The following is a 279,707-nucleotide window of genomic DNA, read 5'->3' on the forward strand; positions in this document are numbered from 1 at the left end:
TGTCCTAAGCAGGAACACCTGTGAAGTCACAAATTTGATATGCTGCTTGTATTTTACTCCTAAAATAAATACACAACCATTAAGACACCAAATGTTCTTCCAGGTCCCAGCACCTATCTGATTTCATTTATTCTGGCCTTTCACTACTCTGGCCTTTGTTACTAAAATTATACCTACATTACAGATAAAAGAAATGAACCCCAGAGAGGTTAGGAGACAAGAGGCAAGGTCACAGCTACTTTGTAGCAGAGTCTGGGTTCCAAGCCGAGTGTCCTGACTTCCCAGGGCATGATTGCCCCAGGGGTTCCATGTTGTAGTTGCTCACTTCCATCTTCCCATATTTTCCCTCTACCTTCCTTTCCTGGCCTTCAGCTGTTCCCTTGATGTTCTGCTTGACCCGCTACCCTACCCTCTGTCTAGTTCTTCACCTTGTCACCTCGTAGCCCTGATTCCTCACTTCTTGCTTCTTCAGAATGTGGACATGCTCAAGCTAGGTTGGTGGCCCGCCAGGGGGATGCACCTCTTCGCAGCACCCAGCTTCCTGAGCCCACAGAATCGGCACCTTCAGACACAGCCACCACTTCCCAGACGTACCTGCCATCCACCTTGCAGCGTACCCAGCAACCCATCCCTCTGGAAGGAGCACTGTCCTTGGGCAGCAAGCTCATCCCCACCCATGAAACTACCAGTTACACTTCGGGCCACAGTCTGGGGGCAGAGCCTGAGGCTAGGGAGAACCAGAAGCAGCTGAAGGAAAATGTGGGTCTTGCGGCCTGGAACTCAGCCGTGGTGCCTGTGCTGTCCCTCTTGGCCGTCGTTTTCATCCTCACTGGAGTCCTCCTCTGCGTGGTGTGCAGGCGGAGGAGGAAGCAGTCCCTACAGCATCCCCCAGGTAAACTGGGCTTCTGAACCCCTCCTCCAGGGACCCAGAACCTCCCTGGCAGGGATTCTGCCAGCAGCAGCTCCCAGGCAGACCCAGAGACAGATACAGATGATGCCTGCACCACTGACCACAGGCGATAAGTGAAGTATCAGCCCGACTACAGAGTGGGGAGGGAGGGATGCCATCACAGGCTCGGGACCAGCCCTCGAAGCCAGGCAGTGCTTGGAGCAACATCAAGATGGCAGCTAGAGTAGACTAGCAAGAGATGAAGCTGTGGAGGAAGGTGGGAGCCATTCATTCAATTCACAAATCTTTACTGTTGAGCACCTGCTGTGTACCTGGTCTAAAGCTAATGTTTTGGACTCTGATTCCCCAGTTTAAACTGTCACCCTTTGCCCCTCGATACTCTTCCCAACTTCCCTTGATCTCAGAGCTCATCTGTTAATTTATCTTTTCCAGATCTTGCAGCTTCATTATATACCTGCAGCAGACGACCCAGTGCACAGAATGGAATCTTGTGAGGGCAGATTGTGATTTATTCAGCATCAATTAATATACTAGAGCAATTTCTGGCATATGGTAGAACACTCTTTACTTGTTGATCAGCGTTTAATTCACAACTGAGGAGCCACTGACCTCCCTTAGACCTTCCTATGTTCTTTTGGATTTCTTCTATACCATGATATAAAATTGCTGTTTATGTCTTGTATAAATTCCATATTTTTTAACTACTAAAACTTAGTTTTATAATTTTTGGCTCTTCTTTCTGCAGACATGGGTCTTATGCCCTTGCCCTCTAATCAGGCCTGATTCTTGGCTTCAGCTTCTCTGCTGATGGTCACCTGGCATCTTCCCCCTCAACATCTCCTCCCAACCCCCACCAGCCTCCATGTCCCATGACCTGTATGTCTTGCTCTTGTCATTTCACACCACACCAGTGTTCCTCCCTAGCTTCCACCCTCTCCTGCTTCGTGCCCCGATACCACAGAAAAGGCCTGGGCTTTTCCACCCTCCCTCCTCAGCAGCTGCCATGCAGCCTGGTTTTACTTCCTCAACCCCTTACATCACCATATATGCCCCAATGAGAGTCTGAGCTCCTTGTTTTAGTGTTTTTATTTTTATTAGCAAAACCCTTAGTTCTCATTTTGTCTTTTTCAGTGAACCAAAAATGTATCTTCCTTGGTCCAAGTCTGCAGGAAGCCTGGGGCAGGGACATGAGGAAGTGGGTTGGGTGTATAAGTCTCCATCTCCTGTCTGAGCTTGTCTGTACTCAGTGAAGTGCATAGCAGGAGCAACCTGCTGGAGGAGCCAGGGCACAGCTGTGCACGGGCTTGGTCTCTTAAGTGTCTTCCTTCCCACCTTTTGCACCCTTGTCCTTATGGCTTCTGACCAGTATGGCAGGTACAGGGCAGCCCACGCTCTCCATATTCTGTTCTGGGGTATATGTGGAGCTCTCCCTCCAAGCTGTGCACCTGCTTGGCCTAGTTCTCCAGCATCTGCTCGCAGGTTCGGGCCACTTCACTGAGCTTGAGGCGAGCATAATCCACTCGCTTCAGGGCCATTTGACAGTCCTTCCTCGAAGAGTAGCTGGAGCCCTCGTGGGGCTGCCCTGTGGCCACCTACAGGACATTCAGATTGATCAGTGAAGCACCCTTCCCTCACCCATCTCCCCAACAAGTCATCAGGTCTTTTGCCTCATTTCTTCCCTGAGTTTGAATTTGCTATGCCAGATGGTTAGCTGGATTACCTAGGGCACATCACTGAACTTCTATTAACCTCCTCTGTAAAGTGGGGATGACTATAACTACTTCCTAGAGTTGTTATGGGCTTCCCTGATGGCTCACATGGTAAAGAATCTGCCTGCAATGCAGGAGACCTGTGTTCAATCCCTGGGTCGGGAAGATCCCCTGAAGAATGGAACGGCTACCCACTCCAGTATTCTTGCCTGGGAAATTCCATGGACAGAGAAGCCTGGCGGGCTACAGTCCACAGGGTCACAAAGAGTAGGACACAACTGAGACACTAACAGTTTCACTTTTCAGAGTTGTTATAAGATTAGATAATGCAGAATGTCTAGCACACTGTACAATTTTAGTAAATCGTGCTTCCTGTTGTAATAACCTCTGAACCCTTTCAGTCCTGTTCCTTTTCTCGTGAGGGAGCCGTCTAGGGCGCTATACACTTGAGATCAGGTCAAATGTCTAAGGGCAAATCCTATAGCTTTCGTATTGTTTAGATGCCCTCTCCCAGAACTTTCCCATCCACTGGTTCATGTGATGCAACGCAGTGACACAGGAAACCTGTCCTAGAAGGGAGAGATGCTGCCAGGATCGACGGGCCTGCTGGGTAGGGCTGGTCTTGCTTGGCTCCGGGGACCAAAAATGTGCCCCGGACTCTTGAAGAATAAGGCTAAGGCAGAGAGCTGGGGTGGGAGCGTAGCACGTCCCACCACACACACCTGAGTGAGATAGCGGATCTGAGCCGACAGCTCGGCCTCCACGTGCTGCACCGACGCGGTGAAGGCCGCTGCCTGTCGGTCTAAGAGCCTCTCGTTGGTTTTTTCCTTGGACAGTTCCAAGATCACGTTACCTGCCAAGTGGAGAGCGGGAGGGGCTATCCGGAGACCGCCAGTATAGCCCTGCCCCAGGGCCAGCCCCACCCACCCCTACACCCAGTTAGGATCCCTTCCCACCCCACTTGGTCCGCGCATGTGCAAGCGGTCGCGCTTGCTTTCGCGCCCGTTACCCGTCTCGTCGTCGTATCCCGAACCTGCATTCTGAAGAATGGCTCCAATTTCTCTTTCGATGTCTTCCAGGGCGCGTAGTCGCTCGTTCGCCAGGCTGTAGGTAGCCATCATTATCCTTGGATTTTCTTTCGCGAAATACTACGGAAAAGCGCCCGGAAGTGACTGTCGGTTTGCGCCTGCGCAGAGGGCGCACCTTAGCCAACACTACAGTTCCCAGGATGCTCAGCGTGGTCTTTCCTTTCTCGTTTCACCTGGTGAACTACAACTCCCAGGGTCTCCTGCGGATGCCCGCTGCGCGACCCCACCGCGTGACCACCTGTGGAGTATCGAAAATCTCTCCAGCTTAAGGCCATTCAGACCTGTCTACCTTCACGACACTGTTGTGGTCTGTTTAATTTCTTCTACAAGAATTTCTTGAGCGTCTGCGGGGTGCTAGGTGATGATGGTAGGACCTCTGGGGTATGACAGACTGGACAGCCATGGACCCTCTGTCTGCCTATCCCACTCTGCCACCTATCGGGGCCCGGGGAAAAAGACTTGGTGAGTGTGATATTATTTGCCGTAGCGCTTCCCTCTGACCGGGAGCTCCGCTAAAACACGGACTGTCAGTATATTCTGAGGCGCTTGCTCCTGTCAGCCGTTTCCCTCTCTGATTGCTTATTGTGTGGTTGGCTCTGGGGATACAAAGGTGAGTGAGGTGGACTCTCACGTGAGAATGGATAGGTGCTTTATTAGGGATACGCCCAGGGTGTATCTCTAGGAACAGAGAAAGGATTCAAGGAGGAAATGTTGCTTGAACTGAATCTGGGGGTTAACCAGGTGGCTGAGACGTTGGAGTGGAAAAGGGAAAGGCTCAGCAAGCGCGTCGTGCTGTGAGGGGCCGACACATTGGAAGTCCAATAAGTTTGACTGGAGTGAACGCAGTATGGTTGGTGCCTGGTGTGACTGGGGAGACTGGAGTGGGGAGCCAGACCAGAGAATGGCTTGCAAGCTAAGGAATTTGAACTGTATTTTGAAGGCATTTGAAAGGTTTTCAAGAAGTGGATTCTGAGCAGCTGTATCTTTCAGGAAAGATCAATCTTGACAGTTTATGGAAGGTTGAGAGTGAAGCCAGTTTGCCCAGGGTTAGCAAGCGAGTGGAGGCTTTTAGTTAAATTTGAGGTATCTAGCATTTAACGTCACTCTTCTTCTAAATCCTAAGAAGATAACAATAAGAGTATTTAAGAAAGGGGTCAGGGAAAGAGAGGAGTTATTAATAATAGCAAAACTTTCAATAGAAACTAGAAAACAGAAGGTTATATGGTTAACTAAACCAGCAGTGAAGAAAGCTTAGAAGCAACTTGATTTACCCCTAAATCAGTGGCATTACAGTATAACTGGGCTGTCAGTCAGTTCAGTTGCTCAGTCCTGTCGAACTCTTCCACCCCATCGACTGCAGGGCGCCAGGCCTCTCTGACCATCACCAACTCCCAGAGTTTACTCAAACTCACGTCCATTTAGTTGGTGATGCCATCCAACCATCTCATCTCTGTCGTCCCCTTCTTCTTCTGCCTTCAGTCTTTCCCAGTGCCAAGGTCTTTTCCAATAAGTCAGTTCTTCACATCAGGTGACCAGAGTATTGGAGTTTCAGCTTCAGCATCAGTCCTTCCAATGAATATTCAGTACTGATTTCCTTTAGGATGGATGGTTGGATCTCCTTGCTGTCCAGGGGACTCTCAGAGTCTTCTCTGACACTACAGTTCAAAAGCATCAATTCTGCACTCAGCTTTCTTTATAGTCCAACTCACATCCATACATGACTACTGGAAAAGCCATAGCTTTGACTAGACAGACCTTTGTTGGCAAAGTAACGTGTCTGCTTTTTAATAAGCTGCCTAGGTTGGTCATACCTTTTCTTCCAAGGAGCAAGTGTCTTTTAATTTCATGGCTGCAGTCATCATCTGCAGTGATTTTGGAGCCCCCAGAAATAAAGTCTGTGACTATATCCACTGTTTCTCCATCTATTAGCCATGGAGTGATGGGACCCGGTGCCATTATCTTAGTTTTCTGAATGTTGAGTTTTAAGCCAACTTTTTCAGTCTCCTCTTTCACGTTCATCAAGAGGCTCTTTAGTTCTTCTTTGCTTTCTGCCATAAATGTGGTGTCATCTGCATATCTGAGGTTATTGATATTTCTCTCGGCAATCTTGATTCCAGCTTGTGCTTCATCCAGCCCAGCATTTCTCATGATGTACTCTGCATATAAGTTAAATAAGCAGGGTGGCAATATACAGCCTTGACTTATTCCTTTCCTGATTTGGAACCAGTCTATTGTTCCATGACAAGTTCTAACTCTTGTTTCTTGACCTGCATATAGATTTTTCAGGAGGCAGATAAGGTGGTCTGATATTCCCATCTCTTTAAGAATTTTCCACAGTTCGTTGTGATTCACAATAAACTTTTGACTTTGGCATAGTCAATAAAGCAGAAACAGATGTTTTTCTGGAACTCTCTTGCTTTTTTGATGATCCAGCAGATGTTGGCAATTTGATCTTTGGTTCCTCTGCCTTTTCTAAATCCAACTTGAACATCTGTAAGTTCACAGTTTGTGTATTGTTGAAGCCTGGCTTGGAGAATTTTGAATATTACTTTGCCAGTGTGTGAGATGAGTGCAATTGTGTGGTAGTTTGAGCATTCTTTGGCATTGCCTTTCTTTGGGATTGGAATGAAAATTGACCTTTTCCAGTCCTGTGGCCACTGCTGAGTTTTCCAAATTTGCTTGCATATTGAGTGCAGCATTTTCACAGCGTCATCTTTCAGGATTTGAGATAGCTCAACTGGAATTCCATCACCTCCACTAGTTTTGTTCATAGTGATGCTTCCTAAGGCCCACTTGACTTCACATTCTAGGATGTCTGGCTCTAGGTGAGTGATGACACCGTCGTGGTTATCTGGGTCATGAAGATCTTTTTTATACAGTTCTTCTGTGTATTCTTGCCACCTCTTAATATCTTCTGCTTCTGTTAGGTCCATACTGTTTCTGTCCTTTATTGTGCCCATCTTTGCATGAAATGTTCCCTTGGTATCTCCAATTTTCTTGACGAGATCTCTAGTTTTTCCCATTCTATTGTATTCCTCTATTTCTTTGCCTTGGTCACTGAGGAAGGCTTTCTTATCTCTCCTTGCTATTCTTTGGCACTCTGCATTCAGATGGGTATATCTTTCCTTTTCTCCTTTGCCTTTCTCCTCTCTTCTTGTCATAGCTATTTGTAAGGCCTCCTCAGACAACCATTTTCCCTTTTTGCACTTCTTTTTCTTGGGGATGGTCTTGATTCTTGCTTCTTGCACAATGTCACAAACCTCCATCCATAGTTCTTCAGGCACTCTGTCTATCAGATATAATCCCTTGAATCTATTCATCACTACCACTGTATAGTCGTAAGGGATTTGATTTAGGTCATACCTGAATGGTCTAGTGGTTTTCCCTACTTTCTTCAATTTAAGTCTGAATTTGTCAGTAAGGCGTTCATGATCTGAGCCACAGTCAGCTCCCAGTCTTGTTTTTGCTGACTGTATAGAGCTTCTCCATTATTGGCTGCAAAGAATATAATCAATCTGATTTTGGTGTTGACCATTTGGTGATGTCCATGTGTAGAATCTTGTGTTGTTGGAAGAGGGTGTTTGCTATGACCAGTGCGTTCCCTTGGCAAAAGTCTGTTAGCCTTTGCCCTGCTTCATTCCGTACTCCAAGGCCAAATTTGCCCTTTACTCCAGGTCTCTCTTGACTTCCTACTTTTGCATTCCAGTCCCCTATGATGAAAAAACATCTTTTTTGGGTGTTAGTTCTAGAAGGTCTCGTTGGTCTTCATAGAACTGTTCAACTTCATCTTCTTCAGCATTATTGGTTGGGCCTTAGACTTGGATTACTGTGATATTGAATGGTTTGTTTTGGAAATGAACAGAGGTCATTCTGTCATTTTTGAGATTGCATCCAAGTACTGCATTTCGGACTCTCTTGTTGACTATTATGGGTACTCTATTTCTTCTAAGGGATTCTTGCCTACAGTAGTAGATATAATGGTCATCTGAGTTAAATTCACCCATTCCAGTCCTAATCTATGGGGTCACACAGAGTCGGACACGACTGAAGTGACTTAGTAGCAGTAGCAGGTAGTACTAAAATTAGGAGGATTATTTGAAGTAATCAGACCCCCCCCATCTCCTCCTTTACTTCATGAGTCTCAGCAACTACTCACCCCCACCATTCATCAGATTGCTGGAGGTTTCTTTGTTAGTGATGGAAAACAGAGTCTTTCTCATGGAGGGCACCTGGGCATGATTGTATTGAAGACAGAGATTGAGTGAAAGTTATTTACTGAGTGGTGGTTTCTAGAACTCTGGCAACTAGGCTTATACTGTTTCTCTGACATCACACACCTCCTCCCGGACAGGCTAAGCCCTCCACCTGTGCTCAGATCACTCCCCTCCCAACTCCTCTGAGACCCTGATTCAGCAAAACGCCCCCAGCTCTTCAACCTCTGCCTCTCTCTCTCTCTACTGATTCTTCCTCCATGGTAAATTAACCTGCACAGGTCTCTTTCATTAAAGGAAGAAAGGGAGAGAAGAAGGGAGGAAGGAAAGAAGGGAGAGAGAAAGAAAGAAAACCAAAGAAAAAGCATTCTTCCACTCTTGGGGCTCTTTCACAGTAAAGCATTTCTCGAGTTTTTCCTCTCTCACTTTTCATGTTCATTTAATTTTTATTTTCAAAGCTGTATATCCACACAGTGGAAGGAATCAGATACAACTACAAGGCCTGTCACAATAAAAAGTAAGCCCCTTCCCTCTCTCCAATTTCCTTCTCCTCACAGGCAACCACTCTCACCTCATCTAGATGTTTCTTTTGGTATTTACTCCGTATCTCCAAACAACAAGTTTATTTTGCTACTTCTTCATGCTTCCTGCCATGTAAGGTGAAATCTGAGCCCCTTTCACCATCCCTGCTGCTCCAGCACGGGATACTCTCAAGAGCATTCTGTCAACATTCAGGATTTATTGCAAATGTTATCTGGAGCTGCACTATGTGGTATATTCTGATTACCCTTCTCTACTTGCACAACTGTTTTCCCTGAACAACTGTCATTTTTAAAAGTTGCTTACTCTCTGAATTTATCATTAATTCTGCACTATATTCTCCTCCAAAAAATCTATGTATCCTCTCAGTTCATTCAAAACAAAACAGATGTGATCTGTCTCCTTGAAAAAAAAAATCTCTCCAAGAGCCGTCTAACTTGAGTCTAACTCTGGTCACCTCCTGAGAAGTTTGGGAGACAAACTTGAGACCCTGTACATGTCAAAATGTCCTTATTCTGTCTTTGTTATTGATAGTTGAGCTGTTGTGACAGTCTAAATATCCCCCAAAATCTAATCTATTCTCCCATGGTGCTAGAAAAATATTGATAGTCAACCACCTAAGCAAGGACTGGATTTCTCCAGACCCTGGAGCTGATGTGAGATCACATGACTGAGTTTTCTTCAAAGGAATGTGAGTAAAAATTACATGGGCCACTCCCTAGCCAGACCTCTGAGACAGATGTGCCTCCTCCATACTTTCTCTTCTGCCTTCCTGCCAGCTGCGATCCATGGATGCCAGCAATCCAGTTATGACACTGCAGGCAGCAGTGCCCCAGAGCAGTGTTTCTCAGCGTTGACTGTGCACACAGAGCACCTGGGAATCTTCAGACACAGATACTGATGCAGTAGGTCTTGGCAGGGCCTGCAGGTCTGCTTTTGTAACAAGCATCTGCTGCTGCTGCTAAGTCACTTCAGTCGTGTCCAACTCTGTGTGACCCCATAGACGGCAGCCCACCAAGCTCCCCCGTCCCTGGGATTCTCCAGGCAAGAACACTGGAGTGGGTTGCCATTTCCTTCTCCAATGTGTGAAAGTGAAAAGTGAAGTCGCTCAGTCATGTCTGACTCGTAGCGACCCCATGGACTGCAGCCTACCAGGATCCTCCATGCATAGGATTTACTAGGCAAGAGTACTGGAATGGCTTGCCATTGCCTTCTCCGAACAAGCATCTAGGTAATGCCAATCCTATGGCCTGAAAAAACAGATTTTTAAATTAATATATTTATTTGACTATGTCATGTCTTAGTTGCAGCATGCGGGCTCTTTAGTTGTGGCATGTGAACTTTTAGTTGAGGCATGTGGGATCCAGTTCCCTGACCAGGAATCGAACCCTGGCCCCCTAAATTGGGAGTAAGGACTACTTAGCTACTGGACCACCAGGGAAGTTCCATGAAGACCATACTTTTGAGCATAAAGAGCCTAAAGGATGGCAGAGCTGTACTGCTAGCCTTGGTCTCTGATTTGTGGAAAATACTGAACTACCCACAATGAACTGTTTTCTGAGAAAAAATGAAGTTCTGTTTGGTTGAGCCACTGCGTTTTTAGCCTCCCCGAAGGACAGCTTCAGTAGAGAACTGCAGGCTGGAAACCACTTTCCCCAAAAATGTTGAAGGCACTGCTCCACTGGTGCAGTGTTACTATTCAGAGGCTCAGCGCCATTCTGATTGCTGATCTGTTTTTTCTCTGGAAGCTTTTGCAAGACCTCCTTTTCTGAGACTAGTGATCTGACATTTTATGATGTGCCTTGATGCTAGTCACTTAATGGACCCTTTTCATCTGGAAACACACATCTGTTCCTCCCTTTTACCTTGTTCTCTTACAGAATTTAAGCCCCTGCACTGATTCTCTAATTTTCCCACTTGCTCTTCAACCCTTTTGCTCAATGTATTCCTTCCCTCAAGGTTTTATTTTAAACTGTGTTTTCTTCCATTCAATCCTCTATTATAATGTGTGCATGCTAAGTTGCTTCAGTGGTGTCTGACTCTTTGTGACCCTATGGACTGTAGCCCGCCAGGCTCATCTGTCCATGGGATTCTCCAGGACAAGAATACTGGTTGCCATGACCTCCTCCAGGAGATGGAACCTGAGTTTCTTAAATCTCCCGAATTGGCAGGCAGATTCTTTACCACTAGCACCACGTGGGAAGCCCCAATCTCTTACCTAATAGCATCAATGTTTTTGTCTTTAAGTTTCGCTCTCTGTTATCTAAGGTGTTTTTTTTTTCCCAGTATATTTTGGTCTCTGCCTTTCAGATTAGAAAGTTTCAGCAAACATCTGGAAATCCTTTGTTTTAGATCTTTCATCTTTCTTTAAGAAAAATTGCATATTCTTGTTTTAATATTTATCTGGCTGCATTGGGCCTTACTGAGTTGGGCATACGGGATATTTCGTCATGGTGCATGGGCATTTCATTGCAGCACAGAGCTCTAGAGCTCCAGAACTCATGGGCTCAGGAGCTGCAGCACACAGGCTTAGTTGCCTCATGGCACGTGGGCTTAGTTCCCGATTGGGGATTGAACCCACGTCCTCAGCACCAGAAGGGTGATTCTTCACCGCTGGACCACCAGGGAAGTCCCTGTCTGCTCATCTTTCAAGGGGACGTGCTAAGAAAATGACTAGAAGATCTGAGGATACAGTTGGGACTTACCAACTGTGGGTTTCACTGTCGGGTGATCTGGCTAACTGCTGTGTTGGAGAACCCCTGATGTTAATACCCTTAGGTCTTTTCCCTGAATAGTCAAATTCCCCAGGTAAGAGTCTAATCTCTGTGAAGAGCGGGGAGAAATCACTCTGAATGTGAGAAAGGTTTGGAAAATTAGTGAGTAGGGTGGGAGAAGGAGAAAGGAGGTGACCAGGGACATGGAGGGGAGAGGGACTGGGAGTTATCAGGGATTGAGGGCCCAGCTGAGGTTAGAAGCTATAAGTTTGTAGTGGCCCAGATCCGTACCCATCGCTTAGCACGGTGTTGGCACCTAGGATGTGTTAAAAATATTTGTTGAGGGACTTGTGGTTAAGTCCCCGGTCCAGTGGTTAAGACTCTAGGCTTCCAGCGCAGGGGGCTCTGGTGAGAAGAACTTAAAATCCCACATGCCGCACAGCATGGCCAAAAAATGTGATGAATGAACAACTAACTGTGGTTGTGCGATTTTTCTCTGGCAGTGCCTCAGCAACCCTGTGTTGGAGCAGAGAAGGGTGAGGTGTTGCTTAGGTAGAGCCAAGGGTGGGGTTTGAGAGTAGTTTTTGTGAAAGGAGGAACATTTGAAGCTGCTGAGATGGTGGTTGATATGATGATCTTGAAGTTTCATCTGGAAAGAAAAGGAAGTGTTAAATTGTGAGAAAGCCGAAGGGGCAAGAGTTTTGTGACAAAAAACCAAGAAACTATTAAAGAAAAAAAGGGATTGTACCTGACTACATATTATAATTTAAAATTCATGAGTTTTTAAATTGTAATATGTAGTCAACAATTTTGTTGTTGTTTAGTTGGTAAAGTTGTGTCTGACTCCTTGCGACCCAGGGACTGTATCCCACTGGGCTCCTCTGTCCATGGGATTCTCCAGGCACGAATACTGGAGTTGGTTGCCATTTCCTTCTCCAGGGGAGCTTGTTGACCTAGGGATCGAAAAGATGCTCACCCTTTTTTCTCTCACTGAAAAAAAAAATTTATAGGAGTGTAGTTGATTTATAATGTGTTAGTTTCAGGTGTACAGAAAAGTGGTTCAATTATATATATATATATATATATATATATACTTTAAATATATATATATAATGGAAAAGAATCTGAAAAAGTATATATAGGCTTTGTAGGTGACGCAGTGGTAAAGAATCCACCTGCCAATATAGGAGACATAGGTTCAATCCCTGGGTTGGGAAGATCCCCTGGAGAAGGAAACAGCAATCTGCTCCAGCACTCTTGCCTGGAAAATCCCATGGACAGAAGAGCCTGGCGCATTATAGTTCATGGGGTTGCGAAACAGTCAGACATGACTTAGCAACTAAACAACAAGGATATAGGAACTTCTCTTGCAGTGCAGGACATAGCCCCAAAATACACTAGGGCCTTGTTGGTTATCTGTTTTACATATAGTGTCAATGCTCACCCTCTTTGACCCACCAATTCTACTTTTTCTTTTTGGTCGTGTTTTGCGGCTTGTGGGATCTTAGTTCCCCAACCAGGGATTGAAAGCGGACCCTTGGCAGTGAAAGCATGAGGAGCCTTAACCACTGGACACCCAGGGAATTCCCCCACCAATTCTACTTTTAAGAGTTTGTTCTACATATGCAGTTTGTATGTGAAAAAAGACATATCTTCAAGGATAATTATTGTAATAGTGTTTGAATTAGCAAGAGTGGACATCCTTCATGTTCATTGATAGACAACTGAAAAGTAAATGACGTCTAGGCAATGGAAGCCAGGCAACTCTTTAAAGCAAAGAGGGAGATCTAGGGACTTCCACAGTGGCCCAGTCGTTAAGAATCTGTCTTCCAGTGCAGGGGGAGCAAGTTTGATCCCTGGTCAGGGAACTAAGATCCCACATGCTACCGGGCAACTAAACCCCATGTATTGCAACCAAGAGCCCACGTGCCACAACTAAGGCTTGATGCAACCAAATGTATAAATAAATGAAAATAAAGAATGAGATAGATGTATATGGATTGCTAAAGGAATGTTCTTCTAGTCGCATGACTAAGGGAAAAAAAGCCAGGTGTAGAAGAGTGCATAGTATGCTGTTCAGTCCAGTTCAGTTGCTCAGTCGTGTCTGACTCTTTGCGACCCCATGAACCGCAGCACGCCAGGCCTCCCTGTCCATCACCAACTCCTGGAGTCCACCCAAACCCATGCCCTTTGAGTCGATGATGCCATCCAGCTATCTCATCCTCTGTTGTCCCCTTCTCCTCCTGCCCTCAATCTTTCCCAGCATCAGGGTCTTTTCAAATGAGTCAGCTCTTCACATCAGGTGACTAAAGTATTGGAGTCTCAGGTTCAACATCAGTCCTTCCAATGAACACCCAGGACTGATTTCCTTTAGGATGAACTGGTTGGATCTCCTTGCAGTCCAAGGGCCTCTCAAGAGTCTTATCCAACACCACAATTCAAAAGCATCAATTCTTCTGTGCTTAGCTTTCTTTATAGTCCAACTCTCACATGCCTACATGACTCCTGGAAAAACCATAGCCTTGACTAGATGGACCTTTGTTGGCAAAGTAATATCTCGGCTTTTTAATATTCTGTCTAGGTTGGTCATAACTTTCCTTCCAAGGAGTAAGCGTCTTTTAATTTCATGGCTGCATTCACCATCTACAGTGATTTTGGAGTCCAAAAAAATAAAGTCAGCCGCTGTTTCCACTGTTTTCCCATCTATTTGCCTTGAAGTGATGGGACCGAATGCCATGATCTTAGTTTTCTGAATGTTAAGCTTTAAGCCAACTTTTTCACTCTCCTCTTTCACTTTCATCAGAGGCTATTTAGTTCTTCTTCACTTTCTGCCATACGGGTAGTGTCATCTGCATATCTGAGGTTATTGATATTTCTCCCGGCAATCTTGATTCCATCTTGTGCTTCCTCCAGCCTAGTGTTTCTCATGATGTACTATGCATATAAGTTAAAAAAGCAGGGTGACAATATACAGCCTTGACGTATTCCTTTTCCTATTTGGAACCAGTCTGTTGTTCCATGTCAGGTTCTAACTGCTTGCTGAAATATAGGTTATATGGGTATAACTGTGTCTGAAGAATGTCTTTGGAAGAATAATCAAGAAACTGGTGATACTGGCTGCCTCTGGGAATGAGAAATGGGAGACTGGGGGTCAAGGGCAGGAGGTAGGCTTCTCTTCCCTGTGGATTTTTTTTTTAACTATGTGCATGTTTCACCTTTTTAAAAGCATTAAAAATGTTTTTAAGCTAAAATAAAAAAGGCCTTGTTTCTCAAACTGTTCTAATTCAAAATCCTGATTCATGGATTCTTCCTGGGACCAACTGAATCAGAATCGGGGAAGGTGGAAGCGTAGGACTCCGTGTCTTTATCGTGTACCCCAGAGGATTCGGATTCACCTGAAAAGCTGTGAGGTCCACAGGCCAAGAGCTCCGAGGTCAAGGAGCAGGTTCCTGGGAGTCAGAAGGATGATGGCGGTTCCTCCGTGTGAAGAAGACCAAGGTGTGCAAATAGACTACTACTGTGGAGAGGTAAGCAAGGCCACTGGCATTCTGGGGGCACTGAAAGTCTGTGGGTCAATCCTGATTTAATTAGGTTTCCTGAGCTGTGTGCGTGTGTGTATGCTTTGTGGTTGTCTGACTCTGTGACTGACTGTGACCCTATGAGCTGCAGCCTGCCAGGCTCCTCTGTCCACGGAATTTTCCAGGCAAGAGTACTGGAATGGGTTGCTATTTCCTTCTCCAGGGGGATCGTCCCAACCCAGGGATCGAACCCACATCTCCTGCATTGGCAGGCGGATTCTTTACCACTGAGCCACTAAAGGCCGGTAGGAGGGGCCCCATTGCCTCATCAGCCTCATCTGGAACTGCTTTGCACCCGGATGTCTCTGTCCCAGTCCCTCTGGCCTCTTTCAGCCTCTGAAATGTTCTCTGTTCCCGCTGCCCTCACACATGGTGTTACTGTTGCCTGGGATACTGGCCTCCTCCTCATCTTCCAGGACTCTGTTCCAAGGTCACCACCACCTCCAGGGAGATCAGTCTCCAGCCCTCGCCTCAGTCAGAGCTCCCTAGCTGCTGCGTTTCTCCTTCGGAGCAGATATTGTAATGATTTCAAGTTTGTTTTGATCACTGCCATCCCTGTACTATGCTTAGCACATGATGCGGATTTAAATCAAGATGGTTCATGGCACGAATGAATGAGCCTTAAGAGAAAAAGGAAGGTTGGACTGCAGGAATGGGAGTGGGTGGTGGGGGTGAGGGATGTCGGGAGTATCACTCCCTCCCTCCAGCCCATCCAGGGGCTTGGGCTGAGCCTCTGGGAGTCCCCGACAAGCATCAGAGGAGCAGCAGTGGGCCGTAGCCTCTTGGACTTGTCCACAGCAGCACGACTGCCTTTGGCTGTCTGAAGCCTCAGCTTCTGTGTGACAGTGTAAGTACCAGGCTCCACAGAGATGCCAGTCACGTGGCTTCTGCCTGCAGCTGTGGCCCCGCCGAGCCCCAGGAACAGACAGTGGGAGCAGGCACACGGAGCTGTGGAAACAGCTCAGTCACAACAGGTCACCCCATGGTCGTGTACGTCAGCCCCAATGGGGACGGGCCTGCCCTGCCCAGCTCCCACAAGCATCTAGTCTGCGGGAAAGTGAGTTGTTATTCCCTGTGTAAATGAGAGAGTTTGCTCTGTGGCTTTATCAAACTACCTTTGAGTCGGAACTGACCAAATCAAGTTTTTGTGTTTGCCTTGGGGCACAGGTACAGTTCAGCCATTCCGTAAATGTTTATTGACAGCCTCTGGGCCAGGTGCCACGTGGGTGCAGAGATGGGACTGAGTCCTCACCCACAGCTGACAGTCATGGATGAGCACACTGTGCGCTCCTTAAATGACGCTCAGAAAACACACGCACTCAGGCCTATTAAAAGGTTTATTTTCTTCTTTATGCTCAGAAACAAAGAAGTGGTCCTGCCCCCCAAAGGGCCTCATCCTGAAGGAATGGGAGGCAGAGATAGTGACAGGAGGGGGTGTCGGTGTGAGGTTGAACGTGGGAGTGCTTTCCCCGCCTTTTCCTACTATCACCCTCTTCAGCTCCCCTTCCAAAAAACTGAGGTGTGAACACAGCTTGCCACCCACTGGGGGATTGGGGAAGCACAGCCAAAGTCAAAAAATTAATGCCCATGTTCCACAAGAGCTGGGTCCAGTGTGTATCTGGTGGGGGTGGGGTTGGTCAAGGAAGCCGCTGGGCGGGGGGGAAGGGATGAGGGGCTGGGATCCCCCTCAGTGACAGTGGGGGTCTTGGTCCTGCCCCCCGCCATCCACTCCCTTCTTCCAGCCTCCCTTCCTAGCAGAACTGGTCATCGTAGTCCTCATCCTTCAGCCCCTTGAGCCGCAGCCGGGCAAAGTCCTCAAACACAATGTCGTCGTCTGTGGCATAGCTTGGTGGTAGAGAGGAGGGGGTGAGGTGGGGGCCCCAGGCCTCCTCCTCCACCTCCCAGTCCCCTCCCCTCCCAGAGACAGAGGCGCCGGAGCAGCCTTGCGACTGGAGATGTTTGCAGAAGGCACAGAGGAGGGGTGGTAGTTGGCAGCTCATGAGCCTAAGTCCTCTCAATTGGATGCTTCAACCATCCCTCCCAAAGGGAAAAAAACGGGGTAGATCTGAATGTTACAGGAATCTGTCAAGAGAGTCAAAGCTCGAAGGGGTGGGGCATGAGCCTCTTACTTGGTATCGAATTCAATGAGGTTGGTGTCCACAGGGGCATCTGTTTCAGGAGCAGCTGAGGGGAGGAGAGTCGGGGGGTGGGTGGGTGCTAAAAGGACCAGCTTTCCTCTCCACTGGCCTTGCTTCAGACCCTCCCTCTGGGGGCCTGGGTGGGTGGCAGGCTCACCTGACTGGGGCCTGGGAAGGGTGACGTGATCATGGGGCTTGGGGTGCATGAGAACAAAAGGCAGCTCCACCGAGACATCCCTGGGGTGGGGGAGAGGCGGCAAGAAGAGATGATAGTTTAGAGCCTGAGGAAACCCCTGCGCCCACCCCCACCCCCAGGTGCCCCCAGCCCAGCACTCACCCGCCTCGAGACACCACCAGCTTCACCTTGACCCTGTAGGACACCAGGATCCCCAGCACCTCCTTGTTGGCACCCTCCTTCACGCTGCAGTTGAGGGAAGGGGTTGGACCGGAGCCCACTGCTCTGCCCACTGCCCACCCCGGGGCCCCCATGAGGAGGCAGGACTACAGACACCAGCATGTTCCTGTCACATAAAGTACCCTGCTGTGGTCCTCCTCCCTCTCTCAGTGAAAGCCCAAGTCCTTGCAGCCCAGCCACCCTGCAGTGTCTTGCTCTCCACCAGCCCTCTGACCCCACTTCGGGCTCCCGGGCTGGCCTCCAGGCTTGCTGTGTGTGGTCGTGTACAGAGGAGTGGGGAGGACTGAAATCTAGCCCCTACTTTATGAGGCTGTTGCCCCTAGAGGGCCTGCCTCAGACACCCGGGTGGTCCACCTCAGGGTCTTCATGCCTGTGGTACCCTCTGCCTGGAGCACTCCCGCCCTGCACATGCACATCACCTACTCCCTTGGCATCTTCACCCAGAATCCACCTCTGGATCAGGCCTCCCCATCCCTCCCCCTTTATATCTCCCATGTCAGCCTTGCTTTTTCTCCTTAATACCTGTCACTAAACACGCTACACATCCTGTCCTGTATCTGATTTGTTTGGCCTCCCTCTGAGAACAGGAGGGGTGTTTGGGATCTGTTCAGTGATAGAGCCCTGGCCCTGGGGGACAGAACCTGGCCCACAGCTGCAGAGAATGGGAGTCTAGTCTCCTGCGCTGCGGCCACCCCCCTGACTCCCGCCTCACATGGTGCTGGAGGCCAGGTTGGTGTCCTCGTGCTTGAGCTTCCCGTCCAGGGCGAGGCCGCGCTTCTCCCGGTTGTTGCTGAGCAGGGGGGTTATGGTGTACACCTTACAGAATGTGGAGCTGGGCGACACCTGGTCACTGCGGGGTGGGGACAAGAGAAGGACACTCTGCAGGGGCGGGCGGGGCGAGGGGGCAGCTTCTCCCTCATCACCAGCCCCTCCTGTCTGTGGGCTCTGGTCACAGGGAGTAGGTTTTGGCTCAACCTGCTCAAGAAAACGGACAGCTGAGAGCTACCCTCAGACTGGAGGGAATGCCCTTGTAAGTAGAGACAGTTTGAGAAGAACCACCCACGCCCCCACGTTTCCAGGGCCCACCTTTCCCAGGGCTGTTCTGCTACTCACTCTTGTTCGACCTGAGCCACGGGACATTTGTACTGGGCGGTGCTGAAGAGGCAGATGTCGGCGTACTGTCTCACTGTGGGGGGAAGGGGCCGGGTGCCAAGCCACTGGGCGTGGGGTACAGACAACCCCCTACTTAGCTCCAGACCCAGGCAAGGGCCCCAGCCCCTCCGAGGACCCACACTGCCCCTCCATCTCATCCCGGGACAGACAGCCTGAGGTCTTTGAGCCCCGTGGGTCTCCCAAACTGGTCTCTGTCCTGGGGCTGAGCTGATGCTTGAGGCTACATTGGCAGAAACTGCCCACCCCACCCCCAGCGTAAGGCCCCCTTCCAGCCCCCACCTCCTACCAGAGACTTTGATCTTCTTGACAGTCTTGGTGGAGTTATTGGTGACGTGGACATTGACATTGAGGGGCTCCCCATGGTAGTACAGCTTTTGAGGAGAGGGGGTCAGGTTAATTGGGTGTTTTCACTGGCCCTGTTATTAGCATGCCCCCCCCCAACCCCCGCCACACACACACAGGGCTGGGCCTCCTCCCAGCCTGTACCCAAGCCCACCCTCAGCTAAGGTGGCCTCCTTTGAAAATATCCCGCCCTGTGGTTCCGGCCCTCCCCCCAGGGCCTGCACTGCAGCACTTGCGTCACCACCCCACCTCCTTGTCCAGCGAAGCCTCAAGGTGCAAGGACCGGTCAGACATGAGAAAGTGGCGTGTGGTTTCAGCTGAAGGCTGGGGGCCGGGTTTCTCTGGGGCAAACTGCACCTTTCGGATCACCAGACGCACAGAGTTCCTGGGGGCAGGGGGTGAGTGGTGAGAGGGTCAGTCTTCAGAGGGTCAGACACGTTCCCACCTTCCACAGGGGTCCGGCTCAGGCCCGAGGGGAGGTTGCTTCCCTCACCGTTTGTGGCTTTTCTCTTCTAGTGACTTGGCGCAGAAGGCTCGAATCTCAAAGTCCACCCCGCAGGCCTCAAGGAGGGTAGAAAAGGTCACATCTTACACAAGGTCCCTGCCACCACCGCCACTCCCTTCCTTCCTGCTTCCCTCACCTTGGGCAGGGACTCTTGGGCTGAGAGCCTAGGGCCTGGGTCTCCCTCTGCCTCCCCAGGCCTGGCTCCAGCTGGGGCTCAGTCTTGGCTGTGCAAGGTGAGCCCTTCTACCCTTATGAGCAGGTCAAGAGCAGGAGGCAGTATTACACGGGGACAGGGCCACCACCATGGGGCAGACTTCCCTGCCCTGAATCCCACCCTGATGTCTCCTCAGCACCCCAGCCCGCCTCAAGTGTGCCCCGGGTGCCTGCTGGACTCTTCCTCCTGTACCTTCCCCGTGTCCTCTGGGCCTGGCTGCAGGGTGACGGAGCAGGGCAGGTTCTGGGGTATCTGTGGCGGAGGAAAAGAGTTCAGTTCTTCCAGAAAGTCCCCAAATCTTCCTCCCAATCTCAACTTAAGAGGCTGGAGAAGGACTCCTGGGGATGAGAAAGGAAAACGGAGGGGGCCCCAGGGAAGAGGCAGAGAGGCTAGGAGTGCAGGGTGACCCTGAAGGGATCTGGGGGTCTAGGGTCCCACAGTATTACTCCCAGACCTTCTTGTAACAGATGCTTCACCCCTGCCCCCCAACACAGTCCCGGACCCCTTGCTCTGTAGAGGGTGGGGGCATCCTCACTGTGAAAAAAAAGGGGTGGGCATGCTGGCCCAGCTTCCTCAGCAGCCGCTCCTGCAGGCGGGTAGGGGGCCGGGGTGGGTTGGGTGTTGGGGGAAAGGCCTGGTAGTTGGCGATGAACAGGTCTTTGCGGAAGGACAAGCCCAGCACATCCAGGTCTTCGCGGCCATAGCGAAAGGCGCAGGTGAGGGTCACAAACACTAGCAAGGGAGGGCAAGGTGGGGTGGTCAGGAGCCCCCCTCCCAAAGTCCCCCCAGTTCGTAGCAGCAGCTGCTCCTTCCTCGGCAGCACAGCACTGGCCTGAATCTCACCCCGCTCCTGGTTTCACCTCGGCTCCCCACCTGTCTCCTTGGGGCCCATCTCAGTGCTAACCCCACCTCCCTGACTCCCTTCCCTCAGGCCCCTGGCTCGGGGCGGTAGGTACCTTTGCGGTCCTTCAGGTAGTCCGGGTCCACTAGCACCACACCATCTGGGGAAGGGGACACAGGAGCGCAGTTCCTGTCAGGGCCTCCCCTCCATTCCTGGGCCCAGGAACTGCCTCCCATCTCGGTCGACATGATGCTCCCTTCTGAGCACTCTTACCTACAGGATCCACTTTGTCCAGGTGGTCCACAAAGTCCCGCTTGCCCAGGTACACGGTGAGCTGAGGACGCAGAGGGGTCACAGGAAGACTGGGTAGGGGACTGGCAGGGCTGCAGAGCCCTCAAAAGCGGCTGCCCTGCCCCTGGGCCTCCCAGGCTGGGGGTCTCTGAAGGAGTTTCTCTGGGTTTTTGTAGGGTTGCAAGACGAGAGTGGTGGGCTTTCCCCCGACTAGCTGAACTTGAGGCTTTTTAACTACTCCCTAATACCGTTTTCAGGTGGGTGGGTGTGTCTGTGTGTCCAGGAGAACCTGGCCCTAGGCAGGCGGTTACAGAGCCTCACCAGATCTCCTCAGGGACCTCGGAAAAACAGACCATAGCCTCGGGGAGGCATCTTGGCTTGGCCCCTGTGAGGGCTCCAGGCCTGGGCTTCTGGCCCCTCCCCCTGAGTCTCACTTAGGACCCCAGCCTGTCCCCACCCAGCCCTGTGGCTGGCTTAGGCCTTTGCGGCCAGGGGCTTCAGAAGGGAAGGAAGTCAGCTCTTAGCTGTCACAGGAAGTGGGGAGCTTGGGGTTGGGGATCGTCTAGGGGCAGGCTGGGCCTTGCGAGGGCCCAGGGAGGAGAAGCGCTGTGGGAGACTCACCTTGCAGTTAGGACTCGACTTCTTGAAGACCCTAACAAAACAGAAAGGGAAACCCCACTGCCTGCCTCAGACTCAGCAGAGACCCTGGTGCCAGGACCTTGTCCCTCCCTGGCCCGAGAAGGCAGAGCTCACCCGAGATTCCCACCTAGAGGCTTTGGGGCTTTACCCAGCCCTACCCCAGCCCACTTCTCCCCAGAAGGACAGGTAACCACAAGTTCTTAATACTCCCAGCATGGCAGCCCCTCCAAGCTGGTTGCCATGGCAACCCCCTTGCTCCACCCTCACTAGTTCCCCTCCTCCCCTGGCAATGGCCTCGGGTTGCCAGAGGAACCGCTCAGGCTCTTCCCAGAGGATCTCCTCCAGGGGGACCTGAATGGGCAGGTTGCAGGTTGTCTGTATAAGACCTCTCCTTTCCATCTCTGGTCTCCACCTCCCACAACAGCTGGAGTACTGGAAAGAGCAATGGCTCTAAACTGGTTTTTATTATGGGTAGTTCCTAAGTGTGACCCTACTCTCCATTAACCTCCAACTGTCCCTGTCTGTGATCTCAGCAGCTTAAAAGGTTATTTGTCTTTCAAGGCCCAGCTCAGATGTCACCTCCTTTAGAAAGAAGATCCAGCCCCACTCTAGTCACTCCCTTTTTTGGGGTTTCTGTCACACCTTGTTTATGCTTTACCTGTAGTGTAATAGGGCTTCCCAGGTGGTGCTAGTGGTCAAGAACCCGCCTGCCAATGCAGGAGATATAAAAGACAAGGGTTCGATCCCTGGGTTGGGAAGATCCCCTGGAGGAGGGCATGGCAACCCACTCTAGTATTCCTGCCTGGAGAATCCCATGGACAGAGGAGCCAGGTGGGCTGCAGTCTGTGGGGTCACAAAGAACTGGACACGACTGAGTGACTTAGCACACATGTAGTGTGATAACGTGCTGTGTATCATCTATTTCACTAGACTGTCAGCAATAGAGGCCTTATTGATTTAGGCGTCCCCAGCACAGTTCCAGCCTTAAGCCAGACACTGCCTAACATTGGGTGAATGGTTCATGCCCTGTAGCATTGCAAGTGTTTCAGGTGTGTTATCGCATTTAATACTCTTAGCAACCCAGTGATGGAGGTCCTGATATTCCTATTTTACAGGTGAGGAAACTGAAGCCCAGGAGAGGTCAAGTATTTTGCCTGAGGTCACGGAGAGTGTAAATGGTGGAATTCGGGTACAGACAGAGGTACTCTGGCTCTTCATCACTAAATGATTGTACTATCCTGCCTCTGTTCTTGGCATTATGTTTGTTGGAGTGAAGGAGATTTCGCTTTCTGGTTGATGAAATGGTCTAAGCCTGGACTCCACCCACTGCTGGGAGGATAGGGAGATGTCTGGCAACCCCTGTGCCCTGGCCACTTGTGGGCCTGTTCTTTGCTGCCTCATCTTACTCCTACCAATCCACTCTGCCTCAGCAATGATACCCGGGAATGGTCCCCAGGTAGTAGAAACTGAAATCCTGCCACTGTAACAACGTCACACGCTCCTTCTTCCCAGAAGGCCAAGCGATCCAAAGTCCATAAGGCATAGGTTACAGAGGCCCCCACGTACCCCCATCCAGTAAAGGAGGGCAGACACTGGTATGGTGGGAACTAGGATAAGCACCCTATCTCTTGTCCCCACCTGGGGGCTGACTGCTGTGGCAGCCTTCAGCTCTCTCTCCCCTTTGCTTCTGGTTTTCCTCTTTGTCCCAGTGTTTCTTTCTATTAGGAGTCCTTGGCAGAGGGTTGGGACAGCCACAGTCCGTTGGACAACTGGAGTGTGGTTCTGGAGTAATTGCCCTGAAGCAGCTGCAGGGCACCTGCCCTTTGGATCCTAACCCAGCCAACCTCCTGCCGGGTAGGGAGGAACAAGCATGTGTATACTGAGGCTGGCCAAGAAGGCGGAGTGTCGGGGTGACCTGAGAGGTGCCCAGCGGGTGGGGGGGAGGGGGGCAGCAGAATCAGATGCCCCTTCACACTTCCTGCTATTCTCTCCATTTCCTGTGGCCCAGAATTTGATGGAGGTGGGAGGAATTGTGCCAAGTCAGCAGTCCCCGTGTGGTCCATCCGTCCCCCTCCCTGAACCACATAACGGAAATCTGGGGCCTCCCTCAAGTCGGCGACTTCCCCTTTTGCTGTGTTTAACCCCTAATCCAGGACGCCAGTCCTCCTCTGATCACCTCTCCAGTATCAGTCGGGTGCTCGGGAACCTGATTTCCTACTCTATGGGTGGGGAGCTGTGGGGCTGGTAAAATGTTTTGCAGAACAAGTGACAGCTCAGAACCAGGCCCCCATTCCTGAACCTCTCTGAAGAGAAGCAAATAGCCCCAATCTTTTTCCTCTTTTGCTCCTGCTCCCCAGAGACTCAGGCATTCACCCCCGGAGGTGTTGGGTCACAACAGGAAGTGGATTTTGCTAGAGACCAAAAAAGAGAACTCGGGGTGTCAGTGGAAGGAAGGAGCCTCGATTGCACAGAAAACATCCGGGGAGTGGATGGCGTGCCCTGGGCAGATACAGCCTCCCCTCACTCCCAGGAAGAGGGATAAGGCCCAGAATTGGGGAGGGTCGCCAAGCACTCTTTGCTCCCCCAAAATGAAGCTGTTGCTCTTAGCAACCCGGGGGAAAGCAGAAGTTTGGAAGCAGAGCCCCCCGGCCCTTGGGACCGTGGGGGCAGCCCGACTGGCTGTGGGGCATTGGATAGGAGGCTTTCAAGTGGCTGGGCACGAGTCTTGGGGGGATCCCGCCCCTGGCATCTAGTCTGCCCACACCAGTCCCCTCCGGGCCGGCCACCTGCTTCTTCCTCCGCCCCTGCAACGCAGGCTGCACCGGAGAACCCAGTCGTCCGGCCCCCCACATCTCTGCGAGAACCCCGATGCAGGTTTCTTGATCTTCAGCCCTCGCTTTCTGCAGGGGCTGTGGCATGCCTTCCCCTCATTATCCTCGAGGACCTAGGCGTGCGGCCCCGGATGGCTGTCCCCTAGGGACCCAGGCGTCCGGCCCCCGAATTCTCTCCCCGGTGTTCCTGTCTGGGGACCGTCCCGGCACCCTCCCGGGGCCGCCGCCCACGTCCCGCCGAATGGCCCCACCTCTCTTACCTGGTCCCGGGTTTCTCCCCCATGGTGCGCGCGCCCGCCGCCCGCCCGGTTCGCGGAGAGCTCACAGCCTCCTAGCCCGCTGCCAGGTCCCTGCTCCTCCCCGCGCCACTGCGCACGCGCGCCCCCGCGCTGTCTCCACTACCCCCGCCTCTCCTTCCCCCCTCCCAACTTGGATCCTGGGGAACGGAGTCCAGATGCGTCAGCCCGGATCGCGCGCGCCACGGCGCTGCCCGCCCTCTCCTCACAGACACGCGCGATGATTGGCTCCGCCCGCCCCCTCCGCCCTCCATCCCCACCCCTGCCGAGGGATCCCTCCCCGGCGCGCGCGGTCTCTACACCCTGCTTCTCCCGCCCATCTCTCCGCCCCTCCACACCCGCTTAGGAACTGATTGGGCCCCCTCAAAAGAAGACGCCCGCCTTCCAGGAGATTAAAGCATTCTTATTGGCTCCCTTCATCCAGGACCCTGCAGGGGTTCCCTCCCCTTTGTTTGCTTTCTCGGTGGCGTTGGAGGCTACGGGGGTGGTGGGGGCGGTGGGTGAGCTCCAACAGAGTCTAGGAAGGAGGATAAGGGGATGCTCAGGTGGGTGAGCGGTTCCAGTTGCGTGATGCTCGCCTATTGCATGCGGCTCACCCCAGAGCTTGTAGCCGTCTTTGGCCCTCCCACTTCTTTATTGTGGTGTGTCAGCTCCCTCTGGTGTCTCTCTTTGATCTTCGCAGGGTTACTTCTAAATTCTCTTACTACTCCTCTCCATCCATTCATCGAAGTTAACATCCATTCATGCATACATCCGTCCATACATCTATCCATGTCTATTTTGTGCTAATCACTATTCTAGGCAATGGGAACTCAGACGTGAATTAACATCGCCCCTGCCTTCCTCGTATGGTTGAGGAGACATATGAAGAGTTATTATGATTCCAGGAATGCTATAATAGAGGTATGACTCAGAAGACAAAGTGACTCCCAGAGCTTTCCTGGGGGAGGGATGGAGGCAGTGCAGGCTGTCCAGAGGAGGGGACATTTGAGGATAATCTTTCTGAAGGGTGGGCAGAAGTTGAGAAAGGGTATTCCAAAGAGAGAGAAAAGCAAGGCACATCCTATTATGAGGTGTTTGTGGGGGTAGAGGGCAGGAGAGAGAAGGCTGAAGATGATGACTGGAACAGGGTGTGAAGGATTTTGTATAGCAGGTAAAGGAATGAAGCTTCCTAGGTGATGGAGTGGTAAAGAATCTGCTTACCAATGCAGGAGATGTGGGTTGGATCCCTGGGTCGGGAAGATCCCCTGGAGTAGGAAATGACAACCCACTCCAGTATTCTTGCCTGGAAAATCCTATGGACAGAGGTGCCTGGCAGGCTACCGTCCATGAGGTCGCAAAAGAGTCGGACATGACTGAGCAGGAGCAGCTCAGCAGCTAAAGAAATGAGCCAGGAGCCTCCCCTGGAGGAGGACATGTGGATCCACTCTTTAAGGCAAGGAGTGGAGTGGCATGATGAGACTTCTCCTTTAGGAAGGTAATTTTGGGCAGTGTGGAGGGTGAAGGGAGTGGGGCACACTGTCATAGATTGAAACTAATCAAGGAGAGAAGATGAACAATAGAATGGAAGAGAGAAGGGGACCAGGCTGAAGAGTCATTTCTAGGGCAAAATTGAGCAGATTGGGGGAGGATGATGAATGATGGACATTTCTGGATTTAAGAAGCTAAGGTATTCTCCTTCTTCCATCTGTTTTCCCATATTCCCTCATCTTCCCCAAATGAACTGACTTCATTCTTCTCTACTTTTCTGTGCAACAAAAAGTAATGTGCACAAGTTTCCGAGATCATCTTTAAGGTCAAGTGCAGGCCTTACCAGCTGCCACCTCCCACCTCCAGTTCTCCTACCACCTTCTAAGCTCACCCTTCACTGCCTTCAAGCTTTAGCTGGTACATTTCTTTTGGACTCATGAATCATTTATATCAAAGGATCATGCCCAGAAGGTAATGAGATCTATATAGCTATATATCTAAAGTGATTTTGGAACTGAAAGGCTGCAATTTGCATGGCATGACTTCCCTGGTGGCTCAGACGGTAAAGCATCTGCCTACAATGTGGGAGACCCAGGTTCAATCCCTGGGTCAGGAGGATCTCCTGGAGAAGGAAGGCCTGGACAGGGAGGCCTGGCGTGATTCATGGGGTCGCGGAGAGTCGGACACGACTGAGCGACTGAACTGAACTGAATGTAAAGACAACTTTCAGTTCAGTTCAGTCGTTCAGTCGTGTCCGACTCTTTGAGACCCCATGAACCACAGCATGCCAGGCCTCCCTGTCCATCACCAACCCCTAGAGTTTACTCAAACTCATGTCCATTGAGTCAGTGATGCCATCCAACCATTTCATCCTCTGTTGTCCCCTTCTCCTCCTGCCTTCGATCTTTCCCAGCATCAGGGTCTTTTCAAATGAGTCAGCTCTTCGCGTCAGGTGGCCAAAGTACTGGAGTTTCAGCTTTAGCTTCAGTCCTTCCAATGAACACCCAGGACTGATTTCCTTTAGGATTGACTGGTTGGATCTCCTTGCAGTCCAAAGGATTCTTAAGAGTCTTCTCCACCACCACAGTTCAAAAGCATCAATTCTTTGGCACTCAGTTTTCTTTATAGTCCAACTCTCACATCTATACATGACTACTGGAAAAACTATAGCCTTGACGAGATGGACCTTCATTGGCAAAGTAACGTCTCTGCTTTTTAATATGCTGTCTAGGTTGGTCATAACTTTTCTCCCAAGGAGTAAGCATCTTTTAATTTCATGGCTTCAGTCACCATCATCAGTGATTTTGGAGCCCCAGAAATAAAGTCTGCCACTGTTTCCACTGTTTCTCCATCTATTTGCCATGAAATGATGGGACTGAATGCCATGATCTTTGTTTTCTGAATGTTGAGCTTTAAGCCAACTTTTTCACTCTCCTCTTTCACTTTAATCAAGAGGCTCTTTGGTTCTTCTTCACTTTCTGCCATAAGGGTGGTGTCATCTCCATATCTGAGGTTATTGATATTTCTCCCAGCAATCTTGATTCCAGCTTGTGCTTCATCCAGCCCAGCATTTCTCATGATGTACTCTATATATAAGTTAAATAAGTAGGGTGACAATATACAGCCTTGACATACTCCTTTTCCTATTTGGAACCAGTCTGTTGTTCCATGTCCAGTTCTAACTGTTGCTTCCTGACCTGCATACAGATTTCTCAAGAGGCAGGTCAGGTGGTCTGGTATTGCCATCTCTTTCAGAATTTTCCACAGTTATTGTGATCCACAATAAACTTTGGCTTTGGCATAGTCAATAAAGCAGAAATAGATGTTTTTCTGGAACTCTCTTGCTTTTTCAATGATCCAGTGGATGTTGGCAATTTGATCTCTGGTTCCTCTGCCTTTTCTAAATCCAGCTTGAACATCTGGAAGTTCATGGTTCACATACTGTTGAAACCTGGCTTGGAGAATTTTGAGTATTACTTTACTAGCCTGTGAGATAAGTGCAATTGTGCAGTAGTTTGAGCATTCTTTGGCATTGCCTTTCTTAGGGATTGGAATGAAAACTGACATTTTTAAGTCCTGTGGCCACTGCTGAGTTTTCCAAATTTGCTGGCATGTTGAGTGCAGCACATTCACAGCATCATCTTTCAGGATTTGAAATAGCTCAACTGGAATTCCATCACCTCCACTAGCTTTGTTTGTAGTGATGCTTCCTAAGACCCACTTGACTTCACATTCCAGGATGTCTGGTTCTAGGTGAGTGATCACACCTTCGTGATTATCTGGGTCATGAAGATCTTTTTTGTACAGTTCTGTGCATTCTTGCCACCTCTTCTTAATATCTTCTGCTTCTGTTAGGTCCATACCATTTCTGTCCTTTATTGAGCCTATCTTTGCATGAAATGTTCGCTTTAGGAAGATATTAAAGAAGGCCAGAAAGAATGAAAGCGATACACCATATAATGGTGGTGGGAAAAAAACCATCATTTTATAAAGACAACATTTCTCCTCATATTGTCTGTAAGTTTAATGCCATATCAAAATAACAATGAGACTTTTTTGGCAGGGAACCGAATTTTAAACATAATCAAAAGAATCAACTTTCAAGTGTAGTCAGGAAAATTCTGAAAAACTGGAGTAGAGTGGGCATTTGTCTTACCAGATAGTTTATTGCATTATGACAATTAAAATAGTGTTATGGGTACAATCATAATAAATGTAGCAGTGAAACAGAACAGTGTCCAGATACAGACCCATGTGGGGGGCTTCCTCCATGTCTCAGGGGTAAAGAATCCGCCTGCAGTGCAGGGACTCAGGTTGGATCCTTGAGTGGGGAAGATCCCCTGGAGGAGAGCATGGCAACCTACTCCAGTATTCTTGCTGGGAAAATCCCTTGGACAGAGGAGCCTGGCCGGCTGTGGTCCCTCGGGTCACAAAGAGTGGACACGACTGGAAGGACTGAAGCGACTGAGCACGCACGCACAGACTAATGTGGTGTTACTTGAAGCCCATGGAGAACTACTGGCAGATTCACTAGATAGAGTTGGGACAATTGGCTATCCATTTGGGGAAAGAAGTTATATACTTCGCGTATCTTAAATTTTAAGCAGCTTAAGACCTAAATGCACAGAATAAAACTATTTATTATAAAATAAACTCTGTATTTATGTGTTTGTGTGTAGGCTAATATTAGGAAAGTATGCCCATTACTGGGGTAAAGACTTAGGTGGCGGGTTCAGTTCAGTTCAGTCGCTCAGTCATGTCCGACTCTTTGCGACCCCATGAACCGCAGCACGCCAGGCCTCCCTGTCCATCACCAACTCCCGGAGTCCACCCAAACCCCGGTCCATCGAGTTGGTGATGCCATACAACCAGCTCATCCTCTGTCGTCCCCTTCTCCTCCTGCCCTCAATTTTTCCCAGCATCAGGGTCTTTTCAAATGAGTCAGCTTTTCGCATCCGGGTCTTTTCAAATGAGTCAGCTTTTCGCATCAGGTGGCCAAAGTGGTCCACTGGAGAAGGGAATGGCAAACCACTTCAGTATTCTTGCTTGAGAATCCCATGAACAGTATGAAAAGGTGGAGGGTTAGTTCCTTTTTTTTAACTTTGTGCCCTCTTTGTTGTTCGAATTTGTTTTGTAAGGCGAGTGTATTGTATCATTTCTCTCGTTGTAAATGTAGTTAACAATGTCTATGGTTTCAGAGGAGACTAGTTGCTTAGGTAGCAGTGATGTCTGGATGTAAAGTGTCCAGAAGCTCCGTTACATTAAAGGTTAGCTTTTGGATTCTGGCGCCATTAGTCCTGACCACGTGTTCTTCAAGCCCCACGGGCCCGCCACCAGCCGGTCCTCGACCCGGCCCACCCGCCCGGCCTTGAGTCCCGGCACACCCGCCCGGCCTTGAGTCCCGGCACTTCCACGCCGCGCATGCTCACTCTCAGCAGGCGCGCGGAGTCCAATGCGCAGGACCAGGGCCCCCTCCTCACGACCCCTCCCCTCGAGGCATCCGTCGCGGTGTGTTTGCGTCATCGCGCCACGCCACCACTAGAGCCCAGTTGAAGATGGCGGCAGCCGTTCTCAGCGGGCCCTCTGCGGGCTCCGCGGCTGCGGTTCCCGGCGGGACCGGGGGTCTCTCGGCGGTGGGCTCGGGTCCCCGTCTCCGCCTGATGCTGCTGGAGAGCGTGTCGGGATTGCTGCAGCCGCGAACGGGGTCCGCCGTTGCTCCCGTGCATCCCCCAGCCCGCTCGGCCCCACATTTGCCGGGGCTCATGTGCTTATTGCGGCTACATGGGACGGTGGGCGGGGCCCAGGTGAGTCTGTAGCCCGCAGGCTCGGGGCCCTGTTGGTAGGTTGGCTCAGCTTGTTTTGCGCCGGGGTTGTATTGCCCTGTAGCTGCATGTAGTGGCGGGTAGAGGGAAGGAGAGCTGGGGTCAGAAGGCGGATCCAGGTATCTGGACCAGATTCACGCACTTCTTTATCAGCCGTGAGTAGAAGAAACTCAAGGAAGAGGAAGGACCTCGTTTTCTCTGTTGCTAGGCTATCGGTAGACGCTCATGAATGTGTTCGATCCCGGGCCCTCTCACTTACTAGATGTATGATCTTTAGCTTCTTTTTCCTTCGGCAGTATCTCATGTGGGGATTGTTTCGACTGAGTAAATGGATGTATTCAGCAAATATTTGCTGAGCTCTTACTGAGGGCCACATACTGGGCGCTCCAGTTATAGATGCGATGGCGATGAACAAAATGTTATGAAACACTGTGAGAATTGTATAGTGGTATACAATAACTCCATACAATTTATAGCCCTCTGATCTAATCTGGAGCACTGAGAGATTTTTCTGAGGTACCGGAGTTTAAGCTGAGATCCGCAAGGATGAGTAGGGGGTTTGGTAGGGGAAGAAAATGGAAGAGGCAGTTCGGTCAGCGTAAAGCTTCCGTGGGAACGTCCTCTGGTAGGAACTGAAAAGAAGGGCGTGATGCCTGGGGTTTAGAGATGGAGAGGAAGAGAGTGGGTGCAATGAGGTGAGTAGGCTGTGGACATTACAAAGGTCATGCAGCCCTTTGTAGACTAGCTTAGAAGGGTCCTTTGGATTGTACAGAGTAGAATCTAACATCCATTCAGTCTTGTAAGCTTGAAACCCAGATGTCATTCTAGACACTTTTGTCTTGCTCACACGTCTCTTTATGCAGTCTGTTGAGTCCTTTTGATTTTATCCTTTATGTAGCTTTCCATATCCTTCCCATTGCCCCCATACTGACTTGAACCCCCATTATCTGACCGAGATACTAATAAGACATAACTGTCTAACCTCTGATGGGTTCACCTTTAATATTACCTGCTGTGCTTCATCTTTCTCCCCCTTGCTGCTAAGTCACTTCAGTTGTGTCCAACTCTGTGTGACCCCATAGACGGCAGCCCACCAGGCTCCCCCGTCCCTGGGATTCTCCAGGCAAGAACACTGGAGTGGATTGCCTTTTCCTTCTCCAATGTGTGAAAGTGAAAAGTGAAAGTGAAGTCGCTCAGTCGTGTCCGACCCTTAGCGACCCCATGGACTGCAGCCTACCAGGCTCCTCCATCCATTGGATTTTCTAGGCAAGAGTACTGGAGTGGCTTGCCATTGCCTTCTCCATTCTCCCCCTTACCCTTCCCCAAATTCTGCCCGTCCTTTAAGACCCAGGTACATGAGGTCTTCCTTGCCCCACCTTTGTTACTCGGACCTTCCCAGCTCTGTGCTTCCTTCCAGGAAGAGGGTTGTCACAACCTGCTGGGTGTTTCAATAATCTTTGAAATAATAGTAATAATTTAGCCCCAAATTTATCAGCGATGACCTCATTTACTTATATTAACATTAGTCCTCTTTGAGGGTGACAGGATTGTGCCTCTGGTAGCTCAGTCCAGTGATTCATGCGGTTCCTAAGTGTTTCTGAAATATTATCATCTCTTCTGCCGGCAAATGTGTGATTTCCTTCATCATCTCTTTCAAGTCTTCCCCTTCTCCCTCAGGGTGAGCTCCATGAACTTAATGTCTTGCTTATGTTCTTTTACGTGTCTGAAGTCTAGAAAAATTAATTTTTAATTGAAGTATAGGCGATTTACAATGTTGTATCAATTTATGCTGTACAGCAGAGTGACTCAGTTACGTATACATTCTTTTTTATATTCTTTTCCATTATGATTTATCCTAGAATGTTGAATATGGTTTCCCGTGCTACACAGGACCTTGTGGTTTGTCCAGCTTATATGTAATAGTTTGCATCTACTAGTCCCAATCTCCCAGCCCATCCCTTCCCTACCCTCCATTCCCTTAGAAGTATTTTGAGTGAAGAAGCTAAGGGTGTTGTGGGACACCCCTTTATTATTGCCTGTATTATATTTTGGGGTATATCTTGCCTTGAATTGTTTTCTACTTGTGTGTGTTATATTGCATTCTCAGTACGGGGAAACATGTGGTGGGTTTCCTTCACTTCCTGTAGATATTCATTCAGCGGACATTTACTGTTATGTAGCTACTTATCCTGGAGAAGGCATTGGCACCCCACTCCAGTAATCTTGCCTGGAAAATCCTATGGATGGAGGAGCCTGGTAGGCTGCAGTCCAGGGAGTCGCTAAGAGTCGGATGTGACTGAGCGACTTCACTTGCACACATTGGAGAAGGAAATGGCAACCCACTCCAGTGTTCTTGCCTGGAGAGTTCCAGGGACAGCGGAGCCTGGTGGGCTGCCGTCTATGGGGTCGCACAGAGTCGGACACGACTGAAGTGACTTTGCAGCAGCAGCAGCTACTTATCCAGGTAGATAAGTAAGATACTATTGATTTCCTTGGAGAATTTCTAGTTGAGATGAGAATTGAGGGTAAGTAAATAGGCCTGGCAATGGCAAGCCACTCCAGTACTATTGCCTAGAAAATCCCATGGATGGAGGAGCCTGGTAGGCTGCAGTCCGTGGGGTCGCTAAGGGTCGGAGACGACTGAGCGACTTCCCTTTCACTTTTCACTTTCACACATTGGAGAAGAAAATGGCAACCCACTCCAGTGTTCTTGCCTGGAGAATCCCAGGGACGGGGGAGCCTGGTGGGCTTCCGTCTATGGGGTCACACAGAGTCGGACACGACTGAAGTGACTTAGCAGCAGCAGTAGCAGCAGCATATAGGCCTGGAGTTTGAGAGACAAAGAGATCCATTGATTGACGCATCCATCTAAGCTTAAATCACCAACTTTGCTTTCCCACAGGTACTGTAAACTCAGTAGATCCAAAATGGAACTAAGCTCAGAACAGTTCACAATTTCTGGCTTGCGTCCTAGCAACTGTTCTCCTAACTTGTCTTGCTCTCAGTCTTGCTCTTTTAATCCATTTCCCACAGCTGATCCTGTTTCTTGCCTCTTAAAATCCTTAACCACCTGGACTTTCCTGACTCCGCCTTTACACTTACTGTCCTCTGCTTGGAAACCCTCCCTGAGCTGCTTCTCCATTCCCCACCGCACCCCCAATCCCCCACATCTTTTCAATTTAATGCCTGTCACTGCCTTTGGGAAACCTTTCCAAACTACCTATGATTGGCTACTCTTTATTACACCATATTGAAATTATATATTCATTTTTCAAATACACTTAGTACCCACACAACTGGGCTTTGATTTGTTTTTGTGGTGTTGCTTTAAAAAAAAAAACCAATTTATATCAACAGATGAATGGATAAAGAAGTTATACATATGCACAATGGAGTATTATACAGCCATAAAAAGGAACTCATTTGAGTCAATTCTCATGAGGTGGATGAACCTAAAACCTATTATACTGAGTGAAGTAAATCAGAAAGAGAAAAATATGGCATTATAATGCATATATGTGGAATCTAGAAAAATGGTATGGAAGAATTTATTTACAAGGCAGCAGTGGAGAAGCAAACGTAGAGAATAGACTTATGGACATGGGGAGAGGGGAGGAGAGGGAGAGATGTATGGAAACTTATATTACCGTATGTAAAATAGATAGCCAACGGTAATTTGCTGTATGGCTCAGGAAACTCAAATGGGGCCTCTGTGTCAACCTAGAGGGGTGGGATGGGGAGGGAGATGGGAGGGAGTTTCAGTCACTATTACCTCTTGACTGTTTCACTTCCTTGTCAGCTCTTATGAAGTTCAAAAGGGATGGGATATTCTGATTCATGTTGAGGTTTGACAGAAAACAAAATTCTGTAAAGCAGTTGTCCTTCAGTTAAAAAAACAATTTATGGAAAATTTTAGATGATACAAAAATAGAGAAAACAGTGTTTTAAAAACTTGATTATTTTTGGCTTCACTGGGTCTTCTCTGGGTCTTTGTTGCTGCGTTTGGGCTTTCTCTAGTTGTGCAAGCAGGGACTACCCTCTAATTGTGATGAGCAGGCTTCTCTTTGTGCTGGATTCTTTCATTGCAGAGCACGGGCTCTAGAGCTCACAGGCTTAGTTGCCCTGTGGCGCATCGGGGCATGTGAAATCTTGCCGGAGCAGGTATCAAACCCGTGTCCCCTGCATTGGCAGGCAGATTCTTAACCACTGGACCACTGTAGAAGTTCAAGAAAATTGTGTCTTGAACCACCCCTACCTTTGCTGTCTCTGTCACCCAGCTCTAACAATGAACATTTTGCTCATCTTGTTTCATTCCCACTTTCCCAGCTCTGCCTCCAACCTCCCCTGCCCTGGGAGCATTTTAAAGCACATCCCACATCTCATTTCCCTTATAATTGCATATACTTCAAAGGATAGAGTGTCTTGTACCACCTTGTATCCCTCGGGCTTTGTATTGTCCCATTCTCTAGCCAGTAGCCAGTGATTTTTTTAAAAATATCATCAAGATTACAGCATTCTCCTGCTTGAAACCATGTAGTTACTTACTGCACCAAGCCTTACGTAGTGTCACCTCTTGACTTCCTTTTACACGACTCCTGGCCTGTCTTCACTGGACTCCAGCCACCCAGGCCGACGTTATTTCTGCAGCAGCTGAGGCCACAGCTTCTCACATCCTTCACCCTGCTGGGAATCTCCTGGGGAAGTGAACTGCGTGTTTAGGTCCCAACTTCCCTGCCACCATTTCAGAGGAGTCATTCCTGAGCACTGAGCATACAGTGGTCCTTCCTATTTCCATCATTTTCTGTCACATTGTTCTGTTTTGATTATTTTGTAGTGTTTATCACTATTTTAAATAATTTATTATCTGCCCTGATCTCTCTTCTCACCCTGTTTAAATTCCGTTATACTTACTTCCTTGCCCTTCTCCCTTCATTGTACCTGCCTGACAACACCCCGACTGTGTTAAATCCAGCTCTGTTTATTTGGTGCCTGCATCTGCCCAGCTCAGTGTAGCTGAAAAAGAGAACATATCCTGATTGGCTGGTCTCATTTTAAATTCAAGGCCATCATCATCTCAAGTAAACTCTTGCTGTTGCCTAGCAGTCCTGTTACATTTCTTTCCTCTGCAGCCTCTGATGACTCCTCTCCATCCTCACTCTTAGCTGATGACATCACCTCCTGTTTCACTGAGAAAAGAACAGTGGGATGGGAATTTACATAGGTGCTGCCACCACCATGTCTGCCAGCTTACCGATACCTGTGCCCTGTGCTCTGCTGTCCCTACCATTATTAGGGATGAGCTGGTCCATGCCCATACTAAGGCCAGGCCTCTGCTTGTACATGACGTCCATCCCCTCTCCACTTAGGCAAGTTCATTTCTTCATCATCAGCTTTGCCCTTTGTTAGGTTGTTTTCCTCAGCATATAGCTCAAAACTGCTTTTAAAAAAGTCCCCCTCCAGCTTCTGCCCCATTTCTCTACTTCTCTTTATGGCAAAACTCCTCAGAAGAGTTGTTCGCCTAGTACTTTCTCCCATTCTTCTTCTTTAAAAAAAAAAAAAATTGCTTTGAAAATGACTTGCGATTTATAGAGATTTGAAGGAATATACACTTCACCCAGATTTCTTGAATGTCATCATTTTAAATGCATATTTGTTTTATCATTCTTTGAGCATATTTTTTCTAGGACCATAAAGGAGGAAGTTGGAGATTGGATGCCCTTCTATTTCCTTAAAAACAACATTCCCTTACCTGACCACATTCCATCATGAAACTCAGAAAATCAGCGTTGATACAATCTTATTCCAGTTTTTTCAGTTGTGCTAAAAGTGTCCTTTATAGTAAGAGAAACATTTCTTAACGATCTTAACATTTAGAATTTTAGTTATTTTATAGGCTGTCCCTCAGGTTGGTTCATCTGCTGTTTTCTGATGATTTTTAGCAGGAACACTGTAGAATGATATGTGACATTCCTGTTACATTTTATCAGGCAGCACATAATGTTCCTCTGTCCCATTACTGGCGGTGTTAACTTTGATCATGGGTTAAGGTGATAGTTGCCGTGTATCTTCATTATGAAGGTATGATTTAGTCCTGTGGGAAGATTGTATATTTTTGTGTCTTGTTACCCTTTCACCCACTTATCCATTAAAGGTAGTTGCTCCCTGTTTCCCCCACCAAACACTTCTCTGCCCTTCAGCCCTAGGCAACTGCAAATCTACTTTTTTTTTCTATAGGTTTGCCTACTCTGACCATTTCATAGAAGTGAATCATAGAACATGTGGCTTTTGGGGTCTGACTTCTTTCTTTTAGCGTAATGTTTTTAAGGTTCATTCCTGTCTCAGAACTTTATTCCTTTTTATGACCAAGTAATATTCCATTGTGTGGATATACTTCATTTGTTTATCCAGTCATGGTTGATGGACATTTGGGTTGTTTCCACTTTCTGGCTGTTACAAGTAATGCTGCTGTGAATGTTCATGTACAAGTTCTTTTTTTTTTTTTTTAATTATTTTTGGCTGTGCTAGGTCTTTGCTGTGTGGGCTTTCTTTTTAGTTGCTGAAAGCAGGGGCTACTCTTGAGTTAGGGTGCTCAGGCTTCTCATTTCAGGGGCTTCTTTTATTGTGGAGCACAAGCTCTAGGGTGGGTGGGCTTCAGTAGTTGCTGTTGCTGGGCTTTAGAACGCAGGCTCAATACTTGTGGCACATGGGCTTAGTTGCTCCGAGGCATGTGGGATCTTCCCAGATCAGGGATTGAACCTGTGTCCCCTGCACTGGCAGGCGGTTTCTTTACCATTGAGCCACCAGGGAAGCCCTGTGTATGAGTTCTGATGAGAACATGTTTTCATTTCTCTTGGGCATATACTTCAGAGTGGAATTGTTGGGTCATACATAAAAGATGTTTAACCTTTGAGGAGCTGCTTGATTGCTTCCTGAAGTGGCTACACCCTTTTCTGTCCCCTTCAGTGCTTGTGAGTATATCGGGGCATCTTCCCTCAACTTCGCTCTACTCGGGTGGCCTCCTTGCGGAAGGCCGAGGCCCACGCCACATAAAGTGCTGTCTGCCTGCCCTCCGCCAGGCTCTTCTTTCCTTCCTCAGTCTACTTTATTTTCCTCTTAACACCAAGCACCATCCAACATGCTTTTTCTTATTTGGTCACTTGTTGATTTTCTGCGTCCTCTAACTAGAATATAGGCTCGCTAGCACCTCAAACAGTGTCTCACATGAAATAGGTAAATAAGTGTTGTTAAGTGAGTCAACACTTCCCCTTCATGAGAGCCAGGGACCTTATTTCTTTTACTCAGCTCTGGATTCCTTCATCTGACTCAGTGCATAAGATATGTTTGCTGAGAGAATGAGTGAAGAGTATGGTCAGGAAGATAACAGGGCTGTCAAGAGGAGGCTGGCCCTTCAGAGGCTGGAGAGGTTACTTGTGGGGGCCCTGAAGAGGGGACCTCTTTCAGGGCTCTTAGAATGTGTGGGGAGGAGGTTCTGGGTGACTTGTCTGTGTGGGCATTAGCGGCTTGAAGGAAGCCAGACCAGGAGGAGGATTTGGGGTGAAGGAGTAAGGGGTCACAAGTTCCATGTCCAGTCAGTGCACATTTAGGGATGCCCCTTTGTGCTTAGAGCTGTCCTGGGAGACAGAGGGGCAGGAGCCTTTCTTTGAAGTCCGGCTGCCGAGCTGAGTCAGACTGACTAGCCCTCTGCGTAGCCCTGATTTGCTGGGTGGGAAGTTGGGGCGGGGCAGGTGAGATGTGACTTGAGGAAAGCCCATGTGACAGGCTGCTGTGTGTGCCCCCTACTGAGAAAAGGGCAGAGACTGAAGGCATCGAGGGGAATGGTCTCCGGGCCTCACTGGAGGTGTGACTTAGAACAGGCCCTTAGAAGGGCCGGGGCACGGACGGGCTTGGAAAAATCCTTAAGCATCCTGTTCCTGTCTGTTTTCTTTTCTTCAGAACCTTTCTGCTGTTGGGGCGTTGGTGGGTCTCAGTAATGCTCGTCTCGGTTCTATCAAAACTCGGTAAGTCTCTAACCCTGTTTTTTCTCCAGGGGGGATGTTTCTTTAGGAAGAGAGCCATCCATCTGTCCATCCATCGTCACCACCCCATGGAGCCAGGAGGTTTCTCCATTCCCAAGGCGGAGAGTTTGATCCTTTTCACGAGCTCACTTGCGTTGAACCCCACCTATGGCAGCTTCCGAGAGTCCCTCGCCCCGCCTTCTGTCCGCTTCTTCCCTTGCCGCCCATGCCTCACTCCAAGTCCTTGAGTATCTCGGGAATGAGAAGCTACTGTGGCTCTGGAGTCAGGTCTCACTCTGCCCACTGAGAGTAAGAGGGCATTGAATGGCTTTCTCTGCAGTCTAGCCACCTCTCCTGTGTCATCACTCACCTCTCTTACCAGGTTTGAAGGCCTGTGTCTGCTGTCGCTGCTGGTGGGGGAGAGCCCCACAGAGATGTTCCAGCAGCACTGCGTCTCCTGGCTTCGCAGCATCCAGCAGATCTTGCAGGTGAGTCTACTGCCTGCCACTCCCCGCCTCTACCCCAGCCACACCCTGCTCTCCATTCAGACGCAGCGCTACATTTTTGCGGGGGATGTTCCGAGGGCAAGTTTTTTCTAGCAGGGTAAGCCTCAAATAGAAACATGCTTTTAAAGATTTTGTTATTTTTATCCACTGGCTTATTTTAATTCATCTGACCTTTCACACACTGTGACCTCTGACTGTTTCACTTCCTTGTGAGCTCTTCTAATGAGTGACATCTCTGAAGCTCCTTTCTTCAGGTGTTGGATTTTTAGAATTTATTTATTTAAATTATTTTTTTGCTGTGCACCATGTGACTTGTGGGAATCTTAGGTCCCCAGCCAGGGACTGAACCCACACCCTTGGCGGTGAAAGCTCAGAGACCTAACCACTGAACTGCCAGAGAATTCCCCAATTTTTTTTTTCTTACTCCTCTTTTCCCCTTTTTTTGAAAATTAATTAATTTATTTTAATTGGAGGCTAATTATAGTATTGTGGTGGTTTTTGCCATGTCGACATGAATCAGCCATGGATCTTTTTCTCTTGTAACAGTTAAGTTTGTTTCTACTTTTACATCCTTTGATGACATCCCCACTTAGTTCTTCCACAAGCGTGTTCTGGGCACACGTGGTAGGCTGTGTGCTGAGTTCTGGAGAGATGGTGGGGAGATACAGTTGGACCCTGCTTTCATGGTGTTTAGAGTCTCTTGCAGGGGTTGGGAAACTTTGTAGGTGTTTCCAGATAATAAAATGTTGTAGGTTTTACGAATCATATATGGTTTCTGGTTGGTTGGCTTTTTTTGGCTGTGCTGCATAACCTGTGCGATCTTAGTTCCCCGACCCGGGGTCAAACCTGACCCCCCTACAGCAGAAGCGAGGAGTCCTTCCACTAGGACAGCCAGAAATTCCCATGGTTTCTGTTGCCGAGTGTTTCTTTGTTGGTTTGTTTTCCAACCCTTTAAAAAATGTAATAACCATTCTTAGCCTGTGGGCTGTGCAAAAACAGGCACCCACAGACCACAGAGTTTGCTGACCTGTCTTCTAGTGGAAGAGAATAATTATGCAATGAGTGTGAAGAACTAAACTGTGGTAGGTGCTCTGGAGGTAAAGAAAAAATATAATTCTCTGAAATCATGTTAACGAGAGACTCTGAGCCAGACCAGGGTGGTGTGTGTAGCGATCAGGGTCAGTGGTTCAGGGAGGGCTTTTCTGCTCTGATGAGGAGTACATTGGGCTGAGAAAGTTTTCAAAGTATTCTAAGTGTGCAGACGCCCTGAGAGAAAAAGCGTTTGACTCATTTGGAGAATTACAAGCAGGCAGGCGTGGCAGGGATTGATGAGGTGCAACTGGGGAAGTAGGTAGACGGGGACTAGACTTGTGTGTGGTGGGGTAGGTGTATGAAGAAGTTTGGTGCTTATTCTTGGACAGCGGGAATTCATGGAAGGTTTTGAGCAGGGGAAGGAGGTGGTCGTGGTGGTGTGGTGATGTGAGCAAATTTTCATTTGGAAATGCCACTCTGACCACTGTGTGGAGACAGGGTTAGAACGGAGCCAGAATGGCAGCAGAAAGCGGATCAGTGGACACTGAAGCCAGATTGCCCTGGGATGAGCAGTGAGTGGGAGAAGGCATGGGGTTGGAGAAGATAAGACAGTCCTGTCAAGACATCTGGCTTCGCTGGTAGGGGAGAGAAGCTCGGCAACAGCTGAGATCGAGCACATGGAGTATGGGCTCAGACGAGGATTTTCAGGGAGGGAGAGATGTTTAGGATGGGAGCAGGCACAAATGCCAGTGGGAGGAATCCTTCTGAGGGGGCTGGAGACGGGGGGCTAGTTAATGGTGTGAGGGGGTTCTGGGAGGAAGGGGTGGGGAGGGATTGTCCCCAGATGGAGGAACACCCCTCTAGTGGGATGAGGACCGAGTTTTCAGTTTGGTGGTGGGAACTGAAGGAGTTCCTGTCTTTGGGCTTCAGGCTTCTCTGAACATAGGTCAGGTTACACAGAAGTGACCGTGCCAGAGAATAGCTGATCAGCAGAGGGAGCTAACCAGTGAGATGCAGTAGGAGTGCCAGACGGTGTTGAGGCCCATTTGTGGCTGGTAGACCCACCGAGTCTGACTTCCTCACAAGGGTTCTTGTTTGTTTCATTGACACATGGCCACTGGTCTAGCAGGAGGTACTGTGCTGAACGCTTTTTCCTTAGGTATATGTTAATTTGTTAGGAAGTTCTCAGACTTCAAACCATTTTTCTTCCGTGAGTTCAGGGTAGGTTTGAGCCAGCCACACGCAAGCTTGGCGAGATGAGGTGGCTCTGTTGTGGCTGAGACTTTGGTCCAGGAAGTGCTCCTTTCCATCCTAGCAGGAGATTGCGGTGTGGGAGCAGCAGGAAACTCTTGAGATCGTTTAGTGAGATCTTTAAGGTGTGGCTTCGTTACTTTTTCTCCCCCACCCACCCAAACATCCCTAGGACGCCGACACCGCTGTGCTGAAGCACACCGTCCTTTCTCTGTGTGAACGTGTTCCCTGGTTGCTCCGTGTCTCTGATGCACTCTGTCCCCAGGGCATTTGACGGGAGTGGGGGCAGTTGCTGGAGTTTGTCGGAAGCTCCATGTTGTCGTGTGGCTCGTTCCTCCTCCTCTCGGTGACCTTGAAGGCCAGGTGGGAGCATGGGCTGTTGTCACTGTTTAGTCCCAGGACCCGCCCCCCACCATGGAGCTGGCTGTGACCGTGCTGAAGGACCTACTCCGCTATGCGGCCCAGCTTCCTGCAGTCTTCCGGGACATCTCCATGAACCACCTCCCCGGCCTCCTCACCTCCCTGCTGGGCCTCAGACCGGAAGTGAGCCGCCTCCCAGCTCCCCCAACCCTGGGCCCTTCCAGTGCTTGCCCTCATTCATAACCACTGGATTAGAGAACTTGATGGGAAGTGATTGGGGAATGGGACTGAAGAAGTGAGGAGAGGGAGAGGTTGGAAAAAAGTGTAAGGGGAAGGGACCCTGAGGGGTGGTGGGGCAAAGATGGAGGGTTCTGGGGGCGCTGGGCTCTTCCTGACTATCTGTTCTTCCCATAGTGCGAGCTCTCAGCGCTGGAAGGAATGAAGGCCTGTATGACCCATTTTCCTCGGGCGTGTGGGTCTCTCAAAGTAAGTGTTCATAGAAACTCCTCTTCCCACCAACACGATCACTGTCTTCTTTCAGGTTCCACCGTTGAGATTTATAAGCATCTGTCTCCACAGCTCTAATTAATTTTCTAGTGATTTCATTTATTTATTTTAGGCTGTGCTGGGTCTTCGTTGCTGTGCACAGGCTTCTCATTGCAGTGGCTTCTCTTGTGGAGCACAGGCTGTGGGGTGTTTGGTCTTCCGTTGTTGTGGCACGTGGGCTCAGTAGTTTCGGCTCAGGTTTTGAGAACAGACAGGCCTAGCCATTCTGTGGCATGTGGGATCTTCCCAGTGTACCAGTGTAGGGATGAAACCCGTGTCTCTTGCATTGGCGGGCAAATTCTTCACCACTGAGCCACCAGGGAGGCCCTCACCTCGTAGCTTTAAATGCATTCTCATTTAATTCTCACAGATGAAGAAACCGAAATTAAATAACTTGCCTAAGGTCTGAGGCCAAGCCCAGACTCTCCCCCTGGACTCTTCTCTCTCTGCCCTGCCTTCTCTGTACGTCTAGGATGCCCTGCCCATTTTTCTACCATCCTGTTTTACTCTGTTCCTAAAACTCTTATAATTGCCTCCAGGAAGCCTTCTTGACGTACTATTTCCCTACGTCAGCTTCCCCAGTGCTTTCCTCTCCTGTTCTGACTAATCTCCCTCTGTCCCTTCCCCACCCGGTTCCCTGGGCTATGATGGCCATGTGAGGGGTGCTGAGCAGCAGGGCCATACTCGGTCAAATAGGCAGGGTGGACGTGGGTCAGGGCGGGAGGAAGAAGGTCAGTGAAAGAATTAGAGTTTTATTTTTAAGGAGACAACAAAAAAAATATAAATGGTCATCAGATTTGGCCAAAGCAGTAATAGTTGAAGGGCCTCTGGAGTTGGTACATTTGTTGTCTGCAGAATAATTTTGATGCCAACTCGTACCTAAGAACAAATAGGTGTTTCTCTCCTGATTAAATGTTCTCTCTTGCTTTGGTATACTTGTCATTGCTTGACAAACCACTGGGTTTTCTCAGATGGAAGCACAGATCTGTGGAGAACTGGAATTAGTGGCAAATAATTTTTTTGTGTAACTTATATGATTAATCACAGTAATTTGTGTTACTATACTCGGTATTGCTAGTTAAGGGGGAGTTTGCCATTCAGGTTTTCTTGAAAGTCAAATCACATAGTTCTATGACGAAGTCAAAAAAGTAAAAAGAAACAGAAAGGGGACTGGCACCCACTACGTGCCAGGCTCTCTGCTGTGTGTCTGCCGTGTGTCATCTCATTTTACAGTAATTCTGTGGAGTTGGTGTTACCAAATGAAACAGGAGACGGGCGCAGAATGCTTTGACTAAAGCACGCCTGTGTATCTGTAGTTGTCAAACCAGGGTGTGAGCAGGGATTGCTTGCCCTTCAAGCCTGTGTTTTTTTTTACCAAACAGAACTCCACAGGTGGTTTTAAGAATGTGGACAGGATTGGCAGCTAGGCTTCTACACTGACGGCAGCTCTGCTCCATTGTTCGTGGCATGGGAATGATTATGAGTGTGTCACAGGCACCTGTGCTGTGGTCTGGGCGTGTCCTTACTGAGGCTTTACTAACTGGTTACTTGCAGTATTTGAAAAGCCCCAGAGCACATGGTATTCCTCAGTGAATGTGTGGTCATGTCCTTATTGATGTTTTGTTTTCATAGGAATGCCACTCCTGGCAGGTGATAGAATCTTTGGTTAGCAGGGCAGGACTTTGTCAAGAAGGCATTTGGAGTAATTCAGGGATTTTACTGAATTTTTTTGTTTTGTTTTTTACTAGAGTTCAAGTGTAGTAAAAACTACCTTTCTTCTAAAACTGTAAATTAACTTCTTGAATTACACAGGTTAGCTCTGTGTCTTTGACTCTTACCGGTTACAGTTTGTGAGATTTTACTGCATAAGCCTGTTTCTGTTGATCTTGGTTTGGGGTTATATGTGTCTCCCTGCAGGAGAAAGAACTGGTGACCCACTCCAGTATTCTTGCCTGGAGAATCCCAGGGACAGAGGAGCCTGGTGGCCTGCCATCTTTGGGGTCGCACAGAGTCGGACACGGCTGAAGCGACTTAGCAGCAGCAGCAGTGTCTCTCTGCATCCCGCCCAGAAAGTGGAGGGAGAGCTGGGTGTTACCCTTGGGGTCAGGATTTGAGTAGTCATACTAGACTGTCTGTGAGTCCTCTGCTTGTTTAGTAGCTCAGTTGTGTCTGACTCTTTTGCGACCTGTGGACTGTAGCCCACCGGGCTGCTCTGTCCATAGGTTTTCCAGGCAAGAATACTGGAGTGGGTTTCCATTTCATCCTCCAAGGGATCTTCCCAACCCAGGGATCAAACCCAAGTCTCCTGCCTTGGCAGATGGATTCTTTACCACTGAGCCACCGGGGAAGCTAGGGCCCTTAATTTTCGTTGTGAGTGGTCAGGAGAATTGATCTTTAACTCACAGCCTCTTGTCAGATGGCATTTTTGAAGGCATGGCCTTTTGAGTACCCTCTCCAAGCCAAGCTTTTACAGCATGCACATGCCTTTATTTCACTGAGGACACAACGTCGTCTGGAGAATGCCCCTCTGTTAGGAGTTTGGCTTTGTCTCTTGCCAGTGTGGCAGACACAAATGTGTCGTGCACAGAAGCCCCAGGGGCAGTTTGCACTGGAACATCTTGTAGACCAGTGCTCGGGAAGTGGATATCTAGAGTTGTATCTGCTCTCTGTTCCACCCCCTAGAAGCTCCCAGGGCAGCTGCCGTCTCCAAGTTCAGGACTCCTCCCAAACGAGGCATCTCAGCATTCTGGGTCCATGACGTCAGTCTGTCCAGGCTTCACCTCTCCTCCTTCTCAACACATTGATTATTTGTTCTGGAATGAGTGGGAAAACTCACCCCCCTCTTGAGGGACACCAGGACACACCATGTACGCACATGTGCTTTCATTCCTAGTGAAATGTCCCAAGTGAACCATTACTTTGGTTTGCATTGCAGGTCATTTCTGGTGGAACTGTGTGGTCAGGGCTGTGTCCCTGCACTCTGCTTGACGGCAGTCACATAGGCAGACCTCTGTTGGCCTCAGCGACCTGGCTTCCTGGGTCTCAGGGAGAGCGTGAGCAGGAAACCAAAGGGCTGAGCGCCGGTGTGGATGAGGCTTTGGCGACTCTAAGAAATAACATCCCTGGAGAAGCTGGTCAGGAGCCCAGGGGGTGGTTGCTGCTTTTGGTTTGAAGTGTTCAAAGCCCTGCCCCACCAGACGTGAAAGTGCTATCCAGGTTGTTGTAGGCCTTCTACCATGGGATCAGCTGCCACAGTGCTGTCTCTCTCCCACTAAAAGTCCTGCATTGGAGCCTGGGAAACCAGGGAGCCCTGGAGGGTGGCTGCTGAACTTCATTCTGCTGGGCTCTGCACCTGCTTCCCCCTGCTGTCTGCCTTGTTTTCTGGAAGTTGACTTTTGACCCCGGTGGGGTCCATACACACTCGCCTGGGATTTAAGGCCCAGCCTGCTTCTCCATGGGCCCCGTGGGAGACTGTTGCTCCCCTCACTGTGTTGACCCCTCCATCTCCTTACCTGGTTCCTCCAGTTTCTCCCAAGCCCAGCTCTATCCTGCCTCCCAGCTCAGCCCCTCCAGAGCTGCCCTCTTTGGTTCCAGGTCATGATTTTTCACACATTTGTTTTCCTGTTACACCCACTGAAGGTGGAAATCCTTTTCTGCTTCAGTGTTCTTTTTGTGCCATGGATCTCTTCTCCAGATGTTTTTCAATTAGTTAAACACATGGAATTGCAAGGAAAGTGGGACAGAATGCACATCTTTGTTAGCAGAATCCAGCAGCAGGTCTGATGAGTCCTGAAGTTTCATGTAGTGATGCCCGTGAATGAGATGCCTGTTGACAGCTGTAATGTGAAGTGAAAGTGAATCTGTTGGTGACAAAGGGACTGCTAATCCTACTGTGGCTTTTTTGTCTCCATTTATAATTGAAAGAAAAATTTACATTTTATTTATAGGCCAAGTGAAAATGATTTTTAAAAAAAGCTTCCTGTCCATGTTCAGAGGTCCCTTTGATTCTCCCCCCACATAAGTGGGGCCCCAGTTACATGTTGCCTTGTGGGCACTACAGACAGCAGGCGGGTCCTGTTGACTGACCGACCAGTCACTGCTCCCAGCTCATTGCCCCTGTCTTGCTGGTGTACCTTCCCTTCTCTGTCAACTTCGTGCTGCTCTCACCGCTCCTGGCCCCAGCCCAGTGCTCCTGGTCTGAGCTGGCAGGGAGTTGGGGTGTGGAGGCACCTGCTGTTCAGTGCTGTGTCCTTTTGGCCTGAGGGTGATGACCGTCACTCTGCAGACATTGGAGGAGGGGCCCGTGGTCTGTGGGACACAGGCCCCGAGCCCGGAGGCTGAGGACAGGGGCTGACCTTCATTTTCTGCCACAAGCGCGCATCTGCTCCTGGGCACAGCACCCCTGAGGGTGTGCTGCTTCCTCGTCTGCAGGAAAGAGAAAGGCCTGAGATCCTGGGCCTGGACCCTGCTGCTGGGATGGCCAGGGCTCTGTCTCTGGCCCTTGGAGCTGACCCCCCAGCCTCCCCCTCTCTCCCCCCATGATCCAGGGCAAGCTGGCCTCGTTTTTCCTCTCGCGGGTGGATGCCTTGAGCCCTCAACTCCAGCAGGTAAGGGGAAGGAGGGAGACAGCGGGGAGCCTGGGGTCTGAGCTGGTGCTTCCCCCACCTCTGTTTTCTATGGCCGCTTTTCTCCGCGTTCTTGTTCCCCTCCCTGTTAACGCGCAGTACACACCAGTAGGGGCTTCTGCCTCCTGGTCTCCATCTGTGTCTTTCTGCCCCTTCTTCCATTTCATCTCCCCTCCGAGTGCTCTGATCTCCATCTTCCTGGGCGCTGGTGGGGTTGGGATCCATGGCTGGACTGATTTCCACCTGATCCAGTCCCCCCTGTCTCCGGCAGTTGGCCTGCGAGTGTTACTCCCGGCTGCCGTCTCTGGGGGCCGGCTTCTCCCAGGGCCTGAAGCACACGGACAGCTGGGAGCAGGAGCTGCGCAGCCTGCTGGCCTCTTTGCACAGCCTGCTCGGGGGCCTGTACGAGGGCGCGGAGGCGGGTAGGGCCCGGCTGACGCTCCAGGGAGGGGGGTGGGGGGAAGCCGGCGGCAGGGGTGGGCGGGTGAGGGAACCAGGGGACTGGTCCAGAGAAGCAAGGCCGCTGATTTCTAGGCAAAAGGCAGTAGGTAGAATATGGGTGTGTCCTCCACCTGAATGGAGGCGGGGCTGGTGAGTCAAGGTGACTGTGTGTCTGTCCAGTGCCCATGCAGTATGAGAGCCCTGGGGCGGAAACGTTGCTGTCCCCCTCAGAAGATGCAGACGCCCACACCCTTCTCCGGCTTCGGCAGAGGTTTTCAGGGCTGGCCCGCTGCCTGGGACTCATGCTCAGGTGCGTGAGGGAGTGAGAAGGGAGGCGGAGAACCACACTGGGGGACCCCATGCTGAGAGTCTTCCTGCTCAATCCTCTCCAGTTCCGAGTTCGGGGCGCCCGTGTCTGTCCCTGTGCAGGACATCCTGGATCTCGTCTGCCGGACCCTCAGCGTCAGCGCCAAGAATGTCGTGAGTGGAGCCGGCTCCGCTGGCAGCCCCTCCCTGGGACCCTGGGCGGCCAGGCAGGCAGCGTGGGCTGGGGCTCCCACAGCGTGTGATCCTGACTCGTCCAGCTGCTCTTATGCCTGCGCTCCTGACCCACCCCTGCCAGGGCGGATGGGCTTCCGTGCTGCGGGAACACTTGGAGCAGGTGCTTCCCCAGGCGACAGTGAGCTGGGCATCCACTGAGTCACCGCCGAGGGGTTCCCTGGTCTGTTGAGGAGGACTGTGGGTTCATCCTGTCAGGGGGGTTGGGGCCGGGGATGGCTTCCTTACTTGCGTGTGTGCAGTCTGTCGCCTCCACCCTGTCTCCGTTTCCAAACTCCCAGTCTCCCTCTCTTCCCCCACTCCTTATTTGCTGGTTTTTTCCCACAGAGTCTGCTGGGAGATGGTCCCCTGCGGTTGCTGCTGCTGCCCTCTCTCCACCTCGAAGCCCTGGACCTGCTCTCAGCACTCATCCTTGCGTGAGTGGGGTTGGGAGGAAGCGGTGCAGGATTTAGGATGTGCTGGGAGCGGGGGTCACCGTTCTGTCTTCACCCCCAGGTGTGGAGCACGGCTCTTGCGCTTCGGGGCCCTGATCAGCCGCCTGCTTCCCCAGGTCCTCAATGCCTGGAGCATTGGGAGGGAGAACCTCGGGCCGGGCCAGGAGAGGCCCTACAGGTGACCGTCCAGGAAGGGAATAAAGAGGAGTGGGGGTGGTAGTGGTGGGGTGCGGCCGGGCTGGGAGTCGGGACGTGGCCGCCTTCTCACAGGCACCCTCTGCGCTCCCTGCAGCACCGTGCGGACCAAGGTGTACGCCGTCCTGGAGCTCTGGGTGCAGGTGTGCGGGGCCTCGGCGGGGGTGCTGCAGGGGGGCGCCTCGGGGGAGGCCCTGCTCTCCCACCTGCTCAGCGACATCTCCCCGCCGGCGGACGCCCTCAGGGTGAGAGAGGCCTCCCAGCACCCCTGGTCCTCACCCGATCCAGCCTCCCAACCGTCCTGCCTTCCTGCTGACTGGTGTGTGATCTGTGTTCCCTCCCCCGCCAGCTGCGCAGCCCCCGGGGGAGCCCTGACGGGGGTTTGCAGACCGGGAAGCCCAGTGCCCCTAAGAAGCTGAAGCTGGACGTGGGGGAGGCCATCGCCCCACCCGGCCACCGGAAAGGGGACAGCAATGCCAACAGCGACGTGTGTGCAGCTGCGCTGAGAGGTGGGTGAGGCCTGTGCCCTGCACCTCGGGGCTGGGAGGGTCTGGGGACACCTGGAGGGACCGGGTGTCCTGGTGGAGGGGGTAGAAAACACGCAGACCCGGCTAAGAGCCTGCTGAGGGGCCACGCTCCCCACAGGGCTGCAGATGGGTCCTGCTGTTGGACGGGGTGCTGGTGTTGACCCGTCCCTCCAGGTCTCAGGCGTCTTATTTGCACATCCTCTGTCCACGGCAAGTGCTTGTGTGTCCCAGAGGGTGGGGGAGGAAGAGGACGAGACCCCTGCCTGGCGGAGCTTGCACACCCCAGGCCCGCTGCTGGAAGCAGAAGTGACTTTCTGTTGGAGCCCATATGTGCACTGCCCTCCAGCCTCCTGTGAGGGGCAGTGCCAGCGCTCCCCACGTGTAAATGCACATTTATAATGTATCTCCATCTGAATTACATAACGTTCACAGCTTTGTATAGTAGTGGTCCACTCATGAGCCCCATTTTATAGTTGAGAAAACAGGAGTCACGTGACTTGCCCGAGGTGGGCCGGGCAGAGTAGGCGCTTCTCTGGGCTGCCCGCTGTGTCAGCCTCTCACACTCGTCTCCTTCCCCAGGCCTCAGCCGGACCATCCTCATGTGCGGGCCTCTCATCAAGGAGGAGACTCACAGGGTGAGGGGAGCCTGGTCCCCACTGGAAGGGGTACTGGTGGGGGTTCATTCGGACCTGGGCGCAGGCCCTGGAGGACGGGCGGGTCGTCCGGCGGCATCTCCAGGTGTGCGCTCTGTGCTTCCAGCGACTGCATGAGCTGGTGCTGCCCCTGGTCATGGGTGTCCAGCAGGGCGAGGCGCTCGGCAGCTCCCCGTACACCAGCTCCCACTGCCGCCGGGAGCTCTACCGCCTGCTGCTGGCCCTGCTGCTGGCGCCCTCTCCTCACTGCCCGCCGCCTCTCGCCTGCGCGCTGCGGGCCTTCTCCCTGGGCCAGCGAGAGGACAGCCTGGAGGTAACTGCTGCATGGGCTGCGCGCACCTTGGTGTCCCCCGCCCCGCCCGGCACTGTGGCTGCCCGTGTCCTGAGCCTCGCTTGCCCCTTCTTCTCCCAGGTCTCCTCTTTCTGCTCAGAAGCCCTGGTGACCTGTGCGGCTCTGACCCACCCCCGAGTTCCTCCCCTGCAGTCTGTGGGCCCCACCTGCCCTGCCCCAGCCCCGGTCCCGCCTCCCGAGGCTCCAGCTCCCTTCAGGGCTCCAGCCTTCCACACGCCCGGCCCCCTGCCCTCTGCGGGCCCCATGCCCTCGGCAGGCCCCATGCCCCCAGCGGGCCCCCTCCCTCCCGCACGCCCTGGACCTCCAGCCACAGCCAACCACCTGGGCCTGTCTGTGCCAGGCCTGGTGTCTGTACCCCCCCGGCTCCTTCCTGGCCCTGAGAATCACCGGGCAGGCTCCAGTGAGGACCCTGTCCTGGCCCCGAGTGGCAGCCCCCCACCTACTGTCCCCCCAGATGAGACTTTTGGGGGGCGAGTGCCCAGACCAGCCTTTGTCCACTATGATAAGGAGGAGGCGTCCGATGTGGAAATCTCCTTGGAGAGCGACTCTGATGACAGCGTGGTGATCGTGCCTGAGGGGCTGCCACCCCCGCCCCCACCCCCCTCAGGCACCACGCCCCCTCCAGTAGCCCCCTCTGGGCCACCTGCAGCCTCCCCTCCTGTGCCCGCCAAGGATGAGCCAGAAGAGCTGCCTGCAGCCCCAGGGCCGCTCCCGCCCCCTCCCCCACCTCCTGTTCCCGGCCCGGTGACGCTGCCGCCACCGCAGCTGGTGCCGGAAGGGACGCCTGGTGGGGGAGGCCCCCCAGCCCTGGAAGAAGACCTGACGGTCATTAACATCAACAGCAGTGATGAGGAGGAGGAGGAAGAGGAGGAGGAGGAGGAGGAAGACGAAGAGGAGGACGAGGAGGAGGAGTTTGAGGAGGACGAGGAGGAGGAAGAGGAGTACTTTGAGGAGGAGGATGAGGAGGAAGAAGAGTTTGAGGAGGAGTTTGAGGAGGAGGAAGGTGAGCTGGAGGAGGAGGAGGACGAGGAGGAAGACGAGGAGCTGGAAGAGCTGGAAGAGGTGGAGTTCGGCCCAGCAGGCGGGGAGGTGGAAGGAGGAGGGCCTGCGCCCCCGAGCCTGCCTCCGGCGCTGCCCCCTGCCGAGTCTCCCAAGGGGCCTCCGGAGCCAGGACTGGAACCTGGGCTGCTGTTGGAAGTGGAGGAGCCGGGGACCGAGGAGGCACCTGGGCCTGAGACTGCCCCCACGCTGGCCCCCGAGGTGCTCCCCTCCCAGGGAGAGGTGGAGAGGGAAGCGGGGAGCCCCCCTGCAGGGCCACCGCCTCAGGAGCTTGTGGAGGAGGAGCCCTCTGGGCCACCAACCCTGCTGGAAGAGGGGGCTGAGGGTGGGGGTGACAAGGTATCACCCCCCCCAGAGGTGTCTGCGGCGGAAGAGACGGAGGTGGAGGCGGCAGCTCTCCCCACGGAAAAGGTGAGGGGCCCGGTGGGGAGGAGGGGTGGGAGCCACACGCATCCTGACCCTCTGGCCTGTGCCTGCGACTGTTCTGAAGTTTTTGCTTGTCCCTGGAAGGAGCAGGGTGACGCTGCTGCCATGCTGGCTGACTTCATTGACTGCCCCCCAGACGACGAGAAGCCGCCGCCTGCCTCGGAGCCTGACTCCTAGCCCTGCCCCACCTCCCCCTCTTCTGTGCCAATAAATTTACATCCTTCATTAGCGACTGCTGCTTCTGCCTTTTGCCACCATGCTGTCCCCAGCCAGAACCCCAGGTGTCTGCTGGGCTTGGCCTGTACCCACAGTGTTTCCCAGGCATCCTGTGAGCCCCGCTGTCCATAGAGAAGCCATTGACCTACAGGGGTCGCTCTACAAGCCAGTGTCAGATGTTCAGCGTGTTGGCCTGCTGCTCTTGCTGTACTAAGTATGTCCTCGGTTGCCTGGAGCGCAAGCAGCCCTGCTTCTGCTAGTCCAAGGGTGGTGGGGCTGTGAGGAGCTATATGGGACTGTGTATCCTCATGAATGAATCTGTTGAAACACACATGCACACTGCCTTGGTCGAAAAGAGCAGACTGAGTGATAGAAATTTAGACAATTATGATAAGGCACAGAGTTTAGTCAGGGAGTCCTGTGAATTGGAACCTGGGGCATCCCAAACTACAGGGGCATTCATCGTAGGTATGGATGATGCGTTTTAGGGCTGATCCTTGCAGTGATGGTACCCCCGGCAGGAATTTGACAAGCTCACTGCCAGCCTTCCTACCTGATCTTGAGGTTTGGACGTTTCCCAGCCAGAATCTGATCCCTTTGAGTGTTGGGAGACTACAGATCCTAGGACTTGGGGTGCCTACATATGTGAGCATCAATGCAAGGGTGTGTATATGAGATGGTATTGAGGCTTATGGGCTTGAGGTAGTTGCCTCGTGGGTTTTCTCAGTCTGTGAACGTAACGTACCTTGGAAATGCAGTAAAGGGAGTGTCTTCCCAGCTGCACGTATCCTGAACCGCCTCTTTGAGAAGTGACATCTGAGCTAATTTGTGGAAGATAAGTAGATGTTTAAAAAATATTCCTGGGGCGCTTTCATGACATCAAATCTCATGTGTGCCGGGTGGATGACCCACAGACTGGAAGATAATTATACATCTCAGACCCACAGGAGAGTTGAGCCCCACGTCAGGCTCCCCAGCCTGGGGGTCTGGTATTGTGAGAAGGAGCCCCCAGAGCATTTGGCTTTGAAGGCCAGCGGGGCTTGAGTGCAGGAGCAGCGTAGGATGGAGGGAGCACACAAGTTCTCACGTGCACTGTGACCCCCGCATAGGAGCCTGGGTGAGACCTACCTGTGGGTCTTGGAGGGTCTCCTGGGGACATGGGGGTCAGCTGTGACTCACTGTGGGGACAAGGACACAGGTAGCAGAGGCCCCAGGGAATGTTCACTGACGGGAGCTCTCAGGATCAATGGAACAGGATAGAAAGCCTGGAAATAAACCCACACACCTATAGTCAGTTAATCTATGACAATGGAAGCAAGAATATACAATGGAGAAAAGATAGTTCTCTTCAAAAAGTGTGCTGGGAAGACTGGACAGCTTGATGTCAAAGAATGAAACTAGAACATCAATGTCACACACAAAAATAAACTCAAAATGGATTAAAGACCTAAATATAACATCAGATTCTGTAAAACGGGTCCCCAGCCTCCAGGATCTAATGCCTGATGATCTGAGGTGGAGCTGATGTAATAATAGTAGAAATAAAGTGCACAGTAAACTCAATACGCTGGAATCATTCTGAAACCACTCACCACCCCCAGTCCGTGGAAAAGCTGTCTTCCACAAAACTGGTCCCTGGTGCCAAAAAGGTTGGGGGCTGCTGCTGTGAAACTCTTAGAGAAAAGCAGAGGCAGAACAATCTTTGACATAAATCACAGCAAGATCTTTTTGGAGCTGCCTCCTAGAGTAATGGAAATAAAAACAGAAACCAATGGAACCCAATGAAACTTAAAAGCTTTTGCACAGCAAAGGAAATCATAAACAGAAAACCCTTGCAATGGGAGAAAATATTTGCAAACGAAACAACTGACAAAGGATTAATCTCCACAATATTCGAACAGCTCATGTAGCTCAATATCAAAAACAAACCCAAACCAACCCAATCAAAAAATGGGCAGAGGATCTAAACAGACATTTCTGCCAGGGAGACATACAGATAGCCAAGAGGTAGTGAAAGTAATGTTTTGCCACATTTGTTACATTCTGAATTCCTCTACGTGTGTATTTGGGTCTATTTCTTGACCTTGTGTTCTATTCCATTGACCGCCCTGTGCATGCTTATTTGTTGTGGCTTTATGAAACGTTCCAATAGCTGGTAGAAAGAGTAGGTTATTAAATTGGTGTTAAGCAGGGTAGCAGTGCCACAGAATGTCAAACTGCTGCACAGCTGTACCCACTCACATGTTAGCAGAGTCATGCTCAAAATTCTCCAAGCCAGGCTTCAACAGTACGTGAACCGTGAACTTCTACATGTTCAAGCTGGATTTAGAAAAGGCAGAGGAACCAGAGATCAAATTGCCAACATCCGCTGGATCATCGAAGAAGGAAAATAATTCCAGAAAATATCTACTTCTGCATTATTGACTACACCAAAGCCTTTGACTGTGTGGATCACCACAAACTGGAAAATTTTTAGATGGGAATACCAGATCACCTAACACCTGCCTCCTGAGAAATCTGTATGCAGGTCAAGAAGCAACAGTTAGAACTGGACACAGACTGGTTCCAAATAGGGAAAGGGGTACGTCAAGGCTGTATATTGTCACCCTTCAGTTCAGTTCAGTTCAGTCGCTCAGTCGTGTCCGACTCTCCGCGACCCCATGAATCACAGCACGCCAGGCCTCCCTGTCCCTCACCAACTCCCGGAGTACACTCAAACTCATGTCCACAGAGTCGGTGATGCCATCCAGCCATCTCATTCTCCGTCGTCCCCTTCTCCTCCCGCCCCCAACATTTCCCAGCATCAGAGCCTTTTCCAGTGAGTCAACTCGTCGCATGAGGTGGCCAAAGTATTGCAGTTTCAGCGTTACGCTTATTTAACTTATATGCAGAGTACATCATGCAAAATGCCAGGCTGGATGAAGCACAAGCTGGAATCAAGACTGCCGGGAGAAATATCCATAAACGCAGATATGCAGGTGACACCACCCTTGTGGCAGAAAGCCAAGAAGAACTAAAGAGCCTCTTGATGAAAGTGAAAGTGGAGAGTGAAAAAGCTGGATTAAAACTCAACATTCAAAAAATGAAGATCAAGGCATCCAGTCCCATCACTTCATGGGGAATAGATGGGGAAATAATGCAAACAGAGAGTTTATTTTCTTGGACTTCAAAATCACCACGATGGTGACTTCAGCCATGAAATTAAAAGACATTTGCTCCTTGGAAGAAAAGCTATGACCAACCTGTGAAGTTGCTCAGTCATGTCCGACTCTTTGCAATCCCATGGACTGTAGCCTACCAGGCTCCTCTGTCCATGGAATTTTCCAGGCAAGAGTACTGGAGTGGGTTGCCATTTCCTTCTCCAGGGGAATCCTCCTGACCCAGGGACTGAACCCAGGTCTCCCACATTGCAGGCAGACACTTTACTGTCTGAGCCACCAGGGAAGTAGACAGCATATTAAAAAGCAGAGACATTACTTTGCCGACAAAGGTTCATCTACTCAAAGCTATGGTTTTTCCAGTAGTCATGTATGGATGTGAAAGTTGGACTATAAAGAAGTCTGAGCACCGAAGAATTAACATTTTTGAACTGTGGTGTTAGAGAAGACTCTTGAGAGTCCCTTGGACAGCAAGGAGATCAAACCAGTCAATCCTGAAGGAAATCAGTCCTGAATATTCATTGGAAGGACTGACGCTGAAGCTCCAATACTTTGGCCACCTGATGTGAAGAGCTGACTTAACTAGAAAAGACCCTGATGCTGGGAAAGATTGAAGGCAGAAGAAGGGGACGACAGGATGAGATGGTTGGATGCCATCACCGACTCGATGGACATGAGTTTGAGCAAGCTCTAGGAGTTGATGGACAGGGAAGCCTGGTGTGTTGCAGTCCATGGGGTTGCAAAGAGTCGGACACGACTGAGTGACTGAACTGAACTAAGCAGGGTAGCAGGCATTGGGGGAAATTAATAGTACATTATTCAAGATCTTTCTCTAAAGGGATTCACAATCTGGAAATAATCAGAACACTCTGAGTAAGGGTTCCTCTAGGATAGCCAGCAGCTGGATATGTGGGGTTTGGAGCTGAGGAGGGGGATGGGGGCTGCTGAGAGATCTGGGGCTGGGGGCAAGTCACTCCGGGGATACGACTGGAGGAAAACAGTAGGCTGCATATGGAACTCAGAACACCAACATTTTAGGGGCAAGAGGAGCCTTGAAGGGAACTTGGAGAGGGTGATGTCCCAGAAAATGAGAAGAGCTTCAAACAGGAGGGGGAAAACATCAGAGTCCCTGGGACTTGTCAGTCATCAGCAGGTTTGGGCAAAGCAGTCTCAGAAGTGTGGTGGGGGTGGATCTCAGGGATAGCTGGGAGGTGAGAAAAGGGGACAGCGAGATTCTGCTGGGAAGGAGATGAGAGAAAATAGGGCAGTGCGGGCCCTGGGGTGGGCAGGCTCCGTGCCACCTCCCTCCATCCAGGGACTGTGCACTGTGCAGCCCACTGCCTGCCCCACCCCGCTCCTGTTCTGTCCTCTGCACCATTCCGTCTCTCGGGACGGCACTCCTCAGCCCAGCCCGTGGTTCCTGCCACAACCTCCAGGGAGAGGCACAGCTACTGAGGCAGGTCTCAGGCTCTGGCCACCCCTAACCGAGGTGGAGCACCGATGTGTTCTGAGGGGCTTTGGATATCCCTTCTAAAGTCATCGCTCCAGGGACTCCCTTGGCAGTCCAGTGATCAATGCTGCACTTCCACTGTAGGGAGTAAGGGTTCAATCCCTGGTCAGGGCACTAAGATCCCACATACCATGTGGTGCAACCAAAAAATTAAATAAAACCATCCCGCCTATCCCATCTCCCATCATCCAGCCCTCCCCCTGCTTCCCTACTCTCCACTCTAACACTTAACACCATGTGACATATACGATCTGTATGAGTTTATATGGCTTTATCTCCTCCCAATAGAACATAAGCACCATCAGAGCAGAGACTGTTTCGTTTCGGTCTGTCTATTGAAGTAACTCCATCCCAGATTCCTGGTCTGAGGTGAGGGCTTGGCAACCACTGAACGAGTGAAGACAAGTCAATGAGTCACCGAGGCAGAATCTCTGCGGGGCCCTGGGAGGTATCATGACACAGGTAACTGAGGTCCTCTTGGTCCTGTCGGAGCTGAAAGTGGGGTCCAAGCCAGCCTCACCCACAACTTGATATGCTCTGCAGGGGCCCATGAGGCTCCTTCCCCACTGACGGGTGTGTTTGTAGAGAGAGAGTTCAGCAGAGTTTATCCTGTCAAGCTGAGGTTGCCAAGCTGTTCCTCCCTCGCCCGTCTGAAGAGGTCACCCAGCATTCAGCTCACACAGCAATTGTCCCTCTTAAAAAGCTGAAGGCAGTGTTGAACGAAGCCTGGGCTGGGCTATAGTGCCCCCGGGACCACTCTGCCCCTGCCAGCCAAGGGTACCTTTCCAGGGGCAGCTCTCAGAGCACCGGTCCTGCAGAGCCCACAGTGGCAGCTCCCTGGCCTCTGTCTTCCCGGGGTCACACTGATCTCCTGCCCATGGGCCTCGTGCAGTCTCCCCGTTTCAGGCTCTAGCTGCCCAGGCTCATGTGGAGAGCTGCTTACTGATGCTGGATGCTGTACCTGCCCTGGTGTGTGTTTGAGTCAGCTGCTCCGTTGGTGTCCAACTCTTTGCCACCCCATGGACTGTAGACCGCCAGGCTCCTCTGCCCATGGGATTTCCCAGGCAAGAATACTGGAGTGAGTTGCCATGCCCTCCTCCAGGGGATGTTCCCCACCCAGGGATCGAACTGGGGTTTCCTGCATTGCAGGCAGATTCTTTACCATCTGAGCCACCAGGGCATGGTATCTTAATTCCCTGATCAGGGATTGAACCCATGCTCCCTGCAGTGGAAACTTGGAGTCTTAACCACTGGACCACCAGGGAAGTCCATTAAGCCACATTTTTGAGCCTCAAGACACCAAGAATCTACACCCATTTACATGTTGATCACTTAGTCGCTATCAACCTGCCTGGAGGTTACTTGCTTTCATGTGTCACATTCCACCCACCTTTCTCCATCCCACGAGTTGGTCACTCCCTCACTGCTTCCACAGCAGCAGTACACCTGTAATGTACCTCCTGGAGGCCACGCTGGCGGGAACACACAAGAGAACTACCCAGGCACTGTCTCCAAGGACAGCTCAGACTCCTGGGGAAGAGGAAGCTAAACACAGGAGTGCAGGAAGAGGATCTGTCATGTGATGACAGAGCACAGTGGGAGCCCTGGAAGAGAGGTGAAGGGGCAGGGAGGGTGGGGAGGAATATGAGTATCAGGGCTTTGGAGAGCAGTGCCCCTTGTCTGGGGACATTCGGGATAGAAGGTTGGGGAGCTCCACCAATCCTAAGTGACTAGAGCCAAGAGGAAGGACATTTCACAGTAAAATTTTTTAAAAAATTCATAACTATAGAAAAGCAAACAATAGCAGTACAACAGACGCCCATATACCTTTCACTTAGATTAGTCAAATATTAACATTTTGCCACATTTACTTTTTCTGTATCTTGAACCCTTTGAGAGTAAGTTGTAATATCATGATACTTTCAATACTCCCACACCTCTAAATACTGATACAGTATTTCATAAGATTAAGGACGTTCTCTGCCACAATCATGATATGATTATCAGTCAAGACATTTAACAATTCAGTTCAGTCAGTTCAGTCGCTCAGTCACGTCAAACTCTTTGCCACCCCATGGACTGCAGCACACCAGGCTTCTCTGTCCATCACCAACTCCCAGAGCTTGCTCAAACTCATGTCCTTCGAGTCAGTGATGCCATCCAACCATTAACATTTAACAACTGAGAGAGTACTGTTACCTAACGCATGAGTGAGTGAGTGTGTGCTAAGTCACTTCAGTCACGTCTGACTCTTTGTGACCCCATGGGCCCTACGTGGCCCGCCAGGCTCCTCTGTCCATGGGATTCTCCAGGCAAGAATACTGGAGTGGGTTGCCATGCCCTCCTCCATGGGATCGTCCCAACCCAGGGATCAAACCATTGTCTCTTATGTCTCCTGCGTTGGCACGCTGGTCCTTTACCTAATATGCTGCCCATATTCGAAATCCAATTGTCCCACTAGTTTCCATTATAGCTGTTTGTGAATTTCAGTTTTTATGTCACTGAGTCATGGCACCCTTGTCCCATCTGTGAACTGAACCCTCTCCCTCGTCCTGTTCCTGAGTCTCCTCCCTCCCCTGACCTATATCCATACACATATAGGTCACCTGTATCATTCACAGCCCTTAGTTGAATCTCTGTAGCATGGGCCACCTCTGCTAACCCCTGCTTTGTTGTTAACACATTAGGATTTACTTCTTCCTTTCTCTCTGATCAAAAGCCAAAATAATCCCAACTAACAAGAGATTCATAACTTTCTACTAAAAAGAAGCCTGTCAAACAAAAATGCCATACGTGTCAGACAAAGGTAAGGTCCAGGTTGTGGGCAGGACTGATAGACCATCAAGCTCCCGCCAACCCTCTCTCTCCTTTCATCTGCTCACACAGTCATGAAAGGTGAGGCTCCTGACTGCTGGAATGAGACACACACAAACATCTAACTTAGACTCAACTACTTGCATCACTTCTTCAGTTTTCCCAGAACATGGAGGTTGGTGCTCAAAAACCCTTCTGAACTTGGGTGTCAGGTTGATTACGTGATACAACTGCTCTTGTGATAACACAGGAGGCATTCATATTTTGGTGTGATGAATGAAACCTAAAACAGAAGAGATGGGGGAGCCAGGAATTGACTGGACAGCAAGTGGCGGGAAAAGAAAGTCTGGGATTGGTGTGAGCCATTCCATTATTTTATTTCCTTTCCAGTTTTGTTGAGATATAATTGACATACAGCACTGGATAAATTTAAGGTGGAGAGCAGAGTGATTTGACTTTCGTATATAATGAAATGATTATCACAGTAAGTTTAGTGATCACCTGTCATCTCATGCAGTTACAAAATTAAATAGAAACTATCTTTCCTTGTGATGAGAACACAGGATTTACTCTTGAAAGTGAAAGTCGTGTCAGACTCTTTGCGACCCAATGGACTATACAGTCCGTGGAATTCTCCAGGCCAGAATCCTGGAGTGGGTAGACTTTCCCTTCTCTAGGGGATTTTCCCAACCCAGGGATCGAACCCACGTCTCCTGCATTGCAGGCAGATTCTTTACCAGCTGAGCCACCAGGGGGATTTACTCTTAGCTTTCATATATAATATATTACTTATGTTGTATGTCACATCTCTAGTATTTAATCTTATAACTGGAAGTCTGTACTCTTTGACTGCCTTCATCCAGTTCCCACCTGCCTCAGTAACCACAAATTTGATCTTTGTTTCCTGTAAATTATTTTTGAAGTACAGTTGCTCTATAATACCATGATGGTTCCTGTTATACAACAGTTATGTGATATTTCTATACATTTCAAACAGACCACACGGTAAGACTAGTTCCAAGATGTCGCCATACAGAGGTATTACACAGATGTTGGCTGTGCATTTCATGCCTGCTACTCATGGTACTTTGCACCTGCCATTTGTGTCTCTAAGTCTCCCTCACCTATTCCTCCTTCCCTCCCCCCTCCCCTCTGGCGGCCACCTGCTTGTTCTGTCTTCACAACTGTCCCTGCTTTGTTACGGATGTTATACACGCAGTGTGGGCTTTATAGGCATGGTGCACAGGCTCAGCTGCGGGGTCTTCATATCTGGATCAGGGATCAAACCCGTGTCCCCTGCATTCGCAGCTGGATTCTTAACCACTGGACCACCAGGAAAGTTCCTGTTTCGCTTTTCTTAATCTTGTCTCTTAGAGTCTTATGGCTCAAGTTACCTACATTGAATCTGAGATGTTTCTAAAACTTCACAGTCATATATTCATGATGTCATAGATGGGTTTGGGTGGTTCAAGCTTCTTAATCCTTCACTTTTAAATCCACACCCTAAATTACTTCCAAAGTAAACCAACTGAACAACCACCAACATCTAATTTCTTTGAAAATTGTTTGCAAGATTTCACTGGAAAAAGTATCATTTTTCCAGTGACATCATCTCACTTGGAATTTCACTAGAAAAATTTCCAGCTGCCATCTCTTCTTCTGGGTTCTGGAGTTCCCAAAAAATGACATCTCCCTTTCCAAGTCCCTGACCTAAGTCTCTCAGAAACGTCCTTTGTTTCTTAACACACTGTAGCCAAATTTAAGCTTATTATATTATCACTTCCAAATGACCAAAACACCAATAACCTCGTTCTGAGAACATCCATAGTTTGAGCAAATTTTACAAATAATTGTTGCTTCCAGTGGTTTGGATTATACCCTGAATATAACTGATCACACACATGCAGATTTTATCCATTAGATAAAGCCAGATAGAAATCTCGGAGAAGGCAATGGCACTCCACTCCAGTACTCTTGTCTGGAAAACCCCATGGACGGAGCCTAGAGGGGTGCAGTCCATGGGATCGCTGAGAGTTGGACACAACTGAAGCAACTTAGCAGCAGCAGCAGCAGATAGAAATCTAATTTATTGAATTCTCTATCTTTAGCTATTCCATTTTAGGACAAAGTTAGGAAGACAAAACCAAAATAAAATCAATCTGCCTCACTTGCTGCTTTCCTTTGTGGTATTTAGTGTTCCATTCAATCTGTTTCTGTAAGGTGAAGTACTACTGCTTACTGATTTAGCCAATCCACCTATTGGTGCTTTTAATTTAAAATCGTTCAAGAGTTTTCTACAAGGCATTTTTCTTTCATAATCATCTCTTAGTCTTTACTCCCATATAAACACTTGGGATTTAAAAACCCCGAGTGGGCATTCTGAAATTTAAAATGTCGTTTTCCTCAGCCACACCATCAGCTGGGTCTGCATACACATGGAGGAGCAGTTAGACCCCACCATTCAATCAATGAGAGGAATATCTATTACAAAAAACACTTTGGATGTTTTATAATTGTGGGGCTTCCTAGGTGGCACTAGTAAAGAACCCGCCTGCCAACACAGGAGACATAAGAAACTCAAGCTGGATCTCTGGGTTGGGAAGATCCCCTGGAGGAGGCTATCTGCAAAACACAGTTGGTCACAGTCCACCTTCTGACCACAAGTCACATCCCTTCCATGTGTGGGTGAAACCATGTAACTCAGATTGGGGTTCCAACCCGTGGGCTGGGACTTGAACTCAGCCGAAACCCAGATTGGGACTTGAACCTACAGTCTTTTAACTAAGATCACACCTGATCTCAGGACTTAATGCAGCTGAGGTTCTTAATGTCTCATTGCAGAAAGAATTCAGTGAGAGACAAAGCGATGGGTAAGAAGTGGATTTATTTAAAGAAAAACACACTCCACAGACACAGTGTGGGTCATCTCACAAGGCGACAGCAGCAGCCCCTCGGTATGGGGCTGTCAGTTTTTATAGCAGTGAGTGGGTTGTTTCATAGGCTAATGAGTTGTAGTATTCTAGTTATTTTGGGGAAGGGGTGGGGATTTCCAGGAACCCTGGCGTGCTGCAGTCCATGGGGCTGCCGAGTTGGACATGACTGAGCAACAGAACAACAATGGCCTCAGCTTATAGCCCAAGGGCTCATCCAGGTGCAGATGAAGGTTCTTGGGTGTGGTTTCTCAGGTATAGCTACTTAATTAGGGCTCAGTTCTGTTTCCTGCAAGTCCACTGTGGCTCTTGGCATTACCCCTGGGATCTCTGTTTCCTAAGTCCTCCTTCCTTTTCTCTACAGTAGCCTCTGTTTGCAGGTGAGTAGTTTTCTTAGCCTAATCCTAGCCTATAGAATTTCTGGGTCCAAATTCTTTTTTCTGTTTGTATTGTTCCTTTCAGTTATAGCACATATAATTTTTTTAAAAAACAAAACTTGTGGGTATTGCATGCAATTATAATCTATTATGTCAGACAAAAATCCATACACAAATCTCTTCCTGATAATTCCTGCTCTAGTATTTCCCCTTACAATTCTTAGAAACCTATTGTCCTGTCAGAGAAATTTTGCCAGGCATACCCTTACTATCCTTAAAAGGCCTTTATTTGAAACACCACCTTAAATCTTTCTGAGGCTTTAACAAAAGTCTTCTATTACATTTTTGACTTAAACTTTAAAACATGTTTTCCTGAGAAACACCCTGGATTTGACCTCTGCCCATGAGCCATTTCTTAATTTTGGCATTGCTAATCATCTAGAGTAGCTAAGAAACAGCTTTATTTCTCAACTCAGCAAATCCTGAATCATTCACACACAATATTTGATCTTTTAACTTCACTCTCTTATTTTTAATCTCAGGTAGCGAGAAATCAAGTGGTACTTTCAACATTTTGCCTAGAAATTTCCTTAGCCAATTGAGCTGCTGCTGCTACTAAGTCACTTCAGTCGTGTCCAACTCTGTGTGACCCATAGACGGCAGCCCACCAGGCTCCTCCATCCCTGGGATTCTCCAGGCAAGAACACTGGCGTGGGTTGCCATTTCCTTCTCCAAAGCATGAAAGTGAAAAGTGAAAGTGAAGTCACTCAGTCGTGTCCGACTCTTAGAGACCCCATGGACTGCAGCCTACCAGGCTCCTCCATCCACGGGATTTTCCAGGCAAGAGTTCTGGGGTGGGTTTCCATTGCCTTCTCTGGAGAAGCCCTATAATTCAACACAATTCTCACTCTTATCTACCTGGAGATAGCACCAGATAGTTCAGTCTTGGGCTGTCTGGGTGGTGCAATGGGTAAGAATCTGCCTGCTAATGCAGGGTTCAATCCCTGGGCCAGGAAGATCCCACATGCCTCGGAGCAACTAAGCCCGTGCAGCACAGATTCCGAGCATGCATGCCACAACTACCGAAGCTGATGAACCCTAAGGTCCGCAAGCTGCAACTACTGAGCCTTTGCGCCTCAACAGGAGAAGCCTGAGCATCGCAACAAAGAACTAAAAGCAAATATTGAAAAAGAAAGGTTCAGTTGTTTTTCTTTATTGGCCACACTGCACAGCTTGTGGAATCTTAGTTTCCTGACCAGGGATTGAACCCAGATGCCCTATAGCAGCAAAAGCACAGAGTCCTAACCACTGGACCACCAGGGAAGTCCCCAGAGTTCAGTCTTACAAGACTGCCTCTCCCTTTCTCAGCCCCCACGCACACACACATGAGCGTATGTGCACACATGTCAGATGCCAACTGTGAGTCCAAGTCTTCAATTGTGCTTCTAACTGGCTGTAGATGAGAGGTTCCAGCAAACCGCTGCCCACCACCCCCCGCCCCCCGAATTGGGTTCAGTTAACTTGCTAAAGAGCCTCATAGAACTCAGAGCAACATTCTAGTAAAGACCACTGGTCTGTTGTAAAAGGACATAACTCGGGAATAGCTAGATAGAAGAGATGCATAGGGGAAGGTATGAGGAAGGGCAAAGAGCTCCCAGGCTCGCTCTGAGGGTAACACTCTCCCTAAATCTCCATGTGCTCACTAACCCAGACACTCAATCATTTTGGGTTTTTATGGAGGCTTCATACATTGTCAAGGGGCTTCCAAGGTAGCACTAGTAGTAAAGAGAACGCCTGACAATACAGGAGATATAAGAGACGCAGGTTCGATCCCTGGGTCGGGAAGATCCCCTGGAGGAGAAAATGGCAACCCACTTCAGTATTCTTGCCTGGAGAATCCCATGGACAGAGGAGCCTGGTGGGCTGTGGTCCACGGGGTCGCAAAGAGTCAGACATGACTGAGCGACTAACACACATACACATCGTTATGAAGCAGAGTTTCCCTAAAACCAAGTTCCTCACCCAATTTGATGATTAACCTTTCTGTCCAAAACTTTACTCATTTTCTTGTCTCATACACGATCCCCCTCAAGATTGAGAAGGATCAGAGAAAAGGGGAGATTGTGACTGAGCAGGACCCAGGACAGATCCCTACTCTCCTGCCCTCCACCTGCCTTGTTTGTAGAAAACCTTTAGCCTCTGAGGCCTTCCCAGAGCTCCAAAGAACAAATTTAATGGGAAGAGAGAAAATGCAGAAACAAAGGAAAACAGTTAAGCAAAACAAAATAATAATAACTTACCCACGAAACAAAGTCAAAGACCGCTAGTACCTACTCAAGGGCTGCAGAAAATATTCTGAGTCATATCCTTTGAGCTGTTGTGCAGATACTGAAATCCCCACCATGTGAAAGTAGTTAACTGGATGCTGACCACAAGCACGTAGACCCCAGATAGGTTGGAACCAGAAATTTGATGATGCTGACCCCCAATTACCTCACCACCAACCAGTCAGAAGAATGTCCACGAGCTGACCATGCACCCCACAACCCTCTCCACCGCATCTTCAAATAGTTCTACTAGCTCTACTAGCTACCTAGAGAACCTGCTTGGCCTTAGAGCAAACGCTGCACTTTCCTTCACTACAACCTTGTGTCAGTAGACTGACTTTATTGCACCCAGGTGAGCAGACCCAAGTTTGGTTTGGTAACAGTCACAATTGATTAAATCATTAGCTCTGGGTGATTGATCCAATCTCCAGCCCCTCTCTTCTCACCAAAGGTCAGGTCGATTGGATGGGAATTCAAACCATTTAATTACTCAGTCGGCTTCTCCAGCAACCAGCTCCCATCCTTAGGTACTTTCCAAAAAGTCACTTTATTGACATTAAAAACACCTTATGAGTGACTCAACTGAACTGAACTGATTGCTCTTATCATTTAGGAAATTCCAAGCATTCTAGGAGCTCTGTGCCAGAAATGGGGATGAAGACCAAATACATATTTATTAAAAATCACAACATTAATATATCTATTAAATAAATTGAATTTATAGTTAAAAACCTTCCAGCAATAAAAACTCCAGGTCCAGAGAGCTTTGCTACCAGACTTTGGGGGCAAAATAATACCAGTTCTACACAAAATCTTTGGGGAACCACAAGACAGAAGACTCCCCAGTTCATTTGATGAAGCCAGTCTTACCGAATCACTGAAGCCAGGTAAAGATGCTGAACCTGGTTTGTTTATCCGACGCACAGCCAGCCAAACACTGAGATGCCAAGGTTTGTGGTAGAGGAAGGATTTGTACAGAGCAGCCAAATAAAGAGAACAAATCTCAGTTCTACCTCCCTCAAGGCGAGAGGCTTGGGCTATTTATAAGATGCAGCTGGGAGTGGGGAGCATGGGGAGCATAAGGAGCTGGAGAAAGGGGATGGAGATAAGCAGATGTTCAGCAAGCACCATTCTGCACAACTAACCTCAGGCTTCTTCATGGGATGCATGTCCAAAAAGTGGCAGCAAGTCCAGAGAGTGGCAGCATAGCATATTCTGAGGCTGAAGCTCCTGGCCTTCTGACCTCAAAAGGTTCCTGGACATGTGCACGTGCCCAGTTGGTCCGTAGGTAGTTCCTACCCATTTTAACCAGCTCTAGCTTGAACTGCGGAGAAGGCAATAACAAGCCACTCCAGTACTCTTGCCTAAAAAATCCCATGGATGGAGGAGCCTGGTAGGCTGCAGTCCGTGGGGTCGCTAAGGGTCGGACACGACTGAGCGACTTCACTTTCACTTTTCACTTTCACACATTGGAGAAGGAAATGGCAACCCACTCCAGTGTTCTTGCCTGGAGAATCCCAGGGACGGGGGAGCCTGGTGGGCTTCCGTCTATGGGGTCACACAGAGTCGGACACGACTGAAGTGACTTAGCAGCAGCAGCAGCAGCTTGAACTGGAAACAGCTGGTTCCAAGTTTCTGAAAAAACAACTTGGGCAAACACCTTATTGTTTAGACTACATGATGCTTGGAGGACATGCAAGTTTTTGCAGAACCAAAGCAAGCCTACTGTATAGCACAGGGAACTCTAGTCAAAGCTCTTTGGTGACGTAAATGGAAAGGAAATCCATAAAAGAGGGGATATATGTATACTTATAGCTGATTCACCTTGCTGTACAGCAAAAACTTACACAACGGTGTAAAACAACTATACTCCAATAACAATGAATAATAAAAAGAAGAAGATGTGCTAGAACACCATTTCCATATGCAATCATATGCAAAAAAAAATCAACCTTGGCCCATTCCTCACACTTCATACAAAAATTAACTTGGAGGGGTCACAGACCTAAATGCAAAATGTGAAAAAAATGGGAATTCCCTGGTGGTCCAGTGGTTAGGACTCAGTCCTTTCACTGCCATGATCCTTGGTGAAGGAAATAAGATTCTGCAAGCTGTGCAGCCAAAAACAAAAAAAGGGAAAAAGTAAAACTTCGAGAAGAAAGTACAGTAGAGAATCTTTATGACCTTTTGTTAGACATAGGCAAACACAATTCATAAAAGAGAAGTGTATCTCATCATAACTGAAAACTTCTCTCTGCTGAAAACACCGATAAGAGATGAAAAGATATCCTCACTCCCTGAGACCTTGCTTGTTGAGAGAAAGTATTTGCAAATCACATATCTTTGAAAGGTCTTATAGAATATATAAAACACTTTCAAAATAACAAGAAGCAACACAATTTTCAAAAAAAGGGCAAAAGATACTTCCCCAGGAAAGATATACATGGCTCAAAGAAGGGCATGAACAGATGCTCATTATAGTCATTCAGTTCAGTTCAGTTCAGTCGCTCAGTCGTGTCCGACTCTTTGCGACCCCATGAATCACAGCACGCCAGGCCTCCCTATCCATCACCAACTCCCGGAGTTCACTCAAACTCATGTCCATAGAGTCGGTGATGCCATCCAGCCATCACATCTCTGTCATCCCCTTCTCCTCCTGCCCCCAATCCTTCCCAGCATCAGAGTCTTTTCCAGTGAGTCAACTCATCGCATGAGGTGGCCAAAGTATTGGAGTTTCAGCTTAAGCATCAGTCCTTCCAATGAACAGCCAGGACTGATCTCCTTTAGAATGGACTGGTTGGATCTCCTTGCAGTACTCTCAAGGGACTCTCAAGAGTCTTCTCCAGCACCACTGTTCAAAAGCATCAATTCTTCGGCGATCAGCTTTCTTCACAGTTCAACTCTCACATCCATACATGACCACTGGAAAAACAGCCTTGACTAGATGGACCTTGGTTGGCAAAGTAATGTCTCTGCTTTTTAATATACTATCTAGGTTGGTCATAACTTTCCTTCCCAGGAGTAAGCGTCTTTTAATTTCCTGGCTGCAATCAGCATCTGCAGTGATTTTGGAGCCCAAAAAAATAAAGTCTGACACTGTTTCCACTGTTTATCCATCTATTTCCCATGAAGTGATGGGACCAGATGCCACGATCTTTGTTTTCTGAATGTTGAGCTTCAAGCCAACCTTTTCACTCTCCTCTTTCCCTTTCATCAAGAGGCTTTTGAGTTCCTCTTCCCTTTCTGCCATAAGGATGGTGTCATCTGCATATCTGAGGTTATTGATATTTCTCCCAGCAATCTTGATTCCAGCTTGTGCTTCTTCCAGCCCAGTGTTCCTCATGATGTTCTCTGCACACAAGTTAAATAAGCAAGGTGACAATATACAGCCTTGACGTACTCCTTTTCCTATTTGGAACCAGTCTGTTGTTCCATGTCCAGTTCTGACTGTTCCTTCCTGACCTGCATACAGGTTTCTCAAGAGGCAGGTCAGGTGGTCTGGTATTCCCATCTCTTTCAGAATGTTCCACAGTTTATTGTGATTGACACAGTCAAAGGCTTTGGCATAGTCAATGAAGCAGAAATAGATGTTTTTCTGGAACTCTCTTGCTTTAGCAAAGTGTAAACTAAAACCATGATGGTATACTTCTATATACCTGTTAGGATGGCCAACACTCCCCACCACCAGTCACCCCATCTCTGCCAGCTGTACTGGCGAGGATGCATCACAACTGGAACCATCCTCAAAAAAAAAAAAATCAGAAACTGGAACTGCTAGTGAGAGACTGAATCTACATAAAGGCAATGACCAGAATCGTATAAAAAAAACAGAGCCATGACCTACAACCTCTCAAGCAACCAGCCAGAGAAGTCAAACCACAACCTCTGCAGCAATTGGACCCAAACGGTCAAGACTTGGTCAGTAACTGTCAGCTTCCCTATTTTTTGCCCCTGTTTCCAATTTCAGATGAACCAGAGAAAGACATACTTGCTCCCCTAACCAATCACATAGGATGCCCCGCTTCTTTTCAGCTCACCTACAATCTTTCCATGCTAACAACTTAAATCAGGAAATACCTGAAATCTTCCCTTTTTCCCTACTGTAAAGTTTTTGAACTACCCTGCTTGCCAAATGCTAATGATAACGGCTGGTCCCCTTGCTCTACAGTAAGCTCTGAGTAAACAGCCTGTTCTCATTTGGGCAATCTTTGTTTATTTCCTCATTGGTGGCAATGCAAAATGATAACCACTATTTGTAACTGTTGAGGGGTTTCTTATAAAGTTAAACACACACTTATTGTATGATCCAGCAATCTTACTCCTAGGTATTTATCCATGAGGAAACGAGTTCCCGTGTGCAAATCTTTATGAGTGAGTGAAGTTGCTCAGTCATGTCCGACTCTTTGTGACCCTGTGGACTATAGCCTACCAGGCTCCTCCATCTGTGGGATTCTCAAGGCAAGAGTACTGGAGTGGGTTGCCATTTCCTTCTCCAGGGATCTTCCCAACCCAGGGAGTAGTCTTATTTATAATCACCCCAAAATATAAACAACCCAATGTCCTTCAAGAGGATAATGGAACCCTGTTTCAGCAAAGAAACAGAGTAGAGGATGATAATTTCAAGCATGTCATAAGTTTCCTGAAAAAAAAAAAAACTGACTCTCCTAAGGAATGGGATGTCTACAGAGGCTGGTGAACACCAGATGTTGAGGTCTTCTGCCACTACTTATTTCACCAGATAATTTCTTAGGCCCCAGTGGCTCTAAGTTCACATAAAGCTTCCTGTTGAAACATCCAATTCGAGATTGTACATTCATTCTCTGAAAACTATTTGGGTGATTTTAAAGTAATTAACACTACTTCCCTTTATCTTTGAAGTGGATTCCCCAGGACCATAGAGGGTTCTGTGGCATTAGCATCAGTATCCTGGCATCAACCATCCAAGAGTTGGCAGTAGTAGGGAGGGTGTACTCTGCTCAGGATCAGCGTGTAGCTGGTTACACCACCTTAGTTCATTTTGTTGTATGTGTGTGTGTTTATACCACCTTAGTTCAAACTATCCTGGATAGGTCCTCAAAATGTAGCATGATGATCAATTAGGAACACCCCTGTTCCTTACATTCTAGAGGAAATCTCCTTACACTCCTAAAATTTTCAAGGCCTAGAGAAATCCAAAATGTTCCCTAAATTTCTGTGGACGTCATCCACAGAAGACTCAGTTTCGTCTCAGTATAACTCTGGCCTCTGACCCCAACTCCCAACATGGGGATGGCTCCTGAACAAACTTAGATGCAAAATTTGGTTCACATCAGATCACATCACATCAAGTATTTCAGAACATTTATGGAAGGTCTGGAAGGTTTACTGGAGGAACCACATCATGCAGCACAGAATACTCAGCAATCTCTTTAACCTTCTGTCCCCTCCTACCTTTCTCCCATGACTATTAGGAGCAATATTTATAATCAGTTAAGTTACATAGCTGGGTCCCACTTTGATGTAATAATACTTGTAAAATAAAATGGAAACATTGGTTAAGGTCCTGATACTTTCTTCCACAATTTCAGCTGGCCCTACTCTACTTGAAGCTTAGTTTTGGATTTATGAGCCGCAAAGCCTGGGATTGGAAAAGACTCCTGTGCATAGATAATGGCTGTGGGAAAAGACAAGCCACACCTGTCCCTTTGATTGTGGCCAATGTGTCACCTGTTGACTGTTTGCCCTAAAACCCTGCTTAGCCCCTGTCTGAATTATCTCAGATGGGTGACCCTTCTTACTGTGTATGTGTATTAGTTGTTCAGTTGTGTCCGAATCTGAGACCCCATGGACAATAGCTCACCAGGCTCTGTCCATGGAATTCTCCAGGCCAGAATACTAGATCGGGTTGCTGTTTCCTTCTCCAGGGGATCTTCCCAACACAGGGACTGAACCCAGGTCTCCCTCATTGCAGGCAGATTCTTTACCGTCTGAACCACCAGAGAAGCCCATCCTTCTTACTACATCTGTGTTATCTGTTAACGCTTCGCTGATTGATCAGTTTTCTAACAGCACTTCCATGGACTTGGTTCAGTCTTCTCTTTTTCAACACTTGGAGTTTCATTCTGCAACCAAAGAGATAAGCAAGGTTGGTAACTGGTACTAATAAGGGAGAAATAGCTGAGTAAGGGGCTTCCTGGGTAGCTCAACTGGTAAAGAAACTGCAATGCAGGACATGCAGGAGACATCTTTTAGGACCTAGCTTCAGAAGTCATATGCCATCACTTCTGATATACTCTATTGGTTACAAAGACCAACTCTGATACAATTTGGGAGGAGACTATGCAAAGGCATGAATACCATGAGGTATGGGTCCCTGGGGGCTGCTCTGGAACCTGGCTACCACTGGCTACCCTCTGGCCCCCAATAATTCATATTCTTTCCACATGCCAAATACACCCACCCCCTCTCAAGGCACCCCAAAATCTAATCCCATTATTGTGTCAGCCTGAAGTCCAGTGACGTGAAAGTCACTCGGTTGTGTCCAGCTTTTTGCAACCCCATGGGGACTATACAGTCCATGGAATTCTCCAGGCCAGAATACTGGAGCTGGTAACGTTTCCTTTCTCCAGGGGATCTTCCCAACCCAGGGATTGAACACAGGTCTCCCACATTGCAGGTGGATCCTTTACCAGCTGAGCCACGGGGTAGCCCAAGAATCCTGGAGTCGGTAGCCTATCCCTTCTCCAGGGGATCTTCCCACCCCAGGAATCAAACCAGGGTCTTACTGCATTGCACACGAATTCTTTACCAACTGACCTATCAGGGAAGCCCTGAATTCCAGAATTCCATCATCTAAATCAGGTTCAGGCATAGATGAAGCTTCTCAAGTATATATCCTTAAGCATTGTTTCTCCAGTGAAATTCCTCTCCTTCTGAAGATCTGTGAACTAAAGAGGAAGTCAACTGCCTTCCCACCTCCTCCATCCCCTATACAAGGGTGGAAAAGGCATAGGAGTTGGTGATGGACAGGGAGGCCTGGAGTGCTGTGATTCATGGGGTCGCGGAGAGTCGGACACGACTGAGCGACTGAACTGAACTGAACCTAGTCATTCCTATTCAAAGGGGGAGGGGAGGATCTTCCTGGTGGTCCAGTGGTTAAGACATCCCTGATCAGGCAATTAGATCCCACATGCAGCAACTAAGAGTTCATTTTTAAAATTCTAAAAAGAAAAGCAAAACAAATAAAAAACCAAAAGTAGGAAAAACGTCCTGGGTTTGTTTTATTTTTTTTTAGCTGCGCTGTGCTGCATGTGGGATCTTAGTTCTCGCCTTCTCTGCAGTGGAAGTTCAGAGTCCAAACCATTGGACCACCAGGGAAGTCCCTCAATCACACTTCTAAACTGCAAGAAAATTATTAGGCTTGTGTTATTGCTACAGGTAATGACTTTTATCCACTATAGTTCAATTTTTCTGAATTTCATTTAGAAAAGAAAACTGGAACTTCAGTTTTGGGGCTTCCCTTATAGCCACACTGGATTATAGTTATTGCTTTTATGATAGCATTTATCTTATAGCCTTGAATCTTGTTCAGGATTAAATTTTTGAGATTACAAAAATAACTCATGCTTCTCTAAACATTTGAAAAATTCTAAAGGATGTAAAAAATGAAAGTCTCTTCTCCACCTTTTCCCACTCCATAGAAATAATCCTTGCTAATACTTTGATGTCCACTCTTTCAGCTATTTTTCTTTGCTTATTGTGGACACATATTATGCTCATTGTTGACAGAGTTTTTAAAGTTTGAGGAAAGTTTTTGTCCTTGGAGAGGACACCCCACAAATATCTGTATTTTACTTAATGCCTGACTTACTAAACATATATCTATAAACAGAACTTTGAAAAATACATTTTAATATTAAAAAAAATTTACTGAAGGATAATTGCTTTACAGAATTTTGTTGTTTTCTGTCAGACCGCAACATGAATCAGTCATGCTGCTGCTGCTAAGTCACTTCAGTCGTGTCTGACTCTGTGCGACCCCATAGACGGCAGCCCACCAGGCTCCCCAATCCCTGGGATTCTCCAGGCAAGAACACTGGAGTGGGCTGCCATTTCCTTCTCCATGTGTGAAAGTGAAAAGTGAAAGTGAAGTTGCTCAGTCATGTCTGACTTGTAGCAACCCCATGGACTGCAGCCTACCAGGCTCCTCCGTCCATGGGATTTTCTAGGCAAGAGTACTGGAGTGGCTTGCCATTGCCTTCTCCTGAATCAGTCATAGGCATACATATATCCACTCCCTTTTGAACCTCCCTCCCATCTGCCACCCCACCCCATCCACATTTTAATATTTAAACATTGATTGCAGAGTTGATTAAATTTCCTTAAAAAATCTAAACTGCAATTACAAATTTAATATGATGATTCTTTTGAATATACTTTAAATGGTACAGAAAAGAATCACAAAGGCAATGATTAAAAGCTTTACTGTTGCTATGCCTATTTTCAAACGCCAATATCACGGATTTAATTACTTCGTTGGTTCTCTTTGTTCTTGTTCTTTTCTTGGAATAAGATACTTTCCTAAGATTGTTAAAATACTTCAGATATTTTCTTGGTGTTACCAAAATCTTGCCAGATTGCCTCATTCCCTCCAAAGAATATTGCCTCAGATCCTTAAATGCACTGAGGCTACAGAATCTCAGGCTTCTCAGATTGATTCATGCTTGGGCCTCCGAAGCTTGTTGTTTCTCCCAAGGAGCTATCTTTGCTCCAGTATAACTCCTGTTACCTCAAAATTTCATTTTCTACATAAGTTAATTTCTGCAATCTCTCTTTCTCCTCTGAAGTAATGGATTCCTTTAGTTTCACTTGGCCAGAGTTCTGGAACTCCTGATTTTGTCATTATGATAAACTGACTTCTGTACCCATTACTAATATCTTGTTATGGTTAAGAGGGTGTCTAGTGCATTCATCTCCTGGCAGAGGAGGACTGTGTTTGTGTCTCTTTAGGCAATGTGGCTAATTCAGCATCTCAGGACCCTCTCTCTCCTTGGTCACAGAGTGTGAGTGCCAGTGTTGGTTAACTGGTTGGACCTCCTTTCTACCTGGTTATCCTGGGCAGGCAGATGGGCTGCTCTGTCTTTTCTGTTCTTGGAACAGTTCTTATTCTTTTCCTTGGACTACCTGGCACACAAACGCTGTGGTGACCACATCTCCTTGCCCTTTCCATCTTCCCTTGCAACCTTAAGCACGACCCCTGGCAGAGGTGAGCCAACTTGGGAGGCACACGTGTGCGTGCGTGAGTTTGTGTGTGTGTGTGTTTAGATGGAGGGGGCTTCCAGGCACACCCACCATCTGTCTGCTGGGCCATACATCGTCGATTCCTTCTTCCTGCTTGTTTTCTGCCCAAATCCTCATCTGCTTGCGCCTACCTTCTTCCTCCCACCAAGATACTGGTTTGCGCGCCCTACACTACCCCCGCCAGGGCCCTGCCTTCTCGCGATCAGGGCTTAGCTCTGGGAGGCGCGGAGCTGGGGGGCCCAGAGTATGGCCAGACCGGGTTGGCTGGCGATCTGCCACCCACACCCTGAACTTCGCAAGGCTCTGAAGGGGCGGGGTCTCGCGCGCGGTTATTTGGCGTCCTCCCTTCTTCCCCCTCAGTAGCGGCGAAACGTCTTTGGGCAGGATGGGTCTCTATCGCGTCCGCGTGTCCACCGGGTCCTCGTTCTGCGCGGGCTCTAATAACCAGGTGCACCTGTGGCTGGTCGGCGAGCACGCGGAGGCGGCGCTCGGGTGGCGCCTGCGGCCAGCGAGGGGCAAGGTGAGCCGGCCGGGGCCGGGCGGGGTGCGCTGCGCCCCTGGCCCCCAGGCCCACGAGTCCCCGAGAGGAGACGCGACCCAGATGGCCCCAGCTTTCCCGGGCGGCTCCTGGCGCACGCCCCCGCCCGGAGAGCGCTCGGAGGCCGCTGAGTAACGCGCTTTTAGGGCGGGACGCGGCACACAGCAAGTGCTCCATAAGTGTTCTTGCCGCCCGGCCTGCTTGGAACTGGGATAGTCCCGTGGTTCCTCGGAACTCGGTCTTTTCCGGAAACTCCGGGGTCCTTGCAGTGGACATCGGTCTCCTGTTTCCTCTTATAAGTTGCTATTTCAGATCTTCTGTAAGGTTGCTAGATCTCCGACCCTGCAGGCTTTATCTCCGGGATGGAGCGGGAATGGGGACGCGGGAAGCGGGGGAGGACGACAGAAGCCGCCTGGTGAGAGCAATCTGATTTCCTGGCCCACCCTCTTTCCCATCACATCTACCTGGTATTCGCCCCTGGCTCCTGTTACTATTTGCCTCCGCCGATTCCCAGATTTCCATCTCCCATCCGGCTCTCCCCCAGACCCGACGTTTATCCCACCGACGCTTCAGAGAACCGTGCTCGCGTGAGGTCCTCCCTCCTCCCCCCTCCCAAACCGGTCCTCTTTCCTCCCGGGTGTACTCGCGCCTCCGCCTCTTTTCGCCTGCGTCTAACCAAAAATCAAGCGTAGTCCAGTTCATCTCTTAGACATCCGTGCCCTGATGTCCATCCCACTCTGACGACCAATGTCCCCTCGAACCTATTACATCACCTTCTTCCTCTTCGCCTGCCTCATTGCTCCAGATCCAAGCCCTTCTGCAGTCAGCGATTTCTTCCCAGTACAGTCCCACCCTTAAAACATACCCCCAGGGCTTCCCTGGGGGCCCAGTGGTAAAGAATCCACCTGCCAATGCAGGAACCTGGCTTCCATCCTTGGTCTGGGAAGATCCCACATGCCTCCGAGCAACTAAGGCCCTGTGCCACATCTATGGAGTCTGTAGTCCAGAGCCGGGGAGCCACAAGTGCTGAGCCCACGGCCCTGGTGACAGGGTAGGGGGAAGTGGTAACTGTCTGGTCACCAGTGAGCTCACCCAGGGCGCAGCCCAGTACTCCACAAAATCAGTGACTTCGGGCAGTCATGCCCCTCTCCGTCTTCTGTCCCCCACCTCATCGGGGCTGAGGAATTCTATGACTGAGAATAGGGTCGTAGAGCCAACTGCTTGGTGCGTGCGCCAGCTTCCTCTCTGGCTCCTTTTGCACTGCTTTCCAGAGGCCCAGAGGGAAGGGCGTCCAGGGCTCATCCAAGGATCCCTTCCAGAGAGCCCCGCTTGCTGATCCTCTTTTGTCGCCGGCAGGAGGTGGAATTCCAGGTGGACGTGTCCGAGTACCTGGGGCGGCTGCTGTTCGTGAAATTGCGCAAACGGCACTTCCTCTCGGATGACGCGTGGTTCTGCAACTGGATCTCCGTGCAGGGACCCGGGGCCAGCGGGAACGAGTTCAGGTTCCCGTGCTATCGCTGGGTGGAGGGCGATGGCATCCTGAGCCTGCCCGAGGGCACCGGTGAGCCGCGGTGGGGGTGGGGGGGCTTGGGAGTGTAAGACGCCTGGGGCTGGATAGAAGTTAAGGGGGAGGGGAGAAGGGAGCGAGGCCTTTGGGGTCACAGAAGAGGCAGGATGCAGCAGCTGGCACAGGGCAGTGGAGGCTGGGAGAGGGCAGAGATGCTGAAGGGTCAGGGGCCAGCCACAGGGTGGGATGAGGGTCCCCTGGTAGGAACAGGGGAGAGGCTCTCAGGAGAAGCCTCATAGCCAGTGCCCTTCTCCCCACTTTCAGGTCGCACCGTGGTCGATGACCCTCAAGGTCTGTTCAAGAAACACAGGGAAGAGGAGCTGGTAGAGAGAAGGAAGCTGTACCGGTCAGCCCCACCCCTGCCTCCTGACCCCACCAGGGAGCTGCTGACCCTTCCCCAGTACCAATGCCTGGTTTCTTTTCCACCGCAGGTGGGGTAACTGGAAGGATGGGTTAATTCTGAATATAGCTGGGGCCACAATAAACGACCTTCCTGTAGATGAGAGATTTTTAGAGGACAAAAGAATTGACTTTGAGGCCTCGCTGACCAAGGGGTAAGAACAAGCCAGGCCGGGTGACAGGGATGTTTCCTGGTTCAGTGGTCAGTACAGGCTTATGGACTTCACAGGGCTGGACCAGCCCAAGAGGGATGCACAGGGTTGTAAAGTTTGATTCTGAGAATAACAAACTCTTCATCCATCCTTCCTCAAAGGCTGGCAGACCTAGCCATCAAAGACTCTTTAAATATTCTCACTTGCTGGAAAAGTCTGGATGACTTCAACAGGATTTTCTGGTGTGGCCAGAGCAAGCTGGCTGGTTAGTACCCCTACCCCAGTATTTATCCCAAGACCCTTACTCCCAGATCCTACCTATTCTAGGGAACCAGGGATGGGAGACCAGAGGCCTGGGAGGCTGGGGTCAAGAGGGGGTGGTTCAGTAGGGGTTGGAAGGACCAGGAGCTCAGATCCCACAGAAAGCTCCACAAATGCCATCCGCAGAGCGGGTGCGGGACTCCTGGAAGGAGGATGCCTTATTTGGGTACCAGTTTCTCAACGGCACCAACCCCATGTTGCTGAGACGCTCCATTCAACTTCCTGCCCGCCTGGAGTTTCCTCCAGGGATGGGGGAGCTGCAGGCCGAGCTGGAGAAAGAGCTCCAGGTGAGCACATAAGAGCCCTCAGGAGACAGCACAGAGGAGTGGGGGTGGGGTTGACGTTTGTGCTGCTGCAGGGTCCACTGTGGACCCAGCCTGCTGCCAGATGGCAAGACGGAATTCCAGAGTAGAAATCTTGACTGATCCTGGGGTGACCCTCTATGACTGTCCTCTCCTAATGAGAATAGCATGCTGTGGAGGGAGAGAATGTGATGGGTGACAGAGTCAAAATGAAGAGCTATAACTAGGGATTTAGGGAGAGTGTGGAGTAAGAGAATCAGGATCAGGGCTGGGGTTTTTGATGGGGTCAGCACGGAACAATTCAGAGAGAAAACTCAGGCGACTTTACTAGTGGTCCAGTAGTAAAGAACCCTCCTTCCAACGCAGGGGACGTGTGTTCAAACCTTGGTCAGTGAACTAAGAAACCACTTGCTGTGATGCAACGAAGCCCGCATGCTGCAACTAGAGAAAGCCTGTATGCTGCAAGGAAGAGCCTTAGTGTTACCCAGCACAGCTCCCCCAAAATAATAAAATTTTTCTCATTTGAAAAAAAGAGAAAACTCACGAGATTTAGGGTGAGACAGACTTGAGCTTGAATCTTGGCTCTGCTGTTTTATAAGCTGTGTGACTTCAGGCAACATATCTCTCCTCTCTGGTCATCGGTTTCCTCTTTCATAAACCTGGGGCTAATTCAAGTGCACCTAAGAATTATATGAGGCTGTAAGTACAGGAACCATTATCCGGTATTAAATAGGTGAGGAAACAAGTTAGTTTTTTCTTCCTTAGGGGAATCAAGGCAGGAAGAGATGTCTTATGTTGATGTAGCCCTTGCCCTCTGCCCCCATTCAGCGAGGCACACTATTTGAAGCTGACTTCTCCTTGCTGGATGGGATCAAGGCCAACGTCATCCTGTGTACCCAGCAGTATGTGGCTGCCCCTTTGGTTATGCTGAAACTGCAGCCTGATGGGAAACTCTTACCCATGGTCATCCAGGTGAGAGGACCCAGGCTGTAGGGGAGCGGTAACGGTCAGATAGAGAATGCTAAGTGACTTTGGAGAGAGGGAAGCGCTTAAACATGCAAGGGGCGCGGGAGTCTGCTGTGCACTGGCCCTCACCCCTCCCTTCCCCCCACTCTTGTCCCTGCTCCAGCTCCAACTGCCACACACGGGGTCCCCACCACCACCGCTTTTCCTGCCCACGGATCCCCCGATGACCTGGCTCCTGGCCAAATGCTGGGTCCGGAGCTCTGACTTCCAGCTTCACGAGCTACACTCTCATCTCCTGAGAGGACACTTGATGGCTGAGGTCATCGCTGTGGCCACCAGGAGGTGCCTTCCATCTATACATCCTATGTTCAAGGTAACACTTTAAACCACCTCTCCCCGCCCCCAAACTCTCTACCCCACAGTAAGGTTCCATCTCTGGAGGCACCTTCTCCATGGAATCTCAGCGTTTGGGGAGAAAACCAATAAAAGACAAGTAAACAAGATGTGAGAGCATGGCTGGCTCTGCATTTTTAAGGTTGATATCACTTGCTGAGGAGATAAAAGTGTTGACTCCCTAATAGGGTGGGGAGTGGTGGGAGGGTGAAGGGTGGGGAGTGAGAAATCTTACACTTTTTATGTATAAAGCACAGTTACATATACAGTATATAAACAGTATATACAAATGACTGAGGATTCCCTCAACAAGAGGAGACCGTGCAAATAATATAGAAGACTTTTCCAGTCAGTTTTGAAGGATTCTCAAATAGTAGTAACACAGAGGCCAGTTACAGGGGCTCAGGTCAACAAGAGCAGCCTGGCTTATTACAGTTAGAACAGGGTGTTCCTCCATTAACTTTTCTTGAGAGCCTCTGATGTGGCAAAAAAAAAAAGAAAAAAGCCATTCTAGATGCCAGGGATAAGCAAGAAAGGCAAGGTCTTGGTCTTTGGGGGTTGTCATTTCCATTAAGGGCTAACAGACAGTATTGTAGATTAGCTGTGAGGAGTCCACTGCAGAGAATCAGAGCAGGCTGATGTGATAGTGAGTTTAGACTGGGTGGTTAGGAAATGCTCTTTTAAGGAGATGGAAGAGAGAATGAAACTATGCGGATGGACTTCCCTGGTGGTCCAGTGATTAAGAATCCCTCTGCCAGTGCAGGGGACATGGGTTCAATTCTCGGTTCAGGAAGATGCTGAGGAGTAAGCCTGTGGGCCACAACTACTGAGACCACATGCCCAGAGCCCATGCCCCACAAGAGAAGCCATCACAATGAGAATCCCTGCTCCTCAAAAGAGAGTAGCTCCCCCTTGCCTCAACCAGTGAAAGCCCGAGTGCAGCCAGGAAGACCTAGTGCAGCCAAAAATCAATACATAATAAAAAGAAATTACAGGGAGCCAGTCATAGGATGAGGAAGGGGCATATTGCTTTAGGCAGAGGGAACAAACAGTGCCAAGGTCCTGAGGCAGGAACAAGCTTGGTGTGTTTGAAGGACAGAAAGAAAGTGAGTGTAATGGACACAGGGGAGGGAACTGGGTGAAGTTCTGGAGTTAGTGGATTAGATCATGTTCTGGGGGAGGGAAAATATCTCATTATTTTTTGTATAAAGGACATACATACATAGAGTACATTACAGATGGCATATCTGTAGCACTGAATGTCATGGGGCAGGTGAGAGTACCAAAAAAAAAAAAATCTAAGAAGCCTCCTTAGAGAAGTGATCATGAAAAAAAGGTGGAGAAACATTGAGCTAGACCTTGAACGGTCTTAGGAAGAGAAAAAGAGAATGGCTTCCTTCAATTATCAAAGAACATTATTGTTGAGAGGCCACTGACTTCAGTCTGCTTTTCCTGAAGACGTGGCCCCTTTCCTGCTTTTCAGCCCGTATCTCCTTCAGGGACTAGCCACAGCTGTCTTCTGACCCTGTCCTTCCCTGTTCCTCTCCCTCCAGCTTCTCATTCCGCACCTGCGATACACCATGGAAATTAACGTCCGGGCCAGGACCGGGCTGGTCTCTGACTTCGGAATCTTCGACCAGGTACGAGGAGAGGAAGTGGGGTTCATGCTCCCTCTGGCCTGAGGGCAGGTGGATTTGCCTAACCACGCTGTCTTTGCTCCTCAGGTGGTGAGCACAGGTGGGGGCGGCCATGTGGAGCTGCTCCAGCGAGCAGGAGGCTTTCTAACCTATAGCTCCTTCTGTCCCCCTGATGACCTGGCTGACCGGGGGCTCCTGGGAGTCAAGTCTTCTTTCTATGCCCAAGATGCCCTGAGGCTCTGGGAAATTCTCTCTCGGTGAGGTGGGAGGAAGGCAGGGCTGGTGGTGGGGAGAGGCTGGGAGAAGAGGAGGTCTGTGCCTCAGCCAGGGGGCTGCAGGCGCTGGCCTGGCCACGTGGGTAAGGAGTAGAGGGCCTGAGGGCTCCGTGTTGTCAGCCTCCACTCTCCTGCCCTGACCCCTCCGCTGGCAGCTACGTTGAGGGGATTGTGAGTCTCCACTATAAGATGGACGAGTCTGTGAGAGACGATGTTGAGCTGCAGGCCTGGTGTCGAGAGATCACTGAGATCGGGCTGCTGGGTGCCCAGGACCGAGGTAGGATGAGCCCCAAGACTCCAACATGTGACTCTTCCCTAGAACTTCCCCAGAATCTTCTTTACTTCTATGGAACCTTCCAGAAGCATTTCCAACTCCTATGAACACACCTAGAGCTTTCCCAGACTCCTTTTCCTCTCAGCTAGAGGCAGGTCTCCATCCTGTGCAGGGGGAGCCCCTCTAGGTCCCAGATGCAGTGGGACCAGTGGTTGCTCTCCGAGAAAAAACAACAAAACAAACAGCCCTGATTCGTAGCATTTGCCCATCCCCATGGTGTAAAGAGTCCCATCGTGGCTACCAGGGTGATATCATCTGGCTTGCTAAATACTTGAACATTTGACATCCTTGGTCCCTGTGAGCCAGTGTGAGCTGCACCAGCACCCCACTGAGTGGGACCCTTCCCAAAATCTCCCTGCTTCCCCCACCCGAACCCACACTCAAGCCACTTTCCACCATGGTTACTGAGAGCCCTTGGTCTCCTCCTCAGTTCCTGTGAGCTCTGCCTCTAGCCTTGGCCTCCCAGCTTCTAACTCTCCACTGCAGGGTTTCCCGTCACCCTACAGTCCAAGGACCAGCTGTGCCACTTTGTGACCATGTGTATCTTCACCTGCACTGGCCAGCACTCCTCCACTCACCTGGGTCAGGTATTTATCACAGAGGGCCAGCTGGGCATTTGTGCCTGGAGTGGGGAAGGGGGCTATGTGCAGGTGGGCTAAGGGATTCTCATGCTTAGCAGACAGTGAGTTTAGATATTTGCCCTTTGTAGCTGGACTGGTACTCTTGGGTCCCTAACGCACCCTGCACAATGCGGCTGCCCCCACCGACCACCAAGGATGTGACACTGGAGAAAGTGATGGCGACACTGCCCAACTTCCATCAGGCTTCTCTCCAGATGTCCATCACTTGGCAACTGGGCAGACGCCAGCCCATCATGGTGAGAGCTAGGCGCCGGGTCCCGAGGAAGGGGGCAGGTACGGGGAGGTGAGGCACTCCAAACTGAGGGGCAGTAAAGCTCTCAGCTGCCTTTTTTCTCTGTCTCAGGTGGCTCTGGGTCAGCATGAGGAAGAGTACTTCTCAGGCCCTGAGCCCAAGGCTGTGCTGAAGAAGTTCAGAGAGGAGCTGGCTGCCCTGGAAAAAGACATCGAGATCCGGAATGCCCAGCTGGACTGGCCCTATGAATATCTGCGGCCTAGCCTGGTGGAAAACAGTGTGGCTATATGACCACCCCCAGCCGTGGGTTGTTTCAGCCCTCTTCCACCAAACCCCATCCTCTTCCCAACTTCCATCTTCCCCCAAATCACCTTTCCACTGTTTACACCTACCGTAAACAAATCTGGCTTTAGATACACCAGCTAGGGAAGTCATTCCCATTTCTTCCTCCCCGCCCCCTCCCTTCCTCCTTGATCATTCAGATCTCCCATTGAGCAGGTAATAGCCACATTTATACAGTTTCAAGACTAGAATAGAGTATAATACATATTACTCCATACCCTTAGAATCAAGTATGACTTTGAACCTAAATTGAGTTTAATGACAAGAAAAATGGCATTTTAGACTAAGGAAAGAAAACAATTTAGTCCAAACTCCTAAATCAAGGGCTTCCCCGGTGGCTCAGTGGTAAAGAATCCACCTGCAATGCAGGAGATGCAGGTTTGATCCCTGGGTGGGGAAGATCCCCTGGAGGAGGGCATGGCAACCTTCTCCAGTAGTCTTGCCTGGAGAATCCCATGGACAGTGCCTGGAGGGCTATGGTCCATTGGGTCACAAAGAGTTGGACACAACTGTAGTGACTGAGCACGCACACACACATCCTAAGTCAAATACTGGCAGAAGAATATACAGCATAACTTTCTAACCGGGTGGGATTCACCAGACACAACTCGAAGCAATTAACGTTAACACAGCAGTTCTCACAATTTTCATTTCATGACTCACTCAGAAAATGATCAGTGGAAGGAAACTGGTTAAACGACAGAAACTGCTCTCAGCTGGAGGTATCTGGCCTCAGTGTTTTGCCCAAAGGATCCTTATCTGTAACCCATTTTCACTTCATCAGTTGGGAAGCACCAAATAAAAATGATTAGCTGGAAAAATACTAAAAATCTCATTGTTTTAACAAGCGACAACAAAGGAGTCAGTAAAATCCAACTTCTGTATCTGATTAAAATTTTGCAAAAATAAACTAGTAAGTTTGATTTCTTAATATGATTGTCTGTGGATATTTTAAAATAGAAACTAACGGTAAACACAAGCCAGAACTGTTTCCTTTACAGTACGATCAAAGTTGCTTCTTGCTTCTGATTCTGTTTAGTTTGGCAGAGGACATATGGGTGATGCTTGGTCTGATCCTTGAAGTAAGAATAGGAAATAAATAGGAGAGGTGGAAGTAGAGTTTAATGATGGGGTCTATCTCAGTTCAGTTGCTCAGTTGTGTCTGACTCTTTGCAACCCCATGGACTGCAGCACGCCAGGCTTCCCTGTCCATCACCAACTCCTGGAGCTTGCTCAAACTCATGTCCATCAAGTAGGTGATGCCATCCAACCATCTCATCCTCTGTCATTCCCTTCTCCGCCTGCCTTCAATCTTTTCTAGCATCAGGGTCTTTTCCAAGGGGTCTGTCTAGGAGAACCCAAAGGGGCTTCCCTGGTGGCTCAGATGGTAAAGAATCTGCCTGCAGTGCAGGAGACCTAGGTTTGATCCCTGGGTCAGGAAGATCCCCTGGAGAAGTGAATGGCTACCCACTCCAGTATTCTTGCCTGGAAAGAGGGGCAGTCTCCAGAACAATGTGGTTCACGTCAGGAAATTAGGCTTGACCCTTAGGAAACAGCCACAGAAGAACTGTAAGTAAGGGTATGACAGGGTCCTGGAAGTCATACCCACAGAGGCATCCTTTCTCCTTGGAGGCCACACCCCCTTCTCCATAGAGGCCAGAGGGAGGTGGGGGAGACAAATTAGGATTATAGGATTAAAATATAGAAGCTACTATCCATAAAATAGATAAGCAACAAGGATTTACTGTATAGCACTGAGTATTACACCAAATATCTTGTAAAAACCAGTAATGTAATGTAACCTACAAAAAAAAGACCTGAAATCACTCTGCTGTACACTTGAAACTAACACAATATTGTAAATCAACTATAATTAAAAATAATAGTATGCTTGCTAAAGTTGTCAATCCCCCAACGATTGGCACTATACACACTTCAAGAATAACAAAGAAAAATAATTCTCTTCAGAAAGAAGTATCTTTGAATTTGAGATATTATAAAGGTCATGAAATCTTCCAAGTTAAACAGTGTGTCTATTTTGTTTAATTATAAGCAATCAGTGAGTACTTGTAAAAACAAGTGGCAGGACTTCCTGGTGGTCCAGTGGCTAAGACCCCAAGCTCTCAACCAGGGGCCCTGGTTCAGTCCCTGGTCAGGGAACTAGATCCCTCATGCCCACAGGGCAAGAGTTCACATGCCTCGGGGGAAAAAAAAAAAAAGATTCTGCATGCTGTAATGAAGATGGAAGACCCCTTGTGCCAAAACTAAGACCCAGCATAGCCAAATAAATGAATATTTTCTTAAAAAAAAGGAAAAGTGCAACGACTAGCTGGGCTGAGGCTAGATAAAGATAATACCAAATTGACAGTGTTCTATTTGTTTAGTTTTAAAAAAAATTTTTGGCCATGCTGTGCAGCGTGTGGGATCTTAGTTCCCCAAGCAGGGAGGGAACCCATATCCCCGGCAGTGCAAGGCAGATTCTCAACCACTGGACCACCAGGGAAGTCCCCTAGATATGTTTTTTTAAAAGGCCAAAACAAACATCACTTTCTAAATTCCCTATACTTGCTTTATAGATCAGAAAAGTTACACCACACTATTATTTATAAATATATAAAAGTGAGAAGGAAATGGCAACCCACTCCAGTATTCTTGCCTGGAGAATCCCATGGACAGAGGAGCCTGGAGGGCTACAGTCCCTGGGGTTGCAAGAGTCCGACACAACTTAGTGACTAAACCATACATGTGTTCAACTAAATTGGTACAATTTAAAATTTAAAAATCTTTATAAACTAGCTCTTAGTAGTATTAGATAAAATTGAAAAATATGTGTAGCTATGAGTTATTCCATTTATACTATCTGGGTAGAAAGTTTTAAGATGGCATATATTTCTGACCCTGCCGCTGGGAAAGGCTGAAGGCAAAAGAAGAAGGAGCCAGCAGAGGAGGAGATCGTTACACAGCACCACCAACTCCATCAACTTGAATTTGAGCAAACTCTGGGAGATGGAGGAGGACAGAGGAGGCTGGCGTGCTAATGTCCATGGGGTTACAAAGAGTCGGACACGACTTAGCAACTGAAGGCCAACAATTTTTCTGATGAATGCTTATTCTCACTAGTGATTATGTTTTATGGTATTATTATATACTTTCTAAAATTATTTTTTTTAATTTTTATTTATTTACTTATTTGCTTTGCCAAGTTTTAGTTGTGGCATTTGAGATCTTTACTTGTGGCCTGTGAATTCTTAGTTGTGGCATGTGGGATCTAGCTCCCTGACCAGGGATAAGAACCTGAGCCCCCTGCATTGGGAGCACAGAGTCTTAGCCACTGGACCACTAGGGAAGTCCTAGTACTTTCTAAAATTCTTAATTGCTTATGAGACCTTAATCTAAATCAAAGTTGAGGTAACTGAGTGGGTAGTTTTATTTTATATGGAGGCTACTACTAGTGAAAATGACCAACCTTGATAATATATTAAAAAGCAGAGACATTATTTTGCCAACAAAGGTCCGTCTAGTCAAGGCTATGGTTTTTCCCGTGGTCATGTATGGATGTGAGAGTTGGACTGTGAAGAAAGCTGATCGCCGAAGAATTGATGCTTTTGAACTGTGGTGTTGGAGAAGACTCTTGAGAGTTCCTTGTACTGCAAGGAGATCCAACCAGTCCATTCTAAGGGAGATCGATCCTGGGTGGAGGGACTGATGCTGAAGCTGAAACTGCAATACTTTGGCCACCTCATGCGATGAGTTGACTCACTGGAAAAGACTCTGATGCTGGGAAAGGTTGGGGGCGGGAGGAGAAGGGGACGACGGAGAATGAGATGGCTGGACGGCATCACCAACTCTGAGGACATGAGTTTGAGTGAACTCCAGGAGTTGGTGATGGACAGGGAGGCCTGGCGTGCTGTGATTCATGGGGTCGCGGAGAGTCAGACACGACTGAGCGACTGAACTGAACTGAACTAGTGAAAATAAAAATTACAGAGCAGAGGAAATAAAGCATGGTTATTGTACAGCGTCCAGCTATCTTCTTGAGTAACATTTTTTTTTTTTTTAGGAGAACCAGTAAAACTCATTTAAAAGAACCAATGCTTCCCATGTGCTTCCCACGTGTGCAGTTAAAGAATCCGCCTGCCAGTGATGGAGACTTGGGAGACTTGGATTCGATCTCTGGGTCAGGGAGATCTTCTGGAGGAGGAAATGGCAACCCACTCCAGTATTCTTGCCTAGAAAATCCCATGCACCAAGGAGCCTGGTGGGCTATAGTCCATGGGGTCACAAAGAGTCTGACACGACGGAGCACACACACACATACACACACACACACACACACACACACACACACACAATGCTTCCTATACTGATGGATTTCTTAGTCTCAGTGAGGGGAGAAAATTCTGGATCCTATAAAGGGACATAGCATGTGAATGGGTGGGACATATGTTGGAACTAATGCAGCATTCTTATGTCTCTGGGTCTTAGTTTCTTCCTGTGCAAAATGCCCAGGTTTTATGGCATCTAAACCTCCTTTATATCACCCAGAACTGTACCTGGAAATTTATTGCTCAATCTATCAAGCTGTTAGATTCACACCCACATGTGACACAACATACTGAACTCAGAATCTCTGTTAAGCCCACCTATATCAACACTTTCAGCTTGATGTAAAATAATGCTCCTCTTCCCTTGGCTGGCTGCCCTCAAGATCTGCTTCCCAGAAAGTCCTTGGAATTGTGTTGACAGTAACAAACAAAATATCTCTGATCTTCTCAATATGCAAACTTTCTCTTCCAGAATCTGGTATCGCACTTACGTGTGGTTTACATTTACATGTCACTGGTCCCTTTCTGAGGACTGGCTCTTGTTGAGGAGTGAGCCTTGAGGGGAGTTCTTGGTTGGTTTTCTTGCATGGGATCTTCCTCTAGTGAGGTGGCTCCATCGGGTCTAAGCCAGTGAAGAGGAGCAGAGGGGCAGTTCATCTCTAACAGGACAAATGCCAGGAGCCTGACTCCCTTTCTTGGATATCCACTTAACGATGGAATTTCACCTGACGGGGAGAGTAGAAAATAAAGTTCCTATGAACTTTCTTTCCAGGCAATAACCCAACTGACTAAGTAATACAAGATAACATGCAATGATAACGTAACTGTTTTGGGTACGAATAAACATTCTATTACATAAGAGTGTTTGAAGCAAAGCATTTGGAGCTTGGCTAGCAGCTTCTTATCTTCATAAAAATTATTTATTTCTTTTTGGTTGCACTAGGTCTTCACTGCTGTGTGCAAGCTTTCTCCAGTTGGAGCGAGCTAGCACTACTCTGTAGCGGAACGTGGGCTTCTCAATACGGTGGCTTCTCTTGTGGCAGAGTCCAGGCTCTAGGATGCATGGGCTTCAGTGGCTGCAGCTCAAGGGTCCCCTGCATTGGCAGGTGATTCTTATTCACTGGGCCATCAGGGAAGTTCCCTAGCAGCTTTTAAAATGCAACATTAGGTGGCGGTTAACTCTAAAAGAGCAGAGGAAGGAGAGTAGTGAGTGACTCTTCACATTTGGTGAGGCTCCCAGATTTCTAACCTATCGTGCGACGGGGAATGAGTCTGAGGGAGAATTATTATCTTATTGTAAATCTGGGTCTTCCTCTAGTGAGTGGTAACACCATGTCTAAGCCAGGGAGGAGCAGCATCTTCAGGAAAAGGTTCAGTTCAGTTCAGTTCAGTTCAGTCGCTCAGTTATGTCCGACTCTTTGCGACCCCAAGAATCGCAGCACGCCAGGCCTCCCTGTCCTCCCAGAGTTTACTCAAACTCGTGTCCATTGAGTCAGTGATGCCATCCAGCCATCTCACCCTCTGTCGTCCCCTTCTCCTCCTGCCTCCAATCCCTCCCAGCATCAGGGTCTTTTCCAATGAGTCAACTCTTCGCATGAGGTGGCCAAAGTATTGGAGTTCAGCTTCAGCATCAGTTCTTCCAATGAACACCCAGGACTGATCTCCTTTAGGATGGACTGGTTGGATCTCCTTGCAGTCCAAGGGACTCTCAAGAGTCTTCTCCAACACCACAGTTCAAAAGCATCAATTCTTCAGCACTCAGCTTTCTTCACAGTCCAACTCTCACATCCATACATGACCACGGGAAAAACCATAGCCTTGACTAGACGGACCTTGGTTGGCAAAGTAATGTTGCTGCTTTTTAACATGCTGTCTAGGTTGGTCATAACTTTCCTTCCAAGGAGTAAGTGTCTTTTAATTTCATGGCTGCAATCAGCATCTGCAATGATTTTGGAGCCGCAAAAAAATGAAGTCTGACACTGTTTCCACTGTTTCCCCATCTATTTCCCATGAAGTGATGGGACTAGATGCCATGGCCTTAGTTTTCTGAATGTTGAGCTTCAAGCCAACCTTTTCACTCTCCTCTTTTACTTTCATCAAGAGGCTTTTTAGTTCCTCTTCACTTTCTGCCATAAGGGTGGTGTCATCTGCACATCTGAGGTTATTGATATTTCTCCCGGCAATCTTGATTCCAGCTTGTGCTTCTTCCAGCCCAGCGTTTCTCATGATGTACAGGTTAATAAGGACTTTCAATCCACTTCCTCTTGCCAATTGGAGGAAGACCAGTCATTCAAAATTCACGGGTCTCACTGGGGAAGCAGGGTGCTTAGAAAGTTGAAGCACCAGTGTTTCCCTGAGGGTGAGAAGTAGTCTGGGCTGGTGGAGAGCATTCAGACATTCCTTTTCCACCCAGGATCTGCCCTCCTGACCTAAACTGTTAGAACTATGTCAGAAAACCAAGCTAAGATACTCAATCCATTGGCCATGGTGGTGCAATTCCAGTCATGACCCCAGAATGGATGTTGGGGCTCGGGGCACCCAGCTTGGCTCTGATAGGCATGATCTCCTGGTAACAGTGTGAAACACAGATATCTGGGGACCAAGGTCAGAACAAAGTCCAGAAGCAGAGGCTAGGAGCCAGAAAAACATGGTGCTGAGCCAGAGCCCGGATCTGAGAGGGAGAGAGGGGGCCACTGGGCATCGTGGATCAGAGACGCAGCATCTCAGGGCACAATGTTGGTCTCTGGGAAGGCAGATCCATCCTTAACTACGAGCTGAAGAGAGGCATTGTGACTGGGGAGGAACAGTGTGTGTGTTAGTCACTTAGTGGTATTTGACTCTTTGTGACCCCATCGATTGTAGCCCACCAGGCTTCTCTGTCCATGGGATTCTCCAGGCAAGAATACTGGAGTGGATTGCCATTTCCCTCTCCAGGGGATCTTCCTGACCCAGGGATTGAACCCAGGTCTCCTGCATTACAGGCAGTTTCTTTACCATCTGAGCTATAGGGAAGCCGAAGAGAAGCATTTGTTACTGGGGAGGAACAGTAAAGCCAACAAAAGGGGCTAGTCCTCTCCATCCCATCTATCCTGCTCACCCTGACCTTAGGCCATAGATGCACACACTCCTGATGCCTGAATTCCCATCATTACTTGGACTTTGAGCCGCTTTCTTCTCAGTTAAGAAGCAGTTCCTGGGGTTTCCCTCCTGGTCCACTGGTTGAGAATTCGCCTGCCAATGCAGGGGACACAGGTTTGATCCCTGGTCTGGGAAGATCCCATATGTTGCGAAGCAACTAAGCCCGTCCACCACAAGAACTGAACCAGCGCTCTAGAGTCCATAGAGCCCGTGAGCTGCAACTACTGGAGCCTGAGCTCTGGAGCCCATGCTCCAAAACAAGAGAAGCCACCGCAGTGAGAAGCCTGCACACCGAAACTAGTAGCCCCTGCTCCCTGCAACTAAAGAAAGCCCACGCAGCAACGAAGATTGAGCACAGTGAAAATAAATAAATACATCTTAAGGGGAAAACAAAGAAGCAATGCTTCCATCAGTGATGGACAATGTGCTTCATCTATGAGAAGTGAACCTGACTGCTTGAGTCCCAGGGCAATTAACCATCTTTGAATTATCTGCCCTATATCACCCTGCCCCCACTTTATTTTCTTGGGTTCCAAAATCACTATGGACAGTGACTATAGAAATGAAATTAAAAGGTGCTTGCTCCTTGGAAGAAAAGCTATGACAAACCCAGACAGCACGTTAAAAAGCAAAGACATCACTTTGCTGACAAAGATTTTTCTTGTCAAAGTTATGGTTTTTCTAGTAGTCATGTATGGATGTGAGAGCTGGACCACAAAGAAGGCTGAGGGCTGAAGATCTGATGCTTTCAAACTGTTGTGTTGGAGAAGACTCTTAGGAATTTCTTGGACAGCAAGGAGATCAAACCAGTCAATCCTAAAGGAAATCAACCTTGAATATTCATTGGAAGGACTGATACTGATGCTGAAGCTGAAGCTCCAATACTTTGGCCACCTGATGCAAAGGACTGACCCATTAGAAAATACCTTGATGCTGGGAAAGATTGAGGGCAGGAGAAGGGAACGATAGAGGATGAGACAGCTGGATGGAATCATCGACTCAATGGACGTGAATTTGAGCAAACTCCGGGAAATGGTGAAGGATGGGGAAGCCTGGTATGCTGCGGTCCGTGTGGTCACAAACAGTCAGACAGGACCGAGTGGCTGACAACACCTGGGAAGCCCCCATCTTCAAAAGATAACTGACAAATCCGGGAAGGCTCTTTAGCCTACTTTGAGCTTTGTGCGCCACCTGCCGACTACCAAGCAGTACTAGATGGAGGAACCTCAGTTCAGTTCAGTTCAGTCGCTCAGTCGTGTCCGACTCTTTGCGACCCCATGAATCACAGCACGCAAGGCCTCCCTGTCCATCACCAACTCCCGGAGTTCACTCAAACCCATGTCCATCGAGTTGATGATGCCATCCAGCCATCTCATTCTCTGTCGTCTCCGTCTCCTCCCGCCCCCAATCCTTCCTAGCATCAGACTCTTTTCCAGTGAGTCAACTCGTCGCATGAGGTGGCCAAAGTATTGGAGTTTCAGCTTTAGCATCAGTCCTTCTAATAAACACCCAGGACTGATCTCCTTTAGAATGGACTGGTTGGATCTCCTTGCAGTCCAAGGGACTCTCAAGAGTCTTCTCCAGCACCACAGTTCAAAAGCATCAATTCTTCGGCGATCAGCTTTCTTCACAGTCCAACTCTCACATCCATACATGACCATGGGAAAAACCAGCCCATAAAGCCAAGAGAAATAGGCCAGCTGTGGGGACTTCAGAGCTGGCCTAAGAACTTTGAACACTTCCTGCCTCCCTGTGAATAAAACAAGAGTGTCCAGAAGGACCTGAATTTTCCCTCTGCAGTTTATGGATGGGCTGGGGACTCTTACATAGTGATCACAATCCTGGGGCAAAATGACAACACCAGCATTGTACATTTATTTTATATATACATTTTTACATTAAAAAAAAGATTTCATTTTTCAAAAGTTGAGTGACTGAATAGATACTTGAAATCCCAGAAGGAGGAATGTAGTCCCTGATGGGCTCAGAGGCTCCCACTTCCTACAGTCTCTCCAGGACAGGATTTCAGAAGAGTGGTGGTTAAGAACACAGGCTCTGGACTTGCACTGCTTAAGTTCCAGTCCTGGAAGAAGGAAGATTGAACATGTGTGATCAGTCATGTCCAACTCTTTGTGAACCCATGGACTGTAGCCTGCTCCTCTGTCCAATCCTGGATCCACACAGCACTTATCAGCTGTGTGGCCCTGAGCAAGATTATACTTTGTCCCTAGACATCCTTGCCTACTGGCTGGGCTGATTAGACAAGCATGCTTAAAAAAAAAAAAAGCAACAGGAGTCTGTCCAATGGAACTGTAAACAAACCAGGGATACTTCCTTGACAGACAAAAGAAATACAAACCCAATCACATGTTCACTCACTTAATATATATGTATTGAGCATTTATTACTTACTGTCCCTCTGCTCTGGGAGGTGAAGATGAGTTGACAAGTGGTCTCTGCCACCACCGAGGTGCTTATAATCGACTAGATGTCACCCTAATGTTTGACCAAAACAGGACAAACCAACCTTGATCACAACTCCTTCCTCCCCACATACCTTTCTCTCAAAAGTAACTAACATACTGACTTTTATAGCCATCATTTCATTGCACTTCTTCTTGGTTTTATCACTCAAGTGTGCATGTGTAAACACTGTAGTAATGCTCATTAATTAAACATGATATGTCTTCTACATCTCCTTTACTCCATAGTTTCTCCTTCCCTCTTTTCCCTTACCCTTATAATTTATGTTGGAGAACCCAGGGTGCTTGACCAGTGGAGTTACTGGATTTTGCTGATTGCCTATTCATGGTACAGTTCAACACCTCTGTCCCATGTATTTTCCACAACCAAGCAGCTAGATCAAGAGACTTGATCTGATCCAGATTTAATCCTTTTTTCAAGCCTACATTAATGTTATCATCATTCCTTTTGCCAGGAAAGAAAGAGTGGAGTAAACAAGCAGGTTCCCCAGACTTTGGGGGCACCTTAGGAAGGCCGTGTATATATTTCATCCCATCCAGACCAGCAAAGCTAACACATATGGATACAGTTAGGAGCAAGAAAGAAGAGCAGGGTCTGCTAACAGTAATGATACAGTAGGAATGACTGTGGTCAGTGACCAGCTACACTCGAAATAAACTCAGCAGCTTTAGATACTGAAATAGGAACCAATGACCAACATAGGTACTTCGAAACTCATGCAGGTTTATCAGCTTTCATCCCATAGGTATAATCTTTGCATTTGCTAATGCCAAGATTAGCACTGTGAGTCTCTTTGAGTCTCTCCCCTTCCCTCCCCACCCAGCCTGGAACAGTACCTGTAGCCCACCCAGAACTCTATGGCTGTACAAATTCAAGACACTAACCTACAATGCTTAACTGCTAATTATTAGAGAAATGCAAATCAAAACCATAATGAGGTATCACCTCACACCAGTCAGAACAGCCATCATTTAAACGTCTACAAATAATAAATGTTGGAGAGGGTGTAGAGAAAAGGGAACCCTCCTACACTGTTGGTGGGAATGTAAGTTGGTGTAGCCACTGTGGAAAACAGTATGGAGATTCCTTAAAAAACTAAAAATAGAGCTACCTTATGATCCTGCAATCTCATTCCTGGGCATTTATCTGATAAACATGAAAACTCTAATGCAAAAAGATATATGCACATCATATTCATAGCAGCGCTATATACAACAGCCAAGACATGGAAGCAACCTAAATGTCCATCAACAGATGAATGGATAAAGAAGATGTGGTACATATATACAATGTGATACTATTTAGCCATAAAAAGAATAAAATAATAAATACCATATGTAGCAGCATGGGTGGACCTAGAAATTATCACACTAACTGAAAAGTAAGCCAAACAGAGAAAGAGAGATCAAATATCATATGATATCACTTATATGTGGAATATAAAAAAATGATACAAATGAACTTATTTATAAGACAGAAACAGACTCACAGATGGTTACCAAAGGGAAAAGGGGTGATGGGATAAATTGGGAACTTGGGATTAACAGATACACATTGCTACATATAAAATAGATAAACAACTAGAATTAACTGTATAGCACAGGGACCTGTTTCAATGTCTTGTGAATGTGAACATGAAAGTCGCTCAGTCGTGTCTGACCCTTTGCAACCTGAGACTGTAGCCCACCCAGCTCCTCTGACCATGGGATTCACCAGGCAAGAATACTGGAGTGGGTTGCCTTTCCCTTCTCCAGGGGATTTTCCCGACCCAGGGATCGAACCTGGGTCTCCTGAATTGCAGGCAGATTCTTTACCAACTGAGCCACCAGGGAAGCCCAATAATATCTTGTAGAAATAATTAAAAGAATCTGAAAAAGTATATAGAGATGTGTATAACTGGATCACTTTGCTGTACACTTGAATAATTGTAAGTCAACTCTACTTCAATTAAAAATCCAAAACATCCTCCTTTTAATCCTTATTTTGTTCTACAAGTAACAATCAGTTCAATGCTTATCACCAGTTCTGACTCTCCAGCAATTTTGTTTTAGTTTTGTCTCAAGGTCATTTTCTAGTACTGGATAGTTTAGGAAGGACTCATAGGAACAGCATTCTCCAGCTTCTTGCATTTTGATAACAGTCTGTCTAGACCTTTTATATTTGAAAACCAGTTTTGTTAGATCTAAAATCCCTAACTCACATTTTCTTTCTACGAGCATCTTAAATATATCTCTTCATTTTCTTTTGGTACAAAGCATCGGTTGTATCAGTTAGCATTCAATCAGAGAAGCAGAATCCTGTGAGTGATACAAAATTAGGGATTAATACAGGAATTAGACCTTACACAATTGAAGGAGCTGTTGCAGAAGACTATGCGTGTCTGCTGCCTCTGTGACTAGCACAGAGACTAAAGTCTCTAAAAGTCAGCTCAGCTAGCAGATGGAAATTTAGATGTGAAGTGGAAGAGAGAAAGGACAAATTGGAACTTGTGAGGACAAACTGGAACCTGTATATATCTCTTTCTACTGTCAGCGTCAATGGTGTGAAGACCCACAGGAGAATTTAGTGCATTCACCATGGAGCTCTGTATGCTGCTGGCCCAGGACTTAAAGATCTGAAGGAAGTGATCTGGTGGGAATTTGAAGAAGCTGTGATCCCAGGTGGTATCCCACATCAATAAGGTGAGCCAGCAGACAAGCAGCAACGTGCATGAGTTGGCACAGTGCCTAGGGCCCTCCTCCAACCCTCCAAGTGTGAAAACAACAACAACAAAATAGCTACTCTTTCTCTTAAGCGATCCAAATCTTATGCAAATTTCTCTCTTGATCAACCCTCATCCAGAACCACAGAGGGAAGGTAATTCTGGTAAATTTGAGTTTAACTAGTACATTACTACGGAGAAGGCAATGGCAAGCCACTCCAGTACTCTTGCCTAGAAAATCCCATGGATGGAGGAGCCTGGTAGGGCTCCATGGGGTCACTAAGGGTCGGACACGACTGAGCGACTTCACTTTCACTTTTCACTTTCACACATTGGAGAAGGAAATGGCAGCCCACTCCAGTGTTCTTGCCTGGAGAATCCCAGGGACGGGGGAGCCTGATGGGCTTCCGTCTATGGGGTCACACAGAGTCGGACACAACTGAAGTGACTTAGCAGTAGCAGCAGTACATTACTATGCTGTTAAAAAGGTCTGATGACAATTTAATTATATTTCCCTAATAAGTCATATGCCTTTTGTCTAGATGCATCAAATATCTTTTTTTCTTTTTCTTTAAAGTGTGTTTTATCAGATCATGTCTTAGTGCTGGTCATTCTAGGTTGATTTTCGTAGGTATATATTATACTCATAATATGTTGCATCGTATTTGCTCATGTTTTTTATTTCAGGAAAGTTTCCTTGATTATCAGTTCAGTTCAGTTCAGTCGCTCAGTCGTGTCCGATTCTTTGCGACCCCATGAATCACAGCACGCCAGGCCTCCCTGTCCATCACCAATTCCCGGAGTTCACTCAAACTCATGTCCATCGAGTCAGTGATGCCATCCAGCCATCTCATTCTCTGACATCCCCTTCTCCTCCCGCCCCTAATCCTTCCCAGCATCAGCGTCTTTTCCAGTGAGTCAACTCGTCGTTATAAGTTTTAATATTTGTTCTGAGCCCTTGCTCTGGTTTTTGATCGTCTTTCTGGTATGCTTTCATTTTCTGTAATGATGTTATTTTGTACTTTTTTTTTAAAGACAATTTTTAAAGAGTTGTTTTAGGTTCACAGCAACATTGAGAGGAACATAGAGATTTCCCATAGACCCCTACCCGTGCACAGCTTCCCCGATTATCAGCATCCCCCACCAGAGTGGTACCTTTGTTAAAACTGAGGAACCTACACTGACACACTGAAGTCACCAAAGCCCACAGTTTACATTAGGGCTCACACTTGGCATTATAGTCTGTGGGTTTGGACAGATGTATGATGACAAGTATCCATCATTACAGTATCACACAGAGTTTTCTCACTGCCCTAAAAACCCTCTGTGATCCACCGATTCATTCCTTCCTCTTCCCTAATTCCTGGCAACTATGATATTTTTATATCATAACCTGTCTCCACAGGTTTGCCTTTTTTGAAATGTTATATAGCTGGAATCACACGGTATGTAGCCTTTTCAGATTGGCTTCTTTCACTTAGTGAAAGTATTTGGGGTTCCTCTATGTCTTTTCATGGCTTGATAGCTCATTTGTCTTTAGTGCTGAATAATATTCCACTGTCTGGGTGTACCACAGTTTATTTATCCACTCAGCTACTGAAGGGCAACTTGGTTGATTCAAAGTTTTGGTAATTATGAATAAAGATGCTATAAACATCTGTGTGTATTCTTATAGTTTTCTTCTTTATTCTCTCTTTTCCTTATAGTAACTTTGCATGGCATTTCACCTTACTCCCTTTGTATAGCTGTTTCTATGTGAATTTAGTTTTCCTGTGTTATTGGAAGAGGCTCTGCTCAGCTAGCATTTCAAACTTTCAAGATCTCCTTCTATTTGTTTTTTCTTGTAATGTTCACAACCATGGTGTCTTGATTGTTGAGATTTCCTGGATCTGTTCCCCTTCCCTACTTTTATCGGGATCTTTTCTTTCCTTCATCTTTGTTGAACTTGTCCAAGGAGTTTCTCCTCAGTGTGAAGCTTTGTCCTGGCCTTAGTTGGTCGGTTTCAAGAGTTCATGGCCTGTTCTAGTTCCTTTAAGTCTAATCACAGGCCCGAGCACCTACCTGCTGTTAAAGTAGGGGAAAAAAAAAAATCCCTCTTTAGTTTCAATTGTTGTTCCCAAACTGGCCTGCTCTATCTATCCTGCTGTCAGGTTTCCTGTTGCTTCCTTCTGTGTTCTCTTGCCAGATGAGATGCTGAAAACTCATAGTTCTTGTGGCTCTTGGTGGTTTGTCCCAATTCACTTGTATTACAGGATTTGTAGGACAACTTGCTGTCCAAATTTTTGTAAATATAAAAATATAAATGTAAAATTCAATGGGTTTTGGGGACTTCCCTGTCAGTCCAGTGGTTGGAAGTCTGCACTTTCACTGCAAAGGGCACAGGTTCAATCCCTGGCTAGGGAACTAAGATCTTGCATACCCTGCAGCACAGCCAAAAAAGGGGGAAAAAATCAATGGGTTTTTGGTTTTGATACATAGTTGTTTGTCTGTTTTTATGTGAACATTCAGGAAAATCCAAAATCTATTGCTGCCTCTGCTGATATCATCTTCCAGAATCTCTATGCACTACCTTTTATAGTAAAAAACTGAGGTATAGGAAGATTCATTGGTGATTAGCTTGTAGTGGGATTTTCTGAGGTTGCAGTGATGGCAGGGAGCCAGTGCTGATTGCTGAGAATGGGAGTGTCATTATCAGACCAGCTCATTTGAAAGATCAACTTGGCAGAGGTTTAGTGACTAGAGAAAGATACTGGAGTGGGAAGACCAGTTATGACAGCATTTTCCTATTCCTAATAGGGGATTATAATAAGGGAGAGGCTGTGAAAGTGCTTCACTCAATATGCCAGCAAATTTGGAAAACTCAGCAGTGGCCACAGGACTGGAAAAGGTCAGTCTTCATTCCAATCCCAAAGAAAGGCAATGCCAAAGAATGCTCAAACTACCGCACAATTGCACTCATCTCACACGCTAGTAAAGTCATGCTCAAAATTCTCCAAGCCAGGCTTCAGCAGTATGTGAACCGTGAACTTCCAGATGTTCAAGCAGGTTTTAGAAAAGGCAGAGGAACCAGAGATCAAATTGCCAACATCCGCTGGATCATGGAGAAAGCAAGAGAGTTCCAGAAAAACATCTATTTCTGCTTCATTGACTATGCCAAAGCCTTTGACTGTGTGGATCACAATAAACTGTGGAACATTCTGAAAGAGATGGGAATCACAGACCACCTGACCTGCCTCTTGAGAAACCTGTATGCAGGTCAGGAAGGAACAGTCAGAATTGGACATGGAACAACAGACTGGCTCCAAATAGGAAAAGGAGTATGTCAAGGCTGTATATTGTCACCCTGCTTATTTAACTTGTATGCAGAGAACATCATGAGGAACGCTGGGCTGGAAGAAGCACAAGCTGGAATCAAGATTGCTGGGAGAAATATCAATAATCTCAGATATGCAGATGACACTACCCTTATGGCAGAAAGTGAAGAGGAACTCAAAAGCCTCTTGATGAAAGTGAAAGAGGAGAGTGAAAAGGTTGGCTGGAAGCTCAACATTCAGAAAACGAAGATCATGGAATCTGGTCCCATCACTTCATGGGAAATAGATGGGGAAACAGTGGAAACAGTGTCAGACTTTATTTTTTGGGGCTCCAAAATCACTGCGGATGCTGATTGCAGCCAGGAAATTAAAAAACGTTTACTCCTTGGAAGGAAAGTTATGACCAACCTAGATAGCATATTAAAAAGCAGAGACATTACTTTGCCAACCAAGGTCCGTCTAGTCAAGGCTATGGTTTTTCCCGTGGTCATGTATGGATGTGAGAGTTGGACTGTGAAGAAAGCTGATCGCCGAAGAATTGATGTTTTTGAACGGTGGTGCTGGAGAAGACTCTTGAGAGTCCCTTGGACTGCAAGGAGATCCAACCAGTCCATTCTAAAGGAGATCAATCCTGGGTGTTCATTGGAAGGACTGATGCTAAAGCTGAAACTCCAATACTTTGGCCACCTCATGCGACAAGTTGACTCACTGGAAAAGACTCTGATGCTAGGAAGGATTTGGGGTGGGAGGAGAAGGGGACGACAGAGAATGAGATGGTTGGATGGCATCGCCGACTCTGTGGACATGAGTTTGAGTGAACTCCGGGAGTTGGTGATGGACAGGGAGACCTGGCGTGCTGTGATTCATGGGGTCGCAAAGAGTCGGACACGACTGAGCGACTGAACTGAACTGAACTGAGGGGGAATAGCAAGAAATAGACATGAGAAATACAAAGGGGACTAAATCAAGTGGCTTGGTGACTAAGGAGAGTTAGAGAGGAGTCAGAATCAATTGAAAATTCCCAGGATGAACGTCGAGGGCAGTGGCATTGCTCCAGACATCAGTAGAGATGAGCATGAGGATCTGGTGACAGTGAGAGTGAGGGGGTTGAGGGAGAGGAGTGAATAATTTTTTGAAAACTTGAGTTTGATGCAAGATAGAGATGTATATGAACGTATGGAGCTCAGCAAAAGATCCACACTAGACACACATTTGGGAGTCATGTGCATTTTTTAATTTAAATAATACCAATTTAGCTGAACACATATATACTTTCATATGGGCTTCCCAGGTGGAGCTAGTGGTAAAGAAGCTTCCTGCCAATGCAGGAGATGTAAAAGATGCGAGCTCGATCCCTGGATGGGGAAGATTCCCTAGAGGAGGGCATGGCAATCCACTGCTATATTCTTGCCTGGAGAATCCCATGGACAGAGGAGCCTGGTGGGCTACAGTCCATATGGTTGCAAAGAGTTGGACATGACTGAAGTAACTTAACACGCACACATACACTTTTATATATTCTTAAATAATAGTGTAATGTAACTTATCTGACCTATAAAGCAAGTATAGGGAATTTAGAAAGTTACATTTTTTAGCCTTTTAAAAAGACATATCTCAATTCTTCCATAAATTAAATATCATTTTGTACTTTTATTTCAGATTTTGGAAAATTCCAGGACACTATGTAGAGCCACCTTCTACCCAAATTTTACAGAACAACTTAATCTACCAGAGGGTTTGCCTTGATTAAAAATTTAGAGTGATTAAAATTATTCACTTATTTTTTCTCCTACTGATTAAAAGTAAGTTCTTCTATGTTTTAATTAAAAGTCTCAGTAAAAAGTGTTTAAGGCTTTTTATGATCACTAAAAGTTGGCTTGATGTAAATTCATATGAGTAAAAATTTCCCTTTTACTCATCCAAACACTTTGGAGAGGTAGGAAGAATGTATTTTGAGATAAGAATACTGAGTAAATTTTTGTTAATAATAACAGTTGTTCTGCACGGTTAACTTATATAGATTTTATTTTTCTCATCAGTATGTAATATTTATCTTCTTAAAATGAGGTATAGTTGGTTTATAATATTACTTTCAGGTGTGCAAGACAGTGATTTAGGATGTTTATAGATTATAACTCCATTTACAGCAGGACTGATGTTGAAGCTGAAACTCCAATACTTTGGCCACCTGATGTGAAGAACTGACTCATTGGAAAAAGACCCTGATGTTGGGAAAGATTGAAGGCAAGAGGAGAAGGGGATGACAGAGGATGAGATGGCTGGATGGCATCACTGACTAAATGGACATGAGTTTGAGTAAACTCGGGGAGTTGGTGATGGACAGGGAGGCCTGGTGTGCTGCAGTTCATGGAGTCACAAACAGTCGGACAGGACTGAGTGACTGAACTGAACTGATCAGTTATTTTGGCTGTAGTCCCTGTGATGTACAATATATCCTTGTAGCTTATTTATTTTATACATAGTAGTTTTTATCTCTTTTTAAACTTTTATTTATTTTTTTGCTGTGCTGGGTCTTTGTTGCTGCATGGGCCTTTCTCTGGTTGCAGCGAGTGGGGGCTACTCTTTAGTTGAGGTGCATTGGTTTCTCACTGCGGTAGCTTTGAAGCACTGGCTCTGGGGTGCATGGACTCAGTAGTTGCAGCTCCCCGGCTCTAGACAGCACGCTCAGTAGTGGTGGCACAAGGGCTTAGTTGCTCCACATCATGTGAGATTTCCCAGATCAGGGATGAAAACCACGTCTCCAACATTAGCAGGTGGATGCTTTACCACTGAGCCACCAGGGTAGCCCTCCAGAAATTTTAAATGGTTGTTATTTAAAAATAATTTGCACTAGTTTCACTAGAGATTGGGTCCACTGAACTCCTCACAGTGTCATGTCAGGAGAGGGACTCCCCTCCTACATTTTCTATTCCATCTTCTTTAGTTCCTTCTTTTTGTGCAAAAAGTACTCATTCTATTTATTTCCCTTTCAACAGATATTTATGGCCCATCAGAAAGTGTTTAGTTTCCATCAGCAAGGATTATACCCTAACAAACTATTTACTCAATCAAAAAAAGATTTTCTGATTGGATATGAAGAATTGAGGGCTCTGTTTCTCCTTTACTTCCCAAGATGCTAATAAAATGATTATAAAGGAACAAGGAAGGACCCATACTGAAAAGGGCTGGGGAAGATCCGAAGTGAATGGAAAATTCCAACAGCTTTTAGATGGAAAGGAGATGGGGGGTTGAATGATGAAGGGGGGTAAAAGAAGCTGCAGACTTGAAAAGGTGAGAAGCTTGCATTGTGGATGAGCTGATCCTTTTTTCAGATCCTTAGATAGGGTCATGCATTCCAGGTACAAAGTATGATGAAAGAGAACTAAGAAGCAGGGTTACAAATAGATATTAATTTAAATATTGTGTTAAAAATAGTTGATTTCTTCTACTCCCATTCACAGAATACCCAGCACCCAGGTGTTCCTAGACAAAAACCCCAACGGTTTTTGTCCCAAAATGGGGACAAAATGGAAAACTACTTCTCTATCCAAAATGGAAAACTGTCTGGAAAGTACTTGAAAAAGTGAAGGTGTTGTTACCCCCAGAGTAAATTTCTGTATTTAGGTGTTTCTATTTGAGGTGTGCATGTGTGCTAAGTCGGTTCAGTCTTGTCCAACTCTTTGCAACTCCATGGACTGTAGCCCGCTAGCTCCTCTGTCCATGGGATTCCCCAGGCAAGAATACTAGAGTGGGTTGCCATTTCCTTCTCTATTTGAGGCAGAGACTGCTAATTGCTCTCCAATATCCACTGTCCTCTTTAGGAGGGAACATACCTGCATGGAAAATACCAAGTGCCATGGAGTGAGATGGTGGAGCAGACAGAACCCTCATGCACTGATGTTGGGAGTATAAATTGGTACTACTACTTTAGAAAACCATTTGGCAGTATTTTCTAAGAATGAAAATATACATACCCCATGACCCAATTCCACTCCTAATTATACAGCCAATCAGTTCAGTTCAGTTCAGTCGTTCAGTCGCGTCCGACTCTTTGCAACCCCATGAATCACAGCACGCCAGGCTTCCCTGTACATCACCAACTCCCAGAGTTCACTCAAACTCATGTCCATCAAGTTGGTGATGCCATCCAGCCATCTCATTCTCTGTCGTTCCCGTCTCCTCCCATCCCCAATCCCTCCCAGCATCAGAGTCTTTTCCAGTGAGTCAACTCTTCGCATGAGGTGGCCAAAGTATTGGAGTTTCAGCTTTAGCATCAGTCCTTCCAATGAACACCCAGGATTGATCTCCTTTAGAATGGACTGGTTGGATCTCCCACAGCCAATAGATGTATGTATATATGTTTGCTAAAATTCACTAGAATGTTCATAGCAGTACTAGTCACAATATCTCCAAACTGAAAACTACTCAAATGCCAATCAACAAAGAAAGAGATATGTTAGTTGTAGTATATTTGCACAAAATATTTTGCAATTAAAAAATAAACAAATGAGACCTAATCAAACAAAAAAGCTTCTGCACAGTAAAGGAAACCATCAACAAAACAAACAGACAACCTACTGACTGGGAGAAAATATTTGCAAATGCTGCAACCAATAAGGGGCTAATTTCTAAAATATACAAACAGCCCATACAACCCCGCATCAAAAAAATTCCAACAATCCAATAAAAAATGGATATAAGACTAAAATAAAATATTTCTTCAAAAAAGACATACAGATGACCAAGAAGCACACAAAAATATATTTAACATCACTAATTATTAGAGAAATGTAAATCAAAACCATAATGAGGTATCATCTTACACTGGTCAGAATGGCCATCATCAAAAAGTCCATAAATAATAAATACTGGAGAAGCTGTAGAGAAAAGGGAACCCTCCCACACTCTTGGTGGGAATGTAAATTAGTGCAGCCGCTATAGAAAACAGTAGGGAGAATCCTTAAAATAGAGCTACCATGTGATCCAGCTATCCCACTCCTGGGTTTATGTCCGGAAAAGATGAAAACTTTAATTCAAAAAGATATGTGCACCTATTTACAATAGCCAAGACATGGAAGCAAACTAAGTGCAAATGAATGAATAAAGAAAACTTGGTATATATAGAATAGACTATTACTTGGCCATAAGAAGAATGAAATATTGCTATACACACCACTATATATAAAATAGACAAGCAATAGGACCTACTGTACAGTACAGGGAAAAATCTGAAAAAGAATATATATATGTATAAACTGAATCACTGTGCTGTATATCTAAAACTAGCATGACACTGTAAATCAACTACTTCCATACAAAAATCAAATAAAAAATAAATGTCAACTCACTTGGGTCTGGTTTATGTAAGAAAGACGTAAAGAATCTCTTATTTTGAACCTACTCTCGAAAACTCCCTGCCCTATGTAAAAACATTGACCAGTAGCTAGCTATGAAAGGGAAAGTTGCTCAGTCATGCCTGACTCTTTGTGACCCCAAGGACTGTATAGTCTCCAGGACAGAATACTGGAGTGAGTAGCCTTTCCCTTCTACAGGGAATCTTCCCAACCCAGGGAATGAACCCAGGTCTTCCACATTGTAGGCAGATTCTTTACCAGCTGAGCCATAAGGGAAGCCCAAGAATACTGGAGTAGGTAGCTCATCCCTTCTCCAGGGGATCTTCCCAGCCCAGGAATCAAACCTGGGTCTCCTGCATTGCAGACAGATTCCTTACCAACTGAGCTATGAGGGAAGTTCACCAGTAGCTATACATTTATGATTTCATTTTAAAATGTTTACATATGTCTGTATACTTTTTGATTCTCACTTAATCCAACTATTCTGATTAACTATTGCAGCAGAGGAGATGGAAGCAGGGTTTAAGCAAAAAGTGGATTCAAAACCTTTTCGTTCACAATGGAACAGGATGTCCAGGGAAGAGGCAAATGGACTGGAGAGATGGAGTGCCTTAGACGGGTGGGTAGAAATGAACATTCAAAGAAGGAATCTGGAAGGAATTTGTACCTGGGACAGCAGTGGTCCCTAAAGAGGCTTCGGAGAGCAAAGATTAGGAGGGGGTGGGGGTGGAAAACTGGCTGCAAAGAAAGTGTGTTGACCAGGTACAGTACTGATGCTCCATCTACGGTGCTGGACCCAAGCAGCCCATTTCAGGGGAAGTCCAATGGAAGCTTCAGGGCTGGACTTGAAGGGGAATTCCAAACTCTCTCCTCTTGGCTGAGGAGTCTGGACAACAAACTTCTCTGTTTCACCTGTCTGGCATTATCTCATCCTCATCCTCGAAAAAATGCCAAGATGGTTAACTCACTCTTCACTGAAAACACCCCCACACTTCAAATGATCCCACCACCCTTATCTCTCTTGCCTGTTGCTATCTTACTTATTCACCAAAATTGGGTGGGCATGACAGGGAAACAGTGATGACACTGTTTAGCTGTCATCATCCTCAGGCCGGTGTGTGTGTTCAACTCCTAGCTGGGAGTGGAATTAGCATCAGGGAGTGCTTGCCAAATGCATAAGGGTGGGTGAGTTTTTCTCTCTTTTGCTCACCTGCCTGAGCTTCTGTGAGAAACCCTGTGGATACACAGCAGCTGACAAGACAGGGACCTGCACATCTGAGGGCGAGACGAACCAGTGGGTGTTAGGTGGGGACCCTGAAACCAGACACAACAGAGACACTGGTCTGGGTGTGGTTTTCTCGGGGGCTGGGCCTCAGAGTCCCATAAATGGCTTCTTTTCCTTCAGGTACCCCACCCAGGTCCAAGCCCGGGCAAGATGGGCAAATACAGGATTCGCGTCGCCACCGGAGACTCGCTCTTGGCGGGCTCCAGCAACCGGGTGCAGCTGTGGCTGGTGGGAGAGCACGGGGAGAAGGACCTGGGGAAGATACTGCGGCCGATACGGATCAGGGTTAGTGGAGAAGGTGGTGACTGCGGCGGTCGCGGAGGGGCGCACATGGGGGGCGCTGGAGCCTCGGCAGCAAGGGACCCCTGGGCATCTGGGGAAGGAGGTCGGGCACGGGTGGGGTACCAGGTAGCAAAAGAGAAGGCAAGAGGTCTGGGAGAGAAGCGCTGCGCTTCCTTGCCCGGGTGGAGGGGCAGAGAAAAGGAGACGCCTGCCGGCCTAAGTCCCCCTCGGAGTGGCTTGTTCTTCCTCGCCTCCAACCCGGATTCAGGTCTCTTCCGGGGAGCGGTCGGAGAAGAAAGAGAAGCCAGTTTCTCGGAGGGTTCTCTGATCCACCCTTTCCGAGAACCCTACACCCCGTGTATGAGCGCGTCCTGTGCTGCAGGAGGTGCAACTCGAGGTCGAAGTCTCCCTATACCTGGGGCGCCTCCTGCTGGTGAAGCTGCGCAAGCACAAAAGCCTGGTGGGTTTCGACTGGTTCTGCAAGTGGATCGCGGTCCAGGGTCCCGGCACCCAAGGCGAGGCCTTTTTCCCCTGCTACCGCTGGGTGCAGGGCAACGAGATCATCTGCTTGCCCGAGGGCACCGGTGAGAGCAGTGGGAAAACAGGGGGCGGCATCTGGTGGGCTGGATGCTCTGATGTAAGAGGGAAAGGAGAGAGAGATGGAGGGAAAGGAGAGAGAGATGGAGGGAAAGGGAAAAGGGAAAGGATGGGGCTGAGCAGCTCAGTTGTGGAAGGGGTCCGAGCACCAAGCTATGTTAATGGAGACCCTGTTCTATTGCGACCCCTTCCCCAGCCCGGACCATGAGGGATGATCCCCAGAACCAGTTTAAGAAACATCGGGAAGAAGAGCTTGAGGAAAGAAGGAAGTTGTACAGGTGAGCCCCAGGAAGCCTTTGATCCCTAACAGATCCTAAGAAACCCACCACCCTACTTACACCGATTCCATCTTCTTCCTCCAGATGGGGTTTCTGGAAAGAGGGATTAATCCTGCCTATAGCAGGGAATACACAATGGGATCTTCCCAGAAACGAGAGATTTCTTGAAGATAAGGATTTAGACTTCAGTCTCTCTCTGGCAAAAGTGTGAGTGCCAGGTTGTTGCTGTTCAGATGCTAAGTCATGTCCAACTCTTTGCGACCCCATGGACTGTATGTAGCACATGAGGCATCCCTGTCCTTGATTAACTTCCTGAATTTGCTCAAACTTTTGTCCATTGAGTTGATGATGCCATCCAACCATCTAATCCTCTGTCACCCTCTTCCCCTCCTGTGCCCAATCCTTCCCAGCATCAGGGTCTTTTCCAGTGAGTCAGTTCTTTACATCAGGTGGCCAAAGTACTGGAGCTTCAGCTTCAGCATCAGTCCTTCCAATGAATATTCAGGGTTGATTTCCTTTAAGACTGACTGGTTTGATCTCCTTGATGTCCAAGGGACCTTCGAGTCTTCCCCAGCACCACAATTCGAGAGCATCAGTTCTTCAGCACTCAGCCTTCTTTATGGTCCAACTCTTGAGTGCCAGGTTAAGGCTGACATCTTCTTCCCAGGATGCAAGGTGGGGTTTTTTCCTGAACTTCTTGCACTGGCCTTCTCTCCACAGGTTGAAGGACTTGGCCTTAAAGGGGACATTAGATCTCACAAATTCTGTAAGAAGACTGGAAGACTTCAATAAAGTATTCCCGCGAGGAAAAACTCCTCTGGCTGGTCAGTTACCTTAACCTCCCCAGACCTACCCACATATTTCTGACTCAGGGATCTGAAAGGAGAGGGGAGAAGGTAGGAGAGTAATAGGGCAGTGACATCAGGAGCTCAGAGCTTACAGCATCCTTCCACCTGATGTCCCTAGAGCGGGTCCGCAATTCCTGGAAGGATGATGCCCTATTTGGGTACCAGTTCCTCAATGGGGCAAACCCCATGCTCCTGAGACGCTCCACGAGTCTCCCGTCACGGTTGGTGCTGCCTCCGGAAATGGAAGACTTGAAGACACAGCTGGAGAAAGAACTCCAGGTGCTGTGCTTCATCTGCTCACCCACCACCCCAGCTATCATTCCGGTCTCCTCCTCTTTGCCTCATTCTTCTCTTCCCCCTTCCCTCATTTCCTCCATCAGCACCTGTTTAATCAACACCCTCCTCCATCTATACTTCAGGGTTTCTCAACTTTGGCACTGATATTTTGGGTCAGATAACTCTGTTGTGGGAGGCTGTCCTGTGCACTGTAGAATGCTTAGTGGCATCTCTGGCTACAACCCACTAGCTGTCAGCAGCATTCCCCAGTTGTCTTCAGGTATTGCCAAACATCTTCTAGGGAGTAACATCTTGGGTTGAGAACCACTGATCTACACCAACTCCTTCTGTTATCTCCTTCTGCTATTACTCCCCTTCCATCTCCCCTTTCATCTCTTCTTTCTTCACTAGCTATTTCTCAGCCTTAGGGAAGAGCCCCAAGCTTTTGGAAGGAAATAGCAAGAGAGACTAAACAAAGCCCTTGAGACAGTTGGGGCTATGTTTTTTGGGGGGAGGGGAATTCAGATAAAAGAAACGTACCACATTTGGCTCTAGCCTGAAGGAGGGTGATAAGCAAAGAGTTTTGTTGTGCGGGAAGGCGGTACAAGGAAAACCACAAAATTCACGTCAGAGAGCTCCAACTCTGATGAAAGATACTGGACATGGAAACTCTGCATTTAGGGCTTTGGTTATGGGAGAAGTGATTAACATTTAAGTAAAAGACTTGATGGATAGGGAAAGGAATCAGCCTGACCAATGAGAGAAGGGCAGAACTAACCTCTCAGGTCCAGAACTAACCTCAATCCCTTTATCTATCCCTGCTATCCACCCTCTAGACTGGATCTCTGTTTGAAGCTGACTTCTCCCTGCTGGATGAGGTCAAGCCTAATGTCATCATTTTTAAGCAACAGTATGTAGCAGCCCCTCTGGTCATGCTGAAGCTCCAGCCCGATGGAAGACTCTTACCTATGGTCATCCAGGTGAGAGGACCCAGGTGTCCTGCCCCAAGTCATTGATCTTCCTTAGGGACTTGGACACTCAGGTCCTTAGCCCCCAGCTCTCTCTCCTGCTCTAGCTCCAGCCACCCCGGAATGGATGCCCCCCACCTGTGTTGTTCCTGCCTTCGGATCCCCCCATGGCCTGGCTCCTTGCCAAGACCTGGGTCCGGAGCTCTGATTTCCAGCTGCACCAGCTACAGTCACACCTGCTGAGGGGCCACCTGATAGCCGAGGTTATTTCTGTGGCCACCATGAGGAGCCTGCCCAGCCTGCATCCTATCTACAAGGTATTTCCTGCGTCTGTGCTAAGTCACTTCAGTCGTGTCCAACTCTGTGAGACCCTCTGGACTGTAGCCTGCCAGGCTCCTCTGTCCAGGGGATTCTCCAGGCAAGAATACTGGAGTGGGTTGCCATTTCCACCTCCAGGGGATCTTCCTGACCCGGGGATAGAACCCGCATCTCTTATGCCTCCTGCATTGGCAGGCAGGTTCTTTACCACTAGCACCACCTTTCAGCATCTCTTAATTCTGCATCTGACTGCCCTTCAGATTTCACACTCCTAGACTCTGGAGATGTTTACACATGACCTTGTGGCATATTAGGTTAGCAGCAATCTCAGTTTACACAGACACACACATATACACAGTGCTATGGAAATGCCTAGGATTAAAGAGTGAGAATGGGTTTTAGAAAGAAATTGAAATTTGCGCTGAGGATGTTGCCGGTTGGATAGTAAGGGGCGGGACATTACAGTCAGAGAGCTCTGTGGAAGTGCATGGATGATGACTGATAGCAGGGGAGACTGGAGAGGAGGGTGTGAGTGACCCAAGCGCTGAGTAGGAGGAAAGGGCGGTGGGAGAAGATGAGGGGAAAGCCCTGTTACTTGGTGGGGGGAAGAATCAAGAGCTCTGCTTGAAATGTCAGAAGGGAGTTCCCTGGTGGCCTAGTGGTTAGAATTTGAGCTTATACTGCCAAGGCCTGAGTTCATTCCTTGGTTGGGGAACTGAAATCCCACAGTCATGTGATATGGCAAAAAAAAAAAAAAGACGTAAAGAAAAAGAAAAAGTCAGGAAGGCAGTTAGATATATGAGCCTAGAGTTCTTGGAACAGGTCAGGATTAAAGATATAGATTTCTTTCTTTCTTTTTTTTTAGGTAAGAAGCAGATTTATTTTGAGAGAAACACACTCCACAGAGTGTGGGCCATCTTAGAAGGCGAGTGTGGCTGAAGGTATAGATTTTTAAAGTTATCAGAAAACAGACATATCTAAAGTCATTATGAAGACTAGATTAAGCTGTCTAGGGTTTGTAGTGACAGCAGAGAATTTGGCCCAGATATAACTCTAGGGTGTCACAACCCTTATAAATTGAAAGGAGGGGATGAAGTAAAAAAAGGAGCAAGAGGAGAGCTATCTACTGAGGAAGTAGGGAAACAGAAAGTGTGATACCAGGTCAGCCAAAAGAAAAAAATGTTTCAAGAGAGAGGTGTGATTGTGTCAAATGCTGTTGAGAAGCAAACACAGTTACAGAGAAGTGACATTTGGATTTGTTGATATGGAAGTCATTGGTTAATCCACTGGTTAATCCTATCTCAGGGGAGTGGAGGTGGCAGAAGCCTGATCAGTGTGGGCTGAGCAGAAAAATATCATGTGAGGAAGTACAGACAATACTAGGTGACTCCTTTAAAACCTGCTATGAGAAACAGATTTACAGACTGACAGAACGAACTTATGGTTACCGCGGCAGGGGATGGGGGAAGGAATAGTTAGGGAGTTTGGCACTGACATGTACACACTGCTATATTAATGATGTCCATTGGCAGATGAATGGATAAGGAAGTTGTGGTACATATACACAATGGAATATTACTCGGCTATAAAAAAGAACACATTTGAGTCAGTTCTAATGAGGTAGATGAAACTGGAGCCTATTATACAGAGTGAAATAAGTCACAAAGAGAAACACCAATACAGTATATTATTAATGCATATATATGGAATTAGAAAGACGGTAATGATGACCCTATATGCGAGGCAGCAAAAGAGACACAGATGTAAAGAACAGATTTTTGGACTATGTGGGAAAAGGCGAGGGTGGGACAATTTGAGAAAATAGCATTGAGACATGTATATTACCATATGTAAAACAGATGACCAGTGCAAGTTCGATGCATGAAGCAGGGCACTCAAAGCTGGTGCTGTGGGACAACTCAGAGGGATGGGGTGGGGAGGGAGGTAGGAAGGGGATTCAGGATGGGGGGACACGTGTACCCTGTGGTTGATTCATGTCAATGTATGGCAAAAACCATCATTATACTGTAAAGTAATTAGCCTCCAATTAAAATAAATAAATTAATTTAAAACAAAACAAACAACAAAAAAAAGAAAGACAATCAACAAGGACTACTGTATAGCATAGGGAACTCTGTTCATTATTCTGTAACAACCTAAATGGGAAAAGAATTTGAAAAAGAATAGATACATGTATATATACAACTGAACCACTTTGCTGTACACCTGAAACTAATACTTTATTAATCAACTATACTCCAATATAAAATAAAAAGTTTTTTAAAAAAGAAGACTTGCTATGAAAGGGGAAGCAAGCAATGACGATGCTGCTAGAGAGTGGTTTAAGTTTAAGCCAAGGCCTTTTTTCTTTAGAGTATCAAATACTAAGCAAGAGAAAGAGGAGAGAGAGAGAATGAGTAGGAGTGACATCCCTAGGGAAGGCAAAGAGGATGCGAAGATTTTCGTTGGAAGGCAGTAGAGATACTTTACTGACAGGAATAAGACACAGGTATAAGATAGAATTTCACATGTAGGAAACTTTCTAGTTTTTGTGATGTGAGACAAAGGACTCCTAAAATTCTTATATATTACATGAAACTGTGCAAATAAGTGAACTCCTAAAACCTTTGACCTTGGGTGACCCCAAGAAGACAGTTCCTCATCTTCCTTCTCCCAAATCTTAACCTGACCCAATACAATCCAACAGGCACTCTCTTCTTTTCATGAAGACCCATCCTCTCCCCTGTTTATTTCCTCTCTCTGGTCCTTTAATCTCCTTTCTACTCATGGGTCCTGGTCCCCTCTTATTTGACTGTGTCCCAATTCTTTCTTCCATAATCAGCTCCTGATTCCACACTTTCGCTACACCATGGAGATCAACGTGCTGGCCCGGAGTAATCTTGTCTCTGAATGGGGAATTTTTGATCTGGTATGGAGAGGGATGGGGAAAGAGGGAGGAGGGTACAAGGATGAAGGAATTCACTTTCCCATTCCTCCCTGAAGCTCTGTGTCCTCTACCAAAGGCCTCCCCCAATCTGCCTCACACCTGAGTAGCTTCCTTCATAAAGGGGCCGGAGTAGGGCCACTGGGCTTGAATCTCCTGACCCTGACTGCCATCCCTCTCAGCTGACATGTGCTGTGTGCTTAGTTACTCAGTCAAGTCCTACTCTTTGCAACCCCATGGATTGTAGCCCTCCAGGCTCCTCTGTCCATGGAATTCTCCAGGCAAGAATACTGAAGAGGGTTGCCATGCTCTTCTCCAGGGGATCTTCCCAACTCAGGGATCGAACCCAGGTCTCCCACATTGCAGGCGGATTCTATACCCTCTGAGCCACCAGGGAGGCCCTAAGCTGACATGGCAAACACTAATTTATCTGCTGTGGGTTGCCCTCAGGTGGTGAGCACTGGGAGTGGTGGCCATGTAGACATTCTCCAGAGAGCCACAGCTGGTCTGACCTATCGCTCCTTCTGCCCTCCTGATGACCTGGCAGACCGTGGGCTCCTGGATGTGAAGTCTTCTCTCTATGGTCAAGATGCGCTCAGGCTCTGGGGAGTCATCAGCCGGTGAGAGCAACACCAACAGGGAAGACCCAGTGGGCCCTCTGGTGAGAACAAGGGGGACTGCAGATCCAGAAGGTCCTAGGCTGGCCATCTGAGACCCAGTGTCTTCTTCCCTGGGGAGCAGGTATGTAGAGAAGATGGTCAGTCTTTTCTACAAGAGTGATGGAGCTGTGAAGGATGATCCAGAACTGCAGGCCTGGTGTAGAGAGATCACTGAGACTGGACTGCAGGGGGCCCAGGACCGGGGGTAAGGCCCAGATCCCTCCCCACTGACCCTGTGTCAACTCACACCCATCTGTCAACAAGCCACACCTTTTCACAGTACTGTAAGTCACCCTAGGGGAGTTTGGGGAGAAATGGATACATGTATATGTACCGCTGAATCCCTTTGCTGTTCACCTGAAACTCACAAGTTTGTTAACTGGCTATACCTCAGTGCAAAAAAAAAAAGTTTAAAGCCAAAAAAAAAATTTCAGACAACCTGCCTCAAGACTCAGAGCTTCCTGCAGAAATTCTAATTCTAATCACTCCTGATTCCCCAGTCCCTTTCCTTTCTCACCCTCTCATACAGCATTCCCCATCCTTATGCAACTTGCTAAGAGCTTCCTCTGGAACCAAATACATTTCCCTTAGTTATTTTCCCTCACCTTTTCCTACCCTCTCTCCCTAATGCCAACGTTCATCCAAGCCCATAAACATGTGAATACACACTATGCGTGTATCAGAGGCACAAGCACACAGGAATTCTTTTCTGTATCCCCAGATAGTTTTCACTGCCTGAGATCAACTGTCTGCTGTCCTGATCTCAAAGCCTCAAATTCTTACCTCACACAGGTTCCCCATCTCCTTAGAGTCCCGAGCTCAGCTCTGCCACTTCCTCACCATGTGCATCTTCACGTGCACTGGTCAGCATGCTTCCACCCACCAGGGCCAGGTAACCTGTTGTGATCCTCGTCCCCTGGGGCTGCTGGGAGGTACAAGATAGGGAACCAAATGCCTGGGTTTCTGAGAGGCTCTCCTACCTGCAGCTGGACTGGTACTCCTGGATCCCTAATGGTCCATGCACCATGCAGAAGCCTCCGCCCATCTCCAAGGATGTGACAGAGAAGGATATAGTAGACTCGTTGCCCAGTCTGCACCAGGCCCGAACACAGAAGACCTTCATAAAATTCCTTGGCCGACGCCAGCCTGTCATGGTTAGAGATGGATGCCTACATCCTAGGGGAGAAGGAGCAGTGATCTTGGCTGAGGGGTCCACGGGCTGAACCTTTTTGTTCTCCCCTGTCAGGTGGCCTTGGGGCAGCACAAAGAAAACTATTTCTCTGACCTTGGGCCTCAAGCTGTGCTGAAGCAATTCCAGGAGGAGTTGGCTGCCCTGGACAAGGAGATTGAGGTCCGGAATGCAGGCCTGGACCTGCCCTATGAGTATCTTCGACCCAGCATGGTAGAGAACAGTGTGACCATCTGATGCCTTGCACACATCATTCCCAAACTCTGCCCTCCCTAAGTACCCTTTGAGTACCCCACCCTACTTGGCCAAAGCCTCTGGTGAACAGATTGTCCCCTAAGCAGTGTGGTCAGTGCTCAGGGATGCTGCATCACCCAACTCTAGGGAATATATAATGAATGGTTCCCACTGAATTTTGGAACCCATCCCTACCCACAGCTGCCCTACCTTAGTGTCCACCTAGCCCTACACTTCTTTGTCCTTTGTCCCCATCTCCTCTTTCTCAAAGAATCTAGTTTGTATATAAATGAAATGAGAAGATATATAAAATAAATGAAAAGATCTAATTAAATAATAAAGTTGGTTATGCATGGTGAAGGAAGGAGGTAGCAAAAAAGATCTTAGTTTGTTTCCTGTTCTCTCATTCAGATTCCAAGGAAGAAAAATAAAGATGCTTTCCTGGAACACAAATTTCTTCCTGTGATTAATACATCCTTCAAGGGTTTTCTTAAACCTTTTAAACCTAAATTAGGGAAGTTCTGACTGATTGCCCAAAGCATTTAATACCAGCAAAGCTGTATAGGAAACTGCATAAATCAGAGTTGAGAGCAGCGTGGAAGAAAGGAGAAGGAAAGGAGGGCCTATTGGTAGAACTGAAAAATCACCAGGGAAAATATACATGTGAAATGTCACGGGGTTACCCTGGATGACTAGGTCTGTATCTTTGACAGGGGCCAGTGAAATAAATAGGGGCATGTAGGATTTATAATAGAATCCATTTGAATTCTCCTTCTAGTTATAGGAAAACACATTTTAAGAAAACAGTCCTTAAAAACAGGAGTTGCACACCCTAGAAGATTCTTCTGTTCTTTTCCACCTGCATCTGTACAGAGACAAATGTGGAAAAGAACAAAAAAATCTTCTGTATGAAGAGGACTCTCACTAGAAACATACTGCTAGGGAGCAGATCAAAATTTTACTTCCAATATGAGTTCAGGAAAAAACCTCATGATTTAATCACAGCTGGGAAGGAATATCAAAAAGAAGGGGTAAGAAGGGAACTAGCAGAATTATTAGAGAAATGGAAATCAAAACTACAATGAGGTACCACCTCACACTGGTCAGAATGGCCATCATTAAAAACTCTACAAAAAACAAGTGCTGGAGAGGGTGTGAAGAAAAGGGAACTCTCCTATACAGTTAGTGGAGTGTAAGCTGATGCAGCCACTACGGAGAACAGTATAGAGGTTCCTCAGAAAACTAAAAACAGAATCATCATCCAGCAATCCCACTCTTCAGCATATATCCAGGCAAAACTCTAATTCAAAAAAGTACATGCGCACTATTCACAATAGCCAAGACATGGAAACAACCTAAAGGTCCATTAAGAGATGAATGGATAAAGATGTGGTACATATATACAATGGAATACTACTCAGCCATAAAAAGAATAAAATAATGCCATTTTCAGCAACATAGATGCAACTAGAGATTACATACTACATGAAGTCAGAAAGAGAAAGACAAATATCATATGATATCACTTACATGTGGAATCTAAAATATAACACGAATTAACCCATTGATGAAACAGAAACAGACTCACAGATACAGAGAACAGATCTGTATTTGCCAAAGGGGAGGGTTTTGGGGAAGGGATGTAGTGGGAGGTTGGGGTTAGCAGATGTTAGCTATTATATATAAAATGGATAAACAACAGGGTCCTACTGTACAGCATGGGGAACTATATTCAATATCTTATGATAAACTATAACGGAAGAGTATATTAAAAAAGAAGGTATATATGGACTTCCATGGTGGCTCAGTGGTAAGAATCCATTTGCCAATGCAGGAGACACAGGTTGAAACTGGTCCAGGAAGAACCCACAAGTTGCAGAGCAACTCAGTCTGTGCACCACAACTACTGAGCCCGTGCTCTAGAGCCCAGGAGCCACAACTACTGAGCCCATGTGCTGCAACTACTGAAGCTGGCATGCCCTAGAACCAGAGCTCTGCAAAAAGAGAAGTCACCACAGTTAGAAGCTTGCATTCCACAACTAGAGAAAAGCCTGAGTGCAGCAATGAAGATCCAGCACAGCCAAATTTTTAAAAAACAATATATATATATATATATCTCTGAATCACTTTGCTATACAGCAGAAATTAATACAATATTGCAAATCAACTATACGTCAATAAAGAAAATCAATGGAATATGAAAAAAAGAGTTAATTAAGAGAGCACAGGAGAGGGGGAAGATCAGGAGACCAAAAAATAAAATAAAAATATTTAAGAAATTAAGAAATATATATATATATAAAGAAGGGAACTAGCAGAATTCTGGGAAGAAACACAAGGTAAAAGACAAAAATATGGAAGAAATATAAGATAAAATTAGGAAGAGCAAAACAGGGACTAGACATAGAAAGCACAGTATAAAGGTTATAAATTTAAAAGCTAATAAAACATAATGCAAACCAAAATAAAGATGAAAGGTTTAGAGGGAAAATACACAACTGAGAGTGAAGAACAGAAAGATTAATCAAGGTTGTATATTGCCACCCTGCTTTTTTAACTTATATGCAGAGTACATCATGAGGAACGCTGGGCTGGAAGAAGCACAACCTGGAATCAAGATTGCTGGGAGAAATATCAATAACCTCAGATATGCAGATGACACCACCCTTATGGAAGAGAGTGAAGAGGAACTAAAAAGCCTCTTGACAAAAGTGAAAGAAGAGAGTGAAAAGGTTGGCTTGAAGCTCAACATTCAGAAAACAAAGATCATGGCATCTGGTCCCATCACTTCATGGAAACAGTGGAAACAGTGTCAGACTTTATTTTTTTTGGGCTCCAAAATCACTGCGGATGCTGATTGCAGCCATGAAATTAAAAGATGCTTACTCCTTGGAAGGAAAGTTATGACCAACCTAGATAGTATATTAAAAAGCAGAGACATTACTTTGCCAACCAAGGTCCGTCTAGTCAAGGCTATGGTTTTTCCCGTGGTCATGTATGGATGTGAGAGTTGGACTGTGAAGAAAGCTGATCGCTGAAGAATTGATGCTTTTGAACTGTGGTGTTGGACAAGACTCTTGAGAGTCCCTTGGACTGCAAGGAGATCCAACCGGTTCATTCTAAAGGAGATCAATCCAGGGTGTTCATTGGAAGGACTGATGCTAAAGCTGAAACTGCAATACTTTGGCCACCTCATGTGAAGAGTTGACTCACTGGAAAAGACTCTGATGCTGGGAAAGATTGGGAGCGGGAGGAGAAGGGGACGGCAGAGAGTGAGATGGCTGGATGGCATCACCGACTTGATGGACATGGGTTTGAGTGAACTCCGGGGGTTGGTGATGGACAGGGAGGCCTGGAGTGCTATGGTTCATGGGGTCACAAAGAGTCGGACACGACTGAGCAACTGAACTGAACTGAAAAAAGAGACAATGAGATAGAACAATGGAATAGAATATATATGTTAAAATGTATATAATGGAAGAAATCTCTCTTGAAATAAAAATCTACATATTGAAAGGAAAAATCAAGTACCAGTGAAAACTGACCTAGAATTGTCAACTCAGAGGTATATCCCTAAAGTTACTGGATTTTAAAGATGAGTAAACAATCCTATAGGCAGAAGGGCAAGAAGATCAAGTCACAGCAGTCAATGCCAAACAGCAGTGGGTCCATCCCTTCAAAATATTCAAGGAAAAAGCGAGCCAAGGATTTTTTCTGTCTGTGAATTCTTTTTTCTTTCTCTCTCTCTCTTTTTTATTGTGTTAAAATACACATAATATAAAATTTGCCACCTTAACCATTTTAAAGTATAGCAGTTAAGTGGCATTAAATACATTCACACTGTTGTGTAGACATCACCAACATCCACTGCTCTCTTCATCTTATGAAACTGAAACTCTATAGCCATTAGACAATAATTCTATATCCTCCCCCCAGACCCTGGAAACCACCATTATACTTTCTGTCTACATGATTTTGATTCAAGTATTTTATATAAGTATTTATATTTTATATAAGTATTTTATATAATTATATAGTATCTATCTTTCTGTAGCTTTTCATGAACCCTGACTTCTCCATTTATTCATCTTGAAACTGATCTTTTTTAAATATAGGGACTTCTCTGGTGGTCCAGTGGTGAATAATCTGCCTGCCAATGCAGGGGACAGAGGTTTGATCCCTACTCCAGGAAGATTCCACATGCCACGGGACAAGTCAGCCCATGCATCACAACTACCAAAGCCCACATGCCCTAGAGCTTAAGCTCCACAACAAGAGAAGCCACTGCAATGAGAAGCCTGTGTACTGCAAGGAAGAGTAGCCCCCCCTCGCCACAGCTAGAGAAAGCCCACTCGCAGCAATACTCAGTGCAGTCAAACATTAATTAATTAATTAAAATAAAGCTTTAAGATATGGTGTGAAATAATGGTCCAATTCCATTTTTTCCCCACCTGAATAACTAGTTATCCCAGCACTGTTTGTTGAGAAGTCCATCTTTCCCAACTAGGCTATAATGCTGACATAAATCAAGTTGCCATGTATGAATGGGACTATTTCTGGCTATTTTATTTCCTTTATCAGTTTGTCTTTCTCTGTTCCACACTAACATAATTACTACAGTTTTATGATGAACATAGCCTATTATTTGAAAATATATATTCATTTAATTTGTCCTTAAGGGTGCTTTCACTTTTCTTTGACTTCTGGCCTTCCATATAAATATTAGATTCTGTTTGTGAAGCTCCATAAAGAAAACCTGTTGTGATTTTGTTGCTGTTGTTGCTCTGGGTCTTATCGTGCTGTGCACAGGCTTTCTCTAATTGAGGGGAGCAGGAGCTACTCTCAAGTTGCAGTGTACAGGCTTCTCATTGCAGTGGCTTCTCTTGTTTCAGAACATGGGCTCTAGAGCTTTCAGGCTTCAGGAGTTGTGGCACTCAGGCTTAGTTACCCCTCAGCAAGTGGGATCTTCCGGAACCAGGAAATGTTCACTGCACTGGCAGGCAGATTTTTATCCACTGGATCACCAGCAAAGTCCAAGCTTCTTGTGATTTTGACTGGCATTGTATTGCAGCTACATGACTTTTTAAGTCTTAAGCTAACTTTGTACATTTGAGATGTATCTAACCCAGTCATTTTTTATACTGCTGAATTCAATTCATTAACATTTTGCAATTTTTACCTCTATGTTATTGAGAGAAATGTCCATAATTTTCTTTTCTTAAGCGATCCTTCTCTGATTTTGTCAAAGTTTTAACTGCCCAGTATAGGTATTTGTGTAGGGTTTCTCTTTTTGTTGCCGTTGCTATTTTTGGAAACATCTTATCTAAGACTGGAATTATCTTTTCCTAGAATATTTTACACAACTCTCTAAAACTTCTAGGTCTGTTTGAGTGTGTGTATGTGTATGATTTTTGTTGCTGTTGTTTTTTTGCTTGTTTGTTTTGGTAGGAAGATTTTTAACTATATGATAACATTCTTTAATAGTTTAAAATATACTTAGGTTTTCTATTCTTGAGGAAGATTTAGTTCTACTTTGGGAATGTGTCAACACTTCATCAAATTTATTATCATTTTGTATTTACAATATTGTTTTATTTATCAATTACCCTCAGCAGCAAAGGACACAAGACCAGAAATGAGAGCATAGACCTTCCCTATGAATACCTAAAACCCAGCTGCATAGAGAACAGCATCAGTATATTAGCCCCAGTCTATGCCCTTTTCAAAGACCTCAGACTACCATGATAGTCAGAAAAAGAAGAAGAAAAAAATCCATAAAATATCAGGGAGCTGAAACAATGAATTAAAAATTTTAAGATAATACATTAGGAATAAAGATACAGTTTATAGGATCAATAAAGTAAAAAACTGACTTCTTGAGAAGACCAACAAAACTGACAAACTTCTGTCAAGACTGGTCAAACAAAAAAAGGATGAAAGTGTAAATAAATACTTCTAGCAATGAAAAGAATCATATTAACAGCCCTGAACCTGTTCTTCTTATAACAATTGACATAAACAGAGATTAAGGACATGGAATATCAGTCTCTGATCCGGAGATAAAGATAATGAGGAGTTTGGGAGGGTGGGGAAGGAGAGGGGGGCCTTGCTAACAGAGCATGAATTTCTGGGACTCTCACTTAAAACTCTGATACACACTATTTACAACAGCTCAGTGGTAAAAGAATCTGCCTGCCAGTACAGGAGATGCAGGAGACTCTGGTTCGATCCCTACGTTGGGAAGATTCCCTGGAGTAGGAAATGGCAACCTACTTCAGTATTCTTGCCTGGAAAATTCCATAAACAGAGGAGTTTGGTGGGCTGCAGTTCATGGGGTCACAAAAGAGTTAGATACAACCAAACAACTGGGCACAGCACAGCACATTTACGATAGCCAAAACAAGGAAGCAACCCAAGTGCCCATTAACATATGGTTGGATTAAGAAATATCATATATATATATTTTTTTTCTTTTTTCTTCCCAATATACTCAGCCATAAAAAAAAGAATGGGGTTTCCCTGGCAGTCCAGTAGTTAAGAATCTGCCTTCCAATGCAGGGGACGTGGGTTTGATTCCTGATCAGGGAAATAAGATCCTACATGCCACGGAACAACTAAGCCCGTGAACTGCAACTACTGAGCTCACATGCTTTGGAGCCTGTGAGTGACAACTAGAGAGTCCGTGTGCCACAACCAAACAACAATAACAACATAATACAGTGAATAAGGTAGAAACAGACACATATGGCCCATTAAAAGTCACCCACTGCTGCCAACCTTTCAACAACTCAGTCACCATCTCACCCAGCAGGAGGTGGAGTTTGAGCTTAGAACTTCCCTCCTCAGAAGGATTATAAAAGACAGTCTCAGAAAGAAACTCTCAGAATTTTTTCACTGGTCATAAGCTTTTCTGGAGAAACTCTGTGAGGTAAAGATTGAAATAACTTGAAGACTAAGTTCAAAAGAGGAGTGAATGAGGGAGGTTAAGAGACTGAGTCTGGGTTTATGAGTATGGCCGTGACTGGGCTGGAGAGAAGAAAAACTGAGTTAGATGAGCAGTGGACATTTATGTGAAGAAATTAAGCAGACAATTGGACCAGGATTACTGAGACCCAAATTAAACTATCAAGACTGAAAGTGGGTAAGCCAAGGACTCACTCCAGTTTTCAAATCATTCCACTATAATAAACAACAAGGTCCTCCTGTACAGCACAGTACAGTATTTAGTATCTACGATAAACCATAATGAAAAATGATATTCTAAAAAAAAGAATGTACATATATATATACACACATAACTGAATCACTTTGCTGTACAGTAGAAATTAACACAATACTGTAAATCAACTATACTTCCAAAAAATAATCTGCCAGGAGAATCTGGTACAGTCATTCTTATTTTACTGACAAAATCTACCCAGGCATCATTGGACATAAGAGGCTCTAAATCTTTGTTAATGTTGATTCCTGTATGAACTCCATACCCCTAATTTTCCCATCAATCATCTTTCTCCCCTCCTTTAATACCAGGTTCAAAACACCTTCAGGAATTCTGGTCACATCCCTTTGATGTGACTTTGATCAGTTCTTACCTCTTACTCCATCTGTACTCATGCAGGGCGGTACTGTTGCACCAAATCCAGGTGGGCACTCACACTGGATTCTCCGTGAATGGTTTACACTGCCGTATGTGACATGGTGGCCACCTGTAAACAGTAAGAGAAAGGGTCAAGGGTTGTAATGCTAAGTGTTCTCTTTGAGCTAGAAGCTCTAGACTAGAGGTCACCATTTTGTCTCCTCTCTCCACAAAGGTCAAACAGCAGCTCCTGTTATTCCACTGCTGCCCCCTAGAGGGCTCTCTATTTAAACCGTGAACAATGAACTGAGGAATTAAAATGTGTGGTTCTAGAGTGTCTCATCTTCAGACCAGGTGGGTTATATTTTTCACTATGTGGACTGGCTGAAATCGAAGCAACAATTTCGATTACTTAAAAAGAGGACCGCTGACACGTAACTGGATAGAATGTTACAGCGTAAACACTAGATGTGGCAAAATGATGAAGTTCCAACAGCAGGCTCTGTAGATCCAGGCTCAGCAGATCCAGGCCTGGGTTGGATCCCTGGTCAGGGAACTAGGTCACATATGCTGCAACTAAAAGATCCTGTATGCCGCAACTAAGACCCAGCAGTCAAATAAATAAGTACATTTTTTTTTTTTAAAGAGGCTTTCATTTACTTGTCTCATCCAATTCAAAACAAGTTATAACTTTTTAAAAAGCTAAAAACAAAGTGGCCCTAAACAATATAATTAACATAGTAGACCTTACTAATATATATCAAACATTGCATCCTGAAAGTGGAGGACACTCCATTTTTTCACGTGTCCAACAGTATTTATGAAAATTCATCCTATTTAAGACTGAAGGACTATTGCAACCCCCCACCTACAGAAATAATGCACAAACTATTCTATAATTCATTGCAACAAATGAATTTAATAATAAAATCAAAGAGTCCTCTCTATTTGGAAATTTAAAAATAAAACTCTCTTTTATATAATTATTGGGTCAAAAGGAAAACATACCCAAAACTAAGGAATTGATGGAAGTAATAATAAAAATAACATAAAGAATATATACCAGAATCTATGAAAAGCATTTCAAGTAGTACTCAGAGGAATATTTAATCACCTTAAATACATACTTCAAAACAAAATGCAGAAATCAGAATTCCTCTTTAAAAGTTAGAAAATAATAACAAAATAAAGGAAAGGTGCAGAAAGGAATAAATGAAAAAACAAATTATAATAAATTTTAAAAAACAAGCAAAGCAGAACTACTATATAAATCTAAAATACTTTTTTAAAAGTAAATAACTCATTAGCTCAAACAAAACTGAGGAAGTGAGAAAGTGCAAATACAAAAAAGAACAAATAATGGAAGGAAATAAAGAGATAGAAGATATTTAAAATACACAGAAGGGGGAAAAGTGGAAGCAGTGACAGATTTTATCTTCCTAGGCTCCAAAACCACTGTGGACAGTGACTACTGCCAAGAAATCAAAAAACGCTTGCTCCTTGGAAAGAAAACTATGACAAAACTAGACAATGTATTAAAAAGCAATGACATCATTTTGCAGATAAAGGTCCATATAGTCAAAACTATGGTTTTCCCAGTAGTCATATATGGATGTGAGAGTTGGACAATAACGGAAGAATTGCTGCTTTCAAATTGTGGTGCTGACTCTTGAGAGTCCCTTGGACTGCAAGGAGATCAAACCAGTCAATCCTAAAGGAAATCAACCCTGAATATTCATTGCAAGGACTGATGCTGAAGCTGGAGCTCCAATACTTTGGCCACCTGATTCAAATAGCTAACTCCTTGGAAAAGACCCTGATGCTGGGAAAGATTGAAGGCAAAAGGAGAAGGGGGTAGCAGAGGATGAGATAGGTAGACAGCATCACTGACTCAATGGACACAAATCTGAGCAAATTCCAGGAAACAGTGGAGGACAGAGGAGTCTGGTTTGCTGCAGTCCATGGGGTCGCAAAGAGTTATGACTTAATGTGAGTTAGCGACTTAGCAACAACAAAATACCATAACTGACTTTGCTCAACATCATGCAAATAAATTTGAATTGAATGATAACTGTTTAGTAAAATAGACTGTTTTCAGTCTAGAACTTTTCATGTATACTGTTTTGGTTTTCAGTGAGTATAAATTTCCTTTCTAGGAATTCTAAATGGTTCTTTTACATGTGCTGGTTAGCAGGGAGCTAGAGTGTTGTGGAGAAAGAGAGGCAAGTTTTCAGCCTATGTGGTCAGGCAGCCAGGAAAGGCAGGGATGCACAGAGTCCAGATTTCTAGGGGAATAATGTTGTAGGGGGCATTTAACCTTGAAACACCAGTATGCAACTCCTAATCTGAGCCAATACCTTCAAAGAAAGGATAAAGTGGTCTTACATTGGCGCACTCCCTGACTATTCCAGAAGCCAAAGCAAACACTCTCTGGAAGAAAGCTTCTTCCACATACTAAGATCAAGCAATGCCTAGGAAATCCCTTGGATGGAGGAGCCTGGCAGCTGCAGTCCATGGAATCACAAAGAGTCAGACACCACTGAGCATGAAGGCAATCAATCAAATCAATGGAGTCACAAAGATTATCAAAAATATAAGGAAGCCAGCCACTATGAGTAAAAATCAGAAGCAGCAAGAAAAAAAAAACAACAGAGTTAGATTCCAAGGGGATAAAGATATTAGACGCAACAAATACAGGGTTTCCCTGGTGGCTCACGTGTAAGGAGTGCACCTGCTGAAGCAGGAGACATCGGTTTCATCCCTGGTTTGGAAAGATCCCACATGCCTCAGAGCAACTGAACGTGTGCATCAGAACTACTCTGAGTCTGTGCTCTAGAGCCTGGGAGCTGCAACTGCTGAGCCCACAAGCCACAACTGCTAAAGACTGCATGCCCTAGAGCCTGTGCTCCGGAACAGAAGAAGCCTGGGCATCACAGCTGGAGAGTGGCTCCCACTCACCACAACTAGAGAAAAGCCTGCGTGCAGCAATGAAGATCCAGCACATCAAATAAATAAATAAACAAAAAATTTAAAGTGATAAATGTAGAATATAGAACATACATACACACAAGAAATGTTAAAGAGTAAAAAGAGTTGATTTACAAATAAAAGTATATAAAAAGATGATCAAGATTGAATGGATAGATCAGGAAAAAATATATTCTAGAAATAAGAAAAAACAGGATTGTTGAAATTAAAGTCATAAAGGATGGCTTAAAAAGCAGATTTGGGACAACTGAAGAAAGGATTAGAGAATTAGAAGATTTGTCAAAAGGATATATCCAGAATATGAGAAAAATAGATACGGAAATGAAAAATATAAAAGAAAGATTTAGAGACATGGAGGATAAAATGAGAAGGTATACCGTAGAAATAACTGGAGTTTTGAAAGGAAAGTATGGTCATAAGAGACAACAGAATATTTTAACCAATATTGGTTAACAGTATTCTAGAACAAATGAAGCATTAAAACTCACAGGTCAGTGTATCCCAAAGAGAAAAAAATGAACATAAATTCATAACCAGAAACATTAGAGTAAAATTTCAGAATACCACAGATGAAAAGGTCCTGAAAACAGCCGTAAAGAATGAAAGATCATCACCAAGGGCAAGAGTTAGCATGACAACAGAAGTCTCAGCAGCAGCAATGGAAGCCAGAAAACAATGGGACTGGGTATTTATCACATTGAAAGAAAACACAGGTGAACCAAGAAATGTGAACACGCCCAAACTCAAATGTGTTTTCAAACTAAAAAATAACAATAAAGAGGAAATTTACTCCTAAAAATATACTTGAAAACAACTTCTGGAGTCTTCCCTAGTGGTCCAGTGGCTAAGATTCTGTGCTCTCAGTGCAGAGGGTCAGGGTTTGATCCCTGGTCAGGGAACTAGATCCCACATGTTTTTATACCACAACTAAAAAAAGAGCCTGCATGCCACAATGAATATTGAAGATCCCACATGCTGCAACTAAGACCCGGCACAGACAGATAAATAAATAAAGATAAATATTAAAAAAAAGAAAAGAAACAATGGAGGCCAAAATAAAGTAGAATCATATTTCTTTAAGGGCTGAGAGAGGGGAAAAAAACCTGTTAACTCAGAATTCTATATCCAGAAAAAAAAAAAACCTGGAGGATGATGATGAAATAAAGACATTCTCAAATGAAGAAAAACTAAGAGAATCCATTGCCAACAGAGCTGCTTCAAAAGAGTTGCTAAGTTATTCAGACAGAAGGGAAATGATATGAGCAGGAAACTTGGGTCACTGGGAATAAAGAACAACAGAAATTTTAAATATCCTCTCCTAGTGAATTGGTTTATCAACCATCAAACCAAGTATTATAGTGTTACTAGGGCTTCCCAGGTGGCAGGGTGGCAAAGAATCCACCTGCCAATGCAGGAGACACGGGCTAGATCCTGGATTGGGAAGATCCTCTGGAGGAGGAAATGGCAACCAACTCCAGTATTCCTGCCTGGAGAATCCCATGGAGAAAGGAGCCTGGTGGGCTACAGTCTGTGGGGTTGCAGAGTCGGACACCACTAAGTGACTGAGTGCACACACACACATTATAACGGGCTTTAATCTATGTAGATGTGATATAACAGGTTGACTTCTGCTTCTCTGAAAGGAACTGCTTCTCCCTCTGCTCAGCATGTCTTTTCTCTGCCATGTGGCTTCTAGTTGTTTTGTAACTTGTGTTTCCTATGGTCATCTTGGCTTCTCTGGCTTCTCTCCATCTTTGATGCTATGGCTACTGTCTGATTCTCTCTGTGGTTTCCATACTATTGCTGCCACCACAACCATACACACTCACTTACATCATAGCAAGAGACTGGACCTGTTCCTTCTGGTTTGGTCAGTTGTTTCACTCAAGTGTAACTCTTAGGGTCCTAGACAGCTTATGATTTGCCTGTGGCTGAACAGCAGTTTCATTTTGTGTAAAGTAAGAACACCCAGAGCTTCCCCTCAGCACAGGCTGTGGATGGGGACTATTTCCTTCTGAGGGGATGGCAGGCATGATGGCTGCCAGGTGGAGTACAACTGCACTAAACTGTTAGTCTGAGAACCATGTCATGCACTTTCACCCTTCTAGGCCTTTATATGGTCTATTCTTTCTTCCTGCCTCTTCTCTGCCCAGAAAACTTTAAAACCCAGCACAAGTCACTCCTTTTCCCCGTGAGTCCTCCTTGCCCATTACATCCATTCTATTTAAGCATTTAATATGCTGTTTGACCCTGTCTATGCATTTGTCTCCCCAAGCTTTTGGGATTCAGGAGATAGCCGCTGCTATTTTCATTACCAAACATGTTCATTCATACATTCTGTTAGTCATTCAACAAACACTAATTAAATGTCCACTATGTATCAGTCACTGTATCAGGTATTGGGATGCAAATGTGAACAAGGCAGATAGCATCTCTCTCCCCTTGGAGATTAGTGTATGTTACACCGTGTGGCACATAGTAAATGCTCAGTAACTTATTTTGAATTGAATTGCACTTGCTTATAGTTCCTCTACCAAAGAAGAACTTTTGTCAGGTAACTTTTGACTTTTCTCAGACATCAAAGCCTTACACATGCAAAGCAGTGGACAGTAAAGTGAGCCATGAGGTACCCGTCTACAATTTCAAGAAGTTCTTCAAACTTTTTTTTAATCTTCTCTTTTAGTGTTTATTTATTTGGCTGTGTCAGGTCTTAGTTGCAGCATGAAGGCTCTTCCTTGCAGTGTGAGGGCTCCTCTAGCTGTGTCGCACAGGCTCTAAAGCACTCAGGCTTAGTTGCCCTGCAATATGTGGGATTCTATTTCCCTGACCAGGGATCGAACCTGTGTCCCCTGCACTGAAAGGTGTCTTCTTAACCACTGGACCAGGGAAGTCCTGGTGATTCAAACTTGACTTAATCAAAAACCAACTTGATTACATTTCCCAGTCCTTCCTTACATGTCCCACATCTCTGTAAATGACACCATCATACACCTGCTTGCCCCAGACAAGAACCAGGGAGTCATACTGGATCAATCTCCTTGGCCATCTCTCCCTCTTCTCTGCCCTGTCTCTCTCCTTTCTCTCTCCCTACCATCACCAATGGAACAACAGTCTTGACAACTCCACTTCCTTAGCATCTTTTTCACCCTCCCCCATTTCTATTCCTGCTAACCCTGCCCCGTTTCTGGTCCTTATCATCTCTCACCAGCACTCCAAAGAACTTTTCTCATGGGTCCCCTGTTTCCCTTGCAGCCACATCACTTATCTCTTCCTGGCCCCAACCTCATGGATTTCCCTGAAATTTTACCAGCATCCTGGAATTCTTGCTGCCTATTTGCCCAGAATGCCTACCTTCTCCCCAACTCTCCTCCATCTCTGCCAACCTGGCAGATGCCTACTCAAATTTCAAGACTCAGTTCAACTTGCTACCCAAGAAATCTCTTCTGTCTCCCCATCATAAACTGACCCCTCCCTGCCTTGTGCTCCACATCCTATACAGAATTCATTCTTCACAGTAGTACACAGTTGCATTTATTTTTTTTTATCATTTTATTTCCCCCACCAGGCTAGGAACTCTTTGAGGGCACAAATTTCATATTGTTAATGTCTTGTGTATAATAAGGGCTTCCCAGGCGGCTCAGTAGTAGGAATTTGCCTGCCAATGCAAGGAGATGAAGGAATGTGGGTTCTGCCCCTGGGTGGGGGAGAAGTGGAGGAGGAAATGTCAACCCACTCCAGTATTCTTGCTTGGAGGATCCCATGGACAGAGGAGCCTACTGGGTTACAGTTCATAGGGTCACAAAGAATCAACATGACTGAGCACACATGCATATAATAGGTGCTCAGTAAACACTTTGTGAATGAATCCAGTAAACAAACAAAAATACTTTCCTATCTTTACTCTTCTTTTTCTGTGAAATAAGCAACCAGTCCTGGGGAACTTCCCTGGTGATCCAGTGGTTGATAAGAATCTGCCTGCCAATTCAGGACGTGGGTTTGATCCCTGGTCCAGGAAGCTCTCACATGTCACAGAGCAACTAAACCCGAGCGCTGCAACTAGTGAGCCTGCTCATCACAACTAGAAAGTAGTCCCTGTTTGCCTTCAACTAGAGAAAACCTGAGTGCAGCAATGAAGACCCAATGCAGCTAAAAATAAATAATAAATGATATTAAAAAATTACTAGCAATGCAAAGAGGCAAGAAAATATTACCAATAATCAGAAGAAAATAGAGTCAATGGAAACAGACCAGATATGACAGAGATGATGGAATGAGAAGACAAGGGCTGTAAAACAACTACTGTAAGTATTACAATAAGATAATAAAGAGAGAATTAAAGATACAAAATGATCAAATGGTAGATCGAGAGAAGATAAATGTAACTACAATAAACATTTCAGGAGACACATGGACTCAGAGATTTAATAACACACTCTTCTGTGCATAATAGGATAATAGAGTGATCACAGTCTCAAACATTGCTGCTGCTGCTGCTGCTAAGTCACTTCAGTTGTGTCCAACTCTGTGCGACCCCATAGACGGTCACCCACCAGGCTCCCCTCTCCCTGTGATTCTCCAGGCAAGAACACTGGAGTGGGTTGCCATTTCCTTCTCCAATGAAACATTGCTAGTGGGGATGTAAATGGATATCATCCTTCTGAAGGGCAATTTGGTAACAGGACTGATGCTAAAGCTGAAACTGCAATACTTTGGCCACCTCATGCGACGAGTTGACTCACTGGAAAAGACTCTGATGCTGGGAAAGGTTGGGGGCGGGAGGAGAAGGGGATGACAGAGAATGAGATGGCTGGATGGCATCACCGACTCTGTGGACATGAGTTTGAGTGAACTACGGGAGTTGGTGATGGACAGGGAAGCCTGGCGTGCTGTGATTCATGGGGTCGCGGAGAGTTGGACACGACTGAGCGACTGAACTGAACTGAACTGAACAAGATCACAGGCTTCCCAGGTAGCTCAGACGGTAGTGTCTGTCCGCAATGCGGGAGACCCAGGTTTGATCCCTGGGTCAGGAAGATCCCCTGGAGAAGGAAACGGTAACCCACTCCAGTACTCTTGCCTAGAAAATTCCATGGATGGAGGAGCCTAGTGAGCTACAGTCCCTGGGGTTGCAAAGAGTCGGACACGACTGAGCAACTCACTTCTTCAACAAGGTCACTAGTGCATCCACCCTTTGAACCAGCAGTAATGTTTCTGAGAATTCATTATTCAAATCTACTTTCACACAGGTAAAATAATCTGAGGGGAAGGTTAATCATCTCCTTGTTTGCTTTAGCAAAATATTGAGGGAAAAATTTAAATGTCCATCATTAGATGACTGGTTAAGTACATCATAGTAAATTTATTCAATGGAATATTCTACAGCTGTAAAAAGAATGAGGAAGTACTCTGTTCTGATATAGAAAGATTTATAAAACACAAATTTAAAAGCCAAAATTAAGAATGGTGTGTTTAGTATGCTCTCTTTACATGCATTCATTTTGCTGGCTTGTTCATGAGAAACTCTAAATCATATGAGAAATGAATACCATGGTCTCTAGGAAAGATGTGTGTAGGAACTAGAAAGACTGGAACAGGAAGAAGGCTTTCATTCTCTACCTTTCTATTTATTCTAAAAATTGAAGTGAAACTAAAGCAATTTTAAGTTCTTGGAGACAGTAGGTATTAATACTATCTTATAGGAAATGATTTGTCTTTAGGGGTCCAGAAACACAAAAATATCCATGACCTTTCCCCCATTAATTCTTCTCTTGGAAATTTACTCTCCAGAAGGAATTCAATAGGGACTTCCTTGGTGGTCCAATGGTTATGAATCTGCCTTCCAATCAATTCATGGGATGCACGTTCGATCCCTGGTGGAGGAACTAAGATCCCACATGCCATATGGCCAAAAAAAAAAGAAAGTTGAACTCATAGAAACAAAGAATAGAATGGTGTTTGCTAGGGGCTGGGGGATATATATATCTAATGTATAACACAGTGACTACAGTTGATAATGCTGTATTGTATGATTGAAATTTATTAAGAGAATAGAACTTTAGTGTTTGCACCAAAATAAATTTGTTGTCGTTGAGCAGCTCAGTCATGTCTGACTCTTTGTGACCCCATGGACTCCAGCACACCAGGCTCCTCTGTCCTCCACTATCCACAGAGTTTGCTCAAATTCATGTCCATTGAGTACCTGATGATGCCATCTAACCATCTCATCCTCTGCTGTTCCCTTCTCCTTTTCCCAAATAAATAAATGATAAATATGTGAGATGATGGATGTGTTAACTCAATTGTGGGAATCACTTCACAACATACATACATAATCAAATCATTACAGTGTACACTTTAAATCTATTAATATTAAAATTTTATTTATCAATTATATTTCAATAAACCTGGAAAAAAATATTTATGAGCCAAAGTACTCTTATGGGGCTTCCGTTTCGTTCCGTCGCTCAGTCGTGTCCGACTCTTTGCGACCCCGTGGACTGTAGCCTACCAGGCTTCTCCGTCCATGGGATTCTCCCGGCAAGAATACCGGAGTGGATTACCGTTTCCTTCGCCAGGCGATTTTCCGGACCCAGGGATCAAACCCGGGTCTCCCGCACTGGAGGCAGACACGTTAACCTCTGAGCCACCAAGGAAGCCCGATATTTATGAGCCAAAGTACTCTTATGGGGCTTAGCCACTTCCATATCCTCTGATATAGCTTATTATACATGTGTACCATTCTCTCATTTACTTACTAAATATGGCATGCTAGATTTTTTTCTTCATGCCAAAACAATTCATGTCCATTGCAGAAAATGTAGGTAATGTGGATAAACAAAAGAAAAGAAAAAATAATATGAAAATCACCCAAAATTATACCACCCAGGGATGTTACCTTTTTGTACACTTCCTTTCCTTGTAACCAAGGAGGAGACCTACAGTGCATACTCCTCCTTCTAAAACAATTTCCCCTCTTACAGCCCCTGCTGCTAATGCTGCCTTAGTTTATACCACATAACTCCATCTCACAGGTCACCAGGATTAGACACCCTCCCTGTATTAGTCAGGGTTTAGTCAGGAAAGCAGACGCCACCCTGGGGTTTTCAAACCAAATAAAGGAAATTGGTTCCACAGGAAATGGAAAAGCTGAGAAGCCAAACACAGGATGGTGAGGAGACTGAAGGTTAGCAACTGGCCAGAAACAACTGCTGCTCTAGGCAGAAGGGACAGCAGGAGAAGGAGGTTTTATCAGAGCACAGGGTTCAGGGCCAGTCAGAAGGAGCCGGAACCAAGGAGGGGGATTTCCAGGGAGCTGGAATCACAGAGGCAGGGTCTGTTTGTTGGGAAGAGGAGACTTCTTAGGGGAGAAGTAGCCACAGTCAAGGACCTCACAGGAAGAGAGAAAGAGGGGGAACTATCCCAGCCTTTTCCCTCCTCCTGTTCTCCAACCATCTGTCTTCCCTTGGCCGAACTTACCTAGAAGGCTCTGGGCTAAGGAGCCTGAGGAGTGATGGGGAAGGGGACAAGGGAAGGGGAATGGGAGTGAGTACAAATAGGCAACCAGCCAGCAATCGTCTAAAAGCAGCCAGTCAATGGGTTAGCCACGCATCACCTTGTAGTATTCTTTTTTTTTTTAGTTAATTAATTTTGGTTGCACCTAGTCTTAGTTGCAGCTTGCAGGATCTTCCATCTTCTTTGTGGCATGTGGGATGATCTTTAGTTGCAGCATATGAACTCTTAATTCCCACAACCAGGCCCCCTGCATTGGGAGCACGGAGTCTTAGCCACTGGACCACCAGAGAAATCCTACCTATATAGTATTCTTACCAAAAAGGTTTAAGCTGAATCTAACCAAGAGGAAATAATCAGGCAAGTCAAGTTGAAAGAAACTGTGCAAAACAGCTGGCCTAGCCTCACCAGAAAGTCAATGTCACAAAAGATGAAAAACAGCCAGAGAACTTGTCTAAATTAAAGGACATTGGGGAGACATTAAAACTAATTTCTGTGTGTGCTCATTATTTGAATAGTGGATAAAAAAAATCATATGTCAATTGTGGAAATATGAATCTAAGTAGCAGATTAGATTACAGTTGTATATAATTGCTAAATTTCTTGAGTGTGACTGTTTGATTGTGGTTATGCAGGAGAATGCTCTTGATCTCAGGAGATATATACCAAAGTATTTGATATCTTCAACCGACTGCATACATATATACATGGAGAAAGAAAGTGTGATCAAGCAAGTGTAGCAAATGATAAAATCAGTGACTCTAAAGAAAGGGTCTATAGACTTTCAATGTACTATACATGAGACTATTCCAAAAGCTGAATGGTTTTCAAACTAAAAACTTGAGGAAAAAAAATAGGCTTTGACCAGTGGCATAAGGTGAAAAAGATGAACTGAACCAATCAGTTCTTAGGAATTTGAACCTAAAAGCATAAAAAGAAACTGCTAGCTCCAAGGGAGGTGGGTACGCTGCAGATGTGGCTGGCCGGTGGGATGGCAGATGAAGAAGAGAATCCCACCTTTGAGGAAGAAAATGAAGAAACTGGAGGAGGTGCAGAAGGTTGACAGGGTAAAAGAAAGATACTTTTTTCTAAAGAATTAAGGAGTATGATGTATGGGTTTGGAGATGACCATAATCTTTATACTGAATCAGTAGATATTCTTGAACACCCTGTCAAAGAGTTATCACTGAAATGACTCATAAGGCAAAGTCAATTGGAGGAAGTCATGGTCAGGTACAAGTTGAAGATATAGTCTTCTTGACTATAGAAGGTTTGCTAGGGTTAAAGACTTGCTTACTATGAATGACTATTTGAAATGTGCTAGAAAACATTTGATGAAGCAAACTACAGATCTTGACACCTATTGTACTTTCTGAGCTTCATTATCTTCTGGAGAAACCAAACTTAGTAACTATATTTTCCACAATAAGGTCCTGATACCTAACCATGTGAATGAAAAATGGAGAACCACAAAGTTTTCAGGCTTTATTTTCACATCTTCAATTTTAGAGTGATATATGAGCCTTTAATTGGCTGCCATTATATTACTGTACTTGAATTACTTATTGGATTTTAATGACCACATGTAAGTCAAAGTCTTTGGTTTGCAAACCATTCAGTTTCTTCTGACTCTTGACCATGTCAATGAATTAATATTTATATATGCCATTAATTATATTGTGCCATTGTAGGTTGTACTGTAGCTGTTTAATATGTGAAATCTAAATGGCACCTTTGACTTTGATAGCTAAGATGTGTTTCATGTATTTCTAAAGCTTTTAGACTACAGTAGTGTAATTTATTAAAAGATAGTGAACTGGTTTGTGTTTCTTTTAAGGAGAAAATGATATTAGAAAATACAGCCTTTTGTAGGACTGTTTATTTGTCTTAAGATAATTTGTTTTAATTTTCTTCTTTAGATAACAAGTGATTTAATTTTAATTTTTTATTTTTTTAGAAACTAAAAATTTCCTATGAATGTTTCTGTGTTGGAAGACTTACTGGATTAAAAATCTTTGGGGTTTAAAATACACTATTTGTCAGATTTTAAAAGAACTCATCTCCCTAGGTCAGATTAAAACTTCTGAAAGTGCTTTCAGTAGCAGGAATGGCATTGTTGAAAAAGTTGATGGCAGGTAAGCATTTGGGGTTTCATTAACGTATTTGTCAGTATTTACTTACTGTGAAAATGTGTACTTGACTAAAACCATGTATGGCTATGGAAACCACTTTTGTAGTTCAGGATATACAAATTTTGTGTGTATTTAGCTCATTGTATTATTCCTGCACTTAGCTTAAAGTAAGGATTAAAACTGCATTTAAAGGGATCACTGGATACTACTATTTGTGAAACTGAATGTTTTGTGTGCTGCTTATAAACATTATCTATGAAGATTTCACTTTCTTAACCTATTAATATAAGGAATAAAGTATGAAAAATTTAAAAGATTACTTAAAAAAAAAAAGAAACTGCTAGTTAGCAATAAAGTTGTAGGTGACAGAAAAACATGGCTAGAGTTAAGTGAAAGAAAATGAAAGTTGCTCAGTCACGTTCGATTCTTTGTGACCCCATGGACTGTAGCCCACCAGATTTCTCTGCCCATTGGATTGTGTAGGCAAGAATACTGGAGTGGGTTGCCATTCCGTTTTCCAGGGGATATTCCTGATCCAGGGCCATCTGAGCCAACTGGGAAATCCAGCGCAACAACAAACTAGGGAATTTCCCGACAGTCCAGTGGTTAAAGACCCCGTGTTTCTGTGGCAGGGCAGCAGGTTGGATCCCTGGTTAGAGAACTAAGATCCTGCATGCTGAAAGGGCAAAAACAGAAACAAAATTAAAAGTCCCAACAAACTAAAATTATATGCAAATCAAAATTATGTGGTGGGAGAAATGCTACATAGCACTGTTTGAAAAACAGCACCCAAGTATTCTTCCCATCTCTGTAAGCACATGCCACTTCCCCCATCAGGAGGTGAAGTCTATTTCTCCCCTCTGATATGAACTTGCTATGGCCAAAGATATGCAGGAGAAGTGACACAGTGCCAGCTCTGGACCTAGAGCTGAAGGCACCTGACTACTTTATTCCTCTTGGAGCCTTGAGTCACCATGTAAAGAAGCCCTGCTGGAGAGACTGGTCCAGCCAGCTCCCAGATATTCTAGACACCTTAGCTAAGAAGCCACACTTGTCAGTGAAGCCAGCATCATCCTCCAGCCCCAGTCAAGCTGACCCTGCCAACACCTGACAGAGCAAGGATGAGCTGTCCCTGCCAATCCCTTCCTAAATCACAGTATCATGAGCCAATAAATAAATGGCTATTGTTTTAAGTGAAAGAATTTGGGGGAGGTTTACTACATAGCCAATAGGGAACAGAGTAGACAGTCAAGGACACAGAGATGCCTATAAGGAGAGTGAAAAAATTCCTGAGTTTTATCATTCTAGGTCATTCCACTGCTGCTACTGCTGCTAAGTCACTTCAGTCATGTCCGACTCTGTGTGACCCCATAGACGGAAGCCCACCAGGCTCCCCCGTCCCTGGGATTCTCCAGGCAAGAACACTGGAGTGGGTTGCCATTTCCTTCTCCAATGTGTTAAAGTGAAAAGTGAAAGTGAAGTCGCTCAGTTGTGTCCGACCCTTAGCGACCCCACAGACTGCAGCCTACCAGGCTGCTCCATCCATGGGATTTTCTAGGCAAGAGTACTGGAGTGGCTTGCCATTGCCTTCTCCGAGGTCATTCCACAGGTAGACTCAAAACAACCCCTACTCCTTTCTTGAGTTAAATTAAGCAGGGAGGGGTGGATTGGGAGTTTGGGATTAGCAGATGCAAACTATTATATAGAGAATGGTCCTAAAGTATAGCACAGGGAACTATCTGTGATAAACCACAATGGAAAAGAACATGAAAAATGTGTGTGTGTGTATATATATACATATATATAACAGAATCAATTTGCTGTACAGCAGAAATTAACACAACAATGTAAATCAACTATACCCCAGTACATTTTTTTAAAAAAATGAATTAAGCAGGTCTCTGTTCCCTGAACTGAACTGTTCCCTGTAATAGAAAGAGCCAGACACAAATGTCCCCTCCTATCTTTTCTCTTTGCAGATGTTTTCATTTTTCAAAAGTCTGATGAATATCTCTTAGTTGTGCTTGTCCCCACTCATTTCCTTATTTATTAACAGCACCCAATTTTTTCAATGGTTTGTTGTGAAATGCATCATCAAATAAAAGGGGGGATAAAATCATTCACGCAACCTAAATATAATTATAGTGTAAACAACCATCCACTAAGTTTGAGATATAAAACAAAGCCAGTCTTTCCAAAGTCTCTGTTTAATCCTCAATTGCAGTCTCTTCTCTACCTTCCAGCACTAAACACTGTGATGACTTCTGCACTGATCATTTTTTCTCTTCATTTTTCTGCATAGACATTTTTCCCCAAACATAACTTAGTTTTGAAAATTTGAGTAGCAGCACCAGTGAAGGGGGGTAAAGAAAGGGTGATGCTACAACTGTTGAAGGAGATGAACTCAACTGTCTCTGGGTCATTGTCTGGGCTTCAGCTTCCCTGAGCATTTACGAGAGACTTTTACAGGAAAATCATTGAGTAAGACGATGAGTAACACTGGGCATCGGGCTCAGCACCGTTGAGACATGAGGCAGTGCCACAGCATGGGCCAGTGTTTAGGTGTTCAGGCGGGACACAGTCAGAAGGAAAGGCTGTTCTGTATCTTCTGTTCACCAGGACTTGCCCTCCAACTCTTCCAAGAGGTCAAAGCAGAGCATTTGTAGACACTATCCACAGCAGGTCAGGCAGCAGGGCATGCAAGAGTGATAAGCGGATTGATGAAGTTCAGAGAAAAATTTGGGCCAGACTCTCTGGGCATTTTGTCCTTGATTTAAAAGTCTGTATGAGAGTGGGGTAGGGGGGCAATGGTGGTGGTGGCCCTCCAGCATTTTGTCTCTCTCTGGGGTTATACTGCTTCAATCTAATTTGTTTCCTTCCGAATCTAGCGCACAGCTCAGATCACCCATCATCCTCAGATTCCTTTCACCTTTCTCCCGTGTCAGATTCATATTTATGGTATTCCATGCTGGAGGAGGAAATGGCAAACTACTCTAGTATATTTGCCTAGAGAATCCCATGGACAGAGGAGCCTGGCGGGCTACAGTCCATGGGGTCACACAGAATTGGACATGACTGAGCATGTATGCACACCTTCCTCTTAGTTTATTCTCTTGTTCAAAAAGCACAACTTCCAGTAGTTTCTTCAGAAAGCATGCATGGGAGGGAAATGCATCCTTGAAATCTTGCCAGCTGAAAATGTCTTTATTTACCCTTAAATTTGACTGATAATTTAGTTAAGTGCAGAATTCTAGGTTGGAAATCATTCTGCATTGATATTTTTGAAAAATTTGCTTTGTTATTTTTTTAGCTGAGCTGGGTCTTCATTGTGGTGAATGTGTTTTTTCTAGTTGCAGTCTGTGGACTCAGTATCCCCTCAGCATATGGGATCCTAGTTCCCCAACCATGGATTGAACCCAAGTCCCCTGTATTGGAAGGTGGATTCTTAACTCCTGGACCACCAGGGTAGTCCCTGCTTCAGTATTTTGAAGGCATTGCTCTGCTGCTTCCAGTGTTATTCACGGAAGTATGAAAAGTCAAACCTAATTCCTGATCTCCATCTCTTTTTCTCTCTCAAAGATTTTTAAATCTCTTTGACCCTGTGTCCTGAAATTTCATGATGATGTGACTGGCTGGGTGGGACTCTTTTCATCCTTTTTTCTGGGCATTCAAAGGACCCTTCAGTCTGGAAACTCATATCCTTGAGCTTGGTAAATTTTTCTGTACTGTTCTATTGATGGCTCAGTCAGTAAAGAACCTGCCTGCAATGCGGGAGACCTGCATGTGATCCCTGGGTTGAGAAGATACCCTGGAGAAGGGAAAAGCTACCCACTCCAGTATTCTGACCTGGAGAATTACATGGACTATACAGTCAGAAAGAGTTGGACACAACTGAGCGACTTTCACTTTCACTTTTATTGATGACTACCTCCTTTAAATGTTCTCTCTTCTGTCTAGAGCTCCTATTATTCAGATATTGAACCTCCCAGGCTTATACTCTAATATTCTCATCTTTTCTCTCCTATCCTTCTCTTCATCTTCTTCAGGATTTTTTCAAGTTTATCTTCCAACCCTTCTATTACATTTTTCAGGTCTACTATCTTGCCTTAATTTTTAAGGTTCTTTTTTATTCTTTTAATATTTATAATTATATAATCCTGTTCTTACAACAGGCCTCCCAGGTGGTTCAGTGCTAAAGAATCTGCCTGCCAATTCAGGAGACACAGGAGACTTGGGTTTGATCCCTGGGTCAGGAAGATCCCCTGGAGAAGGAAATGGCAATCCACTCCAGTTTTCTTGCCAGGAAAATTCCATGGATAGAGGAGCCTGGTGGGCTATAGTCCATGGGGTCACAAAGAGTTGGACACGACTGAGTGAGTATGCATACATGTTCTTACACCATGAATTCGATATATTCTCTTATCTTTAGGAATTTATTAGTGAGAGATTTTTAAAGTATTTATACCCCTGTACCCTGTGTGGTTGTTTTGCTGTGTTTTTCTTTTGTTTTTAACTCTTACCTTCAATGTCAGAAGCAGCATCTGATTCTTTTGCAGGGAACTTGCTTCCACTCACATTTTCAACCCATACAAGTGGACTTACCATTTGCTAATTCTTTTGTCCTGAATAATATACTTAACTTGCCTGGGCTTTAGTTTCTTCATCACTTTAATGAGGATGATGATAGAATCTATTTTATTGGGGTTGTCGAGGATTAAGTAAAATAATACATAGGACACTGATTAAGTGCCTTTTCAAGCTTGGGAAGTCTAAATTGTCCAAGGTTACACATCTAATCATAGAAAACTCAGACTTAGATTTATGATCTGACACATAATTAGTACTCCATAAATTTTACTATTATGTAATAATAGTTTAGAAGAGAGAAGCACACGATCCAAGCCTGGCCAAAGAGATTCAGCACTGGGATTGTTACTGGAATGATTTGAAAGGAAAGACTCTTTTCTTATTAGGTTATTAAATTGATAAAACACCATCCCAGAGCTGCTACTAGCCTTCTTTGATGGTTAATGTTTTATGTCAAATTGACTAGGCACTGGATGCCCAGGTAGCTGGTTGAACCTTATTTCTTATTTCTGGGTGGTCTGTGAAGATGTTTCCAGTAGAGACTAGCATTTGAATGAGTGGGCTGAGTAAAGCAGAAGGCCTTCCCCAATGTGGGTGGCCTTATCCAATCCACTGAGGGCTGACTAGAACAAAAAGGTGTGAAGAGGTTGCACTCTGCCTGACTATTTAAGTTGTCCTCAAGCACTCCTAGTCCCCAAGCCTTCAAACTCAGACTAGAACCCATGCCATCAGCTCTCCAGCTCTCTGGCCTTTGACGAACCATCAGCTCTCTTTGGTCTCCAGCTTACAGATGGCAGATTATAAGACTTCTCAGCCTCCATAATCACATGGGCCAGCACCTTATAATAAATCTCTTTCTAGTATTAATATTCACATATAATTTACAACAATATATAATTTAAGATTCCCTAATTTATACAGATAAAAATCTGGGGACCATATAGGAATGGATGATATGAGTGTGAGATGATAGTGGAAGGAACATAAAGTTGACCAGGCCAAATTTGTTGCTATGGGCTCACTAAGCAGAGATTCTGCATTTGGTCTGCAGCTTGGGAAGTTAGAACGGGCTCTGACAGGTTGATTGGCTGAAACATGGGCCAGAAAGGAGGTGGGCACGGTGAGTGAACTAGAAATGCTGAGCCCACCTGGTTCCATGTGGAGGGAAAGATTCAAAGGATTAGGGAGATGGGACTGTTACAGGGGATATGTCATTTATGGCTTACCCACCTGGGAGGGTCTGGAAGATAGCACCACCGCTACTGTGAGAAGGAAACTTGTGAGGGGAGCCTCCTCAGAGCCTGGAGAGCTCTGAGATTGCTCTTCCCTATAGGCCAGACCTCCCAGTGGGAACTGCAGCCAATGAACTGGGAAACCTAAAGGCGATGGGAATAGGAGACCCAGGTTCGATCCCTGGGTCAGGAAGATCCCCTCAAGAAGGAAATGGCAACCCGCTCCAGTATTTTTGCCTGGGAAATCCCATGGACAGAGGAGCCTGGAGGGTTACAATGCAGGGGGTCGCATAAGAGTCAGACACGACTTAGTGACTAAATGACAACAACAAAAGGCTACAGGAGTAACTGGATTCCAGGACGGCGAAGGCCAAGTGGTGGCACGCAACTGCCCAAGGGCAACATAGGCTTCATTACCATAATGGATAGCAGAGTCAAAGTAGTAATCAGAAGTATTAATCAGACTCTCACTGACCTAGTTGGATGGTTGATGATGGTGTTCCAGAAGTGAAACGGATAGGAAGCCTATTAAACTTGATCTGTGTAAGCAAAAGAATTCCAGGTCAAGTGAACAAAATGTAACTAGAATAATCGTTCAACAGTCAATTCCCAGACTTGAGCCAGTTTACAGACACAGAACCCCTTGAATGAAGGGGAGGCCAGTCCCCTTAAGGAAAGACCCTGTATGCTACACAAAATTTATGCTGTTGATCTTTCTCCCAGCCTTCCTCTAAGGGGACCTAGGGGACCTTTACGTTTACCAGAGTAAATGTGCATTGGTGGAAAGGAAACAATCAGACCTCTCAAGACTTTTGGGCATTGGCTCTGAACCGAAATTAATTCCAGGAGACCCAAAATGTCATTATGAACCCATCAGTAAGAGAAGAGCCTAATGTAAGACAGGAGATCAATGGAGTTTTAACTCAGGTCTGTCTCATAGAGGTTCAGGGGCCCTTGAACCCATCTTGCAGTTATTCCCTCAGTTCCAGAATGCTTAATTGCAATTAATATGCTCAGAAGCTAGCAGAATCCCCTCACTGGTTCCCTGAACTGTGAAATGCTAGCTAGTATGGTGGAAAAGGCCATGTGGAAGCCCCCAGAGCTGCCTCTATGTAGGAAGGTAGTAAACCAAAAGCAATACTGCATTCCTGGAGGCATCACAGAGATCAGTGCCACCATCAAGGATGTCAAGGATAAAGGGGTGTTGATTCCCACCACATCCCCATTCAACCTGTCTTTCTGGTCTGTGCAGAAGACAGATGGGTTCTGGAGAATAACAGTGGATTATCATAAGCTTAATCAGGTGATAACTCTGATAGCAGCTACTGTACCGGAGAAGGCAATGGCAAGCCACTCCAGTACTCTTGCCTAGAAACTCCCATGGATGGAGGAGCCTGGTAGGCTGCAGTCCGTGGGGTCGCTAAGGGTCGGACACGACTGAGCGACTTCACTTTCACTTTTCACTTTCACACATTGGAGAAGGAAATGGCAACCCACTCCAGTGTTCTTGCCTGGAGAATCCCAGGGAGGGGGGAGCCTGGTGGGCTTCCGTCTATGGGGTCGCACAGAGTCAGACACGACTGAAGTGATGCAGCAGCAGTACCAGAGGTAGTTTCTTAGACTGAGCAAAGTAACACATCTGGCACCTCACCTGCAGCTACTCATCTGGCAAATGCCTTTTTCTTCGCCTCATCAAGCAGTCTGCTTTAGGTGGCACTGCCAATAATAGACCTTTACTGTCCTACCTCAGGGATATTTCACCTCTCTAGCCTGAAGTCATAATTTAGTTCACAGGAATCTTGATCACCTTTTCCTGGGGCTCCCCCGGTGACTCAGACATAAAGAATCTGCCAGCAATGTGGGAGACCCAGGTTCAATCCCTGGGTCAGAAAAATCCCCTGGAGAAAGGGATTTTATCCCTTTATGGCAACTCACTCTGGTACTCTTGCCTGGTATCCCATGGACAGAAGAGTCTGGCAAGCTATAGTCCACGGGGTTGCAAAGAGTCAGACACGACTGAGCGACTAACACTTCACACACTTCCTTTCCACAAGCTATCACTCTGGTGCACTACACTGACATTATTCTAATCAGACTAGTGACTAGAGTACTAGTGAGCAAGAAGTAGCAACTACTCTACACTTGGTAGGACTCTTGCCCACCAGAAGGTGGGAAATAAACCCAACAGAAATTCAGCAAGTAGAAGGTAGTTATCAATACCAGCCACATGGCTAGTCAGAGAAATGAGGATTGTTAACTCATAGAGGTTTCCTTCTTATTTTGTTACGATTGTGTGTGAGTTATCTTTTCTTTCCTCTCTTATTTCCTTATCATGCAACAAAAGATGTACTGACTTGAGATCATGGTATTTAAGTACTGTTAATTCTACATCATACTGTTTAAGTTAGAGGATAACAAGGAGAGTAAACATCACTCAGGGGCTTTACCTCCTCTTCTGAGGAAGGGGCTAGTGAATTTTCAGTTGTATTGTGGCCAGTGGAATTAAACCTTTGTTATTCTTTACTTCGGAGAAGGCAATGGCAAGCCACTCCAGTATTCTTGCCTAGAAAATCTCATGTACGGAGTAGCCTGGTGGGCTACAGTTCGTGGGGTCGCTAAGGGTCGGACACGACTGAGAGACTTCACTTTCACTTTTCACTTTCACGCATTGGAGAAGGAAATGGCAACCCACTTCAGTGTTCTTGCCTGGAGAATCCCAGGGATGGAGGAGCCTGGTGGGCTGCCATCTATGGGGTCGCACAGAGTCGGACACGACTGAAGTGACTTAGCAGTAGCAGTATTCTTTACTTGGAGATTAGTATGCTTTAAGGAGATACATATGATCATCAGCTTAACAGGGGGTGGACTTGGGATGGTTAATTTTATGTGTCAACTGGATTGGGCCACAGGGATGCCCAGATAGCTGGCTACAAATTATTTCTGGGTGTGCCTGAAGGTGTTCCAAGAGGAGATTAGCTTTTGAATTCGTGGACTGAGGAAAGAAGACAGCCCTCCCCAGTGTGGGTGGGGCTCATCAAATCCACTGAGAGCCCAATAGAACAAAATGGTGGAGGAAGGCAGCATTCACAGTCCACCTGAACCTTTGAGTCTGGACTTCAATCTTTTGCTCTCAGCAGTTCGGGTTCTTGGGCCTTCAGACTCAGCCTGGAATCTACACTGTTAGCTCTCTGGCTGTCAGCCTTTGAATTACACCATCAGCTTTCTGGGTCCCCTTGGCTCTGTTTATCTGGAGAAAACTGACTAATACACCCTCTTTAACAGCTCTCAAGGAGAGTCTACATGAAAGTAAAACCAACACAAAATAAGAATGAAGAGATGGAAACAGATTACTCATGATGACATGAGTGCCCAGATCCAATCTGCCTGAGGGATTACGTGCCCTGACTTTCTAGTACTATGAATCAATACATTTCTTTCTCTGAAGCCACTTTTAGTTGAGTTTTCATCACTTGCACAGACAAATTGCAACACAATGAGAACATACCATTTTGAACTTTCACTTAATATATCATTACCATATTTTCATGTTATTAAAATTATACTCCAACATTATTTTCTTTGAAGATGCTTGCTCCTTGGAAGGAAAGTTATGACAAACTTAGACAGCATATTAAAAAGCAAAGATATCACTTTGCCAACAAAGGTCCGTACAGTCAAAGCTATAGTTTTTCCAGTAGTTATATATAGATGTGAGTTGGACCATAAAGAAAGCTGAGTGCCGAAGAATTGATGCTTTTGAACTGTGGTGCTGGAGAAGACTCTTGAGAGTCCTTGGCAAGGAGATCAAACTAGTCAATCCAAAAGGAAATCAACCCTGAATATTCATTGGAAGGACTCATGCTGAAGCTGAAGCTCCAATACTTCAGCCACCTGTTGTGAAGACCCAACTCATTGGGAAAGACTCTGATGCTGGGAAAGATTGAAGGCAAAGGAGTAGGGTGCTGCAGAGGATGAGATAGTTAGATAGCATCACTGACTCAATGGACATGAAATTGAGCAAACTCCCAGAGATAGTGGAGGACAGGGAAGCCTAGCGTGCTGCCATCCATGGGGTCGCAGAGAGTCTGACATGACTTAGTGACTGAACGATAACAACAAATCAGAGCTAAGAGACACTCAACAATTTCCACACAAGTTTTAACCCTCACTGTTGAGATACATTTTTTTCCCCCAACCCTTCTGAGTATTTTTGAGGCTCCACCTTCCTAAAGATTGCCCCCAGACTCAGGAGGAACAAGCAGGTAAATCCTTCAAACAGACAGAAATGATAGTGGTGATAGCCACCTAACTCCACATGTGAACATCTATCCATAACTGTTCTGTTATTGGAGATGGGGGGGCAGGTTCAAGGGAAACTACCTCTTATTCTTGAATAGCAACAATAAACTTTAAGTAAGGAAAGTTATGACCAACCTTGATAGTATATTAAAAAGCAGAGACATTACTTTGCCAACCAAGGTCCGTCTAGTCAAGGCAATGGTTTTTCCCGTGGTCATGTATGGATGTGAGAGTTGGACTGTGAAGAAAGCTGATCGCCGAAGAATCGATGCTTTTGAACTGTGGTGTTGGAGAAGACGCTTGAGAGTCCCTTATACTGCAAGGAGATCCAACCAGTCCATTCTAGAGGAGATCAATCCTGGATGTTCATTGCAGGGACTGATGCTAAAGCTGAAGCTGCAATACTTTGGCCACCTCATGCGACGAGTTGACTCACTGGAAAAGACTCTGATGCTGGGAAAGGTTGGGGGCGGGAGAAGAAGGGGACGACGGAGGATGAGATGGCTGGATGGCATCACCGACTCTGTGGACATGAGTTTGAGTGTACTCCGGGAGTTGGTGATGGACAGGGAGGCCTGGCGTGCTGTGATTCATGGGGTCGCGGAGAGTCGGACACGACTGAGCGACTGAACTCTGAACTGAACTGAACTGAACTGAAGCAAAGCTGAACAGGATTTATACTCAAAGAGCTCAAGTAGGAATTCTGCAACAAAATTCTTTCTTTGTTGCAACATTTATCTTTTGCAAGGAGGGTAGAACTTTGTGATTATTTGTTTAATATGTAGTCTGTCATTGCTATCTTTTCTCCAGAAAGAAAAAAAAAAACAATTTTATGACTAATGTCAGGGAGTTATAAACAGGAATTTAAACAGTGTTTCCTGAGAGTCATAGAGTAGGAGTATTTTGAGTATGGGTCATACAAATCCACTTAAACCAGCTTACATTTGTGAAGGAAATTGTATTTTAAGGACCTGGAGTTAGCCACAGAACTCAAGGGCAGAGATCTGGCTGGTCCTCAAAAACAGACTCAAAAGAGTCTGGAATCAGGGACTAGATGCTTCCGGAGACACCGGAAGTCCTGTTTATCTCATCAGTCTGAGCTGAAGTCTCAGCCTTACTTCCAAATTCCTGGGAAGAATTCGCCAGCCACAGTCAGATACTTATCTCTAAAGCAATCAACCTCACCCAAGAAAAGGGTATGAACCTGAGGACTGGGGGAGGTCAAATTCCCAGAAACCTGGCATTGGGTGACTCAGAGCCCCTAAGCCTCACAGAAGCAAAAGCTTGTAGTTCAGTCGCTAAGTTGTGTCTGACTCTGCGACCCCATGGACTGCAGTACACCAAGCTTCCCTGTCCTTCACTATCTCCCAGAGTTTGCTCAAACTCATGTCCATTGAGTCGGTAATGACATCCAACCATCTCATCCTCTGCAGCCCCCTACACCTTTTGCCTTTAATCTTTCCCAGCATCAGGGTCTTTTCAAAAAAAAAAAAAGCTTAGAGGAGGGAAAAAAAATGGGGAAGGGGCAGACTTCCTGATCTGGTCAAATATTCTAGACACTCCTTTTTGGGTGGAGGAGGCTGGATTGAGTCCCGGCATCCTGGCTATTTCCATATTTAGCAACCAGGTGCAGGCAGTGCCCCCTGGGTCAGGATTCTGACCATGGCCATCTTCTCTTCACATAACCATCCTTGGCAAAGCTCATCTATTTCCAATGCCTTGAAATACCATCTACATATTGACTGTTGTTCAGTTTCTAAGCCGTGTCCAAATTTTGCAACTATGGACTACAGCACGCCAGGCTCCCATGTCCTTCACTATCTCTCAGAGTTTGCTCAAATTTATGTCCACTGAGTTGGTGTTGCCATCCAACCAACTCATCTTTGGTTGTCCCCTTCTCCTCCTGCCCTCAGTCTTTCCCAGCATCATCAGGATCTTTTCCAATGAGTTGGCTCAGCGTTGGTGGTATAGTGGTGAGAATAGCTGCCTTCCAGTGAGTTGGCTCCTCACATCGGTGGCCAAAGTATTGGAGCTTCAGCTTCAGCATCAGTCCTTCTAATGAATATTCAGGGCTTATTTTCTTTAGGATTGACTGATTTGATCTTCTTGCTGTCCAAGGGACTCTCAAGAGTCTTCTCCAGCACCACAATTATTTCAACTGATGAAAGCATCAATTCTTTGGCTCTGCCTATTGGAAAAACCGTAGCTTTGACTATACAGACCTTTGTTGGCAAAGTATGTCTCTGTTTTTTAATATGCTGTCTATGTTTGTCATAGCTTTCCTTCCAAGGAGGGTCTTTTAACTTCATGGCTGCAGTCACTGTCCACAGTGATTTTGGCACCCAGTATTTTGACAACAGAGTCATCCATATAGCAGGGCATAAGCCTAGAGGCACTGGGAGCCAACACATATGAAAACCTTCTGGGAATGGATCCAGCCATGAGAATCCTAAATAATTCAGATCAGTTGGCTTTGGTGTGGTAAATGAACCAGATGCAGGTCAGAGAGGGTGGACAAAGGTGGACAAATCAGGGTCCTGCTGCAATAGCCCAGACAACTTCAACAGGGGAAAAGATCATGGAGATGCAGGGATACTAAAGAATTCAAGAAACATTTAAGAGATAAAATCAACAAGGCTTGGAAAAGGGGAGGAGACAAGAGTAAGTTGTAGATTTTTACATCCTTAACTAATGGGCTTCCCTGGTGGCTCAGAGGTTAAAGCGTCTGCCTCCAATGCAGGAGACCTGGGTTTGATCCCTGGGTTGGGAAGATCCCTGGAGAAGGAAATGGCAACCCACTCCAGTACTCTTGCCTGGAGACTCCCATGGACGGAGAAGCCTGGTGGGCTACAGTCCACGGGGTCGCAAAGAGTCGGACACGACTGAGCGATTTCACTTTCACCTTCACAACTAATATCTGATGAAAATGATTCAGAGGTTGGGAACATTGGAATAGGATCAGGTTTGGGGAGGAAGATTATGAGTTCAGGTTGAATGTGTTGAGACTAATGAGTATTTTAATAGTGAAAAGATGATACACAGCAGGCAACTGTGTACAGGGAACCTCGGTGGAGAGGTGTGGGCTAGAGGTATAAATGTAATCTTGTTAAAATTAATTTATTTTTAATTGGAGGATAATTGCTTTACAATATTGTGTTGGTTTCTGCCATATATCAACATGAATCAGCCGTAGGTGTATATATGTCTTCTCCCTCTTGAACCTCCCTCCTACCTCCCACCCCATCCCATCCCTCTAGGTTATCACAGAGCACCAGTTTGAGCTCCCTGTGTCATACAGTAAATTTCCACTGCCTATCTAATTTTACACATAGTAATATGTATGTTTCAATGCTACTCTCTCAATTCATCCCACCTTCTCCCTTCCTCTGCTGTGTCCACAAATCTGTTCTCTATGTCTGCATCTCCACTGCTGCGCTGCAAATAGGTTCATCTGTACCATCTTTCTAGATTCCATATGTATGTATTAACACATGATACTTGTCTTTCTCTTTCTGACTTACTTCATTCTGTATAATAGGCTCTAGGTTCATCCACCTTATTATAACGGAGTCAAACACATTCCTTTTTATGGCTGAGTAATATTCCATTGCATCTATATACCACAATTTCTTTATCCATTTATCCGTTAATGGATGTCTAGGTTGCTCCCATGTCCTCAGTTCAGTTCAGTTCAGTTCAGTCGCTCACTCATGTCCGACTCTCCACAACCCCATGAATCACAGCACGCCAGGCCTCCCTATCCATCACCAACTCCTGGAGTTCACTCAAACTCATGTCCATCGAGTCGGTGATACCATCCAGCCATCTCATTCTCCGTCGTCCCCTTCTCCTCCTGCCCCCACCCTTTCCCAGCATCAGAGTCTTTTCCAGTGAGTCAACTCATCGCATGAGGTGGCCAAAGTATTACAGTTTCAGCTTTAGCATCAGTCCTTCCAATGAACACCCAGGATTGATCTCCTTTAGAATGGACTGGTTGGATCTCCTTGCAGTCCAAGGGACTCTCAAGAGTCTTCTCCAACACCATAGTTCAAAAGCATCAATTCTTCGGCAATCAGCTTTCTACACAGTCCAACTCTCACATCCATACATGACCATGGGAAAAACCATAGCCTTGACTAGACGGACTTTGGTTGGCAAAGTAATGTCTCTGCTTTTTAATATACTATCAAGGTTGGTCATAACTTTCCTTCCAAGGAGTAAGTGTCTTTTAATTTCATGGCTGAAATCAGCATCTGCAGTGATTTTGGAGCCCAAAAAAACAAAGTCTGACACTGTTTCCACTGTTTTTCCATCTATTTCCCATGAAGTGATGGGACCAGATGCCATGATCTTTGTTTTCTGAATGTTGAGCTTCAAGCCAACCTTTTCACTCTCCTCTTTCACTTTCATCAAGAGGCTTTTGAGTTCCTCTTCACTTTCTGCCATAAGGGTAGTGTCATCTGCATATCTGAGGTTATTGATATTTCTCTCAGCAATCTTGATCCCAGCTTGTGCTTCTTCCAGCCCAGCATTCCTCATGATGTACTCTGCATATAAGTTAAATAAGCAAGGTGACAATACACAACCTTGACGTACTCCTTTTCCTATTTGGAACCAGTCTGTTGTTCCATGTCCAGTTCTAACTGTTGCTTCCTGACCTGCCTACAGGTTTCTCAAGAGGCAGGTCAGGTGGTCTGGGATTCCCATCTCTTTCAGAATGTTCCACAGTTTATTGTGATCCACACAGTCAAAGGCTTTGGCATAGTCAATGAAGCAGAAATAGATGTTTTTCTGGAACTCTCTTGCTTTCTCCATGATCCAGTGGATGTTGGCAATTTGATCTCTGGTGCCTCTGCCTTTCATAAAACCTGCTTGAACATCTGGGAGTTCACGGTTCACATATTGCTGAAGCCTGGCTTGGAGAATTTTGAGCATGACTTTACTAGCGTAAAGTAAGGTAGTTTGAGCATTCTTTGGCATTGCCTTTCTTTGGGATTGGAATGAAGACTGACCTTTTCCAGTCCTGTGGCCACTGCTGAGTTTTCCAAATTTGCTGGCATATTGAGTGCAGCACTTTCACAGCATCATCTTTCAAGATTTGAAATAGCTCAATTGGAATTCCATCACCTCCACTAGCTTTGTTCGTAGTGATGCTTTCTAAGGCCCACTTGACTTCACATTTTCATTATAGGGGACTGGAATGCAAAAGTAGGAAGTCAAGAAACACCTGGAGTAACAGGCAAATTTGGCCTTGGAGCATGGAATGAAGCAGGGCAAAGGCTAATAGAGTTTTGTCAAGAGAACACACTGGTCATAGCAAACACCCTCTTCCAACAACACAAGAGAAGACTCTATACATGGACATCACCAGATGGTCAACACCAAAATCAGATTGATTATATTCTTTGTAGCCAAAGATGGAGAAGCTGTATACAGTTAGCAAAAACAAGACCAGGAGCTGACTGTGGCTCAGATCATGAACTCCTTATTGCCAAATTCAGACTTAAATTGAAGAAAGTAGGGAAAACCACTAGACCATTCAGATATGACCTAAATCAAATCCCTTATGATTATACAGTGGAAGTGAGAAATAGATTTAAGGGACTAGATCTGATAGATAGAGTGCCTGATGAACTCTGGACGGAGGTTTGTGACATTGTACAGGAGACAGGGACCAAGACCATCCCCATGGAAAAGAAATGCAAAAAAGCAAAATGGCTGTCTGAGGAGGCCTTACAAATAGCTGTGAAAAGAAGAGAAGAGAAAAGCAAAGGAGAAAAGGAAAGATATAAGCATCTGAATGCAGAGTTCCAAAGAATAGCAAGGAGAGATAAGAAAGCCTTCCTCAGTGATCAATGCAAAGAAATAGAGGAAAACAACAGAATAGGAAAAACAAGAGATCTCTTCAAGAAAATTAGAGATTCCAAGGGAATATTTCATGCAAAGATGGGCTCGATAAAGGACAGAAATGGTATGGACCTAACAGAAGCAGAAGATATTAAGAAGAGGTGGCAAGAATACACAGAAGAACTGTACAAAAAAGATCTTCATGACCAAGATAGTCACGATAACGTGATCACTGACCTAGAGCCAGACATCTTGGAATGTGAAGTCAAGTGGGCTCCCATGTCCTAGCTACTCTAAATAATGCTGTGATAAACACTGGGGTGCATGTGTCTTTTTAAGTTATGGTTTCCTCAGAGCATATGCCCAGCAGTGGGATTTTTGGGTCATATGGTAGTTTTATTCCTAGTTTTTAAGGAATCTCTATACTATTCTCCATAGTAACTATATCAATTGCTGGCCAGGGTGTGGAGTAAAGGGAACCTTCTTGTACTGTTGGTGGGAATTCAAACTAAATGTAATCTTAATCCTTGTCGCCATGCAGTGCTCTAGTCCACCCCCGACTTCCATCACAGCCTCTTGACCGTGTTGCCTAATCCACTGGTCTCCTCCAATCTACTGACATGGAAATTTCAGTGAATGGTTCAGAATGTCACTCCCCAGTGTGGAATCCTTTCCATTAATTTCATGATAGAATTTCCCAGCAGGGCACAGATTCCTGGTATTTGCCTGACTACATCAGACTGGACACCATAGAAGGTCAGATAATAATCAACCTGATACTGGTATAAAAGGGCAGGATTCAATAGGACACAATCAAAAATCTCTTTATTCCTTAAAAAAAATGTAAATATAGGTCTTCCCTCATGACTCAGTGGTAAAGAATCTGCCTGCCATGCAGGAGACACGGGTTCAATGTCTAGGTCTAGGAAGATCGCACATGCCGCGGAGCAACCGAGCCCATGCACCACAACTACTGACCGTGGTCGAGGACCCGGGAGCCCAACTACTGAGCCCACTCGATGGTGCCCTAGTGCCAGTGCTCCGCCATGAGAGAAGCCACTGCAATGAGAAGCCCACACACCACAACTAGAGAGTAGCCCTTGCTCTCCATAATTAGAGAAAGCCTGTGCGGCAATGAAGACCCAGTACAGTAAAAACTAAATCTAAAAAATTACTTTCAAATATGTATATATAAATCCCATTTTGCTTTTAATTTTATTTATTTTTAAATTATTTTTATTTATTTGGCTGTGCCAGGTCTTAGTTGCAGCATGAAAACTCTTATTAATGGTTGCAGCATGTGGGATCTAGTTCCCTGACCAGGGATTGAATCTGGGCCCCCTGCATTGCGAGGACAAAGTCTTAGCCACTAGACCACCAGGGAATCCCCAAATCTCTTTCTTCTTAACCCTCCACTTTTCTCAGACCTGTTGTGTAGCATCTCCCTTCTGGACCTCTGGATTATATTACCACCTGTAGCTTTCTTTTAAATTGTTATCAAAATATAAGATACACATAGAAAAGTATACATATCATGTATATACAGTCCAGTGAATTTTCACAAACTAAATAGACTTGTGTAAGTAGCATCTGAGATCCTATAGCCTGCTGTGTTACTTTGGCTGCTGGAATTAGGATAATTTCAGATATTAAAAGGCCTAGTCTAATCTATTAGTAAATTTGCATTTCTCATCCAATTCAAAGCATATTCACTTCCTCCAAGTTCAGGTTTGAGACTCAGAAACCCTACAAAAGGGAAAATGGAGGGAGCAGTCAATAACTTTAAATATTTTCTTTCTGGTTTTTCCCTTCCTTCCTCTCCCCTACCAGTACTGCTCTGGCTTCTCCAGAATCAGGATGAGGAAAAGGATGAAAGGTGAAAGTGTACCTCCCCAATTTTCAGACGGTGGAACTCAAATTATCCGAAGAATTCTTTCTCCACACTTTCCTCATATCCAGGAAGCAAAACAAGGCAGCCTCCTTTTTGTAGCTCAACCAGCATCCACCTAGGAAGGAGAGAGGAGATCCTCTTGGAAAGCACCCCAAGTCTTACTTTTATTTTTTGGCTGGCAACACCATACAACATGTGAGATCTTAGTTCCCTGACCAGGGATCCAACCTGCACCCCCTGCATTGGAAGCACAGAGTCTTAACCACTGGATTGCCAGGGAAGTCCCAAAAGCACCCCAGGTTTTTACAAATGGTTCTTTCCACACCACCTAACTTGTCTACACTGAGCCACCAAATCTTCAAAAAAATGACTGCACACTTTCTTCCTGATTAATCCCTTTCTTCTGTTAAATATAGATTGGAATAGAAGAATTACAATTCATAAGTACAAAAGCAAGGACAGAACATCACCATTTTGTAATCCTTGATGAAGCAACAGTTCTAGGTAATAGCCATAACAACTAGTAAAATCATTAGGCAAATGGTCAACACGGCACTCTGTTGTGGATGGATCAAGTTGATAACCTACTCTATTATTACATATTAATATATGTTTATTTATGGAATAGCATCATATATATAGTGTATGTGTTTGGTTGCTAGCAGTATATTGGCATAAGGATAGATGTATAAATCACTGGAACAGAGTACAGATATAGACCCATATATATACAGTCAATTGATCATGAACAAAGATTCTGAGGTAATTTAGGACAGTTTTTTCAACAAAAGATTAGTCTTCTCAACAAAAGGTCCTGGAATAATTGATGTGTGTGCATGCCCAGTCATGTCTGACTCTTTGCAACCCCACGGACTGTAACCCGCGAGGCTCCTCTATCCACAGAATTTTCCAGGCAAGAATACTGGAGCAGATTGCCATTTCCTTCTCCAGAAGATATTCCTGACTCAGGGATCAAACCTGTGTCTCTTGCGTCTCCTGCATTGGCAGGCAGATTCTTCACCACTGAGTCACCTGGGAAGCCCATATCCTTATGCAACCCATTTCAGTACTCTTGCCTGGAGAATTCCATGGATAGAGAAGCCTGGCAAGCTACAGTCCATGGGGTCACAAAGAGTCAGACACGACTAAGCAACTAACACAGACACACACATGGTGCAAAAGAATGGATCTCAACCCTTACCTCATACCATACACAAAAATAACTCAAAATAAATTATAAGCTTTAGTAATAACTGAAACTATAATATATTTAGACAAAAATATAGGAGAATTTTTTAGTTTTGATTTGGGTAAAGTTTTCTAAGGTAAGACAAAAAACATATCAACTATGAAAGAAAAAAAACTGATAAATCAGACTTCACCAAAAACTTCAAAAGACACTATTAAGACAATGAAGATGTTACCGCCGAGACCAAGATGACCACAAGAATTGCAGCCTTCCTTAAGAATATCTGGGCCAAGGAACCAGTGCTAGTGGCATCCTTCACCACTGGGGGCCTCGCTGTAATTCTGCCCACACTCAGTCCCTACACCAAGTACTCACTCACGATCAACCAGGCCACACCCTACAACTACCCAGGGAGAGGCCCCTCCCTGATGGAACCAAATAAATATGTGAAAACCACACACACACACACAAAAGACATAGGCCACAGACTGGGAGAACATATCTGTAAAACATTTATCTAATAAAAGAATTGCATCCAGAATATATAAAGAACGTTTACAATTCCATAATAGAAGACAAACAACACAATAAAACAAAATAGGTCAAATATTTAACAGACACATAACCAAAGAAGACATATGAATGGCACACAAGCATATGAAAGATGTTCAAGATCATCAGTCACCAGGAAAATGCAAATTAAAACTGGAATGACTAAACCTTAAAATACTGTCAATACTAAATGTTGGTGAGGATGCAGAGCAACTAGAACATTGCTGGTGGGAAAGTCAAATGATACGACTACTTTGGAAAACAATTTCACAGTTTCTTATAAAGTTAAACATATAATTACCATATGACTCAGCAATTTCACCCCATGTGTTTATCCAAGAGAAATGAAAACATATGTCCACACAAAGCCTTGATGATATATATTCATAGAAGCATTAAATCATGTTCAAAGCAGAATTATTCATAAAGCCCCAAATTGGAAACAATCCAAACATACATCGACAGGTAACTGAATAAACCAACTGTGGTATTTCTATAGAATAGATTATTACTCAGGAAAAAAAAAGTATCAAAAAAAAGGAATGAATTGAAGATGAAATAGATATACTTCCTCCTCTACTTCCCACTAAGCACAGCTAAAAACTATGAACATCATACATAAAAAAAAAAATTAAGAAGACTCTAAAAGGTAGAGATAATAAGACAGACCAGCTAGGGACCTTGAGAACAACATGGCAGTGAGCTTCCTGGGTTTTCTTTTTGCCTCATATAGCTCAGTCTGGATGCTAGAGAAGCTACCAACCTGGAACACCAATGGGCACAAACAAAATAATCCCCAAGAAATCTATCTGGTCAAAAGAATAGAAAAGGGGTAAATCAGCAAGACAAAAACTTCCTTCCTTCCTTCCTATTCCAGCCAAACACCACAGGAAGAACCATAGCCCCATAACCATTAATATCAATTGAATGGGGAGCCCAGACTTCCACCCTTATTCTTTTAACTTTTATTACTTATTTATTTAGCTGTACCTGGATCTTAGTAGCAGAACATAGGATCTTCAATCTTTGTTGCAGCATGTGGGTTCTGTAGTTGTGGCATGCAGGATGTTCATTTTAGTTGTGGCATGTGAACTCTCAGGTGTGGCATGTAGGATCTAGTTCCCTGACTAGGGATTGAATCCAGGGCCCCTGCATTGGAAACATGGAGTCTTAGCCACTGGACCACCAAGGAAGTCCCTAGACTTCCATTCTTGCCTGGCTGTAACAAGGTACCTCTAAGGTACTGCTGGGGTGGTATGGGAGAAGATGTGGTAGAGATCTAGAACTTTCATCCCTACTTGGAGCCTCCCTTCACAAGGTGATCACAGACACCCATCCCCACCCAGTGATAACAAGGTGCCACTCCCACTCCCCACCAGACTCAGAGGGGGCCAAGGGCATTGATAGAGTAGATTAAAAAACATGACTCAACTAGATGCAAGAACACTATGCTGAGTGAGAAAAAAATAAGCCGGTCTCTGAAGGCCATATACTATTCATTCCATTTCTATAATATTCTAGAAATGACAAAATTACAGAGATGGAGAACAGATTTGTTGGTTACCAAGGGTCAGGGATGTTGAGGGGAGGAGGGAGAATGTGAAATCAGGGAGGATGCGTGCGTGTGTGCTCAGTCATATCTGACTCTTTGTGATCAAACCCTAGCATCTCCTGCATTGGCAGGCAGATTCTTTACACTGTATCACCTGGGAAGCCCTGAAACTGGGAGACCTCTGGGTTAAGGGAACAGTTATGTATCTCACTTGCAGTGGTGGTTACACAAATCTACACATATGATGAAATAGTAGACAACTATATACACCTATTGTACCAGTGTTAATTTTTGGGTTTTGATCTTGTACTATAGTTAACATTAAGGACCTCTTTGCAGTTTCCTGTGAAACTGTAAATATTTCAAAATAAAAGGTTTTTTAAAAATGAATGAACTAATGATACCCATAATAAAGTAGAAATCACAAAGACATTATGTTGAGTGGATAAAGCCATATATATATGTGCATTTTAAAAATATGATTCCATTTATATAACTCGAGAAAAGAGAAATCTAATCTATAGTGACTGAAAGCAAACCAGTGGTTGCCTGGGGCTAAGGAGGTTGACAGGTGTGGGGCACAAAAGAACATTTTAGGTTAATAAAAATGTTCCATATATTTATGTGGTCACAGATAGAAGGTCAAAACTAATGGGAATTTATACTTAAAATGAATGCATTTTATTGTACCTAAATTATTCCTCACTAAAGCTTATTTAAAATCACAATAAAATGAAAGAAGATTATCAAATCAAAGAAAAAAGAAAATATTTTAATGTACAGTAAGATATTAAATTTTATGTTTTCATTATAAAATATGGCATTTTTTGGCCATTTGGGTATAAGATGGATGAGAAAGTCACATCCAATTGTAATACCCAATATTTACACAAAAGCGAAAGTGAAAAGGAGAGTGAAAAGAGGAGAGTGAAAAGTTTGGCTTGAAGCTCAACATTCAGAAAACGAAGATCATGGCATCTGGTCCCATCACTTCGTGGGAAATAGATGGGGAAACAGTGGAAACAGTGTCAGACTTTATTTTGGGGGGCTCCCAAATCACTTCGGATGCTGATTGCAGCCATGAAATTAAAAGACGCTTACTCCTTGGAAGGAAAGTTATGACAAACCTAGATAGCATATTAAAAAGCAGAGACATTACTTTGCCAACAAAGGTCCGTCTAGTCAAGGCTATGGTTTTTCCCGTGGTCATGTATGGATGTGAGAGTTGGACTGTGAAGAAAGCTGAGGGCCGAAGAATCGATGCTTTTGAACTGTGGTTCTGGAGAAGACTCTTGAGAGTCCCTTGGACTGCAAGGAGATCCAACCAGTCCATTCTAAAGGAGATCAATCCTGGGTGTTCATAGGAAGGACTGATGCTAAAGCTGAAACTGCAATACTTTGGCCACCTCATGCGACGAGTTGACTCACTGGAAAAGACTCTGATGCTAGGAAAGGTTGAGGACGGGAGGAGAAGGGGACGACAGAGAATGAGATGGCTGGATGGCATCACCGACTCTATGGACCTGAGTTTGAGTGAACTCCGGGAGTTGGTGATGGACAGGGAGGCCTGATGTGCTGTGGTTCATGGGGTCGCAAAGAGTCGGACACGACTAAGCGACTGAACTTAACTGAACACTGACACTTTGTATAGATTTTCCAGGTAATATTCGGACATTGGATACCCTCAGATCATCCTCAAAGACTGAGAGCTGGAGCCTTCAAGGCACATGTGTTGATCAATTACTTCACTAGCTATGTATTGTGCAGCCCACCTGAAGTCAGAAAGTGACCACAGTTACACAAATATAATGGAGGGGAAGTGATGCTTCAGTATAATGGTTTCTTGATATAATCCACTCTGATTACGAGAGAGAGAGGGTGAGATCTAGCCACCGCCTGAAACAGTCAACTTAGTACACAAAAGTACAGAGTCACCACCATATAACCCCAGAGAGAACTCTCAATTTAAAACTTTTCTAAAAAACTGCAAATTATTGATGACAAAATCTCTACACTACCTTCACAGTTTTCCTGTAAATCTAAAACTATTATAAAATTAAAGTTTATCTTTTAAAAAGAACTTACTCTTTTATAAAATAACCCACTGAACTTTATATACAAATATTGCCGACGCTGCAACCTGAGCAGGAGTTGTGACATTTTTGAAACATGAATCGGTGAAACCTTCATGTTGTCACTGGCTTTACATGCTCCTTTTTGATGTTAGGTGGAGACCACAAAAGTCTAGAGTGGATTTGTGGAAGAGAGACTTAGAAAACCGCACTCAAAATACACCCCCCAAAACCTATCAGTTAACTAGTGCTGCTGCTCATAAAAATGCTTTTAGATGCCAGGAACAATGGAAAAGATAACCAATACTACTATAAAACTAACATAAACTTGTTGACCAGTGACAGCTGCTCTCTGCCTACTGATGAAAAGATCAGGAATAATAACTGTGAACAAATACAAATTGAATGAGAGAGGCCACATTAAGGAGACCTACTTTTTTCTTTACTGAAGTATGATTCATTTACAATGTTATATTAATTTCTGCTACACAGAAAAGTGATTCACTTATACATGAAATGTATTCATTTTCATGTTCTTTCCCATTAAGGTTTATCAGAGGATACTGAATATAGTTCCCTGTGCTATGCAGTAGGGCCGTGTTGTTTATCCATCCTATAAATACTAGCTTGCCTCTATAACCCCAAACTCCAGTCCTTCCCTCTCCCACTCCCACTCTTGGCAGCCACAAGCCTATTCTCTATGTCTGTGAGTCTATTTCTGTTTCATAGATACACTCATTCGTAAGGAGACTTACTTTAAAGTAGCTCATCTAGGCCAGCTGGTGGACAGAACTGTCCTTCCACCCCTCTGAAGCTAGGCAGGTAGGCACTGGGACAAAACCGTCCCCCTCAGAAAAAATAGCTACCACAGTTGTTCAGAAGAAAATAAGAAACCACCCAGAATTTCTACTGCCAATTATATATAAGAGGAAAGAGGAAATATTAAACAGTGACTCAAAGTGAAAATATAAGGCCAGTCACTGGGCAGTCTTCCCATACCCAAATGCAATGTCTTTTAAACTAACTGACTCACCCAGAGAGTTTCTAGAAATAGGAAAAAAGTCAGGAGATGCCAGGTTCCCGCCCCTGAGAGGAAAAAGTCCCAGCAATTAAGAAAAGAGTACAAACTTCCCCGGTGATCCAGTGGCTAAGACTCCGAGCTCCCACTGCAGGGGGCCCTGGTTAGATCCCTCGTCAGGGAACTAGATCCCACTTGGCACAACTGTGGGTTTGCATGCCAAAATGAAGATCAAAGATCCTGTGCACCACAGCTAAAAACCTGGCACAGCCAAATAAATATTTAAAAAGGAAGAGTACAACTTGGAAAAGGACCCTAGAAAGAGAGTGAGAAATCCATATCCAAACCCACTTATACGTATTCTAGGCTGCCTGGGGAGAATGGCGCTCACAGGCTGGCATCATGGTCTAAGTCACTATCTCTTGAACTCAGATCACAGGCACCCAGGTGCTCCAGCCTACAGACTGTCACTGCCCTACACTTCACATTATTAGCATTCTTTGTATCCATGTATCAGAAAGTCAATTCAAAGTGGCTTTTAAAAAAGGAAACGGTGTTGATGGGTTCCTGTAATCTGAAAAGCCAGGAGCAATCTGACCTCAAATATGGCTGAATCATGGGGTTCAAACAGTACCATCAGGACTCAATCTCTCCCTCCATGATTCAGCTTTGCTTTCCTTGACGTTGGCTATATTCTCTGCTGCTGCTGCTGCGTCACTTCAGTCATGTCCGACTCTGTGTGACCCCGTAGACAGAAGCCCACCAGGGTCCCCCGTCCTGGATTCTCCAGGCAAGAACACTGGAGTGGGTTGCCATTTCCTTCTCCAATGTGTGAAAGTGAAAAGTGAAAGTAAAGCCGCTCAGTCGCGTCTGACCCTTAGCGACCGCACGGACTGCAGCCTACCAGGCTCCTCCATCCATGGGATTTTCTAAGCAATATTCTCTGCTAGGTTTTCTTTAAGTGGAGGCCACTGCTGTCAACAGGGTTATAGTCTGCAAGTTTGGAAGCCAAAATGGAAATACAGAGACTTCATTTTTTCCATTTCCATCCAAGTCCCAGAAGCAAGCATCTTTGGCTCTGATTAGCCCAGCCTGGGTCATGTGTCCACTTCTTAATCACTGCCCAAGAGGATATGTTACTGTCATTGACTGGTGTTCAATGGGTCACTTATTAATAGACAAGGATCAAAATCATTAGGCAACCTGAGATTCACCAACAATCCACATCTGAGTAAGAGCAACAACAGTCAACACACACACAATACCCAGGCCTCTCTGGCAGACTGAGCAGTCTTTTAGAGTTTGTTCTCCTCAAGATAATAATAACAAGCATTATACTTTAAAAAGCTTCCCTGAGGAGTCTGGAATTATTATGAGCTAATATATGTAAAAAGCACTTACAAGAATGTCTGACCCAATGTAAATACTACAGAACTGTTAATTATCATCATGGAAGAAGGATCCTGGAGAAGGAAAAACATCATAACAAGCAGGGTGGAGGTACAGAACAGTTTAAATACTGAAAGGAGGGACTTTCCTGGTGGTCCAGTGGTTGAGACTCCACACTTTCACTGTAGGGAGCACGGGTTTGAGTTCTCCTGGTTGGAGAACTGAGATCCTGCATGCCACGGAATGGTGTGGGCAAAAAAAAAAAAAAAAATTGAAAGGAGTGTAACCTAATTTTGTAACAAACTGGTAAAGCAGGATATATTGGTTAAACTACTTTTTGCTTCTTTGATCCAGAGTGTGCCACAAGATTGTTTTAAAATATTTTTTCAGTCATCTGTACAAGGGGATTTGGGAGAGAATAAATACTGATTACAAGATGGTGGACTGATAGATGCTGGAGTCCACCCTTCTACAGCAAACTCTACCCATAATGGAAATGAATCTGAAAAAAAAAAAACGTGCGCACGCGCACACACACACACACACACCCCTAGATCACTTTACTGTACACCTGAAACTAACACAACATTGTACATCAACTAAAGTTCAATTAAAAAAATAAAAGAATAAATAAAATAATGGATGATTTTTTAAAAATTCAAATGGATCCAGGGTATGTGTGGAACAATCAGTTCAGGTCCCCAGAAAGGCTCAGAAATTAGAGTTCCAGTGATCCCTGAGGACAGGGGTGCAGGTTAAGGCTGAACACAGTAAGACTGACTGAAAATCTGTATGAAAAGCAAGCAAACAGCCTCCATTAATCCCTGGGTTAATGAGCTGGGGCCCAAGTTCATCAGAGAGAAATTTCTGGTGGCACAAATGATCGCAAAAAGTTTTCAGAATACATGGAGATAGCTAATGTTAAGTCTTTCAACTGATCCTGTCTTTATTTAAATTTTTGATATTTTTTTGACTGTTAATTTTTTGCACTAATTTTGATTTTTTTCAAATATTTCATTAAAATACTATTTATCTTGATTACCGGGTTTTAAAGCACCCAAGCTAAGTGCCTCTCTTGCCTCTCTCTAGTCCTCACCTAGGTTACTGCCTTTTCAAACCTTTAGTACACATCTGTTATAAGAAACAGCTTTGGGTTAGTGATCGCTTTTAAACATGGTCCAACACAGGGTGGAGCAGAGATTCATCAGCAGTGGACAAGACATGAAAATCATCTAGAATTCAGTGTGATTAAGGAATCTGGGGCTTTCCGGGTGGCTCAGTGGTAAAGAATCCACCTGCCAATGCAGGAGACACAGGTTCAGTCCTCGGTCTGGGAAGATTCCACATGCTGAGGATCAACAAGACCTGTGTGCCACAACTACTGAGCAAGCCTATGCTCGAGACCCCGGGAGCTGCAACTACTGAGCCCAGGTGCTGCAAACACTGAAGCCCACATGTTCTACAGCCCATGTTTTGCAACAAGAGAAGCTACTGCAATGAGAAACCAGTGCGCTGCAATTAGAGAAAAGCAATGAAGACCCAGCACAGCCAAAAATAAATAATAAGATTATTTTTTTAAAAAAGAAAATAAATTTGAATACGTAGAATTAGAACCAGTTTAGGCTGGTTTTGGGTATTGGCAGGGATCCCAGAGAAGGAGTGGAATTTCTGTGTTCCCTATATCCTCTGATGAACCCCGTAACTCATTTGTCCCTTAATCTTTGTCTCTCCGAGATGGAGTAAGAAGCCTGAGATGCCATGGGTCTGGGATTGCAGTTCAGTCCTGAGAAGAGAGTCCAAGGGTTTGAGACTGGATCCCTGAGGAACAGAGAAAAGCAGTGGGGGCTGGAGAAAGGCTCAGGATTTACAGAAATGTTGAGAAGAGCCAGTGTCAGAACAAGTAAATCCAAGTAGTTTCAAGATGTAAATCTAGTGGAAAGGGATTCTGAGAGGCCTTTCTTGATACAAGGTTTACATAAAATGCTAACTGGTAACATACAAATGTGGGTCCCTGCCTGCTCCACCAGTGATGCTGGGGAGATAAGGATGAGGGAGGGGCTCACATCAGCCTCTGCCAGACGGAGTCTCAGGATAATGTTCTGGATGATTCCAATCTTTGATTTTTCTTACATCAGCAACGAAGCAGTGAGTACTGCTTCTCAAGTCATGTTTCTCCACCTTTTTTCTGTGATTGCCCCCTTACAAAGCCTTTACCATCATGTATCTGCTTATGCATGTGGCCCTTTGAAGGGCCATAAGCCATTATAGAATCTGTGATGTTGTGGCTCCACCCATGAGAGTGCATGGCCTGTAGCCGGTTCCTCCCCACACTTTCTGGATTTAATTTCTCCCCTCGGGGTCTTCCCCTCATCACTTACACTCTTGTTCCTCCACATCTCAAGTTTTCCACCCACCTCCAGCCATGGCCCCCTCTCTGTTCCCTGCCTGGCCCTCTTTCTTTCAAGAAATTCTGGTTTAATTGAAATGGGGTGTAAATGAAAGGCCTTGTAGTACACTGTTAAGAATTTTAGATGATCTACTTAAAAAAAATTTTAAGGATAATACATTATAAGTAAATTTTATTTTTATTTTAGTTTTTGGCTATGTGGCATGAGGGATTTAGTACCCTGACCAGGGATGGAACCCATGCCCCATGAAATGGGGAGTCTTAACCACTGGACCACCAGGGAAGCCCCCAGCCTTATTTCTTGAAGGGCATGCTACACTCTGACCTGCATTCTGTCTCCTTCTGTCTACTGAGCCTGTTCTCCATAATATCACAAATGAACTCCAAGCCCCCCAACCTCAACACATACTCTTCCACCCAGCAATCTCCATGTCAAAGAAAACTTACCAGCATGTGTCTAAAAGATGGCAAAACTGGACACTATGTTTCACCACAACTCTTTCTAACCAGCTGGATTTTAAACAGTTGTGAATATTGAGAAGCATTGATCTGCCTAATCCTTAATGATCCTAATTTAAGACTCTCTTGGAACAATAGGACTTGTCTCCACTGTGTACAAACCTGTGGACTCTCTCCAGCCTCTCCAGGGTACAACTTGCAACTTTTAATCATCATAAACATTAAGAATAGCCCCTTTCAAGCAGTCAGAAATCCCCGACTTAGGCTCCTCCATGAATAATTCAGTTAATGTCTTCTCTAGTGGGTTCTTCTGCCTGACAAAAAAAGACACTTAATTTTGTTGACGGTTTTTATCTGTTCATTTTATTTTGTTCCTGTTTTTATATTTGGTGGTCTTTCACCCTTTGTACCTTTTCTTTAACTTTAACCCATAGAAATAAAGCCACCAAGTATTCAGTTCAGTTCCGTTCAGTTAAGGATATAAATGCAAACATGCTCTCTGTAACATTCATCATATGTCTAAAAAGTGTAAACTGAATGATCACTGGCAGAGGAATGGTTAAAACCAACGTGGAGCACCATGCAGCTGTTAAAAGAAAAAGTCCAAGGAGTTCCCTGGTTGTCCAGTGGTTCAGTTCAGTTCAGTTCAGTTCAGTCACTCAGTCATGTCCGACTCTCCGTGACCCCATGAATCACAGCACTCCAGGCCTCCCTGTCCATCACCAACTCCCGGAGTTCACTCAAACTCATGTCCATCGAGTCGGTGATGCCATCCAGCCATCTCATTCTCTGTCATCCCCTTCTCCTCCCGTCCCCAACCTTTCCTAGCATCAGAGTCTTTTCCAGTGAGTCAACTCGTTGCATGAGGTGGCCAAAGTATTGCAGTTTCAGCTTTAGCATCAGTCCTTCCAATGAACACCCAGGATTAATCTCCTTTAGAATGGACTGGTTGGATCTCCTTGCAGTACAAGGGACTCTCAAGAGTCTTCTCCAACACCACAGTTCAAAAGCATCAATTCTTCGGCGTCCAGTGGTTAGGACTATATAATTCCACTGCAGCGGGGTATGGGTTCAATCCCTGGTCAGGGAATTCAGATCCCACGTGCCAATGGCCTGGCCAAAAGAGAAAGAATGAGTCCAAGGTATAACTACTGAACCACAGAGATGTCCATGAGCTAGAGCTCTTAAGTGAGGAAGAAGTATACAGAATGGCACAGATTTTTTAAACAACAAGAACCAGTCACTCCTAGAAGTGTATTCATGATTGAAGATGATTCTATGCAACCCACAGAAACCTGAGCAGACTCTCTTTGGACTTGACTTGGGGATACTTGTTGAAATCAAGGCAGCAGAGGTGGTGGGGACAGGTGGCAAGGGGCCAAGAATTTGACAGCTTTCTTCTCTCTGAATGGACATAGCTCCCTGGGAGCAAACCTTCTTTGACTCTCCTCTGAGCCTTGAGCATCCCCTCACCAGCACCCTTTTGAGGTCCCACAAAGGCTCTTCCCTCTTAGCCCCATCCCAACACTCCCTTCGTAGGCAGAGCTGGTGGATGAGGACGAGGGGCCAAATATGCCTCAAGGACCAAGACTCTACCTGGAAAAAAAGAGATTGAGACTGAATTCTTTTTCACATTGTTTGATATGAATGAAGTTCTCTCTGAAAGTTGAGAAGGTTCCAACAGAGATCCACTGGCAGGAAAGAACCCTAAAGTTCTCCAAAGGGAAGCCCCTGTGAGCAAAGTCATCTGGTCAAATGACCAGGCTCAGCATCAAGACTCAAGGTTTATGGGGTTGAGGCTGGACATGGTCCTGACCCTGGCCCCGGCACCACAGTCATGCTGGGAGACCCTGCGTGAGCTAAGAGCTGGGAAGCCCAAGTGTGGGTCACTGTTGTGAACTCTGCAGCAGGCCCATGCAGCACTAGAAATGACCCATCAGATGGTGCAGGAACAACGTTTCCCTAGTGCCACCAGTGAACAAGAACAGAAGTGAGTACCACACTCAGAGAGGGGGGTGCTGGGCTTCCTAAACACTGGGGAGGGGTACTCAAATTACTAACTGGAAAAATATGTGATATAAAGTCTACCCTCAAGTCAGAGCCTATGTTTAGTTTAAAGTTACACAGTTTATAATGCTGTGTTTGTATGTCCAATTTGTCCTCAAGGAATAAACACAAACTTCTGTAGTCCTGTGCCATATATGGGCTCCAAACATTCATGGAGTGGGGACAGTGGGGTGACCCTCTAGCCAACTGAAGTCTAAGCCACACTGGTACAGGAGAAAAGAAGGGGATCAAATTGCTCTTGTGTTCAGAACACTTAAACAAGACTTTTTGGCTATGAAATGCAAGGTCCATCCCCCTCGCCCACAGTCCCTGGGGAAGTATCTAGTGAGAGAAGCTTTGATCAAGAAGCTAAGGTTTTCTGCAAAGAGAGGTGGTGGGAAAATGAGACAGAAAACAGGGCCCTGGGGATCTGGAAGAAGAGGAGAGTTCAGCTTTGGGGTGCATATATGGGCTTCCCTACTGCAAAACCCAGCCCCTTGTCCTTCCTGTGGTAAACAGAAGAACAAATGGTAACTGTAAAGACCAGCAAACATTTTAAAATAAGAAGCTTAATTCTCCCTGTTGAAAATAAGAGACTTCTTCCAACCCTTTCTTTTCTTTTACTATTTATTTATGTGGCTGCGTCAGGTCTTAGTTGAGGCACAGGCAAATTTTTGACCTTCGCTGCTGCATGTGGGCTGTTCAGCTGCAGCATGAGACCTCTTAGCTGTGGCATGTGGGGTCTAGTTCCCTGACCAGGGATGGAACCCGGACTCCCTGCATTGGGAATGTGGAGTCATAGCCACTGGACTCACCAGGGAAGTATCTCCAATCCCTTCCTTAGAGCATTAATGTTAGAAAACTTGTAAGTTCTTTCTCTGTCTCTTTGAAATGTGTGGGAATCTTTTTAGAAGCTAAACTAGCCTCTTGCAGCTTTATGACCCAGGAGTGTCTCTCTCCCAAGGCCCTGGCAGTCATCTCTTTGAAATGGAAAAATAAGGAAAGACAGCACCCCCTACCTCCCAGTTTCTGTGAGAAGGTAGGACCCTAACTGAGGTGAGCACCTTGCTCTGAGATGCAAAACTACCTCCTGTCATACAGATATGAGGATATTGGTTTTCCTGTGATTAACCTTATTAATAACACCAAGGATCACCAATCACCAGGTAAAGTTAGGATGAACAGTGTGTGACAAATGGTGCTCTCAAGCCTCTTTCTTGAGAACTAGTTACTGTTTATCTTGAGAACATGTGTAAAGGCTGCATCTGTTTGGCACTATAACAGGACGGGATTACTTTATCTTTACAATCTCTTAGCAGATGGCCTGTGACGCACATCACATTTTGGTAATGCTTATTCAAGTATAAAACTATTTTCTTTCCTGCACTGCCTTTGTGGAGAGCTTTTCCTGGGTTGGGAAATCTTGTTTTTTATTATATTTCCCAATATAATGCATGAGCTGAAAAAGAAAAAAAAAAAAGAAATGAGAAGGTTTTGAGGAGTAAGACCTCTAAATGGAAAGGACGTGGAAAAAGAGTATGGGGTGATGAGAGGCAGAGAAAGTTCTAGAAACACTGATGCTGACATTCAATTGAAAACTGTTTCCAGAATGTAAGTAATAGAATAAAAGCAATGAATACATATGGAGACTACTGCCAGGTATTGTTCTGTTTTAAATATTAACTTATTAGCATATGTAGTAGCTTGGATTACTGTTCTTAATTATCCATTCCCACCCCCACCCTGCCTCTGAAAGTATGCTCCAGCAGGCAGAAAAGGTGTCATGGAACAGCAGAGAAGCAGGTTGAAGTATGGACTAGTCTTGGAAGTATCACGCAAACTTTCTTTTTAGGTAAAAGTGAAACTTAAAGGGCACGTGTGGAAAGGCCAGGTTCAGCTACTACAAAAGATGGGGAATGTGAGCCACACTATTTGGATTTTACAGGACACCCCAAACTGGAGGAAACTGGAGGCCAGCAGACACCAGCCCCGAGCACTGAGGATGCAGTAGGCGGGAGTGGGCCCAGAAGATAAGAAGGGGAAGGGCACCCACTAAGGATCAGACACTTCTGTAAGATCTGGAGCCTGGAAGGAAGGACTGGAATCCCTCTCATGCCCACCAAAGACCAACATGTCAAGTCATTTTTGAGGGTCTGGCTCAAGAAAGCAGGTTTACCTTGCCCTTGCCTAGCCCAGGCTGCCAAACACGTCCACTGTGAGCCAAATACTTATAAAGACTAGAGCCAAGACGACTTGGGTAGGGACCAGCAAGAGGCTTCCTGGGTGGGTGCTAAAGCCTGAGCCCTGAATCATCCTCCTGACAAAGTCCCACCGCTCCCTGGTTCCCCAGTTTCTGGCCCTGAGTGCCACAGGAAACAGTGGGGGTGGGGGTGTGTGCTCAAAGTGGGAAAAAGACAAGGGGGAAGATGAAAGAAGTAGAACTTCATGACTAATAGGAACTTTACACCTGATTTTTTTTTAGGAGAAAATTGGATTCTTGTGGGGAAAGCAAGCACCAGGGTCAGTGAGGCCAGAATAAAAATTTACCTGGAACATATAGAAGAGAAAGAGGCTGCATTCATTCTGGAGGGACAAAGTCCATGGGAATCGCCCAAGGATGCTGGGTCCCTAAGTGGCTCCACATTGCACCCTCATACCTGGGTCCCTAACATTCTCTGCACCTACTATGAAGACAGGACAAAAGGAAATTCTCATTGCCCTGCCTCAGTTAGGCCTCCCTCAGTATCTGACGGAGAAGGCAATGGCACCTCACTCCAGTACTCTTGCCTGGAAAATCCCATGGATGGAGGAGCCTGGAGGGCTGCAGTCCATGGGGTCGCTAAGAGTCAGACACGACTCGGCGACTTCACTTTCACTTTTCACTTTCATGCACTGGAGAAGGAAATGGCAACCCACTCCACTGTTCCTGCCTGGAGAATCCCAGGGATGGGGGAGCCTGGTGGGCTGCCGTCTATGGGGTCGCACAGAGTCGGTCACGACTGAAGCGACTTAGCAGCAGTAGTATCTGAAGGGGTTGGCAGGTGGCGCTAGCGGTAAAGAACCCACCTGCCAATGCAGGAAACATAAAGTGATGCGGGTTCGATCCCTGGGTCCGGAAGACCCCCTGAAGAAGAAAATGGCAACCTGCTTCAGTATTCTTGCCTGGAGAATCCCTGGGACAGAGGAGCCTGGTGGGCTATATAGTCCATAGGGTCCCAAAGAGTTGGACAAGACTGAAGCGACTTAACATGCATAGCATGCAGTATCTTACGTGTATGTTTGCGGGGGGGGGGTCCTAACCCAGACATGTTTGATACGAGGTTGGGGGTGGGGTGAGGAGCGAGTCTCTCGGCCGTTACTTTTCCAAGTTTTAGGCAACCTGGGGAAACTCTGGTCATTTTTTGAAGGACTGCGCTCAGATCAGGCAGCAATCAGAAACTGAAGGCTGACTAGGTTGCAATGGGTCCAGAGAAGCCCACTCTTCAGGAATGTCCCAGGGCAGCCACCCAGGTCGACCTTCCAGGGCTCGGCCCACGGTCTTCCCCAGGTCCCAGCCCACAAAAGCAGGGACTTCCTCCTCCGTTTGGAAAACCGACATGCTCCCTCTTCCTCCGAGCTCCCCAAAAGTCCCGGCGACCTCGGGGAGTGTCCTCGTCCTGCTCCCTTCAACCCCGAGGCCCCTGACCTCCTCGAGAGGAGGAGAAACCCGGGCACATCCGTCTTCTCGGCTTCCCCCAGGCCAGGGCCCCTTTATCTCCCTCGCAGCGGCGCTCGGGCCGGGAGGCGCGGCTCTTCCCCACAGCCGACTCTGCGGCGGCTCGCAGGTTCGGGCTAGTCTGGGGCGGAGACTGAGAACGCCTGAATGTGGTGAGGAGGGCGGGGACGCGGGCCCATCTTTAAAGGCCCGGGTCCGGCCCTGAGGCGCCTCGACACCTGCCGGCGGCCCCGGGCGGCCTCGAGAAGCGCGCACGGACCCGGTTCCCCTCGCTTCAGCAGCCGGGGCGGCCATGGGCCGCTACCGCATCCTCGTGGCCACCGGGGCCTCGCTCTTCGCCGGCTCGCACAACCGCGTGCAGCTGTGGCTGGTCGGGGCTCGCGGGGAAACGGAGCTGGAGCTGCAGCTGCGGCCGGCGCGGGGCCAGGTCAGCGGGCGAGCCGGGACGCGGGAGGCCGGCGAGAGGGCGGGATAGGGGGTAAACGACGGCAGGACCGTGTCAGCTGGGGCTTTCAGGTGTTGGGACGCCGGTGCCTGGGCCTGAAGAGGTTCGGGAGCCAGGGTCCAGGCAGGGCGCACACCCTTTTCCCTCCCCGACGGCCCCGGTCCTCACAGCTTCCAACTCCTTCTTCCAATGACCCGTGTCAGTGTCAGTATAGGATCTGAAGTCAAGCGGGATGCTCCTAGTAAGGAGGGCGCGGGGGGAGCTCAGTTAAAGGGCCGATTGAGGTGCTGATGCTCAGACATCAATTCAAGACACTGCGGGCCACGAGCCGGGCTCCCTCATTCCGCCGGTGTGATAGGGATGAGACCCACGCGCAAGCGTCCGGAGGCAGAACGAGGAATGCTGTATTTGGAGGCCTTGCCAGCCGGGGCGCCACAAACGTCCCCTCCTCTCTTGTCCCCGCCGCATTACTTACCCCCCACCCACCCCAGCAAAATGGTCTTTCCTGGAGCCTGCTACTGTCTCTGGGTTCTGGTCCCACAGAAGGAGGAGTTTGAGCACGAAGTTCCGGAGGACCTGGGGCCGTTGCAGTTCGTGAAGTTGCGCAAACACCACTCCCTGGTGGACGACGCGTGGTTCTGCGACCGCATCACGGTGCGGGGCCCTGGAGCCTACGAGGAGGCCGCGTTCCCGTGCTACCGCTGGGTGCAGGGTGACGGCGTGCTGTGCCTGCCAGAGGCCACTGGTGAGGGGCAGTGTCTGGAGGAGGGGTGTACGTCCTGGAGAACAGATGGAAAAGGGTGGGTGGGGGGAGCTGAGGAAGGTCAGAGGGCCTTGAGGAAAGTGAGCGTTCAGCAAGTTAAGTGTGGAGAAGGCAGAACACCAGAAAGTTATAAAATACCAAATTTATATACAGAAGAGAAAAAAAAGCTTCAAGTGGAGCTGGACAGGGACATAAATTCACGTGTAGATTCCACCCTCCAGGAAGATGAGGGCAGGGGATGGGAGTCGCAGCAATGATGGGAAACAGAAGCGCCCAAGTAAAAGCAGAAAGGAGATCTGTATGGGATGAGGAACACGTTGGGGCAGGGTAGGTACAGGTAGCATGTGGAATAGCGGATGGAGGCACCCCTGAGAGGAGACAGCTATGGGAAATATTAAACAATGTGACTTGGAGAGCTGGTTTGGTTGGAAAAACACGGAAGCAAACCATGAGGGACAGAGTACACACTGACAGCAGGTGGGGGTGAATGAGGACAGCCAATACAGAATCTGTTACCACAGGAAATAGTAAGAGAGATGATCACGGAGAAAAACGCAGGCCAGGGCAAGTAAGGATAGAAAGACATCACTTTGATACTGCTGAGTATACATGCAGCTAAGAGCAAGAACAAGGTGATAACAGACTCTGAGGGTCTCAGCAGAGTGAAGTCAGAGAAAGAAAGCAAAGAGCTGTTCCTCATAGCTTTCTAAAGATGGCTGAGATGTGGTAGGTGAGGTTCAGCACATGTGAAATTAACCAAGGCAATATATAGTAGAAAACAGGTAAGGGCACACGGGTGACTAAGACTTTATCACTTTTTTTTTTTTTTGGCTGCACTGCTCAGCATGTGGAACTTTAGTTCCCCAACCAGGGGTTGAACCCATGCCCCTTGCAATGGACTTGCAGAGTCTGGACTCTGCAAGGGATTCACAAGATTTTATCACTTTAATTACAGTGATTTTTCCAACAATAGATACTGATGAAACAGGATCAAGTGGGGAAAGGCAAGTTAACGGACAAGAAAAGATGTCAAACATGAGACTGTCTCAAGAAAAGAGATGAGGGTTGAGATTAACAGAACCCAGAGTACACAGCTGGCAATGACAAGGTAAATGTGTCTCAGAAATCAATGGACTGATGGATGCAAGGCCAGAGATAAAAGCAACAAAGCAGAACTGAACACAGGGCCCATGACTGCTGAAAAGGAAGATGAGGACAAGCAGGGGAGAGCCCAGGACCATACAGACTGTGGCTAATTGTCTTAACATCTCCACAGCCCGCCTGGCAGGAAACAATGCATTGGACGTGTTCCAGAGACATCGAGAGGAGGAGCTGAAAGAAAGACGTCAGATATACCGGTGACCACCCACCCACAGGGCCTCTCAGCGGTACCCCCCTTTCCTGGCCCCACCCCCACTACTGACCCGGGCACCCTTCCTGAAGCCTTGTCCCCATTTCCTAGCTGGGCCACCTGGAAGGAAGGGTTACCGCTGACAATAGCTGCAGGCTGTGAGGACGATCTACCTGCAAATATGAGATTCCACGAGGAGAAGAGGCTGGACTTTGAGTGGACACTGAAGGCAGGGTGAGAACAGGCCTGGAGATCAGAGTGGTGAAAGGGCCCGAGATCTAAAAAATGGTGGTAGATGGTGACGGGGTGAGGGATGGGCGAGTGGGTTCACGCCTTGATTGCTGTCCTAGGGCTCTGGAGATGGTCCTCAAACGTGTTTACACCCTCCTGAGCTCCTGGACCAGTCTGGAGGATTTTGATCTCATCTTCTGGGGCCAGAAGAGCCCCCTGGCTGGTCAGTGGTTCCCCAGGTCTCTATAACCTGTTGATGGCCTCTTTTGATGTCCCGACCTTCACACTCCACAGTCCCTCATAAATGTTCCGCAGATGAGACTATATTGTGCTGGGTCATTTCTTAGAGGCCCCAAGATGAAAAGATAGGAACTGGATATGGGGTGGTCACATGCCTACATTGCTGGGGTAGGGCCTGGAAGAGGGACATCCCGACTGTGTAAACCTCCTCCTCCACTCCACTCCACCCCGACACCACAGAGAAAGTTCACCAGCGCTGGCGGGACGATGAGTTGTTTGGCTACCAGTTCCTCAATGGCGCCAACCCCATGCTGTTGAGACGCTGCATCTCTCTGCCCTCCCGGCTGGTGCTGCCCTCGGGGATGGAGGAGCTACAGGCCCAGCTAGAGAGAGAACTCCAGGTATTCCTCCCACCCTGCACTGTTCTCGCCTTGGCAGTGCAGCGAGAAGTGGTGAAGGGGAGGGACCAAAGATGAGTTGAGGAAGGGAGGCTGTGGTAACCCTTGGTCCAGACTCCAGTGCTGGAAAAAACTAGAGGTGATAGAGTATTTAGGGAAAACTCTGAGGAGCTCCCAGCATGGAGGAGAAAAAGGATGGATCCCCAGGGCACAGACAGGGCCAGTGGTGTTACGAGGGACAATGTCTCCTGGTTGATGTCAGTGCCCCGGACACCAGTGTTCAAAGGGAGGAAGAAAGATGGAAAATGTGCCATCAGGGGGGAGAACTGTGGAGGTTACTTGGGTTTGGAGGAGGGGAGCAGCATATGAGGATGATGAGCGAGGCCAGATGTGAGCATGTCATGGACATGGGTGCACTGGACTATGCAGCAGTGCTGGCAGGGCAACCTCTGCAGAGTCCCTGACAGAGGAGGTAAGTTTTGGAGAGGAAGTGAGAGTGTTTGCTGAGCTGGTGATAGCTGAACACAGGGAGCAGATCACTGCAGGATGGTGGGGTAGGGGCCTGGCCATCTGGACAAGGGGCCAGCGTGCACACTGGACTGGGCAGGCCTGTTCTGAAATCTGACCTGCACAAGACACCTACTTTCACTAGGCTGTTTGTCACTTAAATTGAGAGGAATCAGGCCAGATGCTCTGGTTTGGCCAATAAGACTCCATAACAGACACAGGATGATGGCAAGAATCAAGATAAATGTCTTGAAATGTCTTCCCCCTTTGCCCCCATCCTCTCGGGTTAGACTTTAAACTCAAAGGATGGATACATTCCTCCTTTCCCCAGAACGGTTCCCTATTTGAGGCTGATTTCATCCTCCTGGACGGAATTCCAGCCAACATGATCAGAGGAGAGAAGCAGTACCTGGCTGCCCCCCTCGTCATGCTTAAGATGGATCCCAGTGGGAAGCTGCTACCCATGGTCATCCAGGTGAGATGCCCCAGGCACCTCCTCCCAACTCTGCTGCTGTTCACCTCCACCTCTGCACCTGAGGACCCAGCCCCCTGGTTCTTGGCTCCCAAGCTCCATTCTCACACAGTGAGACCTGTCCTCATGTCACTCTGCTTACAGCCTGGTTTTTCCTGACTCGCCCAACTGGAAGGACTTGTTCAAGAGTCATAATGGCCTTTTGGAGTTCTCATCCTATACCCAGTGGTTCTCGAACTGCAGTGTGCCTCTGAATGACCTAGAGGGCTTGTTAAAAACAGTTTGCTGGGTCCCAGCCTGAGATTTTCTGATTCAGTCCGTCTGGGATGGAGACTGAGAATTTAATTTTCTAAGTTCCAAAGTGACATGGATGCTTCAAGACTGGGAACACATTTTAAGAGTCACTAATTAATCCCTCAGTCCACTCTCTTTTCTCCCACTGTTCTCAATAGTCTGTTTAACAAACCCTGTCAATTATCTCATATACCTAGCTTCCCCTTCAATCCCCCACCATAACTCAGACCCCCATCACATTTCTCCCAAACCACCATCAGGACCTCCTCACTGGACTCCCTTCTTCAGACCCCCCGCATTCACCCCAAATACCATGATGGGTGCTCGGTGCCACAGCAGTGAGAGGCAGGGTGGAAGAGGTCTCATTCTTCCTCCTCCTAATCCCCTAGATTACAACCTCCTGGTTGGCAATAATCATACTTACTCATCTGCTTCCCCAAGATGGCTGACCATAAGGTCACACATAAAGTGGGAATTCAATGAAGGCTTAATTTCTTTTTCCCAGATCCAGCCTCCCAGCCCCATCTCCCCGACCCCACCACTGTTCCTGCCCTCAGATCCTCCACTCGCCTGGCTCCTGGCAAAGACCTGGGTCCGAAATTCAGATTTCCAACTGCATCAGCTCCAATACCATCTGCTCAACACCCATCTGCTGGCTGAGGTCATCGCTGTGGCCACCATGAGGTGCCTCCCAGGGCTGCACCCTGTCTTTAAGGTACCACCTCTACCCTCCACGTCCTACTTCATTCAGACCCCAGAGAAAGGAAAGAGCAATATCATATGATACTGCATATGTGCATGCTAAGCTGCTTCAGTCATTTCTAACTCTTTGCAGCCCTATGGACTGTAGGCTGCCAGGCTCCTTGTCCATGGGATTCTCCGGTCAAGAATACTGGAGTGGGCTGCCATGCCCTCCTCTGGGGGATTTTCCTGAACCAAGGATCGAACAAGGACTTTTACATCTCCTGCACTGGCATGCAGGTTCTTTATCACTAGCACCACCTGGGAAGCCCCATCATATGATATTATAGCAGCAAAAAAATTTTATCACTTTGTAAAAGAAGGGAGAACAGAAGGAAGAAAGACTGTATCAATATTTTGAGACTTGTGTTTTAATTGAGTCACTTAACATTTCTTCAGGACATATTACAAAGGAACCCTCTGAAATTCTCAGACCTGACAATCTAGCAATGGGCCGAGAGTATAGCCAGAATATTGCCAGTAAAAACAAAAGCCTCGTTCCTGCCTTAGCAGATTTACAGTTTAGCCAGAAAGACATGTGGTGCCCATAAGAACTACCCAGAGAACAATACCTGGACCTAGAATTTGAAATCACGAGACAGCTGGTAAACACTAAAATATTGATGGAGAATGTTCCACCCCAACTGAGAGTGCTAAGTAGGAACAGACCAAGAGGCGAGGAGAGCGGCCCAACAGGGTGCTTATCCCAGCCCAAGAGAGAAATGGAGAAAGACATGTGTTGGCAAGGTGGTGACAAGAATTAAAAAAAAAAAAAAATCAAGGACTTCCCTGGCCGTCCACTGGTTAAGACACCACATTTCCACTGCAAGGGGTACAGGTTCAATTCCCTGGTCTGGGAATTAAGACCCCACATGCCACATGGCTCCGCTAAAAAAATAATAATCATCAGACTTGGAAGAGAAGGAACAGTAGCTATAGCAAGCCTGGGTATCAGACCAGAGACAGAAAAGTCAGAGGTCTAAGCTTCTACAACACTCAGGAGCCCAAGGGTGGGTGTGGCAGACTGACCTAGAAATCCTGTAATTTTATAAAAGAGTGAGCTCAGCATCGACTGCTCAGCTGACAGCAGCAACATAAGGCTCATGCTTGCCTAAAAATGTTCTCAAAATCTTGATGACATTTTAGATATAGGGAACAAGGCAAAAGGGATGAAACTGCATATGAACATATACACATGAAACAAGCAAATGAACCAGAGCAACTGTCAGAAACAGGAAAGCCAGGAAAGAAGCCAGCTGGGAAGCAAGGATGAGATTCAGTTTGAGGTCCATGGAATCAGAAGTGTTGGCAGGACACACAGGTGAGCGCCTGGCAGGGAAGAGGACTGAACTGTACTTCAGCCAGGGGCCTGCCAGCAGTAGCTGTGACCTCTCGGGAGGCTGGGGTGGCACCGACAAGATGGAGTCCAGTGTGATGAGCAGAATCTTGGATTTTACTCATCTCATGGTGCTCCTGCACCACTATCTTCTGCTCACCTTGGATAGGTAAGCCTCTTTTCACACTGAAAATATCCCCTTTACGAGTTGAGCCCTGTGCCCACCTGTCTCCACTCCCAGAGCAACATCATGTCAAAGAGGTGCATTGTTATCAGCACACAGGAGAGCCAAGCCGACCAATGTCCCAGAGGTGATCTGTGCAGGCTCTGGATTCAGACTGCCAAGGCCTGAATCCTGAGTCCTAACCTTGTACAGGTGTGAGCTCAGTGTCCTCATGTCTAAAAGGGGACGAAAGGAACACCATCGTGAGGCTGCTAAAGGATAAAATGACCTAATAGCATGACACAGGCTAAAAGCTAGAAAAAAATTAGTTCTTGCAATTTTTATTATTATTACCTTTATGGGGGTGGGGCTGTGCTGGGTCTTCATTGCTGTGTGCAGGTTTTCTCTAGTTGTGATGAGTGGGGGCTACTTTCTAGTTATGGTGCGTGGGCTTCTCACTGCAGTGGCTTCTCTTCTTGTGGAGAACGGGCTCTAGGGCAAGTGGGCTTCAGTAGTTGCAGCTTGTGGGCTCTAGAGCTCGGGCTCAGTAGTTGGCATATGGCGTAGTTGTCCCCCTGGCATGTAGAATCTTAGTTCTTGGACCAGGAATCGAACCAGTGTCCCCTGAATTGGCAGGCGGATTGTTAACCACTGGACCATCAAGGAGGTCCTGATTATTATTATTATTAAGAGTTGTTTGTCCTCAGGCTTCTCCTCTCAAGTGGATGTTGGGCTTTCTATGACACTCAGCAACTTTCATGAACTTTCCTGAAGTTTCAGTCCAATGTGAGCTGTTTTGGCCTTCTGACCCCATAGTACTCTCTGGCTCATTCTGTCTCCAGCAGCAACTACTTAGATAAATATCAACCCTTTGTGAAATCTGTACATAAACTGGGTGGAAATGAAAACAAAATAGTCTGAGATAAAAAGAAATGCATGGAAGATCAGATGGCCTTTTTTAATAGCTAAGGAAAAGCTATTTCTTGAAAAGCTTGCAAAATAAAGGGAGTCTGCCTAATTTGGGGTGGGAGGAGACTTGATGACAGCCTCTCTGCTGCCCTGGTGGCTCAGCTGGGAAAGAATCCGCCTGCATTGCAGGAGACCTGGGTTCGATCCCTGGGTTGGAAAGATCCGTGCAGAAGGGAACAGCGGACCCACTCTAGTATTCTGGCCTGGAGAATTCTATGGACTGTATAGTCTGTGTGGTCGCAAAAAGTCAGACATGACTGAGCAACTTTCACTTCACCTCTGCTGCTTACACAGGTGGCACAGTATGGCTCCTCCTCACTGAAGGTACCCAACTCTACCCCTCAAAACCTGACAATGAAGCAACCAGGGGATGGAGGTGTGACTTTGGAAATGAGTAGAGAGACTAATTTAAGCTGTGAAGATGACAGAGTATAAAAGCAAATCAGCCCTGGAGTAGGAAATGGCAAACCCACTCCAGTATTCTTGCCTGGAAAATCCCATGGAAAGAGGAGCCAGTTGGGCTACGGTCCATGGGGTTGAAAAGAGACATGACTAAGTGACTGAGCACATCAGCACATACTATGATTTAAAATGGTTGTCTTCTTTTGTATTCCTACCAGAAGAGTGTGGGACTTCCAAAGCTTCCATATCCTTGCCAATATGTTCAGTCTCTTTAAACTTTTGACCTTTTTAATAAATGTGTAGTATTAAAAAAAAAAAAAAAGCAAATTAGGGACCCTGGTGGTCCAGTGGTTAAGACTCCATGCTTACAATGCAGGGGCTGCAGATTTGATCCCTGGTCAGGGAACTAAGATCCCACATGCCACACAGCCAAAGGGGGAAAGAAAAAAAGTAAAAGCAAATCAAAAGGGGCTGATTCTCAAAGACCACCTACACTCCAGGTGGAAATCATCAAGATAGATAACAGCTGCAACCCAAGGGCCTCACTCATGTAAGCATCACTACAGCCTCCTGAGACAAAAGACCCTATAATCACCCGCTGTTGTCACATGAGAATAGGAGATGAGAAAGGTCAACACTTAAGGACCCTTCCTGTACCTTGGACAAATATAAAGTGACTGCTGAAGTGAAACCCAGGTCAGTGTGGCTGGAGAGAATGATGACTCACAGAGGTGACAGGATCATGAGATGGTGTGAAACAGGAACAGACCAGCCTGTCAAGGGAGGAAAGAGTCAAGAGAAGAGAAGGCCATCATGCTGCCTACAAGGAAGGGCATGAGCATGTCCCTCATAATCAACCCCCTGGTTTCCCCCATCCCAGCTCCTGATGCCACACATCCGCTACACGATGGAAATCAACACCAGGGCACGGACTCAGCTCATCTCAGACGGAGGCATATTTGATAAAGTGAGTAGGGCTGCATCATTGTCTGACTTTCTACCATCTCTTGCCGCTTTCAAGATCCCAGACCAACCCGGATGAATGTCCTGACCCTTAAACCTATGAGCCCTTTATATCCATGTCTTTAAATGTGAAAACCCCACATCTGAAAACCCCTTATATACTGTGCACTGGCTTGTTCCTCAAGGCCTTGCATCTCTCTCGTCCCAGGCAGTGAGCACCGGTGGAGGGGGCCATGTGCACTTGCTCCGCCGGGCCCTGGCTCAGCTGACCTACCGCTCCCTCTGTCCTCTTGACGATCTGGCTGATCGCCGCCTGCTGGGAACCCCGGGTGCTCTCTATGCCTGCGATGCTTTACGGCTCTGGGAAATCACTGCCCGGTGGGTGAGGGGGAAGTCGAAATGAGTTGGGGGGTTGAGGTGGGGAGAAGGCAAGTGGGGCTCTGGTCCCAAGGTCAGCATGGGGCAAAAGGAACATGAAAACAAGAAGGTCCAGACAGGAGAAGCAGGGGAAGGGATCCTGGGGAGAGATGAGGAAGAGTGAGGAGTCAGTGGGTGGGGTCTGAGGAGCAGACTGGGGACAGAGCATAGATTGGGAAGGCTGTGGATGCAAAGGCTGAGGGATCTGGACAAATCAGTGGTTTTGTTAGGAAGAAAGGCTTTCAACAATGTCTGGGAATGCCTAGAACTAAGGACCCACGTGTCCTTCCTCTCTAGGCTAGTTTGTAGAAACAGCTAGGAGTGACCCAAAAGGCAGACCTAGAAGACCCTATACTCAGACATAGCAAGAGTCATCTGGCCAGAGACCATGGAAAAGTGTAGAGGTCAGAAGTCAGAGCCTTCCCCTCTTAAGGAGCTCACCTCCTTTCTCCCGGGGGCAGGTATGTGGAGGGGATCGTCCACCTCTTCTACCACGGGGATGACGTTGTAAAAGGGGACCCTGAGCTGCAGGCCTGGTGTCGGGAGATCACTGAGGTGGGGCTGTGCCAGGCCCAGGAGCGAGGTGAGATCCCTCCCAGAGATGGGAGCTCCTCAGACACTCTGCCCAGAGCAGAGTCTGAGTTCAGAACCCCAACCATTCATCACATCCCCTGCCCTCCACACTTCAAACATCTGAATACCATTCCCACCTCCTAAGACTCAGGACAATTCCCAATGCCCAAGGATCAGCCTCCTCAGAGACCCTGGCCATCATCCTTCACTTTCACCTCCCTCCCTAACCTGCCACAGCATGGCACCCCCCAGAACAGTGGGGGATCTTCCCAGGCCCTGCTGGGGCTCACGTTCTCATCTCGTGGCTGTCTATTCCTTCCTGAGAATATAAATAGGAAGAGTTTTCCACCAAAGTCCACGATGACCCCTTCTGTTTTCCCTCTTCTTCTCCTGCCTCCCACTGTCCAGCACACACAGAGAAGTCCAGGCTCACTGCATGCAAAATGACCACTGTGCAGGGTCATTCTAGGTGTAAACACAATGCTCTACAAGCTTTGGATCAACCCTGAAGTCAGTGCCACCTTGTGGCTCATGTCGGTTTGGCCAATCCAGCCTCCCACACAATCAAGTTACTGCCTTCAGCACCCCTACTGGCATTCTACCCTCTGGGGAAGAAGCAGCCTTTCTCTGCTCTTCCTGGCTTCCTCCTCTCTCTAACACACACAGGCCAGCATGGCCTGCTCCAAATCTTCCTTCCATCCCTGTCCCACTTACATCTCTGTAAGTAAGATTTCACACTTACATCTCTACCTCTGTGGGGCAACTACAGATATTTACTGGGGAGCCGCTATGGCCAGCCTCTTGGGGTGCCGTGAGCACTACCTAACACTTGCCCTCAAGAGGGAGCATCCCTCTGGGGCATCAGTGGCTGCACCACCCCCCTTCCAGGACCAAACTTTCTCTAGTACATCTGAGTCTGTCCCCTGGGCTCCACAGGCTCCCAGGAGACACCTCCTCCTCTCTTTGGCCATCTTTTCCCCAACCAGCATCTACATTTGGAAAATAAAAATAAACATCCACATGTCAACTTTAGCCTCCAATAAGTGCTTCTCATTCTTTCTTCATCCACTCTCCCTCAATTCTCACAGCTCACCTTTGCCTCATTTTCTCAGCAGACTTTTTAAGAAAAACGTGCTAAAATAAAAACAAACCTGAGATTAGCAGTTATGAACCCGAGTTCAAGGTCAGCCTCTGCCTTTTCCCAATTACCACAGTCCTGTTGTTTGTTTAGCCACTCAGTCATGTCCAACTCTTATGAGATGGCCTAGACTGTAGCTCACCATGCTCCTCTGTCCATGGGATTTCCCAGGCAAGGACACTGGAGTGGGTTGTCATTTCCTCCACCATGGGATCTTCCCCACCCAGTGAACTGAATCCATGAACCCACATCTGCATCAGCAGGAGGATTCTTTATCACTGAGCCACCAGGAAAGCTCTACAAGCAGTTTAATCTCTTTAGTCTTTTTTTTTTTAAAGGGTGTGATTGCATTTATTCACCTTAACTGACAGGAGTGGCTTGAACATAACTGCAGAAAGCCTCTCTTGCCTGTGACATTGTAAATCTATAACTTCACTTATCTTTGACATTATAAATTAGACACCTGCAATTCCCTGTCTGCAAACAGAAGAAAACATCCCTAAATTCTCAACCACTTCTTGAGGCAAAGGGTTTCTGATCACTCAAACCTTTTCAGCACCCCCCACCCTTCCAAAATAACAATAATTGCTTATTGGAAGACTCGTTCAGTACCAGGTGATTAATAAAGTAGGTATCACATTTTACAGGTCAAGAAATTGAGGTTCAGACAGGTTAAGTAACCCAACTGTATTACTTGAGTCTGAGTTGAAGCCCACGTCTGATGCAAATATATTTGAACAAATGAACTAAACAAACATCTATCAATTCCAAAATGTAGACATCTGAAGACATCAGCCTTTATTTCTCTCCTCTCAGACTGTAGCCTCTAAATCCTATTCCTTTTCTGCCCAGGTTTCCCTGTCTCCTTCCAGTCCCAGAATCAACTCTGCCATTTCCTTACCATGTGTGTCTTCACGTGCACTGCTCAGCATGGGGCCATCAACCAGGGCCAGGTATGGAGCGCTGAAAGCCCAGATCCCTGAAGGCAAGTGTCTGGACTTGGGATGCCCATGGGAGAGATGGGGGTTCAAACCCTAAGTACTAGGATCCTAGGGTTGCAGTTTCTTCCCCCAGCTGGACTGGTATGCCTGGGTCCCTAATGCCCCATGCACAATGCGGATGCCCCCACCCACCACCAAGGAAGATGTGACAATGGCCACAGTGATGGGCTCACTACCTGATGTCCGACAAGCCTGTCTTCAAATGGCCATCACATGGCATCTGGGTCGCCGCCAGCCAGACATGGTAAGAGAGGACTCTGGGGAAATGGAAATGACAGTTGGAAAGGAACAGCAGAGTAGGGCAAGGCTCTAGGTGTGTCTGCCTTTGAACTCAAAACTGACTTTGTTCTTTCTTAGGTGCCTCTGGGGCATCACAAAGAAAAGTATTTCTCAGACTCCAAGGCCAAGTCTGTACTAAATCAGTTCCAAACAGATCTGGAAAACCTGGAAAGGGAAATTACAGCCCGCAATGAGCAACTTGACCTGCCCTATGAATACCTAAAACCCAGCCACATAGAGAACAGCGTCACTATTTGAGCTCTAGGGCGCCCCCCATGGGAAGACTGCAGATCAGCTCTGGGACTGACAATTCCATCTTGAGTTGCACCGTTTCCTCAAGTCTCTGCTGTGTTGCTGTTCAGTTGCTAAGTCGTGTCTGACACTTTGCAATCCCGTGGACTGTAGCACACCAGGCTCCTCATGTCCTCCATTATCTCCCAGAGTATGCTCAAATTCATCCTGCTGCTGAGGTTATTTCCTTTACCAATTAAACCACCTACATCTGTATCCTATGAGCCCAAGGGCCTTTGCAGGCGTGCATGCTGAGTCGCTCAGTCGTGACCAACTCTTATGCCACCCCCCTGGACTGTAGCCCACCAGGCTCCTCTGTCCATGGGATTCTCCAGGGAAGAACACTGGAGTGGGTCGCCATTTTCATTCCAGGGGATCTTCTCCATACAGGGATCAAACCTGCGTCTCCTGCACTGGCAGTTGGATTCTTTACCATTGCACCACCTGGGAAGCCCCTAAGGAAAGGGTCTGATAATATGTTAGGCTTTGGAGGCCACAGTGACTATTGTCACAGCTATTCAACTCTTCTGTTGTAGCACAAAAGCAGCCACAGGCAACGTGTAAATGAATGTGACTATGTTCCAATAAAACTTTTATTTATGGACAGTGAAATATGAACTTGTGTCACAGAATATTCTCTGTTCAGTTTAGTCAACCATTTTAAAATGGAAAAAAAAAAAGAACAACAAAACCCTGTGGATTTTTGCCCTCAGGGGCAGTACCTGCACCAGGGTGCCCCTGCAGCAGCCTGAGGCACTGACCTTATCTAAGAAACATCCAGAGAATGCTCGGGGGCGGGGGTGTTGTTGGGGTAGTAAGGGAGGGAGGGCAGGGGAGATTTCTTGGAGAAATTGACAACCTCAACTCATCCTCCTTTCCCAGAAGCTTAACTTCACGCTTGGTGGCCAACTTAAAAATTCCTGACTGGACCTTGGCAGCTTTCCCTCCACCCCTGTTTTTCCTATTCATACACCTACCCCAAAGTCCCTGAATGAGAATCGTGCTTCTAAGGCAAAAGAAAAACTTTCACTACAAAATGGTTTCCTTCCAGACAGTCTTAAACAAAAGAGACAAAAAATACATGTCTGAAGGTCACTTCCTCAGGAGCTTCAGTGCCCTGGGGTCTGTTTCCCAGGTTCCAAGTTCTCTTTCAGGATCCTTTAAAAAACAATATGTACAAAATAAAGGGGAAAATATCACAGATTTATACTAACCACTGGCAGTGTCTGTCTGGTTCTGATCTTGGGATCAAAATGACCCCTCTCAATTACACTATGACCACTGTCCTCACTAAAAAAGGTACAAAAAACTCAGTGAAAAATTATGTTCTTCAAACACCACTATTTCTCTGAATAATGTCTATAGATCTGTTTTTCACCAGTGCTGCTGCTGCTAAGTAGCTTCAGTCGTGTCCGACTCTTAGCGACCCCATGGACTGCAGCCCTCCAGGCTCCTCCGTCCAGGATTCTCCAGGCAAGAGTACTGGAGTAGGGTGCCATTGCCTTCTCCGTTTCACAAGTGAGGTATATATACAATATTTTTCTTTGGAAGGTATATAACCTACTCATATCTTTAAAATCTTGGACTCTATCGTGTTCAAAGTTTCCGTTTTCTCAGTTTACAGTAAGGAAGAAAAGTGACATTTCTGTGCACTTATTGCCTTCTCCAGCACACTTGGCAGGGCCACTCACCTTAACAGTTTGTTCATTGAGTCCGCTTCCCCTGGACTTTTCCTAACGCCCATATTTTTCCTGGATTTGGTATCCAAAACTCTTCAGTATTCCATGTCTGGTAACAAAACGTTACTTAAGGATTTCCAATGCTAAGAACTCTCAGCAATTTTAAAGCGTTCTAGCGACGGCAGCACGCCTGGGCTTGGGAAGGGGTTGCCGTCTCCTTTTACCTGTCAGAGTGTCTATTTCAAACGGTAGAGATGAGTAGGGAGGAGACAGAGGCATTCTCTCGGTGTGAATCTGTCTCAATTACCATCTTCCCATCGCAGGACACCACTCAAGACTAAGGTATCTGAGACCAAAATGACACGATCTCAACCCTCGGCTGCTGACAGTCCATCGCCAAGTTTACCTGGAGCTCCGCCAGAGATAAACGCGGTTCCAAGACGGGGCTACCCAGTCTTCCTCGTCACGTGACTTGACAAACTTGGTCACGTGACACCATGGCTCTTCCCATTCCAAACTGGAGAGGGGGGTAGCCAAGAAACCGCAGGACTTTGCTCCTACAAAACTCGCGCCCCACTTATTGATCCATACTGGTCAATAACGGACTCTAATTTCAGAAACACCGCCCTTCCCTTCGGAAGTCCCAAGAGGACCCGGAGGCGCCAGCGTTCTCCGCCTGGCGCTCCCCGGCCCGATGGTTGAGCCCGGAGGCCACGCCCCCTTGGTCTCCCTCCCAGCTCTGCGTCCTCCGCAGCTCGAGCCCGCAAGTCCAGCTCTCTTTTCCCAGCTCCTAGGGGCTTCTTCTCACCGATTTCCTACCTGGCCCATATCTAGGCGATCCCCGACTCCTTTCTTCATGGCGTCGCTTCTGTGCTGTGGGCCCAAGCTGGCCGCCTGCGGCATCGTCCTCAGCGCCTGGGGAGTGATCATGTTGGTGAGGGGACTGCCGGGCGACAACCGGAGAGGAGAGGGCCTGAGGGGCTCAGTGTTGGAGGGCTGGAAGGCTAGGAGACTCCAGGCCTTGAAAAGCAGCAAACGGGCTGGAGGGGGTGGTTGATTAGCCTCTGGAGAATGAGACAGAACTGGATTGAGACATGGGGATTTGGAGGGGAGAGGGGAAGCTGGAGCTTGGAATGAGAGCCGGGGCTGGTAAATCTGGAGTACCCTCAAGGTAAGAGGAAGAAGACCTAAGTTCTTGAGAGACCCTTGAGCTGAATGGAGGGCAGTGGGGAGAGGGACCGCTTGTTCCCGAAATGGATAGCTAGGCCTTATTTCCTCAGGACTCTACCCGTTCCACCAAAGGGAGAAATAATATGGAGAAGTGCCGATTCCCTCTACCCGCCCTTCGCCCTGTCCCGTGATAATGACGCCTCCAGAGAGGATAATCAGGGTTCCTGCCCTTGCCCCAACCACGTCTTCTCTGTGTCACCATTCAAGCTCTATTCCAGGTGACCGGAGCCCAGATCCGGGAACAACCATCCCTAATCCCAGCTCATTCTGTTAATTCCCAGACCCAGATGTTGTGGCAACATTCGAAGGGGGAGGAGTTCAGGCAGCGACCAGGTCATATGCCTGAGTTAAAACAACCTACCCTTTCTCTTTTTTTCAGATAATGCTCGGAATCTTTTTCAATGTCCATTCTGCTGTGCTAATTGAGGACGTTCCCTTCACGGAGAAAGATTTTGAGTAAGTGGAGAGGCGGGGGATGTGGTCAGAATTGAGGGGGGGGGCGCAGAGGATCACAGGAGGCTGGACACTTGGGGCCCGGAGGCTGGGAAACTAGGTGTTCTCTGTAGCACCCAGAAGCAGTCTTGGAAGTCAGACCTCAGAGACCATCCTAAACCCACCGCTTTAGATATGGCTGTTAAGAATTTTACTGGGCTTCTTTGTGCCTCCGTCCACCCCTGCAAAATGGATGCTATAACAGAACTCACCCCAAAGGGTTATATAAGATAATACACGTTAAAGCGTTTAGAACGGTACAGGGCACATAGTACGTGCTCCGTAAATGTTCTGTGCTGTTAATGTTTCTGTTATTTCTCTGCCTAATCCCCACCCCTAGGAATGGCCCCCAGAACATATACAACCTTTACGAGCAAGTCAGCTACAACTGTTTCATCGCCGCGGGCCTCTACCTCCTTCTCGGAGGCTTCTCTTTCTGTCAAGTTCGGCTCAATAAGCGCAAGGAATACATGGTGCGCTAGAGCACGGTCGCGCTCCCCCTCTCCAGCCCCCTCCTCTATTTAAAGACTCTCCCCACCAGGTCACAGCCCCCCCGGCCCCCATTCTGGCGCCCTCTGCGGACTAGGTTTTCTTGGCGAGAGACTCAATCCCTTGTTCTCCAACCTCTGACGCCCGGCTCCTGTGGAGGGAGGTTGGGGTTGGCCTTTCCCTGTCCCTCCGGCCCCCTCGTCTCGTCCCGTTCCACAATAAAGAGAAACTGCTCTCTTAAGACGTGTGTGTGTCTGGGTTAGGAGGCGGGTACCCGGGCTAGAGGTCGGCCTCCAAATAGGGAATCCCGACCCCTCGACGGAAGTGGAGTGAAACCAGGCCGGAAGTGAGGCGGCGTCTTCCACTCTCCTTCCCGCGCGCCGAGGCGGCCTAAGTAACCGCGACTGGTGAGGCGGTGAGCGCCCGAGCTGGAGCCAATCAGCTGCGGGAAGGGGCGGGACTTCCTGCGCGGGGGCCGGAGCCGTTGCACCGCCTGGCTCTTCGTGGTCCCGGCTCCGAGGTAGCGGCGGCGGCGGCGTCTCCGTGAGGAGGCGCGCGGGGACATGACGTCAGCGTCCACAAAGGTTCGACCTCCCTCGCGGACAGCGCTCCCTGGCGGCCACGGGAGGGCGGGCCCCCCAGTTGGCTCGCGGCTCTTCCGTCCCGGGCGGGGGGCGGGCGGGAGTCCAACCTGGGGTGGGGCTAGGGGCTCCGGGCGGGACGGCGCGGGGCTGTGCGCCGGCCCCCCGTAACGCTGCCCCGCCCCCAGGTCGGAGAGATCTTCTCCGCGGCGGGCGCCGCCTTCACGAAGCTTGGAGAGCTGACGATGCAGCTGCATCCCGTGGCCGACTCTTCCCCCGCGGGGTACGTGAGCCCGGGCTGGGGACCTGGACGCTGAGAGCAGACGCTGGGATTCGATCACAGACACCGACACTCTCTAGGGCAGTGACAGATGTTAGTTTCCCTTCGTACCTGGCACAGCGCAGAGTAGGTCTTAATAAATGATTATTGAATGAATGAATGACAGATAAACCACAGACTGAGGCTCGTAACCCGGACTCATTTCACAGTTCTGTCCTGCTGCGCATTGGCAGAGCATAGACCACCACCACTACCCATTCACCCCAAGTCGTGTGGAATTCCGTCAGACTGCAACAGATTGTGTTTAGGGCTTCTGTTTGTAAGACACCCCCACACACACTTGTTGAATTGGTTTCAGTGGGCTGTTTACAGCAGCTGTTTCACGTTGATGGGGGAGCGGTTTTCCTCTAAGGTTGTTGCATTATCGTTTGGATGGGGGTCCTCAGGGTTCCCACAGGGCCTTAAGAATTTTTTTGCTTTTTTATGTTTGTTTGTTTTTTAAAGAGGACCTCTTTATGGAAGGGGCCCCGGACATTGCAGGGAGGAGGCTGGTTGCTGTGGAATGCGTAGCCTGTGGGCTGGCTCCACACCCCTCCTCCTCCCACTTTCGCTGTTCCCCTCTCCCCTTCTGACAGTGCCAAGTGGACGGAGACGGAGATAGAGATGCTGAGGGCTGCTGTGAAGCGATTTGGGGACGATCTTAATCACATCAGCTGTGTCATCAAGGAACGGACAGTGTGAGGGAGGGCTGGCTGGCAGAGAAAGGGCGGGTGGGCAGCTTTTTCCCTCCATACCCATTTGTTCCATCTTCCTCAAACTCCCTTCCAGCTCAACATCTTTCCTACTCTGTGAGTCCCTCGAGAACTGAAAGAATAAAAGAACTGTCACAATTGGTCAGAAGTTACTAAAATGCTGTGGTCATCAGGACTTTACATGAATTTAATTTTAGGTTACCCAGTAGTTTCAGATACCCAATAGTTGAATATGCTAATAGGAATTCCCTGGTTATTTATACAGATCTTTTGAACACTCCTGTGGTGTTTCCAGGGATATTATGATCCTGAACTAGTCTATCAGGATCTGTTAATAAGTTTCAATCTACCTGTAGGTCATCCAGGCTTACCTGGTACGCTTCCACATCCATACATCTCTCCCACAGGAGAATTAGGGGGTGGGTCTTTCCCACTTCTCAGCTGAGTAACTCCACTCTTCACGCTCCATTTGCCCTCATTGGCTGCAAAACTCCAGGAAAACAAGAATCCTAGCAAAGGTTGTTGAGGCCCTCACCTGGATCTCTATGAAGGGGCTCCCCAGTGTTCCTTCAGAGTGGCCCATCTCCCCTGCCCCCACCCCCTTATTCCCTAAGCCTTTTTTATGACTCCCTTCCTAACTTGCTCTCTCGTCTCTTTAGGGCTCAGATAAAGGCCACTGTGAAACGAAAGGTATATGAAGACTCTGGTATCCCCCTTCCAGCCGATTCACCCAAGAAAGGACCCAAGAAGGTGGCATCTGGTGTATTGTCGCCTCCTCCAACTGCTCCTCCACCAAGCAGCTCCAGTGTCCCCGAGGCCGGGGGTCCCCCCATAAAGAAACAGAAGGCCGGTGAGGGCTGTGGAGTTGCTGCCTGGGGATTAGATGTCCCATCCGAGGTTCAGTGAGAGAGTTGGGCTTTGGTCAGAGGACAGATCTCTTTTCCTCTCCCAGTGAAGGTTCCAGAAACTGGCTGGGGTGGGGAAGGGAGAGAAGGAGAGGTTGCAACTGGGAAGTGGGTGGGGTGGGGGGGAGAACCATCAGGGAACCTAGAAACTAGCTTATGCCCCTCTCCCAGATGTGACACTCAGTGCTCTGAACGACTCGGACGCCAACAGTGACCTGGTGGATATTGAGGGGCTAGGAGAAACTCCTCCAGCCAAGAAACTCAACTTCGACCAGGGTAGGAGTCCTCTTCCTCCCACAACAGCTGAAGGGATGGGGGATGGTGGGGAGGGTCTCAGCAGGAGCCCCTTCCCGTGAACTGGGGAAGAGAAAGTTCCCTGCTATGCATTCAGGGGTTAGGTCTGTAAGGAGCCAGGTGCTCTGGGGAGGCGGGAGTCATACTTGGGACTTGCTCCATCTCGGCCCATTTTACTTCCTGTTCCAGACAGCCTGACCCTGGATTCTGGCCTTCTCTTGACTTCCGCTGATCCTCCTCTGCTCTCATGCTGACCCTTCCACCTCTGACCCCTCTCACTGTTCACCCTGGACCTGTGGATCACTTGGGACTCTGAGCAAGGCCTGCATGAAACAGGGTGGAAAGGCTGCCAGGGGCAGCCCACCTTGCTGTTCCAGTATGAGCATCTGCACCCCAACCCCTGGATACCCCCCAACTGATGGACATTTTTATACAGAAAACAATAAAGATCTCCCTCTCAGCCTGGTGCTTTCCGCCTGACATTACTGGAGTACGGGGGACACTTCTCTCTCTGCTTAGCCCCCGGGGCTTAGCCCCTCCTCGGCAGCTCTCACCACCCTGCCTGGAGCAGCACAGCCAATATTGGCAGGCTCTCTTCCCAGTGCCAATATTTCTGTGCTGCTAGAGCCAGGGGAGCTGGGCGTGGGCAACAAAGACTCCACTTTGCTCTCTGGAGGCAGCACGTACTCCAGGGTCTCTGGCAGCCAGTACTCCTGAGACTGCCCTGGGGACTTCAGAGGGGCAGCTTCCAGGGCTTTCACACCTCCCATTCCCCGCCCCACCCCACCCCACCTCCCACCTCACCAGAAGGCCCCAGATGTTTTCTGTGTCGCTTCTCCAGGGTGGCCTCCCGGGCCAAGCCTCAGCGGTGCCTCCCCCACCCTCGCTCTAACACCACAGTGTGGTTTGGACGTGGCCACAGTGCCGTACAAACCACAGTGTGCTGCTGGGGCGGGAGCAGGACTGGGTTGGGTTGAGAGAAAGGGAGCACAAGACAGTGCTGTGAAGACCCCCCACCACCAGGGGTGGGGAGATAGAGAAGGCTGAAAGGCAAACATGGCCCCAAGAAGGGTTGGGGAAAACAAGAAACTAGAGCTAGGAGCTGAGCAGGCAACTGAAGGGAGAGGGGCCTATGGGGTGAGCGTACAGTGTAGTAAGACTGGAACCATCTTCCCTGTAGGAACTCTGCTCAAGGGATCCCTAGTGTAGGGGGGTGGGATCTGAGGAAATAGGGAATGACTGTGGGGGACCAACAGACTGCCTCTCGATTCAGCAAGGGCAGGGACCCAAGGCTTCCTGTGTTCGTTCCTCCCCTCCCTGGGTCAGAACCCAAGAGAAAGCAAGGAAAGACAGAAGGCCAAGGACAGCAGTGTTGGGAGTTGGCAGTCCAGAGGTGGTGGGGCCGGAACATGGTTGGGAGAGGGGGGCCGGAAGTCGCCCTGGGCCCTGGGCCTGCCACAAGATGGAGGCCAAAGGCAGGAAATGGAGGCCAGGGGGAAAGGGGAGCAGCAGGGCCCAGGAAGAGGGCCTTCTGGACCTGGGGGCCAGGTATTCAACCCCCAGGACTGTCCCCACTCCTCATGGCCTCCCAGGACCCAAGTCCCACCCCCCGCAACAACCCCTACCAGCCTATTCACCAGGCCCAGGAAGGCGGGCCCACCCTAGAAAGCCACGTTTAAGCTGACAAACATGCCTCTCCCCACCCCCACCCTAGGCCTTCCCTCAGCCTTTTTCTCCTGTCCAGGACTTGATTTTTAAAAAACACCCCCCAGAAAGCAAAATCCAAGGGCCAAAATCCCTTCCGCAAATCAAAATAATATCTTTTAAAACCCAAAAGTTATCCTCCCCTTACCACCCCCCCTTCCGACACACCCCCCAAAACTCTTAGCAATCAAAAAGATCTAAGATGGTGGTGTAAGTAGTCTTTTTAGGCCCCGGGGGATGCCAGACCCCCTCAGACAAGACCCCTATCTGTCCCACATCAAGTTCTGCCAAGGCTTCCTGCTCCTTACACCCCCCTCCATAACCCCAAAACTGAACAGCTGCCCCCAGCTCCCATCCTCGGCAGAGCCTTTGTGGGGATGGATGAAACAGAAATCAAACACTATACTAACGGCTGGGGATGTTGGGGGGCCCTCTGGTCTCAGTCTTTGGTTTCCATCTAGGGGACTACAGTTTCGGGGTGTAAGAGAGAGTCTCTTCAATCATCCCCCCAATTTCAAGACTGACAAAGCCCAACCCCACCCCAACACGCACCTCCAAACCTCCCCCCCAACCGCCACGTCTCTCCTGAAAACAGGGGACACTTTCCTCCCCACTTACCTCAGCTACTCTCCCCTGAGATCCTGGTCCCCTATTTTGAAGGGAACAAAATTTGGGGTGCATCCCTCACATTTGGGGTGCAGGAGAAAGGAGCCGCCCCAGTCGCATCGCTGGCCTCCTTCCTCTCGGCTGGCTCAGGGAGTGGGGAGTGCCCTAGGGAGGGGGGACCCCCACAAGAGAGCACAGGAGGGGGTTCCTCCACTTCCAGTCAGAATTGGGGACACCCCCCCCCAAACCCGTCCCAGCCCATCCGTCTCCAACTCGGCGGGAGAGGCAGCTGCAGTGCCCCAGTCAGATTCCCCCAACACTACATTCCTCACCCCATCTAGAGGGGTCCCGGGGGCCCCAAAAAATCCCAAAAAAATCTAGGATGTTGGCAGGACGGTCCTGGACTAGCTCCCCAAATTTGGGGTCCTCAGATCCCCCCGTTTTTTCAGGAAAATTCCGTCTTTCACCTGCCTCCCGCCAGCCCTGCTCTGTCCCGATGCCAATTTTGGAAGTCACTCCCTCCCTCCTCCTCCCGTCTCTCCAGGCCCCCCCGCTCGGGGGCTAGGGTCCAGGACACCTGGCTTCCAGGCTGGGGGAGGGGGGCACTCCTCGAAGGGCTAGGGGCCAGGAGGTCAAGCTCATAGCCCCAGTCTTAGGGAAGCAGGAAAGCCCGATCCTCCCTTCCCCTCCCCCCTGGCTGGTCTCCGTGGTGGTTTAGGAAAGCCTGGAGGATTGGAATCTGCCATTGCTGTTGCACAGGCAGTTTTTTTTCCTTGGGTTGGGGGGGTGGGCGGTGGGAGGGAGAGAGGGGAGGAGAGCCGAAGAGAGCAGGGACCGGGGTGTGCAGAGCTGGCCTGGCTTACCCCCCAGCCCCTGCTGCCGTGGGGAACCCCCCTCATCCCACCCACACTCCCAGTGCTCTGTCTGCTTTCTGTTTGGGGCTCTTATCCTAGAAAATCAGGGTACAAGATTCACCTCCTTGTACCTCATTACCACCTCTCCTTGCCACAATTTCAACAGCACTGCCCTAGTCAGGAGGGTCCACTTGACCACAAGATACCCCACTTCCCCCCACCTTCCCCTAAGTCGAGGTGTGCGCCCTCAATAAATTGGGGTTCAGAATCTGAAAACACCTTTTCTCCCTCAGATCTATCCAGGCCACATAAAAATAAGAGGAGATACACTCCCTTTCCAGAATTCTTCCATCAAATCTTGGGCATATTTGGAGGTTCACTAAAGAGACTTCTAGAGTCTAGGGTGAGAGGGAGCTGAAAGCAAAACATATCCCAAACCGTTATCATAGTCCAAATTAAGTGAACCCTAAAATCAATCTCACATCATGATTCACCACTCAGCTCCAACAAATGCACCAAAGAGTGGCAAAACACCCCAAAATAAGGACACCCCAAAACTTTAGTCTCCTACCCTCAGCCCTCACCTTGTTTTTCCCCCTGGAAAAAGCCTCCTGGCTCTCATGCATACACAGAAGTATCCCCCTCCTCAAAGTAAACTTGCACAACATTCAAATATAAAGCCTTGCTCCCCGGCTGCTGCTGCTACTGCTGCTAAGTCACTTCAGTCGTGTCCGACTCTGTGTGACCCCATAGACTGCAGCCCACCAGGCTCCCCCATCCCTGGGATTCTCCAGGCAAGAACACTGGAGTGGGTTGCCATTTCCTTCTCCAATGTGTGAAAGTGAAAAGTGAAAGTGAAGTCGCTCAGTCACGTCTGACTCGTAGTGACCCCACGGACTGCAGCCTACCAGGCTGCTCCGTCCATGGGATTTTCTAGGCAAGAGTACTGGAGTGGTTGCTCGCCGGCAAGGACCCACAATCACAGAAGGCCTTCAAACTTGCTCCCAGGTTCCTATTATGTCCCACCTCAAGCTAATAAAAACCCCAAATTGAATTTCATGTCCCCCCAAATATAATATGAACCTCAAAACTTATCTGGTACCATCAGACTGTACCCTAAAACCACCATGATTACTCTACTTGAAATCAGATTGTCCACATACACCAATGACTATGAATCCCCTAAACCAAATTTTCATCCATCTCCAAAGAACACCTAGCTGCCTGTGGGTGTCAGAATCCCCAGAACTAATATAGCTTCAAAATCAGCTCCATGAAAGTGTTAGTCACTCAGTCGTGCCCAACTCTTTGCAATCCCATGGACTAAAAAGCCCATCAGGCTCCTCTGTCCATGGGATTTTCCAACCAAGGATACTGGAGTGGGTGGCTATTTCCTTCTCCATGGGATCTTCCCAACCCAGGGATTGAACCCAGGTCTCCTGCATTGCAGGCAGATTCTTTACAGACTGAGCCACCGGGAAGCCCAATGCAGCTTCAAAATCAGCTCCATACCTCAGACTTATTACTGGCCCTCAACCCTGAATGCAGCCCTCAGGGCCCAGAATGATCAGAGTAACTCAACACCCCACATCTGACGATAGACCAGATAACATAAAAGTAACTCCGCCCTGATACCAAAAGAGCCGCAGGTTTAACTCTCACCTCCAACTGGGCAGAGACCAAAGTAACCCTCATTTGCAGAAGCCACCACACCATCTCGAATCCCTAGTTCCCCATTCCCAATGTCTCAGTAGTTCTTTCCTGCACCCAAATAAAGACATCCTCAGTTCTGAAGAAGAGGGCCCCAGGTTTCTATATGCAGCTCCTCGGATTATGGCCAGTCATTACTGGGCAATTGTAGACGTTCCTGAGCCCAAATGCAAGTCCTGCTTGGCAGCTAGACTCAGCTCTGGTCCCCGTTATCCAAATGAACCTCGTCTCCGTTCTCCAAATGAACTTCGTCTCCCCAAACAAAATGCGAGGGTGTGACCCGTGCCTATCTCCCAGATCAGGGACTTAAATTGGAGTTATCAGCCCCTTCTGTTACCCTGAGACCCTCCCTTTTCTCTTCTGTCTATTCAGTGCATCTAACTTTTACATTAATGTTCACTAAAAAAATTCACCTTTAAATACAGATAATAGCAGCTAGGTTAATAAGAAAAGAAATCCTGGGCTCCCAGGGGTCAGACCCCTGGCTCTTTGTCCCACTCATTTCCCCGGTTCCCAAAGCCCGCGGATTTCTCACCCCAGGCAGGAACCTCAGGTTCAGAGGAAAGTCCCCTCTGTCGCTTAACTCTCCCTTCCGCCGCCCAACCCTAGTTCCCTGGACAAAGTAAACGCGAGCAAAGAGGGGGAGAATGACCGCCCAGACCTAATCGATCCTGAGCCACCGGCTGATGGACCCCCAGCCGAGTGGAGACGAAGGGCGCGGCGAGGCTAGTGCTCTTCCGCCCCCTCGTGGAAGGAGCCGAACATTGCCGAGCTTCGCCTGCTTGCCGCGCTGGACCGCGGCGTCCCGCCAGCCTCTAAGCGTCGCCGACGGGCGGGTGCTCAAGGCCCTAAAGAGCTGGGACAGGGGGAGGGCAAGCGGGCTTTGGGCGGGAATCTGCCTCTCTGGATCCCTAAAAGGATTCAGAAGAGCGTCGGGAGAGAAAAGTTCGGACCCTAGGTCTCCTGAGCGTCTCTCGGCCGCCACCCGGGGCTTTCCCCACCTCCTCGAGGGGAAGCAGCTGGCGGAGCCGTCCGGTCGCAGGACAATGGAAGGAAACGAACTAGAAATCATATCCGCCCCCTCCCTATCGCGCCCGGTCAGAGCCCCTCTTTTGCAGGTCCCGCTAGAGGAGCCTGTTGAATGACCACACCCTCCCTGTCTGAGACCCCACGGGAGCCCACTGTCTCCTTCCCAAACCCGGCGTTTCTTTGGGCTCCCCTCAATCTCCCTTAATACCGTACATTGCAGGGGCGGGGGTTTGCTGTATTCACTCTCCTGTAACAGGCTCCTCTCTAACGCCAACACATCAATTTTCGCTGTCCCGGGTCCCCCGACGACCTAGGTCACCCAACGACTTAGTCACCCATGTTTCCCATCTCAATATCCCCGACTTAGTCACCCATGTTTCCCATCTCAATATCCCCAACCTCCTCCCCAATACCAATGTCCCACCCTCGGTTCCACTTTCAGTGGCCCAAGACCCCTTACGTTACGACCACCCAAGCGTTTCCGAGGTCCCGCCCTGGAGCCGGAGACCCCGCCCCGGGTTCGCCATCTGGAGAGCGAGGGAGGAAGGAAGGATACAGACCCAGGCGTTCACCCCACCTCCACCCCCGCCCCCGACATCCCGGCCAGATAAAGGAGCCGAGGCCAAGAGGGGAGAGAGACCCCGCCCCCCTTGAGAAGAGAAGCTGAAGCCCCTGCAGGACGGGGGTAAGAACCAGAGACTGAGGGAGGCAGACTCCTGGGTCCCTTAAGAGGGTTGGAGCTTGTTGATGGTAGGAAGACCGAGGCCCAGAAATTGGGCTAAACTAGGGATCCAGGACTAGAGAGTGGAATTTCGTGGTTCGGGGAAGGGAGCTTCGATTGGGATATGGAGGGATGAGGACCACAGGTTGTCTGGGGTCTCCAGGCAGGATCGTACACCTGAGACCAGGCGCGCGGTGAGGCAGAGGGGAAATGGGGATACTGGAAGGGCATTGGGAGTCTAAGTAAGGGCGCTGCGGACTGGATTCCCAACGCTTGCCATCGACGCAGCTGTGTGGGACACTTCAACTCGCTCCAAGCGCTGTGGAATCTTAGAGGAGGAAATCGGACGATACTGAGGTTGAGGGCTGACAGGATGAGATGAATTAAGTAAAACTGCATGAGCCGGGGCCGGGGACTTTCCCTTGCACCTCAAGAGGAAGAGGCAAACTGCGGAAGGGAAGGCGTCTTGGGATGACAAGGATCCCTGAGCCCTTTCCTTGGCACCCGCAGGCCTCCGTCGCTATGGGTTCCACCGCTACCCCGGAGGGAGCGCTGGGCTACGTCCGCGAGTTTACTCGCCACTCCTCCGACGTGCTCGGCAACCTAAATGAGCTGCGCCTGCGCGGGATCCTCACTGACGTCACGCTGCTGGTTGGCGGGCAACCCCTTCGAGCTCACAAGGCAGTTCTTATTGCCTGCAGGTTCGAGGGGTGGCTCATGGAGTGGGGTGGGACCAAATGGGAAAGAGGCGGAGCTATAAGGTCTTTGGGCGGACCCGGAAGCCAAGCCTTCCACAAACAGGAGGCGGAGCGACAGGGAATTGAGGGCGGGGTGAGAGTTAGGGAGGCGGGGCTTTCTGTAGGGGCGGGGCTTTCGACAGGGTCGAGTTCCCCCTTGGTTCCCCAGCCCCTAACCCGACATATCTTCCCTCTCTCCAGTGGCTTCTTCTATTCAATTTTCCGAGGCCGTGCAGGAGTTGGGGTAGACATGCTCTCCCTACCCGGGGGCCCTGAAGCCGGAGGCTTCGCTCCCCTTCTGGACTTCATGTACACTTCGCGCCTACGTCTCTCTCCGGCCACCGCACCAGCAGTCCTCGCGGCCGCCACCTACTTGCAGATGGAGCATGTGGTCCAGGCATGCCACCGCTTCATCCAGGCCAGGTGAGGGAGCCCTAACTTGGTGTTCCTCGTGGGTGAAATGGCATCCAAGGTATCAAGGGCAGAGGCCAAGATTAGGAAATAGCACTAATGTCCATCGCACTTTTTATCAGCTATGAACCTCTGAGCATATCTCTGCGGCCCCTGGAGGCAGAACCCCCCACGCCACCAACGGCCCCTCCGCCAGGCAGTCCGAGGCGCTCGGAAGGGCACCCTGACCCACCTACTGAGTCTCGCAGCTGCAGCCAAGGGCCCCCCAGTCCACACAGCCCAGACCCGAAGGCCTGCAACTGGAAAAAATACAAGTTCATCATACTGAACTCTCAGGCTTCCCAAGCAGGGAGCCTGGCGGGGGAGAGTTCTGGTCAACTTTGCTCCCAGGCCCGGTTCCCCAGTGGAGATGAGGCTTCCAGCAGCAGCAGCAGCAGCAGTGAAGAAGGACCCATTTCCAGTCCCCAGAGCAGGTATAGAAACTGGAAACCACCCCACCCCACCCCAACCCCAGAATTTGTAGCAGTAGCCTCAGCTCAAGAGGCACAACCATTGGGCCTGGGTGATCAGTAACAGGAAGTGAGGGAGTGGGCTTCACCTTAGGGAGTTGGCCATAGGCCAGGCTTACTTGGTGAGGTGGGCCCTTGGCAATACAACTGGATAGGGCACATTGGTCAATACCCCACCATATGATGTCTCCTAACCATTTTTTTGGGCCTTGACATCTGCCTAGGCTTTCTCCAACTGCTGCCACTGTACAGTTCAAATGTGGGGCTCCAGTCAATACCTCCCATCAGCTCCCACCCCAGGCTCCAGAGACCACTGGCTCACCTTCTGGGAGGACTCATCCACCACCAGGTAAGAGCCTCTCCTTCTACCCCCTTGGCTTTTCTTCTGTGGCTACTCAAGGCCAGTTGAAGCCAAAAGACCTCAGGGAAGGCCTAATCCATTTTCAAATTAGAATCACCTAGAGAGCTTTTTAAAATCCCATTGCCCAGGTCACACCCCATAGATTGGAATGTCTGCAAGTGGAAGCCAGGCATCAGTATTTTTTTTAAAGTTTCCAATGAGCAACAGTGTTTGGGAACTTCTGGCAAAGCCTCTCTGGCAAGCTGTCATCCAGGGTGGTGCAAGAGAGAAGAGAGGGGGACTTTCCTGTTAGTCCAGTGGCTAAAACTTCATGCTCCCTATGCAGAGGGCCTGGGTTCAATCCCTGGTCAAAGAACTAGATCCCACATGCCTCCACTAAGACTGATGCAGCCAAAGAAATGAATATTTTAAAATTAAAAAAAAAAAGAGAGTGTGAGAAAAAAAGAGAGAAACAGAAACTTCCACCCATAAATAGGGGCCTCCACCTCCTACCACCACTATTGGCATGATTAGCAGAATACTCTCAAATTATACAGACATAGAGACAGATCCTGGCTTGTCCTCTCAAATAACCATGTGACCCAGAGCAGGTCAAATGAGCCTCAGCAGCCTTAACAGTAAATTGGGGGCAAAACAAAACAAAACCTGCTATCCTGTGGTCTGAGAATTCACTGGTGTTGTTGTCATGACTCACCCCCTCCCCAGGAGGTGAATTTTTCAGCTGCCAGAACTGTGAGGCTGTGGCTGGGTGCCCATCGGGGCTGGACCCCGTGGCTTCTGGGGATGAGGACAAGCCCTACAAGTGTCAGCTCTGCCGGTCTGCCTTCCGCTATAAGGGCAACCTGGCCAGTCACCGCACGGTGCACACAGGTAGGGGAGGAGCAGGGAGAGGACCCTGGCCTTGGTGCCCACTGCTATTCTCCTTGACCTCCCTTCCTCCCCGCCTTCAGGGGAAAAGCCCTACCACTGCTCCATCTGCGGAGCCCGCTTTAACCGGCCGGCTAACCTGAAAACGCATAGCCGCATCCATTCGGGAGAGAAGCCCTATAAGTGCGAGACATGCGGCTCGCGCTTTGTACAGGTACGACAGTTTCAGAGCCTGATCGCAGGCAAATTTGCGAGAGGGCGAGGTGGGCCGAATGGGGAGGGTTCCTACCCTCCCTGAGGTTCCCTCCTTTCCCAGGTAGCGCATCTGCGTGCGCACGTGCTGATCCACACTGGGGAGAAGCCCTATCCTTGCCCCACCTGCGGGACTCGCTTCCGCCACCTACAAACCCTCAAGAGTCACGTTCGCATCCATACCGGAGAGAAGCCTTACCACGTGAGTACCCTTCCCGGCCTAGCCCAAAGTCCAGGAGTTACCTCCTGTTGACCGACGGGCGGGGCTCTGAAAGGAACGGGCCTGGAGGTATTTAGATCCGGGCTAGGTGGGCGGTGTCCTTGTGAGAAAGGGGTGGGGCCGGATGTAGGGGTGGTAGGTATGGAAGTTAGGCTCCTGGACGGGGCGCAGTCCTCCTGGAGAGGAGGTGACAGGTGGAAAAACGCTTTTGCTGAAGGGGGCCTCCTAGGCCTTCCCCTGAGGATTTGGGAGGATGTGGGGACTCAAAGGGCTTCCCTGTATCCCCAAGAGCTTCTCTCAGGTAGAGTGCTGGGCAGTTCTCCCTTGCTCAACATCTAAAAGGTGGTCGTGGGTGGGGAAGAGACCTGACCTGGCTGTCATCCTACAGTGCGACCCCTGCGGTCTGCATTTCCGGCACAAGAGTCAACTTCGGCTACATCTGCGCCAGAAACACGGAGCTGCTACCAACACCAAAGTGCACTACCACATTCTAGGAGGACCCTAGCCGAGTGCCGCCCCGGCCCCACTCCCTTCCCGGAAGACGGAAAGCTGCGGCTCACGCCTGGGTTCGCTGCCAGGCTTGGGCATGGGGGTATGCGAGGCCCCTGGATATCAGCGACGGCCACCACCTTTAATTTCTCACTGCGGGGAGCAGGGGTGGGAGATCCTGGCTTGATCTGCCTCTGTTTTGCTGGTCAAAACCTCTTCCCCGCAATCGACATTGTTTCTGAGCAGAGAACAAGCTAGGAGCTGGAGGAGCGGAGAGACTGGAAGCCTGATTTCCTTAAGGAATCAGGCCTCCACCTGCAGCCCCCTTCTCATTTGATTTATCTGTAAATATAATTTATTGAGGTTCTGGGTGGCACCAGGGTCTTCATACTATTGCATTTCCCATGTCCCTCTTCTACAAGTGTGATCAAAAGTGACCTGAAACTTGGAATGTGAGGTCACAGCTCTGCTGGCAGAGATTAGCACTTGGCTGCCTCCTTTGGCTTGAATGTTTTATATTATTATTGTGTTAACTTTTATCTTTAGAATTGTTCTTTTCCCACTTGCTCGTTGGTTTGTTTAAAATGGAGGAAAGGGTTCCCTGTGCTCTGCCCCTTCATTTCTAGGTCTGGAACCTTTATTTGTTCTAGGGCAGCTCTGGAACATGTGGGTTTGTGGAATTGGGTCAGGAGCCCTCTCTAATATTCTGAATATTGTAGATTTTCTAGCAGGCTAGCACTGGATATAGACTTTTTCTGTTCTTCTAGGAACCTATGATGAAGTGGAGGTAATATATATCTCCTGGAGGCAGTGGCTGTGGGGCCTTTGTCAGTCCTGGAACTTGGGGGATGACTTGAGAGGCTTTCTCTTAGGCCCCTGACTACCTAGGTTTGGCTCCATGGTAGTTTTGGCTATCTGATAGAACTCACCCAGGAGCTTGAGTTGAGCCCACAATCCTCCCACTAGGGCCTGTTCTTCGCACGAAGTTGATCCCTCCATGCAGGAGAGATCTGCAATTCCATATCAGAAATGATGCAATCTTTTCTGAGTCTTCCCAGTCTCTTAAGAATGCTATGACCTAGAGGAGAATTATCTTGACTAAAGACTATGACCCTTCCTTTACTGCAGAGCCATCTGGGTTAGAATGTTCCTTGGGGGTTCTACATGAGATGAACCTCTTCTTCCTTTAGTAGGTATTTGGACATCTTCTGGCAAGTGTCCAGATTTCAGAGATTTCTTTGCCTCTGTAAGTCACAGGTGCTTGGTAACTTTCTTACCTTAGAAAAGCTGAGTCTGGGACCTGGTCTTCCCATCACTACATTTCTGTCTGGAACCAGTGAAAACACTAGAACCTTGCACAGGGAGAGAAAAGGGGCTGAGTTCCATTATGGATTTGCTATAGTTGGGATTATGATCAAGATTAGTGTTGGGATTAAAGATTTAAAAGACTGACTGATAGACCATCTAGTTGACCCAGTATCCCGTAGGATTAAGAGGTTGTTTCAGGGACACAGTCTCTGGTGTAGGCCAAGTAGGTAGAAAGTTAGAAATGGGTTGCCTCTTAACTGTGTGGAGTGTCTGGAATGTTAGATGATACTCTGAAGTATTACAGTCCTGCCCCTGTTGCTCTGGGGCCTGTTGGGTTAGGGACATGGGGTAGAGGGTAAGAAGCACTTTGAATTTGTGAGATGGAGCTTCCTCAAGACATGTCAGTCCTAGTGGCTCTCACTTGGGGACTGGTTAGAAAGCTACTCTTTTCCCTCTTTCCCTTTTAACCTCAGTACAGAACTGAAGGAGGGAGAGAAAGCAGAGGAATGAGTTGAAAAGAAACTATATATATATATATATATTTAAGCAGATTGGATGGGCAGGTGGAGAGTGCCAAGGGGTGGAGATGTTAGATCTTGCAAGATCAGAATCATGGAATAAAGAAGCCTCTCTGTGCTGCCTGTTGTGTCCTGGGTTCTTGCCTGTGGCGATCTGGGGACTGGGGAAAGAGGGTTCTTCCTCATGGATACCATCTTGGATTCTGTGCCCATCCCACTATCCCATCCATTTTAAGCGGCCCTTGTTTTCTCCTTCCCTGCCCTTGCCTTCCGGCTCATTGTGTAGGAACCAGTGACTTCATGAAGTCTCTCCGGAGCCACCTGCATCCTGCTGCTCTGAAGTCACTTCCTGCCTGAGGTGTGGAGGCAGCAGGGAGAAACCAGGAAGCCACAAATAATACCAAGATGCTGGGGGATGCATCTGTGCAGGGGAACTTAATGCTTGGGACACCCCCTACCACCACGGAAAATGGATAGGACTTGGGTCCCCTAAGGACAACAGATGCAAGAGGTGTCAGTGAGAAGACCATGTGGTTAGAGCCAGTGTGCCAGTGCTACCCCTCCCCAGCAGTGATGTCTTGGAATCCATCCAGTGCCTAGTACTCGATTCTCTTCCACCCTTTCTCTTGTCCTCTGTGTCTTGGATGCACAGTTTTGTTCTGCCCAGAGGGTGAAGGGTCACTAATTCTGATAATTACCTCCCTCTTGGACTTAAATTCCTCATCTGTGAAATAAGTCCATTAACATGGAAGGACTAATTTCCTTCCAACATTTATAGTTTGTGGTTGTGTGTCTCAGTCTTTTAAAACCCATGACATGGGTTAGATGTTTTTTAAGCACAAAACAAACTAAACTAAAACCTCCCTTCCCCTCCCTCTACGGCTTATCCCGTTTAAAATAAGACCAGCTAATATTACTTATCTCCTGCTTCATGTGCATGCTGTCACTTCAATCATGTCTGACTCTTTGTGACCCTATGGACTATAAGCCAGTAGACTCCTCTGTCCACAAGAGAGATTCTGGGATTCTCCAGGAAAGAATACTGGAGTAGACTGCCATGCACTCCTCCAGGGGATCTTCCCGACCCAGAGATCTAACCCACATCTCTTACATCTCCTGCACTGGCAGGCAGGTTCTTTACCACTAACACCTCCTGGGAAGCCCAAGGCATTTTGGTATATAGATTTTCTAATTCAACCCCCTAACAACCTAAAAGTAGGAGCTATTATTAGCCTCAGTTTACAAGTAGGGAAACCAACTGAAAGATTCAGTATCTTGGCCAAGTTAATAAGTGATGAAGCCAGGACTGGAACTACAATTTGATTCTACAGACTGTGCTCTTAACTATTAAGTTATATAGCCACACCAACTTCTACATCTTTGATATCGTCCCTACAGGCCAAAGTTCTGACTCCACTTACAGAGAGAAAGAAAAAAACTTTTTGGGTATGACTATTTTTATTTCCCACATATAAAAAAGTATAAGTCTCAATATGCTTTTTAAAATTACACAGCCGCCCTCCCCACCCCAGACCCACTTGTCTGACCCCTTGAGCTCAGATTTCAAGGTCAGTGTTTCAAGGAGCTTGAAGCGAAATCATTAGTGCTACATAAGGTTGGAGGAACTGGGTACTGGTTGGGAAGGAAGGGCTGATTGCACCAGTGGTCATGGCTTGTCTCTTTGGTCTATCCCATCATGGGATGGAAAAATGTGGTTAGGAAGTGGTTGTTACCAGAGGGCAGAGGGAAAGTTTCCAGCCCCACTGAAGACCGGTGATGGTGGGGCTCTGAGTGAGTTCACAGATGCACTTCCTCTGCCCAGTTATTTTTGGTCTCTGTGACCTGTAGATTTCCTGTTAGTGGGAACAGAAGGGACAGGAACAAGTTCCCATTACAGAAATATATGCCAGGAATCCAACAGCCCATTCTCCTCTTTCCTTGGCCTCTGAACCCTCTCTGGGATCCAGGCATCTAGATTTAATCTTATCTCATAATCGCTCTACGCCCCCCACCCCCGCCCCGCGTTTCAACTCCTGGACCCCTCATTAAATATGTTTTCCTCTCCTGAACTAGTTTATCCACCACCAACCCCCCACGGACTCCTTACGTGCGCATCTCTGTGCAGAAGTCGGGTCAAATTAGCCCGCTAGGTGGACAGGACACCGAAGCTGCAGCAGGGCACGTTCCTGGGTGACGTGGGGCCCAACTATTTGGCCTCTGAAAGTCCCCTCTTCACGCATGCGCCCCATTCGTTGCCCGGTACAGGACAGGTTCTAAACTCCGCCCCGCCCCTATGGCTCCGCCTCCTGCTGAGGAGTTCCGCGTCCTTATTGGTGAGCTTCGGACAGGGATGCAGCCCCTGCCTGACCAGGTACAAACACTTTCACTGATAAGATAGATAATCCACCTGGAGACGGGCGTACCTCAGGGGTGGGGCCCAGTTCAGCCCCATCCCCCGTCTGTCCCGCCCAGGCCTCGACTGCAGACTTGAAGCCGGCGGAGCCACGCCCCCCGGCGCTGAACGTGGGGGCCAGCGCGGGCCTGGTCTCCCCATTATAATCGCCCCCACTAGGGGAGAAGCGTAGGCGTCTCACGCAGCCTCTCTGCAGCTTTCAAGCCCTCGTTAGTACTTTCCTCTCTGCCACCCTCGCCTCTACGGCGCGGCCCCGAGCTGTCCGGCTGGGTGGGTGGGCAGAGGTGGAACGACCCTAGCTCCGCTCCCGAAGGGGCTGAAAGAGGCAGCCCTGTTACCACCCAGATGGCATATAGGGCCGAGGCCCCCGACGGGGGCTGGGGATGGATGGTGGTGCTCTCAGCGTTCTTCCAGTCGGCGCTGGTGTTCGGGGTGCTCCGTTCCTTCGGCGTCTTCTTTGTGGAATTTGTGACGGCGTTTGAAGAGCCGGCCGCGCGAGTCTCCTGGATCGCCTCCATAGGAATCGCGGTGCAGCAGTTCGGGAGTGAGTGCTGCGCCTGGGTCCGGAGTCCTGTGTCCCTCGACCCTCGGAAGGAGTGGGGGATGCGGGGATAGTAAAGGACATGGGGATGGGGAGCGGTGCTGGAGAAGGACGCCTGAGATCTACTCGCAGAGCTCTTCCTCCTCTCCAGGCCCAGTGGGCAGTGCGCTGAGCACGAAGTTCGGTCCCAGGCCTGTGGTGATGACCGGGGGTATCCTGGCTGCGCTGGGGATGCTACTCGCCTCCTTTGCTACCTCCTTGACCCACCTGTACCTGAGTATTGGGTTGCTCTCAGGTGAGACCCTGAGCAGGGCCGGTGAGTCAAAACCTGAGTCTTTTTGGCCTCAGGACTTTTACCTTCTTCTTGCTCCTTCCGAAAGACTTAGGGGAAACTCTCAGAGAAAGTTTTGGCTAGCACCTCTGCCCGGAGGGGAATTCTTAACAGAGGTAACTAAAGTGATAAACAGGTTAGGGGAAATCAGGAAATTCAAAGATGCAAGGCAAGAACTAGTGGAACTGGAATGTGAAAGGAAGAATTACTGTAAAGTTGTGTAAGATACTGTGGCTGTGAAATAAACATCATTATCCTATTTACAGATGCGGAAAGTCTTTAAAGCTTATGCAATTTGGCAAATGAAGTTCACACAGCCAGCAACGGTAGAACCCAGGTCTAACTCCAAAGTTCTGTGGTAGTGACTTTACAAACATTGTCTCTAAGCTTCCAGAGTCTGCTAAGTTATATTACCTCCATTTTGCAGATGAGATTGAGGTCAGGAGATTAAAGTACACAAGACAGCTAGAAAGTATTGAGCCAGGGTTGTGATTTAGGCCTGTGCTCCATTTTGTTGCTGGGCAGTGTTGGGATGACTGGGTGTTCTGAGTTCCTTAAGGGGTCCTCAGTTCAACCCCCATTTCTTCCTTTTTGACAGGATCTGGCTGGGCCTTGACCTTCACTCCAACCCTGGCCTGCATGTCCCGTTACTTTTCTCGCCGGCGATCCCTGGCCATCGGACTGGCACTGACAGGCGTGGGCCTCTCCTCCTTTGCTTTTGCCCCACTCTTCCAATGGCTGCTCAACCACTATGCCTGGCGGGGGGCCCTACTGCTGGTGTCCGCCCTCTCCCTTCACTTGGTGGCCTGCGGTGCTCTTCTCCGTCCACTCTCCCTGGCTGAGGACCCTGTCGTGGGTGGCCCTGGGGCCCAAATCACCTCCCTCCTGCGTCACGGCCCCTTCCTCCGTTACACCGTTGCCCTCACCCTGATCAACACTGGCTACTTCATTCCCTACGTGCACCTAGTGGCCCATCTTCGGGACCTGGGTTGGGACCCACTGCCCTCTTCCTTCCTCCTCTCAGTGGCGGCTATTTCTGACCTCGTGGGGCGTGTGGCTTCTGGGTGGCTAGGCGATGCTGTCCCAGGGCCTGTGGCAAGACTCCTGATGCTCTGGACCACCCTGACTGGGGTGATACTGGCCCTGTACCCTGTCGCTGAGACGCCCACTGGCTTGGTGGCCCTGACTGTGGCCTATGGCTTCACATCAGGGGCCCTGACCCCAGTGGCCTTCTCCGTGCTGCCTGAACTGGTGGGGACTGGAAAGATATACTGTGGCCTGGGACTGGTACAGATGGTAGAAAGCATCGGGGGGCTGCTGGGGGCTCCTCTGTCAGGTAAGGGGAAATAGGATTTCCAGGTGGGCCAGGGCTGCTGTGTTTTACCATGGGGTGGGGGAGGGGAATTGACATAATGTATGATAATACTGCCCTCTGCCATGGTAGATACACAGCCCATATGGTTAGTCACAGCAGCCTTGAAACAGGTCCGGGGGAAAGAAACTGGGGCTGTGGAAAGATTAAGAGGACCTCTGAGGCACCCCTATCAGTTACCTACAGCTGGGGTTTTCAGAGGACTCCGCCAGACATAGCATGCTAGTGCCTGCCTTCTCCCTTGGCCCACTGGGCCCCAGGCCAGGGGCTTGAGCCATCTGGTCAAAGTTCCCCACGCTTCAGAAGCCAGAACCTTCAGACCCTTAATGTTTTCCTCTAACTATTAACTGAAGGCATGGAAGGGAAAGAAAGGCACAGGTGTGGCTGACTCGATCTGTATCCCCAAATCTGGGGATGCCCTAAACTGGCTAGTTTGGCGGTCCTTTCTGAAGGCAGGAAGGTGGTTGAAGTGACATTTTGAGGCCCTTTGGGAAGCCCAAGTTCTCACGCTCACCCAGTCTGAACTCTTCCAAAATGATGGGTTAAGGATCATTTTCATCCCTCCACCCCAAAATGTGTCAGAGCGATCAGTCCCAGAAAAGAGATCACCCATGTGTATTCTTTTTCTCTCTTGAACCTAGGCTACCTCCGGGATGTGACAAGCAACTACACAGCTTCTTTTGTGGTAGCTGGAGCCTTCCTTCTGGCAGGAAGTGGAGTTCTCATCACTTTGCCCCACTTCTTCTGCTTCTCAGCTCCTGCCTCCAAGCCCCAGGACCTTGTAACAGAGGCACTGGATACCAAAGTCCCTCTGCCTGAGGAGGGGCTGGGAGAGGATTGAACTTCAAGAAGGGGCAGACAGACCCACAAAACAAGAGGTTGGTGGCTTCAGGTCTTCTCCTGCCCCATCTTGGCACCCACAGAACCACAATGCCTTAAGCATCTTGATCTGCCCCCCTCCCCACCCCTCAGAGCAGGCCTGGGGCTCCTGCAATGTGTGTGCCAACCCTTTGTATTTTCTTGAGGATTCTTGTCTCTTGTTTGCTCCCACAACCTTTTCTGAAGGATCCAGGAGTTCAGCCTGCTCCACTGAGCTGTGAATCAACTGTGGAAAATCAAAGACCAAGATAACTTATCATAGTATTTTTACATGTGATCTCTAGTGTTGCCCTCCTTGGGAAAGATCTGTCTTTGGGATAAAACTGAATAAGAAAACTGGACAAAATTCAGAACCTCAGAAAGTGCTTGGGCCCATAAGCCTGAGTGGGTTGAATGGGGTCACACTGGGGAGTGAAGGGGAGGTATCCAGGATCTCTTGTGACCCAGAGCATTTAACCCTGGACTCAGCTCTCTGGACAGTTCCTCCCACTTGCCCACTGACCTCCCTCTTTACTACTCTCCCCTGTAACTTAGAAATTAAGAAAATGGTGTGTGACGTGGGGGAGGGGTGCTAGGAAGGGAGAGATAAAGCTAAGAGAGCTGAAGTCTGGGATGCTTGTATTTTCCTCAGACCAGTAAAGGGGAACTGAAATGCAGAAAGACTTATCTGGGAAATGAGGATGGGGCAGCTAGCACTCATGAGTACCCCCCTGCCTCCAACAAACCTGAAGCAGACAAACAGGCAGTTCCTCAAAGGTTTCCTGTTATAATGGCAAGCACTTGGGCAAAGAGAAATGGACTGACAGGACAAATACCCTTCCCGCCTGCCATGGCTTAGGGGGATCCTGTTCCCCTCAACCAGCTTTTTTGGATATCTTAAGCAGAATGTTTGCAGCATAGATTGCCTAACAATTGGAGCTTGCAGGAAAAGCAGATAAAAAGTCTTTATTGGGGGAGGGGGTCAACAAGTAGTGTCCAGAGTGGAGTGAGGCTCTCCGGGGGAGAGCAGAGCAACCTGAGGGACCGGGAGCAGCTCCCCCATCTCAGGGGGTGGAGTGCCTGGACGTGAGGCCGGACGGCAGGAGGGCAGCGCCTTGGGCAGCCCCAAATAGATGAAGCTGCCAGAGAGGACGAAAGAGCCGCACGTGAGGAAGGAGGCGGTGAAGTCTCCGGTCTCATCCCTTAGGAAGCCTAAGAGGAGAGGGAAAGGAACTCAGAGGCCTGGGTCCCCAGATGCAGGTGGGAGGTGGGGGTGGCGAGCGGATCTGCTGACTCTGGCCCTTACCTGACAGGGGAGGGCCTAGAAGCCCCCCGAGGCTCAGCAGCATCATCACCAGCCCGGTGGCCTGTACCACATTTCCGATGCCCACCAGCTCCGGGAGCACACAGAAAATCAACGGGGCGTAACTTCCGGCGCTCAGGCCGTAGACCCCAGCCGCGGCCAGCAGGGGGCCCCCCCAGCTGTCCTCGTTCCCCACCACGGGCACCAATCCCACCGCCAGCAGCCCCAGGCCTGTCAGAGCCCCGAATATCGTCAGCAACCGCGGGAGGGGCACCCAACCCTGGTCCGCCAGCCACCCGCAGAGGAGCCGAGCGCCGATATCCCCCACCGCAGCCGCTGCCACCACCAGCGCCGCCCCATACCCGCCCAGGCCCCGATCTAAAGCGTGAGGAGCCAAGTGCACGTAGGGGATGAAGTAACCGACCCCCACTAAGGCCGTGCCTAGTGTCAAAACTAGGAAAGCCCGGTGTCTGAAGAGACCGAGGCCGAGGGCGGCTAGAGGGCTTCGGGGTAGGGCCAGGGGGTCGCCAGGAAGCGCCAGGGGTCGTAGCAGGGCGCCACAGGGGGTGAGGTGGAGGGTGACGGCTCCGAGGAAGAGCAGGGCGCCCCGCCAGCCAAAATTATCAAGGAGGAGCTGTAAAGCGGGCGCCAGGAGCAGCGAGGAGGCCCCGTTGCCCGTGAGTGCCAGCCCCACGGCCAAGACTCGACGGCGGGAGAAGTAACGGGAGACAGTCCCCAGGGCAGGGGCGAACACCAGGGCCCAGCCGGAGCCTGCGAATGGATAGGACCAGGTAAAGACAGAAACCAGGGTTGCCAGGCCCTGCCATCCTAGCTGTTACTTGCAGGAGGCCCCCGCCCTCTTGGCTTCTGTACCCGACAAGCTCCTATCTCCACCATCACCCCCTTAAGAACCCGGGTATCCCTCTCCCCTCACCAGCAAGGACGCCCAGGCCAAGGTAGAGGTGTAGCAGACTGTGGGCGAAAGCCGAGAAGACGAAGCCGAGCGAGGTGAGGACGCCCCCAACCATCACGACGGGGCGCGCTCCCCAGCGGGTGCTCAGGGCACTGCCCACTGGGCCTGGAAGGGGGCGGAGTCAAGGGAAGGCACGCCCCCGGGACCCCAAAACTCGCTCCAACACTTCTCATTGGCTGTTTTCCTGGCCTAAACTTCTCCCCCGCCTTATCACCACCACCACCACCCCGCCCCGCTTCATCTCAGTTCAGTTCAGTTCAGTTGCTCAGTCGTCTCCGACTCTTTGCGACTCCATGAATCACAGCACGCCAGGCCTCCCTGTCCATCACTAGTGATGGACAGGGAGGCCTGGCGTGCTGGGATGCTGATTGCTTCATCTCAAGACCCACTCAGTTCAAGAACTTAAAATTCTAAATTCGACCTAGGTCTGAAGGTCGAACTCTAAGGGTCGACTTTTCTTAGGTTGTTTGGTAACCAACCAGTCAGGTGTGTCCCCTACCACTGCTCTCATGGCACTTCCCCCCACCCCAGTTCCTGCCTCCCACCTCAGGGCCCCTCCTCACTGGCTGCCTGCTGCACTGCCAGGGCCAGGGCGCTGACCCACGCCGTCTCCTGAGCGTTTCGGTCAAAATACTCCGCGAAGTCAGGGAAGGCGAGGCCCAGGGAGCGTAACACCCCGTAGGAGAGCCCATTCACCGCGAACCCTGCGGCTGCCACCACCCAGCCCCAGCCCCCGTCCGGGGGTCCGGTTGGCTTGGGGGTCATCGCCTCCTGGGGAAGGGGGAACATCTATCAGAGAAGTCGCCATATCTGTGTCTCCTTTAGGGACCTGAGCATACCTGAGATCCACTCCTGAGCACGACAGGACGGGGGCGGGGGGGCGGTGTTCGGGCCTAGGGCTAGAACTCCAGGACCGCGCCGTACAAGAGCGGGGTAACAGCCAGGTCCCCTAGTTCTGAGACTCCCCCTTCCCACACACACCAGGTTCCCCTTACCCGACCTCTCCGGGCGGTCCGGGGGAGGGGAAGGGCGAAGAAAGGCTCGGCCGGATTCTCTCCCTGCTTCCCCGGAGGGCGGGGCCTTAGAGGAGAGCAAATGCAGAGATGGAGCCCAACTTGGACCTGCTCTCAAGGTAAACAGAGCACCACAGGGCGCCTGAGCCACCTGGGACGCGGCGGGGGGTGGTGTGCCGAGGGCGTGGGCGAGTTGAGACAGCCAATCCACCGAGCCAAGTCCCACGGGGATTGAATTATCCATTTACACCCCCAGTCCCGAGGAAGGGAGGGGCGAGGAACGAACACCTCCCCGCCCATGCCCACGCACCTGCGGCTGGCTGCGCACCCGGGAGATGCATGGATTGCAATCGCCAGCCTCCCCAGCGTTGGTAGGCAACACACGGAAATAGAGGTGGTCCTCCCAAAACCTGAGGGGATGAGTAACTCCAACGTTCTCAGGGAACGTTGCTGGAGAACCTGGTAAACCTCGGGTGTTAAATCACAGACCTCCATGCAGTGCATGTTGCGTGCTCAGCGACAATATGCCCTCCAGGACAGAGGGGAAGGAAGAGGACTTCTTTGTCATGGGCCAGGGACATATACACGTCATGCTGTATCTTCACAATCACCCTGTGAAAAGGTGTTCCCCCATTTTACAGATGAAATCACTGAGACTTAGAGAGGTTATGTGATTTGCCCGAATCGCCAAACTTAAAAAAAAAAGAAAGAAATATTTGAGTTTGGTTCTGTCCAACTGTGGGACCATCCAAGAACACACCTACCACTGAAATAGAATCTGCCACCACGAAGGGAAACGGCCTGGAAACAATTTGATGCCAAACTGACCTGAAAAAGGTAGATTGATTCTGAGCTAGGAGTTTCTGGGACTACAAAGGATTCTTGAGATCAGAATCCCTGAAGATTTAGATGGGAATTTTAAAAACAAAGTAAGAAATCTGAAAATTGAACCCAGGTATTGATTCCTTGCAAAAACTTTCCTTTTTACATTAAGATTAAGGTTATCATTGATTTACTTTGAATCAAGGGATGTGTTCTCTCGTTTAATTATTAAACATCAGAGGAAACCTGTCCGTTTGCACCACAGTTTGGCCGACAGCCACATGGTGGCAGTGTTTCCTAATTGTTGAGAAACTCTGCAAATAAAAACAACTTAATTAGTGAAACTGTAAACCTAGCAACACAATATGGTCTTCGAGGGCTCTCTACTGCCTATAAGAGGAAACAAAACAAAACAAAATTCTCTGCTTTGGATAAAAGGCTTTCCCAATCAGAGGTAGACCCAGACTATCTTTCCATCCCAGCCCCCCTCCCTTCTTTTCTACACTCTTCCATCAGCTATTAGCAACTCACCTGCTCTATGGGCATTTCTAGCTTTTTCTCACTCCTAAATTTTTGAATATGTCATGCTCTGTGCTTGAAATGTCCTGGAAGGGGTACAGGAGCCTTGTCATGTACCACCCTAGCAAAGTGGTTTCACCAGTTTCCCTAGTCTGGGGTGCTATTGTGAAAGGCACCTGGAAAGCAGAACCAGCCTATCCTCAGGCACCAAGGAGGGCAGGGACCCCACTTCCAGCAATGGCCCGTGAGGACCCCGTTCCAAGCTGAATGAAACAAAGAACTCCCTCCCCATAGTGAAACAAAGAACTCCCTCCCCATAGTGAAGTAGAAATGCAGGGGGGCGAAAGAAGAGACTGCATCCTTAGGGCCTGGGAGTTGTACAAAGTTGCTGAGCACCTTTACAAGATACTTATGAATCACCATTATTCATGCCTGGAGAATCCCATGGACAGAGGAACCTGGCAGGCTACAGTCCATGGCATTGAAAAGAGTCAGACGCAATGAATGACTGAGTGCACACACACGTTTTATTGTGTAAGAATTACATCTCAATAAAGCTGATTTTTAAAGTTAAAAAAAAATCTTAGATTGGTGAGGATGTGGAGAAAAAGAAACACTTAGCACTGTTGATGGAAATGTAAACTGGTATAGCCAGTATATAGAATTGCCTCAAAAAATTAAAAATAGAACTGCTATGTTGTGCTGTGCCTAGTCTCTCAGTCATGTCTGACTCTGCAACCACATGAACTGTAGCCCAGCAGGTTATTCTGTCCATGGGGATTCTCCAGGCAAGAATACTAGAATGGGTTACCATGCCCTCCTCCAGGGGATCTTCCCAATCCAGGGATCGAACTCAGGTCTCCTTCATTGCAGGCAGATTCTGTACAGGCTATCAAAGAGATATCTGCACTTATGTGTTCACTGGGGCATCATTCACAGTAGTCAAGATATGGAAAAAATCTAAGTGTCTATCGATGAATGGGCAGATAAAGAATAACATAATACTCTATTAGTTTGTTGTCCAATGGCTAAGTCGTGTCCAACTCTTTGTGACCCCATGGACTGAAGCATGTCAGGCTTCCATGTCCTTCACTGTCTCCCAGAGTTTGCTCAAAATTTTGTCCATTAAGTCGGTGATGCTATCCAACCATCTCATCCTCTTTCACCCCCTTCTACTCCTGCCCTCAATCTTTCCCAGTTTCAGGGTCTTTTCCAATAACTCAGCTCTTTTCACATCAGATGCCAAAGTATAAGAGCTTCAGCTTCAGCATCAGTCCTTTCAATAAATATTCAGGATTGATTTCCTTTAGGATTGACTGGTTTGATCTCCTGCAGTCCAAGGGACTCTCAAGAGTCTTCTCCAACACCACAGTTTGAAAGCATTGGTTCTTTGGTGCTCAGCCTTCTTTATGGTTCAACTCTCACAATTGTACATGACTACTAGAAAATAGTATATATGATCTATACATCATATATACCTATATATAATATGCTATCATATAGCCAATATATATTGTGCATGCTGAGTAGCTTCAGTCATGTCTGACTCTTTGCGACCCTATGGACTGTAGCCCAACAGGCTCCTCTGTTCATGGGAATCTCCAGGCAAGAATACTGGAGTAGACTGCCATGCCCTTCTTCAGGGGATCTTCCCAACCCAGGGATGGAACCTGCATCTCTTACGTCTTGTGCATTGGCAAGTGGTTCTTTACCACTAGGGCCACGTAGGAAGCCTATATCCAATATATACATAAATGTATGTACAAAATGACAGCATATTATTCAGCCTTGTGAAAGAAGGAAACCTTGCCATTTGCAACAACATGAATGGAACTCAAGAGCATTTATAACAAGCAATATAAGCCAGATAGAGAAAGACAATACAATATGGTATCACTTATCTGCTGCTGCTGCTGCTGCTAAGTCACTTCAGTCGTGTCCAACTCTGTGTGACCCCATAGATGGAAGCCCACCAGGCTCCCCCGTCCCTGGGATTCTCCAGGCAAGAACACTGGAGTGGGTTGCCATTTCCTTCTCCAATGTGTGAAAGTGAAAAGTGAAAGTTAAGTCGCTTAGTCGTGTCCGACCCTTAGCGACCTCACGGATTGCAGCCTTCCAGACTCCTCCATCCATGGGATTTTCTAGGCAAGAGTACTGGAGTGGCTTGCCATTGCCTTCTCCGATCACGTATCTGCAGAATCATTAAAGAATGAAAGTGGAAAAGTAGTTGCCAGGGGCTGGTGGTTGGAAGGGAATAGGAAGAGGTTGGTAAAAGGGAACAAACTTTCAGTTATAAGATGAATAAGGTCTGATAATATAATCATTAAAAAAACATAGTAACCATAGTTGATAACACTGTATTATATACCAACACCAATATACAATACTTTTGGGTCACACCAAAAGTCATCTCTACTCTTAAGTGGTGCATTTTATTGTGTAAGGATTACACTTCAGTAAAATTGATTTTTCAGGTTGAAAAAAAAACCTTAGGTTGGTGAGGATGTAGAGAAAAAGAAACACCTATGCACTCTTGGTGGGAATGTAAATTGGTACAGCCAGTATGGAAAGCATATGAAAGTTTCTCAAAAAATGAAAAATAGCAATGCCAAAGAATGCTCAAACTACCGCACAATTGCACTCATCTCACACGCTAGTAAAGTCATGCTCAAAATTCTCCAAGCCAGGCTTCAGCAGTATGTAAACCGTGAACTCCCAGATGTTCAAGCAGGTTTTAGAAAAGGCAGAGGCACCAGAGATCAAATTGCCAACATCCGCTGGATCATGGAGAAAGCAAGAGAGTTTCAGAAAAACATCTATTTCTGCTTCATTGACTATGCCAAAGCCTTTGACTGTGTCAATCACAATAAACTGTGGAACATTCTGAAAGAGACAGGAATCCCAGACCACCTGACATGCCTCTTGAGAAACCTGTATGCAGGTCAGGAAGCAACAGTTAGAACTGGACATGGAAAAACAGACTGGTTCCAAATAGGAAAAGGTGTACGTCAAGGTTGTATATTGTCACCTTGCTTATTTAACTTATATGCAGAGTATATCATGAGGAACGCTGGGCTGGAAGAAGCACAAGCTGGAATCAAGATTGCTGGGAGAAATATCAATAACCTCAGATATGCAGATGACACTACCCTTATGGCAGAAAGTGAAGAGGAACTCAAAAGCCTCTTGATGAAAGTGAAAGAGGAGAGTGAAAAGGTTGGCTGGAAGCTCAACATTCAGAAAACAAAGATCATGGCATCTAGTCCCATCACTTCATGGGAAATAGATGGAAAAACAGTGGAAACAGTGTCAGACTTTCTTTTTTTGGGCTCCAAAATCACTGCAGATGCTGATTGCAGCCATGAAATTAAAAGACGCTTGCTCCTTGGAAGGAAAGTTATGACCAACCTTGATAGTATATTAAAAAGCAGAGATATTACTTTGCCAACCAAGGTCTGTCTAGTCAAGGCAATGGTTTTTCCCGTGGTCATGTATGGATGTGAGAGTTGGACTGTGAAGAAAGCTGATCGCCGAAGAATCGATGCTTTTGAACTGTGGTGTTGGAGAAGACGCTTGAGAGTCCCTTATACTGCAAGGAGATCCAACCAGTCCATTCTAGAGGAGATCAATCCTGGATGTTCATTGGAGGGACTGATGCTAAAGCTGAAACTGCAATACTTTGGCCACCTCATGCGGCGAGTTGACTCACTGGAAAAGACTCTGATGCTGGGAAAGGTTGGGGGCGGGAGGAGAAGGGGACGACGGAGAATGAGATGGCTGGATGGCATCACCGACTCTGTGGACATGAGTTTGAGTGTACTCCGGGAGTTGGTGATGGACAGGGAGGCCTGGCGTGCTGTGATTCATGGGGTCGCGGAGAGTCGGACACGACTGAGCGACTGAACTGAACTAACTGAACTGAACCACATGATCCAGTAATTCCATTTCTGGGTTTATATCCAAAGGAAATTAAAACAGGATATCAAAGAGATACCTGAACTCCCATGTTTATTGGAGCATTGTTCACCATAATCAAGATATGGAAACAACCTAAGTGTCTATCAGTGGATGAATGGATAAAGAATAATATAATATTCTATCATATATACATATATAATATTCTTTCATATATATATATAATGACAGAATATTATTCAGCCTTGACAAAGAAGGAAATCCTGCCATTTGCAATAATATGAATTGAACTAGAGGGTATTTATATCAAGTAATATAAGCCAGACAGAGAAAGACAGTACTGCATGATATCACTTATGGGCAGAATCATTAAAAAAAAAAAGTCAGGAAAAAAAATAGAAAGTACAAAAGTCATTGCCAGTGGCTGGGGGTTGAGGGGAATAGGAAGAGTTTGGTAAAAGGGAAGAAGCTTTCAGCTATAAAAGTCTTATAGCTGAGAATCTAACATAAAACATGGTGACCATAATTGATAACACTATTTTATAATTGAAATTTCCTAAGAGAGCAGAACTAAAGTGTTCTCACCTAGGAAAAATAATAAACATGTGAGGTTATGGATATGTTCATTAACTAGATGCAAGAATCCTCTCACAAAGTATACATGTATCAAATCCTGATATTTAAATATCTTATAATTTCATATGTCAATTATACCTCAATAAAGCAGAAATTTTTTAAAAATATCTTAGGAACTCTAGATAGTCTTTTAAAAGTTGAGGGGAAAAAAAGAACCTCAAATCGATGGCAGTGCTCTAATCTCCCAGAGTTTATTGCTGTCCTACAAGGAGAAGGGTCCTCCTTCCCCACCCTGCCATTTCCCAGGCAGGGGGCCACTCTCTTAGCTGCCTTTGCTCAGTTCAGCCTCGCAGATCCAGTGGTAGAGTCTTTGGCAGGCATCGTCATTCCACTCGCCATCGGGGTAGAAATAGGCACAGTCCTCAGCCCCACCCAGCTCATTCCCATGAAAGTCATCCAGCTGGCCTGGCTTCTAATACCTGGTTGGGGGGTGGGGGTATAAGAGGAAAACAGCCAGCTAGGAAGAACAGTTGGAACAGAATCTAGGTTGGGGAGAAGGTGCAGTGGAGGAAGACGCTGGAGGAGCAGAGCAGAAGGAGGAAGAAGGCACAGAAAGCCAAGGCACTTACTTGATATTGGTCACATAGTCCGGCCCATCCACTCATTTCCAGACTCCATCCGGATCACTGAGGCCCATCCAGGTGAAGTGAGGACATAGGTTGGCCTGGATAAAATCCTGGGACCACAGAAGGGCAGTGGTGACTTTCCCACCGCCCCCAGGCCAGCTCCTTAGACTAGCAGTTCTGAACTTCATGGGTTCATTAAAGCCATGGACGAAATTCAGGGTGTTGATCCCAATGCTGGGACCAGTGGAACCTCTGAGGATCTGGCTCAGATTGCAGTGGTTGTTAAAACTCCCTAGGTGATGCCAATGAGACCAGTCTTGGGACCTGAGCTCGAGGGGCTCAACTGCTCGTCTCTGGAGTTGATGGCTACCAGATGGGCGTTCTTCAGTTGTCAGTCTTTCTCAGCTTCTGGCCAGGGTTTCCCCAAGGAAGAGAACCAGTGGCAACAGCCTTCATGCTCCAGCCAGCAGGCTGTGTTTTGAGAGCCTAAGGGCCCGGGGTTGGGGGAGTGGCTGAGATGCTGCCCAGGGGGATGTGGGCAGGAACTGGCTCCAGGCATGCCCCACACAGCTCTTACAATTGCTCTTGAGAGCGTCCCTCTTGCAGGTCAGGGAGTTCAGGTTCTTGACCAGCTGCTGGACTCGAAGGAGCATTTCAGAATCACCGGGGATGCATACAGATGGGCAGTGGGTACAGTGCCCTGGGTGTGGCTTCTGTTCCATGAGTCCCTGGAGACTGGGGGCCCATGCCCAGGACTTAGCCTAGGAACCCCCCTGCCCTCCCACACACCTCATGCCCAGGTAGAAGGCAGTAGGGACCTGACCTGCTTTGAGTTCTTCCAGTTGCTTCTCCAGCCTGTTCTCCAGAAAAAGCACCTTGTCATTCAAGCTCTGGGCTGGAGGGAAGGGCACTCAGCACCCTGTGACTGCTCCCATCCCCCACCCTCCAGTCTGAGAGCCCAGCCCCCACCTCTCCACATCCTCTCCCTGAGGGTCTCTTACTAGCTTGCAGTTCTTGCTTGTGACTTTCCACCTCAGCTTTCAGTGATATTATCATTTCTTGCAAGTTGCCACCTGGAGGACTCAGGGACTCCAGAGTCAGCCTCCACCCCTGCTCCACCCCACCCCACCTCAGTCCAGAGCCCCTTTCATGCCAGGCTCACCCTGGAAGTTCAGTGCCTGCACCTCGGCCGTAGTGTTTAGTTACTGAAACTTGTTCTCAGGGTCTGCAGGTCACTCTGAAACTTGAAATCTGATCAGGCGGATGGGAAAATCAGTGCTAAGGGTTATCAGACCCTCTCTGTGCCAGCATCGGGCCCCTAACATGCATCATCTCATGGGTCCCTTCAGTGACCCCACCCAAAGGGACGGGCCCTATTGTTATCTGATACCACAAGTGAGGCAATTAAGGCTCAGAGAGAGGACACAATTTGATAACATTCCCCAGCTGACAGGTGACAGAGCCAGAAGTCATCCTCATCCAATCACGCTTGCATTCAGCATCCCCACCACACCTCGGTTATTTCTCTCTTCCTTGCCCACCATGTGCCACTCACTTTGGTATCCCATCACACAGACGCTGGCCAGCAGGAGACTGAGGCCCAGGGAGAGCAGGAGGAGGCAAGGGCTGGAGAGGAGCCGCTTCAGGAAGGTCTGGGAAGAAAACAGCGCTGCAGGAGGAGAGGGGGTCCAGGTGGTGGGACAGATGGAGCCGAGGATGGGGCCACAGGAACCTCTCAGCTCATGCTGGTGGGAGGCCGGATTAGAACTGTGGGGCAAGGGGTATCCAGGTCTCTGACTCCTCATGGACCAGCCCAAGTGCTAGATACAGGGGCCCCTCACATGCCTGGGGACACGTGTACGCAAAGACACACAGACAGGACCATCGTGATGTGTAAGTCCTCTCATCAGAGTTGGGGAGGTAGCAGGAGGACCCAGAGAGAGCTAGGGGCAGCCCATACTCTAAGCCCACAAGGTTTAGGGCAAGCTCACACTCAAGGGTGAAAACACATTAGAAAGACAGTTTATGCTCTTGCCCTTCCTCGGCGCACAGGAAGTCAGGCCCGCTATGGATCTTGAATTCTCTTCATATTGGGTCCCCCAGAGGCTGCGCCCTGACCCTCTTCAGAATGGGGGACCCCACTAGAACACATGGTAGAGGTGCAGACATGACACACTTGACAGCAGAAAGCCTTCTAAACATATTAAGAAGAAATTTTATTTTTTTATTTTTATTTTTTTTCAATTTAATAAAGTTTTATTTTTCAAAATGTACAGCTGGTGGGACCTGTTCATGCATCTTCACCAGCAGCTGAGGCATCTCCAGCCTTGGTGTTTCTGGTGTAGATCACTTGATCTCTCTGCTTTGAAACCAGCTTAAGTCCTTTACTAAGGAGTTCCTGAAGGGCTGCTCTGGCCAGGGAACCATGAATTTTCAGCCTCTCAGAGACGACAGCTGGAGTTACAAGCTCATAGTTGGGAACTTCTTTACAGAGTTTGTCATATGTTGCTTTGTCAAACAAGACTAGGCTATTGAGCTTGTCCCGAACTTTGCCTTTGGACCACTTCTTCTTTTTGGCCTTGCCCGTAGATTTGTTCACTGGATCTTTGTCTTTCTTGGCTGACTTTCTGGCGTCTTTCTTCTTCTTGTCATCCTTGGGCAGCATAGCGAAGCCCGGAGAGAAGCTGCAACCACTGCCGCCTTGCTAAGATGTCGGACAAAAAGTTAAGAAGAGATTTTAGCAAAGACTGTTTCCCCTTTCCCTTACCCTCTGTAAACCCCTGGCTTTTTTTCTCACTCTCCAAGTACTGAAGGTCTTTGTATTTCGCTGACATGTTTGGACCAACACGGTCTCTGAGACTGTTGGAGCAGAAGTGGAGGCCAAGCCAGTAGGCAGGCTGGGCCTGAATTAAAGGGGGAATGCAGGGACCAGGGAGGAGCTGCAGGCAGGGCTGGAGATGAGAGAAGAGTGAGGTTTGAAAAGGAACCCATGGTGAAGCTAGGAATGGGGATGGGCTTGGGTTTGCAGGTGAGGTCAGAGGTGGGGTCAGGGATGGGGTTTGAGCTAGGGTCAGGTTGAGTTTGGAGTGATGGTGGAGTTGAAGTTGGAGCTAAATGCATTGTTAGGACTGGGTCTGATGTCAGGGCTGGAACCGAGGTTGCATCTCCTACTAGGATCAGTACTCATGCTGGGGTCAGTACTGGGGTCAGTACTCAGGTTGAAGCCATGAATGGAGATGGACCTAGGCTTGGTGCTGAAGTTGAAAATAGGACAGAGTTGAGGTTCAAGCTTTCAGGGAGGGCGGGGAGCAGGGCAGGCTGGTGTTAAGAGTCAAGCTAACTTGGAAATTCTCTGGCAGTCCAATGGTTAAGGCTCCATGCTTCCACTGCACAGGGCAGGAGTTTGATCCTTAGTTCCTAGGATCCTGTGTGCCCTGCTGGGCTGCCCCCAATTTTTTTTAAATGATGTAAGAACTCTGGGGGTGAAGCTGCCACTGGGGTTGGTATGGGGTTTGAGATGTGGCTGGAGTGGGGGCTGAAGACAGGGCTAGAACTGGGCTAGGGAAGGGGTTGACTGTGGGTATCAGTTTGTGACCAAGGTTGTAGCTGCCCTAATTTAGTCTGAATCCAATGAAGGGAATAGAGCCTAAAATCTCCACTGAGTCATTAAATCCCAAATCTATCCCCTTATATATCTTACCATTCAGTTCCACCAAAGACCCATGGTCCCTTCTCCCTGCTTTCTCTGACAACCTCCCCGCCCTTTTAGTCTCACATGCATCCCCAGCCCCCTTAACTGTGAGAAGTCAAAAGGCTGCTATTCTTGAGTTCTTTGTGCAACAATGACCAGAGTTGGAGAAAACTAAATCCCAGACAGTTGGGATGGGGGTGGCCGATGGAAGAGTCATCTAACTGAGTAGAGACCTGCTGGTCTTTGTGTCTGAACGACCAAGAGTCTATAACCTGGGAAACTCATTTCCTCAATTTGGGGCAGTAACTAATAAGAAGGAATTGAAATAAAAACTCAGGTAGAGGTGGCGTGTGTGGGGCAGCTGGACTTTTTTAGACCTCCTGTGACTTCTTTAATTTTACTATTTGGCAGTGAAACATTGGATCAGAAGGAACCAGAGTTCCAGTGTTGCTTTGCCTCTGTCCCACACATCCTTTCAGCTTCTTGATGTAAACATCTCAGAGTTGTTGACATCTCCATCATTGCAAACCCAGGTCCAGAGGAGCCCTTTGCTCTGCTCTTGCTCAATCCTGACCCAGGGCCCCTGGCATCTTCCTCTGGGGCCTCAGCCAGCAAGCTCCCTGAGTTCTGGCCAGCTCTCCTTGTTATCAAGTCCAAGCTTGCTCTCATCACTGAATGATAGGGACAAGGTGCTGAGGCAAGGAAAAAGACTTTATTCAGAAAGCAGGCGCTGGACTGCCAGAAGATGGCAGAATAATGTCTCAAAATAACCATCTTCTTTTATAGAACAGAGATGGGGTCAGGAAAGGGGTGAGGAAACAAAGTAAAAAGGCCATTAGTTTGCAAATATCTCCTAGAACGGCAAACCTCAGGCGGGGATGTGTTGATTTCTTCCTTCCTTCCATCATAGGTGGACAGGGTCCTGAACACTTTAACAGTCAGGCAGAGGGGCAGATGCTCTGAGGCAGGTCTTTATGTATGATTATAATAACAAAATCCAACTCAGAGAAACAGTTCCAACATGGAATGAGAACTGGCTTTTCCCTGCCACATCCTCATTTCATTTGAATGGAGGGAAAATGTGGCGGAGAATAGGATCTCCTGGCTGGAATGGGAAGGGAAGAACAGAATTTACTGAGCTTCAAATCTGTGATGAGGATTGTGCCAGACATTTGCATTAACCATTCAATTCCCACAAGATTGTTGGGAGGAATTTCGGATGAAGAACTTAGGCTCAGAACCATCCTGTGACTTGCCCAAGATCACTCGCCTGGTAAGCATAAGAGCCACAATTCCAGCCTAGGGCTGCCCCACACCCCAGCCTGGGCTCTCTCTGAATATACTGTCTTCATGAAAGGGGTTCAGTTTAATCCTGTCAGCTCTCTAAATCCCTCTATGGGGTTTTCTCTGAACTCACACCCACAATCTTTTCATAGGAAAGATTCTTAGTGTCTTTTTTTTTTTTTTTAATATTTATTTATTTAGCTGTGCTGGGTCTTAGTTGCAGCATATGGAATCTAGTTCCCTGACCAGGGATCAAACCCCAGCCCCCTGCACTGGGGGCACAGTCTTTGCCACTGGACCAGTAGGGAAGTCCCTTAGTGTCTTAAAAGGGGAAGAAGGAAAGCAAATACATTTCAGATTCTATTTTCTAGTTAAATGAGATTATGCTCTGATAAATGCATTTTAAAACTTATTTAACATTGTATCAAGAATATTTGGCCACATCAGTTAATAAAATGTCCTTTATTCCTTTTTTAACTTCATCTCATCTCATAAGCTGTGCCGTAATTTATTGACTAAGCTTTTTCCCTTATGATAAATATTTAGGTTGTTTCCAGTTTTCTTTTGCTTTCTTGCTTTTCATTTATTCGGTGTTTTGATTAGTATCTGTTACAGGCTGGGTTTTTGGAATCAATGTGGAGGCTGAATTTGGGGTATGGTTTAGTTATTAGGGATCAGCATCTGTGAAAGGAAGGGGAAAGAAGGTGGTGGTAGAGGGAGAAGTTAAAGAATTACAAAGACCCCACAAAGCTTTAGTCTATTGGACAGGGGCTTCTAGGGGTTCAAACTGCATTGGCTGTCAGAGCTGCCCATTGCTGCACGAAAATGGGGCCTTTATTACCTGATCTCCCTCAGTTTACAGCTACCACAGTAGGGGTGGGACCTCAGGAGAGGGGACTGTGTGCACAGGTTACAGACCCCATGACTGGGCACCAAGTCCTTTTTGGAAGTGAGGTCTGGCTGTCTTATCTTTGTGTCTACCACAGTACTGCTTTGCATTCACACATTAACTGGGGGATAATCAAATTTTTGCTTTATTGAATCTTTCCCACAAAGAACATTGTATGTTTCTCCATTCATTTATCCAAGTGGTAGGGACAGAATGAGGGGACAAAATAGGTGATTAAATAGTTAATCCCACTAGGGGTTTGTAAGTAGAAAAATATGGGAGACCCCCATAATCTAATGATTACTCGAGAAAGCAGGTTTGCTTAGCAACAGAACCATGCAACAGAAGCACGGGACATGCCCCCAAACAATAAAACAATGGTTGCATAAGACCTACATAGTGAGTGCCCAGTGAACTCAGTCAGTTAATGATCCCTAGTACATGTTCTCTGAATAAACAAAAAGCAATAATTTGTGGGCCTAGCTTGACCACACAGGGCCAGGGAAACTCCCCTGCTCAACTTGGAGGAGGAACTGATGATGGAAGCATGACGTCTACTCGAGAAAGACAAAGAAGGGTTTCCCCCTCCGCTACTTTCCCTGCAGTTAAAAAACTGCAGCCCACTAAGTTTTCAGGGAGCAGCATTTCTCGCTCACCCACTTGTAGGCCCCTAAGTATCCTAGTCTAATAAATAGCTTATCTACCACTTTGCTCTTGCTGAATTCTTCTCTGCACTGAGACATAAAGGACTACAATACTGGAGCTCTTTGGAGCCTGCCTAAAATGACACCAATCGGTCTCACAAGCATTTACCTATCCATTCAAAAATATTTATTGGGTGTTAATAAAAGAAAATATCACATATGGAGGTATGGGAAAGTCATTCTGGCTTTTTCATGAGCTAACTTGAATTTTATGCCAAGTTATAACAGTGGGTTTGTGAACTATCAAATACACATTGTGCATCCAATTTAATTATTTACAGGGAAGAACACACTGACCAGAAGTAAAGAATGTCCATGTCAAAAATAAAGATGAAATTCCCTTCTTCTTGGGATGCCAGTGCTGCTCCTCCTTTGACCATAAAACTCCCTTCCCAGGTGACAAGGCCATGCTTCTCACTGTGTATGTTTTGGTCTGGTTGTTTTTAAAACCTTGAAGAAACATATTTCTGAATTATTTAATGTTCTGACACAATAGAAAACTGTGTTGAAACTCTGGACCAGTTAATATCTCAGAGAAATCTGAGAAGCTGGCTTCAAGGCTATAGTCCTTAGCTGGGCTCAAACAGAATTCTTTTCTATTCTTATTATGGCTTACTGATTATTTTCAACAGTGTCTACAATATGTCAGGCCCCCTCCTTCAGAAGAGACATCCTGCAGAAGTAAACAAACAGGTAAGAAAGGACCTGGTCACAGAGCTTATATTCTAGTGGGTGACAGATAAACAGAATAAGTGAGTAAAACATGTATAATGTCACACAGTGATAAATGCGAAGGAAGACAATATAGCAAGGAAGTGGGTACAATAAGGTCAATTTTTAACAGGCTGTCAAGACTAGGATGTCAAGAACAACCTTACTAAGGGACTTCCCTGGTGGTCCAATGGTTAAGAATCCACCTTCCAAGGCAGGGAACACGGGTTCAATCCCTGGTCGGGGAATTAAGATCCTACATGCCTTGGGGCAGCTAAACCAGCAGCAACAAAAGATCCAGCATGCTGCAACTTAGACCTGATGCAATAAAAAATAAATTAAAAAAAAATTTTTTTCAAAACAATAATCTTAGTGGGAAGTTGATATCTGAGCAAAAGCCCAAAGGAGGTGAGGGAGAAGTAGATGAGACTCAGCTAGGAAACCTGGAGCTCCAACTCTTCAGGGCCTGTAGGCTATTGTCACGGATTTGACTTAGAGGGGCAAGGCTTTGTGGGGGTGAGAGTAGAGGAGTGAGTGAGCTGATTTACATTTTAACTGTGACAATGTGACTCTTGCAAATTTCGCGAAAAGGGACCAGATTCAGGGGTGGGGGCGTGAGAGATAAATTAGGAGCTTGGGAAGAGCATATATACACACTGCTACATAGTGACTCAGCTGGTAAAGAATCTGCCTGCAATGTGAGAGACCTGGGTTTGATCCCTGGGTTGGGAAGATCCCCTGGAGAAGGAAAAGAATACCCACTCCGATATTCTGACCTGGAGAATTCCATGGACTGTATAGATCATGGGGGTCACAAAGAGTTGGATACAACTGAGCGACTTTCATTTTCACGTATAAAATAGATAATTAAAAAGAACTTCCAGTATCACACAGGAAACTACTCAGCATTCTGTAATAACCTATATGGGTAACAATTCTGAAAAAGAATGAATATATATACAGTATAGGTATAACTGAATCACTTCGCTGTACACCTGAAACTAACACAACGTAAATCAACTAGACTCCAATACAATTAAGAAAAAACTATTGTTAATATCTGGGTGAGAGATGATGATGGTTTGTGCATGGTGCTGGTGAGAAACATTTTGATCCTGAACACATTGTGAAGGTAGAATTGATGGGATTTTTTGCTGATAAATTGTATGTGGATCTCACACATACATGAAACAGTTCTCCCTCTATGCCTCTAAATAAATGAAACTTTGAGCATTTTCCATAAGTTGCTAACTCTCTAGGAAAAACAGCTTTCCTCCTGGCTATTTGATGCTGATGTCTTAAGATCTGTCATGACATTTTGTGAATAGGATAATCATAGAGAGAAGTTCTGTTTTGCCATCAGGAGCATACTGATAAAAATTTGTTAAATCTGGTAATTGTGCAGAATTTTTCTTTGGATGTGTGGTGTGATTTACTTGATAAGCTTGCCCTACCAAAGTCTCATTCCCTTACAATTTTTTTTTTTAGTTTCAGCACAGCAGTTTAATTTATATCCCTCTTATTCATTCCTTGTAAATAAATTTATTATCCATATTGCTATTTAATTTTTCTCAAAAACTGTTACACAGAGGATTGTATTGTTTACATATCAGTCATGACACAGGTCTGAAACAGACACTTGTCCCTGTCCTCCCGGGAACCCACCCACAAAAGGACCAACAAATGAGAACTTCGTCAAATATGCTGTTGAAACCATTTACCTCAGATTGGGACTCGAACCCAGCCAAAACCCAGTTGGGGACTCAAACCCACGTGGCTGGGACTCAAGCCCAGCCAAAACCCTGCTTGAGACTTGAACCCACATGGCTGGACTCAAACCTAGCCAAAATCCATGGTACCTGGTTTCAGGACCTAATGAAGCTCGGGTTCTTGATGTCTCACCACAGAAAGAATTCAGTGAAAGACAAAGTGATAGGTAAGAAGTGGATTTATTCAGATACAGAGAAAAACACACTCCACAGAGTGTGGGCCATCGCGGAGGGTGAGTACAGTGAGGAAATGCAGCATGGTTAGTTTTTATAGGCTGGGTAATTTCATATGCTAATGAGTCAATCGTAGAGGATTGACAAACCAGTTAATCATAAAGGAAATCAGTCCTGACTATTCATTGGAAGGACTGATGCTAAAGCTGAAATCCCAATAATCTGGCCACCTGATTCGTAGAACTGACTCATTGGAAAAGACCCTGATGCTGGGAAAGATTGAAGGTGGGAGGAGAAGCAGACGACAGAGGATGAGATGGTTGGATGGCATCACCGACTTGATGGACAGGAGTTTGAGTAAACTCCAGCAGTTGGTGATGGACAGGGAAGCTTGGCGTGCTGCAGTCCATGGGATGTCAGAGAGTCAGACACGACTGAGTGATTGAACTGAATGAGTGGGAGGATTATTCCAACTATTTTTGGGAAGGGGTGGAGATTTCCGGGATTTGGGCCACTGACCACTCCTTGGTCTTTTAACAGTGGCTTTGAACTGTCAAGGGACCTCTGAGTGTGTCATCTCACTTGCTGATTGAGGATCAAGGTCTAGTCTTGCCTGCCGTCTTGGTCCCATTTGATTCTAATTGGTTTATGTTGTGTCCTTGGTCTATGTCATTCTTTCAAAAGTTATGCCCTGCCCTTTTCCCTCCTGTTACACTTTTAGTTATCCAGATAATGTTCTTTCTTTGATCTGAGGTGCGATTTAATTTTTTTAGAGTAAGAAAAGATTAAGTATAGGGACTTCCTTGGTAGTCCAGTGGCTAAGACTCTGTGCTCACAATGCAGGGGGCATGAATTTGATCCCTGATCAGGGAACTAGACCCCAAGTGTCACAACTAAGAATTCAACAGCCACAACTAAAGACCCCACATATTGCGATGTTAGGCAAATTAAGAGGGAGGAAGTCTCGTCCAGGCTTCAGAAACAGGAGAGCAGGCCCTTGACCTTGCTTCTGATCTGCCTGGACACTGTCCAGATACTGCCTGGATTCCATGCCTGCCCTCAAGCGTGGCACTTGAGATAAGAAAGGGAGTGGGTCTTGGAATTCTAGGGCCCCTGGAGTCTGGCCAGAAGCTCAGGGTTTAATGAAATCCTAAGACTCACAAGATAAAACATACCGAATTGTAACAAGATTAAAGTGAAACCAGTGCTGCATTTTTGCAAGCAAACTGCTGATGATATCAGTTTGCAGCCTGGGATTACAAGTGGGAGCCCCCGAAACTGCAATCTGAAGTCTCAACCCATGGAGTGGACGCACTGCCCGGGACATTTTCCAAATTAGGATTCCAGACTGCTGTTACTCGGGACCTCCCAGAGCTGTTACTCCAAAAATTGAAATTCATAAGAGCATATCCACAGCCTCCCTGCACTCTTCTCTCAAATAGCACTCCAGGATCCCAACAAAGTTTGCAACTTAACTATGGGCTTCCCAGGTGGCTCAGTGGTAAAGAATCTGTTTGCAGTGCAGGAGACGCAGGAGACTTGGGTTCAGACTCTGGGTTGGGAAGATCCCCTGGAGAAGGAAATGGCAACCCATTCCAGTATTCTTGCCAGGAAAATCCCATGGACAGAGGAGCCTGGCAGGCTACAGTTCATGGGGTTGCAAAGAGTTGGACATGACTGAAGCAACTGAGCATTTTAGGCTAAGAGGAGGTGAAGAAGAGTTTCTCTCCCCTGTATGACTCTCTGGCTACATGCTCGAATTCCCTCGAAATCATCTCAACTCCTTACTTTTCACTTACAGAGTCTGGGAAGGAGAATGGTTTCTTTTGTATCACCTCTTAGTAAGTCCTGACTCCATGTCTCCTGTTCCTCTCTGAGTTTCTTTTCCAGATTTATTGAGATATAACTGACACGTAACAGTGTGTAAGTTTAAGGTATATAATGTGTTGATTTGATATATTTATAAGTGGTAAAATGACTGTCTCCACAGTATTACCTACCACTTCCAGCCCATTTCATATTTACCATTTCTTTTTTTGTGTGTGTGGTGAGAATATTTAAGAACTCCTCTGTTAGCAACATTCAGGTATATGATATAATATTATTAGATATAATCACCATGCTGTACTTTAGATTCCCCAAACTTGTGAATCTTATCATGGAAGTTTGTGCCCTTTGAACTATATCTCCCCATTTCCCCCATTCCTCAGTTCTCGGCTTTCAGTGTATTAACTAAAGCATTTGTCAACAATCATTCTCACTTTGCAGAATCAACCAAAGTTCTATCAAAACAGGAAAAGCATCACTTAACTTCCTATTTCAAATGGCCTTGCCATATCTCAGTCCCTTAATCAGGTTTGGGATAAATTTTTATTTATCCCATTAGTCTTTTCAGAAGTGAGATTTTGGGAATTCCCTGGTGGTCCAGTGGCTAAGACTCTGTATTCCCAATACAGGGGGCCTGGGTTCGATCTCTGGTCAGGGAACTAGATCCCACATGCCACAACTAAGACCCTATGCAGTCAAAAAAAAAAAAAAAAAGACGTGAGATTTTGTTAAAAGGATAAACAAGCCACAGATTTGGAGAAAATGCTTGCAATCCACATCTTCAACTAAAGACTGGTATCTAGAATAAATAAAGAATTCTAAAGACTCAACAGTAAAAGAAAGAAAATCCAATTAGAAAATGGGCAAAAGACATGAGACATTGTGTCAAAGAGGATGTACAGATGGACAATAAGCACATAAAAAGATGCACAACATTAGCCATCAGAGAAATGCAAATTAAAAGCACAGTAATATATTACCTCACACCTATCAGAATGGTTAAAATTCTCTTTAAAAATAGTGTGTGCATGCTAAGTTACCTCTGTTGTGTCTGACTGTGTGACCCCATGGACTGTAGCTCATGAGGCTCCTCTGTCCATGGGATTCTCCAAGCAAGAATATTGGATTGGGTTGCCATTTTCTTCTTCAGGGGATCTTCCAGACCCCAGGATCGAATCCATGTCTTTTAAATCTCCTGCATTGGCAGACAGGTTCTTTACCACTAGCACCACCTGGAAAGCTTAAAGCAGTTAACGCCTCTGGAAGCACCACTGGGATTAAAAATTAGTGATAACAACCAAATGCAGGTGGGGATGCAGACAAACCTCTCTGGAGGTTTCCATAGGAACCCCAAGGGCAATGGGCAGGGTGGAACACAGCATGGGACACAGGAGCAGAACTCAAGCAAATAGCATCAGTACTTTCATGATGGCCCCAAGGACCACCAAGCACCTGGCTCTCAGCCGTGCATCCCTTATACCATATCTTTCCTCTCTCCCAGATGAAAGAAGCCTAGAGAGAGCTGAGTGTAATGACTGTGAGCCCCCCACCGAGGCTTCAGTGGTGATTTTCAGAACCGTGGGATAAAGGGAACATCACAAAGTGGGGGAGGAATTTCCTGTCCAAGAGATCAGGCCGAGAATAGAGTCAGCTCTCGCTGTAGCACATCGCAAATGGGAAATGTGGGAAATGGTGACAGATCATTTTCAACCTAGAATTTCGTTTTTCCACAAACGATCAATCCTTCTATCCCAAAAGAGTCCATTCCTTTCCCAGGAAGCTATTGGAGGGGATGCTTCAACAGAACGAAGGAATAAACCAAGAGAGAATATATGGATCCAGGGAAGAGAGGATCCAGCCCAGAAGAAAGCGGCGGTCCAGGGATTTCTCAGGAGGAGTGAGAAGTCCCAAGAAAACTGCTGGCAGGGGGAGGGGAGCAGAAGGGGGAGCCGAAGTTACAGAAGTGATCAAAAGGTAGTCTATGGGAGCTTGAACTCGAAGGGCCAGCTGTAGGCATCTAACAACGTCTCTGAGGCCATGATCACAATTTTTTTTATAAATTATGAAAATGACTGACTATTGACTTAGCCACTGAACAACCACAACAACATATATAATAGTCAATTCTTTGCAACCCCATGGACTACAGCACACCAGGCTTCCCTGTCCTTCATTTTCTCCCAGAGTTGGCTCAAACTCATGTCCATTGAGTCAGTGATGCCATCCAACCATCTCATCCTCTGTTCCTCCTGCCCTCAATCTTTCCCAACATCAGGGTCTTTTCCAGTGAGTCAGCTCTCTGCATCAGGTGGCCAAAGGATTGGAGCTTCAGCTTCAGCATCCGTCCTTCCAATGAAGATTCAGGGTTGATTTCCTTTAGGATTGACTGGTTTGATCTCCTTGCTGTCCAAAGGACAATATAATATATATAATAATGTATATTATATCCTAACCGATTATATTATATATAATATATATTATATATATAATATTATATATATTAGCTGGAGCAGGAACAGGCTGAACTGTATATAATATAATATATATAATATATATATATAATATAATCGGTTAGGATGACCATCACTTTCCACTTCAGCTTCCCCTCCTTCACATCTTCCTCTGTGTCAGGTGGCATTTTTTTTAATCCAACCAAGAAATTGGGTTGGAAAAACAGGTTTGGCTTGAATGGAGAGGGACCCTGTTACTTGCTTTACAGTCAGTTTATCCTCAGGGTTGGCCCACCTACCCAGTCATGGCTTTTGGGGGTACTGTTGGCACCCATTGTGTAGGGTGAATGAAGGTGGGCCATGAGCCTCCCTGAAGCATTGGCATCAGTAGTAAGAAGAAATATGCTGGAGGAAACCCTCAATGGTCTTTCTCTTCTGAAAGTCTCCTTACACCACCTTTGTCACAGGCAGAAGGAAGCAATAAGTATGCAGCCAAAAAGCGGGGGAGGCGGGGAGAATGGATTTCACAGGTGTGTTGGAAGGTTATTAAAAATGTTATATCAGTTGTCTGGATTTTGTGATGTTTGTAGTAGCTTTCAGCTTTTGTGTCTTCTTTTCTAATTTAAGGAAATAGTACCTTTTATGCTTAATTTTGTATTCATAATTTTGCATCTTTTCCTAAGGAGGGCACCCCAAATTGTGTACATTTCATGCCCTGGAAAACTTGGATTCACCCTGATGGTTCTCGGAAAAGAGTACAACTGAAGTGCTGGTGTCGTGACCAGATCACATGTGCAGAAAATTACGTTGTCCGGCTTTTTACAGTTAAGGAAGACTTAGCAATTGACTCACAGAATCTGAAGCAAAATTTTCAAGTATTCACTTCAGAAGAAACAAAAGTTGTTCAAAAAAGGAAACGTCAGCAGATTATAGTACTTGCCTCAGCAATTAACAATACTGCCACAGCCCTAACTGACAGATTCTGAATTAGGATTCAAGTGAAAACTGTTATAGACTAAATTGGAAAATTATACCCATCTACATGATAAAAAGTGACTGAATAATGTCTACAACTGATAAATAAAGAGATATCAATTTGTGTGTGTTATTTGAAGGTACAAATGTCTAAGGCAAACAGCTAAAACACTGAAAGTGGTTTCTCAGAACAGCAGGAATGGCTGAAGGAAAAAAACAGGGTCTGGTAACTGCTTCTAACCCTACAAGACTTTAAATTGTATTATTTCTGTCATAAGTTTTTTAATTCAATGTCAATTATATACATTTTGAAGGAGAAGTCCTAGAAAAATTTGCAACTGAAAATTGGGAAGTCTTGACCCAGAACAAGCTTAGAAGCAAAAATTGCTTGAAGTATTAGATGTGAAAACAAAATCAGCAACTACTTGCCCACCACAGAAGATGAATTAATAACATCTGGCACATCTATATTTTGGAATTCTCTACCCCGGCTAAATTCAATGAAGTAAAACTTCTCAGGGAACAGCATAGATTGGATCAATGTCCATAGGACATGGAAAAGTGAAAAAAGCTAACTACATCATGATACGTGATATCGCATATGGGCACGTACGCAGGAAACTTCCTACTGAAACCCTGAAATGGTTCATTTTTATGGGACACAGATGGTGGGCCCAACATTATTCTGGGTGTGTCTGTGAGGGTGTTTGGGGATGAGATGAACATTTGAATTGGGAAAGCAGATTGCCCTCCCTAACATGGGCTGGCCTCATCCACACCATTGAAGGCCTGAATAGATGAAGAAAGCTGGCCCTCTTTAGTTAAGAGAGAGTTCTTCTTGCCTGGCCCTCTCCAAACTGGGACATGGGTTGTTTTCCTACCTGCAGGCTCAGGTGGAGACATTGACTCTTCCTGGGTCTTGAGCCTTTAGACTAAGACTGCATCTTACTCTGATGGATTTTGGGGGTTTCCAGATCACCGACTCATCTGCAGAATTTATCCATACTCCCATGAGCCAATATATCCCCTATTGGTACACATAGATCCCATTGGTTCTGTTTCTGTGAAGACCCTTGACTAATACAATATCCATGAAATGGTTAACTCTGGGTAAAAGTAGGAGGGGTGAGGGGAGGACACGCACTCTGTGTGTGTGTGTGTGTGTGTGTGCAAAACCTTTTTTACTACTAGTTTATACTACTTTTGTAAATAAAAATAAAACCAAAAAACCTAATTGCCTCAAGACTCGTTTAAGGTTGGTTGTAGTGATCTTGGAAGGTGCAGTTTAACCACTGTGGAGACTGTTGGAGACACCTTTTACTGGAGAGCCGTCTAGGTCAGTCTGGGGTCTTTTCAATCCTGCTTCTCTTAGCAGAGTTTTTCACTGGGCTTTGCCAGCCCAGTTCACAGTTCCCAGACTGACAGGGGTGTTCTTTGGAACAGGGATGTTCAGTGGAGCAGGGGTGTTCTTTGAAACCTCCTTTGCAGTGAAGCCCTCAGGACAGACTCTGTGGCCCCAGCCAAGCTGGCTCCACCCCCACCCCACGCCAGCCCCACCAGTGCCATCCAGGGGCCCCTCTGTGCCCATCTCTGGCCTGTGTGCTTTAAGATTAGGTGTCAAACACAGAGCATTGGTTCCTAGGGGTTGGTGGGGGAGGGGGAGACGATAGTCAAAGGGTACATGCTTCCAGTTTTAAAAGGAATAAGTTCTGGGAATCTAATGTACAGCATGATTATTATAGTTAATACTACTATATATGATGTTGAAGGTTGCTAAGACAGTAAATGTTAAATGTCCACACTGCAATAAATGGTAATTGTTTAACATGAAGGAGCTGTTAAATAAAGCTATGGTGGTAAAAAAAAAAAAAAAGAAGAAAGAAAAGATTAGGTATCAAGCCTTGTTTTACATCCCTGGATATGTTCCAGTGTCTCCTGGTTTACAGCCTTGAATAAAATTTGTATCCTACTGTTGTGTGAAAACTGTATAAATATTAATTATGTTGAATTGGTTCATAGTGTTTTTCAGGTCTGCTAGAGGCTTTTACTTTTCTGTCTATTCAGTTTATTGATTTTTGAGAGTTTTATATTGAAACTCCAATTAAAAATCTTTACTTAAAAAATAATTTGTAATATACAGTGAAACTATATATAACTTTGTTCTGTGTTTTCCAAGTCTCTTACAAATGTGTTATCATACTTCCATAATTCGAAAAATAAAAAATAAAATATTAAAAAAATAAAACAGCAAATTACCAAACAAATAAGCAAATAAAAATATAAAACTTCATAGGTAGGGGAGCGTAAAAAAAAGATTAAGTGTCAGGGACAGCTGTCCAACACTTGAGCTCTCTCTTCCAGACCATCTCCCTCCCTCTTTGAATCCTACACTTCCCAGTTCCAAATAACCAGTCCACACAAAGTTTCAAGTATTTGTCCTTTCCTTGCTCCCTGATGGCTCAGCAGGTAAAGAATCTGCCATGCAGGAGACACAACAGACGTGGGTTCGATCCCTGGGTTGGGGAGAACCCCCTGGAGAAGGAAATGGCAACCCACTCCGGTATTCTTGCCTGGGAAATCCCAAGGACAGAAAAGCCTGCCAGGCTACCATCCAATGGGTCGTAAAGAGTCGCACATGACTAAGTGACTAAGCACAAGTTACACACTACTCCACCGAGGAAGCTGAAAATTATAATAATAATAATTACAGTGAATTTCAGAGGAAGGCAGGATCTGCCTCCCCAGGGTCAGAGCTTCTTCAGCCACCCGATTCTATCCCTCTTCAAGCTCTCCCCATGCTTCTGAAGACTCTCCTCTCCTTTCGTTCTTCAAAATGCCCAGGCAGGGGGGTTTGCGGGTCAGAGGTCTGCTGGAGGCTGGGAGAGGTGGGCGGCTAGATGGTGATGTTCTGCTTTATCTCACACACCCAGCGTTTCGCTTGCTGGCAGAAATCGTCATTCCAGCGCCCATCCCATTGGATCTCTGCACAGTCCTCGCTGCCCCCCAGCTCGTGCCCTCGCCAGTCATCGGGCTGAGCGGCAGCCCAGTTCCTAGGAAGGCAGGACAGAGCTCTGCTCCAGATAGCCCCCTCATCCCAACAACCCTCACCCCCCACCTCAGAAATGCATGGCTTTTTGGGGTTCAGAAAGTGGTGACTGCAGGCTTGGGAGCTGAGACTCTGGGTGAGGGGAGAGATGGTGGGAGAATTTGGTCCCTGAGGGACGAGTGGGAGTGTACTGGGGGCAGAGACCAGATGGCCATCGCCAGGACAAATTAACAGGGAAAGACAAGGAGAAGCCACTTACTTGTAGCTGTGCTTGTAGTCTGTGCCATCCACCCATTTCCAGGAGCCATCGCTGTCGGTGAGACCTATCCAGACTCTAAAGGGGTTCGTGTGTTGTACAATGAACTTCTGGAAAACAGGTGGGAGGGAAGTTTCTAGTCCCTTGTGCCTCCATGCAGGCCTTAGCCGTGACTCCCTCACCCCACCCCTCAGTCTGATGTGTCCCCATCTTGAAGCAACAGCTCCCAATACAAGTTCCTGGCTTTTTCTTTTGCAATCATATCTGTTATTTAGTGAACATTTACTGGGTTAAACCTTGCGCTAATTGCTTTACAAGGATTATCTTATTTCATCCCCACAAAGCTCTGTAAATTGGACACCCTAATGATTCACACTTTACATGTGAGATTAAGGAACTGAGGGTATCTGTGGAGCCCAGAATATCAACCCAGTACCTGAGTTGGTGACCCTTGTCCCCTGACCTGGCCTCCCACTTCATTCCTAACTCACGGCTGCTAGACCCCTATTCTAGTCTTCTCCCTGTCTTCTGCCCACAACCTCAACTCTTGGATCCTGACCCCTGCCATCCCCAGGGTAACCCAATGACCCAGTAAAGATCTGGGTTTCACTTGCCTCTCAGGTACATTTATCTGCTCCTACTTCTACATACAGGTTTCCCTGGTGGCGCAGATGGTAAAGAATCTGCCTGCAATGTGGGAGACCTGGGTTCAATCCCTGTCTTGGAAACATCCCCTGGAGAAGGCAACAGCTACCCACTTCAGTATTCTTGCCTGGAGAATTCCATGGACAGAAAAGCATGGCAGGCTACAGTCCACAGGGTTACAAAAAGTCAGATGCAACTGAGCAACTTTCACTTTCACTGCACTTCTACATGACTTCCCTGGTGGCTCAGATGGTAAAGCGTCTGTCTACAATGTGGGAGACCTGGATTTGAGCCCTGGGTTGGGAAGATCCTCTGGAGAAGGAAATGGCAAGCCACTTCAGTACTATTGCCTGGAAAATCCCATGGACAGAGGAGCCTTGTAGGCTACAGTCTATGGGGTCGCAAAGAGTCGGACAGACTGAGCAACTTCACTTCACTTCACTTCTACATACAGCTGTCATTTCTGTTGTTCTCCAGGCCCTATAGCTCCCAAGCTTGGACCCACTGCCCAGAGCTCTGTTATGACTTAGCTACAGGGCTCTGGCAGTCTGGCTGAAAATAAGAAGATGCCCTATTGGTGAGGGGCAGCCAAGCTGTCCAGCTGGTGGGGCCAGGACAAAAGTGGTCTTTGAGATAGTTTCCCAGGATCCATGCATACCTCCTAAGAGGAAGTAGCTTTCTCTTAAGAGATATGGCTCTTTCTGAGGCCCTAGGCCCCCTGGTTTGGGAGGGCAGCAGCATAGGGTATGGTCACCTTGTTTTATGAAGGAAACAGAGGGGGTCGGTTCACCAATATGCCTATGTAGCAGTTTCCTTTGATAGCATATGAAGGGTCTCCAACTGCATCTGGAGGAAAATTTCCTGATTCCACTCTCCCTTCCTAGACACCTAACTAAAACTGCAGTTAGTCACCTCATCTGAAGGCAGATACAGTAGCATTCTTGAATTCTAGACTCCTGCAAGTAGGTCAATATCCTGTGCATGAAGGGACAGCTCTCAGGGGCTCGTAGGGCTATTCCCCAAATTCAGAAGGGTCAACGGAGCTAGAGGGACAGTGCCTGGAGGCAAGATATTCTCTCTGCTGCTGCCCACCGCCCCAGTCCCCTCTTCCCGTCGCCACAAGAAGCTGAATAACTGAACGAACAATACAAAGCATCAGTGCCCAGCCCTCTGTGTCAAAGACCGAGTGTGTTTGTGCATGTGTGTGCTCGGTCATGTCCGACTCTCGGTGGCCTCATGGTCTGTAGACCACCAGGCTCCTCTGTCCATGGAATTTTCCAGGCAAGAGTACTGGAGTAGGTTGCCATTTCCTACTCCAGAAGATCTTCCCAGCCCAGGGATTGAACCCGCATCTCCTGCATTGTCAGGCAGGTTCTTTACCACTACGCCACCTGGGAAACCCAGGCGAAGACTGAGGGGAGGGATGAAATAGTGTCAGATGATCAGAAAAGACAGCCCGTGAGAACACGTCCGCCCTATTCGTGAGTAAATAACAGGCAAGAAAGAATTCAGCCCATGAAAAGAAGGAGCATGAGGGAGTTTTATCATGGAAACTGAGAAAAAATAAAGAGGATGGAAAGGAAAAGGAGGAAGAAAAAAGCACTGTGATATCAAAAAGAGATGTGAAAAATATACTTTGTAAAGAAAGCATGTTTCCAAACCTAAGAAGCTATTGGAGAACAGCTTATATCCTCAGAAACATTAAAGAGGAGATGAATGACATAAAACTACAAAAGAAGAGATCAAAGAAGAAAGATAACAATGATAAAGAGAAGAAAGTCAAGAGAAAATTTTGAGCTACATTTAAAAAAGAAAACAAAAAATCAAGTCTGAGATACAAAAGATAGGCTCGAGAAAAGAGCCCAGAAAACAAAGGAAAAGAGAGAAAGAAGGTAGTAAACAGTAAGAAGATGATGGTTATGGAAGGTGGACAATGGAGACCATTTTGAATGGTGTGCTCCAGAGGAAAAGAGAACCAACGGGCAAGAAAAACTATTCAAATAAATGGCTTAAGAAAATCTTCCCAAACATATGAAAACCTAACTTTTTGTGTTAAAAGAACTCCCCTAGCCTCAGAGCAAAAATATAGAGAATGTGCAACACTGAGATATAGCTGAGATTAATGAAATTCAAAGAAAAATTATTTGCACACACATGCAAGGAATGTAGGAGAGATATGAACAAGGCATAAGCTTCAAAGTTGCTAAGAGACTAGATCTGAATTGTTCTCAATAAAAAAGAAATGATGATTGTGTGACATGGTAAAGGTAAGAGCTAACACTACTTTATTCATCATATTGCAATATATAAATATATCAAACCAGGGTATTGTGCACCTCAAACTTATAGTGTGACACGTCAACGATATCTCAATTTTAAAAAACAGGAAAGAGTGAGGTGTGTGAAGAAGTGTACTTGTTTCCTCATCTTTCATATGAAAGTTATATAAACTCTTTTATTTTTTTAAAGCCAAGAGGTTTCAGCCCATTATTTAAAGTTATGACAGTAATTACTAATGTAGCTAAAAACAAGCCACATTTAGTCCAAAATAACACAGTGGAGAAAACAAAAAGAATACATCTCACATAGCAAATGGGAGAAAACAAAATAAGCATATAAAACAGAAAAAAAGGAGACTGATTAAAGATATCTATTTTAAAATAAATGCAAGTGGGAGAGTCCAGAAATAAACCCACATACCTATGGTCAATTAATCTATGACAAAGGCGGCAAAAATACACAATGGAGAAAAGACAGTCTCTTCAACACCGTGGTGTTGGGAAAACTGGACAGCTACATGTAAATCAATGAAATCAGAACACTCCCCCACACCATATACAAAAATAAACTCAAAATGGTTTAAAAACCTAAATATAAAACATGACACCCTAAAACACCTAGAAGAGAACATAGGCAAAATATTCTGGGACATAAATCACAGCATAAACATAGATTTTCTTAGACCAGTCTCCCAAGAAAAGAAATAAAAGCAAAAATAAACAAATGGGACACAATCAAACTTAAGAGCTTTTGCACAGCAAAGAAAACTATCAACAGAACAAAAAGACCACTTATGGAATGGAAGAAAATATTTGCAAATGATGCAATTGACAAGGGGTTAATATTAAAAATATAAAAACACCTCATACAACTCAACATCAAAAAAACAACAAAAAAATAACTCAACAAAAAAATTGGCAGAAGACCTACACAGACAGTTCTCCAAAGAAGACATACAGATGGCCAGCAGGCATGTGAAAAGATGCTCAACATTGCTGATTACTAGAGAAATGCAAATCAAAATCACAATGAGGATTTACCTCACATAGGTCAGAATGGCCATCATCAAAAAATCTACAAGTAATAAATGCTGGAGAGGGTGTGGAGAAAAGAGAACCTTACTATACTCTTGGTGGGAACGTGAATTGGTGCAGCCATCCTGGAGAACAGCCTGGAGGTTCCTTAGAAAACTAAAAATAGGGACTTCCCTGGGGGTCCAATGGTTAAGACTCTGAGTTTCCACTGCAGCGGGCAGAGAGGGGTTTGATCCATGGTGGGAAACTGAGATCCCACAGGCGGAAAAGCAACTAAACCTGAGCACTGAAACTATTGAATCTGTGCACTTACACAAGGAGAATCCGGATACAATGAAAGATCCTTTATGATGCAGTGAAGATCCTGTGTGCCCCCACTAAGACCCAGTGTAACCAAATGAATATTTTTAAATAAAATAAAACAACTTATATACAACCTATAGGAGAAATACCTTAAGCTTGGCTGAACAATAGAGTAGAATCATTTATGGGTGTGGGGGTGCCTAAAAAATTCTCAATAGTCAGGATGAATCCAAGATTAATTAAATCAGAATCTTTGAGTGCAAGACCAAGTGTCAATATGTTTTAAACTCCTCAAGAGGTTACAATACACTGCGATGGCTGAGAATCATTCATCTAAAACAGAGACTCAAAACGGTTGGAAATAAGAGGGACGGGCAGAGATACACGAAGCAAATGTGTAACTGAAAAGAAATCAAGGACCGGTCCCTTCATATCACATGAAGATGAATTCAAAGCAAAAAGCATTAATCGGGACACTGATGTTTGTTTCAAAATGATAAAGGTACCATCCCATCCTCCATAAAGTTGTAGGTGGCATGAACTCGTGAGCCAAATCACAGACTGAGTCTTAGGTTGATCCACATGAAACTTTATAGGCCAATACTGATAGAATATTGGCAATTTCAACCTGATCAGTAAAGTAAAATATGTCTGTAATCCATATATATATATATATGAGTGAGTGAGTGAAGTCGCTCAGTCGTGTCCGACTCTTTGCGACCCCGTGGACTGTCTGTCCATGGGATTCTCCAGGCAAGAATACTGGAGTGGGTTACCATTTCCTTCTCCAGGGGATCTTCCCAACCCAGGGATTGAACCTGGGTCTCCAGCATTGGAGGCAGACGCTTTAACCTCTGAGCCACCTATGACTTACTAGCTGTGCAGTAAGTTACTTCTCTGTTCTTTAGTTCCCTCACCTCAAAGTGGGGAAAACAAAAGTGCCTGCTCCATACGGTTGTGAGGGTTAAAGCAATGGATATGTGAAAGTGCCTGACACATAGTAAGGGCTCAGTAAAGATTATCATTAATAATACCCTCCTTTGCCCTAACATGTCCCACTTAAAATTCGAATGGGTTGAGTCTTCCCTCTGGACTTTGGAGTTGTGATCTGGTGGCAGCAGCGGGCAGGGAGACTTGGGGCTCTTTGGAGGGACCCAGTAACTCATGCCAGGCGCGTTCCTGGGAATCCCACCCACTCTGTTCCTTTTACCCAAAGACCCATCACGTTCCCCAGGGCAGCACAGAGCAAGCAGGGACTGTCAGTGCCTCCACAGTGTCGTTCTCCACTGATGTCCTGGCCCTTCAGTTCATCCTGCCACTCATTCTGTCTCCTGCCCTGATCCTCATCACCTGGTCTCCTCGCTCCTATGCTTTGCCCCGGCTCCTGGATATAATCTCCCACCTATTAGAATCAACAGCTGCTCCATCATGAACCTCCCAGAGCGGGGACAGATTTCTGCTTCTGGATTCTTCCTCGGGTTAGAAAAAAATAACAAAACAAGCCTGACCCAGCCTCCCAGAGTTTGCATTCCCAAGGTTTCCTCCTGCCTTTGGGAAGGTTGTGGTTTCACCTGCTCCTCTCTGGAGTTGATGACCACCAGGTGGGCATTCTCCAGCTGGCAGTACTTCTCAGCCTCGAGCCAGGGCATCCCCGAGCGAGAGAACCAATAGCAGCTGCCTTCATGGTCCACCCAGTTCACTGGGCAGCATTCTGTGCCTGAGGGGGGTGGAGGGACATAGGGAGATGAGATCCAGCTGGAGGGGACAGGCAGAGGGACTGGAGATGCACACCCCCCAACCCCACCCCACCACATCCCTACCGTTGGTCCGGAAGTGTGCCATCTGACAAGTCAGTGTGCGCAGATCCATGGGGAAGTGCTTCAGATGGAGCAGCAAAGTGGCATGATCTAAGGGTCAGAGTGGTGACAAGGGTGTGGTAGGCTGTGTGCATGGCCCACAGACCAGGACTCCAGCGTCTGGCTGGGGAGATACCATGCTAGCACACACACGCACACTCAACAGAGAGTCTCTGACCTGCTTTCAGGTCTTGCTGCTGCTTTTCCAGCTTGGCTTCCAGAAATCTCACCTTGTCACTGGCGAAGCCTCCTGCAACAGAGGAAAGCTAAACTGTCTCCCCTCTGCTCTGCCTCCCCAACATTTCTCCATCCTCATGCCACTGATGCATCAGTCCAGGCTGCCATCACCCTGCCCACGGATGTTGCACGCTCTGCTCTCTGGTCTCCCCGACCCACCCACTCTTCTCCTGGCTGCACAGTGGTGTTCTGAAGACAACCTACTCAGGTCACTCCCCTGTTAAATCCTTCCCGTAGCTCCCTATGTTCTCAAAGTAAAGCCCCACGAGTTAGCACAGCTTGCCTGCATGGCCTGGCCCCTACCCACCTCTCCAGCCCACCCTTGGCCCACCCCTCCAGCCACACTGGAAATGTTGAGAGTCCAGGACATGCAGTGGTCTTCCTCATGTCCCGGTCATCAGACTCTGCCCTCTATCTGGTTCCCACCTCCATCCTCTACTCTAACCGTTAGTCATCCTTCAGGGACCCTCAGCTCAGGAAGCAGCATCCTTGGAACCCTTGCGTGGCTTCTCAGGTTGGGTTATCTGTCCTAGTCTGTGCTTCATTCCCAGTACCCCCAAACACTCCCCTATTGCACCCAGCATGCATGCATGTGTGCTTAGTCACTCAGTCATGTCTGACTTTTTGCAACCCCATGGACTGTAGCCTGCCAGGCTCCTCCATCCTTGGGATTCTCCAGGCAAGGGTACTGAAGTGGGTAGCCATCCCCTTCTCCAGGGGATCTTCCTGAACCAGGGATCAAACCCAGTTCTCATGTATTGCAAGCAGACTCTTTACTGTCAGAGCCCAGCCAACCCTCACTGCTAAACCAACCCCTCGACCACCCAGCACATCCCAGTCCCTCCCCTCGGGGCTCGCCCACTCACCATGGGAGCTGAGATTCAGGATGTCCATCAGGGTGCTCGACGAGAAGTTGCTGAAAGTTTCCTGTAGGGTCTGCAGCTCCCCTTGCAGCTGTGCTCCTTGTCAGGAGACAAAACAGGACAAAGTGGATCGCACTCTGTCTCACCCGACAGCCCTCATCACTGTCCGTGGGATGGTCCCCTTCCCCACCCCAGCTCTGCCTCCTTACTGCCTCCATCTCTTCCCTATCGTGGCTCTCGCTGTCCCCAGCACTGCCCGAATCCCCACCCCCATCGTTGGCCCACCCCTGCAACCCTTACTTTTGGACCCTGTCACACAGACGGCCACCAGCAGCAGGACGTTGAAGACCAGAACAAACAGACTGAGGTGGAACTTGGAGCAGAGACGCTGCAGCACATGAGGCTGGGGAGGAGGCATCCCTGCAAGAGAAGGGGGGTGAGGACAAGGGGCGTCAGAGGCAGGGGGCCAGAGAGCCAACTTCATGGAGTATCAGAGGAGCAGAGCCTGAGGAAGTACAGCCTTGCAGGGTGAGGGCAGGTGGAGAAAGTCAATTCCGAGATGAAAAACACTCTGGACAAAATTAATAGATGAGACATTCATACTTCTCAATGAACTTAGAGGCATAGCAACAACAACTGTATAAAAAGAAACGCCAGGAAAGAAAAGAATCCCACACTCCCCCATAAAATAGAAAGAGCACCAATGAGCTGTGGGATCACTAACATGCATAACTGATGGAAAGGGGAGCTGGAGAGGCAGAAAGAAATTTTGTTTTGAGGAAACAATAGCCAGTATATCTCCAAATCTTCTGAAAACTCTCGGCCTATAAAAGGCTGCGAAGAGTGGAAGCTGCTCCCAGGTGAGCAGGTGCCAGCTGTCAACCCACTTGCAGGCGGCAGAAGCTGCTAGAGGCTAGCTGATGGTTGCACCCCTCAGGCACGCTCTGCCAGGCTGTCCACCCCGCCTCTTTCAGGTGAGCCCCCTGTCCCATGAAATCCAAAACCTCTGGACTCTCTCCAAGCCTCCTGCTGAAACACGAATCCTCTCATTCTCAGAAGATCCAACAATATCCAAAGTTACTTTTGTGTGTTCACTACCTACTGGGCAGCTGGTGGGACCTGAAGGGGCAGAGGGGCGTAGGTGGGTGTGGCCTCTGCCCCATGCAGCCTGTTGAAAAGGCTTGTGAACTTGTTGCCAGGGAAAGGAAAAGCCTTGTGGGACAGCAGTTTTCTCCCCTGCCCAGCTCCCACCCTCAGCTGCAACAGGGGCAGTTCTTCCAGCCTCAGGCAGGAGGAGGGTCCCTCCTCCCAGCCCAGGCTAACCAGTCCCCCTCCTTGAGCTTCAACCCCCAGCCCCTCCTGGTCTCCACAGATCTTCACTCCATCACCAGCACCCACACCTGACACCCCCTCCCGCATCCCGGCTTCCGCCCTTCCTCCTGGAAATGGCTCAGCTTTTTCTCGCCTGAAAACTTTCTCCTAGACACTTGGGGACTTCGGTCAAGATTTGCTAGAGAAAGATCCAGGCAGGGGGCTTGGAGGGGAGTGGGGATCTTCCAGAATTTCTCTGTGCCCTCTCCCTCCAACACATACCCTTCCCTTTCCCCCCACCACACACAGCACATACTGGTCAGGTTGGAAGGAAGAGGGGAGACCCCTTTCCTGGGGTCCTGGGGGTGGAGAAGGGGGTGAGGTCAGAGGACAGTCCCTGGTCACAGGGTGAATGTGACAAAGGCCTAGGAGGGACAGAGAGTGACCGGGAGCTAGACTAGGGTGGAGCAGAGCCCCAGATACCGGACACTTGCCTTTCCAGAATGGTTCTTCTCTTCTGGGGCTGTGCCCATGAATGCCTGGGCCCTCGCCTCTGCTGAGCTGGTGGTCGTTCTCCTCGGAGTCCAGCTGCTGGATGTCCTGGAAGTCCCTGGCCATGCCAAGTCCTGGGTGTGGCTGGACCCTGCCTGGGCTCGGGTCTGCTTTAGGGCTGGAACTCAGCTGGGGCTGATGCTTGTGCTAAGATGCTAATTGTGGTAGAGGCTGATGGATTCAGGCTCAGAGTGGGTCTAGGCGATGGCTTGGGTTGGATCTGATGTTGGAGGGGAGATGAAAGCTGAAATGCCACTGGGTCCCACTCCCTCTCAGGAGACCGCTTGGGCCTCGAGCCTCCCCTCCACATGTGCCAATCACCCCACAACTTCCCATTGACACCACCCTCCCACTGTCTCTGAACCAAGGTCTGTCTAATCCCAGACATCCCCAGGCCCGCCTGCCTCCCCAGTGACTTCAGTTTACCTGTTCAAGGTCTAGAAGGCCGCCCAGGCCCCAGGACGCAGGAGGGCTTGAACCAGGAGAACTGGGGGCCAGGTGGTGCTGGAGGAGAGGAGGGAAGCGGTGAGCACTAGTTCAGGCGAGGGCCCTGAACCGTTGTGTCTGAGCGTCCAAGTGCTTCGAACTTGGCATCTCCTGCCCCTGGGACTTTGGACAGTAAACAGAGTGGAAACTGAGTTGGAAACTCAGTCAATATGTGGTGGGGGCGGAGGGCAGGACTGTGTCTCTGTCCTTCACAGAGAAGGGGTCTCCTGGCCTGTCTCTTATACCCTCGGAAGCTAGTCACCTCACTCTTCACGGAACATTTGGGAGGGGGGCCAGCCAGGAGGAAACAGGGTGCAATTGGCTAGTTCCTCTCTGCCCCACTCCCCTTTCACTTCCTGCCTCAGATTCCTGGAATTGTTAGTCAGACAACCCTGACCAGGATTGGAGGGACCACTTCTGTGCTCTTGCCCAATCTGGCATCTGAGCCAAGGCCCCACATCCTGTAGGCTCAGTCATCAGGCTTCCCAACTTTGGGCCAACTGACTTCACTCTCCATTGGAGTAAAGCCCCTCAGAGACCGGAAATTCAGGGAGGGCGGAGAGGAGAGAAGAGCACCCAGAAAGCAGTGGATAGGAGAGGTTCAACCTTGTAAATAAGCCCCTTCTGTGGCCCTGGTGGGCTTCCCTGGTGGCTCAGTGGTAAAGAATCTGCCTGCGATGCAGGAGACACGAGTACGATCCCTGGGTCAGGAAGATCCCTTGGAGGAAGAAAGGGCAATCCACCCCAGTATTCTTGCCTGAGAAATCCTATGGACAGAGGAGCCTGGTGGGCCACAGTCCATGGGGTGACAAAGAGTCGGACACGACAGCGACTGAGAGTCCATCTCGTGGCCCTGGCTCCAGAAGCCTTGGGCCTCACATCCAGGAACTGTGCTAAATGACCCACAGACAAGCTCTCTGGTAACTCTCACGACATGTCACAACAGATCACTTCACTTCTGCTGTTCCCACTTCACAGAGAAGGAAACAACCTGGAGGAGATTAAGAGACTTGACTTTGTAGCAGGGGATGGTGTGGGGGGAGGGGGAACAGTGGGAGGGAAAATGGAAGGAGGGAAAATGCCATCCCATCAGAGCGGGGGGTCTTCACAGTCCTGTGAGGAAGACGGGGCTTCACGAGCCGAGAAATCATAGCTCAGTTGGTACAGAATCCGCCTGCAGTGCGGGAGACCTGGGTTTGATCCCTGAGTTGGGAAGATCCCCTGGAGAAGGGAAAGGCTACCCACTCCAGTATTCTGGCCTGGAGAATTCCATGGACTGTATGGGGTTGCAAAAAGTCGGATATGACTGAGGGACTTTCACTTTCACCATCTACACTTGCGCTAACAACAGCTTGGAAGAGAAAAGCCAGTTTTCATTCCTGATTTTATATGTATACATACACATCAGTTATTTGGCTGCACTGGGTCTTCATTATGGCAGGAGGGCTCTTCAGTTGCAGCATGTGGGATCCAGTTCCCTGCCACCATATGGAGACAGAGAGAACACAGAGGAGAACCGAGGCCCCTCACGTGTGAACAAAGCCTTCTGGGAGCTTCCAGTCTAGCCAACAGCTGAATGCATCCAAGTGTATGACCCTAGCCAAGACCACATGGTCTACCTGGCCTAGTCCTGCATGGGTTCCTGACTCAGAGAATCTTGAGAAATAAATACAGTTGACTTCTGAATGGTGCAAGGATTAAGGGCACCGACCCTCTCCCTGCAGTTGAAAACTCGAGTACGACTTTACAGTACCCTTTGTATCCCCTGATCAGCATCTGCAGATGATGTAACACATTTTTTTCTGGAAAAAAAATCTGCTTATAAAGTGAAACTGTGCAGTTCAAACCCATTGTGTTCAAGGGTCAACTGTAGTTGTTTGTTCTAAGCCACTGAAGCTTTGGGTTAGACTGTTATGCATCAATAGGTAACTGAAATAAAATGTATTCTTAAGTATGCATCCTTATCAAATATGTGGCATAGTTTGTGTGCCTCTTTTTTAGACAGATAAGTGAAGCTTTCCTATATCTCATTTGTTCCTGACTTTTTCACCCAAGAATAAATGTTTAAGATCTATCCATGTTGCTATTTGTACATCTGGTTTGTTGCTATGAACCTCTGCACAGTATTCAATGGTGCGTATCCTTCATTGCATATTTACCCAGTCCCCAAATGAGGAACACCCAACTACTGCAATGGACACATCATGTCCCCATGAGGACCTAGGTGAGACTCTCTCAGGACTATATCCAAGACTGAAATTGCCAAGTCACAGAATGTTCTCACACTTAATTTAATGCACACACACACCATTTTTTTTTTTTTTTTTTGCGTCAATGAGATCCTATTCACAATTCTCTTTTTCAGTACGGTTTTCATTCCCTTTCATTTCTCACTTCCCTCATGCTCCTCATCCATTCACTGCGTCCTCTATCCTTGCCCCTCCTGTGATATTAATGGTCTTACTGTTTCATCTCTGCTATTAATGCTTCATCAAGTTCCCACGTGGAGCTTGGTGAGAATTTCCCTGTGGACCCTATTCGGGAGTGAAAGTGTCATGTCACAAAGGATTCTCAAGCTTAATTTCACCTGAGTCCAGCCAGGCTATACATCTTCCAGAACGGCCGTGCCCATTGACACTCCCATCACCAGCATATGAGGGCTCCCTCTTTTGCGTCATCCTTCTCAACACTTGTTACTATTCAGCTTCTCACCACCCTGATGGCATCTCACTGCTCTTCTATGCTACATTTCTGGTTAATAGAGGGTTTGAACGTTTCTCCATCTATTTTCTATTCGCTCAGATTTCCTCTTGTATGGACAGCTTTTCCATATCCTATATCCATTTTTCTATTGGGTTTCCTGGATTCACTTTGCTGATTGGAGGCATATCTTGTATATTCTAGACACATGTTCAGAAAACAAGAAAGGTCTTTTGAAAATTAAAAACAACTTTTTTTTGTTGTTGTTAAAGCCAAAACAATTAATAGAAGTGCTGGAAGATGAAAATCAGGAAATCGTTCCAAAAAAGGGACAAAGCTTGTTTTCTTTTAAATGAGAAAACAGCTAAATTGAGGGCACTTTTTACCCCCTGGCCTCTTGTTTCCATGTATACTTCCTGCTAGGGAACTCTCCAGGCCTTTCTCCAGACATCCCCACCGCACCTTCCTGAGAGAGGAAGCTTGCCTGTGGGGCTCTCTTTGGTTCTCTCTGCTCAGCCAGTAATCTGTGTTCTGCCAGGTGACACTGAGTCCGCCCCTGCAGAGAAAACCTGCTTTGCCCAGCTCTGCCTGTGACTAGGTAAATATGTCTGTCTAATTCTTGGATGAAATATTAACAAGTCCTTTTGATTTAAGGGGCTTCCCTGTAGCTCAGCTGATAAACAATCTGCCTGCAATGCAGGAGACCCCAGTTCGATTCCTGGGTCGAGAAGATCCACCAGAGAAGGGAAAGGCTACCCACTCCAGTATTCTGGCCTGGAGAATTCCGTGGACTGTATAGTCCATGGTCTCGCAGAGTTGGACATGACTGAGGGACTTTCACTTTCACTTGATTTAAGGTTTGAAGCCAAGTTCACCTTAACTGTGTATCAGCAAGAAAGCTAGCGATTTGACATCATTTATCTGTCTACTGTGTCTTGGTTCTCAATTGGTTTCAAACTTCAGAGGAAAAGAAGGCACCCCCCTCTTTTTTCACCAGCCTTGTTAAATCTCCACAAATAATATAAAAGATCAATTGATCCCCAACATTCAATTAATAGTTCTAGAAGATACAGAAGGAAGTAAAAGGGAGAAAGTTATCAAAGAAATAATACAAGATTGTTACTTAGAATTAAAAGCATGAGGCTCCAAATTTAAATAACCTATTAATTGCCCAACTTTTCATTAAAGAATGACCAAAGGACATAACTGTGAAATTTCAAAATACCAGCAATAAAGATTACAAAAGCTACTGGAGACGGGGGAAAAAATCACAGTATAAAGAAATAAGAACTGGAGCAGATTCTGCTTTCCATTTGTTACACTCAACATCAGGAGACAGGACAATGCCTTCAAATTTGCAAGGGAAATTGTTTTCAACCTAGATTTGTCAGTGCAAATGATCACTGACATGGAAACATAAGGAAAAAAAAAAGAGAGAGAGTCTTCAAGGACTTCCCTGGTGGTTTCCCTGGTGGTTAAGACTCCATGCTCTCAATGCTGGGGGCCTGGGTTGAATCCCAGGTCAGGGAACTAGATTCTATATGTAGTAACTAAGACCCAGCACAGCCAAATAAATAAATTAAATAAATACAATTTTTAAAAACTTAAAAAAAAAAGAACTTTCAGACATTCCAAGGCTCAGAATATTTATATCATATTTCTACTATGTTTACAAGTACCATAGAAAATGAAGGAATAATCCAGAAACAAGATACATAAAAGAATATCTCAGTATGGGACTTTCTGTTATTATTAAATAAAATCTTATTAAACTCTTTCTGTATTTCTGCCTACAAGTTGACTTTTTCTCTTAGAATGCTAACTAGTGAAATTTGAGAGCCTGGCCTTAAAAATGCAAGTCATAATAATAAATTTAAGAGATCTAAGGAAGAGATGGAGGGCTTCCCAGGTGGCTTAGTGGTAAAGAATCCACCTGCCAATGCAGGAGACATGGGTTCAATCGCTGGTCAGAGAGGATAGAGCATGCAACTAAGCCCTGTGCACCACACTAAGCCTGTGCTCTGGAGCTGGGGAACCTCAACTGCTGAAGCCCTTGCATCCTAGCTTCCGGGCTCTGCAACAAGAGAAGCCACCCCAATGAGAAGCCGAGCACCACAACTAGAGAGTAGCCCCCACAAGCTGCAGCTAGAGAAAAACTCACACAGCAACGAAGACCCGGCACAACCAAAAATAAATAAATAAATGCTGTCAGTCTTATTTAAAAAAAAATACTATAACAGGCTTTCAAAGTCACTTTGTATTTTGGTTTACTTTTTCACCACTTGAGCAGCTAGGTTTTTCTTTCCTTTTGCTATTATATTCCCAACAGCCAGGATAGTAGCGCCACCTCGTGGTCATACCTGCATGATGCACGTGTCTTCGAGAAGGGAGACTCTGCCAGCGACCTGTGCCTTAATATTCAACTTCTTCAGTTCAGTTCAGTTCAGTTCAGTCGCTCAGTCGTGTTCGACTCTCCGCGACCACATGAATCACAGCACGCCAGGCCTCCCTGTCTCTCTCCAAATAGCTGAAGCGAACATGAAACAGCAAAAGGGATCATTCTGATAGCTAAAAATTTCCCACAAGTCGACTCCTGGGGGCGATTTGGCAACTTCTTCCTCTGATCATTTCTCTTTTATTAACTTTTATTCACTTGGTTCCAATCCTATACACTTTCTGGTTACTCTGAGTTAGAGTCAGTAAAGGTTTGCAAAGACCCTGAAGGTGTCGCAGGGGCATGAGAAGATGATAGTTTCTGTGTAATGACCAGATCCACTGAACTCAAGTTCAGAAACCAGGATGACTGAGTTTATAAGCCTCAGGTTTATAAGAAAGGCCTTCCCAAGTGGCTCAGTGGTAAAGAATCTGCCTGCCAATGCAGGAAACATAAAAGATGAAGCTTCAATCTCTGGGTCAGGAAGATCCCCTGAATGAGGAAATGGCAACCCACTCCAGTATTATTGCCTAGAGAATCCCATGGACAGAGGAGCCTGGTGGGCTGCAGTCCATGGGATTGCAGAGTTGGACACGACTTAATGACTGAGTACACACACACAGGTTTACAAGGGCTGGAGTGGGGAGGGGTTCTTGAGTTATACTTTTGTCAACTACAAACGTGCTTGCCAAGGGCATTTGCCATCTGCCTCTGTAGAGACTGAACCCTGTGCTGCTGCAGCTGTTGACCTTCAACACCCTCTGAAGAGAGTCCAGTGTGGAGACTGAGGCACTCTGTGCTCCAGGGAAACTGGTGGAACAGGTATTTAGGTAGTTAGGTGTTTTCAGGAACTGATTTCATGATCCCAACCCTTGCATCTCCTCATATCTAGAAAAGCACGAAATCCCTTCATGGTGACATCAGCTCCTCATGACTAGCAGAAAATCTTTTGTAAAGTAAGTGCTTGATTGCACTGAACTCCCCCTTTCACCCAAATCATATATATTGACCTTGCCCCACTACCTCTTTCTCAGAGCTATCTGAGATGCTGTCTCCTGGGCTGCAGTCCTCAATTTGCCCCCAAATAAAACTTAATTTGCAACTCTCACCTTGTGCATCTTTTCAGTCCACACTTTCCACAAAAGTACTTAATTACTGGGCTTCTATCAGATCTTTGCTTCCCTTCTGTCTCTTAGTCAAATTAGGAAAGTGGAGGGACCTACACAGAGCAACTCCACTCTCCCCCTGTCTTCGTTCTCCAGAAAGGAGTGAGAGCCTCTTGGCTTTTGTGGGAGAAAGATGGGCCACTCCTGCCAAGCAGGATCAACAAACACCTCCAAGGCCAAGGCACCTCCACCAGCATCACCCTGCGGATGACTCAGCAGCCTGCCAGCTTGACAACCGGCCTCAGCGAACCCTCAAGCTATTCCCTTCAGGGTAAGGTGTAAGCATATCTTTTTGTTTGGCTTCCCTGGTGGCTCAGAGGTTAAAGCGTCTGCCTCCAAAGTGGGAGACCTGGGTTCGATCCCTGGGTCGGGAAGATCCCCTGGAGAAGGAAACGGTAACCCACTCCAGTATTCTTGCCTGGAGAATCCCATGGACGGAGAAGCCTGGTTACAGTCCACGGGGTCGCAAAGAGTCGGACACGACTGAGCGACGGAACGGAACGGAACGGAAGTCATCTCCGAACTTGAGACCCCATGGACTGCAGCATGCCAGGCTTCCCTGTCCCTCGCCATCTCCTGGAGTTTGCCCAAGCTCATGTCCATAAGCGTATCTTTACCCATCATCCTTTTAGCATCCCCCTTGGCAAGTTTCTGACAGGGAAATTCCATGTGGTTTTACAATATGCAAATCTGCCTGACAGCATCTGGGAGCAGAGGCTGAGGAGGCCAGTGTGCTAGGAGGCCAGCGGGACCTAGCGGCCTTCGCCCACGTTGGAGTCTCCCACCATTTTCCAAAGTCTGTGCTGGAGGTGGAAGTGGGGGTGCCCTTGTCACCAGCTCCGTCCAGAAAGTGTGATGCAGGGCATCTGCCAGGCCTCGGGGTGAGGGTAAGGGGTGGGTGGAGGTGGGGATCTGTGGCCCACTCCCTGCTCTACCACCCTCTATTCCCTCCACTAGGGACCCTCTATTCCCCCACCCCCATCCAGAGAGTACCCTTCATCCTCTCCAGGCCCAGGCTCGACTCAGGCTCAGTCCTGGGCCTCCCCCTGGGCTGGTTCTGAATGTAAACCACCATCCAGGTCTTAAACTGGTTGGCCATTGGCAGTGGGTAAGTTCTACACTTCCTGGTTCCATCTTGGATTCATCTCCCAGGTTGCTCCCCACCCCTTTCACACCACACAGGCCTCTGGGGCCTGTCCACTGACACTCCCAGTCCAGCCCCCTCCCTCCAGCCCCGGTTCAGGGCCACCTGGCTGCCTGTGACCCATCTAGGCAATAGCTTTTCTTCTAATTAACTTTTTTGTTTTGTTTTAATGTGGACCACTTTTAAAGTCTGTATTGAATTTGTCACAATATGATTTCTTTTTCATGTTTTGGTTTTTTGGCCATGAGCCATGAGGAATCTTAGCTTCCCAACCAGGGATGGAACCAACACCCCCTGCACTGAAAGGTGAAGACTTAGCCACTGAACCTCCAAGGAAGTCCCTTTAATTAATTGTTCATGATGAAACACGGTGTCTGATTAGAGGAACAGAAGCTTGTTCTGTTTGCCTAAGCTGACAGATAAAACTTGCTAACAAATCCTCTGTCAGTAAGTGACCTTGCAGGGGACGGTGCTCTACTAGAAGCCCTGCAGCCAAGTAGGGAGCCCAGCGGCCTGCCAGGGGAGGGAATGCAGGATCTGTCACCAGGTTTGGCCAAGACCACTCCTCTCCGTAGTCCTTGGTGCAGAGAGGGTGCTGAGAGGATGCGGGGACATTTCACTCACCCCTGCGTATCCCCTACCTCTGGCAACCACCAGTCTGTTCTCTGGATCTATGATTTCAATTTCTGTTTGGGGAGTTTTTTTTTCCCTAAGCTTCCTCATGTGAGTGAGATCATGCGATATTTATCTTTGTCTTATTTCACTCAGCATAATGTCCTTACTGTTGTCAAAAATGACAGGATCAAAAGTCTTCTTTACTTGAGGAAATGACTTAAAAAAAAACAAAACAGTTAGGCCCTCCCTAGTGCATCCCTGCTGGAGAAGGCAATGGCACCCCACTCCAGTACTCTTGCCTGGAAAATCCCATGGGCGGAGGAGCCTGGTGGGCTGCAGTCCATGGGGTCGCGAAGAGTCAGACACAACTGAGCGACTTCACTTTCACTTTTCACTTTCATGCATTGGAGAAGGAATGGCAACCCACTCCACTGTTCTTGCCTGGAGAATCCCAGGGACAGCGGAGCCTGGTGGGCTGCGGTCTATGGGGCTGCACAGAGTCAGACATGACTGAAGCAACTTAGCAGCAACAGCAGCAATGCATCCCTGCACTTCAGTCAGGTCCGACTCTGTGCAATCCCATGGACCGTAGCCCGCCAGGCTCCTCTGTCCATGGGATTCTCCAGGCAAGCATACTGGAGTGGGTTGCCATGCGCTCCTCCAGGGGACCTCCCCAACCCAGGGGTCAAACCCGTGTCTCTTACGTCTCCTGCATTGGTAGGTGGGTTCTTTACTACTAGTGCCATCTGGGAAGCCCAAACCCAGAAAGGGCTGATAACAAAAGAGCTTACTTGTTCCTAAAACAAACCTAAGTTATTATTTCCCTCGTGGGAACATGACCCTCTTTTTTTTTTTTTTTTTGAAGTCCTTGAATGTTTGCAATAAAAATACAGTTAGGCATTTGTTTAAGGACTGAGCCTCTCCCTTGAACCACAAACCTTGTGGTTGGAGCACCGTCCTCTTGTTAGGGGAGGTTAGAATATCTTTATTATGTTTCTGAACAGTATCCAAGACAAAGAATACCAGTTGGACTGTTGTTGTAGAACTGGAGTTGTTAGATCAAAAACGTATTTATACGTTGAATTGCGAATAACTAATTTTGTATTTTAGTTTGTGAGTTGTTCTCTTTTTCTCCCTACAAGCAGAAAACACAGCCCTGCTTTGGGAGTGGGTGGGAGGGCAGAATGATTTCCCCATGCGATAAAGCCGCTAACTGCAGGAGAGAGAGAAGGAGCTGACTGAGAAGGACGACAAAATCCAAACCCAAGTTCAAAGCCGCCTGTTGAACTTTTGTTGATTTCACTCCAGAAATTTCTCCACAGCAAAACAAACTGCTGAAAATACAAGGCCGGCTTGTTTGATAGCAAAGCCCCTCCTCCGCTTTATAGATGATGGAATGCCAGTCGCTATGACGATGAGGGTTTAGCTTGGAGGAAAGAAGGCTTTTCCTCTGCTGCATGACCTAGAAACCACAGAGGGGTTAGGGTGGGGGCATGTGCCTAAAAGGGCACAGGGAGCTAACCTCTTGACAGAGCTCCCAGCGTGTATCTGTGTTCAAAGAAGCACTACCTTGGAACTTGCCTGGTGGTCCAGTGGTCAAGACTCCATGCTCCCAAAGCAGGTGGAGCAGGTTCAATCCCTGGTTGGGGAACTGAGATCCCACATGTCATACAGTGTGGCCTAAAAAATAAGAAAAAAAGACAGTGCTATCCTTTCACGTCGGCCTTCTCTGCCCACACTGACTTCATGCAAAGGAGGAATGCCATAATCAATTGGGATTCCAAAACAGGAATTCATTAGTACAAATCTTGCTGAGTGCCTTCCTCCCTTGTAGACTTTTATTCCGTAATAATCCTAAATGCTTTGGAGAGAGGATTTTTATTGGTGGATTTGGTTCTTTGGTAGCATCGCAGGTTTTCAGAGGTGACTGAATTTTACGAGCATCCATCCAGGAAGGGAGCTGGTGATGGACAGGGAGGCCTGGCGTGCTGTGATTCATGGGGTCGCAAAGAGTTGGACACGACTGAGCGACTGAACTGAACTGAACTGACTGATCCAGGAAGGAAGCTGCCTTTGTTTGCCAGCGCTGCTTCAACAAAGTACCACAGACTGGAGGGTTTAAACAACAGAAATTCATTTTCTTGGAACTTCCCTGGTGGTCCAGTGACTAAGACTCTGTGCTCCCAACAGACAGGCGGGGAACCCGGGGTTTGATCCCTGGTCAGAGAAGCCGACCCCACATGCTTCAACCAAGATTCACTTGCATTTAAAGATCCCTCATGCCACAACAGAGATAGAAGATCCCACATGCTGCAACTAAGACCTGCACAGCCAAATAAATAAATTTAAAACAAAGAAAGTTGGAGATCAAGGTGTGGACAGGGTTGGTTCCTTCTGAGTGCTTCTTTCCCTGGCTTGTAGACCGCCGTCTCCTCCTCTGTCTTCATGTCATCTTCATGTCATCTTCGCTATGTGTGTCTGTGTCTAAATTTCCCCTGTTCAGTCATATGGATGGCATCACCAACTCAACCGACATGAGTCTGAGCAAATTCCGGGAAATGCTGAAGGACAGGGAAGCCTGGCATGTTGCAGTCCATGGGGTCGCAAAGAATTGGATACGACTGAGCGACTGAACAAAAAGGAAGTCATGTGAATTAGCGCCCACCCTAATTACCTCTCTTTAACTTAATTATCTGTTTAAAGTCCCTGTCTCTCAATACATTCACATTCTAAGGTACTGGAGGTTAGGATTTATGTATGATATGCGGCGGACACGACACAGCGCATACATAGTGAGAGTATAATACAAAGTTTATGCACCTAGTCTCTGATGGCCAATTTGAAGATTTGTTTTCTGGACAAGCAAAGGCTGCATTTGAGGACTGCTTCTGTATTTGTACACAGGTAAGGAATAAAATCACTGCAGATGCTGATTGCAGCCATGAAATTAAAAGATGCTTACTCCTTGGAAGGAAAGTTATGACCAACCTAGACAGCATATTAAAAAGCAGAGACATTACTTTGCCAACCAAGGTCCGTCTAGTCAAGGCTATGGTTTTTCCCGTGGTCATGTATGGATGTGAGAGTTGGACTGTGAAGAAAGCTGATCGCCAAAGAATTGATGCTTTTGAACTGTGGTGTTGGAGAAGACTCTTGAGAGTCCCTTGGTCTGCAAGGAGATCCAACCAGTCCATTCTAGAGGAGATCAATCCTGGGTGTTCATTGGAAGGACTGATGCTGAAGTTGAAACTCCAATACTTTGGCCACCTCATGTGATGAGTTGACTCACTGGAAAAGACTCTGATGCTGGGATGGATTGGGGGCAGGAGGAGAAGGGGACGACAGAGAATGAGATGGCTGGATGGCATCACCGACTCGATGGACATGAGTTTGAGTGAACTCCGGGAGTTGGTGATGGACAGGGAGGCCTGGCGTGCTGTGATTCATTGGGCCGCAAAGAGTCGGACACGACTGAGCGACTGAACGGAGCTGAATTGAAGGTATGGCCTCTGAATATAGTTCTTTCTGTGGCTTGAAAAGTGAAGTGAAGTGAAGTCGCTTAGTCGTGTCCAACTCTTTGAGACCTCGTGGACTGTAGCCTACCAGGCTCCTCGGTCCATGGGATTTTCGAGGCAAGAATACTGGAGTGGGTTGCTATTTACCCTCCACCAAAAAAAAAAAAAAGAAAAGAAACTGACTTTCACTGACTGCTGTAATATTGACCTTTGGTCTCTTGTGCTCAGGGAGGCCAGTCCCAACGTCTTTGGTCGTAAATGTCCAGAGTGAGACAGAAGGACTCTGCAGTTCACAGGAGTCCTCCTGACCCCCCTGAGAGATGTCCGCCTGCCTTTCCCACCTATCCAGGGCTCTCCTCCCACTGTGGAGGTCTGCCTGTGACTACCTTGAGACACCCTGGGGTGACCCACAGCCAATGAAGATTTGACTAGGAAGCTGTCCCTGATCTGATCAAGTACAAGCTTCCATGGTCATGACATGGCCAGGCTGCCGTCGGTGACACACATGAGACTTTAACCATTGCCCATTTTGAGCCATAGGATTAAAGAGACAGGTCTGTGTGACACCAGTTATCCCAGGTATTTTATTGTTACGAATATACTTTTGAGAGATTCTGGCTTCACTGAGTTAGTCAAAGGAGCTGAGAGCTGCTCTAACAATTTGGTTGATTGATTGAAACCTGGTGGAGATTGTTGTTTGTTGTTCAGACACTAAGTCCTGTCTGACTCTTTACAACCCCATGGACTGCAGCAAGTCAGGCTCCTCTGTCTTCCACTGTCTCCTAGTGTTTGCTCGAATTCACGTTCGTTGAGTTCATCTCAATCGTCTGCCGCCTCCTTCTCCCGTTGCCTTCAGTCTTCTTTCCCAGCATCAGGGTCTTTTCCAATGAATCGACTCTTCACATCAGGTGGCCAAAGTATTGGATCTTCACCTTCAGCAACAGTGTCCCTGGTATCATGCAGAGGAAAGAATACAAAAGCTGGACCTCATCCTGGGGCTGTGAGCAGGTTGGAAACCAGCCAGTCACCCATCTAGTAACCCTTTAGCAGGTTAATAGTGTTAGACATCGTGGAGGGGGCAACATATATATCAAGTCATTATTCAGCATATAGATTTGCCTTCACTGCCTGCAGTGCTTCTGCCAGCACCACGATCCATGCCCAGACTTTTAGAAAGCCTTACAGAATGATGGATCGTGGTTTCAAGGTAGAATGGGATTGCTGCTACACAATGGGTGCAGGGAAGAGTATATCTAGAATTTTAGGGATTTGTGGGCAGCCCTTGGTCCGTCCATACCTTGTAGTAAAACTTACTAGACTACAACACTCTTAATAAAGGCAGAAAAAACAGGGACTCAGACTTTTCAGGAATGAAGGTTTGTGTTTCCCACCAGAGAAAGGAGCCCTGTCTGCCTGCTAGAGTGCTTGCAGAGGGCAGAGGGAACAGGGGATGGGTAAGTGGAAGAATGACATTATAAAAATGAGCTACAGGAGACTTCCCTAGTGATCCAGTGGTTGAGATGCCATGCTTTCAGTGCCGGGGGCGTGGGCTCAATCCCTATTCGGGGAATTTGGATCCCGCACGCTGCCTGATGTGACCAAAAAAAATTTTAATAAAAATAAAGTAAATAAAAATGAATTACAGCTCTGTACTAAGGCAATGGTTTTTCCCGTGGTCATGTATGGATGTGAGAGTTGGACTGTGAAGAAGGCTGACCGCCGAAGAATCGATGCTTTTGAACTGTGGTGTTGGAGAAGACTCTTGAGAGTCCCTTATACTGCAAGGAGATCCAACCAGTCCATTCTAGAGGAGATCAATCCTGGATGTTCATTGGAGGGACTGATGCTAAAGCTGAAACTGCAATACTTTGGCCACCTCATGCGGCGAGTTGACTCACTGGAAAAGACTCTGATGCTGGGAAAGGTTGGGGGCGGGAGGAGAAGGGGACGACGGAGAATGAGATGGCTGGATGGCATCACCGACTCTGTGGACATGAGTTTGAGTGAACTCCGGGAGTTGGTGATGGACAGGGAGGCCTGGCGTGCTGTGATTCATGGGGTCGCGGAGAGTCGGACACGACTGAGCGACTGAACTGAACTGAACTGAACCCACAACAGAAATAAGGACTGTAGCAGATATGTATTTCTTCTTCCTTGCTTGTTACAAATTTCAATACATTAACCAAGTATTTCCTTTTCCCCCTCCCCCCTCCTCCTCCCATTTCATATAGAGTCGTGGTGGTGGTTAACTTTAAATATTATTTTCCAGATCACATAATATCCAAATGTGTTTGTGACAGAGCTAGGACCGAAATTAGCACCCCATGATGGATAAGGGGAATGCTAAGACTTTCTGTCTCCTCTTCTTGGGGCATCTTCACTGGAATGAATAATAGTTGTCCCATGTTGGGTAGAAGTGTGATACTATTAATATTGTATGGAAATTAAGCCTGAGCAGAAGGGTGATAATACCGAACCGTAGTTGGATTTCCTAAATAAAGTCTATTTGGTCATAATGGTCCCAATTCTTTTTTCCAAACAATGTTTTAAATTGAAGTATAGCTAATTTACAATGTTGTGTTGGTTTCAGGTATACTGCAATGTGCTTGTGTGTGTATATATATTCTTTTTCAGGTTCTTTCCCATGATATATTACTATAAGAAAATGAATATAGTTCCCTGTGTCATACAGTAGGTCCTTGTTGTTTATCTATTATATATATAGATATTAGGTCCCAGTTCTTTTAATGTGTTTCTGGATTCCATTTGCTAATATATTATTTATCAGTTGTATTTTGTATCAATATTTATAAGTAAAATAGGTAAATAATAGGTAAATTCTTACAAAGCTTTGGAATTAATGATGTATCACCTTAATTAAAATAATTTGGAGATTTTTTTCCCCCTCTTTTTCTGTGCCCTGGAACAGTATTCAAATAATCTCTAAAGGTTTGTTAGAATTTTTTGCAAAACTCTCTGAGTCTGATCCTTTAGGGAAAGCTGTTGGCTCTTGCAAAACTCTCTTTTATTAGAAATGTGTTTAAATTTCCTCTCTTCTGGGATATTTTTGATGAATAATTTTTAGAAAATGATGCAGCTTTTCAAATTTATTTTTTGTGAACAGTGAATAAATTAGCTTACAGTCTCATCGTCCCTCCTTCCCTCTCTCAACTCTACCACTAACCTTTTGTTTTAGTCTTAGTTCTATGTTAATTATATTCAACATTCACTCCCCTCCTCTCACTAAAATTTACTCAGTTATCCCTTGGTTGACTCCAGTTCATCCTCTAGTAATTTCTTCAAGAGCTCATGAGAACAACATTCCTAAGATTGTACATCTTCAAAACTGCCTTTGATTTAGAGAATAAAAAGACAAGCCACAGTCTGGGAAAAAAGTGTTTGCAAAATATATATCTTTGATATAGGACTTGTGTCCAAAATTTACGAAGAACTCTTAAAATCAACAATAAGAAAATAAACAGGGACTTCCCTGGTGGTCTAGTGGTTAAGAATTCACTTTTCAATGCAGGGGATATGGGTTGGATACCTGGTGGGGGAACTAAGATCCCGTATGCCATGGAGCAACTAAACCGACAAACCACAATTAGAGAAGTCATATACCAAAACAAAAAATTTCACAGGGCACAACCTAGACCCCACAAAGCTAAGACTAACTAAGAGTAGATTCAGCCAAATAAATAATACACTTTTTTGAAAAAAGAAAAGAAAATGAACAGGAATTTTCTTTGTGGTCGAATGGTTAAGATTGTGCTCCTAGTGCAGAGGGAGGTTCGATCCCTGGTAAGGGAACTAGATCCCCCATGCCTCAACTAAGACCCAGTGTGGCCAAATAAATATTTTAAAAGAAAGAAAGGAAACAATTCAAAAATTAGCAAAAGATCTGAACAGCCATCTCACCAAAGAAGACACATGGATGGCAAAGAAGTGTCTGGAAAGATGCTCCACATTATTTTTCACTAAGGAATTTTCTACATTAAAACAACAATGGGTACCATGTCACACTTATTAGATGGCCAAAATCTAAAACACTGGCGATGAATATTGGCAAAAAAGTGGAGCACCAGGAACTCTTATCATCTCTGCTGAGAATGTAAAACAGCATAGCTTCTTTGGAGGATAATTTGGCAGTTTCTTACAAAACTAAACATAGGCGTACCTTACAATCCAGCAGTCTCTCCCCTGGTGTTTACCTAAACAAAGTGAAAACATAAGTCCATACACACACACACAAAACCCTGTTAACAAATGTCTGCTACCGCTACTGCTGCTGCTAAGTCACTTCAGTCGTGTCCGACTCTGTGTGACCCCATAGACGGAAGCCCACAAGGTTCCCCCATCCCTGGGATTCTCCAGGCAAGAACACTGGAGTGGGTTGCCATTTCCTTCTCCAATGTGTGAAAATGAAAAGTGAAAGTGAAGTCGCTCAGTCGTGTCCGACCCTTAGCGACCCCATGGACTGCTGCCTACCAAATGTCTACAGTAGTTTTATTCATAATTGCCAAAAATTGGAAGCAACCGTGAATAAGTGAACTGTGGCACTTCCCTGCAATGTTATATTATTCAATGCTAAAAAGAAATGAACTATCCAGCCACACAGGAAATTTAAATGCATATTACTAAATGAAATAAGCCAATCTCCAGAATTCCTTGGTGGTCCACTGGTTAGGACTCTGCACTTCCAAGGCAGGGGGCACAAGTTCGATCCTTGGTCATGAAACTAAGATCCCACAAGCCTCTCAGCCCAGCCAAAAAAGAAGCAGCAGCAGCTAGTCTATAAAGGCTACATGCTATATGTTTCCAACTCTGTGAAACTTAGGGGAAAGAAAAACTATTTAGACAGTAAAAAGATCAATGGTTGCCAGGAAGAGTGGGAGGTGGAAGAGAGAAAAAGTGGCCTTTTTATAAAAATCCTGACTCATATTTTCTTTCCCTGAATATTTTGTGCCATCTCTTCTGGCATTTGATCTGGGTCTGCAGACATCCAAGCGTAGCCTGTTTTTTATCCCCTTATAAGTGACTTGACCTTTTTTCCTGGCTGCTCAAAAAATTCTGTATTTTTTAAAATTCAATAACTTGATCAGTTTTTCCTGGAATTTAGCTTTTCTCTTTCACTGGATAGAATTATGTCTCTTCTATCTCAGAAACACTTTATTGAATCATATATTCCAATGTGTGTTCCCCAAACTTCCTGTTTCATTTCTCTAATGTTGGCGTGTTTTTCTTCCATTGCTTCCTGTGATCCAGTCAGCCCTCATTCCACATGATGCTGTTGTCCCGTAATCTGTTTTCTGAGCAATTGCATTTCTGCCTTCTCATCTTCATCAGAATGATTGCTTAAAGCCTTCTTTTTTTTAATTCCTAGGAAAATGTTCAGTCATTGCTTTCAACTGCTACCTGGCAAAATTTTTCCTGGTGAGTACTCTTTACCTGTTTGTGAATTTTATGCCTATTTCTCACATTTTGCCCCCTTTGGTATATCTGCTCGATGCTGTGCTAGTTATCTTTTTGGACTCGTCATTGAATGAGTTGGATTTTCCTAGATTAATATTTGCAGTGTCCTGTCCAGCATCACAGCCCAAGGCCTCTCTCTTTCAGACTGCTTCCTCTAAACAAGACTTCACTGTGGGAGTCTATGTGGAGCTCCAACTTCTCAGTGAACAGAATAACGGCTCCAGCCTCACTCCCTCTAGTTTCTGCTTCCTGCTCTCTAGAACTGTCATCTTGAGACTTGCCTGAAGGTCCAGTGGTTGGGACTTCACTTTTCAATGCAGGTAGGGGCAGGTTCAATCCCTGGTCAGGGAGTTGGGATCCCACATGCCTTGTGGCCAAAAATCCAAAACATAAAACAGAAACAACATTGTAACAAATTCAATAAAGACTGTAAGAATGGTCCACATCAAATCGAAAAAAATGGAATGGTCCTCTCACCTTATGAAAGTGTATTTTTGTTCAGACTCTCAGAAAAATGCAACCCGCCTCCATTCTCTTGCCTTGTTCCTATCTTTCCTTTCTCCTAATCACCATCTCTGCCTTTTCACAGCTGGAATTTTGGTGTCTGTGAATAGGTCTATTTTCTCATTTTGTTGAAAATGGAATTTTCCGTTTTCTTTATTCCTTTTATGTGATCTTCAAGCAAAGCATTTAAAAAGTTGACTTCTGCGGCCGTGTTTGGATTGGGAGTCCCTTCTGGAGATTTGAGGATGCTAAAACAGAATGGTCAGCAGCTGTGGTTATGGCCTCATGGAGAAGTGGGTCTGTCAGAAAGACGCCCGCATACAGAAAAAGAGTGTCCTAACAGCATTTGCATTCCTTCCAGGAGCCTCAAAGATCAGCTCCACCCCTGTCTTTCACAAAGTTTGGTTTTATGAGTCAATAAATTCTCCTTTTGGTTTCTGTCACTTTCAAAAAGGGAGTTCTGGCTAATACAGGAAGTAGCCACGCTCCCTGGTAATCTTTTCCTTGTTTGCTTGGTTTCTCCAGGTCCCACTGCCTCAGTCTGACACATAACACAAAGTGGCTGTTGATCCCCAGTAGGAGCATAAAATACGTCCCCTCTTATAAACCAGCATCAAACATGCCAGGATGTGAGAAACAGTCAACCACTGGAAGCCCTACATCCTTCTACCTCATCCAGCATGTCAAGTCCACCCTCCATGCCATGTTTCCTGCATCGTCACCACATTCTCTCTGTCCTGTGTTCCCTTCCCACCTTGGACATCATTTCTAGGCTTGGCTGATGCTCCCAAGGCTACCTCCAAGCTCTCAAAAGGATGTGTTGCCTAGTGGTCCTGGACCCACAGAAAAGGCATTTCAGTGTTAGAGAGGCTTGTTATAAAATGATCAAAGATTCATGAAAGATATAACAACTATAAGATTTTATGTACTCAATGAAATAACCTCAACAAATACAAAGGGATCACTTTCTAGAACTACAAAGAGAAATTGACAGATCCACCATTGCAATGGAAGATTTCAACATGCTTTTTGCAATTATAGCAAAGACATGGAAGCTCTGGAAAACCCAATTTAAAAACTCAATTTAATAACATATATAAAGTCCAAAGAATTAAAGACTACTCAGTCTACTCGACACCTGGAATCTACACTAAATTGGCTGAGTAACAGGCTGGAGGCAAATCTCAGCAAGTCTCAAGGAAGGAACATCACATAGATCTCTCACCGAAACTCAGTTAGTAAGAAGTCGTTAACAAGTAGAGAAATTGAAACATTCTTGTACAGTTGGAAATTTTTCTCTGATTGCACCTCGAAGCATGCGGAATCTTAGTTCTGACCCCTGTGAGACGATGGAGTTTTATTTTTAATTGGAGAATCACTTGAGTTGGTTGGTTTCCCTGCTGCCAGGAAACATCACAGCACCTTTACACAGCATGGAACAGAGCTGGGGCCATCTGCTCCATGGCTCTTGGGGTAGGGTTCAGGGTTCAATCCCTGGGGCAGGAAGATCCCCTGGAGAAGGCTCTTTCCAGAGAGAAAGGCCTCTCAGGGGATACAACGGGGCGGGGGTGGCAAAAAAGGCTAACTGGAGCTTGTTTTCCTCTCTTCTGACTCCCTTCCCAGTATGCACGTGTGTGTGTGCGCACGTACACACACATACAGACACACATACACAAAGAGACACACACACACATACACAAAGAGACATGCACACTTACACAGACACATATATACGCATACATACACACACTTACACAAACATACAAACCTACACACAGACACATAAACACACATGTAACACAATAACCCAAATATTCTTGAGTTTTCCAGCCTCCGGTGCCTTACAATCTCTTTTAATGCTTCTAACAAGTCTATGACGCCTCAGTCCTGCAATCCCCCTGCAAGTCAGTTCAGTCACTCAGTCGTGTCCGACTCTTTGAGACCCCATGAATCACAGCACGCCAGGCCTCCCTGTCCATCAGAGTTCACTCAAACAAGTCTGCCTCCCTCAAATCCAGGCCACAGCCCCTCCCTTTACTCCGAAAAGCAACGTTAGCCTGAGGCCATAAAGAGGAAGATAAGACAACGACTGCAGAGGGAACAGGAGGTCAGATGGGGAATTTTTGAAGAAAAAGCCTTTGAATGTGGAGAGCATCCATGGAGAGGGAGAAGATGAAAACATAGAGAAAAGCAACAATCACAGAAGTGATTTAAGAAAATATAGAACAACTGGAGGGATTTTTAAGAATCTGCCTGCAATGCAGGAGATCTGGGGTTCAATCCTTGGGTGGGGAAGAGCCCCTGGAGAATGGAATGGCAACCCACTCCAGTATTTTTGCCTGGATAATTCCATGGACAGAGGAGCCTGACAGGTTACAGTCCATGGGATCTCAAAGAGTCAGACATGACTGAGCAACTAACTCACTTTTCACTTTATTATACACAGATGGGATTATATTGTACATATTATCTTGCAACCTGGAATATTTTTTTTAATTAATTTCTTTTTTTTTTTTTAATTCTTTTTTTGACCTGGATCTGATTTTCTAAAGTCTTTACTGAATGTTACAATATTGCTTCTGTTTTATGTTTTGGTTTTTGGGCCAGTAGGAATGTGGGATCTCAGTTCCCCTACCAAGGATAGGGGAAAGGCAAAGCCTTAACCACTGGACTGCCAGGGAAGTCCCTTTTCTGCTCCAACTACTCCCATAAATTTGCATCTTGCATTCCAGACTCTGTGCTCTGGGGGAAACGGTCCAGTGGGCAATACCTAACATACAAGCCCATCCCAACTACATCACAGAGGTGAGGGGGCTGATATGGTCCCCCTTGGGCTTCTCGTGCCCTCAAGTATGCACAGAATGAGGGATTCCCTAAAACTGATGACAAGTGTTTACTACAATATCCTGCCTCTCTGTTGGGCTTTTTATCCTTCTTGTTATTGTAGGAGTTCTTTATACTCTGAATATTAATTACTTGTTATAAATGTTGCAATTATTTCATCCAAGTCTACTGCTTGTTTCCAATTTTAGTGAAGTCAAATCTGTCCATATTTTCTGGAGAAGTAAAATATCATTTCCCCATATTGCACTTGTAAAAAAGTCTACGATGTCCTGTATTTCTATTAAATCATATCTGCCTACCTGCATTTTCTGTCTCAACTGTAGTGAATAAAACACATACAAAAAAGAGAGAATAGTACGATGAACACCCAAGTACCGGCGCTCCCTTCAACAATCATCAACATATGACAGGTTTTGTTTCTTCTACACCCATCCATTCCACGACCAAGGTAAGAGAAACCCAAATAAGACGGTAGGTATTGCTAGGGGGCACCAGAGGGCAGACAAACTGAAATCATAATCACAGGAAACTAGCCGATCTGATCACATGGACCACAGCCGAATGTGGTCCACTGGAGAAGGGAATGGCAAACCACTTCAGTATACTTGCCTTGAGAACCCCATGAACAGTGACAAAGGGCAAAATGATAGGATACTGAATGAGGAATTCCCCAGGTCGGTAGGTGCCCAGTATGCTACTGGAGCTCAGTGGAGAAATAACTATAGAAGGAATAAAGGGATGGAGCAAAAGCAAAACCAATACCCAGTTGTGGATGTGACCAGTGATAGAAGCAAGGTCCGGTGCTGTAAAGAGCAATATTGCATAGGAACCTGGAATGTTAGGTCCATGAATCAAGGCAAATTGGAAGTGGTCAAACAGGAGATGGCAAGAGTGAACGTCGACATTCTAGGAATCAGTGAACTAAAATGGACTGGAATGGGTGAATTTAACTCAGATGACCATTATATCTACTACTGTGGGCAGGAATCCCTTAGAAGAAATGGAGTAGCCATCATGGTGAACAAAAGAGTCCGAAATGCAGTACTTGGATGCAATCTTAAAAATGACAGGATGATTTCTGTTCGTTTCCAAGGCAAACCATTCAATATTACAGTAATCCAGGCCTATGCCCCAACCAGTAATGCTGAAGAAGCTGAAGTTAATCGGTTCTATGAAGACCTACAAGACCTTTTAGAACTAACACCCAAAAAAGATGTCCTTTTCATTCTAGGGGACTGGAATGCAAAAGTAGGAAGTCAAGAAACACCTGGAGTAACTGGCAAATTTGGCCTTGGAGCACGGAATGAAGCAGGGCAAAGGCTAATAGAGTTTTGTCAAGAGAATGCACTGGTCATAGCAAACACCCTCTTCCAACAACACAAGAGAAGACTCTACACATGGACATCACCAGATGGTCAACACCGAAATCAGATTGATTATATTCTTTGTAGCCAAAGATGGAGAAGCTGTATACAGTTAGCAAAAACAAGACCAGGAGCTGACTGTGACTCAGATCATGAACTCCTTATTGCGAAGTTCAGACTTAAATTGAAGAAAGTAGGGAAAACCACTAGACCATTCAGATATGACCTCAATCAAATCCCTTATGATTATACAGTGGAAGTGAGAAATAGATTTAAGGGACTAGATCTGATAGATAGAGTGCCTGATGAACTCTGGATGGAGGTTCGTGACATTGTACAGGAGACAGGGAACAAGACCATCCCCATGGAAAAGAAATGCAAAAGAGCGAAATGGCTGTCTGAGGAGGCCTTACAAATAGCTGTGAAAAGAAGAGAAGCGAAAAGCAAAGGAGAAAAGGAAAGATATAAGCATCTGAATGCAGAGTTCCAAAGAATAGCAAGGAGAGATAAGAAAGACTTCCTCAGTGATCAATGCAAAGAAATAGAGGAAAACAACAAAATAGGAAAAACAAGAGACCTCTTCAAGAAAATTAGAGATTCCAAGGGAACATTTCATGCAAAGATGGGCTCGATAAAGGACAGAAATGGTATGGACCTAACAGAAGCAGAAGATATTAAGAAGAGGTGGCAAGAATACACAGAAGAACTGTACAAAAAAGATCTTCCCGACCAAGATAGTCACGATAACGTGATCACTGACCTAGAGCCAGACATCTTGGAATGTGAAGTCAAGTGGGCCTTAGAAAGCATCACTACTAACAAAGCTAGTGGAGGTGATGGAATTCCAGTTGAGCTATTACAAGTCTTGAAAGATGATGCTGTGAAAGTGCTGCACTCAATATGCCAGCAGATTTGGAAAACTCAGCAGTGGCCACAGGACTGGAAGAGGTCAGTCTTCATTCCAATCCCAAAGAAAGGCAATGCCAAAGAATGCTCAAACTACCGGACAATTGCCCTCATCTCACACGCTAGCAAAGTCATGCTCAAAATTCTCCAAGCCAGGCTTCAGCAATATGTAAACCGTGAACTCCCAGATGTTCAAGCAGGTTTTAGAAAAGGCAGAGGGACCAGAGATCAAATTGCCAACATCCGCTGGATCATGGAGAAAGCAAGAGAGTTTCAGAAAAACATCTATTTCTGCTTCATTGACTATGCCAAAGCCTTTGACTGTGTGGATCACAATAAACTGTGGAACATTCTGAAAGAGATGGAAATCCCAGACCACCTGACCTGCCTCTTGAGAAACCTGTATGCAGGTCAGGAAGCAACAGTTAGAACTGGACATGGAACAACAGACTGGTTCCAAATAGGAAAAGGTGTACGTCAAGGTTGTATATTGTCACCTTGCTTATTTAACTTATATGCAGAGTACATCATGAGGAACGCTGGGCTGGAAGAAGCACAAGCTGGAGTCAAGATTGCTGGGAGAAATATCAATAACCTCAGATATGCAGATGACACTACCCTTATGGCAGAAAGTGAAGAGGAACTCAAAAGCCTCTTGATGAAAGTGAAAGAGGAGAGTGAAAAGGTTGGTTTGAAGCTCAACATTCAGAAAACAAAGATCATGGCATCTGGTCCCATCACTTCATGGGAAATAGATGGAAAAACAGTGGAAACAGTGTCAGACTTTGTTTTTTTGGGCTCCAAAATCACTGCAGATGCTGATTGCAGCCATGAAATTAAAAGACGCTTGCTCCTTGGAAGGAAAGTTATGACCAACCTTGATAGTATATTAAAAAGCAGAGACATTACTTTGCCAACCAAGGTCCGTCTAGTCAAGGCAATGGTTTTTCCCGTGGTCATGTATGGTTGTGAGAGTTGGACTGTGAAGAAGGCTGATCGCCGAAGAATCGATGCTTTTGAACTGTGGTGTTGGAGAAGACTCTTGAGAGTCCCTTATACTGCAAGGAGATCCAACCAGTCCATTCTAAAGGAGATCAATCCTGGATGTTCATTGGAGGGACTGATGCTAAAGCTGAAACTGCAATACTTTGGCCACCTCATGCGACGAGTTGACTCACTGGAAAAGACTCTGATGCTGGGAAAGGTTGGGGGCGGGAGGAGAAGGGGACGACGGAGAATGAGATGGCTGGATGGCATCACCGACTCTGTGGACATGAGTTTGAGTGTACTCCGGGAGTTGGTGATGGACAGGGAGGCCTGGCGTGCTGTGATTCATGGGGTCGCGGAGAGTCGGACACGACTGAGCGACTGAACTGAACTGAACTGAACTGAACACCCATCCCAACGTGCCCCCTAACCCTGCTGAACTGCTTCAGAGCACATCCCAGACATGTGATTTCACCTGTAAATATTTCAGCATGGATATCTAAAATAGAGACTCTTCTGGTGTTTTGGCTGTGCCCTGTGCATGTGGGATCTTAATTCCTTGATAAGAGATTGAACACTTGCCACCTGTGCTAGGAGAGTGGCGTCAACCACTGAAAGGTCAGGATAGTCCCTATTCTACTTTTAACTTAACCAAAACACATCCTATTATACCAAAAATAGCTGCCAATAATGCCTTATCCAGGTAGTATTCAAAATTACCTGGTATTCCCATTATGTCTTTTTTCAAAAAAGTTCTATTTTTATTTTATTTTAAATTAATTTTTATTGACATATAGTTGATTTAGTGCATTTGTGCTTAATCATGTCTGACTTTTTGTAACCCCATGGACTATAACCCACCAGGCTACTCTGTTCATGGGATTCTCCAGACAAGAATACTGGAGTGGAAAAAAAGAATAATATTGGAGAGGATAGCCATTCCCTTCTCCAGAGGATTTTTCTGACCCAGGGATAGAACCCAGAGCCTGGAAGGTTATAGCCCACAGGGTTGCAAAGAATCAGATGTGAATGAAAGACTCACCTGTTTTTTTGTTTTTGTTCTTTTCCTGGGCTTCCCTGGTAGCTCAGATGGTAAAGAATCTGCCTGCCATGTATATATATAGTGGTGTGTATATATCAATCCCAATCTGCCAGTTTATCCCTCTTCCCCTTCCCGCCTTGTACCATAATTTCAGAAATTTTCTACATTCTAGAAAATAAAGTTTAGAAAATAAACTTATGTTTATTTTCTATATCTATGGCTTCCCTTGTTAAAGAATCCACCTGTAATATGGGAGACCTGGGTTTGATCCCTGGGTTGGGAAGATCCCTTGGAGAAGGAAAAGGCTACCCACTCCAATATTCTGGCCTGGAGAATTCCATGGACTGTATAGTCCATGGGGTTGTAAAGAGTCAGACATGACTGAGCAACTTTCACTTTCAACTTTCACTATAACTCTACTTCCGCTTTGTAATAAAGTTCATTTGTGCCATTTTTTCTTAGATTCAACGTATAAACAATGTCATATATTTGCCTTTCTCTCTCTGATTTACTTCACTTAGGATGACAGTCTTTAGGTCCATCCATGTTGCTGCAAATGGCATTATTTTGTTCTTTTTGATGGTTGAGTAATATTCCATTGTATGTATATGTGTTGATGTGCTCAGTCATGGCCAACTCTTTGCCACCCCATGGACTGTAGCCCGCCAGGTTCCTCTGTCCATGGAATTTTCCAGGCAAGGATACTGGAGTGGGTTGCCATTTCCTTCTCCTTGTATGTATACACTGCATCTTCTTTATCCATTCATCCACTGATGGGTATTTAGGTTGCTTCCATGTTCTGGCTATTGTAAACAGACCTACAATGAATACTGAAGTGCATATATCTTTTTGAATTATATTTTTATGGAGATAAATGCCCAGGAGTGGAATTGATGAATTATATGGTAACTCTAGTTTTAGTTTTTTAAGGAACCTTCATACTTTTCTTCATAGTGGCTGCACAGATTTACAGTTCCCAGCAACTGTATAGGAGGGTTCTCTTTTCACCACACTCTTTCTAGGATTTATTGTTCGTAGATTTTTGATGTTGGTCATTCTGATCAGTGTGAGGTGATACCTCATTGTCATTTTGATTTGCATATCTCTAATAGTTAGTGACAGTAAGCATTTTTTCATGTGTTTTTGGGCATCTGTATGTCTTCTTTGGAGAAATGCCTATTTAGATCTTCCACCAATCTTTTGTTTGGGTTGTTTGGGATTTTTTTTGACATTGAGCTGCATGAACTGTTTGTATATTTTGCAGGTTAATCCTTTGTTGGTCACCTCCTTTGAAACTGCTTTCTTCCATTTTGTGTGTTGTCTTTTTTTTTTTTTTTAATTTCCTTTGCTGTGCAAAAGCTTTTAAGTTTAATTAGGCTCCATTTGTTTATTTTTGTTTTTATTTTCCCCATAATGTGTTTGTACAATTGGTGTGTTCAAATCAGGATCTAACATCCCCACATTGCACATACTGGAATGCCTCTTAATGCTCTTTTAAATACATGACAATTCCCCCTCTTTCTTTGTATCCTTTGTCATTTATTTGTTGAAGAAACCAGAAACTGGATCTGTAAAATCCACCCCCTACTGGATTTGACAGAATGCATACCTGTGTGCCTGCTCCTCTCCCCACTAAATTTCCTGTGAATGAGTAGATTGCACTAGAAGCTTAATTAGATTCAAGTTCAAGGTTCTCTTAGAAAACTCTTTCCCAGGTGATGCTATTTAGCCCCCATTGCATCAAAATGGGAGATACATAATGTCTGCAATTTTTTAAATTGACCTCCTCCTTTCTAATCATGTTATTCTTATTTCTCGCTGTGAATCAATGAAGTCCAGGTGATGATTCCCCCACTTTTCTGGGTTCTGTTTCTTGAAAGTGAAAAGTGAAAGTCGCTCAGTCACGTCCGACTCTTTGCAACCCCATGGACTATACTGCTGCTGCTGCTGCTAAGTCACTTCAGTCGTGTCCGATTCTGTGTGACCCCATAGACAGAAGCCCACCAGGCTCCCCCGTCCCTGGGATTCTCCAGGCAAGAACACTGGAGTGGGTTGCCATTTCCTTCTCCAATGTGTGAAAGTGAAAAGTGAAAGTGAAGTCGCTCAGTCGTGTCCGACCCTTAGTGACCCCACGGACCGCAGCCTACCAGGCTCCTCCATCCATGGGATTTTCTAGGCAATAGTACTGAAGTGGCTTGCCATTGCCTTCTCCAGTCCATGGAATTCTCCAGCCCAGAATACTGGAGTGGGTAACCTTTCCCTTCTCCAAGGGATCTTCCCAACCCAGGGATCAAACTCAGGTCTCCTGCATTACAGGCGGATTCTTTACCAGGTTTCCACAAGGGAAACCCAAGAATACTGGAGTGGGTAGCCTATCCCTTCTCCAGTGGATCTTCCCGACCCTGGAATCAAATCGATGTCTCCTTCATTGCAGGCAGATTCTTTACCAACTGAGCTCTCAGGGAAGCCCTGATAAGAAGTCCCTGTTTCTTATCTCTCCCCTTTAAGGACCCCAGCAGGGTGGAGGCTGAGATGTGCATGAACATTTTTCCTAGAGATGGGCTAGAGGTGAAGTGTGGGCTCCTCCCACTCTCAGCTCTCAGCTCCTGTCTACTCAAGGTCCTTCTCTCAATGATGCTTCCTCTTATCATGGTCCCGTCCTAGTCTCCTCCCTTCCTTAAGCAACCACTTGAATGGGGTTGACATGTCCTTGAAAATGTATGGATTCTTGAAATGCATGTAGTGCTACTGTGTGTGTAGACTATTGATTTTTATCAGTGTTCTGTGTTCTAGGCAGCATTCTGTTTTTTAGTTTTTTCATTTGATGCAGATTTTAGGCATCTCTTCGTCCACCCTACATGTGTGGACATGTAGTCACTGCAGATTTTTTTCTGTGTGATATGTTTAGAAGTTTTTTCCCAGCTTTATTGAAGTATGACTGACAAATAAAACTTGTATGTATTTAAGTTGTACAATGTGATTTTTTAAAGGTGCACAACTGGGTGATTTAATATGCATCTAGACTGGAAAATGATTCCCACAAACTAACACATCCATCACTTCACATGGCTACCAATTTTGTGTGTGTGTGCATGTTGAGGAAACTTAAGATTTACTCTCTTAGCAAATTTCAAGTATACAGTATGGTATTGTTAACTGTGGTCACCATGCTATACATTAGATCCCTTTTCCATGCCCTTGGTCTATTTGTTCTGTATCATTACCATACTGTCTTTATGAATATGGCTTTGCAATATAGTCTAATAGTACTCCCCTGGTGGTCCAGTGGTTAAGACTGCGCTTCAATGCAGGGAGTGCAGGTTTGATCCCTGGTTGGGGAACTAAGATCCTATATCCCCTGTGGTGCAGCACATGGGATATATAGCTGATTCATTTCATTGTACAGCAGTAACTAACACATCATTGTAAAGCAATTATACTCCAACCAAAAAAAACTAAAAAATAAAACTATGCATCTGTGTTCCCTTTATTCTCCTTCATATTTGTTTGTTTTCTACCTTTTCCAAGTATCAGATTTTCTTTTATTAATGATATCTACATTTTTATTTTCTAGTGCATTAAGTTTTGCTTTAAAAAAACAAACAAGTTTCGCCCCACCCCCACCACCCCCCAACAAAAGCTCTTTCTATTTGGGGGAATTTATTGTGTCATTCTTTTTTTAAAGTTCTTTTAAAAATTATTTATTTTTGGCTGTGCTGGGCCTTCGTTGCTGTGCCGGCTTTTTCTCTAGTTGTGGCATGCAGGCTTCTCATTGCAGTGGCTTCTCTCATTGTGGAGCACAGGCTCCAGGTCACACACAGGCTTCAGTAGTAGCTGTGGTTCCCAGACTTTAGAGCACAGGCTCAATAACTGTGGTGCACAGGCTTAGTTTCTCTGCGGCGTGTGGGATCTTGCCGGGCATTGGCAGAAAGATTCTTTACCACCAAACCACCAGCGAAGACCTATTTTGTTATTCTTTTTCAAGTATCTTGAGTTAAAAATTAAGCTTCTTTCCATTCAACCTTTCCTATTTTTTCAAAATAAATGCACTTAAGTCTATATACTTTTCCTTTGGGGAATTGCTTTATTCGGTACCACAGTCTCAGTATGCAGAGTTCTCCTTGTTCACTTCTAAACCGCTTGACTTTAATTTTTATTTTTCTTAAATTCAAAGTTATCTAGAAAGATGGTGAAAAATATATATGTTGATAGATCTTTTTTGGCTATACTTTCATATTTAAATCTAACTTCATTCATTTATTTATTTTGTGGTCAGAGCATTGCTCCTTTTTAGAATTAGTGGAGGTTTTATTGGTAGGCTAACACTTGGTCTGTATTGGTTGATAAACCCATGTTGCTGTTGTTCAGTTGCTCACTCATGTCTGACTCTTTGCGACCCCATGAACTGCAGCGCACCAGGCTTCCCTGTCTTTACCATATACTGGAGCTTGCTGTCCATTGATAAACCCATAAGTGTTTATGGGTTATAAGTGATAAGTGTCCATAAAGTCTTCAACTGTTTGTCCTGTTAACTCCCATCTGGGTTGTGGGTTCTATTTGTTGGGCTTTTCTCTTCCATGGTATTATTGATTTTCCTGCCATGTTGGTGATTCTGGGCTGTGAGTTCATCTTTTCATTTGTTACCTACCTGTGGCTGCTGCTTTTGTTCACATTGGGGTGGTTCTGTTCCTGTGGGCATTGCTGGAGGTAGGATAGCCCCAGTGAAACTGAGCAGGACCCTGCAGGGACCTCCAGATACAAAAACTCCTGCATATCGCCAGTCTCTTGTTCATTAAAAAAAAAAGCTGTAGACTCCCAAGCCTCCCCTATGTCACAAAAAAGCAAGCTCAAGAACTTAACAATTAAAACAACAGTCACAGAAGTTTTAGTTCCTCCCTGAAGGACAAATATAACAGTTTCTGATGCATATTCTTGAGTTGTTTTGCGGATACTAAAACTGCCACCAAATGAAAAAAGTTAACTACATGATGACCAGACTGTAACCATGATATAAGCTGCTCCATCTCCCACAGTTCAAGAACTGTAGGGACAAATCAACTCTGGAACTGAAGATTAACTATACTTAAGATGTTACAGAGTTTGGGATGGACATGTACACACTGCTATAATTTAAATGGATAACCAACAAGGACCTACTGAACAGCACAGGGAAGGAACTCTGCTCAATGTTATGTTGCAGCCTGGATGGGAGGGGAGTTTGGGGGAGAATGGATAGCTGTATATGTATGGCTGAGTCCCTTAACTGTTCACCCCAAACTATCACAACATTGTTAATTGGCTATCAGTTCAGTTCAGTCATTCAGTCATGTCCGACTCTTTACAACCCCATGGACTTCAGCACACCAACACTCTAACTCCCAGAGCTTACTCAAACTCATGTCCATTGAGTCAGTGATGCCATCCAACCATCTCATCCTCTTTCATCCCCCTTCTCCTCCTGACTTCAATCTTTCCCAGCATCAGGGTCTTTTCCAATGAGTCAGTTCTTTGTATCAGGTGATCAAAGTATTGGAGCTTCAGCTTCAGCATCAGCCCTTCCAAAGAATACTCAGGACTGATTTCTTTTAGGATTGACTAGTTTGATCTCCTTGGAGTCTGAGGGACTCTCAAGAGTCTTCTCCAATACCACAGTTCAAAAGCATTAATTCTTTGGCGCTCAGCTTTCTTTATGGTCCAACTCTTACATCCATACAAGACTACTAGAAAAACCATAGCTTTGACTAGATGGACCTTTGTCAGCAAAGTAATGTCTCTGCTTTCTAATATGCTGTCTAGGTTTGCCATAGCTTTTCTTCCAAGGAGCAAGCATCTTTTAATTTCATTGCTGCAATGACTATCTGCAGTGATTTTGGGGCCCAAGAAAATAAAGTCTCTCTGTTTCCACTGTTTCCCCATCTATTTGCCGTGAAGTGATGGGACCAGATGCCATGATCTTCATTTTTTGAATGTTGAGTTTATGTTATGTTGAGTGTTAATGTTGAGTGTTAATCGGCTATACCCCAATACAAAATAAAAAGTTTAAAATATATGAAAAAGATGACACTGACCAGAAGACCACTGCATGACCAATTTCAAGATGATTGTCAGAGCTAATTCTGTTGTTATGCATGCAACCCCTGCCCCACCTATGTACCCATGAGACTCCCCTTTAAAATCTCTTGCCCCCTGACCAGCAAGGAGGAGTTGATTTTTTGGGATATGAGTCACCTTCTTCCCTAGATTGCCAACTTCCTCAATAAAGTCATAGTTCCTTTTACTCATCTCTCAGTATTGTATTCTTGAGAGATGAGCAACCGAACCTAAGTTCAGTAACAAATCAGTAATAACGCTATTTTATAGATGAAACACAGAAAGCAGATTAGCTTGCCCTAACTTGTATACCTGTAAATAACAAATCCAGGCCTCTTGGCCCAAAGCACAGACAGTTCTCAGGATGACCTGTTGCCTGCCCAAGACTTCCTAGTGCTCACCAGCCCACTCCCAACTCCTAATCCCCAGCAAACAGACAACTCAATGTTTTGTGTATTTCTCTTCTTTTTACTCCAAAAAAATCCAGTTGACAATAATAACCTGCAAACCATAGAAAGCAACACAGGTTTCAATCTCCTCACCCCCCTAAACATCATTCTACATTCCTCAGACACCATCCTTCCCCCTTCCTTCTAAAATCTTAGATGAAAATCCAGAAGCCCCCAGATAGAAGGGCCCCAAACCAGGACCCCGACGACAGGTAAAGGCATTGAGAAAATAAATTAGGGGAGAAGAGGCTCTTAGTTGTCATTGCCTTTGTCCCGCCGGGCCTCACAGACCCAGCGGTAGAGCCTCAGGCAGACGTCATCATTCCAGCGGCCATCCTCCGTGAAGTGGGCACAGTCCTCACCCCCTCCGAGCCCGTGCCCATACCAGTCGTCTGGCTGATCTGGTGCCCAGTTCCTAAAGAGACCAGAGAGAGGCAGACCCCAGAGCCTGAGGCCCTGAGCCCAGCTGAAGATGGACGGGCAGAACCTCGGGGGCGCACACACTCACTTGAAGCCCGTCTCGTAGTCCGTCCCATCCACCCATTTCCAGGGCCCATTTTGATCCGTGAGGCCTATCCAGGTATTTACAGGGCCCATGTGGTGCTGGATAAATCTCTGGGGAGAGAGGAGGGGTTGGAGCTCTGGGGAGAGAGGAGGGGTTGGTGACCTCTCCTTAGACCTGCCAACCTCCCAGCCGGGCCCTACCAGAACCTCACCTGTTCCTCCCAGGAGCCCACCACCACCAGGTGGGCATTCTCCAACTGGCAGTACTTCTCAGCCTCCGGCCAGGGCTTCCCCGAGCGAGAGAACCAATAGCAGCTGCCTTCATATTCCATCCAGTTCACTGGGCAGCAGGCCTTTTCAGAGCCTGGGGCAGAGTCAGAGGGTGGTGGTGAGGGGCTGAGGGGAAGTGGGTTCGGCAGGCAAGCAGGACTGGGCAACCCCCACCCCCTCACCATTGCCCTGGAGGACAGCCATCTGACAGCTCAGGCTTCGCAGGTCAGACACAAACTGCTTCACGTGGAGCAGCAAGCTGGAGTGATCTGGGGAGACAGAGGGCAGAGGGGGAGGGGGATGAGGGGAGGGGAAGGCAAGGAAGTCATGATGAACACTGGGGGCTGGTAAGGTTCTGTCCTCTGCCTGCTGGGGCGTGAAGATAGATCGCAGATACTTCTGCCACAATGCCCCTTGGTTTGGTCTGAGAGACCACTGTATCCTACAAGCGCGTGAGCACTCACACACACACACACAGCCCTCGCTGACCTGCATTCAGTTCCTGCTGCTGTTTCTCCAGCTGGGACTCCAGGGACTTCATTTTTCTGCCCACATTTCCTCCTAGGGGAGAGACTTGCTCAGTGTCTCAATGGCCCTACTGTTCCCAACCCCCCCAGCCCCAGCCCAGCCCTCCTCACCCTGAACGCTCAGGGCCTTGACCTTGGCCTCTGTGCTCACTGTGAGGTTGCTGAAGGTCTCTCTCAGGGCCCTGAGCTCCTCCTGCAGCTTGGAGTCTGGGCAGAAGCGGATGCGGGCAGGACAAAATGAGGGGGCTGCGTCTCACATCACAGCAGCCAGCTCTTCCCCCACCCCGCGCCCCCCCACCATCACCTTGCTCCCTTCCCAAACACCCCCTACCCCCTGGGGAACCCACTCTGGGATCCGATCACACAGAGAACGACTAGCAGCAGGAGGCTAAGGCCCATGGAGACCAGGAGGAGGCTGGGTCCGGTGCAGAGACGCCGACTGAATGAATGAGGAGGAGACGGCCCTGCAAGAGAGGAGGTCAGGGGCTCAGGGACAGCTGGGAGCCTGGGGCAGCTCTGGGGTCCTAGGAGGATGGCAGCCTGAGCCTCCTCTAGGAGACTAGGAGGGACTTTATAGATGAAGAAATCTGGGCGGTAGGTGACCGGCAGGAGCTGGAGCAATCGAGAGGTGAGAAGGGCCAAGAATCTTTCTGCTGGAGCCCTACCCAGGCTCTAGGCCTTTGCTGGCACCTAGTGGCCAGATCGAGTCACTGCCGCATCAGAACGCAGAGCCTGGAGAACGGAGTTTGCAAGCTGGAGACGGGGTGAGGGGGTCTAGCAGGTGGGGCATGAGAAACGGGTTTCTTGCTCTCCCAGTGAATTCCACTCCTCTTTGGGTGCAGGGAGGCAGAGTAACCAGACTTCAGGTCGACCAAGTTGTGCCCACCCGGGAGCCCTCTCAGTGAGCTGAAATGCAGGGGCTTTCCCTCCGTTTTTGCTGGTAGTCCCTTCCCCCATCGAAGGACACTGCCCACTCCCTTCTGCCAAGCACTCCATCCTGGCTCAGCCCCAACAGAAACATCTCTGCTCACAGGAGAAAGAAAGAGGGCTTGACTCATCCTTCTCCAGTCAGAGCTCCCTGAGGCCTGCCACAGAAATTTTCTCCTTGACCCAAAAGATCCCTGACACCTGTGCACTCATACATACTCACACTCACACACATACTCACACACCTATACTTGGCCAAGGCTCATGGGTGTTGGAAAAGGAACGAAGAAGAGGGTCTAACTTCTTGCAGTTAACCCCCACATCCCCTGGGCAACCCCCTCCCCAGGGTCCTGAGAAGTTGGTGACAAGGCAAAGGGCAGGAGGGTCATGAAGGAGCCTGGGGACAACTGCCACCAAGAAAGGGTCTCCAATACTACACCCTGCACCTCCCCTAAGAGGGGCGGCTCAGAGAGCACCAACCTTGTGAGCCAGGCAGACCCAGGGAGAGGCGGGGTCAGGGGAGGGGGCAATAGCCACCTAATGCTCGCCTGTCAGAAATGGGGGGAGGTGTCCCCTCACTTTTTCTGTGCTGATGGTCATTCTCCTCATTGTCCAGATGCTGAAGATCTTGATACTCCTTTGTCATGGCAGGGCCTGCTGTGCCTGGGACCAGGTCAAGGCTGGGGTTAGGGCTGAGGCAGAGGCTGAAGAGCTGGGGTGTGGGATTCGGTCACTTTCCAGGTGATCAGCGCCTGCGTGGAGATCTTTCTTCTTGCTCCCGTTCCCTCCAGGTCTGACATCCAAAATCTATCTTCTGAAGTTTTTCTACTCCGTCTCCACCCCTCCGGACATGGATTTCATTCATTCCCTCCCCCACCCCACTCCACCGCAGTTAGTTCCTCCACCTCCTTTCTTCCTCCCACCCCCTCTTTCTTCCCTTTTTACTTGCCAAAGGTCTCAAGGTTGACTTGTGGGTCCCTCAATGGTGCGCAGATCCCAGGCTAAGAAACAGGCTGAAGCCTGGAGAATTAGCACAGACAGCCCTGGGTGGTGGGAGGGGAGGGGGCAGGGTCCATTCAAGGGCCCTGAGCCCTGTGAGTCTGTCTGTCTGTGTGTGTCCAAACACACCAAACCTGGCATCTCCAGTGCCCGGGACTTTGGACGTAAACAGAGGTAGAAATGGATTTGGAACTCAGGGAGGGTGTGGGGGTGGGAGCAGGGGTGGGTTGCCTCGCCTTTCCTTCCCAGGGATGGAGAGTCTCCTTGTTCTGTCCCCCATCCTTGCATGCAGCCTCCCCACTCAAGGAACTGTTTGGGAGAGGTCCAGACCAGGAGGGGCCGGGGTGCAGCTGGCTGGTTCCCCTCTGCCCCACTCCCCTTTCACTTCCTGTCTCTGAATTTCCCAGAACTGTTGATCTCTCCAAATATCTCTGACCAGGATCAGAGGGGCTAAGCTCTGCTCTTGCCCAATCTAGGCCTATGACCCTGGCATCTGAGCCTGGGCCCGGCTTCCTGGGGCTCAGCTACCAGACACCCCAGCCTGGGGCTGAATGGCTCTCCTGGGGAGTAAAGTCCTCCAAACTGCCTGGGGGGCAGGGGGTGGGGGTGGCAGGAAGGCAGGCTTTTCCCACTCAGCTGGATTGGTGCCAGCAAACCTCCAGTGACTCCTCTGTGCCTCTCCCTTGTTGCGTGTGTCACTTCAGTCATGTCAGACTCTTTGCGACCCTATGGACCGTAGCCCACCAGGCTCCTCTGTCCATGGGATTCTCCAGGCAGAATACTGGAGTGAGTTGCCATGCCCCCCTCCAGGGGATCTTCCCGACCCAGGGATCCAACCTGCGTCTCCTGCATTGCAGGTGGATTCTTTATCCACTGAGCCACCTGGGAAGCCCTTTCCCTCATTACCTCCTCTCATTAGCCCCAGCTGCTAAGTCACTTCAGTCGTGTCCGACTCTGTGTGACCCCATAGACGGAAGCCCACCAGGCTCCCCCGTCCCTGGGATTCTCCAGGCAAGAACACTGGAGTGGGTTGCCATTTCAGAGCACACCCCTATTTGATTCGGAAATGAGGAAACTGAGGCCCTGAATGGTAAGAGCTTACCCAGAGTCCAAACAGCAGAGGCAAGCCTGGAATGTGGACAGTCAGACTTCCAGGACCTGTATGCTGCTCCCAGAACCAGGGTCCCCTCCTGTCACCACAGCTGGGCCCCGGGGTCTCAGAGATACTAAAAATGGTCCTTCACAGCCCCATGGAGAGTTCACGGAGGGCTAAATTCTGGGAGTGTGTGGACTGGAATTATGCTAAATTAGAAACTGGGCTTCCCTGGTGGCTCAGTGGTAAAGAATCCTCCTACCAATGCAGGAGTCATGGGTTTGATCCCTTGTCCAGGAACATCTCACGTGCCAACTAAGCCCAGGCACTGCAACTACTGAGCCTGTGCTCTAGAGCCCACAAGCCCTAGAGCCAGTGCTCCACAAGAGAAGCCATGGTAATTGGAAGCCCAGGCACCACTAGAGTGTAGCCCCCACTTGCTGCAACTGGAGAAAAGCCCACACAGCAACTAAGACCCAGCACACCCAAAAATAAAATAATCAATAAAAAATTTTTAAGAATTTGGGTGATGTTAATGACGTTAATAAGTCTTGCTTTAGACCCCAAATATGACATCATGGGAATCCTATGTTATGGTTACTTCAGTGAGAAAACTAGACCTGAGTTACAAGAGTTTACATTAAGTGAGATATTCAGGAACACGTCCCTCGCATAAAATAAGTCCTGGCTGCACCCTCGTTTGTGTCTTGAAAAGCCTGGGACATGCACTGGGACTGTGGCCAGTAATTTTGGTGACTACTGGGCTGTTGATTTGGCTTGCTCTGATATTATCAGTTACAATCTGGTTTATTCAGGCAAACAAACCTACGCTGTTTTGGTCAAAATAGCAGTCACCCTTACAGGAGTGAGGATTGGAAGGAGTTTCTGGGCAATGGAAATGTCCCACTGCTTGATCTGGATGCCGGCTGCAAGGCTGCAAGTTTGTAAAACTGCCGAAACCCATACACTGAAGATCTGTGCATTCTTCTATTTGCATATTATGCTGGAATAAGATGTTCTTACAAGCTGGTTCTACACTATAACCATGTTCCCAAAGCCATTGCTTAGGGAGCAGTCTGTGAACCAGTAACGAAAAACACCCCAAAGTCAACAACTTTAGGGTGAGAATCAGAGGTGATGACACACCATGAGGAAAGTCAGATAAACAGCATGAAACACCTGTGGCTGACTTACAAGCCAGCTCTCTCTGTGAGTCCAGAGATAACCCTGAGAAACCAAGAAGGAGCTAAAAACAAAACAAGGCCACATGGTGGTAGACACTTGCACCCTGAGAACTCTTTACATCTATCCCTTTAAGAATATATACCTTGGGAATTCTCTGGTGGTCCAGTGGTTAGGACTCCATGTTTTCATTGCAGCAGCAAGGGTTTGATCCCTGATTGGGGAACTAAGATCCCACAAGCTGTGCAGCACAGTCAGAAAAAAAAAAGAGAGAAAATATATACTTTGCAAGGTCTTCAGAGATAGAGCCTCATGTGTTCATTTTCTATCGCACCCCAAATGTAGTGGCTTGAAACGACACCCATTTATTAGCTCACAGCTCTGTAGGGCAGAAGTCCAAGAGGAACCCCAGCTGAGTTCCCAGCTCCGGGTCTCACGAAGCTGAGAAAGAGGTTCTGGCAGGACCGTATTCATATCTGGAGGCAAAGGAGAAGAAGAATCTACTCTCAAATACGTTTCAGTTGTTGACAGAATCCAGTTCCTCGCAGCTATAGAACTGAGGTCCCTGTTTCCTTGCTGACTGGCGGCTGGGGGCCACCCTCTGTTCCTCGAGGTCACCTGCCTTCCTCATCACATGACCCCTCCATATGCAAAGTCAGCAACAGTGCCTGGTATCCTCCTGGAACTTCAGATCTCTCTGATTCCCCCTGTTCTCATGGGTATAGATTAGGCACACCTGGAGAATAGATGTGGATACAGTGTCAGACTTTATTTTGGGGGGCTCCAAAATCACTGCAGATGCTGATTGTAGCCAGGAAATTAAAA

General features: G+C 47.0%; 14 protein-coding genes, 1 long non-coding RNA gene and 3 pseudogenes across 37 annotated transcripts in view; 10 read left to right on the plus strand and 8 right to left on the minus strand.

The window, feature by feature from the left end:
• CXCL16 (C-X-C motif chemokine ligand 16) overlaps positions 1 to 1,620 on the plus strand; it is a 10,825-nt gene extending 9,205 nt beyond the window's left edge. For both annotated transcript variants that reach the window (XM_088828838.1, XM_055404957.2), the window contains 2 exons: positions 473 to 892; positions 1,343 to 1,620. In XM_088828838.1, the coding sequence (XP_088684964.1) occupies positions 473 to 892; positions 1,343 to 1,404 (482 nt within the window). In that variant the 3' untranslated portion in view covers positions 1,405 to 1,620. The remainder of the gene's footprint in view (positions 1 to 472; positions 893 to 1,342) is intronic.
• Positions 1,621 to 1,981: 361 nt separating this feature from the next.
• MED11 (mediator complex subunit 11) lies at positions 1,982 to 3,809 on the minus strand. Of its 2 annotated transcripts, none has more exons than XM_055405017.2 (3): positions 3,653 to 3,809; positions 3,342 to 3,472; positions 1,982 to 2,502 (listed from the first exon to the last, which is right to left on the minus strand). In XM_055405017.2, exons 1-3 carry the CDS (start codon positions 3,738 to 3,740, stop codon positions 2,365 to 2,367), a joined length of 357 nt encoding a protein of 118 aa, XP_055260992.1. In that variant the 5' UTR covers positions 3,741 to 3,809; the 3' UTR covers positions 1,982 to 2,364. The 2 variants fall into 2 exon arrangements, with proteins under 2 accessions (XP_055260992.1, XP_055260983.1); XM_055405008.2 differs by having other exon boundaries at positions 3,629 to 3,781.
• An 8,588-nt stretch (positions 3,810 to 12,397) lies between these two features.
• PELP1 (proline, glutamate and leucine rich protein 1) lies at positions 12,398 to 51,432 on the plus strand. Of its 4 annotated transcripts, XM_055404826.2 has the most exons (19): positions 12,398 to 14,699; positions 22,424 to 22,509; positions 25,237 to 25,338; positions 38,181 to 38,245; positions 38,625 to 38,730; positions 41,425 to 41,574; positions 41,806 to 41,877; positions 46,485 to 46,544; positions 46,834 to 46,984; positions 47,184 to 47,313; positions 47,396 to 47,483; positions 47,889 to 47,977; positions 48,057 to 48,173; positions 48,288 to 48,435; positions 48,540 to 48,699; positions 49,297 to 49,352; positions 49,477 to 49,683; positions 49,783 to 51,192; positions 51,292 to 51,432. In XM_055404826.2, exons 3-19 carry the CDS (start codon positions 25,300 to 25,302, stop codon positions 51,382 to 51,384), a joined length of 3,141 nt encoding a protein of 1,046 aa, XP_055260801.2. In that variant the 5' UTR covers positions 12,398 to 14,699; positions 22,424 to 22,509; positions 25,237 to 25,299; the 3' UTR covers positions 51,385 to 51,432. The 4 variants fall into 4 exon arrangements, with proteins under 4 accessions (XP_055260801.2, XP_055260791.2, XP_088684960.1 ...); XM_055404816.2 differs by lacking the exons at positions 12,398 to 14,699; positions 22,424 to 22,509; positions 25,237 to 25,338 and adding an exon at positions 29,927 to 30,209; XM_088828834.1 differs by lacking the exons at positions 12,398 to 14,699; positions 22,424 to 22,509; positions 25,237 to 25,338 and adding an exon at positions 29,927 to 30,209 and having other exon boundaries at positions 51,295 to 51,432.
• On the minus strand, positions 16,070 to 24,525 carry ARRB2 (arrestin beta 2). 3 transcript variants are annotated; one of them, XM_055404933.2, is made up of 15 exons: positions 24,400 to 24,525; positions 21,291 to 21,321; positions 20,652 to 20,712; positions 20,494 to 20,538; positions 20,073 to 20,269; positions 19,730 to 19,789; positions 19,312 to 19,379; positions 19,068 to 19,203; positions 18,763 to 18,847; positions 18,417 to 18,489; positions 18,016 to 18,153; positions 17,226 to 17,309; positions 17,046 to 17,125; positions 16,880 to 16,967; positions 16,070 to 16,595 (listed from the first exon to the last, which is right to left on the minus strand). In XM_055404933.2, exons 1-15 carry the CDS (start codon positions 24,420 to 24,422, stop codon positions 16,502 to 16,504), a joined length of 1,263 nt encoding a protein of 420 aa, XP_055260908.1. In that variant the 5' UTR covers positions 24,423 to 24,525; the 3' UTR covers positions 16,070 to 16,501. The 3 variants fall into 3 exon arrangements, with proteins under 3 accessions (XP_055260908.1, XP_055260919.1, XP_088684963.1); XM_055404944.2 differs by having other exon boundaries at positions 16,880 to 16,934; positions 24,400 to 24,524; XM_088828837.1 differs by lacking the exon at positions 24,400 to 24,525 and adding an exon at positions 21,457 to 24,295.
• Positions 51,433 to 66,194: 14,762 nt separating the features above from the next.
• Positions 66,195 to 182,843, minus strand: LOC129542529 (uncharacterized). Of its 8 annotated transcripts, XR_008683082.2 has the most exons (5): positions 182,237 to 182,843; positions 180,152 to 180,232; positions 120,704 to 120,817; positions 77,642 to 77,777; positions 66,195 to 70,640 (listed from the first exon to the last, which is right to left on the minus strand). It is a non-coding gene; the product is annotated as an uncharacterized LOC129542529 (long non-coding RNA). The 8 variants fall into 8 exon arrangements; XR_016035493.1 differs by lacking the exons at positions 66,195 to 70,640; positions 77,642 to 77,777; positions 120,704 to 120,817 and adding exons at positions 168,685 to 168,795; positions 174,575 to 176,656; XR_016035495.1 differs by lacking the exons at positions 66,195 to 70,640; positions 77,642 to 77,777; positions 120,704 to 120,817 and adding an exon at positions 173,349 to 176,656 and having other exon boundaries at positions 182,237 to 182,333; positions 182,449 to 182,843.
• LOC129542456 (polyunsaturated fatty acid lipoxygenase ALOX15) lies at positions 74,191 to 82,828 on the plus strand. Its single transcript, XM_055404873.2, has 14 exons — positions 74,191 to 74,338; positions 75,713 to 75,917; positions 76,188 to 76,269; positions 76,355 to 76,477; positions 76,636 to 76,739; positions 76,922 to 77,082; positions 77,926 to 78,069; positions 78,227 to 78,436; positions 80,010 to 80,096; positions 80,181 to 80,350; positions 80,524 to 80,645; positions 81,189 to 81,289; positions 81,412 to 81,579; positions 81,687 to 82,828. The coding sequence occupies exons 1-14, from the start codon at positions 74,204 to 74,206 to the stop codon at positions 81,864 to 81,866; spliced, it is 1,992 nt and encodes a 663-aa protein (XP_055260848.1). The 5' UTR covers positions 74,191 to 74,203; the 3' UTR covers positions 81,867 to 82,828.
• LOC129542473 (polyunsaturated fatty acid (12S)/(13S)-lipoxygenase, epidermal-type-like) lies at positions 104,669 to 113,453 on the plus strand. The gene is made up of 14 exons (XM_055404918.2): positions 104,669 to 104,803; positions 105,183 to 105,384; positions 105,594 to 105,675; positions 105,760 to 105,882; positions 106,396 to 106,499; positions 106,642 to 106,802; positions 107,636 to 107,779; positions 107,875 to 108,084; positions 110,928 to 111,014; positions 111,480 to 111,649; positions 111,771 to 111,893; positions 112,481 to 112,580; positions 112,675 to 112,842; positions 112,935 to 113,453. The coding sequence occupies exons 1-14, from the start codon at positions 104,669 to 104,671 to the stop codon at positions 113,112 to 113,114; spliced, it is 1,989 nt and encodes a 662-aa protein (XP_055260893.1). The 3' UTR covers positions 113,115 to 113,453.
• Positions 132,176 to 132,541, plus strand: LOC148774692 (transcription initiation factor TFIID subunit 13 pseudogene; annotated as a pseudogene).
• ALOX12 (arachidonate 12-lipoxygenase, 12S type) lies at positions 167,647 to 181,163 on the plus strand. Of its 3 annotated transcripts, XM_055404887.2 has the most exons (14): positions 167,647 to 167,998; positions 168,560 to 168,761; positions 170,056 to 170,137; positions 170,242 to 170,364; positions 170,481 to 170,584; positions 170,842 to 171,002; positions 171,838 to 171,981; positions 172,778 to 172,987; positions 176,764 to 176,850; positions 177,055 to 177,224; positions 177,725 to 177,846; positions 179,827 to 179,927; positions 180,049 to 180,219; positions 180,333 to 181,163. In XM_055404887.2, the coding sequence occupies exons 1-14, from the start codon at positions 167,864 to 167,866 to the stop codon at positions 180,510 to 180,512; spliced, it is 1,992 nt and encodes a 663-aa protein (XP_055260862.2). In that variant the 5' UTR covers positions 167,647 to 167,863; the 3' UTR covers positions 180,513 to 181,163. The 3 variants fall into 3 exon arrangements, with proteins under 3 accessions (XP_055260862.2, XP_088684962.1, XP_055260871.2); XM_088828836.1 differs by lacking the exon at positions 167,647 to 167,998 and having other exon boundaries at positions 168,065 to 168,761; XM_055404896.2 differs by lacking the exons at positions 167,647 to 167,998; positions 180,049 to 180,219 and having other exon boundaries at positions 168,065 to 168,761.
• Positions 182,844 to 182,941: 98 nt separating the features above from the next.
• RNASEK (ribonuclease K) lies at positions 182,942 to 184,676 on the plus strand. The gene is made up of 3 exons (XM_055404996.2): positions 182,942 to 183,158; positions 183,834 to 183,910; positions 184,287 to 184,676. The coding sequence occupies exons 1-3, from the start codon at positions 183,081 to 183,083 to the stop codon at positions 184,426 to 184,428; spliced, it is 297 nt and encodes a 98-aa protein (XP_055260971.1). The 5' UTR covers positions 182,942 to 183,080; the 3' UTR covers positions 184,429 to 184,676.
• A 197-nt stretch (positions 184,677 to 184,873) lies between these two features.
• BACC1 (BPTF associated chromatin complex component 1) lies at positions 184,874 to 187,707 on the plus strand. 3 transcript variants are annotated; one of them, XM_055404968.2, is made up of 6 exons: positions 184,876 to 185,019; positions 185,205 to 185,299; positions 185,932 to 186,033; positions 186,708 to 186,898; positions 187,125 to 187,229; positions 187,437 to 187,707. In XM_055404968.2, the coding sequence occupies exons 1-6, from the start codon at positions 184,999 to 185,001 to the stop codon at positions 187,499 to 187,501; spliced, it is 579 nt and encodes a 192-aa protein (XP_055260943.1). In that variant the 5' UTR covers positions 184,876 to 184,998; the 3' UTR covers positions 187,502 to 187,707. The 3 variants fall into 3 exon arrangements, with proteins under 3 accessions (XP_055260960.1, XP_055260943.1, XP_055260952.1); XM_055404977.2 differs by having other exon boundaries at positions 184,878 to 185,019; positions 187,441 to 187,707; XM_055404985.2 differs by lacking the exon at positions 185,932 to 186,033 and having other exon boundaries at positions 184,874 to 185,019.
• Positions 187,708 to 193,706: 5,999 nt separating this feature from the next.
• BCL6B (BCL6B transcription repressor) lies at positions 193,707 to 201,108 on the plus strand. Its single transcript, XM_055405039.2, has 9 exons — positions 193,707 to 193,835; positions 194,382 to 194,572; positions 194,810 to 195,031; positions 195,142 to 195,492; positions 195,753 to 195,877; positions 196,595 to 196,759; positions 196,840 to 196,970; positions 197,073 to 197,210; positions 197,617 to 201,108. The coding sequence occupies exons 2-9, from the start codon at positions 194,394 to 194,396 to the stop codon at positions 197,731 to 197,733; spliced, it is 1,428 nt and encodes a 475-aa protein (XP_055261014.1). The 5' UTR covers positions 193,707 to 193,835; positions 194,382 to 194,393; the 3' UTR covers positions 197,734 to 201,108.
• A 663-nt stretch (positions 201,109 to 201,771) lies between these two features.
• SLC16A13 (solute carrier family 16 member 13) lies at positions 201,772 to 206,029 on the plus strand. 2 transcript variants are annotated; one of them, XM_055405095.2, is made up of 5 exons: positions 201,772 to 202,500; positions 202,649 to 202,792; positions 203,427 to 204,164; positions 204,842 to 205,078; positions 205,266 to 206,029. In XM_055405095.2, the coding sequence occupies exons 1-4, from the start codon at positions 202,302 to 202,304 to the stop codon at positions 205,039 to 205,041; spliced, it is 1,281 nt and encodes a 426-aa protein (XP_055261070.1). In that variant the 5' UTR covers positions 201,772 to 202,301; the 3' UTR covers positions 205,042 to 205,078; positions 205,266 to 206,029. The 2 variants fall into 2 exon arrangements, with proteins under 2 accessions (XP_055261070.1, XP_055261061.1); XM_055405086.2 differs by having other exon boundaries at positions 204,842 to 206,029.
• On the minus strand, positions 206,010 to 208,471 carry SLC16A11 (solute carrier family 16 member 11). Of its 3 annotated transcripts, none has more exons than XM_055405064.2 (5): positions 208,335 to 208,471; positions 207,898 to 208,105; positions 207,296 to 207,439; positions 206,365 to 207,132; positions 206,010 to 206,270 (listed from the first exon to the last, which is right to left on the minus strand). In XM_055405064.2, the coding sequence occupies exons 2-5, from the start codon at positions 208,097 to 208,099 to the stop codon at positions 206,041 to 206,043; spliced, it is 1,344 nt and encodes a 447-aa protein (XP_055261039.1). In that variant the 5' UTR covers positions 208,100 to 208,105; positions 208,335 to 208,471; the 3' UTR covers positions 206,010 to 206,040. The 3 variants fall into 3 exon arrangements, with proteins under 3 accessions (XP_055261039.1, XP_055261032.1, XP_055261048.1); XM_055405057.2 differs by having other exon boundaries at positions 208,330 to 208,455; XM_055405073.2 differs by lacking the exon at positions 208,335 to 208,471 and adding an exon at positions 208,174 to 208,303.
• A 6,030-nt stretch (positions 208,472 to 214,501) lies between these two features.
• LOC129542581 (C-type lectin domain family 10 member A-like) lies at positions 214,502 to 217,639 on the minus strand (annotated as a pseudogene).
• LOC129542587 (small ribosomal subunit protein eS25 pseudogene) lies at positions 217,096 to 217,503 on the minus strand (annotated as a pseudogene).
• A 3,994-nt stretch (positions 217,640 to 221,633) lies between the features above and the next one.
• ASGR2 (asialoglycoprotein receptor 2) lies at positions 221,634 to 242,444 on the minus strand. 2 transcript variants are annotated; one of them, XM_055405114.2, is made up of 9 exons: positions 242,089 to 242,444; positions 241,605 to 241,882; positions 240,100 to 240,219; positions 239,803 to 239,898; positions 238,878 to 238,949; positions 238,664 to 238,750; positions 238,415 to 238,560; positions 232,585 to 232,691; positions 221,634 to 221,823 (listed from the first exon to the last, which is right to left on the minus strand). In XM_055405114.2, the coding sequence occupies exons 2-9, from the start codon at positions 241,726 to 241,728 to the stop codon at positions 221,817 to 221,819; spliced, it is 759 nt and encodes a 252-aa protein (XP_055261089.1). In that variant the 5' UTR covers positions 241,729 to 241,882; positions 242,089 to 242,444; the 3' UTR covers positions 221,634 to 221,816. The 2 variants fall into 2 exon arrangements, with proteins under 2 accessions (XP_055261089.1, XP_055261083.1); XM_055405108.2 differs by lacking the exon at positions 221,634 to 221,823 and adding an exon at positions 231,381 to 232,329.
• Positions 242,445 to 273,390: 30,946 nt separating this feature from the next.
• Positions 273,391 to 276,429, minus strand: LOC129537086 (asialoglycoprotein receptor 1-like). Its single transcript, XM_055396409.2, has 8 exons — positions 276,188 to 276,429; positions 275,029 to 275,145; positions 274,793 to 274,888; positions 274,644 to 274,715; positions 274,337 to 274,423; positions 274,097 to 274,248; positions 273,889 to 273,995; positions 273,391 to 273,795 (listed from the first exon to the last, which is right to left on the minus strand). The coding sequence occupies exons 1-8, from the start codon at positions 276,252 to 276,254 to the stop codon at positions 273,633 to 273,635; spliced, it is 861 nt and encodes a 286-aa protein (XP_055252384.2). The 5' UTR covers positions 276,255 to 276,429; the 3' UTR covers positions 273,391 to 273,632.
• Between the last annotated feature and the right edge of the window lie 3,278 nt (positions 276,430 to 279,707).

This window comes from Moschus berezovskii, chromosome 20, assembly GCF_049115385.1.
Source record: "Moschus berezovskii isolate FMDL1 chromosome 20, NW_MosBer_1.0, whole genome shotgun sequence".
Taxonomy (NCBI): domain Eukaryota; kingdom Metazoa; phylum Chordata; class Mammalia; order Artiodactyla; family Moschidae; genus Moschus; species Moschus berezovskii.

Excerpts from the sequence above, each read along its gene's own strand:
- LOC129542473 (XM_055404918.2), top strand. The coding sequence starts at position 104,669 with ATGGGCAAATACAGGATTCGCGTCGCCACCGGAGACTCGCTCTTGGCG. Across the intron at positions 106,500-106,641 it reads AGGAAAAACTCCTCTGGCTG|AGCGGGTCCGCAATTCCTGG; the intron begins GTCAGTTACCTT and ends TGATGTCCCTAG. Across the intron at positions 107,780-107,874 it reads TCTTACCTATGGTCATCCAG|CTCCAGCCACCCCGGAATGG; the intron begins GTGAGAGGACCC and ends CTCCTGCTCTAG.
- BACC1 (XM_055404968.2), top strand. The coding sequence starts at position 184,999 with ATGACGTCAGCGTCCACAAAG. Across the intron at positions 186,899-187,124 it reads CATAAAGAAACAGAAGGCCG|ATGTGACACTCAGTGCTCTG; the intron begins GTGAGGGCTGTG and ends CCCCTCTCCCAG. Across the intron at positions 187,230-187,436 it reads GAAACTCAACTTCGACCAGG|ACAGCCTGACCCTGGATTCT; the intron begins GTAGGAGTCCTC and ends TTCCTGTTCCAG.
- ASGR2 (XM_055405108.2), bottom strand. The coding sequence starts at position 241,728 with ATGGCCAGGGACTTCCAGGACATCCAGCAGCTGGACTCCGAGGAGAAC. Across the intron at positions 238,751-238,877 it reads GCAGCAAGACCTGAAAGCAG|ATCATGCCACTTTGCTGCTC; the intron begins GTCAGAGACTCT and ends TCTGACCCTTAG. Across the intron at positions 238,561-238,663 it reads GGCACACTTCCGGACCAACG|GCACAGAATGCTGCCCAGTG; the intron begins GTAGGGATGTGG and ends CACCCCCCTCAG.
- SLC16A13 (XM_055405086.2), top strand. The coding sequence starts at position 202,302 with ATGGCATATAGGGCCGAGGCCCCCGACGGGGGCTGGGGATGGATGGTG. Across the intron at positions 202,501-202,648 it reads CGCGGTGCAGCAGTTCGGGA|GCCCAGTGGGCAGTGCGCTG; the intron begins GTGAGTGCTGCG and ends CCTCCTCTCCAG. Across the intron at positions 202,793-203,426 it reads GAGTATTGGGTTGCTCTCAG|GATCTGGCTGGGCCTTGACC; the intron begins GTGAGACCCTGA and ends CCTTTTTGACAG.
- ARRB2 (XM_088828837.1), bottom strand. The coding sequence starts at position 21,707 with ATGGAAAGGAGAGGTCTTATACAGACAACCTGCAACCTGCCCATTCAG. Across the intron at positions 21,322-21,456 it reads GTGGGCTGGGGTAGGGCTGG|GGTCTTCAAGAAGTCGAGTC; the intron begins GTAAAGCCCCAA and ends CTGTTTTGTTAG. Across the intron at positions 19,790-20,072 it reads CCCACCCCTTTTTTTTCACA|ATACCCCAGAACCTGCCCTG; the intron begins GTGAGGATGCCC and ends CCTCCGCCACAG.
- ALOX12 (XM_088828836.1), top strand. The coding sequence starts at position 168,377 with ATGAGACCCACGCGCAAGCGTCCGGAGGCAGAACGAGGAATGCTGTAT. Across the intron at positions 170,138-170,241 it reads GAAAGACGTCAGATATACCG|CTGGGCCACCTGGAAGGAAG; the intron begins GTGACCACCCAC and ends CCCATTTCCTAG. Across the intron at positions 171,003-171,837 it reads AGCTAGAGAGAGAACTCCAG|AACGGTTCCCTATTTGAGGC; the intron begins GTATTCCTCCCA and ends TCCTTTCCCCAG.
- MED11 (XM_055405008.2), bottom strand. The coding sequence starts at position 3,740 with ATGATGGCTACCTACAGCCTGGCGAACGAGCGACTACGCGCCCTGGAA. Across the intron at positions 3,473-3,628 it reads GGGATACGACGACGAGACGG|GTAACGTGATCTTGGAACTG; the intron begins GTAACGGGCGCG and ends TCCACTTGGCAG. Across the intron at positions 2,503-3,341 it reads AGATCCGCTATCTCACTCAG|GTGGCCACAGGGCAGCCCCA; the intron begins GTGTGTGTGGTG and ends AATGTCCTGTAG.
- BCL6B (XM_055405039.2), top strand. The coding sequence starts at position 194,394 with ATGGGTTCCACCGCTACCCCGGAGGGAGCGCTGGGCTACGTCCGCGAG. Across the intron at positions 195,493-195,752 it reads ATTTCCAGTCCCCAGAGCAG|GCTTTCTCCAACTGCTGCCA; the intron begins GTATAGAAACTG and ends ACATCTGCCTAG. Across the intron at positions 196,971-197,072 it reads GCGGCTCGCGCTTTGTACAG|GTAGCGCATCTGCGTGCGCA; the intron begins GTACGACAGTTT and ends CTCCTTTCCCAG.
- LOC129542456 (XM_055404873.2), top strand. The coding sequence starts at position 74,204 with ATGGGTCTCTATCGCGTCCGCGTGTCCACCGGGTCCTCGTTCTGCGCG. Across the intron at positions 74,339-75,712 it reads TGCGGCCAGCGAGGGGCAAG|GAGGTGGAATTCCAGGTGGA; the intron begins GTGAGCCGGCCG and ends TGTCGCCGGCAG. Across the intron at positions 76,740-76,921 it reads TGGCCAGAGCAAGCTGGCTG|AGCGGGTGCGGGACTCCTGG; the intron begins GTTAGTACCCCT and ends TGCCATCCGCAG.
- SLC16A11 (XM_055405064.2), bottom strand. The coding sequence starts at position 208,099 with ATGACCCCCAAGCCAACCGGACCCCCGGACGGGGGCTGGGGCTGGGTG. Across the intron at positions 207,440-207,897 it reads GGCAGTGCAGCAGGCAGCCA|GCCCAGTGGGCAGTGCCCTG; the intron begins GTGAGGAGGGGC and ends GCCCCCTTCCAG. Across the intron at positions 207,133-207,295 it reads TGGCCTGGGCGTCCTTGCTG|GCTCCGGCTGGGCCCTGGTG; the intron begins GTGAGGGGAGAG and ends ATCCATTCGCAG.
- LOC129537086 (XM_055396409.2), bottom strand. The coding sequence starts at position 276,254 with ATGACAAAGGAGTATCAAGATCTTCAGCATCTGGACAATGAGGAGAAT. Across the intron at positions 274,889-275,028 it reads CTGTGTGATCGGATCCCAGA|ACTCCAAGCTGCAGGAGGAG; the intron begins GTGGGTTCCCCA and ends GCTTCTGCCCAG. Across the intron at positions 273,796-273,888 it reads GACTACGAGACGGGCTTCAA|GAACTGGGCACCAGATCAGC; the intron begins GTGAGTGTGTGC and ends TGGTCTCTTTAG.
- RNASEK (XM_055404996.2), top strand. The coding sequence starts at position 183,081 with ATGGCGTCGCTTCTGTGCTGTGGGCCCAAGCTGGCCGCCTGCGGCATC. Across the intron at positions 183,159-183,833 it reads CCTGGGGAGTGATCATGTTG|ATAATGCTCGGAATCTTTTT; the intron begins GTGAGGGGACTG and ends TCTTTTTTTCAG. Across the intron at positions 183,911-184,286 it reads TTCACGGAGAAAGATTTTGA|GAATGGCCCCCAGAACATAT; the intron begins GTAAGTGGAGAG and ends CCCCACCCCTAG.
- PELP1 (XM_055404816.2), top strand. The coding sequence starts at position 29,961 with ATGGCGGCAGCCGTTCTCAGCGGGCCCTCTGCGGGCTCCGCGGCTGCG. Across the intron at positions 41,878-46,484 it reads GGGCGTGTGGGTCTCTCAAA|GGCAAGCTGGCCTCGTTTTT; the intron begins GTAAGTGTTCAT and ends CCCATGATCCAG. Across the intron at positions 46,545-46,833 it reads TGAGCCCTCAACTCCAGCAG|TTGGCCTGCGAGTGTTACTC; the intron begins GTAAGGGGAAGG and ends TGTCTCCGGCAG.